At 44.2% G+C, this 208,409-nt stretch overlaps 3 protein-coding genes across 10 annotated transcripts; 2 read left to right on the top strand and 1 right to left on the bottom strand.

The window, feature by feature from the left end:
- Window positions 1-12,111: 12,111 nt before the first annotated feature.
- Window positions 12,112-157,440, bottom strand: RNF24 (ring finger protein 24). Of its 3 annotated transcripts, XR_010068418.1 has the most exons (7): window positions 143,757-143,877; window positions 119,156-119,305; window positions 110,570-110,612; window positions 107,230-107,271; window positions 103,972-104,051; window positions 101,906-103,075; window positions 12,112-12,121 (listed from the first exon to the last, which is right to left on the bottom strand). XR_010068418.1 is itself a non-coding variant. In XM_063310345.1 (6 exons), the coding sequence occupies exons 2-6, from the start codon at window positions 119,296-119,298 to the stop codon at window positions 102,934-102,936; spliced, it is 450 nt and encodes a 149-aa protein (XP_063166415.1). In that variant the 5' UTR covers window positions 119,299-119,308; window positions 157,342-157,440; the 3' UTR covers window positions 101,880-102,933. The 3 variants fall into 3 exon arrangements, 2 of the variants coding, with proteins under 2 accessions (XP_063166415.1, XP_063166414.1); XM_063310345.1 differs by lacking the exons at window positions 12,112-12,121; window positions 143,757-143,877 and adding an exon at window positions 157,342-157,440 and having other exon boundaries at window positions 101,880-103,075; window positions 119,156-119,308; XM_063310344.1 differs by lacking the exon at window positions 12,112-12,121 and having other exon boundaries at window positions 101,880-103,075.
- MAVS (mitochondrial antiviral signaling protein) lies at window positions 51,793-70,512 on the top strand. Of its 2 annotated transcripts, XM_063309772.1 has the most exons (8): window positions 51,793-51,873; window positions 57,512-57,653; window positions 59,711-59,885; window positions 62,337-62,587; window positions 64,765-64,960; window positions 65,141-65,305; window positions 66,462-66,796; window positions 69,012-70,512. In XM_063309772.1, the coding sequence occupies exons 2-8, from the start codon at window positions 57,525-57,527 to the stop codon at window positions 69,621-69,623; spliced, it is 1,863 nt and encodes a 620-aa protein (XP_063165842.1). In that variant the 5' UTR covers window positions 51,793-51,873; window positions 57,512-57,524; the 3' UTR covers window positions 69,624-70,512. The 2 variants fall into 2 exon arrangements, with proteins under 2 accessions (XP_063165842.1, XP_063165841.1); XM_063309771.1 differs by having other exon boundaries at window positions 64,765-65,305.
- PANK2 (pantothenate kinase 2) lies at window positions 78,481-92,807 on the top strand. 5 transcript variants are annotated; one of them, XM_063309717.1, is made up of 7 exons: window positions 78,485-78,779; window positions 85,485-85,837; window positions 87,713-87,966; window positions 88,422-88,598; window positions 89,990-90,113; window positions 91,836-91,961; window positions 92,272-92,807. In XM_063309717.1, exons 1-7 carry the CDS (start codon window positions 78,539-78,541, stop codon window positions 92,320-92,322), a joined length of 1,326 nt encoding a protein of 441 aa, XP_063165787.1. In that variant the 5' UTR covers window positions 78,485-78,538; the 3' UTR covers window positions 92,323-92,807. The 5 variants fall into 5 exon arrangements, with proteins under 5 accessions (XP_063165788.1, XP_063165787.1, XP_063165790.1 ...); XM_063309718.1 differs by lacking the exon at window positions 88,422-88,598 and having other exon boundaries at window positions 78,481-78,779; XM_063309720.1 differs by lacking the exon at window positions 85,485-85,837 and having other exon boundaries at window positions 78,765-78,779.
- Window positions 157,441-208,409: the final 50,969 nt, after the last annotated feature.

The following is a 208,409-nucleotide window of genomic DNA, read 5'->3' as shown; positions in this document are numbered from 1 at the left end:
AAAGAAGCAAGAGAATATGATTGGTTCCCAATTTTCCTCTGTACAAAATTAAGGAAGGAAGGAAGGAAGGAGGGAGGGAAGGAAGGAAGGAAGGAAGGAAGGAAGGAAGGAAGGAAGGAAGGAAGGAAGGAAGGAAGGAAGGAAGGAAGGAAGGAAGGGTTTTTGTAGACTAATTTTGCTTTGACCTTACACAGCCTCACCACAGGTTTCCTGCAAGCTCCTATTTTCTTAACAGGAGACTCTAATATGAAGCAAGTTTAGACATTTCTGATAACGAACAAACTGCAATTTATTAATATGTTTTCACAGCAGTGGCAGATATTTAGCACGCTGAAGTATTTAGCACTCTCATTTATTTGAGAGACATCACCTGGAGCTCAATTTGTGTATGCATTTAATTTTTAGAAAAATCAGTGCAGAGATAAAAAGGCTTTAACTTTGAACAGGCACATATAAGCTTGTCTTGCGGTCCTTCAGAAACAGCTGGCCAGCACAGATGCTATTATGGAAAGGAAATCTTGGGAAATTATTATGTTTCCCAAACAGAGATGCCTGGACTCTAATTTATTCATTTACTTATTACCTCAACTTATATGCTCTTTAATCCCTTTTTCCCCTGGATGAGATATGCTGTTTTTGTCTTATTTGCACCCTTCACATAATTTCATCCATAATAAAAAGCTGCTTTCCATAAAACACAAACCATGACAAATCATTGGCACATGCTAGATTGCCCTCAGACACAATCTATACATTCTCGGAAAGGATTCCGTGAGCAGAACTTTGGTTTTTTTAAAACTTTAAAAACCGAAGTTGGAAAGGGAAGCTTTTTATTCAAGATCCTGACACTGCTACAAGCTTCTCAGCAAAATAATATTAATAAATGCCTTTGTCTTCTCCTGATAGTGAAATTACTGATCCAGCCCTTCTCCTCTTCATATCTGCTTGCCTAACAGAGCAGAATTCTCTTTTTGCCAATCAAACCTGTTGCAGCTGGACTTCCCAGCTAATTGAAGGCAGGAATAAGATGTGCAACTGCATACATTTTCCTGCCAAAGGAAAAATGCACTGATTAGAATACAAAGGCTGTTTCAGACACTCTGAGGAAAAGAAGGACCAAAAATAAAAAAATAAAATAAAATCAGGACCCAGAACTGGGCAGGCCGTGGGAGAGAGGATTAGCAAATCTCATTTTATTGACTGACTGATTGAACTGAATTGATGATCCACCACAGTCTCATGACTCTTGGCCGATGACCAGATATGCCAAGAAAATTATTAAAACGTCCACACTACGATTAAAACAAAAATAAACTAAATCTTAAAATGAACCACCTCATAGCATAAGAATGGAAAATAAAAAGATGGCACAGTGATGGGATGCATCACTAGAACGCTCAGCAGAAAAGCTGGGTTTTTAACAACCTTCTAACCTTTTGGAACAATCTTAAATTTCAGGACTTAACCATCTCCAATTCCAATTTGCTGGGATCGCAGACCTGAAGAACATATTGTGGTTCAGACAAGGAAGCTGAGACTCAGTTCCAAAACCAGAAATGACTTTCTGAGCTCCTCAGCTTCAAAATCGTGAAATTGCTATAGTGCTTTCATAAATTATTAAGAGTTTCATCAAACCCTTATTTTGGCAGGAAGTGGGCCAGACCTCTGACTATGGAAATAGGGCACTTTAACAAGCTAAGAAATGGATTTATTCAAAGGGAAGGCAATCCTACCCAAGGAAGATTAAACAGAAAAAGTCATCTGCCTCCGTTACCATATTCTCGGAGAATAGAATGCTTTCCTCCCCTTTCAAAGATAAATTGCTTGAGGAAAACTAATCTTCCTTTCAGAAAAACAGAGTAGCTAGATCTTGAAAACAGGAGTCAACAACGACTTCATGGCACATAATCAATCAATTAATCATTAGTCCAAACTTTGGGAATGCCTCTCGCACATTCTCTTGAACAGTTCCTATTCATTTCTATCCATCTTGCCCTTGTGACTCCCTTGGCAGTACTTGCTTCTGTTCTTTTACCAACTGCGTCCAACTAACTGGCACTCAACCAACACAGCATCGTAACCAAACACAGGAGGGAGGGAGGGAGGGAGGCATCCTGAAAGGAATTTGAACAAGGTGATCATTCCCATCCAATCACTATAGTAGGCCTTTCAGGGTTCCTGCCTACAAAACATTCCTGCTCATCTATGGTAACTATTCTTTTATTCTGGCAACTTGCCCATGGGTATCTGCCTTAAGCAAACTGAGAGACGGGCACGCAAAGTCTTCTAGAAAGTACTGGAAGATGGTCACTTGGTGGGATTGCAAGGATAAACTCCACACCTTGGGGAGAAGCAAAGCCTCATCCTTGCAGGTGGGAAAGACGAGATTCTTTGTTGTACCTGAACTTGGATTTCCTGTTGCTTCAAAGTGCCTGTGACACTTTGGTCCAAACAGGATGCTCCCACCTCGGTCCAAGTTGGACTGTTCTAGAAAACACTGAATTGGTACCCAAACCGAATCTTGTGGAAATGGATCCCTCTATTGGAAATTAAGCTACTCGTTGAGCTGCCGATCGGAAGGTCGGCGGTTCGAAACCGCGCGGCGGGGTGAGCTCCCGTTGCTCGTCCCAGCTCCTGCTCACCTAGCAGTTCGAAAACATGCAAATGTGAGTAGATCAGAAGGTACCGCTTCGGCGGGAAGGTAACGGCGTTCCAAGTCGTCATGCCGGAAGTGTCTATGACAACGCCGGCTCTAAGGCTTAGAAACGGAGATGAGCACCACCCCCTAGAGTTGGACACGACTGGACTTTACATCGAGGGAAACCTTGATTTTAGGAATTTGACGATTTTTGAAACAATGGGGGACAAAGATTTTGGCATATCTATTAGACTGGTGGCGGGGGGGAAGAGGGGAACACTTTGCCACTACACACTGAAGTACAGCTACAGGACTGGACAGCTGTCTTGTGACTCTTATCCAGCACCACTGTGATCATAAGGACACTTGAATTAAAAACTGACTCTGACGTGGAAAAATTAAAAATTTCATTATAATATTATTTCACGATATAACCATTACTACAGGTCGCGCTCACAAGTACAAAAATACTTTGATGCACAAACATCTTAGCACTTTTTAAGTTAGTGTGGGAAAAAATATTAAAGTACAGGGACTTTCTCAGTGGAAATACAGAACTTTCAGGAGCAAGGCAGGATATATTTTGGTTTCTGTTCAGACTATATAAATGAAACAGAGTTTCTTATTGTTTTCAATTAACCTTTTAATCAAATGGTTTAATTATTTTATGGTTTATTATATTATTATACAACAAATTAAATTTATAATATGGTTGTTGCTCTAAGTGCTGTGTTCATAATTAATGTTAAAATATTTTGATTGTGTTTAATTTATTACTTCTAGCCACACTAAACACTGTACTTCGACAAAAAAAAAAAAAAAAAGCAGACTAAAAATCTAGTTTAAAAAAATCTCAAAAAGTTTCCTTTGTTGTAATGATTTCCAGACACTTAATATCGGCTTGAAAGTTATACACTGTTAGGCAAATATTCTTTTCTTTTTGAAGCCCCACTAAATTGGAGTTTCTTCCAAAGCCAATTTAGGCAAGACGTACTTCAAGGAGAAAAAATGAAGCTTATTTTGCTACCTAGATTGTACCTGAAACAATCTATGGAAGTCATCCAAGTAATTAAAATCAATGGGAATCCATCAAGTTCTAAGAAAATAGGTTTCTTCTACAAATGCCAGGCACTCTACAAGGCTACAAAAAATGAGGATGAAGACAATTAATGAAACTTAAGGATCCCAACTGACCTCATTTACTTATTCAAGAGTTAGTGGGTGAAATAAGAGTGAAAACTTACAGAATCCATCTCAAACTGTACAGAAATGCCAAAACTGTAGTAGATGGGTGTGGTCGCTAAATTGAGCCTCAGAAACACAACAATGTCTTTACAACCACACTGATGACACTATGTTAAAATATAATGCCATGTTAAATCTCCCATAGCATCTGCCTGGCCAATCCCATCCTGGAGGGTTGGCACGCTCCGGGTTCCTTCAATTAAACAATGCCACCTGTCCAGTCCCCAGAAGTGCAGACTTCTCTGCTATGGCATCTGCCCTCTGGAATGAGGTGATCAATCCGACAAAGAGAAATGGTTGCCAAGATTTGGGAGCTACTGCAATGCATTTTTTTGTTTCACCTAAATCTAGACGTCCCATAATCCAAACCAGTGTTTCTCAACCTTGGGAACTTTCAAGATGTGTGGAGTTCAACTCCCAGAATTCCCCTGGCTAGGGAATTCTGGGAGTTGAAGTCCACACATCTTAAAAGTTGCCAAGGTTGAGAAACACTGATCCAAACTGTAGAAATGAATTTGGACTTAGCAAAACCTACTTGTGATGGGTTAACTAATATATATGTAATATACTGCATTCCCAGGATGTCTAGGCTAATAAGTTTAGAGGGAGAGATGTCACTTTTTAAACACAAAATACATACACACACTAATCCATCGGCTGTAAGCAATTATTTTAGTAGCCAGGATCCTGTAGTCAAAAGCACTGAAAAATGAATTATTTCATATTAAAATACATTAAGCTATTTTTACATCCTTGTGGATATCAGGCTTAAGATATGAGAAAATTACCATTATCATATTAAAAAAGAAACCAAGAAGTCAAATGCATAGAAATAATGCAATACATGCACCAGCACACACACACACAAATAAAAAGTTTGAAGTAGAAGGAAATACAATAAAAAGATTCAAGACCCATCACAGCCTCCTTGCCATTACAAAACACCTTCCCAGCCAGCTTCCGACAAGCAAAGTCAATGGGGGAAGCTGGATTCACTTAATGACATGATTCACTTAATGACCACAGTGATTTGCTTAATGACTGTGACAAAAAAGGTTATAAAATCGGGTGTGACTCACTTAACAACCAACTCACTTAGCGGTGGGAGTTTTGGTCTCAACTGTGGTCATAAGTCAAGGACTACCTGGACCGATCAAAGCAGCATAAACAGGAAATGGAATTAATCAGGGAAAGATAAAAAGCACTGCAGTCTTCCTCAGCTTAATGCCTTCTCATTTCCCTTAAAACCCCTGAAAATCAACCTGAAAAACATAGATAATAAAATGCCTCCTCACTGACTATCAACTTGTACCGCAAGAGTCCATTTAAAGGTCTTTGTCAGCCCTTCACGGCCATGTCAGGAAACTAACTTTGTTGTTATAGGGTATAACAACAGAATCTGGAAAGCCTGACAGAGATGATCTCTTCCTCCCTCTTACACCGAAGAGGCAGGACGGTCTTGAGCATCTCTCTTGCCACCTCTTCTCTTCCAGGGCTAAGCACAATACCCACCAGAAGCACCACAACAGTGATTTGCTGGCATCTGCCTTCCAAAAGCCAATCGTAAAGGGTCCTGCAATGGCAAGCTGTGAGATAATCAGTTTACTCTTGCCCAAAAATCCATCGCCCACGTTTATTAGCACTTTCCTTGATTAAGAAAAAATAAGATTGGAATCCAATTTCCTAGCTCATGGCTATGTTTGCACTTCCTTTGCTGAACTGCAATCCCTCAAACAGAAAACCAACAACCTGATCTTTACATTATTAATGTCAGCACTAGAAGGCAATCCAAGAACAGCTATTTCCTGCTGAAATCCCAGCTGCTATTTACGGACTTGAAAGGCCCTGGAAAAGGGGACAAAAATGCTTGGTGGTCCGATAAACTTCAATTCCATGGCAAACCATAAACCTTAGAGGGGACAGCACATTTAGTACAAGATTATAGGCACGCTGGATCTCACCCCTTCATTTAGCCAAAGAAGAAGATCCAATAACGACGAAAAAGTTCTAATGAAATAGGAGCAGAAATACTAATTTCTCCTGAATTAACAAGCTTTGTTCACGGTCAATAAAAGCAGTGGAACTTCAGAGTCACTGCCATCCAAAGGCTCAAAGGATCCTAACAAAGCAATTATCAACCCCGCTGCTAACATAAAGCAAAGCCAACTCATGACAAAAACAAAATCAGTAGCTTCTGAACTGTATTAAGGTCCGCAGTGCCCCCACCATTCTACCAATCTAGCCGCAAAGAAGGGGTCATGCTCACTGAAATGTGGGCAATGGTATATTGGGTTAACAACTCTTACAAATTAAAGATTCTAGCTTGCACAGAATGGCATGAACTTGGCTGTAGTAAAACTAGGGTTCAGGTAGCTCTGTGGCCTATTGACTAAAATGTGCCAAAACTGACTGGTACAGGTTACCATGTGTATGAAAGTAGGGATCCAGAGGGAGATGTTAGGAAATGATGCCAATGGAAGAACCAGGGATGGATTTTGGGGAAAACTTATGCAACATCCTGAATAAATGTGATCTGGAGGAAAAAAATAACTGTTAGGTGACATGACTGGATGGTTAGGCAGTTGGGCTATTTAGAGATGCAAGAATGAATGGGAATATTGACTGGTGAGCATTTGCTTAGAAAAGACATGTATACTTTGAATCCATGGCTTAAACAGAAGCCTACTTTTACATACACATGACAAAGAAATGTGTATAAATCTAAAAGCATGATTGACTTGGTTTTCTGTAATGAAAGATTAAGCATTAGCGAAGGATAGAAGGTGATAAAACATTCTGGATGTGGGAAAGACCAATGTTTAGTTAGTGCCAAGAGTGGATTTTGGAGAAAAACATGAACATGCAAGAAAAGGAAAAATATTAAAGTAGACCAAAAATAGAATGATAGCAGGAAGAGGGATTATAAACCTTGTATGAAAAAGTTTTAGAAGATTAATCTTACAACAGAGTGAATGGAAAGCAGATATAAAGGAAGAGGATGGGGAAACTGCTTGAATAGAATGAAAAAAAATATGTTCAAGTGCCACAGAAGTGTTTGGAGGTATGCTAAGGAGAAGCAGAGAAAGGAAGCTTAATGGAATGATGAAGAACACTGTGGATGGGACAAAAATGTTGTGCAACATGTAGACAGAGAACAAGGCATAGTTAAGATCAAATTGATTACGTGCCATCAAGTTGTTGTCAACTCTTAGCAACAACATCTATAGATTTTCTCCGTGAATTAAGATTAAAAGAAGTAGAGAAGTTCCAGTGAAATTTGATGGAAGTGGATAAAAAGGACTAAATAAGGGAAATGAATAGAATTAAAAATAAAACGAAGGAGTGAACATGAGACTGAAGTGAGGGAATGCTGAAAGAAGTATTTTAGAGACTTATATAGGAATGACATTGGGATTTCAAAGAGCAGAACTGTGATATGAGTATCTGGAAATTGGTAATGCTGTAGAATTAGATGGCATAATCAGAGAAATATTATAATTTGGATATGTCTATGGTAGAGGGGAGTTTGAACTGGGGGTCCCTTAACCTTGCCCCCACATTGCTTCATTTCTTATTTATTAAATGTTTGGCCACCTTGCTCAAATAAGCATGCAAGGGGGCTTAGAACAATAAAACAGAATCCAGCAAAATAAAAACAAAAGCCAAGCCACGATTTATGATTATAAAATGAACAGTTTCCGTAACATTAAGGTGTACATTCCAGATTAATCAATGATCAAGTTCTAAGGAAAGTGGAAGGTCCTCCCCCCCACCCCTTTTATTTGAACATGCTCTCCTTCTGTTCTGACGTAAACGTTTGTACTTTGCTCAGCTAAAAAGTTTTCGGAAGGGTTTGAAAATCTAAGGCCTGCCAAACACATGAAATAGCAGACCGTTGCTTGTAACAGATGTACTGAGGCAACTGAAAATTGTTTAGCTCTTAGTGTGGTTGTTGAGGTTCAGAAGTCTCAAGACTTACCCATCTGCCCAACCCATTCCACTTCCTGTCTGCCTTCTGACACTTTGAATTTAGGTACAGTAGAAGAAGATGATAAAAAAAGAGGGATCTTTAAAATATCATAAATAAAATGCATTTTTCCACTATCAAGAAATGATCATTTAAGGGTCAAAGACGGTCAGACCAAGAAACCCTCTAAACTCTGAAAGACACTTTCAACAACAATGGAGAAGAGCACGGGCCTTTCCCCACCTCCCACAGGCCATTCTGCCTGCAGAAATCTCCATCTTCTTTCCAGTTTGGTGGAACAAGATTTAACCCACCCTCCTCCAACAAATTCATGCTGAACTTTATGAACTTGTTTCTCTTTATTTAGAAGGCTTATATGGCCACCCAACTCAAACAACATGACTCTGGGTGGCATACAAAAATCACCAAACAGACTCTAAGAGAAAAATAATAAATACCACTAAAGCATGCTAAAGAAATTAAATGGCAATCAGAATTAAAATATATTTGTTGAGAAATTAGTGTCATTCCAGAGTTGGGCAGCCTTCTACATTTAAAGAAACAAACAGAAAGAGAAAACCAGCTCAGAATTAACTCTAGCAATCACCACCTTGACATTTGGGTACTTAAAAAAAAAAAAGGAGAGGCACACATTTGAAAAGCAGGCATCCAACTTACCACCTGTGCACTTTTCCCCAGTTCCAATGTCTTTGAGAGCCAGGCACTAAGGTAATTTTCTTCTATTTCCTTGGAAAACTCTAGCTCACGTCATTTGTACTTTAAATTTTATTCACTAAGGTTTGACATCCATTTACCTTGAGACACTACTCTTTCAAACTGAGTAATTTTTTTTTAAAGTTATTTTCTCATCTCTCCTCCTTGAATTAACACCCACGTGCTGTTCTTGTTGCCATAAACCACCTAGATGACTCAAGATGGGGAAACACTTTATGCTTCTCCTATGCTACATCAAGGAAGCGCTTTCTTGAACAAGCAAACGAGAACAGAATCTCTTCTAGGAGCTCTACAAGCAGAAAAGAATCAGACAAACAGTGACAAAAACAAGTATCCAGGCTTCACTTAGCAAGAAATTTGCTAAATATCACAATTAAGGAGGCAAGTGGAAAGGAAAGGTAGCAATTTTACACAAAACTGCATTTAGAGTAAAGTAACTGGGATGGTTCATACTCCAAGTCAAAGGAAGGACGGACTAAATTCTGCAGTGAAGAGTCATAAATTAATCACCGCTTAAGCTCCTTAAGTCAGTTGCATATGTAAAAAGGGTATCTCTGCACTTAAATCTTTTCCTGCATGGGGCATTGCTGTGTGTCTTACAGGAACTGAGATGTATTTTGGAGATAAACATAACTGAAGGGCATCAGGCACATGGATGACCACTAACCGCGAGTTCTTAGTGGTGAGCTAAGGTTTGTGAACATGCTGCAGTTTCAACCGAATTATATGACATCAGTTTTGCAAAGGGATTCTTCGGCCCTTTTTGGCCCTGCAACATTTATTCTGATTTCACTACTGTAGTTCGGAAGGAAGTTGTGGAAGCATTAAGTTCCCATACTTAAGAATGGGGTTATACGTTGGCCTCATTTCATCCAGTCCCTGAAGTCTGTTTCTGCAATTTTCCCAAGCCTTTCACATATACCTTCAAGCTTCTCTTCATAGCCTTGACAACTATACATCTATTTGAGGAGGAGGAGGAGGATGTGCCATCAAGTCGGTGCCTACTCTTAGCAACCACATAGATAAATTTTCTCCAGGACGATACATTTATTTACTTAACTAAAATCAGACATTCTCTAGATATTGACTTGGATAACCAGCTTTCTTCTGTTCCTGTTTGGTAACAACTTAGAAAAGATTAAAAAAATCAATAAAGCACCCTGCTCTGAGGGAAATCCGGTCCAACTCTGCATAGTAGACAAATTGTGTTCTCTCAGGTGATCTTAACTCTACAGCTTGTAATTGCTGGTTAAGACTTCATCATGAGTTTACAAATGGGACAAGGAGGAAACATACCATGGATTTACTAAAGCTGCATTCGCAAGCCATGATAAGCAACTGTTTCTTTAACCAAGGTTTATTAACTATGTCACAATTAGTTGGATTCACACCACGTATTAAACCCAAATCTAACCATATTATGGCTTAAAAGGATGCATGAACTAACTCTCAGGGTACTGAGTATTATCTACTGAAGATACTCAGTATATTTCTCACCCTTCTCAAACTCTCAAGCCATACTATTTTGCTACACTGCTTCTACTCATCTGAACATTCTTGAAGTAAGCAAGTCCTTACTTCTAGCAGCCTAAGAAGTCCTCTTGCGATCCAGATATGTCATTTATTACAAATTTAATATTAGATAAGGAAACTGCTTCCAAACAATTAAAAACTCCAGCGGAACATTTGCTTGCTTTTTAATTCTAAAGTAGCAGATGACTCCACCTCTTATATTCCATCCCATCTGGGCCAACAACTATAAAACAGCATGTGAATGCTTCACAGGTTTCCTGCTACTAAGGGAAGCACATGCAGCATCAAACTGATTGTCTGTCATACCGCTGCAGCCCATCTGCTCTTCAGGGAATCCCAAGGGCTTTCAAGAAAGTGCAAAATACTTTTAATTCTCAACCACAATTGTCATGTCCTCGTGGCACTAGGAAAAGGATGCGGCAGAAAGTGCTAACGGTCCAGTTAATGTAAGAGCCAACATCCTATTCACAAGGCCAGTGCTGTATGTGCACAGAAGGGCGTGTTGTGTAAGAAAAGTTACACTCTGGTGAGAACGAACAGGATGGAATGCTTTTCAAGTACACAAAGTGCAGAGATGCCATATTGCTCATCCTTTAATGAAAAGCACAGAGGGAAGGAAACATCAGGCACAGCGTCAGCTATGCAAACTTTCTGTGAACTGGAGTCCTGGCTACATCCCAATTAGTGGAATTACATTTCGGCTCCCTGCTCCACCTTGTTCCTTCTTCCAGAATGACAATTCCAATCTTTGCAGAGTTTAAATGAAAATAAGCCACTGAAGCATGTGTTTTTCATATGCTCCTGAGTTGCTTCAGGTTGTTTTCCCGGACAATATGAATCCTGAAGGATAGGCTGGGCTGGCCCTTCAAGGGCAGAAGCAGAAATTCTGCAATCTGGAAAAACTTGCTTTGCATCATGCCCCAAAACAGAACAATAAAATATCTGATTTGCTTTAACGTTGACTGAGATCCGGATTGAGAACCATTGGACACCACCCTGGATGCTTGGACATTAATTACTGAAATAAGCAAGGCCCTAGCCCTTGTAAAGGCCAAAAATATGAAACTTGGGCAGTGTTTCCAGTCTGAAATGCAGTTTGGTTAGGCATGCTCAATACTCAACGACTTCTCATCCTTAGCACCTACTTCCTAGTAATGCTGCAAATCTCAGCCTCCTCGACATATTGTACACACATCCTTAATGCTTTCTGAAAGCAGTGCCAAGAAAAACAAGGAAAGTTTCTGCAGTTTGTTTTTTTATGAACTTCATTTTGGGGTGTGTGCGTGCGTGCGCACGCTAAAACTGCAGTTCCACAGCTCAGTCAAATAGCCAATGAAAATCCCGTGGTTTCTCCTGCCCGTTCACGTATTAGCCCCAGGGTGACAACACAGCACACTCTGGAAAGGAAGAACAGGTTGTCAGAAGAGCAGGTAGCAAGGAAACACACTCTCCCCGTCTCTAGAGAGTTACCACTAGCAAATAACTGGAAGAAATTATTTGCGGAGGAAGGAAAACTTGCTGACTTCTGATAGGATGTGTCATCAATGAAGCACAAATGGAACCTAAGCCAGATCATTCTCTGCTCCCACTTCCCATCTGCCTTCCCAGTCTGTTGAGCTATGAGCAAGAAATAGCTCAACATTATGCAATGTACCTTCCACCAGGCATGTCCCCTGTCTGAAAGCCGTATTTCTGAACACAGGAAGGGGAGAGGGGAAGAGAGAGGGAGAGAAGGTTGTGAAAATACATGTATATTTATTTAACCCTATCCTGCTCTCTAGGTTTTAATGCTTTCTCCAGAATGACGTACTCAAATGAATACATGCTAAGCAAATCGTCATTGAATCACCTTCACAGCAAGAGAATTGGCCTCAGTTGGTCTACATCAGTGTTTCTCAGACCTGGCAACTTTAAGACATGTGGACTTCAACTCCCAGAATTCTGGCTGGGGAATTCTGGGAGTTGAAGTCCACATGTCTTAAAGTTGCCAAGTCTGAGAAACACTGGTCTTCATACATAATGTTGTCTATATATAACTCAGGTGATATAGAGAGAAAAATTCGGGATTTCTAGCATTCCTACTGTTATCACCAATGTAGCACACTCAAGTCAAGGAGATGCACGTGCTCCTTTATCATCATATCTCTTTTCCATTCTTAGAAAAACGACATGCCATAGGTCACTTTGAGGAAAATGAGACTGGATAAACCAAGTTAATCTGTACTGCAGGTATATTTTTAGACAATTTTTAAGACCCTTCTGGTTTGGGCCCTTGGAGGATTTTGAAGACAATGTCACTAAACAAGAGAAGGTGATTATTCGAAAGAGGTCTTTCCAAGTTGCTCCCCCTTCCTGGCTAGGGAAGGCAGTCTCTGCTTGGAAGAAATAGTCCCACAGGTAACAAGGACAGAGGTTGTATCTTCATAGGTAAAAATCAAGACCTTCAATTCGATCCAGAAGCCTGCCAGCAGTGAAAGCATCTCCTGAAGGGACAGCATTGTTTGATTGAAGTGGCTGACGCTGGTCATTAAACATAAGGCTAAATTCTGCATCATCATCTGCAGTTTCCAAGTCATCTTCAGGGACAGCCCTACTTAGAGTGAGTCGCAGAAGTTTAACCCCTGCATGCTAATGTAGAGGCTACCTTGCAAGAAAAGATACTGTTGTCCACATCCCACCATCTAGGAGGCACATATAGGCCACACATTTCTTTGAGGAGTCATCCTCAAGAGGTTCCAGGTTGAAAAAGCACATTATTCAGTTCTAAGTCTTCCTTCCTTTCCTCCCTCCCTCCCTCATTCTCCTTCCCTCCCTCCCTCCCTCCCTCCCTCCCTCCCTCCCTCTTCCTTCCTTCCTTCCTTCCTTCCTTCCTTCCTTCCTTCCTTCCTTCCAATTCAGCTGTTTCTTCTCAGAAAAGCAACTTCCAAGGACAATTCATATTTTAGCAGAAATATAAATATTTTAAAATAAAAGAATTATTTGCTCATATCAGTTCTTTTCCTTTCATCCTTCCCCTTTCCTCTCAGCTCCAAATAAGTTCAGAATACTATTTAACAATTCATTCTGCCTTCCAATCCGTTCCTTTTACAGCTCTGTAACACTTTCCACACATCTAACCATTTCTAAAAAGATCCAGAGCCTCATGAAATTATTTTAATGAATGAAATACTTGGAAAATACTTAGGATGCTTTATTTTGCCATTGGGAAATGAGAACAAAACAATAAATGTTAAAAACAGAAGTGATCAACAATGGGATAAACAGGCAAGAAAGGCTCAATTATATGAACAGGGAAAAACAGCCTGTGGATTTCAACCTCCAGAATCATCTCACACAATATCATCATAACGTAATTAAGAATTTTATTTATCATCCTGAAATGATTTTCTAGGAAAAATTTCTGTGTTCTTGCTAAAAGTGTTCTTGTTTACTCACTACCACTGTACAAGAAAGATACAAGAGGCTGTTCTACTAGAAAAATAAATTATTTTTGTGGTGTCATTAGAATACAAGATCTTTTCCAAAACCTGTTGCCACGGAGATGCCAGAAATGGCAGCTACAATTCTCAACTTAGAAACCAGGTACCTATCGCTGAATTATGGGTATACAAGGAAGTAGAAGGTTTCAAATCTTCTTTGCTTTGGGGATAACTATTACAACGTTTCTGGGAGAGTGGCTAGCCCATAATGGCTAAGGACATAACAAAATAGAATCAACACAGAAAAACCAGCATCCCCCAAGAACCAAATGTGGTAAACCTCAAGCTTAAGTCCACAATCAGCTACAGTACAGATGTGGACTGCTTTCTTAGGGAGAAACCATTTCCTGGATCCTCAAACAAACAACTTTTTTCATTAGTGAGAACACAGGATGTGGTATCTACCTCCAAGAAATGCAAATTTACCCCAGCTTTCCGTTGGTGCAGGACTAGGCCCCCCGTGAAACTCAACTTATAAAGGGTGTGCGTGTTTATGTGCATCTGTGTGCAAGTGTGCTAATGAGCAAGGAGCCATAGAGAGGATGGAGAAGATAGGACTATACACTCTAAGGTGGGTGGGCACATACTCTCTGGGCTCCATCATTTGTTCAACAGCACCCCAAAAAGAACATTTACAGTTTTGGGGAAGGGACAACACACTTTCCTGTGGGTTTGGGGAAGCCTGCAATGGCAGCATTCATACAAACAAACAGTTCAATGGAACGAAAGAAAATCTGCTTAGAGGAACCCAAGGGAAAGGCTTGGCACACTTAGTCTAGATGCAGTGAACCTATGATTAAGGTGGCTGAGTGCAACCATCTTCTGGGAACAAGGGGATCAAGAAACTAAAGATACATAGCAAAGCAGTCAAATGCATGTTTTCATCCATGCCAGCACCAATAAGGCCTCAAGGTGGAGGTGACACAAAGATCCATGTCTCTCTCCAGAAAGAACGAAATCGATGGGGGAAACAGTTCATTATTAAGGTAAGATGAAGGAGGGGGTTAGGGAGGGGCAGGAGCAGAAAAGTATCTTTCTTAGCAGCCTTTTGCTGCCCATTCTCATATTTCAACTCTAACACAGCTAGCCACCATGATGAAGCATAGGATATTTGCCACTGGGTTCCTATTCCAAGATGATGCTCTACAAAAAAATCTTGTCCTAACAGCCAGGAATCACGCTGAGACAAGAAATAGGTCTCTAGTGTTTATTACTGCTACATTAGACAGAAAATCCTAACAAACTGAAGAAGCGTGGGAAAACCCAGACAGATAAACCCCAAAGGTTAAGGGGGGTCTGATCTGTGTCTCTTGGAATGGCTACCTAATTCCTCAGTGCTACGCATGCGTTTTCCCCCCTGGATAGGGGCCCCCTCCTGCTCGCCATCAGTACTCATGACACATCTGTTCTTCTTATTTCTATGCCCTCTGTGGTTAAAGGGGCTCTCCAGATGATAGTGTCGCAACATTTCTGCTGTGGTGCTGCAGAAACAACCAAAAGCATCAGAAATTCCTAGAGAAAGGAAGACGCAGGTGCATGCAAAAATTTAGGCATTCTTGGTCAAGCTATCTACTTCAATGAATCCTGAAGCGGGCAGAAGCTAAGCCACCTCTACACGGTGCAAAGTTAAACACAACAATGTTCAAGTCTGGAGTCTGGGAAGTTCATTCCAAACCCTTTTTCATTCCTGATTAACTGGGAAGTCTGTCCACTTAGGGGTTCATTGAAACATAGTTTGACCAGGAGTGCCTCAACTTTTGCATAGAACTGTTCTTCTATCCCAATTCTCACTGTTAGCATTGAGCTGCAAAACTGTCACAACCCACACTGGTCTCAAAGGCTCTCAGGAAAAGCAGAAAAGCTGAACTGTCAAGATTTACACACACCCACACACCATGAGGTGACTTTGCCAACCCAAGATATAAGAATGAAACAAAGGTTACAACTTCTGGCTATCCCATGCACCTTATGAATAAAACTCAGGAGGACTAAGTAGAGGTAGTCCTCGCTTAATGACCATTTGTTTAGTGATGGTTCAGACATACAACAGTGCTGAAAAAAACAACTTACAACCAATGCTCACACTTCTGCCCATTGCAGCACCCCTGCAGTCACATGATCACGATTTGGGCACTTGGCAACCACTTCACATTTATGACCATTGCAGCATCCCGTGGTCATGTGATTGCCATTTTCAAACTTCCCAGCTGACTTCTGGCAAACAAAATCAATGGGGAACTGCGTGATTCACTTAATGACCAAATGGTTCGTTTAACAACTGCAGTGATTTGCTTAATGACTACTGCAAAAAAGGTCGTAAAATTGGGTCAGATTCACTTAATGAACGCTTTGCTTAGCAACCAAAATTCATCTCAATTGTGGTCGTTAAGTGAAGACTACCTGTAGCAAGGTGGGGGCATTGTGAGCATGCTTTTCCAACCAACTTTGCATTCAAAGGTTCTTTTTTAATACCTGCCGTCTCTGTGTTTCACAACGAGTCTGCTAAAGAACTAACTCAACCTCTTCATCTCTCAAGATACTACTCAGAACCAAGTAGTGAGTTGCTGAGGTGGCTCCGCTGCTGTTAATATCTGCTGCCCTCTCTTTGCCTTTTAATCAGTTTTTAATTTTCTGGATTTGTTCATTGTTTCTTACATCACTGTTCTATAGTTTTTACTGTACGCCACTCAGAGTCATGCTTTTTGTGAGATGGGCGGCCATATAAATATGATGAATAAATAAATAAAAACTGGCACAAGAGCACTTCACATATACATACATACATACATACATACATACATATATATATATATAATGAATCCCCTGCAAAATTGCTAATGTGAACGTTGCATGAGACAGTACTAAAAAATACAGGCCTGCATTAAGAATCAGGAAACGGATGCCATCTACCACATGATCTGCTTCTCCAAGTTGTGGGGCCCACTGCTGGCCAAGCTGAAGATGAACAGGTCTTTCCTATTATACTCTAGAAACACGCCACACAAAAGCCACCTATGGAGAAAGGGACCAGTGTGTAGATCAGTGTTTCTCAACCTTGACAACTTTAAGATGGGTGGACTTCAACTCCCAGAATTGCCCAGCCAGCACTGAAGTCCACCCATCTTAAAGGTTGAGAAACACTGGTGTAGATACTCAGTGATTCCTCCAACTCAGAGTTCACGCGTGCAAATTCAGGTGGAATAGGAAAGCGTGAAGCCCATGGGCTCCGTCATAAAATGTGGAGTCAGTGGAGATAAATTTAAAAGCAACCAGCACAACATGCCTTATGATCCTAAGAAAAGAGTGCTGACACCATGATACAATTTTAAGATAAGTGACAGTGAATCTATTATCAAGAGAAGGTGCATGGTTCCAACACCCAGTTTCCATTGCTTGTGCACATCGCCACCAATTTCAGAAGCTCCTCTTCGTGTTTGTTAGTTAACTGCAGCAAACAACTACACGTTAATCTCCAGGACAGGTGGCAGATGATGCTAGCAGAATGTCAGTTTTCGAGAGAAAGCAGAGAGACAGGAAAAAGCCACATCTCCCCATGAATGACCCCCACAGGTTTATTGGGAGGGGTCTCGACTTGCAAGAGGAAAGAAGGCAGTTACCTTCTGGTATTCTCTGCTGGCCTTCCCCTCCGCACACCTGCTTTTCAGCCAAAAAGTGTGAGCATCCACCTTCCATCCTGTTTTGTGGCCAGGATAATTTGCAGGCCAGGAAGTTACAATTAAAAGGAAAATTTGGAGGGAGCTGCCCCTTGGCTCAGTGGGACGTACTTGCAATGAGTACTTTGAGACTGATTGTAGCCTTAGGGTCAAATCCAGCAGGACAGAACACATCATGGTTGGGATTCATGCTTTGTACAGCTGAAGGAAGCTAACTGCACAGCTGAACAAGCTGTAGGGAGAGGAGCAGGCTTAAAACCTGCTGCCTAGAAAAATCCCAATTTTTATCCCCAAAACGTCTTGCCACAGAGGACACCATCACGACATAAATACTAAAACACATGCACGCATCAAAGTAAGAGCAGATTAAAAATGCAGCAAACATGGACAATATAACCAATTCTATGCCAAATGAAATGAAATGAAATGAAATGAAATGAAATGAAATGAAATGAAATGAAATGAAATGAAGGATAGAAATGTATTGACAAATAAAATGTACCTTCCGGGAGGATGAGGAAAATTCCCCCAAACCCTTCGGCTGATGTGAGACCCAGTCAAGGCAATTAGCACTGGTCCGAATCAAGCAAGAGGAACTGTAATATCTGAAGTATAAAATTAAAGAATACTTGCTGGCTGCAGATCAACCATATTGGGAGTCTTTTTTTTTTTTTCAGGAAAAGTAACCAAACAATTAAGGAACCTGTTGGCCAGGCGCTAAGGAACTCTGCCCTCCTCAATTTTTCTTAGAAAGGTTCTTTTCAATTTCCGCTAACCCAGAACAGAATTGTGGCTGAGGAAGGTGGTGGTGGGGAGAATTGGTCCATTCCTGATTTCCAAGTTCTGCCTAAGGTTGCCTTGTGCCAATGCCGGAGGGTGGAGAGGAAATGCAGGAAGGCTTCAGAGGCAGGATAATCATCCAGGACAGGCAGCTTGTAAGTTCTAGCAATGTCAGATCCACAATTTCTCTTACACGTTCAACAGGACTGTTTTCAAAATGAATAATTAGCCGGAATGCTTCACAGATGGATGAATGGCTCCTTTGAAAATTCAGAACAGCTTGCAGGGACAGAAGGAACGCAGTCTCTTACCAGCTGTGAGGCTAAATTCACCTTCCAGTCCAAAAGCTCTCATTTAACTCTGAGCTACATAGGGCAAGCAAGGTGCTGGAGTGACTGGCCAAACAGGATTGCATCGCACATTTATAAAAGGACATCATTTACGAAAGGACAGGAATAGACTTCTGGAGTGCTGAAGGAGGAGACAGCAGGGCTATCTGCAAAATCCTTGATGATCCAAAGAGTCTGTTTTGCTTTTCCTAAATCCCATGATCTAGTCTCTCTTATTAATCATGACTGCAACTGTAAATGTTTTCAGAAGAACGTGAAGACTAGGATATATGCCAAAGCAAAAAATTTAACTAGAGTGGCACATACCCAAAGTTTCTAGGGATGAGGCCGCGGCCCCTGGAGGGGGCAGGAAGGATGCCCCCATGAAATGGGATAGTGTTCTCTGTTTATAGCAGGGTTCCCAAACTGGGATGTGTATCTCCCCTGGGGAGGTGCAGAGAGAGTCCAGGGGAGTGTGAAGAACCTTTTAGCTGTACATTCTTACAATAAATCCACTTTCCCCAAAATACTAGGTTCAAGTGGGTGACCTGGTGGCAGAAGAGGCCCAAACTTTGCTTTTTAAAATGTCTTTATTTTTAATAAAGTTTCATAGTATTGTTTTCATTATACATTTGGGCTCATTTTGGTGTTTGGATTTTTAAGGGGAGATGTGCACATTAAGATTACACCAAAGAGCAGTGCGATGGCAAAAAATGTAGGAACCCCTGGTTTAAAATATCTGAATGGCTTAAAAGGCTGGATATTGCTTCAGCGACCAAGCTGCTTCGTTAAAGCGAAACGAAGTAGGCAAGAAATCATGTATGAACACCTATCACCCTTGGTCTCAAGTCCTTGAAAGGTGGGGAGATAGCAAGCAAAGACTGCTTTGTCATGCACTACACAGACAGAAAGTTCAGACCATTTTGCACACTGGAATTTCAGAAATCCTAAGTCTTACTGTAATAAAAAAAATCTAAGCCCAAACGCAGTACTAATGCTTGCTAAAAATTTAGGAACTGAGAAAGAGGCAGACAGAATGCTTCCTTCTCAACCATCATGAATCTGCAGTGAAAATTTCTGAAACAAGTTTTGTCTAAGTAAGGATTTCCTCCCTTTTTTGTATATGAATTAGAATAACATGCAGCGCTTCGCTGGAGTTATCTGCAATGAAGTAATCTCTTTCTCTATTACGATGTCTCATCAAGACATCCTCTACGGCTGGTTACTTTTAAAATGATATCGGGACCACTGAATTGCTTCATGAGACAAACGGAGAACGTTTTGAGTGTAACAGTGGTTGGAGATGAACACAAATTGTTACTGTAATTTGATGATTTATTCTGGTTTATGGACCATCATATGTTTTCTATACCAACTTTTACTGAAATTATGTAGCTGTCTGGTAATTTATCAGCTTATTCAATTAATTAGAATAAGTCTCATTTACTTCCTGCAGGCTCTAATACCTCTACGGAAATTTGAAATAACAAAGGTTTGAATTTTTTTTTAGTTCTTTCAGGTATTTGAAGACAGTGATTCCAAGGTTTTTTTTTTTCAGTTGCAGATGCAAATCTATCAAATTGATCTCAAAAATGACACAAATAATTTATTAAAAATCCCACTGAATTTATGGGGAAAGATACATGTGGTAAAAATGATTATTATTTTAGGATATAGGTATTCCTATGTTAGTGTCTTTAAATTATTTTAAGCAGATTAAGACGTTTTGATAGGAAAGATAAACACACAAACACCTAGTTTTTTTTAGTTATCATCGTTTTAAGTTTCCTTACTTTCAGGTCTGCCTCTGCACATGTATTTTGACTTTATTTTTTTAATGGAACACAAGCCATCGTGTCAAAACAGAGATGCTGGCTGGGAATTCTGGGAGTTGAAGTCCACACACCCTAAAGTTGCCAAGGTTGAGAAACACTAATGTAGAGGCACACCTGGAAAGTTATTATGTGACTCCCCTCATATTGTGGCAGGAATTGGGCTCCATTTTCTTTCATGATCCTGCATTAAAGGCTGCAAGGTACATTTGAAGATGTTAGGATGAAAGTACGTTGGCCCTTATTCATGTGACAAACACACATTCTGGGATAATCTCAATCTGGAAATCACAAGTAGTTTTTTTAAAAGTCATGGGCAAGTAAGAGTATTAATACTTACTGTCTAGCCCACTGTCAATTAAGATTTTAACTGATACGAGTTACTGCAGGAGAAATTTGCATTGCCTACAATTGCTAAATGGCATTACATGTATGCAGTAAAATCCCTCCTTGATTTCACTGTTTGGCTCCTGATGAATTAGCCATATCTAAAACTCCCAAATTACTATCAATCCTGGAATGCATTTTGCATTGTTTTAATTTTACTATATTTTCTTTCCATAAACAATTAAAGAGAACGATTAAGACGGATATTTTTTATTTGCAAGATCCCTGAACTCTGAGTTAACCTATTCCCATATTAAGAAATCAATGGCTAAGGGTCTTCAAGAATATGAAATAAGGTAATTAGGATGAGATTGGTTCAACAAAAGACCCTTTTCCACATTTACTAGACATCCCAGAGGCTGTTTTAAAAGGGCTGGTGGTCAACCTCATTTTGCAGAAGGTGTAAAATGAGCGCTAAGGCATTCATTCATATAATATGGGCTTGTCCTACAATTTTCCCATTTTGCTTTAATATCCATACATTTCTTAATATGGTGTTGCAAGGTTCAGTATGATTAAAAATATAAATATACTTTTGAATTAATATACTAAAGGTTGGAACTTTTCACTGCATGAAGTATTACAGGTTTAAGAAGAATGAGGGACACATCGCTTAGTGATGGTAATCCCGGCACTCCCCACTGCCGTTGTTAAGCGAGGATCACGGGTTGCTAAGCAAATCCCAGGTGGTTTACAAGCAGGCCGGCAGGCAGGTAAGGCACGGCGCAAGCATGGCGGGGCCAGGTGTGGCTGCTACCAGGCGGTGACTTACCAGAGAGACTTGTTACCTTCCCAGTTGGCTTCCCCCATTAACTTGGCTTGTGGGAAGCCAGCAGGGAAGGTTGCGAATGACGATCACGTGACCGTGGGATGCTGCAACCGTCGTTAAGTGAGAGCCGGTTGCCAAGCACCCAAATTGTGATCACATAACCATGGGGACACTGTGACAGCCAGAATTTGAGGACCCACCCTAAGACTCCTTTTTCAGCACCATTGTAACTTTTGAACGGTCGCTGAATGAAAGGTCGGTAAGCAAGGACTACCTGTAGGCTACTCGCTGAAATTTAGGATATTTAAAATAAGACACAAAACAGGTTTTATTAGTCAGGGCTGCGGATTTAAGCAAGCCATGAAAATACTTACGCATTATCCACTGCACACCTAGCTGGAAAAGAACATTAGAGGTCATAATGTCTTGCATCTGCCCAGCTGTGGACATGCTGGATGCCATGACCCCAGTGCCAAGGAAAAGGCACAGTTCGTTCAAGCCTGGGCTTTTTTTTTTTTTTTTTTTTACTAAAGACACTGTGCATTTTTCACTCATATTTCCATAAGGAAGGCTCAGTTACAAGGAGGATAAGGGATTATTACCGAAAACTGTGAATTGTGATTTTATTCAAGCCTATCATGCAATCCGTCCACAAGATAGCACATCTTAACATTTTGATCTAGAAAAGATGCATAGTGTTTCTCAACCTTAGCAACTTTAAGCTGTGTGGACTTCAACTCCCAGAATTCCCCAGCCAGCATTCCTTGGGTCAGCTGAATGTTAAGAAAAGCATGCTGGCTGGGGAATTCTGGGAGTTGAAGTCCACATAGCTTAAAGTTGCTAAGGTTGAGAAACACTAACGTGGGGAAGGTAGAGGAGACACAGGGATCAGATAATGCAAAGCACAGAGGGAGGCATTTTTCTCCTCCCCACATCTCAGTCCCCATAACTGAAATGAAATGACAGGAAATTCAGGGTAAAAGAAATCACAGAGATCCTTCAGGCCTCTGAGTCCAACTCTGATCCCATGCAGGAATCCAAATTAAAGCACCTCCATTCAGCAGCTGTCTGCACTCAAGCCTGTTTGTGAGCCTGTTTCACCACACTCAGCAAAAGAAAGTGCACCACCGCCCTTGGTTGCACTGTCAAACCGCTCTTCCTGTTAGGTTTTTCTTTACACTCAGCTGACCCATTTCCCTTCCTTCTATGTGACCTTCTCCTAGGATTTGAAAACTCCTATCCTATTTCCCCTCCTCTTCTTAAGGCTAAATAGACTTCATTCCCTCAGAAAATTAGATTCTAAACCTCCATCCCTTGTTGCTTTTCTCCAAACGTTTTAGTTTCCTGAATTTTCCTTAAAAACTGTAGTCCCCAGATCTGGACACTCTAATCCAGTGTTTCTCAACCTTGATAACATTAAGATGTGTGGACTTCAACTCCCAGAATTCCTCAGCCAGCCATGCTGGCTGGGGAATTCTGGGAGTTGAAGTCCACACATCTTAAAGTTGCCATGGTTGAGAAACACTGCTCTAATCAAATTGGGTTTGAGCAATGCAGAATAAAATGAAGCACTTATTTCCCAGAATTTGGAAACAATACTCCTATTGATGCAGACTAAAATTGGATTTGCCTTTTTGCAACACGTATTTGGGGTGTGAGCGATTGCCAAGCTGAGATCCTTTTCACACGTACTAATACAGTAACCCTTAATCTTTACCTGTGAGTTTGGTTTCTTTGAGATTATGTGAAAAAGCAGTCAGGTGGGCATCCCTAATCTTTAGCATTTTTCCTTCTCAAGATTTAGCTTCCCCATAAATCAGAAAAAGCCAGGGCTGTAACTTATTTCCACATTATGAATCATACAGCTGTTTTTCCTTTTTTTTTTTTTTTTTTTTCTCCCTTTAACAGGACACGCAGGAGAATTTGCAAAGTCCCCGGCAAATCCAGCTTGCTGATTGCAAAGCCATTCCTTTCACCCCTTTTGGCAAGCCTGAAAGAGAACGGAGTGCCAAATTAAATACTGGACGGCAGGAATAAAGCCATCGGGTTTTTCATCTCCCCATTTGAAGTGGCCTAATTATCTTCTTCGGACTCCATGGAAAAATCTGAGTTTCAGAAGAGGGCTCGGAGGAACCGTTTTCTGTTGCTTTCTGATGGGTTGATTCAACGGGATCAACAGGCTAAAACGTTGCTCTGAGGCCTTGCCTGGGAAAAGAGGAATGTAGTGTGAGCCTCTAAAAACCCCCGAATGCAGCTTAACTAACAAGCAAACCCCACCCTTTTTTGGAGGGGGGGATGTCCCAGAGCTCTTGCAGCTTGTATAAACTTACATGTTTTTCCTCTTTCTGAAATGCACTTTATCTTCCCCCTGCGCCACACACACCCTTCCCCAAAAGGAATTCCACAGCAAAGCCCTCTAAGCTCAGGAGTTAGAAACAAATTTAATTTAATTTAATTAATTAAAACAAGTATACTGTAAGCAAAGGCCTTCCACAGCTACCACCTTAAACAAATCCGCCAAACGCAGGCCAATGGACAGATTCCCAGGAGTGGGAGCTAATGGCTCGGAGGTGGGGGAGAAGGAGCAGTGTGGAAAATGGCTGTATGTTGGGCAGAGCAGAGAGGGAAGAAAATTCTTTTCTGGTGTCCCCCCATTCCAAATTATGTGCAGGGGAGAATACCGGCCATAAGCCAAGCCTCTGTTTAGGGAGCATGGATGCAAAACCCTAGGGGGAAATATATTTCTATTTCTTGCTTAGATTTATATCCTACCTGTTTCTTAGGGGCTCAAAGAGGGGATCTTCCTTCAGTTTATCATCACAACAGCCCTGCGAGGTAAGCTGGGCTGAGGCACTTTGACTCTGGTAAGCACCCATGGCGAGGGGAGAACTTGAACCTAAGTCCAGCACCACATTCCTACCTCATATGGACCCCTGGCATTGTCAAAGTAACAATGCAAGCTCTGCCCTTTTGCATGGGTGCTGCAACGCTGCAATCCTTTGCCATGCAACTTTCATCCTTTATCCCCTGCTCTCCCTTTTTAGATCTTCCTGTGCTCTGAAAGAAACCGGCAGTCCACCTCAGCTGCATTTCATTATTTCAAAAAACACGTATTTCTCCCAGATTACATATAACTCAGTCACTGTTCCCCTCCACTGCCTGTTCCATTTACCAGTGAAGAAAATGTGTTCTTCCCTACAGCTGTTTGCACTATACACAAAACCCCAGTTTTTGCACATAGCTCTCAGCATAGTTTCTCCTACCTATGTAGGAGTTTCTTTTTCTTTTTTAATGTATAGAAAACTGTGGTAAAAATAACATACCAGTTAGTTTACCCTCAAAAGATTCACCACTTTAAGCCCTTGGTGAAATTCAGATTCACACATAAGGGCATAAGACACTGGAGGGAAAGAGTGTTATAAATTCCTGGATTTAGGAACTGTCTACATCTTTTGCAAAATAAAGGAATAATCCCCCCCACAACACACAAACACAATCATCTCTACCAACCTTTTGCTGCAGTGTACAAATTGGCATGCAAAAGCGCAGGTGGGTGTGGCTGACTCTCAAAAAAACCCTAGACTCATTTGTCAAATAGGTTAGGTGCACCAGATTGGCAGAGGAGGAAAGAAATGAAAGACAGGATTGCTTTCAAGCTGGCAAAACTAACAGTACATATACACAATAGAAGTTTAACCAAATTTAACAAGAATAGTTCCCATACATACAACACAGTACCCAGCATGGCAAATACAATCACTTACAGTCTGGCTTCTAAGAGGGCCTAAATATCTACAAATATTGTAAATTAGAAAAAGGGGGAAGTCAGAAACCCAATAGTTCTTTTTTTATTTTCCTTTTCCTTTTTTCTGCTACTGTTTGGTATTTTAATTCTTCTTAAATTTGCCTCATTTATTTTTCCTTTTATCAATATATATGTATGTCCCCCATGAGGGGGAGATGGGCGGTGAATAATTTATTTATTTATTTGTTTGTTTGTTTGTTTATATAAATGTATTATTTGTTGTTTATTCGTTTAGTCGCTTCCGACTCTTCGTGACTTCATGGACCAGCCCACGCCACTTCCCTGTCGGTCGTCAACACCCCCAGCTCCCCCAGGGACGAGTCCGTCACCTCTAGAATGTCATCCATCCACCTTGCCCTTGGTCGGCCCCTCTTCCTTTTGCCCTCCACTCTCCCTAGCATCAGCATCTTCTCCAGGGTGTCCTGTCTTCTCATGATGTGGCCAAAGTATTTCAGTTTTGCCTTTAATATCATTCCCTCAAGTGAGCAGTCTGGCTTTATTTCCTGGAGGATGGACTGGTTGGATCTTCTGGCAGTCCAAGGCACTCTCAGAATTTTCCTCCAACACCACAGTTCAAAAGCATCGATCTTCCTTCTCTCAGACTTCCTTATGGTCCAGCTCTCGCAGCCATATGTTACTACAGGGAACACCATTGCTTTAACTATGCGGACCTTTGTCAGTGTGATGTCTCTGCTCTTAACTATTTTATTGAGATTTGTCATTGCTCCTCTCCCAAGGATTAAGTGTCTTCTGATTTCCTGACTGCAGTCAGCATCTGCAGTAATCTTCGCACCTAGAAATACAAAGTCTTTCACTGCTTCTACATTTTCTCCCTCTATTTGCCAGTTATCAATCAAGCTGGTTGCCATAACCTTGGTTTTTTTGAGGTTGAGCTGCAAGCCAGCTTTTGCACTTTCTTCTTTCACCTTCATCATAAGGCTCCTCAGTTCCTCTTCGCTTTCAGCCATCGAAGTGGTATCATCTGCATATCTGAGATTGTTAATGTTTCTTCCAGAGATTTTAACTCCAGCCTTGGATTCCTCAAGCCTAGCATGTCGCATGATGTGTTCTGCATACAAGTTGAATAGGTAGGGTGAGAGTATACAGCCCTGCCGTACTCCTTTCCCAATCTTAAACCAGCCCGTTGTTCCGTGGTCTGTTCTTACTGTTGCTACTTGGTCGTTATACAGATTCCTCAGGAGGCGGACAAGATGACTTGGTATCCCCATACCACTAAGAACTTGCCACAATTTGTTATGGTCCACACAGTCAAAGGCGTTAGAATAGTCAATAAAACAGAAATAGATGTTTTTCTGAAACTCCCTGGCTTTTTCCATTATCCAGCGGATATTGGCAATTTGGTCTCTAGTTCCTCTGCCCTTTCTAAACCCAGCTTGTACATCTGGCAATTCTCACTCCATGAATTGCTGAAGTCTACCTTGCAGGATCTTGAGCATTACCTTACTGGCATGTGAAATGAGTGCCACCGTTCAATAGTTTGAACATTCTTTAGTGTTTCCCTTTTTTGGTATGGGGATATAAGTTGATTTTTTCCAGTCTGATGGCCATTCTTGTGTTTTCCAAATTTGCTGGCATATAGCATGCATTATCTCAACAGCATCATCTTGCAAGATTTTGAACAGTTCAGCTGGGATGCCGTCGTCTCCTGCTGCCTTGTTATTAGCAATGCTTCTTAAGGCCCATTCAACCTCACTCTTCAGGATGTCTGGCTCACTGACCACACCATCAAAGCTATCCCCGATATTGTTATCCTTCGTATACAGGTCTTCTGTATATTCTTGCCACCTTTTCTTGATCTCTTCTTCTTCTGTTAGGTCCTTGCCATTTTTGTTTTTGATCATGCCCACTTTTGCTTGGAACTTACCTCCGATGTTTCTAATTTTCTGGAAGAGGTCTCTTGTCCTTCCTATTATATTGTCTTCTTCCACTTCTGCGCATTGCTTGTTTAAAAATAATTCCTTATCTCTTCTGGCTAACCTCTGCAATTTGGCATTTAATTGGGCATATCTCCCCCTATCACTCTTGCCTTTTGCTTTCCTTCTTTCTCGGGCTACTTCTAGTGTCTCAGCAGACAGCCATTTTGCCTTCTTGGTTTTCTCTTTCTTTGGGATTTATTTTGTTGCCGCCTCCTGAACAATGTTGCGAACTTCTGTCCATAGTTCTTCCGGGACCCTATCTACTAAGTCCAGTCCCTTAAATCTATTCTTCATCTCCACTGCATATTCCTTAGGAATATTAGTGAGCTCATATCTAGCTGATCTGTGGGTCTTCCCTAATCTCTTTAGTCTGATCCTAAATTGTGCAAGAAGAAGTTCGTGATCTGAACTACAGTCAGCTCCAGGTCTTGTTTTTATCGACTCTACAGATGTCCGCCACCTTTGGCTGCAAAGGATGTAGTCAATCTGATTTCGGTGTTGTCCATCTGGTGAAGTCCACGTATAAAGCCGTCTCTTAGGTTGTTGGAAGAGAGTGTTTGTTCTGCAGAGTGAATTGTCTTGGCAAAATTCTATCAGCCTATGTCCTGCTTCGTTTTGTTCTCCCAGGCCATGCTTACCTGTAATTCCAGGTGTCATTTGACTGCCCGCCTTAGCATTCCAGTCTCCTGTGATGAAAATAACATCTCTTTTAGGCGTGTTGTCCAGTAGGTGCTGCAGATGCTCATAGAACTGCTCTACTTCAGCTTTTTCAGCATCTGTGGTTGGGGCGTATATTTGGATCACTGTGATGTTAGATGGCTTGCCCTGAATTCGAATTGAGATCATTCTGTCATTTTTTGGATTGTATCCAAGCACTGCTTTAGCCACTTGACTATTAATTATGAAGGCTACTCCATTTCCTCTGTGGTCCTCTTGTCCACAGTAGTAGATTTGGTGGTCATTTGATGTGAAGTGGCCCATTCCAGTCCATTTCAGTTCACTGACGCCCAAAATGTCTATCTTTAATCTTGACGTCTCACCAATAACCACATCCAATTTGCCCTGGCTCATAGATCTTACATTCCAGGTTCCAATGGTGTGTTGATCCTTAGAACATCGGATTCGCCGTTCACCACCAGGACTGTCGGCCGCTAGCTGTCCTTTCGGCTTTGAGCTAGCTGCGTCATCACGTTTGGGGCTAGTTGAACTCATCCTCTGTTCCTGCCCAGTAGCATTTTGACCATCTTCCGACCGGGGGGTCTCATCTTCCGATGGTATACCGACATCTCTCTGGTTGTACTGCTCCATTTAGTTTTCATGGCAAGAATACTGGGGTGGGTTGCCATTACCTTCCCCAGGGATCGCATTTAGTCTGACCTCTCTGTCATGACCTTCCCATCTTGGGTGGCCCTTCACGGTTCAGCTCATGGCATCATTGAGGTGCTCAAACGCCAGCACCACGGCAAGGTAACGATCCTTTGCTGAAGAAATGTATTATATTGTTGTTTTATTATTGTTTTACCTGACTGTTTTATTGTACACCACCCAGAGCCACGTATGTGAGATGGGTGGCTATATAAGTTTAATAAATAAACAAATTATATATATGTTTGTGTGCGTGTGTTAAGTAACAATACAATGGAGACTTTAATACTAAGTAATCAGCTTAAGATTGAAACCTTTATCATACAACAAATACTTTGGAAAAAGAACCGCTACAAATTGCATCAATGTTATACTCAACTCTGGATGAAAAAGCCAAATAATTCTATGCTTGCAATATTGACATCCTAAATTGTAATTAATATTGATAGGACACTTTTTTTCTCTTCTCTATTTTCAACACTCTAAGTTATCTAAATGACAGAATGTCAATAATCTTCAATACCGTATATCTGTCCCTGTATTGAAACAATACAGTGTATCCAGATTTATAACTACGTAATAAAAAGGGGGAAAAGGATAGTTTTCAAAGCGTTGCCCTCATGCACAAACACGAATGTCTATTTGTACACACATTTAAGAGACACCCTATATAGACATGCTCTGAAACAGGCCCATAACAGTCACAGCTGTCCTATGAATGAAGTAGCAAAGTCCACTGAGTTATTAATACAGGAGCCAACATAAAAGGCTTATGATTTACAGTGCAATGCAAGCGCAGGATGTGTTCATTTTCAGAACATACTCAAAAGCAGCAGCAAGAAAGATCCTGTATCACTGACATCTATCAGTTTACTACCAATACAAATATTATGCTAAGCCAGAATTTGTAACCACAGCTTACCGAGCAAACCAGAGTGGTCTGGTTTTCATAAATGGTGTTAAGCATAATAGATTTATACATCACACTACGCCAGAAATAAACAAAGTGTATTACAGGCTAATGTTAGCAAGAAAGTGAGGGAATAGCCACACCTGGATATGTTTCCACCCTACATTTAAAGATCATCTTGAATTAGCATTAAGAGGAAGAAGTGCACACCGTTTTGAGTGGCAGCAAACAAACTTCCGGCATTTGCTCCCCAATGCAGGAAGAAAACTTGCCATTGCAGAGAACCTTCTGAATTCAATTTGTAATCAGAAACTAATGTTCTAAATGCTAACTCACTAGCACTTACTTTAATACACAAACATTTTGAATAGTGTAGTCTAATACTGCTCTTAGCTAAGAAAACCTGCAAAGCAAAGCTTGTTGAATTCATCTATGGTACTACAGTGTTGGACCTGTTGTGGATCGTACCTTTGGGAAATGTAATGTGATAGAAGAGATGAAAGTAAGTATTTTAAATACTGACTCCAGTGCTCACTGGGTGTAATAACAAGGATTTTACTCATCCTTGTCATAGTGAACTATAGGTAATCACCAGCTCTTTGCTTAACAGTAGGCTTTAAAGAGGATTACAAGAGAATTGTACATGCCATTCTAGGGGGAAAAAACCAGTTAAAAGCATTCTAGAGTTCAACCCTAATCGAAAAACAAAGTTCACAAAGATTTCAAAGGATCAGAACTACCACCATCATCACCATCCTCCCTTTTGTCTCAAGATATCCATTCAGAAATTAGATTTTTGTTTCGCCATACAAGGAGACAACCAGGTTTTTATGGTGTACTAGGGAGCTTCTCACACAACATTAGAAGTCTAGACTAGCCAGATTCAACGTCTCCATACGGCTCTCTGAGGCAGAGGGAAAGATCATGGCATAAAGGACAAATGTCATTGGAAGAGAGAAAACACGTTTCACAAACAGTGGGCCAAAGTCAAATAATGGCAATTATGGAAACAACTGCATCAAAACTGATTTTTTCACCCCAAAGAAGCTAAATTGATAGGCTAACACTAAACACTTGGCTAAGTACTCCTGACCCCTTATTGCAGGCAGACACAATTCTGGTGGTTTGGCTCTCCAAATGAAAGACATCACTTCCAGTTGTTCAACAAAAGCCACATCTTTTCTAAGAAGACCAACCAGACCAGAATCGGCAGCTAAAAACTCAGCCTCCTTCTTCTAGCTGCAGCGCCTGCTGGAAATCAGATATTAGCTACATTGTGAATTAGAGCTGCGTGCCTCTTTAATTTGTAAACCGTGATCTTTCTTCAGTTGTTAGAAAGGTGGCTGACAACCTTTTCACTAGCGAGTTGGTCCCTCTAGAAAGCTTCCCTCTATGTAAGCAAAAAAACAGAGTTGAATTTGCTGGGTTGTTTTATCACACTAAGCACGGCAGCTTCTAACGAGTCGTGTGGTCTGGCTGCTCGCTTTGCATTGTGCTTTCCTCTTCTAGAAATGCCTGAAGGGAAGAGAAAGAGAAAGAGAAAGAGAAAGAGAAAGAGAGAAAGAGAAAGACTCACAGGCATTTTCACCACAATGAGCACATGCTTAACAAACTTTCCCAAACTTCTGGGGGTGGAGAGGGGGTGCAAGGGGTTGCATTAGGAGAAATTTTCATACAGCATCACATTCAGCTTTAGAAATCTTACTCTTAGGTTACAACAAGCCAACACCTCTGTAAAACACTAAACGGGTCAGAATGTGGCAGTTCCCGGGTTTTAATGCCATTCAGGAAGGAAGGAAGGAAGGAAGGAAGGAAGGAAGGAAGGAAGGAAGGAAGGAAGGAAGGAAGGAAGGAAGGAATTGCTTCCTGTTGCTTTTCCATCCCTGGATGACAATCCAGAACATCAGACATAAGTCAGCTACATCTGAATTTTACTTTTGCCTCCTACAGCCAAGTTTAAGTGGGAAGCCATCAAAGGTTGTGAATGTTTAAAAGAAACACTGGCTTGGTGCACGTGAGCAAGTGTGGGTTCATAAATTATAAAGAGGCTTGGGGTAATAAAGTAGTCTAAATATCAGATGCCTTTGAAACAGATCCAAGCTTTAGCCAAAGCTTACTTTGTTAGGGTAAAAAGACTGAATGATTACAAATATTCAAGGAACATCAATCACTGAGAAGCAAAGTAAACTGGTACACTCAACACACTGAACTAATCTAGTTAACCAAGAATTTTTGAAAAAAACCCCATTAGCTGAGTTTGCACAACCTACAATTGCTGGGTTCACACAACATATTAAACCAAACCAAGCAGGCCCCAAGATGGTTTAGGTCAATGGGTGAAGCAGGTCAGATTGTACAAGTTTGTGTCATTAATCAAGAGTAAGACCTAGATTATGATTCTGGATTATTCTGGAGGAGAGTAATCATCTGGGAAAGACTAAAATATATTCACAGTTGTATGCAAAAGTTTAGACATCATTGGGCAAGCTGAATGCTTCTCTGAATCCTTAAGTGAATGGAAGCTCCATATGGTACAAAATTAAATACAACATCTTTTTGCAAATTTGAATGCCTATTTTCTATTTAGGCTCAGTTGTCTAGAGATTCAGAATAGGAAAACCAGGAATATCACAGGTACAAATGTTTGGATACTCTTTCAATCAATACTTCATAGCACTTGCTTTGGCAGAAACAATAGCTTCTTATCCTTTCTTTTACCTAGCTAAAAATCTGTCTGTTCTTGCTCTTGCCATTTTTCCCCACTCTTCCCTGCAGAACTCTTCTAGCTTGAAAATATTCTTAGCTCTCCTTGCATACACTGAATGTTTGAATGCTCCCCGGTGATTTCAATAAAATTCAAGTCTGGGGGCTATGAAGGCCATTCCCAAACTGTTCATGATTGATTTGAAGACATATTTTAGATCATTGTGTTGCTGAAATATCCAATATCTTTTCAGCTTCAATTTCTTCACTGAGAGTGAGACATTAGCTTCTAGGATATGATGATATTCAGTTGAATCTATTCTTTCTTCCACCTGCAAAATATTTCCTGGTTCCGCATGACCCTGAAATAAAACAGAGCCACCTTTGTCCTTACAGTTGGCAAGATGTTTTTTCTTCAAATTCTTCACCTTTTCCCCCTTTAAATTTCCCCCTTTAAATTTAAATAAATTTAAATTTATCCTGGCCAAACATTTCAGTATTTGTTTCATCACTCCAAACTACGCAACAGACCTGCAGAAAGCACTCCAGTGTCACCTAAATGTTTCAGCAATCATGTCAATTCTGTTTTGCAGAGTTCACCAGTTTCTGGACAGTTCTAGCAGACCCATTTTTTGTGGGTCTTCAAGCTAAAATCCCACACTCAGTCAAGGAATTGAAGCTGAAAAGAGATTGGGTATTTCAACAAGTCAGTAATCCAGAACATATCTCCAAATCAACCATGAAGTACCTGCTGTATAGAACAGAAGGGGAAAAAAGTTTCAGAATGGTCTTCACAGTCTCCAGGCTTCAAAATTATTGAGCATCATTGGGGAACTCTCCAACATGCAGTGCTTGCAGAAGACCTAAGAATATTTCTGAACTAGAAGACTTCTGCAAGGAAGAGTGGGAAAAAGCAAGAATAAAGACAGAAAACGTTTGAAAGTTATTTCTGCCAAAGAAGATACCACAAAGTACAGATTATAAGAGTGTCCAAACTTTTGTACCTGTAATATTCACAGTTTTCTTAATTTGAATCCATAAGCAACCACACACAAGCTGTAGCAAACATGTTCACACGTATGGAACAATACTGTGTTTACCTTTGGCATGTAGACACTGCATCAGCTTCTGCTCACTTAGGATTCCCTGAAACATGCAACTGGGTAAGGAGTGCCCAAAGTTTTAGATACCACTGTAATTACACATTATCATCTTTTCTTTTAGGTATTTTTTTTTCTGGCTCTACATGAAGTCCAGACAGCTCCAGTTCTCCACCATGTATAAGTTACAAAGCCTGTAGCATTTTATCATGGTAATTTGGCATTTTTGTCTTCTTTTTCCTTATGAGACAGCCTCACATTTTTCCATGTAGCCATGACAACAATTATATTGTCAAAAAGCCCAATTCCTCCACACATACACCAATCCAGATGCTGGATGACAACAGGGAGGGTTTGCCGAATATGATCCCAAGATTCACTAAAAGTGAAATCCCTGCTTTGTCACCCCCCAGTCTAGTCTCACCTGTTTTCTAATATAACAGCATATTTGCTGCCTGCAGCTCTGGATATACCAGTTAAGAAAAGCAGGAAAGAAAGAGGGAAGAATTAAGAAACAAAGAAAGACTTAAAAACCAACTCACTTAAGTAAATCTGGAATAGAAAGGATCCCCTTTTTGCTCTCCAGGGCAAGGCTAGGCTAGAGGAATTGGCACTCATTTTGCAAGAAACATTAAATCCATGACAACTTGATGCACCTTATTTTTTAAGCCACTCCATTCTCAATGCATTCTGACACAGATAATTAAGCCAGTATAAAAATATAACTCCTTCATGCAAAAGCGAGACAAATGGGAAACTAGACAGACACCGGGCTCAGGAATAACAGAAAGCCAGCTTGTCAAGTCCAATAACCGAAAATTTACAGTACAGGCCCGAACAGTGGAATTTGTATCCCTTAAAGAGAGGAAAGGAGTTGACAGTCACTGTGCCTCTACGACTTTCCAGCTGGTCAAGAATGCCATCTTCTCATCAACATCTGGTTCTCTTTCATCGTCTGCTAACATCAGATACCAGCTGTGAATTCAAGAGAAAACGAAGCCCTCTGACTTTCCAAACGGCTTCCCCACCACAAAGCCATTTCCCTTGTCACTCATGCAAGCAAAGAGCTTCCCCCATGTTCCAAGATTTGTGTCTTGCCCAGAACAAAGAGCACAAAGTCATTATAACTTTCCAAAGAGTTCTTACTTTGCGAAGTGTGTTAATCCAAACAGAGGGAGGGCTACGAAGCTTTCAGGAAGAACCAAAATGTAATGACTCTGAATTAGGAAGGAACACTAAAGAAAACAAAATCAGTCCCGGCCTTGGATCTGTAAAATGCCTCCAGGACCTAGATTCTTCTTCTTCTTCTTCTTTCTGAACAGAAGTCTCTAGAGAAGCTAGGAACAACTTTATCCTGCTATGAAGAACACCCTGACACAAAACCTATTTGCCAAGATTGGTGGGGGGCGGGAGGTAAAGAGCTGAAGAAAGGATTTTTCTTACTCTAGTCCCCATTCCATAATGTTGATTTGAAGGAATCCATCTGAGATGGGAAAAGCAAGTATTTTACATCCACAAAGTGGAAACAGTGATATCTAATAAAACACTCTTTGAAAATTTTGTTCTCTTCCACATATATTAGCATGTCTTCTCCAAAGAGTTTTACTCATGGATTCCTAGAAGACCAGTTGTAACTGACATAAAGACTTAGGTGAAATGATAGCTTATTCACACAGTATGCTAAGTCATAAGGAGGTCTGTTTGGTTTAGCTCATTGTAAGAATTCAGATGGACTCTGAAGAAGCAGGATCGGAAGATTATTGATGCCTTTGAACTCTGGTGTTGGAGAAGACTCTTGAGAATACATGGACAGCCAAGAAAATAAACCAGAAGATCTCAGAACAAATCAGCCCAGAGTTCCCACTCAAGGCATAAATGACCAGGCTCAAATTATCCCACTTTGGACACCTTATGCAAAGACCCAGCTCTCTGGAGAAGGCTCTGAGACTGGGAAAGCTGGAAGGAAAGAGAAGAGGACAACCAGCAGCAAGACATCATAGCAAACCATGGTTTAACTCTGGTTTACTGAATAAACTGTAACTGGCCAGGTTCCCATGACAGATTAAGTCATAAACTTAATCAATCACACTATGGTTTAGCATGATATGTGAACCCAATTATCTGTGGTTTGTAAAATATGCTTTATGGCTTTGTGTGTTGTCCAAACACATCCAACTGTGATTCGTTCAGTAAATCATGGTTAAGCAACCACTGCGTGTGTGAATCTGACCAGTGCCACAGATACAAACATTTTGCAAGATGCAGTTCAGTATTTCATCCCCTCCAACTCCCCTAGGCTCTTTCCCAAATAGAAAAGTTACATAAAGTCCTGATTTTAAGCAATACAGTGAATAAAGCTTGATACACTTGGAAAACAATTCTTGAGAGCTCTTGAGAATGCGGCCCCTCTCTCCCATTCATTAAAGAAACCCAACTTTTCTTCAGGTTTCCTGAAAGGAACCTGTTCATTAAAGTTAAAGAGCTCTTCAAACAGCTTCATCTTTTATCAACAAAACCCAGAAAAACGTTGGACTTCTTTAACAAACAAGAGGGAGATGCTGGTCTCCTGTGAAGTCCAAAAGACTACATTCAGAGAGCCTTCAGCACAAGCTAGACCAGTCTTTCCCAACCTTGACCACTTGAAGATGTGTGGACTTCAACTCCCAGAATTCCCTAGCCAGCATGGGTGGGAATTCTGGGAGTTGGAGTCCACCCATCTGAAAGCTGCCACGGTTGAGAAACACTGCCCTAAAGTAACCTTGGTTAGCTGGTAGGTGAATCACGTCATTAATCAGTAATCCATGCTTTTAACATTCCTTTTGGCAATCCACCTTATGATGTGTGGGTGAGCATCTCCTAGTTCAAAGAGCATCCCTTTATTCCAGCAATTACTATTGTAACAACCCTAACTTAATAATGCAGGAGGGCCAGTTGGCTGTAGTGGCTCAAGGCAAGGGGTTAGAAACCGGGAGAACCTGAGTTCTAGTCCTGCCTTGGGCACAAAGCCAGCTGGGTAACTGTGGGCCAGTCCCCCTTTTCTGCCCCAGGAAGAAGGTCAGGACCAACCACTTCCAAAAATACTGCCAAGAAAACTGCAGGGACTCATCCAGGCAGTTGATAGCAGCCAAGACTGACTTGGGGGCGGGGGCGGGGGCGGGGGGGTGGAATCAATAGCTACACAGGGAAGATGTTCTCCAAACTCCACCAGTATCAGCTTATCCAAAGTTCATCTTCCTCTCTAGCCCAATTTAGCTCACCAGAACTATTCACACCTGGAGCAGCCCATCAGCCCAGAAAATAAACTAAAAAATAGCAATAAGCCACAATTAGCTGGGTTCACACATTGCATTAAACACTCATGCATCACCCATCATCTAGTTTGCTTGGGTTGGGCCTCGCCTGTTGTGTGAACCTAAGTACAAAGGACAGGGGCTAGTCCTTCACTTCTTCCAAACAGGCTGAGAAGCAACGAGCTTTAAAAAGGCTCAGTGGGAAACAGGACAACAACATCTCTGTGCTCGGGTGAACCACAAGGTAGGCAGAAATATAAGCTTAAAACAACAACCCACAAGTGCTGGGGACCGGTAAGGACTTAATGTAGTTAGTAGCCTTTGGTATTGCAGGATATTGAAATTCAGCAGGGAAATGAAAACTGAAATGAGGCCAAAAAAGGAAGATCCTTAATTGGCAAGTTTCGGCCCTTGGGAGTTAACTGCGCCATGGAAAAAGGGTGCAGTTAAAGGGGAGGAGCAGAAGGGTAAGGATACCCCATTTTGTTGTAGCGCCCTTCTGCTAAATTGAGGATGGACCCCACGAAGCCATGAGGACTAGCTGCACGTACAAAGAGAGGAGGAATCTGCAAGCCTTGGGGATGATTGCAGAGTTAGCTCTTCTCTGCATGTGTGTTTTTTTCCTGCCCCACTAATGACTAGGTTAATTTAAAGTCTGCTCAGTTCTGTAATTGGTGTCTGGAGACTCCATGGCTTTCTATCCTAAAGCTTCACCCTTGTGTTTAATGAATGACCAAAACTGGGGGGCCTGGCACTATTCATTTCACCAGTTTCTTGAGGGCAGGTATTATTTCAATGTTTCTTTTCAGTTAATTTCACTCGCCAGGCAGCAAGAACACCAGAAGGATGTTGAGCCGGGCTACCATGTTGCATGTAAGATCTGCAAGGAAATGTCGAATTGGACCCAGCAGTGTTGCTTGTTTAATAAGCTACACAAACACAGTGGCAACGCTATCTTCCCACAATAGGGCTAAAAGTTTTGCAACAGTAACAGTAACAGTAACAGACTAAAGTTAAAAAAAACAAACTGTTCAATTTCCCTTGTTATTGGAAAAGATGGAAAAGATAAAACATTTTTAAAAATTATCATACCGTTTTTGTAGCCTGCCCTAATCCACAGCCTCAGTCAGATCGTTGGTCCAATTTCCAAATAATTCAAAATTATCTATACAGCCGAACAAAGCTTCCAGGCCCCTCCACTCTAATTTCTAATCAACAATTCTCCCTTTATTTGAGTGTGTGTGTTTGTGTACACACAAACATACACGCACAGACATATCCACAAACCTAAACAGATATTATAATAATTATTCAAAGCAGATTGCAGTGCACAGAAAACATGGATAAACAAGAGAATTATCATCTTTAAATACAAGAACCATGGAGATAACCTTACTGAAGAACCCAAGCTGTTCTTGAAAAGTAGCTAGACCAAAATCTGAGAGGAACTAGAGCTGTTATAGCTAGTGACCACCCCCTATAAAGATAATTGCATGAAGTCTACTGAAGACAGTAAGAGCATTGTTAAAAACAGCATCTTTTCTGCACCTTTTTCAGACTGTAAAGGGAAAGACAGAACTACTATTACAAAGAGGTCTCACTATGCACAGAATTTTTAAAAAACACATTATGGACGTCTTAGGCATCCCATTGCATAAGATGCTATAAAGATGAATTGGCAGAGGAGGGTTGCACAAATTGTAAAATTGTAAGTAAATAATCAGTTTAGCATCTGTGGGCCTTTGGAAAGAACAAAAAGGTTTGCGGGGGGGGGGAATGTTATTTATTCTGCAGTTGCAATGGATTTAAAGGTTAGCCTCACAAAATCCGCCTGTTTGTTCCATGGATGGAGCCAAACCAAGGTCCGTGGCAGATTCCAACTCAATCCCTGCTGGAGGGAATCAAGTTTGGATAGCTGCTGTTGTCAGGGTGTACAACAGTGGATTTCAAGAGACAAGCAGTCTAGGGCTGATAAATAAGGCACTTCCTGTGATGCTGACCAGAGATAAGGAAGGGCTGAGATGTTCCATGCTCACTGAGGTTTCAAGTCACTTCATAGCATGGCATGAAGTGGAGGCAAAAGGTCCTCTCCAAGTAATATTTCAAAACAGCAAGAAGAAAATAAACAGCAAAACTACTTTTTAAGCACTGGAGAGGGGGAGGAAGAGAACACACTGTAGACCAGTGTTTCTCAACCTCGGCCACTGGAAGATGTGTGGACTTCAACTCCCAGAGTTCCCCAGCCAGCTTTGCTGTAAAAGTTTGCATTAAGGGTTCTCTTCTACGAAAATCTGCCTTTAAACACCAATCAATATCTATCGATCGATTGAAGCCACTGATGACCAAGTGAGGAGGACGATGCTGTTGCAGAGGACGCACAGCCGTCCCAAAGTGATCTAAAGAAGTCGAGGCCCGTACTTTCCCGCCCATTAATACCTTTCACACAATTTCCCCATCCCTTTGCCCCACTTATGAAAATGCCCAGGTCGCATTCGCTGTAATCTGCAGCCCCTGCAAAGCCAAAATCGCCACAGCAGTTCCTTCTCCAACTCCTTCCTGCGTCTTCGTCGGCCGGAGGGAGAGAAGGAAACAGGGTGGAAAACATCTGTCGGAATGCCAGCGGGCTGGCCTGGCCGAGAGGCCTCCGCGGACTCCCCCGGAAGGGAAGAGAAGGGCCTGGTGAGCCACTGCTAGAGATGTTTCCCGTATCCCTGGAGAAACTTGAAAACGCCGGGAGGGTCAGAGGGAAAACCCTGCTTCTCTCCAAAACCCCTCTGCAGAATTAGGCGGAAAAAGGAGCCAGGAGGGAAGGAAATGGTTTCTGGCCAGATTCTCACAACATGTGTAACCTGCCTTCAGTCAGGAAAACACCCAGCAACAGGGCGGGGAAAAGGTTACGGCCCTGTTTGGGTAGTTGATGGGTCAAACCTCGAACATGGCTTAGTTGCAAGATCTAGGTTAAATGGGGGGATTGGCGGGCGGCCAGGAAGATGGGGAGGGGGGCCCTCAGATGCAGGCGGCTCTCTTCCACCTTCCATAAGAACAGGGGAATTTCCAGGGGGGGGGGGAGGGGAAAGGACAGGAAGAGAGATTTGACCCACCCCCACCCAAAAAGGGGCTCAAGGGAAGGTAAAGCGGCAAGGAGGGGAGTCTTGCCAAGCCCTGCCTTTTCCAACTCCGGGGCCTGGGGATGATGGGCGGTGGAGTCCCAATGCACCCGCGGGGCACCCAGCTGGCAACAGCCGACGGCATCCCGCAGGGCAGCGAGCCCAACGGCGGGCGGGGGGACGAGCCCGGCTCCTGCGTTTGGCGCTCTCGGGCTCCAGGAGGGGCGCCGGGGAGGGTCCCCGTGCTGGGGGCGGCGGGGCGCGGGATGACTCAGACTTACGGCTGCCAGGCGGCGGCGGCGGGGGGGGGGGCGTCCGGTCTCCGCTCACAGCCCCGACGGGCGGGGGCTCCTCCGGTCCCGGGCGCGGCGGCGGCGGCTCCTCCCTTTCCCGAGCGGCGGCTCCCGAGCCTGCCCGCCGCCCTCGCCGCCACCGCGGTGCCGCTCCATGCACGGGGACGGCGGCGACCCAGAGAGGAGCGAGGGCGGCGGCGGCGCTTCCAGCAGCCCGAAAGGATCCGCGGCGCCGGGCGAAGCCCCTGCCCGGCCAGGCGCGCACGGCGCTCGGGCTCCGCTTCCTCCGCTCCGCTCCGCTTGCTCCGCTGCTCCGCTCCGCTGGGCTCCCGGGCGGCGGCGGCGGCGGCGGCTCCCCTCCCCGGCGCCCCGGCCCACGCGCCGCTGGCGCATGGAAGCCGCCCGTCGATTGGCCGGCTGAGAGGGCGTCTCTGGTTGGCCGCGGCGCACACGCCACTCCGCCCCGAAGGGCAGCCCGCGCTGCGCCCGGCGCCGCTCTCGCCCCGGGAGGGGGCCCCGCCCGCGCCGCCGCCGCCCGCCGCCGCCGCCGCCGCCGCCGCCGCCGGGGGGCGCGCAGCGTGGCGGGCCGGTCCGTCCGGGCGCTGCCCTCGGCGGGGGGGGGGGTGCGCGCGTGTGGGCCCCGCACAGCCGCGGGTGGTGGGAAAGAAAGGAAACAAAAACCGGGGAAAGTCTTCTTTGAAACAAACAAACAGAAAAGGCGGGGGGGGGGTGAACGCGGCGGGGTTGGAGCTTCGAGGGGACCCTCCAAGTGCGCGCTCGGCCCGCTGGAAAGCGCCGGAAGGGACGCCGGCCGCGCCGGTGAGACCGCCTCCGTGCCGAGGGTCTGCGGCTGGGCCAGCGACAGCCGGGGGGCGCGGGGGACGCAGACGGCGCAGCCACCGGCTGCAGGGTTGGCGCAGACGGTCCTGAAGCGGCGGCGGGTTTATGCCTTGCAGCCTCTCGGAAAAGGAAAACGCTCAACAATCCGCCGTCGTGAGGCGCAGCCGCGAAGGCCTTGGAAAAGACGCGGGTGCCGTGCTGAGTCCCTGCCGCCAAAGATCGGGATCGTGCAAGCCACGGTGTTCCCCGTGACACCACCCCATGGAGGCGGAAGTCAGACTCTGAAGAAGCATTGATGCCTTTGAACTTTGCCGTTGGAGAAGACGCCCGAGAAGACCATGGGCAGCCAAGGAAGCAAACCGATGGATCATTGAACGAATCAGCCGAGTTCTCACTCAAGGCACAAAGACCAGGCTCAAATTATCCTACTTCGGACACCTTATGTGAAGACCCAGCTCCATGGAGGAGGCTCTGACGCTGGGAGAGGTGGAAGGAAGGAGAAGAGGAGGAGGACCAGCAGCAGGGTGGAGGGCTCAGTTGTAGTAGTGATGGGAGCACTGTTGGGAGACTTGAAGGACCAGGTTGGAGACAGAATATCATGGAGAAGGTCTATGTCGTTGCTAAGATTTGACTCCAACTCAATGGCACACAAGTGTAGTGAGCCCCATATTGTGGCTTTAAATCATCATTTGAGATAATCTATTTTGTAAGCCCAGCCACCCATGGTTTATTCAGTAAACTGATGGAACAAAACATGTTTTATGGACCTATCTCATGTGTTCACCCACACTTTGGATCAAAATGTGGTTAAGGCAGAGCATCTGAACTATACTTCGTGTTTAAGTTTATTATGGGTAATTTACCATAACTGCATTTCAGCCAGAACGAGATGAGAGAGGGATTTTTGCAGCTTGCCATCTGTTCCAGCCTCGGGAAGTTAGAACAGCAACAAAATCACGCTACATTATCTGCACAATCTCATTTTGGGAGGTTTCTTCCTCCCTTCCCCATGGCCAGCCTGTGAATAGGAACAGAAAGGGGAGGCAAATTTCTTTCATTTGAGCCCTCGTAGAATTCTTTTCAATTATGGGCAGCCATCTCACGAAGTTGGCTGAGTTGCAGTAAAAAGGACTTTTTCCAATCAAGCCAAGGGGGGGGAGGGGCCCTCTGGTTGACTTGTGTGGCATCAATCTGGTTTAGCCCTGTTAGGCAAACACACCCAGTGAAAAGCAATTACCTACTTAATAGATGTACTACCAACACCCCTGTCACCGTTCCTATAAAAGATTATAAATGGGTGCTGTATCCCTTAAAGGTGTTTGTGACCCAGTGCTTGACTTAGACCCGAGTCAAATGTTGCCTGTGTTTTTTTACCCATATTTCATTCAATAAACCAAGTTGACTAAGCCAAACAGCCTGATCCTGGGCCAGTTGACCTAGAAATATCCCACTGCATTTTGTGGTTCTTTCCTCTAAACCAGTGTTTCTCAACCTTGGCAACGTTAAGATGGGTGGACTTCAACTTTCAGAATTCCCCAGCCGGCAAGGCTGGCTGGGGAATTCTGGAAGTTGAAGTCCACCCATCTTAACGTTGCCAAGGTTGAGAAACACTGCTCCAACCACCAAACAAAGCACCCGTTCTGCTGCAAGCGTTAATTTTTAGCCAATCAATTCTACTCATGAAGGACTGGATGTTTCTCAAGAACTTGACCCACTTGTAGTTGTGCCTTTTTTTCAAGCATGCAGTCCTAGGTGGAAGGCCAACCTCAGAGTTAGTCTTTCACTTCTCATACTCTACCAACAGAGTCTTTGTTCTCCTAAAGTACCTTTATTCCATTTTCCAGAGTATGTGTGACCACAAGTCTAGTGAGGATGGTTTTCAGCAGCAGAACTGCAGTTCCATCCACAGATGACCCACCCTGGGAGTGCCCAATTATGAGGAAAACACCAGATTTCAGTATAAGGCTGCAGGGTGTGCTATATTTGCACAGTTTTGCAGATTTTGAAACTAGCCTTGTGCATTTCATTGTGAAACCAGCACTGGAATTTCTAAAAGCTCAGCAAAATTGTGCTCTCAGCAAAATTGTGCTCTCCTCTCTCTGTCTTGTGCTCTCCTCTTTTTTTTTTTTTTTTTTTTGAATACTGGGGTCGCATACTTCATCATACTAAGGTTTATCTGTGTTAAACATATCATGCAAAAAGGAAAGAGAAAAGTGAAACACATAATGAGCCAGCAAGAGACAGCCATCTCTTGGGCTAAAAACACCCTCAAAATGGATGATGTATCTTGATGGTGAAATATCATCCAGATAGAGGTCATCTGCACTTCCAGGAGGAGAATATTTCAAATAACGGGGGCCACCACTGAGAAGACCTATCATTGAGTCCACACCCCTTGAACCTCTCAAGGAAGAGGGACCTCAACTGGCCCTCTCTAGCTGTCCAAACTGGACATTGCTTAATATATCCCACTGCTAAGCCACATGCAGGCTGATTGCTAAATGTAATAAGAGAATGTAATATGATGAAAGTAAAGCCTAGGTGAGAATAATTGCAAAAATCTTTCCAGAAAGAAATGTTGAAAAAGTGTGGTTCAAATCACGGTGTCACTCCTTAAGATTAGAAACAAACATATGTGTGCTTGAAATTGAACAGATCTTGTACCCACAAACCAAGCCCTGGGTTCTCTAACTGCAACGAATAAGCCAAGATTGGGTTTGTATAGCACATGAAACCATAAACCATAATTTAGAAGCCATTCAGCCTGGGTTTGCAGTACACCCAAAGCCAAAATCAAATAAATGACATTATTCATGCAAGGCATAAATTTAGCCATATTTATATGTAGGGTTGCTTTTGGTCTTTTGATCAAATTACACATCTGTTCAGAGCGGTGATTGGGATTACATATTGTGCTCAAGTATGTGTTGATGAGTTATGTATTTTTGCATATGCCACAAGTGGCTGCACTGTGGTTCACAAAAACACATGAAGCTAGAACTAAAGAAATCGCATGTTGCCGTTTGCTAGAAGTACCAGATCTGGGTTGCAAAAATCTGTCTGACCACTAGATGGCAGCAGAGACAGAAAATAAACCTGCCACCTGCTGGATGTCCAAATTTTGCAGCCCAGATCTGGTAGCCCCAGCAATGTGCAAATTACAACTATAACAGAAGTTTATTTTTTATTTTATTTTATGTATTTACAAAATGTAGAGGCTGCCCAACGCCAAAACATCTCTGGGCACTTACATTAAGACACCATAAAACAGAATCATTCTATACCTACAAATCCCGGTTAGAAGTTTTTCAGCTGTAAAACAAAATAAAACAAAACATTGTGTTGATTTCTGACTTGTTTCAAATACAGGATAAAATCAATGGATGCTGACAAGAAAATGGTTTCCCTCTGCAACTCAGAAGATTTCCAGATGGATGAGCCAGATGAGCAAGGTTCTAAAATACACTATCAGTGCAGCTTGTTCCTCTTCTGACCTGTTATCAATTAATCTATATCAAGAATATGGCATCATTCTTATACTAAGAATATGTACTGTATAAATAAAGAGCAGTAAATCATAAATAAATGTTACATTAAGAATGAGGTATAATGGGATATAAAGAAACTGTTAAGAAAGAAAGGAATCCAGAAGTTGGCTTGGAAGGTTGAGGGCTGACACAGCAATGCTTGCTAATTGGGCTTGTATCTTTCCAACCTCCACTATGTGATGCTCTAACATCCGTTACCTGGATATGGTGCACCTGCTAGCATCTAATCAGAAAAACCCCAAGGAACTCAGTTTCTGAAGACCGGAGACTCTTTCAAGTCAACTTGATGTTCTGTATGTGTTTTCCTCCCTCCCCACTTTTTACTGTATGGAAGATTCATGTCCATCTGTTGGAGATAAATTCAAAATGTTCTGGCCCTTTGTGCCACCTAGTGTCACAACAAAGAATTACATATCAACAACCTCAGATATGCGGACGATACCACCTAATGGCAGAAAGTGAAGAGGAACTAAACAGCCTCTTGATGAGGGTGAAAGAGGAGACTGCAAAAGCTGACTTGAAACTCAACATGAAAAAAACTAAGATCATGGCATCTGGTCCCATCACTTCCTGGCAAATAGAAGGAGAAGAAATGGAAGCAGTGACAGATTTTATTTTCTTGGGCTCCAAGATCACCGCAGACGGTGACTGCAGCCATGAAATTAAAAGACGCTTCTTGGGAGGAAAGCTATGGCAAACCTAGGCAGCCTATTAAAAAGCAGAGACATCACCTTGCCAACAAAGGTCTGTATAATCAAAGCTATGGTTTTCCCAGTAGTAATGTATGGCTGTGAGAGTTGGACCATAAGGAAGGCTGAGCACTGAAGAATTGATGCTTTCGAACTGTGGTGCTGGAGAAGAATCTTAAGAGTCCCTCCAGTGGGAGGAGATGGGCAGTGACAAATTAGATAGATAGATAGATAGATAGATAGATAGATAGATAGATAGATAGATAGATAGATAGATAGGTAAGAGTCCCTTGGACTGCAAGGAGGTCAAATCAGTCAATCCTACAAGGAATCAACCCTGACTGTTCATTGGAAGGACAGATACTGAAGCTGAAGCTCAAATACTTTGGCCACCTAATGTGAAGAGAGGACTCACTGGAAAAGACCCTGATGCTGGGAAAGACCGAAGGCAAAGGAGAAGGGGACGGCAGAGGAAGAGGTGGTTAGATAGCATCACTGATGCAATGAACATGAATCTGAGTAAATTCCGGGAGACAGGGGAGGACAGGAAGGCCTGGCGTGCTGTGGTCCATGGGCCACGAAGGGTTGCACACGACTTAACGACTGAACAACAACAACAATCCAGACCTTTGAAAAGCTTTGAACAGCATTTCCTTAGCAGGTAGGGCCTCTTGATTTTCTGGAGTTCAGCTCTCATCATGCTTGAGGATCTGCTGCAAATGTGGGTGCGTTTCCAAGTTAAACTGAGCCACAGACCAAAGACTGGGGGGTAAAGGCTCTAATGCTGGGAAAGGTGGAAGGAAAGGGAAGAAGAGGACGATCAGCAGCCAGGGGGAGGGGCTCAGTTACTGTGGTGATGGGAGCACTGTTGGAAGAGCTGAAGGACCAGGTTGGGGACGGATCCTCCTGGAGAAGATCTACAGTATGTGGCCGCTAGGAGTCAGAAATGACTTGATGGCATGTAATCGATCAATCAAAGCAAAACCAACCCTGGGGGTAGTTAGCACCCTGAAGGTGTTCCTAAAAATTAAGAACTTTTTAACATCTGTGTCTTGGACTATATTTTTTATTTAAGCATATTGCTTTATTGTATTTTAATGACTGTTTATTCTTGTTTTATTGTGAACCACCCAGAGTCACTCTTGGAGTGAGATGAGCAATGACTAAATTTGAAAGATAAAGAAAGAAAAAGAAAAAAGAAAGTCATCGTTTATTGAAGTCCAGAACAAAAGATCAGCAAAGCCCAAAGACAGTTCCTTTGGCTGCATCCAGTATTCAGAAGGGCAGTGCTATTTTCAGAACGAGGAACTATCCAGTAGGATTTATTATTTCATATAAAATATGAAATAATGTTCCAAAATACAGGTAGTCCTTGCTTACTGACCATTCATTCAGCAACCGTTTGAAGTTACATATGACGGCCCCAAACGAGGGGTAGTTACGATGGGTCCTCGGAGTTCCGGACATCCCAGCACCCCTGTGGCCATTTGATCACAATCTGGCCGCTTGGCAACCGGCTCGCACTTCTGACGGTTGCAGCGTTCCGTGGTCACGTGATCACCATTCGCGACCTTGCCTGCCGGCTTCCCACAAGCAAAGTCAACGGGGAAGCTGGCAGAGAAAGTTGCAAGATGCTTGGGTTAAGTCTCCCCCACCTTCACACTATCCCCCAGCCCCTTTGAACTCATGACACACCTTCCTGGCCACCTGTACACCCTTGCACAACCTCTCCCACTTGGCAGCTGACCTGCTTGCGAGCCCCCTGGCACTTGCATCTTCCTGCCAGCTTCCCCACTGACTTTGGTTGTTGAAGGCCAGCAGGAAGTTGTGAGGAGGTCCTCTCTTAATGATGGCAATAGGTACTGCCAGGATTGCCGTCGCTAAGCAATGTGGTCATGTGACATCACACTTTGTGACCGCATTGCTTAGTGACCAAAATTCCAGTCCCAATTGCCATCGTAACTTGAGGACTACCTGTATAGAGTCTCTTCAAGGTATTGGAGTACTTCTGTTTTCTTCTTCCCTTCCTCCTGTTCTTAATGGCCAATACTGTTAATGGCAACTGTTCCCTTTAGAATTTAGATATTATTTCCACAACCAGCCAATTCTTGGAGGAAAAAGTAGGCTTTGCCACCATATGCTGGCAACCCTTCTCTTTACTGCATCAAAAACATGCAAGCATATTTTGGGAGCCCTTCAGATGCAACGGCATCTGAAAAGAGTCTGAGGCTTTTGCCGATCTTGGGAAAGACTTCAGACTACAAGAATGCACTTTTTCTTAGTCTTGAAAACAACAATGCGTCATCAGTTCACCACCAAACTTAAACTCTGCCAAGATATTGCAGTTATGTCCTGCATAGCATCGTCTTTTCTGTGAAAGCAGAACTGTCTCTCTGTGTCTGTGGGAATGAGAACTTTTAACTCTCAGCCTGGGATGGGGTGGGGGCTGTCACTGTCTGCCCCAAAGCTGCTGTCATTGCATGATCCCAAGAGCTGTGCACATGAACCATGAAATAACATTCCTAAGCAGGTTTTCCCCAGTTGACATGGATTTCCTTCCAAGGTTCCATCAGAATAATTTGGCAGCAAACTGCAGTGGCATTATTGACTCTTTCCCCATCCACAAAAATCAGCATTTAAGTAGATAAGCCTAATACATGTATTTTACTGAACTTTACTGTTGCTCTCCCTTCAATGCCATCACGTCACTGCAGTAACCCTTGGAGGCTTGGAAATACACATATCCACACATCTATTCTATGGCCCAGCTCCAAAAAGGTCTTTGTCTCTTTTCCAGGCATCTGTGATTGCAGACTATTTTCTGGAAGCAGCAGCATCTGTTGGGGGTGGAGTTTAAAAAGTCAAGATAGCAGCAATGAAGCGGTTGAAGCCCCATTACTTTTCTATTGCACTGGGAGCACCAGGCAGAGAGAGGTAGCATGTTGTGTGTGTGTGTGTGTGTGTTTTCAGTGACCCACAGAATTGGTGTGTGTATGTAGGCAGGGGGAAGAGAGAGGTCCATGTCTGAAACCCAGATAGTCCGTAAATTGCCTTGGCGAACACAGGTGAGGCACGGTGGAACATCACTTGCACCCTGCTTCACTGCATGGACAATGTGAATTTGCATCAAGTGTGCAAGGACATCCTGATGCAGGTGCGTCCTGGTAACTTCTACTGGATGCTTATGGCAGTTTGTGCCATAGACCTTGAGCTTGTTTGGAGCTATCGTATACCCTTGACCGAAGATCGGTACACTCCTTCTATCTGGAATGGTTGCCCTCTTCCGCCGAGTGCGCAGCTTTGGGAGGGATGCACATGGAGTGGTGAGGGATGAAGGGGACACCTGCCCAGCCAGCCAGATCATTCGAATCAACCCAGGCGATCAGTGGGGTGACAGATGTCACAGCCAGATCACCCCCACATCCAGCCAGATCGCCCTCACTAAAACAACTTGTTAAATCCTTTAAAACTAAAAAACTTACTATTAGTTTTGACAGATATTTGCTATCAATAAATCAATTTGATATGCAGATGTTAAGGATGAGCAGAATAAAGAATTGGAAGTTCCTATCTTGCCTAGACAATGGGTGAGTGTCTTAACTTCTTAAGCAAGTGTGTCAATGGACCTTAAACTACGACTTATACAACCAAAAATAATATTTAGACTCCACCACCTTTGTATAGAAAAGGATTGTCAAAAACAGCATTTTGTTGGAGATGTATTAAGGACAATGCCTCTTTAAAGCATATGTTTTTACAATGTTCTATACTTACTAAGTTTTGGGAGAAAGTAGTGGACTACATAAATATGATTGTGCGACAAAAGCTAAAATTCTCAGAGGATACTATTCTTTTGGACTATATACCAAGTACATGGAATTCGACATCTGGACAGTGTAAATGCATTCTCCGTGCCCTTACTATGGCCAAAAGACTGATATTGCAGCACTGGAAAGATAAATGTATAGACCCATTCGCTCAATGGATCAAAGGAAGGCCTAACGGCACTTTCTCCTTACAAGTGGATTGCCTATAGACATAGATTTTGGATAAGTACAATGAAATATGGGACTCATACAAAATACAGTAGGTTAATCTATCTATCTATCTATCTGTCCATCCATCCATCCATCCATCCATCCACATTAGTCATGTAAATGTATTAGAAACACATATGCATTTGAATATTTAGATTAGATAAATATATATAGATTTGTAACTATAACATTTTATTATGACAAGTTTTTTTTCCTTGTTGTATTTCACTTTTTTGTAATAGAACTTTTTAATGTTTTTTTCCTTGATAGTGTATGTATCTTAATATTATTACTGTTTTTTTCTGTTACTAATTAAGAAGCAATAAAAATTAATTGAAAATGGTAGGTCGTGCAGTGATGGTTTATAGCAGGCTCTCCCAAATTGTGAAGTGGAAGGGAGTCCAGGGGAGGTGCGAAGAACCTTTTAGTGACACTGTTAACAATAAATCCACCTTTCCCAAAGTTTCATTGCATTGTTTTCATTGTTCATGTGTGTTCATTTTGGGGTTTATGGATTCCTAGGGGAGGTGTGTACGTGAAGTTTACACTAAATAAAGGTGTGATGGCAAAAAGTTTAGGAGTCCCTGGTTGATAGCTAAGTGAATGGCATGAATTGAGTTTAGGCAAACCATGATTTAGCCCATCCCCACACCACCAGGAGGCTCTTGGGACACTTATCAAGCCATGATTAGCCTCACTTCCCTCCCAGGGTTGCTAAAAAGTCCTGCTTTCAGAGTTCCTGGGAGGAACTGAGTCAATTAATTTGGAATGCTGTAACTACCTCCAACCCACTCTTGAAGTTAGTGAGATCTGAGTAAACACGTTGGGAACAGACTCTGGGGCAGGAATCTGTCCACTTTTGCACCAGGAATCTGCCCTTGCCTGATGCTAACCATGATCAATCCGGGGGGTGGTCAGCGCCCTAAAGAGGCCCCCGTGAATTACATGAATTTAAATTAAGAACTTTTAATATCTCCATCTTGGATTTTCTATTTCTATTTCTATTTAAGAAATACTGTTTTTATTGTACTTTAATCTGTGTTTATTTTTAGGTTAATTGTAAACCGCCCAGAGTCACTCTTTGAGTGAGATGGGCGGTGACGAAATTTGAAATATGAATGAATGAATGAATGAATGAATGAATGAAGGCTCATAGCAGGGGCTGTGATCTATCTGAGAATCCAAGCTCCTTTTATTAGCTTTTATTCGTGTCAAAAAAAGAGCACTGGCAGGTTCTGATCTTTCTGAGACAACAAAAACTCCAAAATGGGTGATGTAGGAGGAGAACTACGGCCCCTTTCATGACTAACCCATTTTATTAAAAGGCTGAAGCTGTCCTGAATTTCAGCTCCTTTCACCAGAGGCATTCCTGATGAACTCGCAGCTCATGAAAGCCAAAGACTTTTCACACATTTGTTAGTTGGGAAAGGTTCTACCAGACTTCTTCTGGTACTTTTCTGCTTCAAAGAGGTCTAACATAAAGCTTAAATAGGGCCTTAAAACATTCCAGAGGGGGATAAAATCATTCCTCCCAGAGGGGGAAAAAGTCCAGAAAAATGATGGCCACATCCATTGGTAGAATATGGTCATTCCCTCCAAGAGGGATTTCAGAGGCTGTAAAGGACAGCAAAATAATCTTCTTTTATGTGCAGATTTCTGAAGGATTGTCATGCAGAAGAGACTTACTTTTATTGCCTTACAGCAGTGCTTCACAACCTTGGCAACTTTAAGATGCGTGGACTTCAACTCCCAGAATTCCCCAGCCAGCATGCTGGCAGGGCAATTCTGGGAGTTGAAGTCCACGCATCTTAAAGTTGCCAAGGTTGAGAAACGCTGCCTTAGAGGGAGGATGAGAACCAAGGGAGGGTTAAAACTCCACGGAAGGAAGTTCAGAGTAGATGTGGGGAGAAACTTCAGACTGGATGGGCCATCAGCCCGTGGAACAGGCTGCCACATGATGTGGCCTGCTCTCCTTTGCTGGAGGCCAGCAAGCAGAGGCTAGGTGGTCCTCTGTTAGAGAGTCCGCAGCGGCTCCTGTCCGAGCAGAGGGTTGGCCTAGATGACCTCTAGGAACACATCCAGCTCTACGATTCTCTAAGTTCAAGGCGAAGAAAGGGGAGGCGTGCTAACGCGCCGTTCTTCCACGTGCCTCCAACACCCCGCCTGCCCGATCTCGCTGGCAAACCCTCTTCCCGAGGTCGCGCCCGTGTTTCGACGACCAATCTAACCCGCCCATCCTCAAATGGGCACTCCGGCCCGCGAGAGGAACCCAACCCGAGCGAGCCGCGCAGCAGCTCCGGGTCCTCCCGCCCCAGGGCAGGCGATCCACACGGGGTATTCGAGCGAGCAAGATCGCAGGAAAAGACTTTCGACCTTAGCAATACGCGGCCCAGGCACGCAGGATGACGGGTCGCTTGTGGAGAGCCGCGTCTGCTCGCGCTTCCTCGCGAATGACCACCCCCCTCCTCCCCTCCCGCAGGACCATCATTCTCACAACGCACTGAACTACAAACGTAATGTTTGCGTGGCTTAAATTGCGGCCCGATTCTTGCAAGGCCGCTGATCCCAAGGAGGCGAGCCGAGAAGCGCAGCCTCGGTTCCGACGGCGGAAAGACTGCAAGCCCGACGCACCGACCCGAAGCCCGCAGAGCGGCGCCCCTGGCCGGGTCGTGTGAACGCGGCGCCGCTCCCCGCCCGGCAGTTGGCGACCACACATCCCCACCGGGCGCGCGGGGGAGGCCTGAGCGGAAATGAAGCAGCCAATGGGAGGTCCACGGAGGGCGGGCAGAGGACGTTCCCCGGGAGAGGCCGAGCTCGACGTTTGCAGGAAGGAGCCGCCGGCCTAATCCGGATTCTTCCTCCGAGGGGACTTCAAGACCAGGTAAAAAGCGAAAAGGTCGGATGCAGCGACTTCCTCCACGGCTTGCCAACAGTTGCAAAGTTTTAGCCCGGAATAACCCCGCTTTTCTTCACGCACCTCCCGTTCTCTTTCCCAGCGTCTCTGATGACGCCCGCAATACCGATGCGGTACTTTCGGTTTGATCGCAGGAGCGATGCGGGGCAGGGGAAGAAGGCGAGGGACGCTCGGAGGGCGCCTCTCCGCACGACCGGCGGCAGCCGTGCCTGTGCGCGGGTGTTGCGCGCCTGGGGAGGGATGCCCGCAATAGACTGCGCTGTATTTATTTAATTTGGATCGACCGATCGATCAATTAACATTCACCAGCCGCCCAACTCCAGTGGACTCCTGACGCTTGGCTGGAAGCGAGGCCGGCGTTTGCACACGTGCACCGAGGCAGAGACTTCGCAAACGGTGTGAAAATGCAGGATTGAAGTATACTTGCCTTTGCTACCCGGTTCTTAGAAGATCCCTTGCTGCTTCCGTGAGCGTCTGCAGAATAATCTGACCGCACCCAGATGGGCATGGGCACACACACGCACACACACACACACGCGAACAGCTGTAGGGAGAGGAATACTGTAGCTGTGACAAAGTCACCATCCTCTGGAAAGAACCACTGATTTGCTGGCCTGGAGCTTAACTTCCTGGCTCGAAAAGTCCCCCCCGCCCAAATATCTCCCACGGATCCGTTTTTAGCTCCGAACAGATGCCTCCGTTGTTCCGGGGAGCATTTGGTTTTGTTTCCTCAAAGTTGCGGCTCTTCTTTGATGGTTCCACCAAGCGGGGCGTTGCGGGCACCGGCCCGACCCATGTCTAGGTTGGCATCGGAGCGTTTGGCCGAAGGCCTGAAGTAATGCCACGCGGGGCTTAGAGGGCCTGGAGAGAATCTATGTTTGGTTTGCTCCTTGTTGTTCGACCTCAAGGTCATCTGTTGAAACGAAGCGGAGAGGAGGGAAGGCCTTTTCCGCGCCGCTCAGAGCTGTGAAGTTCGCTGCCCTCGGATCAGCGTCCCAGCGGTGTGGATGGTGGGCAAAGAGGGCTGTCCCCGGCTACGAAGAGCCAGCGTGATTTACTGCTTCCTGAATCGGAGTTAGCAGGGCGTAAATCCTGGTTGGTAGGAAGGCACGATGGAAAGGGGCTCTTGCCAGGTCCACAGGGGTCGGTCAGAAAAGTCAAGATGGCGGCCACGGCCATGCCATCAAGCCCCCCCCCTTTTAACAGCACCGCGTGGCCTTCATCTTGACTTTTTTGACCACACCCGTGGTAAGACCAGTCCAGCCTAGAACTTCCCAAATGCATGCGCTCAGCTACAGCGGGATCCAAGGGGGCTTTGCTGTGTTTTTTCATTCATAATGAGAGTCCCCTGCAAAAATGATACATTTTTCCTACCGGTTCTATTTATTTATTCGTTTGTTTGTTTGCTCGTTCTGTTTTGGTGCCTGCTGCAGTTGAGAGACGCTGGGTGGATTAGCAATGTTCCCTTAGCTGCAGGAGGATTGGCTTTTGAAATTTTTTTTCTCAAAGGAGAGGGGGATTCTGGGGAGATTCTCTTGGGTGACAAAATGGCCAAAGGCTGTCAGGATGGTTTTTCCTCTCAGGGTGATTTTTCAGATTGGAAAGAGGGTGTTGCTGGGGGGGTGGGGGATTGGCTTTCAGATGAATGGAAAGCTGCACCACAAAGATGCACCCCCTCCAAGCATCAAGTCAGCTACAAAGCACCATTGAGAAATTTATCTATCTATCTAATTTGTCCCTGCCCATCTCCTCCCGTCGGGGGACTCTGGGCGGTTTACAGTAATCAATCAAAACAACAATAATAAAATCCACAGTATAAAATTACAATAATAAATAATATAAATAAGAATAAAAAATAAATATTTATACTTTTTTATCCCACCTTTATTATTTTTATAAACAGCTCACAGCAGGGAACATACCTAATACTTTCAGAGAAGTCCTGAAATTTCAGGCATCCTGAGAATATGGTAGCATCCTATTAGATTCTATTTTTATCCATAATTATTGTTTACTTGTAACTTTTTAAAATATTGTATTTTTATATATTGTAATTTTATTGTATATTTATTGTTTTATTGATTATTGTTGTAAACTGCCCAGAGCCCCTCTGGTGGGAGGAGATGGGTGGTGACAAATTTGACAAACAAATAAATAAATAAAATCCTGAGAATAAGGTAGAAAAACGGAAGCCTCTTCTGCTGCCCAGATGATTTTGGGGCTTTTCAGCTGCCAGATATTAAAAAAATGATCCAAGCTGCTCATTACATTTCCAGTAATTGGTAGAGAGTTTTAACAAAGTAGAGTAATATATCAAGGATAAGTCAACTTGCACCAGTTTTCTCTGATTATAATATTTGGAGTACGGTACATTTCATGTCTTCTTTCACTGGAATCCCCACTGTTGCATTTCTATTGCTATATCTAAATTCTGCATCCATTTGATCATGCAGTCTTTGACTTGCTCAGATTGTGAATTGTTCTTCACCAACAGTTTATAAATAAAACATTTGAAATTGTGTGTTATGAGATTTTTGAATCCAATCAAGTCTCTCAGATAAAGAAACCGGTATAGACAGACCAAGAGTCTCAACAGATTTTATCTTTGTCTTCTTACAAATAAATCTTGCAATCTGAACAAGTTTTTAACCTTCTACTGAGAACATTTACTATTTTCTTCCTCATAAAAGTTGACATTTAATAGTGAGGTGAAGGGAGAGAAATCTGCACTTAGTCTTTCTCTCTGGTTGTCCCAGACATTCAATACATTACACACTTATTAGTTGATTTGATCTCTTATAAATTATTTATTTCTGTTTGCATCTACCCAAAGATCTTTCTGCAAACCATTTAGAAGTCCTGTCCCTTTGGTAGAAGTAACTGGGCCATAATGGGCTTCAATCTCCTCTTGAGATCCATGTAAACAGCTAGCAAATTTAAAATTTAGAGCTGCTCATCCACTATCTCCTATTCCATCTGCTTATCTGGAAATTAATCCTTGGTATTGTATTTGTCTGTTTGGAAAAGTTTACCTACTTCTATGGAACCAAAGCGATGGGAGATCTGCAACCAGGTTTATGGCACAGGCCCAGGATATCCTGATCACTGGGCTTCTAGCTAAGCGATACCATATAAAATGGTATAAATCTATGTATACGGCTATATAAGAAAATGAATAATCCATTCCTTGACCAAAAGCAGGAAGGGGCACTTTTCAGATAAGCTGGGCAAATGGCTCTCTGCCTTGAGAAGATGGCATCTTTGTAGGATGAGCCAGTCAGCTACTATTAGTGTATCACCAACACCGTGTGTAAACAGCCTGCATGGGATTGCCCTTTCACCTAGCAGGAGAATGACCTTCAGACTTCTTCCCCAGAAAATGCCAAGTCGAGCTGGGTCTCGGTTTCTTTGGAGCAATTGGCCCCTTGTCCTTGAACAGTTACGATAATAGCATTGTTTAATATAAACACAATGCTACAGAGACTTATAACCAGAGTCAGGAGGGGCACATGGTTACTACAGAAGCATTTTGTATTTCAACTACCACCTTTAAATATCCATTTTTATACCAACTGTCTACTAAATTTCTATTATATTCCTCTACAGGTCCATATATATTTAATTACTTGTTTATGCCAGTCACTTAATGCCTTATTTTTCTATATGTACTGGAATCATTGAAAAAGAAAAAAACTTGATAGGATGTTCATTTTAATGGCTGTAGCTCTTCCTAGCCAGGAGAGATTTAGGTTTTTCCATCTAAATCAGTGTTTCTCAAACTTGGCTACTTTAAGACACACGGACTTCAATTCCCAGAATTCCTGGCTGGGGAATTCTGAGAGTTGAAGACCATGTGTCTTAAAGTAGCCAAGTTTGAGAAATACTGATCTAAACATATCAGCTATTATATTTTTCCAATTAAACAGGTAATCATTTTTGAATAAATCTGATTTTTTTTGGTCACATAAACTCCTAAATACTTGACCTTTTTTACAGTAGTGTTAAATCCTGTTACATGATGTTATCATGGTTTGTTACCCTAACAAATTTTATTAAAAGACAGAAGCTTTTGTGAGTTGCAGCTGACTTCCTCAGATGCATGGAAATCCTACATCAGTTTAGCCCCTCCATACATCTCATGATGAAGCTTCAACTCCCAGAATTCCCCAGCCAGCTTTGGAATTCTGGGAGTTGAAGTCCACACATCTTAAAGTTGCCAAGGTTGAGAAACACTCTTCTAGATCCTATGGCTGCGTGGATGCCTGAAATAAAGCAGCAAACATCCAGGGCAATTTCACAGGATAGTAATTGGGTGAGAAAGTAAATCCAGGCCCTAATTTTAATTACCTGCCCAGTCAGAATGTGTGCCAGACAGGAGAAATGAAGCCAGCAAACCAGGATATTTTTAAAGGCTGCAAAATGTGATGAATCTTGGGTTGTAGAGGGTCGTAGAGGCTGAGAGGGACACAGTGGCGCTGCGGGTTAAACTGCTGAGCTGCTGAGCTTGCCGATCGGAAGGTTGGCAGTTCGAATCCGCGTGACGGGGTGAGCTCCCGTTGCCAGTCCCAGCTCCTGCCAACCTAGCAGTTCGAAAACATGCCAATGTGAGTAGATTAATAGGTACTGCTTCGGCGGGCAGGTAACGGCGTTCCATGTAGTCATGCCGGTCCCATGACCACGGAAGTGTCTACGGACAAACGCCGGCTCTTAGGCTTTGAGACGATGAGCACCGCCCCCTAGAGTCAGGCACGACTGGACTTCATGTCAAGGGAAACCTTTACCTTTTTTAGAGGCTGAGTATGCAGTGTAAAAGGAGAGTCATGTTAGTCTATGGCAGCCCAAAAACAGGAGGAGGCTGGTAGCAGTTTTTCCAACTAACCAATTTTATTAAGAGCTTCATCTGATGCATAGATTGACTAGTTGAGGAGGGGTGCTGCAGCTCTCAAAAGCTTGGTTAGTGGGAGAAGGTGCTGTCAGACTCCTGATCTTTAGGTTGAGTAATTGTGAGTACAATGTCATCAGCGAATGATTTCAATTGATGTTATTGCATTGCTAATTTAAGCCCAGGGAAGGTTCTAATACCACTAAAAATAAGAGAGGAAAAAGGGGGCAGTCTTGCCTTTTTCCCTTCTGTAGGGTGCTGTTGTGATAAAGAACCATTTACTGTTATTTTTGCTTTTTGTTCTTTTGTTCTTTATACATTTTCTGTGTCCCTGTAAGAAAATGTGACCTACAACCCACCTTTTTCAAAACTACAAGCGGCGACTTTAGGGTTAGGGTTAACCCTAACCCTAAAGGCCATTCCAACGTGTCAAAGGCTTTTTCTGCGTCCTGAAAAATCATAGCCATTATTTAAAATTGTCTGGTCAGTAACGTTCAAAACGTGTCTGGTATTATTTCGTTTTGGGACAAACACGAACTAATCAGGATATATAATTTCAGTTGAAAAACCCGTGTATTCTCTTAGCAAGAATTGCCAAAAAGCTTGTAACTATGTTCAGTAAGGAAATAGGTCTAGATGACTCAGGATGAGTTAAATCTTTTCCTTCTTTATTAGACTTTTTGCTTATAGTGTAGATTAAGCTGATACTTTTCTTTTTCCTAGTCACTAACTGAAGATGTCTGCCCAGTTCAGAGAATTTGCTGAGGACAAAGTGAAGCAATATATTAACAACAACTTATCCAGGTTCCTGCGCATCCAAGTGAAGCAAATGATCCATCTGCAGTGTTTCACTGATGCAGACAGGGTAATGATGCAGGATTTTTTCCCCTGCCCCCTTGTGTAAAAATGGGGAATCTGCTGGTAAAGTAAAGACTCTTGGGCTTTTCACATTGATGGGTTATGTATGCTAGAATATAATCCAACTTGTTGGGGAAGAGGCTGAGGCACTACTTTAAGGAAGTCTGCTCCAGCCCAGGGAATGGAGTACCGGTAGTCCTCGCTTAACAACCAGAATTGGGACCGGAATTTTGGTTGCTAAGTGAAGTGGATCCAACCTGATTTTATGACCTTTTTGTGGCTGTCTTCAAGTGAATCACCATGGGCATTAAGCGACCTATATGGTTGTTAAACAAATCACGTGGTTCCCCATTGATTTTGCTTGCCAGAAGCCAGCCGGGAAGGTCAAAAATGGTGATTACATGACCATGAGACGCTGCGATGGTCATAAAAGCGAACCAGTTGCCAAGTGCCCAAATCTTGATCACGTGACCGCAGGGATGCGGCAACAGTTGTAAGTGTGAGGACCAGCCGCAAGTCAGTTTTTTAAGTGCCGTCATAAGTCTGGACAGTCATTAAACAATGGTTGTTAAGTGAGGACTACCTGTACGCGACACACTTGGCAGGTTGTACAAAACTAGCTACTGGAGTTTGGAAATCATAGCCTCTGGCTTAAGATGTTGACAAAAAGCACTTGGGTTAGATATGAATAGCTCCTTCTCCCCAAGTTCAGACTGTTTGCTTTTGCTCAGCCAGGAGCTTTGAATCTTGGAAATGCCTTGATTACTTTTGAATCCTTACCTTGTGTAATGGAATGTGGGAATGACCTCGGAAGATGGGGGAAGAGATACTGCCTGGGGAATGATCCGATAAGAGAGGGCTTAGCCCACAGCTGAGTAATGGGCAGAGAAGGAAACTTAGAAAAGCCTCACCCTAGCTGGTTAGGGGATAAATAGGGAGGGCGGGAGATTGGTACTTTCAGACTTGCAAGAGTCTGTTAATGTCCTGACTTAAGCAAAAGACCACGCCGAGACGAGGAGAAAGTCTCTAGTGTTTATTAACTGCTCTAGTAGACAGAAAATCCTACCAAACTGAAGGAGCGTGGGAAACCCAGACAGATAAACCCCAAAACTCAAGGCGGGTCTGCTCTGAGTTTCTTTGAAGGACAGTTCAAAGCCTCTCAACTGCGCATGCGTTTTCCCCCCTGCATAGGGGCCCCCTCCTGCTCACCATCCGTACTCATGACAGTTAATGTAGCCTAACCATAAAGTAGAATTAGCTCATCTGGCCGTGTTTCCTGTCTGGCCCACCTGGGAAGGCTGACATCAATCTTGCAAGTCTGAAAGTACAAATCTCCTGCTCTCCCCTAACCCTAACCCTAACCCTTTCTAACTTTCTTTCTCTTCCCATTGCTCAGTTGCGGACTCCTCCCTCTTTTATCAAGCCGTTCCCATTCCCTGTCTCCCAAGTTCATTTTCACATTCCATGACACCTTGAAAGGAAAGCTTAGTGGCCATGCCCTTCTGTTTCAGGTAAAAGAGTTATGGGAGCTGATGTGGGTAGATCCTGAGAGGACCTTCTGTGAGATAGTCAGTGAGGTATTGCTGTTACGGTGTTGGACCAGGACTGGGGAGACCCAGGTTCCAATCTACCCTCAGCTGTAGAAAAACACTGGACAGCTTCAGGGTAGGCAGTCTCTCTCAGCCCAGCCTGCTCACTAGGTCGTTGTGGAGAGAAACTGAAGGAGGACCCCTACGTAAGCCACCTTGAATTCCTGTAGAAGAGGTGAGATACAGATCAAATAAATTCCCCTACTCTTCAGTTGTATGCTCGCCCTTAACTTTTTTTTTTTAAATAAGAAAAGTGTAAGTCTTCTAGGGCAGGAGGGTTGTTGGTGACATCCCAGATGCCAGCTGGTGGTCGCCCTGCCAAATTATTTTTCCCTGGTTAACTTTATTCTGACTAATTCTTTGATTTGGGTTTCCTGGATGAGATTTTCCGAACAATTTGGGGCTTTGCCAAGTGTTCTTCTCTCTCTCCCCCATTCCTCCTCGAGCTGACATGTGCCTTCTCCCTCTTTTGCAGCAAGAGATCAGAGCGACCTGTGATCGGGAGGGAAACAACCAGGCGGTGTTCATTTTCTTTCAATGCTTGTGCTGCAGGCAAGGATGGGTGCCTCTGTTTATAGGTGCTCTCAGGGAAGGACACATGGGGGACCTGGCTGACAAGCTCCAAGGCATTTATGACCATTACCTGCTCCGTAAGCTGCTGTTTCTTCTTTTGCATGTCACATCATTTTGGCTTCTTGGTGCAAAAAGATGCTTTCATCTCTGCAAGGCTGGCACCCATGTCATCCTTGGGACTCCCTGTCCCTCCCAAAAGAAGGTCTGGGAGGGCTTTGGGGGCCTCAAATGAAGTACCAGGGGCCTGGGTAGAGTTGGGATTGCTCATCCCTACCCGAAATACTCATTTTCTGCGCTGGGTAGCCAATGCTGAGACAAAATGTTAAATTCCAGTCTCGCTGCAGAGAGAGAGAGGCAGTTCAGATGTACAGGTAGTCCTCACTTAACAACCACAATAGGGACCGGAAAATGGTTGTTAAGCGGTGCAGTTGTTAAGTGAGTCACCATGTGACCGGACCTGATTTTACAACCATTTTTATGATAGTCATTAAGCGAATCACTGCAGTTGTTAAGTGAATCCAGCTTCCCCGATGGACATTTTTTGCTGGAAACTGGCAGAAAAGGTCACAAATCGTGATTGTGTGATGGCGGGACGCTGCAACTGGTCGTAAATGTGAGCCAGCTGCCAAGTGCCCGAATTGCGATCACGTGATTGCAGGGGTGGTGTGATGTTTTGCAACAGTTGTAGGTGTGAGTACAGGTCGTAAAGCACTTTTTCCGAGGCTGTCATAACTTCAGACTGTCTTTAGACGAATGGTCGTTAAGCAAGGACTACCTGTAACTTCATGGTGATTCCATTGCTTTTGTAGTTGGTGGGAAACAGGTGGGAAACAGATACAGTGGAACATCAGTTCTTTACTTCCATGAGTCCCTGGCTGCAGAAGAAGCAGCGTTGTCTGGAGGAACATGTAGCCCTCCCCTCCTAGGGGGCCAGGGAGATGACCTTGGAGAAGGAATCCAAAGGCCATTAGGTAAACAGGTGCAGAAGAAGCATGTGCTAGGTCCAGAGAGGTAGGAGTAGTACGAAGAGACCCAGACTAGTTTCTCCACCCTCCCACCCACCCCCCAGGAGGGAAGGGAAGACCCAGGTAAACACAAGCTTTACCTCCATAAAGTAGGGCTCTCATCTTCTCGAGCAGCCTGTTTCCTGATCTGGTCTACTCTGGCAGACTGACACCCCTGCACAAGTGAAAATTTATAACAGGGGAGAAGGGGCTTTGCACTCAGGAAGAGCTAAGCCAGTGTGCAGAGGGCGGTGTGACCCTGCGGCCTGGCCCCTGAATGGGCCAGCTCCCCTTTTTGGTCCGTTCCTCCCTTCGGCAGCTTCTGGCATCACGCCCTGCTGTTCAGCATCTGACTCCCCTCCAGACCAGCCTGGCTGCCTCCAGTGCTGGAATTGCCATAGGACTCATTGCGGGAAGGTGTTCTTGTGACCTGCAAAGCATTTGGATTTGAAACGCTCTGTCTGGAGCTTGAAATAGCGATTCTCCTGGAAGTGCTCCCAGCTTGCAGCAGCTCCAGTTTGAGCACTGGGTGCTTCTTGAAGGGGAGGAACGCTCCTGGCAAGGTTGCCTAATCCGTTCTGAGCTCAAAGTGTTTTGAAGTCAACATTTTGCACGTCTCCCCCCAATCCTGGGATCCTCAGTGAACAGTTACTGGAATCCCTCTGGACAGTCCAGCCTCTTCCCCCAGCATCTTCTGGGTGAGAGAGATCTTTACAAGAGGGTGGAGTAAAGGTGTCCCTCTCTCCCCAGCAACAAAGCCGCTGCAGATTCGTCACAATTGGAGCCTTCCTTAGGTAGCATCCAGGAAGGGAGAGATCCAGGAAGGGAAAGGCCTGCCTGGGGTTGCCAACTCTTCCGCCTGCGCAGGGTTGCTGTGCCTAAGGCAGAGGCTCACTCTAGAGAAGAGCAAAGCCCTCTGGCCTTGCAGAGCCAACTCTGTGCCTCTGCCTGTCTGACACTGAAGAGGGCAGAGGAGCCAGCCGGGCAAGGAGGTTGGCAACTTCACTACCTCCTAACAGTTGCCTGCGGTGCCAGCCAGAACATGGCCCTGGCCATGGAGGCCAAGTCACTTTGGTGAGGAAGGGAGAACAGCACTCCCAGGGGCTCAGGAGCTGGGAGCTACTTACCCCGTAGCCTCTTTGGGGTAGATAGTACCTGAGTTGACATGCTCTAGAGCAGGGCTCCTCAACCTCGGCAACTCTAAGCTGTGCGGACTGCAACTCCCAGCTTTGCTGGCTGGGGAATTCTGGGAGTTGTAGTCCACACAGCTTAGAGTTGCTGAGGTTGAGGAGCCCTGCTCTAGAAGACAAAGGTGCTTCTCTACTTGGTGGGGTTAGATAGGACTTACAGCCCCAGGACATCTGGAGGTTGGAGAAGGTTGGCTTGATGACATCTGCACATGCTCCTTCCAGCCCTTTTGATAACAAGCAGCCACATCTGCTCTGCCAGTGCTCATCCTCACTGCATCATTTCTCTCTCTCCCGCCCCTCTCTTCTCCCTGCATGCAACGTCTTCCTCCCCCAGCGTCGCCAGGGACCTTGCCAGCAGCTTCGTCACCCCCAGCTGCCAGTATTCCTTCGGATCCACCTCTCCGGCCTCAAGCAAAAGAGCAGGGTTCTCATGCAGTCGCATTCCCCCCAGCCACTCCTGTGTCTCCCTTGGGATTTGCCCCTTCGACTGCCCACAGTCCCACCCAGGATACCGGGGATTATCACGCTCCCATTCAAGAAGACAGTCATCCAGCTGAAAAGACTGAGTTGGTGGTGAAACCTGAGGTGAGTTGGTTGTGACTTGCTTAAATTCCAGGCGAGTGCTGGCTCCTTCATCCTGGATCTGTCTTCTCCAGGGGGTGAAGTCCCTTGTCACCATCAGGTACCCCAAAGCAGCCTTTTCCAAACTGGACACCCTCCAAATCCATCCATGTTGGTTCCCCAGACCCAAAGAAGTTGATATGCTGGTTTCGATGCGATATATGACATTTTTTCCTGACTGCCATATATCGCAGGAGGCTGACAGTTACCAATTTCTCTTTGATATGCAAGTTTATGTACATCGTGGGGACATCAGACATAAGAGGGTCTCACACTGGTGTTACCGCTGATAATCATTAGGTAAATAATCATAATGATTACCTAAGAATTGTTAGTTAAATAGGGGCAGGCTAGCTTGCATAGTTGAAGGAGACTGGCATCCTCTCTGCTACACTAAAAGTGAGGGGAGATGATACCCAGAATTGAATGGCCTTGAATTGCTTATGAATTGGCTCCACGTTTGAAAGCGAAGTTCCTTGCTGGAATTCTTAAGTTCTCGCTTATTAATATGAACTCAGAGACCATCCCTCCTTGCTCATTTTGGCCATTCCTGGTTCCTGCTAGGGGGATCTGGCATTAGCTTCCATTCTTTCTCTGGGCTTTCAGGACAGATCCAATGTTTACATTATGCTAAGCCACAAAACATGGTTTGCAAATTGCATGCTAGGTCAAGCAAATCATGTTCTGTGGCTTAGCCTGGTGGACGAATCTGGCGTATGTGGACTGCAATATTCCCCCCCCCCCCAACAGTTTATGTTCAAACTTGAATCACAGAATTCTAGGGTTGGAAGGAGCCCTTAAGGCCATCAAGATCAATCCTTTGCCTAAAGTGCTGCAATAAATGGATGGCTGTCCAGCTTCTACTTGAATGCATCCAGCAAACGGGAGCCCACTGCTGCCCTGGATCATTGGGTCCACCATCCAGCTGCTTTTACTTTTTTTAATCCTCAGTCAAAATCTGCCATTCTGTAACTTCAGTCTATTTCAATATATCATGCATCCGGGGGGGATGGAGAACAGAGCTTGAATTCTTCACAGAATGGTATTCTGAGTTGCATGCTCTGCTTTGCACATGGAGTACCCTGGTGCTCAAAGGAGAATGGCTTTCCTGCTTTGCAGATTACGCACAAAGAGATTAATTCCATCCAAAGGTTCTCCTTGGTGGTATGGAAACCAAGAAGCTGCCTTGGATAGAGTCTAACCGTACTGATGCATAGGGTTTTCCTCAGCCTTTTCCCACTGATGGCCAGGACTGAATTTGGGAGCTTTTTATGCAAATGGCGGCATTTATTCCCCTCTCCATCCAGCTGTAGCAGAATATACTTTACTGAATCAGGCTATAGGCACTGAACCAATGGAAATCTACTCAGGTAGTTGTCACTTAATGACCATTCGTTTAGTGATGGTTCGGACTTAGGACGGCACTAAAACTCAACTTGCAACTGGTCCCTGCACTTACGACTGTCACAGCATCCCCATGGTCATGTGATTGCCGTTTTTGACCTTCCCAGCTGGCTTCCAGGAAGCAATGGGAATTTCATGATTCACTTAATGACCATGTGGTTCACTTAACGACCCTGTGATTTGCTTAGTGACCGGTGATTTGCTTAACAGTCACCACAAAAATGCTAAGCCAAAAATGTTCGTAACATCGGATCAGATTCACTTAACAACCGCATTGCTTAGCGGCTGAAATTCTGGTCCCAACTCTAGTCGTTTAGCAAAGACTACCTGTAATTGATCCTGCTCTGGCCAGCTGCCCTCACTAAGCCTCTAAGCTAACAAGCGCCAAAAGTCCCTTTTATAGTCTGCAGAGAAATTTAATCTGACACGTGCTTTAACTAGAGGTGTGCTGAATTAGTACCCAGAGCAGGCAAGGGCTCTTTGGATCCTCACGAGTAGGTACCCTGTGCCTCCTGGCAGCCCCGTAAATTAGCTGTAGCTTTCCCTGGACTTGCACGGATGGCATATGGGCTCAGGAAAACAGGCATTTGAATTAGATGGTGGTAATGTGCCCAACAGGGACAGAGGGGTAGGTGTTATGGTCTAAATAGCACACACCTCTAACTTCAATACACCAGGATATTACGCTCTTTGCCAGTTCTGGGCCTCATTGGGTTCGCCCTCGTCTTTCTTTGCAGGCCGCAGACAAAGCCAGAGAGCCAGATTTCCCCCCCCCTTCTAACAGCAATGCAGCCTCTAACATCAGAGCAGCCGTTGGAGGAGAGAAAGCAACGGATGCTCGAGCTGCGTTGCCTGAGAAGGAGTCCCCTTCGATCCCAGGCGCCGTGGAAGAGGAGCCATTTCTCCCACCAACAGCCTCAACCTCAGATGCAGGTAGTGCGGAGCAGAAGTGGGACGGCCGCCAACACCGCCCCGTGACAGTGAAAAATGGATGCTTTGGGAACACACGTCACCCAGAGGACAGCGTTACGCTTTCGGCATTGCCTGCTCACGCTGCTAGGAATCAGCCAGAAGAGGATTACTACTCAAGCGACAGCTTCTTGCTGGCTCTAGGCGGTCAGAGGGTATCTGAGGCGAAGGACTTGCCTAGAGAACGGAAGGTCCATATCATCCGGGGGGATCGAACCCAGGACGGGCTGGAAAATCCGGCAGTTGCAGACAGTCTGGATGCAAAGGGGAAAAGGCTCCCGGGTGAAAAGCTGGGAGTGAGCCCCAAAGGTGAAGTTCACATAAAAAGATGTTGCTGTTGAATCCCATTTTATTGTGCTAATCAGTTAGAAACTGAAGGAGGGCTTTCCGAGCTAAGGATCCTGATTTGGAGGATAATTCTCCTCCAGGAGGGTGGATGAGGTGGCCCATCTCTTGAACAGCACAAACTGTGGTGATGTATCAGAAGAGAATTTCTGTAGGTTAGGGTTGAACTGGGGAGTCCTGGGTGCTCTCTGAGCTTGGCTGTTGGCTTGCAGACGTTTCATGACCTGACTAGGCAACATCATCAGTGCGAGGGAGGGTGGGGTCTGCTGCATGACTATATACAGTAGCTTGTCCTGCCAGTGTGGGTGGGGGTGTGGTTTTCTCCTTGGTAGTTCCTTGACTGGGTATTGTTTTCTGCTTGATTGTTTCTCTGGCGTTAAGGATACACTACCCTAATCAAGGAACTACCAAGGAGACAAACAACCAAGCGGGCAAACAATCAACATTCAGCAGCCAACATCCAGACAAGCAGGGATCAACACCAAACAATCAGGCAGAAAAATATACTCTAATCAAGGAACCACCAAGGAGGAAACCACACCCCCACCAATACGGGCAGGGCAAGCTACTATATATAAACAGGGAGCAAACCCCACACTCACACTGATGATCTTACCCAGTTGGGTAATGAAATGTCTGCAAGCAAACAGCCAAGATCAGAGAGCACCAGGGACTCCACAGTCTCATACCACCCAAGTGCGAACAGATATTCAAAAAGAAGGCATACAGGCAACTTTTTATAATGCATTTTGAACTGGAAGAGAAAGCAGGCATCAACTTTTACAAGTATTAAATGTGGGGAGACTTAGAGTGTGCGGAAATAAAAATCACATTTTCCCTTGTTACGCATGGGATGACCAAGAAAAGTTACGTTAGGAAGTCGTACCAACCAGGTTGCGTGTTTTCACTGATCCTGTAGGTGTACTCTATTGGGGAACAAGATTCAGTCAATATAAATACATACCCAAAAGATTTTCTATGCTGAAGGTAGTTTTATATGTCACATTTGGTGTTCAGCATTGCATTCCTGGAGGGGCGGCTGTTGCATGCCCAGGAAATGTAGCGTGTGCTGTGGGTCATTGGTGTGCAAATGAATAGTTTTGGCATTGCTTCTGTGCAGCTTCCCACAGGTCAGCAGAGGACCCGCCCCAGCTCCCCTCCACGGATCCTTTGCCTCATAGCCCTTCTGCCAACGGCGCACAGCTGTCCCTTAAGCGAGCGGGAACTAAGCCTTCCTCTCAGGTCCCCAACACTGCATCTGATCAGCAGTTTCGTCCTCCACCTTCTGACTTGGACGGTTCCTCTTCCATTGAAACAATGCCACCGAACCCTTTTACGGAGTTTTCAGCTGCTGGAGGCGATGCGTACTCAGATGACTTTAAACGTCCCATCGAAGAGAAAAAGCCCTTGGGAGAAACAGACAGCGAGGGTGCCTTGGCAGTGGGGAGAGAGCAGGTAAGCTGGGGAGGAAGAAATGGGGGAGGATTGAAGCCCCAGGAACATCTGCAGGAATGTCAAGACAAGGATGTAGGAAGCTACTTAATTCTGGGTCACACTTCTTCTCCATCTGCGGTACAGCAAGGGTTGACAGTGCAATACCTATTGAACCCCCTCAACATCCCCCAGAGGGAGTGAAATAAAACATTAACATAGCCAGGATGCAAGATGGGAGCAGGTGAGATGAGCGAGTCCTCAGCAGCCAAGATCTCATGGTTTTCACAGCTTCGGACTAGATTTCAGTGCTTTTTTGAAGCATCCAGGGTCAGAAAACAGTTTGTGACCTCCCAAGCTGACCAATATTCACTGGGTGGCTTTGGGCTGGTCACTTTCCTTTGCCCAACCTACCCCACAAGGTTGTGGTGGTGGGGAAAAAAATAGGAGGACGAAGCACTGTGTACATTGCCTTGAGTGCCTGTACCAGAGGTGGGAGATAAGTAGGTAAGTAAGGCCTATGCTTGACTGTGGCAGCTATGTTGGGCATATGGGATCCTGGACGTGTGCTCTAGGCCTGAGCTGTTGGAGGGAGGGAAAGGGGGAGCGGGGGCAGAAGAGAGATTGCCAGCCAATCACCCCTGTGGGGCTCCTGATTCATGGTCACCAGTGGGGAGGCTCCTGAATAGCAGGTGTGATGCCTTTCTGGAAGTTTGCTCCATGCTGGGACCACCTTCACTTTCTGCACAACTATCTGCCATGTTTCTAAGAAGGGTACAGGAGCCTGCTAGAGCAAAGAAGTTGGCACTTCCCCAGCCAGGCATCTAGTGGGCTTCCATGTGGTCTGGAAAGGAAGAAAGCAAGAAGAAAGGATCTTGTATCTGTAGGAAAGCTTGCAGTTCATGAGTATGCTGAAAAAATGAGTTAATGGGTGCAGGCTGCTATTTTAACTCTGATTCAATAAAGAAGAGAGAGAATATTTCAGCTGCTGGTGGCCTTGCTCTCCTGTTCATACAAGCGTGACCTTTGCTGCCCTCCTTCCAACTCCTTGCCTATCTTACCCCTGCACAGCCTCAGACATCTTTGTACACTCATGGCATCCAAAACCCACAAGGCTGCAGGAAAGCCTAAAAATAGGCATGTATGCAATCCACGGGACGCGGTGGTGCTGCGGGTTAAACCGCTGAGCTGTCGATCGGAAGGTCGGCGGTTCGAAACCGCGCGGCGGGGTGAGCTCCCGTTGTTAATCCCAGCTCCTGCACACCAAGCAGTTCGAAAACATGCAAATGTGAGTAGATTAATTGGTACCGCTTCGGCGGGAAGGTAACGGCGTTCCGTGAGTCATGCTGGCCACATGACCCGGAAGTGTCCTATGGACAATGCCGGCTCCAAGGCTTAGAAACGGAGATGAGCACCGCCCCCTAGAGTCGGACTCGACTGGACTTTACGTCAAGGGAAACCTTTACCTTTACCTTATGCAATCCAACCACCAAATGTGCTGTCTGAGGCATTGTTCTGTACCACACTCTGTGGTTGGATCTCCATGGGCTTGGCCTGAAGCCTACCTACAGAGTGCAGTGCCTAGACTGGCATAGAAATGATCAAGGAAGTGTGCTCTGCGGTTGGCTGCATGCAACCTAACACAGCTGGGAGCAGCGTGGAAATGGCACTCTAGGTGCACCACTCTGTGATGGGGTGGTGTGTACATCTGAGGAGGACTTTCCTCCTCCTCTGCAAGCCCTTGCATGACAACCCGATCGTAAAGATGCGGCCCATGTTGCAGAGATGGGTTAATCCCAGCTATTCTTGAATTTGGTTTTGCCACTGCTGATGTCCACCCCAACTGTGCCCCAAATAGAACGTAATTTAAAAAAATAGGACCTGTTTCTACTGTTACAAAGTGAAACATGGATGCCTCACACACACAGACATTTGGTTCATTGTGGCTATTCCCAAGGTTTGCAAAACTTGGTGTGTCCTTCAGGCTAGCAGGTCCAGGTTAAAATTTATGACCCACTTTGGCCATTGTGCTGCTTAACGCCTTCTCAGGTGCTTCTGGTACGTCACTGATGTTTCCTCAGATAGCCTTATTTATGTATTTGCTACATTTCCATCCCGCTTTTTCTCTGGGAGCTAGATGGCAGGGGGAGGAATCTCTTCTTATTTTATTGCAACAATCCTGCAAGGTGGATGAATTGGCAGGGGCTTTTACTTTACCTCTTTGTCCCGTTTCCTGTAGACGTTGGAGACTCGGCCCTTGGCTGTTGTGGATTATAAGAGGAAGAACCGCATCTTTTACAGCAACTGTTCTGAGAACGATATGCCTTCCAAGCCTGGTGTTCTGTCTTCAGTCCCAGATGAAGCTGCAGAGCAAAGCAACCCATATTCCTGGACATCAGAAAGATTATGCATGAGCAGCAGTGACCCCATATTGGTGAGTGATAGCAGCGCAGCCGGTAATCCAACTGTAAGCACCATTTGGGGAAGAGAGGGGATGAACGGCGCAGGTGATGCTTCTCTTCCACCCGGGGATAAGAATTGCGAAGATGACACATCCGTGAGGACTCACCGTCTGCAAGTGGAGAAGAATCCAAGTATGGATTTGATGGGAGCTCCTCCAGTGGTTCCTTTGGGTAGGGCCTCCTCTCACCCTTCTCCAGGGGCCTTCCGAGATCCAACACATGAATGTCAACCGGAGAATAAGGCCAGGGACCTTTCTGGGGCTTCCTGCCCAGAGGAGGAACCTGAGGCTGAAATTGTGTGGACTGCAAACAGCCCCGTGCTGCTCTTTGTGGGTTTTGCTCTGGCAGCTGTGGCAGCTGTGGCTTTTGTGCTGTATAAGAAGAAATAGGCATTGGAGTCACAGAGCAGCTGTTGACCAACTGAAATTCATGCCCAGCCACCTTCTTTTCCTACCCATGCTTGATAAGGCACTCTAGGGAAGGGAAGGGATAGGGAGTAATTGTTGCTTCCTTCAGATAGCTTTTCGCCACAGATGTGTGATGCTCCCACACAACTTACCCTGCCTTATCCCTTTAGTCTGCCTTTTGGTCACCAATGACCTCTTTTGATTGGTGACATTGTGTCTCTGTCTGTCCAGTTGCCCCAGCAAAGCCTGTAATCAAAGCAAAATTCTAGAAGAAGCCCGCCGCAGCTCTCTTCCACACAGCTGGCCAGAGAAACACAGGATCTTGACTTGGATGGGTTTCATTTTTAAAAAGGTCGCATCCAGACGAATATGCTGCAATTGGCCGCGCTGGCCAACATGGACAATTGGTCAGCTTCCTGGTCCAGCGGGTAGATCTGTTGGACCTGGCTTAAAAAAGAAAATAGCGTGCTTCACTTTGAGAGCGATTACTTGAATATGTTGTTCTTTGAATAGGAAAGAAGTTTATGCTGAATCCTTCGAAATGAGCATCCTGTTCTCCAGCTCCATTTTTTCTGGAGTCAATGTCAGCCTCTGGAGTTCAGGGCAAGGTGGGGGTTACATACACATTGCTTGCGTATATGTGTTAGCTTGTGCCAATTTTGGTTCTGTTTTTAGAAAGTAACCCTACTGGATGGACAGACAGACCAAGTTCCGATTCCCTTTACGTCATTTCTTTCCAGTGTTCTGCGGGGTTGGGAAAAACTAAAACACTGAGAACTCTTCCTGGACTTCCTTCCCAGTTCTCCCCAGTACACCTGCTCATCAAACTGGTCTTTCACATGCTGATTAAAAGAAAAGTTACTGGTTGAAACTGTGTTGCTATTTCCTTCATCCCGGTTTAATTTCCATACATTTCTTTTGCTCGCTTGGTATATGCTGTATGGCGGTGGGGGTTGAGAATCCCCAATTGTACAGATTTATATATGAGTAGCAATTTGGGGAGAAAGAAATGCCTTTGTGTAAAAAGCCACAGGCATTATTTTGCCACAGCCAATTGAATTCACCCAGAGTGTTGATATGGAGACAGGCATTCATCCCGTAGGTTCACTCCATTTCTGGGGAGTTTTGATTGATTCCTAAAGAGGAATTCACCTGGATTTTCTTTTCAAACTTTTTTTTTTCATCAAGAAGTTCAGCTGGAATGCATTGTGTCTTGTTTCTTGGAATGTCAATGGATGTGTTCCTGTTCTAGTAGAATCTTTTAAAAATATAATGGACATTTGTTTGATATTAGAAATACAATAAATTGCCTTATATTGGTAGAATTCATGCATCACAATAACAGGCATAATGATTTCAGCTACAATTTACTAACCCACCACAGAGTAATTTCACACAGCATGCTAACCCCAAAATCGTAATTCATAAACCATAGTGGTGAGTTATCTATGGGCCATTATGCCAATCCAAACAAACTACCTTATGACATAGTGTGTTGTATGAACCGAGATGGAGAGGACGTTGGCTTGCATCCATAAATATATTGACAGGTCATGCCTTCCCCAGTCTTTTCCCAGCTTTCTGCAGCACATAGACTGTATGGATGACCGTGGCCATGTTAACTCTTCATGAGCACAAAGACCTTCTCCAGGATGAAAAGCGTATGAGTAAGCTGCTATTAACCATCTCTAAGAAAGCAGCCTACCAGCTCCCAAATCAGTTTTTCCATTGTAGAACAGTTCTTACTATTAGGAAGTTCTTGACTGATGCCCAGCTGAAGTCTTGCTGTTTTGAAATTTAAAGCTATTGTCTCTTATCCTGTCTCCTGGAACATCTCTGAACAATTCTACCCTGTCTTTTACGTGATAGCCCTTCAGAAACATGAAGATGGGTGCTCTATGTAACCTGCAGTCTTTTCAAAGCAAAACGCATGTAACTGACTGAACTGTCCCTTACAGGCTCATCTTTTCCATATCATTCTGTTACTCTTCTCTGGACACATTCTCTTCAGTCAATGTCCTTAAAATGCAATGCCCAGAGCAGATAAAATGTTCTAGGTACGGTCTGACCAAGGCAGAATAGAGAAGAACAATGACTTTGCAGGACTGCATTTACTTTTTTGCAGCTATATCACACTGCTGGCTCATGTTCAGCTTGTGATCCACTGAGACCCCCAGATCTTTTTCACATGTGCTACTATCTCCTTGTATCCTCATGCCTTTGATTTTCCCTTCACACAGGAAGGATTTCCTCCTGTTGAAATTCGTATTTCTGGTTTCTGCCCATGGTTCCAGCTTGTCAAGATCCTTCTGAATGTTGACACTGTCCTCTAAGATGTTCCTGTCCCCTAATTTTGATGTTGCAAATAGTTAATGCAACGGGCTAGAAACCAGGAGGCGGTAAGTTCAAAACACATGATGACTGGAATACTGAACTTCCCATTAAATCCGACTCATAAGTAATTACTTAGAATTCTCTTTAATGGTGTGTAGCATTCAGTACAGAAGAAAAAGTTGTGAATGAAAAAGCCCACGATTTCCCCATTAAGCATCTTCAGTGACCTTGGCAGTCCAAGATAGTCCAAATGAAATGATTTCACACTCCAACGATGTTCCCCCCTCCCTTTTCTTCAGCTTGCAAGAAGAAGACACATGTTGACTGAAACATGCATGCGAGTCCAATCAAGTGTTCTGAGAACGTTTAATCTGGGAGCATGACACAGTAAATCCAGATCTTTAAAAGCAAATAACATCATTCAAATCCTTAAAGCAAACCAGATGAACATTTTTTAACCCTTATCCCATTTCAAAGTAAACCAGAGCATTTACATATCCCCACAATGTGCACAGAGCTTTTCTCTTGAAAGAACCAAACAGCCCAACTGCCCCCCTCAAAGATTCCAAGTTCTTTTCATGGCATTCCACCAGAAAGTCAATTTCACTTGTGGCTTACAGATCTCTCCCTTAAATTTATCCAACTCCACTATCCAATCTTCATCCAGCATCTCAATAAAAATCCCAATCTCAGTTTTAAAAGAAACATTTCTATTGCTGTTGAATTCCTCAGTTTTATCCACCACATCCCCAACCTGATGGCACATTTTAGATTTCATGTTTTCCACAATGCCCTGAATATCCTGCAAAAAAGCTTGATAGAAGTCAGAAGAAATCTGTTTAAAATCTTGGTGGAAGTCAGAAAGAATCTGTTTGAAATCCTCCATGTCTCACGCAGTAGATTATGGCACCTCCTAGGAGCTTAACCAGCGAAAGTTGAAGATACGGAAAAGTTCTGAAGTGTGTTTACTCAAAGTGAAAGTGAGATAAGCAGACTGTTCCCAAGGGAAAGTGAAAAGTTCCCAAGGGAAAGCTGAAGGTTCAAATCAACCGATTGAATGTGTAGGAAAATGCTAATATCTTCAAAATTTAATACAAAAATAATAACAGGAGGACAATAGTTTACTCTCAATCCTCCTTTATATTTGGAAAGAAAACAAAATCCAAAACTTAAAAAAAATTTTTAAAGAATAATCCCAAAAATCATGATAAGCACCAAGAGAACCAGCTTCTCCCCACTGGAGAAAGCCTCTCTTGGGGTGTGTATACTTAAAAAAATACAAATTGATGATTTAGAAATGGGGTGGCCGGTCTTAGTGTCCCTTTAAGGCTACAAGGCAGCTTGGAAAGTGATGTCCCCACCTCCCAGCTGGCTCTTACCAGTCAAATGTGAAATGCTGTTTGCAAGCAGCCATCCAGAGGACAGAAAGGGTGATTTTATCCAGATAACATTTCTGGGCTTCAGGAGAACCTGCTTGAGCCTGAAAAAAGTTGCCATGTTGTCAACTCCACCCGCTGAGCCTGCGGGCACAGCCATTCAGTCCACATTTCCCACCAGAAGCCCCCTCTTCACAATAATTCAAGATGAAGGAAGACTTGTAAGAAACAAAACTTTTTTTAAAATAAATCCCCCCCCAACAATGAACCAGATACTGTCATGAAAACAAATAATGAAGAAAATAAAATTAAATCAACAAAGACTTTCCTAGCATGGAGGTAAATGAAGGGAAAAGATTTCCTTCCTACATCTCCAGGTCAAATTGTTGCTAAGGGCAAGGAACATAATTCATTAAAATTAGAGAGGGGGAGAATGAATGAATATCTGATGCTGCATATTGTAAATGTTCATGAGGCGTTAGTCTCCAGGGCTAGCAATTTCCTGTTCGTTTTTTTAAATAAGGCATTGTGCGCAAACACCTTCTTCCTGCAGTTTTGTAAACCAGAACTTCCCCTTCCCACGTATTTACATTTTCTTTTGTCTGCAAGATACACTTGCATGTTTTTCAAGGCATTTTATCCAGTGAGAAGTAGTCAGGAAGCACAAAAAGGAAATCATTTTCTGCAGATTGTTGGTAACTCCCTCCATGTAAGGATTTGAAAGTTACACACTCAGGAGGAGAAGTAACTGTGAAGCAACAAGTGTACAGTTAAAGTCACTTTGCTATCAAGTCAGGCTAACTACTTCTAGCAGTTAACCTAAGTATGTCAGAGATTTTGGAAAAGTTGAAAATCCCAGTCTGATGAATAAACTGCCAACTTTTTAATTGTTCACTGTACTGGTACATTTAAAAGAAAGAGGCATGTTTGCACCAAGATAAGTAGCCCATTGTAGCTGACATGTGAAAACCTTCACTTACGTATACTTTGCAACTCCAGCTGCTTTTTAAGGGACACACAGACCAGCATTTTTTTTTTTGTCTATCCATTGTTATTCAGGATTGGAGTTCATATTTGAACAATCCAAGGCAGCAATCTTGTTTTTTTTCTAATTACTTGCCTGCTTGAAATTGGCACATGTAAATTAGTTTTCCAATTAGTTTGGCACATGTGCTCCACTATACTCATATCAATCTTTTTTTTTTAATCCATTCAATTGTGTCCAATTGTTGGAGATTGCCTGGACAAGTCCCTGCAGTTTTCTTGGCAAGATTTCAGACGTGCTTTGCCATTGCCTCCTTCCTAGGGCTGAGAGAGAGGGACTGGCCCAAGGTCACTCAGCTGGCTTTGTGCCTAAGGCAGGACTAGAACGCTTGGTCTCTCATTTTCTAGCCTGATGCCTTAACCGCTACACCAGACTGGCTCTTATCAATCTTATAAAAAGGTAAAGGTTTCCCTTGACATAAAGTCCAGTCGAATCCGACTCTAGGGGGCGGTGCTCATCTCCGTTTCTAAGCCTTGGAGCCGGCGTTGTCATAGACACTTCCGGGTCATGTGGCCAGCATGACGACTCGGAACGCCGTTACCTTCCCGCCGAAGCGGTACCTATTGATCTACTCACATTTGCATGTTTTCGAACTGCTAGGTGAGCAGGAGCTGCGATTAACAACGGGAGCTCACCCCGCCGCGCGGTTTCGAACCGCCAACCTTCCGATCGACAGCTCAGCGGTTTAACCCAACAGAAATCAAAGTTTAAATACAAAGTACTTTGCCTTCAACTGTTCTGGTTTTTTTAATCACTTTACATATAAAATACAGACAGACAGGCACACACACACTACAGGTCGTCCTTGTTTAGTGACCACAATTGGGACTGGCAACTTGGTCATTAAGTGAAGCAGTCACCAAGCAAAATCGCAACTGTGCTTCTGATGTGACTTCAGCTTTCCTGTGTTTTACAGACCTGCAAAGGTCATCAATGCGAGGATTGGTTGCAAAGTTACTTTTTCATCACCATCGTAACTGCAAATGGTCACGTCTGAGACAGTCATTAAGCAAGGACTACCTGTTTAACACCATACTTGTTCTGATCTCAGATCAAACTGGTTAGTTCTGTCTTATGATTTATAAATCATATACAGAAGATATACACACTTCAGCTGCAGGTAGCCAGATGTTATTCTATGGGATTCAATTCTCGGTAGAGGGTTTGAACTACTTGTGTCTGAAGAGTCCCAATGAAGGACAAAACCAGGCACGTGGTCTGGTGGTCAGTGTAACTGAACAATATCACACAGTACTGTATATTACGTAGTTTATTATGTGGCTAGGTTAAAGCTTTCAGGATGTTTCGTGGCTGAATAATATCAATTGCACTTCACAGACAATCCTTTAATATGACAATTATCCAAGAGGATGGTCTAACCCCTAATACAGAAGAAGAGAAGGTTGCCAAGTTTTATGATCAAGGTCAGTCTGAAATTGACAGAGTGTGCCAGAAGATGTGCTGCTTGGGGTTGGGGACTGGTATGCCAAAGCTGGACATATTAAGGAGGAAACATAATTTGATTCTATGGCCTAGAAAACAGAAATGAATCAGGACAACAATTTACCAGTTTCTGCCAATCCAATGATTTCTTGATTGCTAACATAGTTTTCAAATACCAAAACAATACCTCCATTCATGGACATCACCAGATGGAGCGAACAGAAATCAAATTTACTTTACTGTTGGTATAAGGAGGTATTAGGGGCTGGTTATAACAGCAGGGGGAGCTGACTGTGGAGCAAATCACAACTGCTTATGTGCAAGTTCCAAGTTAAGCTAAAAAAGAAGAAAAAAACCACCAGTTTCCATGGCATGATCTTAAGCATCTACCAGCCATTTTCAAGGAGAACATCAGGAATTGCCTTGAAGTCCTGAATCTCACTGATAGGAACCAGAGGAACTGTGAAGTGAAATCAAAGAAGTTGTTAAAGATGAATGTGACAGAAGACTGCCAAGACCAAGAAACAGAAGAAAACTAAGTTGATGACAGAACAAATGGTGGAACTTGCCAAGAAGAAAAAGGATGCCAGTTCAGAAGTTCCAACCTTTCACTGATAAAGGACACCAATGGATACATAGTACAATAAGCAAAGATCAAACAAAAATAAAAGGAGTACAGTAGTCCTCAACTTACGACCGCAATTGGGACTGGAATTTCCATCATAAGTCATTGCAGTCTTATGTTGAGTCACCACATGACTGGACCTGATTTTATGACCATTTTTACGGCGGTCATTAGATGAATCCAGCTTCCCCAATGGGCGTTTTTTCCCAGAAAATGGCTAAACACATCGCAAAAAGCAATCACGTGACTGTAGGACGCTGCAACTGGTTGTAAATGCAAGCTAGATGCCAAGTGCCCGAAATGCAACCATGTGACCATGGGTGGTGGTGGTGCGATGTTTTGTGATGCTCATTTACAACCCATTCCAAGGCTGTTGTAACTTCAGACTGTTGTTAAGCGAATGGCCGTAAGTTGAGGACTACCTGTATGCTGAAACACTCTACAGTAGAGATGTCACCATCCAAAATACCTTAGAAAATATTCCTTACTTACAAGAGCCTCTAGTACTAGAAGATGAAGTCAGATCAGCACTCCGGTCATTCCCAAGCAGGAAGGCTACAGGAACTGATGGAATACCCACTGAAATATGGCACGCAACAGAAGAAAAATTAGTCAAGGTTCTAACCAAGCTATGCCAGCAAATCTGGAGAATGACACAGTGGGCAGCTGACTAGAAGAGGTCAATCTACATTCCAATACAAAAAAAAAAGACTTAACAGAGTGTGCAAACTATTGTTCAATATCCTTAATTTCCCATGCTAGCAAAATAGTGTTTAGGACCATCCAACACAGATTAGAGCCCTAAGTGGAAAAAGAGACACCAGATGGTCAAGCTTGCTTTAGAAAACGCCAAGGAATGCGAGACATTATTGCTGATGCACGCTGGATAATTGAGAAAGCCAGAGAATACCAAAAAGAAGTCACTATGTGCTTCATCGCTTGTAAAAAATCCTTTGACTGTGTTGATCATGTCAAGCTGTGGAAAGTGCTCAGAAAAATGGGAGTCCCAGAACATCTGCTTGTCCTCACGAGAAGCTGATATACAGGTCAGGAAGCCACAGAATGGACAGAACATGGCGAAACCAGCTGGCTCCAGGTTGGCAAAGGAGCGAGACAAGGCTGTACAGGTCGTTCTGATTTAGTGACCACAATTGGGACCGGCAACTTGGTTGTTAAGCAAAGTGATCACTAAGTGAAACTGCAACTGTGCTTACAATCTGACTTTAGCTTTCGTTTGCTTTACAGACCCATGAAGGTTGTAAATGTGAGGACAGGTCACAAAGTTACTTTTTAATCACCATCGTAACTGCAAACGGTCGCTGTCTGAGGCATTTGCTAAATGAGGACTACCTGCATCCTCTCCCCTTATTTATTCAACCTATAAGGGAAGCTGGACTGGAAGATGAGCGTGGTTTTAAAACAGGAAGAAACATCAATAACCTGCACAAGGCTGATGACACTACCCTGACAGCCGAAAATGCAAAGGATCTGCAAACTCTAGTAATAAGTGTCAAGGAGCAGAGTGAAAAAATGGGACTAAAATTAAATCTAAAGAAGGCCAAACTAATGGCACACACACAGAGGGGTATATATTTGTACATGGATGAATATGCTTGCAGACATTTCTTGCAGCAAATTCTGTCCCTGCTAGGTAGCCATGGAGACCTGGCCAGGCCATCATCTTCTTAAGTCCGGCCTCTAGCACCATTCTTTCCTTTCACTGGGCAGACAGACTGTCAATCTCTCCTGCGGAGCAGCGGGTTGGCTACAGCGATTCCGTTATTTACCCCACCCCTTGAGGCCTCAATACTACATCTTTGCGCGCGCGGCATTTTTTTTTTTGGCTTTTGTCGATCAACTAAGGCAGACGGACGCTCATTGGAGGGATTCCCTTTTCTTCCCAGCCCCGTACGCTTTGCTAACTCTTATTGGCTCGTTTGCTTGTCGCCGCAAACGCGAGGGATTCTGATTGGTGGGCTTTTGAAGGACCCGTACTGTGAGGGAGGAAAGGAAAGGCGAGGGAAGGGCTTCGGCGCAGGCGCAGTGCCCGCTTTGGCTGCTGTCGCCGCGGCGTATGGAGCCGCTGCAGAATGGAAGTGGCAAGCGGGAAGCTGACGAGGGGCCACCGCTGGCCATGGAGACGGAAAGCGACGCCGGAGTACCCCTGGAGGAACGGCGGCGGCGGACATCGGCCCTAGGCGGCCGTCGGCGCGGGGGCGGGCCGGGCAGGGCGGAGGCCGCCGCGGGCCGCGAGAAAGAGCGCATTGGCCCCGCCCCCCGGCCGCGCCTCGACTCCCACCGCAAGAGCCGCCCCCGTGAGTGGCCGCTAGGGGGCGCGGGCGGGGCCGAGCAGGGAGGGCGGGGCGGGGCGGAGCCACCGTGCGCTAAGCTGCAGCGCGAAATGGGGTTCAGTGCGGGATTGGGGTCCCCTTCCCTTCAGGGTGTCCGCCAGTCTTCTGCAACCTCAGGGGCAGAGCATCAGGTTGCAAAAGGCCGGGGTCTCATGGGGTGGCACGGTTCTTCCTCATTCGAACTCACAACAATCCTGAGAGGCAGGCGCTCTCCCTTCTTTTCTAAACCTGACTCTGGTGAGTTTGATATCAGAGAAAGAGATCCTCCTTTTTCTTACTGCATGCCTTTAATTTCTTTAGCTTTATTGGTACTTAGGCCTTTTCTGGCTCCTGCAAAGTGCTGTTTATCCCAGAAAGGAGTGAAGTGTTGGCTATGCACGTGTGTGTGTGTGTGTATCACACACAAGATTTGCCCAGATGTCTTTTCCGGGCTGATGTCTTTTCCGGGCCTGCCTAGCATGATACTTGTTTTTTAGAGTTTTTTGTTGATGGAGTATTAATTGGGGGCCTCCTCCAGCTAATTAAAGGCACACCTTTCCAAAATTATAGCCTCTGTGATGAGCCATGCATTTGTTTATATCCTGCTTCTTGATAAAATACCTTCAGAAATTTAATGAATTTCATATATGTCATAAATATAGGGCCATTCAAACATATCCCCCAGAGGAACCCTTGAAATATTTTTCAGGCCTCAGGGAACCCCTGCACATTCAGGCTCAAATATAGGCCAGAAGTTACAAAATTATTACACTCATTTCATGGGTAGGCCTGTATATATGCTCTAACAGTGTTCCCAAGCTAAAAATAAAGAATAAAACTTAGTTCTTTAAGATGAAGTTGCCCAAATTTGAAATAATTTTTTAAATGAATTGTGATCTCCCAGGGAACCCCTAGTGACCTCTCTTGGAACCCTAGAGTGCTACCTGGTTGAGAAACCCTGCCCCAAACAGTAAGAGCTCTCTAAATTGGGCTATCTATTCTGGGCTGCAGAAATCCAAATGACTACCAGGTGGCAGGAGAGAAGTACATAACATTCTTTCCCTACTTCTTTGTCTGGATTTTAACAGCCCAGATCTTATAGCCCAATTTTAAAAATACAAGAATTAAAGTTCTGCCCGAGGTGAACTGATTGATGAGCTAAAAAAAAATGGTTGCATTGAAATGGATTGCTTGCTTGGGCCGCCGTTCAAGAAATAGTGGATCCTGAGTCTTGACTGTGCCTGTGAGCCCTTATTATTATAAAGGCATATTTTGTGATTGTGATTCATCAGTTAAGAGATGAGAATTAGTTTGGTTCAGATGGGGAGAGGCCTTAATGTTAGAAGGAATGCAAGGAAATGCAGTGAGGATGAAGAAAAGGTGCCAGCTGGGTAAACAAGTGGCATTTTGGTGGGCAAGACCATAGTGAAAGGCTGATGTGACACAGTCACAGAACTGTTGCCATTGGGATTAAAGGAATGATACACATTCTGACACATGGGATACTTATACAAGTACAGATTACAGTGACTCTATTGTGAGGAACACAGGAGGGATTTTTGGTAATCAAATGCAGAGATTAGGCTTGGTTTCTCATGTTGGGAAGACTGGGATTGTCAAGAGCTTCTTTTTTTTTCCTGCCGAAGATTTGAATATTGGATCGATGAAGTAGGGAATCATCTGCAATTCTCTTGTTGCAACTGATAAATTGCAAAGTAAACAGTAACATTAGTAGAGTTGAACACATTTACATCATAAATTGCTCCTTATTTGCATGATCTTATATACATATATCCATATTCTAACCCAAACAGACTAGATTGACGCTAACATATCCCAAAACCTAGATGTTGGTTTTCACTGCTGGTAATTCCCAGCTATAGAGGCCAATAGCCATTCTGGCTGGAAATTAACAGAATTGTTCTGAGGCCTAGAAAGGCAACGTGTTGTATATGCCTAGTGTACGGCATCATACAGAAAGATAATGCATGCTGGGATACATCTGGAAAGCAGACTCTGTATCTGTAGTATTTGCTGCATGAGAAACTGTAGAGGTTACTGTATCTCTGGAGGCCTGAGAGAGATCTGGAGATGTTTAAATAAAGTCAGCATTTTTCCTTTTCCTTGGTTTTGAGTATTGGCAGTGAAAGATTTCCAGACATCATTGCAGCAAAGCAAGGCAAATAGGTTGAATGTAAAGATCAGGCTATCCTAGAGATTAAAAAACAAAACTGGCAGGATTGAAACAGAGAGAAAGGAAAATATATGTAAATCAAGCTAGCACTTGTTTTACTATTTTAGCAAAATGCAAACTTGGGGCATGTTTGTGTAATTCTATGCATGAATGTTAAGAAACAAGCCTAATGCTGCTCAGTGAAGCTGATTCTGTGGAAAGCACATAGACGGTTTTACTTCCAAAGTATACACACTTTAGTTTTGTGTAACTGCAACTACAAACCTACCCTGTACTATAAAATTCTGCACACCGTATACTACTTGAGCATACCTATCTTCGCCTCGACCATTTGAGAGCTGCGAGAAAAATAAAAGTTGAACGTTGGACTTTGTGGGATGTATCCCTTCTATTTGCCAGGGGTGCCTTAATCTGGCTTCCTGCGCTTGGATTGATGACCTCAAGGGCCCTTTCCGACTCTAGGATTCTACAAAACTACCCATTTGATCGGAAGGCTTTTCCGTATTTCCTTTAGTTGTCTTTCTTAGTAAAACTGCCCTTAAAAATAATGTCATTTTCCCCCCCAGAAAACCATATTATAGCAATGTGCCAGAAAATCTGTGCAGAAGCACCAGATGGGGGAGACATGTGGAGGAGAAGCATTCCCTGTGTGAGTCCTTGGAAGCCACTGTCCTTGAAACTGGTCATGTACAGCTGTCGTGCTGCTGCTGCTGTGGGGACTTGAAAAGGCAGTTCCACTAATCGTTGGATGCAACCACAGGGGAGATGAACCCCACAGCCAGTGCGAGACGCTGTGGCTCAAAGTTGTGATACCGATTCCTGTGACAGAACGGAGGGCCTGAGCACAGTTTTGCTGTGAAAGTGAAATTGCCATTCAAACTTCACGTGACAACTCCCCTGCACCAAGTAGCCACCCACATCTCTCTTTCTCTGTGCCAGGCAAGACCAAAATAGCTGAAATGGGCACTGCAGTGGCTGAAAGCCATTACCCCGATCTGCTGCTAAGAGAGCCCACAAGCATCTGCATAAGGGCGTAGGCAGGGACGGGAGTTGCATCTGTCTTCCTGTGCCCTCCGAAAACAAAGCTGCAAAAGGACAGGAGCGATGGGTGCTCCAGCTCTGAGGAGGTGGAGAAGAAGATCACGTATAAAATTGAGGGGAGTTGGATGATGCGCAGAAGTATCAGAACAGGCGGTACCCATGACAACTCAGTGATTGCACGTTGCATGCCGGGCAGCACTGGAAGTTCTAGTTGGTGGGAAAGGAGGAGATCAGTGGCATGCTTGCAGTGGCACAGTAGTCTACACAGGGTAGTGGGAAATGCCCTTACCCTCCGGTAGGTTAATTAGGATCTAGAAACCCAACAATCACAGATACTATTAATATTATAGTCTAAAAAATGTCTTGGCTTTGTGAAGCTCTGAAATAGCTATGTCAAAGTGTAGAGGTGATTTATGGTTTTAAATAGAATGTACGTACAGTATTATAGTTTTATATAGTATATCAGCAGTAGGCCATTCTGCAGGGTCAGGGCACGTTGGATTTGAGAGCATGTGGTGGATGTAGCATAAGATGGCTGCCGTGTTCATAAAATGTGTGCTGTGGTGGGCATGGCCGCTCATGAAGCATCCCTTTACCAGAAGATGGGCCAGCCCCCTGGATGGTCTCTACCCTCCCAGTATGACCTGTGTAACACCTACAGCAGGCATACACATCTGGACTGCAAAAATCCAGCCACTCACTAGATGGCAGCAGAGGTATACTGCTACCTACTGTCTGTCCAGATTTTTGCAGCAGCTACAGTGTGCCTAATGTGGACCTCAGAAAGGTTTTATCTAAGATGATAAAGGTTGATGCCTTGCTTTGCAGCAAGCTGGCTTCGCTTTTAATTTCTATTTTTTAAAAGATCATTTAAAAATGCTTCTCTGCAATATGTTGACAGAACAGAAAACAATCATTTTAAAAGTTCAAGCCTTCAATTTTCATATAACAAGAACATGACGGGGAAAAAAGCAGAATAATTTAGTTGATTTTAGACATTGGTTTTGCACAATATGTGAAGAAAATACATTAATCATGGGACATATGTATAGGATTGCACTGTTAAGTGGAATGTTTATTTTGGATTTACAGCAGCATTTTCTGGAACCTCCAATGGTTGAAATAGGGAGAAGCATTTTGAGGTTGTGCTTCAATACACATAGAAATGAAAAACAATTTTTAAGGGCATTATTCTAAAATCATTAAGGCTAACAATTAAACAGTCTCTTCAGGTGCAGGGAAGCAGCTAGAGAGGCAAGTGGACCATTGGATAAGAAGGCAGTTAAGAATATGCTATTTAAGGATAAGGATGTTACAGAGATACTGAATGAATATTTGTCTCTGTCTTTGTTGCAGAAAACAAGGTAAAGGCCTGTCCCTGAACTGAGCTTTCAGAAGGAGGATCTGAAAAACTAGGGAATAGTGGTAACAAAAGTTTAAACTGTAGGCTCTAAAACAGAAAATTAACAAATCATCACAGCTACAGTAGATAAAAGCCCCCCCTGCCCGCTTTTCACTCAAATGTGAAATTGTTGATCTTCTCACGAATACATAATATGCCCCAAAGTGCAGACTCTGAACCAGAGGCATGGAAAACAATCAAAACAATACTCATTTTTAAAAAAAAGAGTCACAAAATTACAAGCCAATTAGCCCACTGTTTGTTCCAAAATGGAAGTGAGTGTTAGTAAGAATAAAAGTTTCCGGCATGTAGAGTAATAGGTTCTCTTAAAGAGAAATTAACATGGGATTGGCAGAATAGGTATCACTTATTCATCTTTTAGAAACACTTGGAAGAGTCAAAAGTTGTGGCTAGGTATAGCGCTCCTGAGGAAAGGCAGTCTTAAGAGAAAGATCACTCAAGAAATGAGAATTTCAGGTACTTATTTAAATGACACAAGAGATGAATTGTAGAATCTGCAGGCACCAGGTTGAAGGCCACCAGTGTAGACAGCTTCAAAAGGCACTGGACAAATTAATTGAGGTTGCATTATCCATGACAACTAGTAAACGTAGTTATAAATTAACTTCAGGATTTGGGCCTGATCCAACAGTTTTCTAAGAGCATTCAGTGCCACTAGGGACTTGAGGACAGTTCACAGGTAATACATGTGGCTAACTGGTTTTAGGGTTGTTACTTGTCATTCATAAACAGTCATTAAAGGTAAAGGTTTCCCTTGACATTAAGTCCAGTTGTGTCCGACTCTAGGGGGCGGTGCTCATCTCCGTTTCAAAGCCGAAGAGCCGGCGTTTGTCCGTAGACACTTCCGGGGTCATGTGGCCAGCGTGACAGTCACAGAACGCCGTTACCTGCCCGCTGAAGCGGTACCTGTTAATCTACCCACATTGGCGTGTTTTCGAACTGCTAGGTTGGCAGGAGCTGGGACTAGCAACGGGAGCTCACCCTGTCACGCGGATTCGAACCGCCGACCTTCCGATCGGCAAGCTCAGCAGCTCAGCGGTTTAACCCGCAGCGCCACCGCATCCCTAAACAGTCATTATGAAGGATTAATATTATGTGTCTTGTAAGGGTGTAAATTTTATCTTTCTGGAATGTGACTTTGAAACACCTCCATCTTGGTGTCTCCTGTTCATGACAGCAGCAGATGGGGAAAAGAGATATTTCTCGGGTTAGTTCACTTACGTTGCTAGCTTCCCGTCAAGCTAGGACAGGAAAAATAGCTCATTGCATTTCTTAACATGCGCTTGTGCTAGGGTGAAGTTGCAGTGAGTAGGAGAGGGCAAAGTGATTTTCCTTGATGGATTGCCTTGTGATAACCTCTCCCGATCCCTCTTTAGCTTCTGATTGCCTTTACCTTTGGTCATTCTAGTTAGGAATCTTAAGCAGATAAACAATATACTTATCTTCAGCAATGTAGTCTATTTCAGTGGAGTTTCTCAGGAGGAAGAATTGATTCCTTATATAGTGATAAGGGCTAGAAGGTTGAAAATTTGGAAATATTTTTTTAAAAAAGTATATTGCTTCACAGCTTTTTGTATGTTGCGATATGGTTGAATCAGATTTACCCCATCACACAGAGAGTGACCAACATTCATGGCATTTGTATTTGCTCTGTTTTATGACTTTTCCCTGACTAGTAATCTTTTTGGGGGATATATTCCTCTTGCTTTCCTTTTCCATAAAGTTCCTACTTTTTGATGTTTGTCTGCAGTGGTTTTCCTGTTCAGAATGATGGTTTACCCACTTTGCTAAAGATACATGGTTTGGGCCACAGTTTAATACAGCATTTCTCAAGCTTGGGAGCTTGAAGATGTGTGGACTTCAACTTCCAGAATTTTGGGAGTTGAAGTCTACACATCTTCAAGCTGCCAAGCTTGAGAAATGCTGGTCTAATAGCTGACGGGGACAAAGCTTTTATACCACCAGTATTTAGCCTATTGTTATAGGTACCATGTAATTCCACCTTTTAAATGCATTTTTCTTGCTTCTTCAGCTTTTCCTTGGTTTGGCTTGGATATCGGAGGGACTTTGGTGAAGCTGGTTTATTTTGAACCCAAAGACATCACCATGGAGGAGGAGGAAGAGGAAGTGGAGAACCTAAAAAGCATTAGGAAATACCTGACCTCCAACACTGCCTATGGATCCACAGGCATTCGAGACGTCCACTTGGAGCTCAAGGACCTTACGCTGTGTGGACGTAAAGGCAATCTGCACTTTATTCGCTTTCCTACTCATGACATGCCTGCTTTTATTCAGATGGGCAGTGAAAAGCATTTCTCGAGCCTCCACACTACTTTATGTGCCACTGGAGGTGGAGCGTATAAATTTGAGCAGGACTTTCGCACAGTATGCAATATTTTGGCTTATATACCCTTAAGCTGCAAATAGGATCTTGTTAACTTTTTGAAAAATAGATGCTGAATGTGTATTAATAACTCGCTGATGGCAGCTTTCTTGGTAATCTCTTTAAGGAAATCTAATATTCTGATCTGAGCGCAGGAGCAGCAAGATGGTGGGCCACCCACCTTTTAAGCAGATATTTGTTAGTTGTAAAACCTCAGATTTATCCTTCTCAAGAGAAGTTGGGACAATTAATGCTCTCCACTATCAGGGTTCTATCATTGCCATTACGTGTGATGGCTTCACTCTGGTTTGTCTTGTAATCGTTGTGGTGAATAGAGATGAAGTAACTTTCTGTAGTTACTTTTGGACTGGATGTTTGGTGTATCTGGTAATACCTTGCAAGTCTGTACCCCCCCCCCCTTTTTGTCTTTAAAACCACAATTAGGCCCCCATAATAACCAGAGACTTTTTAATTAAAATAGTCTGCTTTTGGGTGTCTTAGAGATCCCACTTCCATGAGTACTTTAGATATTCTGTAAAGAGAAAACAAAGTAAGTATGTTTCAAGGAAGAGCCATAGATTAATATTCCATTGTGAGCCAACATTGCAGGTCCATTGGTTTTTTTCCTAGGAAATGCTGTCTGAATCTCTGAAGATGTACTAATACTCCTGGTGGGCATGAGATTGGGAAAGGCAACCCAGAAGGTTCTTAGATGGGCCAGTGGTTCAGTCTGATATAAGAATATTAGCATCTTCTTGTATTCTTTATTGCTGCTTTCCAACAACCCTTCCCTCCAACAAATCTGCACTGAAGGCTTTGTGAATTTGAACGTGGGAGCACTGAATCCTTTGAGGCAGAATATTTGACAGTATTCCCCAGCTTCCTCTTTGCCATTTTTTTCCTTCTTTCTTCTTTTTAAATAATACCTGTTGAGGATAGAGCCTGGGATCATCTGTAACTACTCTACTGTTGGTTTCAACTTGTTTTTCTCATGGTGGTTCCTGACCAAATTGATCTTTTCACAGACCATGTTACTGAGAGGGTTTGGGTTTATCTGTGGACTTTTCTTTTGACACATTCCCTGGTTTGGCTCATTCAGCTGAATAGATTTGCTCTGTGGGCCCTTCCTTCTGATGTGCATCCAAGTGGTCCTGTGTTTAGGCCAGCTAGGCCTTGGGCCTTTCTAGCCCTTCAGGTCCTCATGGCTTCCTCATTTTCATCCTGAAAGCAGAATAGGCCTGTGGTTGTTTTAGGCAATTATTGCATCATTCCATTCCCAAAGATGTAACCATCATGCAGTACAATAGTTAAAGGGCAGTGCTGTTCCTAGACGTGAGAGCAGCTCCCAAATTTTTGATCCAAGACGGCCATCCTGTTGCTTGTCTGCCATAAAACCCTAAATACCTCCTCCCAGAGGCTTGGATCCCATCTTGGATCCTCTGCCTGCTCCAAGAGAATGCCATTCCTCTGTTTGCCTTGGCTCTTCTGTTGAATTGGAGGCACTTATTTAATGTGGTTGTGTGTGTTTCCTTGCAAACTTTTCCAGAATGGCCTGGAACGGCATAATACGACCTCTTTATCCCTGATGAAATTCTCAGTCAGATTGCAGTAAGCCAAAACATTTGTCAACAGGCCAGGTCATGATCACTGGTCTCCGTAGTTCATACTGACCAAATGAATATAGATTGGTGTGAACAGTTTCTACCAGCACAGATGATAGTGGGATTTGCAGGCTACAGCATTAGTAGAATTGGAATCTATCTGGTTGATCTGTTCATCAGAGAAAGAACCCCGCACCAACCAGCTGTTGCTCCTTCCCAGTCCCTCCTGGGAATGCTTTGTCTCTAGCTCTCTTCAAAGCTTGTCTCCCCAAACAGGTGGGTGACCTTCAGCTACGCAAAATGGACGAACTTGACTGCCTTATCAAGGGAGTTCTCTACATTGATTCAGTGGGGTTCAACGGACACTCGGAGTGCTACTATTTTGAAAACCCCACAGATCCTGAAAAATGTCAGAAGGTCCCCTTCAACTTGGAGAATCCCTACCCTCTCCTTTTGGTGAACATTGGCTCGGGGGTCAGCATCTTAGCAGTCTATTCCGAAGACAATTACAAGCGAGTGACAGGGACCAGGTGAGGCTCGCGAAGGAAAGCACAATGCTTTTAAGTTGAATAAGCTAGCCACACCCCTGAACTGTGATGCTGGACTCAGAAACATCAACAATTGAATTGAATTGAATTGAATTGAATTGATTGGGTATAGATGGTAGACTGTATTGATAACTTATGCATGTGGGAGTAAGCCACCTTTTATGTAATGGGACTTACTTCCAAGAAAAGGGACATGGAAAAAAAAATCAGACCATTAGAGTGTGAATTACTTCCTGGGATTGTTTTGGGGAGATGAAATTGCTAGAATGGTTTGTCACATCGACATAGCTCATGTAAAGCTGGCCTAGGAGGGTGTATACCAGCTAGCAGGATATCCGCTGTTAGCTAATGAGGACTAAATTGCAAGGTTCTTCTCCCCTCCGCCCCTTGCAGTATTCACTGGACACCAGCCATGATTGGTATGTCTTCTTTGCTAGCCTTGGAGGAGGAACGTTTTTTGGCCTCTGCTGTCTTCTGACCGGCTGCTCCACCTTTGAAGAGGCTCTTGAAATGGCATCCCTTGGAGACAGCACAAAAGTGGACAAACTAGTGCGGGATATTTATGGAGGGGACTACGAGCGCTTTGGGCTGCCAGGTTGGACCATAGCATCCAGGTAAGACCTCCTGAGATGCTTCTGTTGGGAGCGTAACAAAGCTGGAGCACCCATATTTGTTGTTAGTTTGGGGTCCTCGGCGGCCTATGGTGTGTTGCTGGCTTAATTAACCCACATGGGTGGCACGGAGAATTCTTGGAGACCTTGGACCTTTTGAGATGGAAGGTGTTGAAAATAATGCTATTTGGTACAGTATAATAAGAAAAGAAAATGTCATGGCATTGGTCTTCAGCTTTAGACAAACAGCCTCGGTAAACACTAGAGAATTCAGGAGGTTGTGCCTGAGTCTTAGGACTGTGTTGTTTTCCGTGTTTCTCTATATTTCAACAATTGTGAGCGAGTTTGCATTCCCGTGGTTTGAAGGACTCCAGGGTCTAGGCTAGGGGAGAGACAAAGGATGAAGGATGAGGGTGGCTCCTCTTGCAGTTCACTTCCGGGCTTTACTACCAGTATATCTCCTTTGAGGAACTATATTTTAGCAGAAAACGTTGAAAATGCCCATTTAATCTCCAGGGTCTCAGATAACAATGAATTGATCCAGATTTAGGGTTCTCCAGTAAAAGCAGATTTATGTTTTGCTTCCTTCCATGACAGGCCCTCTAAAACACTTCGTAGTAAATGGAGGATCCTTCTAAATGTGGGGGGTGAGAAGGGGCAAATGTTTTGCTGCCTTTGGCCCACTTACAGGCCCTTCAAGATGGGTTTAGCCTATCATTTGGAAAGAGGCATCCTAGAGAGAGATTCCTGGAAAGCTGAGCCTGTTATTTTTTAATTTTATTTGTTTATTAAATTTATACAGCCACCCATCTCACTGCCATGACTCTGGGCGGCTTTGTTAGTTGTTTGTGGATTGGTTAAAATTTTAGGTAGATTGATGAACCACTGCTCAAACACAGTAGGAGGCGATCAGCTTCATGATTTTTTTTTTTAAGCTGCTTCCTTTCTTTGGTCCAACAGTTCCATGGATACATGTGTTTCCTATATATGAAAAGCTGATTGTGTGTAGAGACTCTTTCTGGCATGTTTTGGAGGCTTCAACTTGACCTCCTCCTTCTGCTTCTCACATTCAGATTAGTGGGGGCATCATGTTTTTTATTTTTCCCCGAAGTTATTCTTTTTTGAGTTGGGTGGTGGTGCCATTTTGCCTACAGACCTTTGCAGCGAATGTTTTAGGTTGGTTTTGAGCCGAGGGGGATATCTAGCTTGGCTTTACCCAGTGTTATGGCTGAGGTTCTTCTGATCTCTTCCAGATTAAGGAGTCTATGAAAAGCTTCCTCTGGAGTTCTGTTCTTGCTTGGACAGTGTGTGCGTGCGTGTATGTGTCTTGGAAATGGTGTGGCTCAGCTCTCCTCCTCCTCTTAAAAACCGCCTGTGTCCCCTCTTCTGTCCAGCTTTGGAAACATGATGAGCAAAGAGAAGCGAGAGGCAGCTAGCAAGGAGGACCTGGCACGAGCAGCCTTGATCACCATCACCAACAACATTGGCTCCATTGCACGAATGTGCGCACTGAATGAGGTACAGGCTTACGCCAACAGCCATGGCCACACTCAGAGTTCCTCTCAGGGATGGGTGGGGAAGGGAAGCTTTCGGACAGGAGCTTGTGCAGAAATCCTTGGCTCTGATGAGCAGGGAGTCTAGCTGGTGGAAAGGTCTCCCCACCTCTCACAGTAGGCGTGAATCTGTGTTTCATTGGTGAACAGTACTCAAATGTTTTTTTCTGAGATTGCTTGGAGATACTGTAGACAGGAGGGAGGTACAGGTCGTCCTTGCTTAATGACCATTTGCTTAGTGATGCTTCAGACTTACAGCAGTGCTGAAAAAAAACAACTTACGACTGGTCTTCACACTTAGAACCATTGCAGTGTCCTTGTGGTCACGTGATCACGATTTGGGACTTTGCAATTGGTTCGCATTTATGACCCTTGCAGCATTCCCCGGTCACGTGATTGCCATTTTCAACCTTCCTGGCCAGCTTCTGGCAAGCAAATTCAATGGGGAACCGCATGATTCACTTAACACCCAGGGTGATTCGCTTAATGACCACCACAAAAAAGGTTGTAAAATCAGGTCGGATTTGCTTAGCAACTGAAATTCTGGTTCCAATTGTGGTCGTTAAGCGAGGACTACCTGTAGCTTCACTGCTGTTTTAAAAAGGTAAATAGCATCCTCTGTTCCTGAAGGGGATGGGCTGATACTCCAAGCTGAGGACAAGGTAAGTACAGCAGGAAGTCACCGCACCTGTTTGTATCATTGGAATTAAGCTGGGTGCTTCCAGCTTCTTTACAGTGCTGCCTTGTTGCAACCATGTCAAGCAGCATTGTACAGGGCTATGAAAGAACCCAAGCCTACCATCGGCTTGCCCTCGCTGCATCCATATGCAGTAATAGTCAGGCCAGGGAACATCCTCCCTTGTACCACTGAAACCTCTCTCCTGATAGAGCAGCTTATGTATCTTAGGCAGACTCAACCAGGAGTTTGGAAAGAGCTTCTGGAAAATTAGAAGCAAAGATGAAGGTTTAAAAGATGCCAGTAGATTGAAACTAACATTTCAGCTCTTTCCTAAACTTTTTTATTCCCTGCCTTAAGCCCCAGTCTTAAGGTAAGTAACTGAGTGTGTATTACGTTTGATGCCTTCCAGATAGCTGATGAGTTCACAGTCAGCATTACTACTGTTCAGAAAAAAATCTGGGAATTGCTGTATTCCAGGGAACCGATACGCAGCCTCAGCTTCAGATCTCATTGTCCAACCTACACATTTGTCATTTTTCCAGAAACCATCCCAACGTTTTCATTAACTTTAGACCTGCACCTTGCAACTATAAGAAACTCTTCCATCTGGACCACTTTAATAGTCAAGAGATGAAGAGCCATGAAGGTGTATGTTTTGCTGGAAGACACCTATAGACTTTGGTGTCCTTTTAGAGGCTGTGTCAGTGAGCCTGAGGCTAACTTGGGTATCAAAAGTTGTCTGAAAGGGAATAATAGAGTTCTGATTGATTATGTGCCATCAAGTCAATGCCGACTCTTAGTAACCACATAGACAGACCTCTAGGATGATCTGACCTCATCCAGGTGCCTCAGGTCTTCCAGTGGAGCACCCATCACCACCGTGATTGAGTCCATCCATCTTGCTGCTGCTTGCCCTCTGCTCTTTGACCTAAATAAATAATGCACCCTGGCTGTCTTAATCTATTCTTCGTTAGCATCAGGCTCTAATATTTTTTTCTCTTTTTTCAGAACATTAATAGAGTGGTTTTTGTGGGGAACTTCTTGCGAATCAACACCATCTCCATGAAGTTTCTGGCCTATGCTTTAGACTACTGGTCAAAGGGACAACTGAAGGCGCTTTTCCTGGAACATGAGGTGAAGTCACACTGCAGTGCAGGCTTATTTTTCCTCCCTTTTCCCTTGAAAAACCGCATTTCTTTCTGTCTTCGTTTTGATGGTATGACTTGGACCACGCAGTAATCTTGAAAACCACATCCTAGTTCTTGTAATAATCAATTGGATTTATGCCTTTTAACTGTCTCCTGAGAGCTTTGTAATTTAGTAAAAAGGGATCCTAGGAGAGAGAGAGAGAGAGAGCGAGGGAGGGAGGAGGAGGAGGAGAGTCAGGAGAAGATGACATGAAATTTTTAAATGATGTATTTAATTGTTCTTTGTTTTACAACAGGGATATTTTGGAGCAGTGGGAGCTCTTCTGGAGCTTTTGGAATCATCCTGAATCCACTGAGAGTCTGGACGCCAGATTCAACAAGGGATTTCTACCCAAAGCGGAACATCTGTCTTCATTTAGTTTTATTTGTAAAAACGGCCACCTATTAACAGCGGAAGCAAAGTGGTTGTGAATGACGTCATCAGTCTTTGCAGAGAAGGACAAATGGAGTTTTTTGTTCTTAAAGGTAACTGAATATAGGTTAGTTGGTCAGAATGCCTATCTGTCTATGAAAGTGGGTGGATTGTGTGGATCCAAAAAGTTAAGAGGCGCGCTTGCTCAGTCCTGTGTCAAGCAACTTTTCTTCCGTGGACTTTGAGGTGGCCGCAGCTGTCCCTTAGTGCCAGTTGTGCTTTTTTAGCAATTATTTGTAAGTATTGTTCTATTTACTAATCTTGTATGAACTCTTGAAGGACTGTGTGCATTTTCATAATGGCGTCAAGATGTGCAGAATATGAAAACACACCAAAAATATTAAATCTGTTTTCTTAAAAGAGCAGTTCTTGTCCCTCAATTGCGAAGGAAATTGGTTTTCAAGTAATAAACCAAGGCAAACGATTGGGAAGCGGGAAAGGAGAGAAAAGAAGAAACGAAGCCTGGGTTCACGAATTTTGTTTACGACACTACAACGAACTATCAGCTTTCTCCTACAGAAAACAGAGTGGATGATCAAACTTTCTGGTGGCGATTTTCTTGACCAGTTTGCCATAGACCAAACCCAAAAGGGGCCATAGAACCACTGTGGCCAACAGGAATGTGCAGTGCACGTAAAAGGCAGAGCTTCAGTTGCACCATTCTGGCCACCATCTTGACTTTTTTGACCACACCATGCGATTCCCCTGGCTAGCCAGTGCAGAAAATGGTTTGGTTGCTACAGCACTCTCAGTCTCGCCCGGAAAGCTGCAGAGGGACAGACCTGTAGGTTCACCACCAGCTTACCTGGAAGAGCTACCATGCCTCCATACCAAATGCATAATTTCGGAATTTGCTGGTGTGGCGGGAGGACGTCTGTGTGGTTCTGCTTAGCAGATGCAACATCTACTTTGGACTCTGGCAATTGTTTCTTTCTTTCTTTTTATTTTTTTCATACCTCCCCCCCCCCCCAAAGCCCTGAGATACAAGTAAACTCCCTGAACTTCTGGTTTTGGTAATGCAGTAAAGCATCTGTGAACAGCAAACAGTGGCCTGTCTTGGTTTTCTGGCAAAAAAATAGTGGATTCCTCTGTATGGCAGTACCTGTTTGATAGTCTCGTGCTCAGCTTTCAGGAGAGTGTCCAGGGCTGCGCTTCAGGAAGTGGGTAGGTGAGAAATAGGGTAGGCCTGGGTAAAAAGTGGTAACCATCAACTGCCACGCTGCTTTCTCCTTGCTTCGGTGTATCTATATAATGTTGGTACTAACAGCTGGTTCTTCCAGTTCACATCCTTAATTTTTTTATGAGGATTCAGAGCCACTTTGAGCTTTGAATTTACTGTTGTATGTTACGGCAAAGGGCTGAGATCATGTTCTGTTAACGTGTCCCAGTTTCCCCGACAACCATGTACATTTCATAGAAGCCCAACAGTTCATACGGTTGTAAACAGTTCTGAACTTTGCTTTTAAGTCTGCGATTCGATGGTGCAATGAGTTCAAGTCGAAGCTGCCTGGAGCATTGGAGAAGATCACATCTGAAGGTGTTATAGAAGCGCCTTAAGGCCATCTCTCTGGCTTTTTAAGCCCTGAAACTACTGAATAAATTCAAGTATGCTCCGTTCGTTCTGGCGGTTGTACCTTCATTGTTTATATCGCCTTCCTTTTCCCGGTTCAGTTTGCCACAATCTCTTTGACAAAAATAATTCAGATTTGCAGAACGCTAAAAAGTTGTTTTGCCCTTGCTATTCCCTGCTGTGCGTTGTTAGGGGTTCTGTGTGCCTACCCTGAATATCAGTTCAGTGGCCATTGCCTTTTCCTCCACTCCATGGAGGCAGTCTCTCCATTTACGGATCACCTACAGAGCAGAGCTGGGAACCGGATGCCCGTTGGTGTGGATTAGAGCAAATTTACCAAAATACTTAGTACATTTCACATCTGCGCACAACCCAGTGTGCTGCTTCGTAGTCCCCTGGGCAAGTGAATCTCTTTTAACCAAAAAGTAACAGTGCTGTTGGGAGCTGTCATGCACGGGCCCATGGAGAGATGGTTGAAGAGGCATCCCTGATTTTTATATCTTTCCCAAGATCTTCTTTTATCCTTCCTTTTACATGCTCAGGCCATTTGACTATCAAGGACCCAGTCTCATCATTTCAAGCCCTCCCCAAGCTGGCGTCCTTCACAGGTGTTCACAGAAGGCACAGTATAAGACAGTGTTCCTCAACCTCGGCAACTTTTAAGATGTGTGGACTTCAACTCCCAGAATTCCCCAGCCAGCATGTACTAATTCCCCATGGCTGGCTGGGGAATTCTGGGAATTGAAGTCCACACATCTTAAAGTTGCTGAGGTTGAGAAACACTGGTATAAGATATTCTAGCTCTCCCATTTCTTAGCCAGCAATGGCCATTTGAAATCCAGCACATCTCAAGGCCATCCAAGTTATCCACAGAAATTTTCCAGGTTCTGGTGCAAATGTATCTGCCCTTACTGAAGTGGTGTCTTTCTCACAGAGGTTCAGCCCATCCTTCATCCTGCAAGTTCACTTTGTAAGTCAGAATATGAAGCCCAAGGCAGGGCTTGGGCAGGTACCAGAGTCCTTGCAGCAGGCACTTGGGTGAATTTGCTTTTACTATTCATGGAGCAGATGAAAGGAAGGGACTCTGTGTGCTTGTTTAAAAATACTTTCTGGCACTTCCAAAGGCTTCAAAGACTGTGATGTTACGTGCTTGCTGTTAATGAAAAGTAGGTCAAAGGGAGCTGCATGCTGAAAGAGGAAGTGGGTTTCTCACACTGGTTCTAGACGGTGCATCGGATTCCAAAAAAGGAGTGATAATAGAAATAGGGCAGAAATCAGAACATTGAGATGGGAGGGAAAAGGGAATCGGTGATCTGTATGAAAAAGGAAGGCAGGACCAGAAATTTGCTTTTGAAGACTCATATAACATTTATTTGTTCATCAGATTTTTATGCTGCTCCACTCCCAACAGCCTGGAGCAGTGATGACACACACACACATACATGCACCAGAGAGATGAGAGGCAAAATGCAGTCTTCCACAGTACTGTTAGGCTCAACCATTAACCAAGGTTGGCCCTTGGATGGAAGATCTCCAGGAAATCTTGGGCCTGGGTGCAAGTGAAAATCTGGAAGAAGTGTCCCCCACGAACCCCTTCCATATGATCACCAAGAGAGCTGCTGGATGTATTTAAAAAGACTTTTTAAAACAGCAGTGGGAAAATAAATGGGCCAGACTCTACCATGCTTTCACACATATCAAGCCCTGGTTGGTTTGTGCTCAGTTTATTCAACTATAATTGATTGGCTTCCCACAATATTTTTATTTCAGAGACTATGGCTTGCAAACTACTGTTTGGGCGCATGGAACATGGTAAGCTTCAAACAAGCCATGCTTTGCTATGTCATCTGGATCCCACCTAGGTTAATGCTCAAAATAATTGAGCATTATTTTGAGCGCAATCATTTATTGTGAACCGCCCAGAGTCCCCCCAAGTGGGGGAGAGGGGCAGTAATAAAAATATGATTAATAAATAAAATAAAATATCACACTGGTTTATTTGCTTCTTGTATTTATACCCCACCTTTCCGTCAAGAACTCAGGGCAGCATACATGGTGGTTCCTCCCCTTATCTTTCCCCACAACAACCCTGTGAGGTTGTCTGGGCTGAGAGAGAGGAACTGGCCAAAGTCACTCCCTGATGATAGGCTTGGACTTGGCCCTCCCTGTTCCAAGTCTGACCCCTTCACTACTATCCCACACTGGCTCTCTGGAGCTTCACATTTTCTAAAAAATAAATGAATGGTGCGCCCAACATCGACACCTCCAGGCCCACCTTTTTTGTAGGGTGGCCCTTGATCTGCTGTGCAGACTATAGTAGCTCTCAACTCTACGGAAACGGTGCATTTGTGAAATGGAATGGGGCTTGCAGATCTCGGTGGCCAGAGATTGTACAACACGGTCAGTTGAAGCCAAATGGTTTAGTTTGGTGTTTAATCCCAATCCGTGTGTTGAAAGAGATACGGGGTGCTGGAACAGGCTGTCCTGCTAAAATTAACAGCAGCGTGCTTATGTTGTGTGTGTGCATGCACACGTGTATATACAGGTTGTTTAAAGCTACTCCGTTACTACTTGCTGAGCTCAGCTCTTTTCACCCTGCAGAGGGCAGCCTCATTCTTTCCAGACAGCCTTCACAGAGCAATTCTTTGTCCCTGAACCCACCCCCTTTTAAAAAAAAAAAATTCAAACACCAATAGAAAGGAAAGCGGTTGGGCATAAGGACCTACTTTGCCCTCTTTGTTGTGTGGAAGTGAAAGTTGTGAGAAAGGCTCAGGAATGAGTGGGGGCTGAATGAAGATGGACTGAGTCCACAAGGGAATGAGCAGGACGAAAAGGACGCTGAGGTGGTGGGGTCCTTCAGAGAGAAGACTGAACGGCTAAAAATACAGATATATGAAGGAAGAGGGGTTTTGTAGTCCAAGGGAGACTGAGAAAGTAACGGTGGGATGGAGTTGAGGTCCTGAAAGAGGAAGAGGCAAGATTCACATACCAAAATATCACACACTGACCTAGAGGCATCTTTAGTTGCTCCAGCTCAGGTTGCCAAATGTTTTGAGTTGTGGCTGTCACTCAGGAAATTATTGGTGGAAATCTCCCTCCCTCCCTCTCTCCCTCCCTCTCGGAGGAAAAATCCCAAACCCGTGTTGGGGCAGTGGCTTAGTATATGTTTTGGTGATCTTTAGAAGTGTTTTTCAGGAAAACAAGGGGCTTAAGCCCACCTTGGCACCTGATCTTTTTGTCCTGGGTGGCTCTTTCCTGGTTAGGTGCCCACAGCTGGAACGCCCCACAGAGGAAGAAGTTGGAGGGCACTTTGCAACAGGAAAATTATGGCTGGGATAGGTAACGGATTCCTGTTTACCTTTCATAGCTGCTGCTTGATTTTTTCAGAGAAAGGAGGGCACAGGAAAGCTGCACCCTTGCACCTGGGAAGTCCAGCTGGGCTGAGGCAGTGGCCTGCTTCACCTGGTTGGGGCCCTTATAGTGCATCAGCACAGGCTTCCTCTTTCACATCACAACCCAGCAGGGGAGGACTAAAGGAGGCAATCAGCCATCTGGCTGCCAAGATCTGCGTCTGTCATGGACTGATGCAGTCACCATTAAAGTCCCAGAATAGGGGTCCCCACGTCTACCTCCAGTAGCCCTAAATTCCGTAGGTTAACTCTGCACTAAGAAGCTGGTTTCGCTTTTTCATCTTGCCTCTGCAGATTGGGCCAACCATTGCTGTTCCATGCTGGGGGCATAACAACTTGTGCATGTAGTATACAGAAAGCCAGCTTGGAATATTGATGTCTGGAACAAACAAAAGCTCACTGTTCTGGAAAAAAACAACGCTGGCAGCTCCAGGACCCTGTTTTCCCCCAAGAGTTGCAAAGTATTACAAAACCTGTTGCCCCAAAGGCCACTTCTCTCTCTAGGGAATTCTATGAGCAGCTTACAGGAGGCTCCTTGGAGATCCTGTTCAGGCCAGAATCAGAAAGCATTCCTCCACTTGATACCTCCATTGTGGACAGTAATAGACGAGGCTTTCTGCAGCACAGTGAGCCAGTGGTTTAGTTTGGGTATCAGGCCGAGCCACCATTGAACCACAATCAGTTCAACCAGTTAAAGGGCCTTGGGTTTGTGCAATTGCTAAGCATAAACTCTGCTTCCACAACCCAGAGTTGGTGGGTTCGTGCATGGCATGATGCCAAAACCAGAGTGTGTCATGGTCTTGGGATACAAATTGTTTGGCAAGAAGGGGATCACTGTTGGCAAAATCCTTAATTGAAAAGCACTTAAATCTCATGCATCAGCCGCAAAGGATGCAAAAGCAGCTTTCCCAGACCGGCCGCCTGACACACCTGCCCTCCAGCTGAGAGTCTGGAAGACATAAAAAGAAAGGGATCAACTGGGAAAAAGAAAAACAGAAGGGGCCAAGAATTCAAAAGCTGCCCCCTTGTTTTTAACCTTGCCAAATTCTTTCTGCCAGGGCAGAAAGTGCCTTGCACTTCTCTGCCTTGGACTACACATTTTCCAGGGGCTGTTCTGTTCTGTTCCAGAAACTGCCCTTGGCTGCATAGGGCAGGGATGTGGGAAACCATTTGTGCTTGCCCTATTAGCAGTTCCATGCAGGATACTTGCAAGATAAATACAAGTGCTCAGCTGTCCAGATGCCCCAGCAGTGGGAGGCCATGAACTGGGTCTGCCATCTCCCTCCAGACCTGGAAGATTCCCAGATCCTTTCAACTGCCAGCCTAGTTTGCAGTTAGGTCTGCTTTCTGCAAGAGTTTGCAAACACACTTGCACACCCTTGTGTGCTAGGAATGAGCGGGGAAAACCCAGCCAGGAAGGGAAGTGGAACAAAACCAAAGACAGATGCTTTTGCTGCTGGGTTTTGCAGGGTTTGCACAATGTGCTTAACCTGGTTAATGTATTAAACCCATTTTCTGGGTTTGAACAATGTATTAAATTGTAAATCAATCTGGTGGGCTTGGTTCACCCGATAAACTGAGCCCTAATAGACTAAGCCAATGGAGATGATGGGGATTGTAATCCAGTAACATCTGGAGCAGTGTTTCTCAACCTTGGCAGCTTGAAGATGTGGGGACTTCAACTCCCAGAATTCCCCTGCCAGCCCTGCTGGCTAGGGAATTCTGGGAGTTGAAGTCCCCACATCTTCAAGCTGCCAAGGTTGAGAAACACTTATCTGGAGGGTCTCAAGTGGCTGAACTTTGATCTGAAAGGGCCTCTCCTCAGGTGAAGACTCATGAAGACGAAGGACAGTAGGGTGCATCAGATACTGCCTTGCTAAAGTTGATTCTGCCCACCCAGTCTGAAGGTCTCTGGAGGGCCTACTGAAGTTCCACCTTCCTAACGGGCCAATGAACCTTCTTAGTCATGGCTCCTGCGCTCTGCATTTCAGTTCCTCCTTCCTTGGCTTGTGTAAGGGAGCAAATCCCATCATGGTGTGCTTGGCCCTAACTGAGCTGGGTGCTGCTAGTGCGTGTACAGGTAGTCCTCATTTAGTGACCACAACTAGGACTAGCAATTTGGTGGTTAAGCAAAGTGGTTGCTAACTGAAACCACGACTGTGCTCGTGATCTTACTTCAGCTTTCCTTTGCTTTACAGACCTGCAGTCATAAATGCAAGGATTGGCTGTAAAGTTACTTTTTCATCACTGTCGTAACTGTGAACGGTCGCTAAATGAGGCAGTCGCTAAACAAGGTCTACCTGTATGTCTTACTCTGTTTTGTCATTTTTGTTTGCTTGTTGCACTTTATTGCTTTCTTTCCTTGCCTTGCCTCACAATTGAGGTGGCCTACAAATATGGTAAGGAAATAAAAATGATCAAGATCCTAAACAGTTTATAAGCAGGATCCCCCTCCCTTTTCTCTCTTGTATGACTATGGACGTACACTGGGAAACCCCGTTTTTTCTGGAAATCTGCATGGAGCATCCTGACTCATCTCTTCGTACAACTGGGTAGGAAGATTATCCCTAGCAGATTATCCAAAACTGCTTTGGTATAACAGATTCTCAAGCCCAGTGATTTCCAAAATTTGCTTTTATTTACATTTCAAGTCAAATCACATGCGAACTCCCACCCCACCCCACCCCATTTTTAAGAATATGATTAGCAAAAAAGATGCATTAGAATTTTAAAATAGCAATTAAATATACAAAAATATAGCTTACAAAATAAAACCCCAGCAACTGTTTTCTTTGTCCTTTTTTGTTTAAAAAAAATTCTGCTGCAGAATTTTATATTTTTAGTGTACAAATGCGTCTATGAATCCAGGTGGATCCCTAAGGTTCATAAACTCTCCAGAGTCACACAATTTACAAAATGATGCCAGAGGGGGAAAACAGAAGGGGTAAGACTGGACTTAGGGACGCGGTGGCGCTGCGGGTTAAACCGCTGAGCTGCCGATCGGAAGGTCGGCGGTTCGAAACCGCGCAGCGGGGTGAGCTCCCGTTGCTAGTCCCAGCTCCTGCTCACCTAGCAGTTCGAAAACATGCAAATGTGAGTAGATCAATAGGTACCGCTTCGGCGGGAAGGTAACGGCGTTCCGAGTCGTCATGCTGGCCACATGACCCGGAAGTGTCTATGACAACGCCGGCTCCAAGGCTTTGAAACGGAGATGAGCACCGCCCCCTAGAGTCGGACACGACTGGACTTTACGTCAAGGGAAACCTTTACCTTTACCTTTTAAGACTGGACTTGGATGTTCTAAAATGGTTAAGGGAAATCATACGCCTAAGCTGTTATCGCCACCATGAAATTCGTGCCAAAGATCAGAAAGTTATCCTCCTGTTGGAGGGGTTGAAGGGACAGTCTGTGCCAATGTTGGAAAAACTTACACTCATGGTTGTAATACTGGATAAGGAATCCCTTCCTTGTGTCCTTTGAACAATTTGAAACTAGTGACAGATAATAACACCTCCCCACAAATAGGGGGATCAAAGTTGGGGGTAGCTTCCTGCCTCAGTTGTATGAAATGCACCATACTGACCATGGATTCCAGCATCCAAGTTTTCTTGGAAACAATGAGGGCTAGAAACTCGCTCTTTCTAATGCAAGCAAGCATTTTCAGGAAGGCAGATTCACTACAGAAGGCCAGTTCTCCATCATCTGTTCTGACTGACCTTCTAATGGAAAGAAATGGGAAAAAGAGTGCATAAATCTGATGGAACTTCTACATTTGAACATGAGCTACATGGCTTGATAAACTATTTTCACAAAGTCCAGATTTTGGTGAGCAAAAAGAAATACGAATTGGGAAAGGAAGTGTTCCATTTCCGTAGCCTGCCTTCTTCAGCTGCCCTCCAGATGTTTGGTGGCTGCTGTTCCCAGAATTCTCAGTTTAAAATGGCCAGGCTAGCCGGGAATTCTGGGAGAAATAGGTGCAGTCCCACACACCAGGTGGTCACCAGGTTGGGGACATAGGTGCAAGGGCAGAAGCTGGCATGGAGGCCCACCACAGTTCCCTTCTCACCATTCAAATAAAATCATTGCTGAAGCCCCACAAGACCTGGGCCATTTTGCATGAGAAGGGAGCATGAGTCTTGGCAAATCACATGACATTTCAGGCAAGACATCGGTGCTTTCACAATCTCACCACCTTTCACTGATTCATTTATTTTTCATCTTGGTTGGCCAGCGTACGCAACATAAGGCTGGGCTGGAAAGACTTTTTACGACCTTCGCTCTCTTCCCAATGAGTCCCACCACCAAAATCTGCCCATAACTCTTGCCAAACTTGTTAGACCAGTGTTTCTCAACCTTGGCAGCTTGAAGGTGTGTGGACTTCAACTCCCAGAATTCCCCAGCCAGCTTTTGCAAAGCTGGCTGGGGAATTCTGGGAGTTGAAGTCCACACACCTTCAAGCTGCCAAGGTTGAGAAACACTGTGTTAGACACCCAGTTCAGGGCCCAAAGGTGTCTCAGTTAACATTTGAGAAAGAAAATCAAATCCACTCGAGTTTCATGGACGCACTTCTGCGCTGGCAAATGATTCGAAAGGGATTCACATTTGGGGAACGAGAGAGATGCTGTCGACTGTTGTCCGTCATGGTCACATTCAGGGAATTTTTCAGCTGGACGGGACCTCATCCGTTCCTTTGACTTCTCCTTAAGTTGCCGGCATTGGCGGGAACCTATTTCTCCCTCCTTCCCTTTTCAGCAGCCATTGAGGAATCCCTTTCTGAGGCTCAAGTGGGTGTGCAAGGCCCCCCAGGTCACAGTTTGGCAGCCCCCCCTCGTTTTTCACAAGCTTGGCTCCTCACGCACCATCTGGAAGGCACGGGCTCCAAGATCTAGAGGTATTCCTTCACCGGTCCAGAGGCCGCGCGAACTGCAGTGCCATTCCGTGGGCTGCCTGAAAGGTTTTCCCATCCTGGCTCACCACGATTCCCTTGTCCCTGTTCAGCGCTGGGACCCACAAACCATTTGGTAAAAGCTGACCCCCAGGCGCTGGAATCAAAGGGCACTTTCGCCACGGGCATCCTGTCCATATGGAGATGCCCCCTTGGCTCTTGCATGGTGCCCGGCTTGCTCCCCACCGTGTCTCCCATCTTGGCTTTGGAGACTCTCTCTCTCCTTTGCTGACTACCTGATCCAAATCCAAGGCAGGCGGCTCGCCTCCTCTACTCGTGTCTCTTGGTAAAGTGCATTTATAAAAAGAAAAAAAGGTAAGAGAAAAACAAAACTGGAGTCTCGCTCACTTCCCTGCGTCGGGGCTGCTCTGGCCTTTCTTGGTGTGTCCCTAGCTGGAGCATCCACCCCTCTTCCTCAGGGGCCTCCCGGGCGTTTTTCATGAGATAAAGGGGATCCTGGAAGATCCTCCGAGGCTGTGAGCAGCAGGCCCAGAGGTTGGCGAGTCTCTGCAGGAGTCGGTGGAGTCTGTCCGGGAGGAGCAGGGCGCAGCTGGCGGGAAGCTATACGATGTTTGCTGTCCCGGGCAGGGGTTCCTGCGGGGGGCCGGGGTGATCCGGCTTGCTGTGGAGCTGGGCCAGCTGCAGGACGGCCATGTTGCAGAGGGGGCACACTTTCCGCACCTCCAGCCATTTAATGAGGCATCTGTGGGGCGAGAGAAACCCCCCCTTTCATTGGAAAGTTGCCACAGATATCACAACCAGAGCAACCCAGCGGTATGCTAGAGACAGACATGGGACAGAGTTTTGCCTGGACTGAGCAATTTCAGGAAGGCCTTTCTGATGAACTGAGGGATGAATTGGTAAAAGGGCACGCTGGACAATTTTGGAAGAGTTAGTTTAGCCTGGCGGGTTGCAGGAGTGAGGCAAAGAAGGAATAACGGAGAGAGACGCTTTCACATTTTGTCACCCCTTCCTGCCCTCCTCATTGCCCGTGGAAATAGGAGATATATGTATACAGGTAATCCTTGCTTAACAACCATCCATTTAGCGATGGTTTGGAGTTAAGACAATGTTAAACCCAACTTATGACCGGTCCTCACATTTATGACCGTCACAGCCTCCCTGTGGTCATGTGATCACAATTCGAGTGCTTGGCGACCAGTTCTCATTTATGACCATCACAGTGTCCCACGGTCACGTGATCACCATTTTCAACTTTCCCAGCTGGCTTCTGGCAAGCAAAATCAATGGGGAAACTGCATAATTTGCTTAAAGACTACATGGTTCGCTTAAGGACCAAGTGATTTGCGTAATGACTGTGGTGATTTGCTTAATGACCACTGCAAAAATGGTCATAGAGTTGGGTTGGATTTGTTTAACAACCACATTGCTTAGCAACTGAAACTCTGGTCCCAATTGTGGTTGTTAAGCGAGGACTACCTGTACTTGGCTGCTACATGATTGACAAGTGAGAAAATAAAGTGTTGCCACCCTCTGCCTAGATGGCTCTATGTATTGTGCAAATGGGCAACCCCCAGCCTTTCAGGAGACACCTGTGTGGGCATTTCCCTTTCATTCTCCTAGCAGATCAGGGCTTACTTCCTATGGAACGCATGTTTGCATGGACATATTCCCAGCTCATCTTTGGGCCTGAATTCTTCTAAACAAACAGCACAGATCTGAAAAAGAAGCAAAGGAGAATAAAAGTTTAAAAAAGTCAATGAACTATCAGCTGGGCACACACATACAGAATATCCTGCATTTGCAGCAGACGTATTCGGACATCTGAAAGGACAAGGCAAGGTGCCCAACGCAGCTAAAATAAGGACTGATTTTGTCTGAGTTTGGAAGCTAATCAGAGCCAGACCTGGTTATTAATTGGATGGGAAATCTCAGGGTTGTAGGCGAGGTTGGGAAGTCATGAAAACATCTGAAAGAAGGCAATGGCAAACCATTTCCATATTTTTTTCCCAAGAAAGCTACATTTCTCCACAATCAAATCTGACTTGAGAGAGATGACTTTGGTAAAACGGGACAGTGTTTGCACAGAAGCTAGACTTTATCACGGAACCAAGCCTGCCAAATGTTACTGATGTCAACGTCCAATTAAACTATGCTCCTTTAAAATCTGGAAGGGGGCAGTTATAAACGTCCTTCCTTCGTTTGCAAAGTGAAGGCAGTGATTAAGTGGCTGAACTCAGAGCAAAATTACAAGAGCTACTACAGAGGAGGGAGAAATGTTCGCCGAGAAGGAGCAGAGGCACACCATAAAATGCAGCACGTGCCAATTCTGCAGTGCTAGCCCTGAGCTGCTGCTAATCGCTAGGTTCCCCCAAGCTGAAAGAAAACCCCATATTCTCATCCTTCTGTCCACCCAGGTTTCTGAGAAAGCAGCTTTCCCAACAGCGTCCCTCCTGCATTGCAAATTCCTGAGATGCAACTCATGAGTGCAGTTTTCATAAAATCCTGGGGATGGAAGGGAACTTCGAGGTCTTCCAGTGCAGGGTTCCTCAACCTTGCAAACCTGGCTGGGAATTCTGGGAGCTGAAGTCCGCACAGCTTAGAGTTGCCAAAGTTGAGGAACCCTGTTCTAGTTGATCCCCTGGCCAGGGCAGGGATCCTCAGACCATCCCAGACAAACGGCTGTTCGACCTTCAGCTCAAAAACCTTCAGTGAGGGAGGGAGAATCCATGACTTCCAGGAGGCAGGCCGTTCCACTGCTTTATAGCTCTTATGGCCCGAAAATGCCTCCCCATTTTGAGTTTGGATCTCCCTCTGTAATCTCTGCCCACAGGTTCTCGTTCTACCCCTGGGCACGGGGGTGAATGAATCCACACTCTTGTCCTCATGGCAGCTTTTCAAGAATTGGAAGACTGCTGTCATGTCTCCTCCTCCTCTTTAGGTCAAACGGACCCGGCTCTTTTAACCTTCCTTCAGCCTCCAAGCCCTTCACTATCTTTGTGGCTTTCTCTGTACACTTTGCAATGGCTCAGCATCCTCTTTGTACTGTGACAAGCAAAACTGGACACAGTATTTCAAGGGTGGTGTTATACCTCTGCTGATGCAGCCCAAGATTGCCTTGGCTCTTTTGGCTGCTGCAGCACGCTGTTGGCTCATGCCTAATCTGCACTCTACCAGGACACCCAGACCGTTTTCACAAGTTCTACTGCTGAGCCAGGTGCCACCTATCTTGTACCTGGGCAGTTTTTTTGGTCTTGCCAAAGTGCACATCCTACATTGTTTGCCATGAACATAATTTTGTTGGATGGGGCCCAATATTCAAGTCCATGAAGACCCTTTTGAAACTTGAGTCTGTCCTCTGAGATGTTTGCAATCCCTTCCCCCCACCCCCAGTTTTGCAGTGGTCCAAATCCAGAGCAAAGATCTGAATTATCTTCACTTCTATTTCTGGGACTCATCTGAATCTGATGCATTCCCTTGCAGTTAATAAAAACTGCATCACTGATTTTTTTGAAAGACTCTAAGAAGCAATCAAAGCAGGAATGCCTTGCTAGAGCAGCTGTATATTTGGACACCAACTACAGTTGTCAACTTTCTTCCAATCCAATCCAATCCAATCCAATCCAATCCAATCCAATCCAACCCAACCCAACCCAACCCAACCCAACCCAACCCAACCCAACCCAACCCAACCCAACCCAACCCAACCCAACCCAACCCAGAATTAGGATTCCCAGCTCTAGCTGCATTGTAGAAGATGCTTCTTCTTTGTCAGCTTGCTTTTTAAGGACTATCTTTTCTTTCTGTGATTCTAGAGACAACCAGAGTTTGCAGGGGAATGTCAGGAGCACAGAAATGAGACAAGAAGGGATGGGGGATGTAACAAAATATCTGAGGGGAATTTTCTGGGAAGTTCCAATAAGTTGCCTTCAGGGGAAATTCTCCCTGTGCCTATAAAAAGACATCCCTTTGAGGAAACTTGCTTTCTTTTTCAGATCCAATGAAAACACCTCCTGTGTATAACATGACTTCGATCCGAAAGCTTGGGTAAATCCACTAAAATTACATTTTTAGCACTAGAGTGAAGGCAGTTGGGTTCCCCCCAGCTTTTGAGGAAGAACATCTTGCCATTTTATTATTTACTGTTTTTTTTAAAAAAAACTTACTGGTAGTTTTCTCAGATTCTTAATCCTACTTCTTAAAGTATTTCTTTGGACTGCTATGGGTTTCGAGTAAAACGGAAAACCAGGCTATAACTGAGCTCAACTACATAAACACCCATGGAGTTTTCTTGGCAAGAACATGGTTTAGTCACTGTCTTCTCGGGAAAAACCTCAACTTCTTTCAACTTCCCAGTCTTGTTTCCAACTCTGGACTTTACTAATGAGTTTCCTGTCTGAGCATTCCTCAGATTCAACCCTGCTTAGCTTTTCCAAGGTGAGCCAAGTCCAGCTAGGTGACAACAAATCGTGATAAGCTAAACCTAAAGTCTCCTTTGATTAAGCCCCATTCCAGGCGTGTTCACGGATGTGTCCATGTGGTTCTCTGGGCAGTAATTCACTAGGGGCTTGCAATTGGCTTTCTTCTAGACCTGGAATTTTCTAGGGGTCTCCCATGTAAATACTAACCAAGTCCACCCTACTTAGTTTTTTCAAGAGGACTCAAGTTGCTGTCACCTGCTCACCTATCCTTTCCCACCTGGACCCTCCAGATCTGCATTCCCAGTGAGCAAATCCCAAAGGCCATGGGAACTGAGCTCCAAATGCAGTTTGTCATCAAGGCTAAATGACAGTGAAGATTTGCATGGGGCAGTGGAGGTGGAGCTTGACTCATAAGAAAATGCTGAGATCTTAACCAATGGTACTGGTAGTTTAAGCAACTGAGAGACCAGCTTACCTCGTGTAAATTGAGTTCTTTGACCTTTTCCTTTAGGATAACCTGAAAATAACGATAACGGGTTGACAGAGGAATTTTATCATTGCAAAACAGAGACAAACAAAGAATACAAACACAGAATTTTCTGATTTTTTAAAATAAGCTTTCCCCAACCAGGAGGGCTACCTCCAGATGCTTGGACCAACTCCCAGAATTCTCAGCAATGGCCATGTTGGGCTGGGGAATTCTGGGAGTTGAAATCCTAATGAAGGACATTTTAACAACTAGAATCTGGCCGCAAATGGACATTGCTCCCTCATTTAGAACTCCCTGGTTGTTCCATGTACAAGGGAAATGCAGACAGACATCCAGTGGTCCTCTTTAAAGTGACTCATTCCTTGCTGGGGAGAGATGAGCCACAGGATCATCTGGAAGGCCACTATGAGGAATATTTTTGGCATCTGGCAGATAAATTCCTTCATATTCACTTGGAGTTGGACTCTGCCTGGGCAGGTCCTGTCAAGGTGACAGAAGTAAGGTCTTGTCTGTCTTGTCACCTGGGACAAGGTAACTGCTGAGGAGGGAGACAAGGTGCTCATGTTGGTTAACCCAGCCACCTATTGATTAGATCCATGCTCCTCCTGCCTGTTGAGAGTTTATGGCACAGGGCCTGGCTACCTGAGTGACCATCTGTCCCTCATAGTTTCTGCCCATCCTATATGATCTGGCAGGGTTGGCATGCTGAGGGCCCCATTGATTAAGCAATGCCATCTGATGGGAGCTAGGAAGCAGGCCTTCTCTACCACAGTGCCTGCCCTCCAGAGTGATATTCCCCTTGAGATCTGTACAGCCTTCACCCTCACTGCATTCAAACAACCAATGATGATGATGATGATAAAGATTTGATGATTAAATTTACCTGCTACCTAACTCCCAGCAACAGTGACACTGGGTGGTTTACGAATTGGTAAAAGCATTTAAAAACAAGGAAACAATTTCTACGTTGCTTTTCAAGACATCTGCTTTTGCTACAGTATGCATTTTATTGTTTTAAATCTACATTACAGGCCGCCTAGAGTCAAGAGGGAGTTGGGTAGCGTCTAAAGCAGTGTTTCTCAACCTTGGCGACTTTAAGAGGTGTGGACATCAACTCCCAGAATTCTGGGAGTTGAAGTCCACACCTCTTAAAGTCGCTAAGGTTGAGAAACACTGGTCTAAAGTTAGTAAAGAAATACCTAGGGGAATCAGCAGAAGCAACAAACTAGCTGGGATTCTGACAACACCATCCTTTGTCAATGGATTGCACCTATTGAGGAAGATACCTTGGGTGGAAGCCCCTGGATCTAGAGATGATGGAAAGTGAAATCAATCTTACTACCTGAGCATTCTCCGCCTCACTTCAGAGGAGATGCCAGGCAGGAAACTCACCTGAGAGCTTCTGCCCAAAAAGCAGGGACTCTCTTGAGCTCCATAGTCTCTCACCCTGCTCCTTCTCCTTCCCTAATTCCAGGTGCAATTACTTACTGGAGGAGTAAATACACTCTGATTATGCTCAGGCGCTCAGCTTCCTCCAATATGCCTTCAGGACAAAAGGGCAGTGCCAAGAAACAGACCATACTGTGATAATTAACTGGGCAAACATGATTGATCAATGTATTCAAATCAGTAATAGCTGCCCAACTCCAATGGACTCTGACTGACTCTTGATTGATGCGTTCTTGGAAAGCCATCTAGTCCTATACAGGGCATGATGTCAGTAACATCCTAAATGCCTTTTATTCTGCTTATTTCTTCAGTCAGCAGCCTTAGTGAAGATCCCTGGTGCTACCTGATGTAACCTTCCATAAGACACCCTCAGCTTCCTCTTTAATTCCACAAAATGCAAAACGTTAGCCTCAGCCCCCCTGCCCTTTTGCACTCATCTCCATCTGGCTTGGGGAAAGAGTTTGGAAGTATCCAAAACCTTGCAGGCTTTTTTGGTGACCTAGATCTGCCTCATAACAGTACCACTGAGTTGGAAGGGGCCCTTGGGGCCCCAGAGTTCAACCTCCTGCTCTGTGCAAGTCTCCAGATTCAACCCTCCCAGACAGATGACTATCTAGCCCACCATTTCTCAACCTTGGCAACTTTAAGATGGGTGGACTTCAACTCCCAGAATTCCCCCGCCAGCATGGACTCCCAGGGAATTCTGGGAGTTGAAGTCCACCCATCTTAAAGTTGCCAAGGTTGAGAAACCCTGATCTAGCCTCTGCTCAAACCCATCCAATGAAGAGGAAGTAGAGCCTCTCTCATGTGATATTCCCCATCCAATCTGATTTCTTCTTCTACATGAGGAACTTTGCTTCTGCGTCTACTAAATTTCCTTCTAATACGTTCAATCCGCTTTCCTAGCACATCTAGATCATTTTTTAATTCTGATTCTAGAATGTTAAGCTCTGTGATGTGATACTTAATCACCTAGTTTAATGAAGAACCACTGATGAGCACCCTGTGGTTCATCTAAGGCATGTTCTCAAAGAGTTCTGCCAAAGCATCAGGTTAACCAAAGAACACTTTCAACAGAGAGGAAGTCAGCATACAGAACCCCAGAATTGGAAGGATTACTTGAGACCATCTAGTCCAACCCCCCACCCAGAACAAGAATCCCACAAAATCATCCCTGGCAGATGTCAGCTCAACCACTGCTTGCAGACGTCAAGCGACAGAGAGCCCCCCCTTTCCATGGGGTACTCATTTCTCTAGCAAGATTTCATACTCCGGGGACTGTCTTGTCTTGGTGAATAGGAGGGACTGAGAAGGCAGAGAAACAAGGAAGAATACAGTCAGCCCTCCTTATTTGCGGGTTCCGTATTTGCAAATTCTTCTACTTGCTAAAATTTATTTGCAACCTCCAAATCAGTACTTGCAATGTGTTTACAGTTATTTGCGGACATGCACAGAGCGGCAAAAATTTTGAATTGCCATTCTGCGCATGTCGGCCTTCCTTCAGTGATCCCATTGATTAAAATGGCCATCAAAAGTAGAATCCTTTTAAATAAAAAATATTTTATTCATCTTTTATCTTTTAAGATTAAATGCTTCATCTTTGTTGAATTTCTTTTTCAGGACTTTCTTTATTTGTAAGAAATGTATATATTAAACAAGGTGCCTTTAAACAGAAACACACAAAAAACAAGTTAATGCATTGATCGGTTGACAAAAAATCCTGCTGCTGGAGAAACTGAACCCTGTACTTTCCTAGGAGCAACTGTTCAGTATCGGCTAATTCAGCGTTTGCAGCGATTTTATAGAACGTAACTACCGCAACCAACAAGAATTTCCTGTAAATTGCTTTGACAAGAGAAAGAAAGTTCATGCACACCTGTTTGTAGGCGTAAAGCTCCTTGTGGGCTTGATGTCTTAGCCTGGGAAGCAAAAAGAAATATACGTAAATATGCAAAAAGAAATATAAATATAAATTAAGGACACCCCCCACCAGAACATTGGAAACAAGGAGGAAGACAGTGCACCTTGGCCTCGCGCCTCTGAACCTCCTCTGAGCATAATTTCCAAAAATCAGTGATGTGGTTTTGTGGGTGCAACCGCAGCAAGGCCTCAGCCTTCCAAATGTGCTGTCAGTGGAACTAACCATAATTAATGTTAGTCATAGTTTGTTACTGTAGGCAGCAAAGCATAACAGCTAGGAAAAAGGGGGGGGGAACGTGGGAACTCTTCCTGACGGCTGAATGAGAGAAGGGATGGGTTCACCAAAGTTCATTTGTGCTTTCCCACATTACAGCCTAACTTGCAAATTTCGCCCTCTGATATTCCTCTCCTAATTACAATGCTCGTCCTGCGCATCTTAACATTGGATATCAGGGAGCATCCTTCTGGTCTAGCTGGAATTCTCCCCAATGCCTGGTTTTTTGCTTTTGAAAAGACGATGGGGTGGAGTTGCTTCTGAAATTCAACCCCCAATGGATCATTTGGAAATGACAGAAACACCCCTTAGTGGTGGGGCAAAGGGGCTTTATTCCATATAAAATTAGAGAATAATTTGGAGGTTGGAAGAAATGAAGACACTTTAACACTGCAGCCCTTTGGAGCCATGACCCTTTGCAAAATTTATTTCTTTTATTTATTAAATCTCCATGCTGCCCATCTGATCCTATGTTGGCTATTGAGATGCCTCATTCGTTTTGCCTACAAATGGATGATTTTTTAAAAATAACCTTTAGGCGCTACTGGGTGGCAAATTTATTCCAACTTCTCCTTTTGAATCATCTAAAGATTATATCATGCATTCTTTTGGGGAATGGCAGGTGTATGCTGGAAGCTGAGAGCAGCCTAAGAAAATAGTGAGCAACCCATGGAGATTTTTAGATTGTTTTGCTTCAGAGGGCAAAATATTTGCTAACTTTTTTTTCTAAACTTTTTCCCTCCTCCGCCACACCCCAAAATCTCCTCTCAAACCCAACAGCAAAAACTAATCTCCCTCAGAAATTTCCCTTTTATTTTTACGTTCCAACGGGTGGCAAAGAAGTGGAAATAACAGGAAGTCACGGATGCGAAGAGAAATGCATAAGGGGAAGGGGAAAAAAAAGTCCTCTAATTTTTAAACGAAATGCCTTTAGCCCCATTAACAGTACACTTAATCTCTCCCAGTTCAAAGAGAGAAATCTGTAAAACAGACAGCATAGTCTAGAAGAAGAAAAAAGCATCAAAATCTGACAACTTGCAATAGGAAAATATTTAAAGATGCAGTGTCTCCAATCAGATTATCCTTGGGGAGACAATTCATACACCCCAACGTGGCACCCCAGGTGCTTTGCTGCTGTAACTGCCAGAATTGCCCATGCTAGCCAGGAATTCTGGGAGCTGTAATCCCAAGGGTGCTGGATTGGGGAACGCTGACACCCATCTCAGAAGAGCCAGCAACCTCCCCTGCCTTTGCCACTTTTTCCACTGGCTTTTAAATAAACAGAACTTTTCAAACGACTGCAAATGCTGTTTAAAGGGCAGGTTCCCAACTATAATTACTCAATGGAGATTTTCTTAGTTTCTTGTTTTAATTCAAAAACGCAAAACATCTACGTAGTTAGAAGGCCAAATCGGGACTTCTGCTTTTATTTTAGGCCAATCTGATTCTTGCTTCTGCTGTTGCTTTAAGAGAATGGAGAACGGTGTTATTTCCTTTATGGACCCACCAACCTTCAGGGGAACCAGACTTAGAAATCAACACTTTCTAAACCGTTGGCAGAAACACTGGCCCCAAAGCACAGGAAGGATCTGGATGACCACCTCTCTCCTTATGAATCTGCCTGGAAGGCTCAGAAGTACAGGGGGGATCTTCCTGATCCCAACTGCTAGAGGTTCATCCATCTTCCAGATACAAGAAGTTTCCCCAGCCTGTGGAATGTGTCCCTACTTTTTCTCCAGAAGTTCAAAGTGGCTTACAAGGGAGCAACCTCCCTTCTTTCTCCCTTCTCATGACGACTCTCCTGGGCCAACAGAGAGAGAGACACTGCATGTACAACATTGACTGGCCCAAAGTCGCCCCATGAGCTTCCATGGATGGATTAGGATCAAGTTCTCGCCAACCAGGGTCCAACACCTTAGCTATTTTGGGATTTTGTCTCTCCACTGCTCCCTGACCTGCCTTTAGAAAGACAACCAAGGTCCCTCTCTTTCCCAAACATTTAATAGCTAATTTACAGTTTTCATTTACGTTCCTGAATTGTAATGTTTGGTATTTGGTTTTTATGTTTAGCTGCCGTGAGTGCAACACTAAGTACAAAAGCAGAGTAAACCTCAGGGATAAACCTCAGGGATAAACTAAGCCTGGAAGTTTGAGTGAGGTTAAAAGAGATCCTCGACTTAAGAGCTGCCATCAAATGAAAACTAGTGTAAGAGCAACTAAACGTAGCAAATGATGTTCTTGGGAGCGTGCGGTCATGCTTCTCCTGAGCGCATCGCTTCAGGATCCGGGGAAGGAATAATCTTGCAGGATTATCTTCCCATATCAAGATGGGAGGAGTGAAAATGGGATTCTAGCCCTGATGTACGTAGCGGGAAGAAGGTATAACCTTGAGGAACGGAGGAAGAGCTGCAACCAAGACAATGGTCAGATAAAAGAAATTTGAATCTGGGACAGAAATGAAATTTTAAAAAGTGACTCAGACTTGACCCTCTCTAGTCCTCATGAAGATACAGGGAGGGAGGGGGAAGCACAGTCAGACTTGCAAGCCTCTGTTATTACAGTATATCTTTATAATAAAAGTACTGTAGTATTAACTTGTGTCTTTGGGTTCCAAGTTTGGCCTACCTTGGAAGGTTGACATCTCCTGACTCATCTTGTCTATGGACTGGACCCTGCACTTGTCCAGGTTGTTTAAAGAGCTTATTCACAGTCCCTGAAGTTGTGTTTACTGGTACAGCTACACACACACAATCAGAATGAGGATCTGTACAGATCTTGGTCTTGTGCAGCGACAGTCTTCATTTAAATCACTACATATGCTGACACTATTTGGGGAAGAAATATTATAGCTAAGATTCTCCATGTGTTATTGCACTAAGTTCCTTAAACACAGAATGTGTCATTGTATGAATAGCTTCAGCTCAGCTGAACCTGGGGTACAGCGAAGAAGATAATTTTACAGAAATGGAAAGAAACTTATCCTCCTGATTTTAGGGAACACATCCAGGATATGAGTTTCTTATCTGTTTTTGAAAAGTGTTCTAATATAGGGGAAGATATTGCTATATGGTGTAGGATTAATGATAAGCTTAAGGATTATATTAATTTTAATAGTCATTTAAAATTACTATATGGATCCTTTTTCTATTCATTAGTTTCCCCCCTTTTTGCTCACCTTTATTTTAACCACTACAACATATTTAGGTTTTTTTCCCCTTCACTGTCTAATTACTATTATCTTTGTTTCTCTGCTAGTGATGTAGTCCTGTTGAAAAATGTCGTTATTCAAATCGTAATAATTTTAAAATATGCAGCATTTTAAATCAGACCCTCTTAGGACAGGAAAGCGTATCATCCTCCATGCAAAAACAGGACATTGGCATAAGGCAGTGCTTCTCAACCTTGGCAACTTTATGACATGTGGACTTCAACTCCCAGAATTCCTTACTGGCTGGGGAATTCTGGGAGTTGAAGTCCACATGTCTTAAAGTTGCCAAGGTTGAGAAACACTGGTATGAGGGCTGACTTAGCCATGGAAAAGAAATGGTAACTACACACCAGGTGGGATGGTGAGATACTGCATCATCAACCAGCACTGCAAAAGGAACATGGACGACTTTAATCTGAGCATAATTCAGGTTGAAAATAATCTACTCTCCAAACAGTGTGGAGTGCGCATCTGCAAAAGTAATCACCTGCAAATGCCAAACTGCAGAACTGGAGCAGAGGATTTCTATAATAGGATGGAAGGGGCAGCAAGCACTAACTAAACCAGGCTACATTCCTGCTTAGTAGGCTAAAACAAATAGAAAAGTTGTTTCTTTTGTCATCTACGGTGAGCATAATTTGCTTCCAGGTGAATACCATGCAGTGAAGAACTTGTACCTTGGAAAGACCAGGTCCTTCCCTCCCCGCTTTCGTTCCTCATTACTAAACACAACTGGCAAGACAACTGGATGGACAGGCTATAGCTAACCCTTGGTGGCATTTTTGCAGAGTTGCAATTGGGAGAAAGTGCTAATTGGCAGGCCAAATAGAAAACCAAAAGAACCAAGGCCGTGTTTCTTAACTTTGGCCACTTTAAGATGGCTGGGGAATTCTGGGAGTTGAAGTCCGGACATCTTAAAGTGGCCAAGGTCGAGAAACACTGTACTAGGGAATGCCCCACAAACACTGGAGTCCGTCCAAAGACACCGTTTGTGTTCCAGCACGTGTTCTTCCGGCAGAGAACGTGTGCAAAATGAAGCTGTGACACTAACATCAGTGAGTTGGCTATACTACTCTGTGTAAAGCCTGTTTAATCACCAAGAGTGCTGTAATTAAACTGGTTAGCAGATTTGAATCATTATTAATAGAACTTTTGCTACAGAAGGTGAGCTCCAAAATGTGCCATATATAAAAATAAAATATGCCCCTTTGGGGCTAATTCTATGCCTATTTTACTTTGAGAAATTGGCCAGTGAAAGCAACACAGATTAGTTAATTAAGATTCCTTGTACAGTACAGCTAAAACCCTTAGTGGAGGAACCCTTTCCAAAACAGGGCCACAAATCTTGCAAAACTGTCAACCTTCACCAGAGATCTGTTTATAGCTGCAACTTTGCAAATTTCACAAACGGTCAAGATTCCACGCTTGGTGGTTGCTCTGTTCCTTTCTCTCTTTTCGGATGCCCAGATTATATGTAAGATTTTACAGAGGCCAACTTCCTGCTGCCACACCCTGGCAGCCAAACAGACTGCTGATCCCTGTGCCAAGTGATAAACCACCTTTCATAAATCAGAATGGTTGGGTTCCCACATCTGTAACGAATGCCTATTCTAAAACACTCTCAGACTCATGAGCAGGAATGCAAAGATATCTGATATTTATTAAAGAATAGTATGCAGGATCACAGAGAAAGCTGAGAATGATGAAAGCGCGCCAAATGCAAACTAAAAAACCCTCGGTACAAACGAGATCCCTCCCCCCGTAGAATCTTCCCAGGCTCACAATCCCAGGTGCTCCCAACGGCTTCTGATGGTCCGCGGGAAAAGACCTTGAGCAGAGCACATAACCCAAACACATTCCATTGAAATGAACACAGATACAGAGCTTGGCCCAAGGTCTCAGAGCAGCTCCCTCCCAAACAGAAACACGTGTCAGCGCCATGGCATGGGAAACGTTACGATGTACAGTGCACACTGAAACAGTGAACATGACGTGACAGTACTAACCCAGCCCAAACTTACATTTTTTAGGTTTGGAAAACTCTAACTGGAAGTTAAACATTCTGCAAGGTGCTTCTTGAATCCCCTATTGTATGTATGTATGTATGTATTAATTAATTAAATTTATATCACTGCCCATCTCCCCCAATGGGGGACTCTGGGCGGTTTACAATAAAATGACACTAAACACATAACCACCTAAATTACCATTAAAATATAAATAAAAATAAATGTAAAATCCAAGTGGAGATGGAACACAATCACTAAGAGGTGCTGTAGCTGTTCTTCTTCCTGATCACCAACCCAACCCAAATTTCTGCTCTTAGCTAGAAACCATGGGACTTAAGGCCGTTTTAGCCTCAGGCATGCAACTTCCCCAAAGATTCCACTCCGATCTTTCAGCGTCAGTATCCCAACTTCTAAAGTGGCAGTGACTTTGCCAGAAGGGTTCTTCTCTCCCCATTGGGAGCAACTTGACAAGTCAAGCTGGTTTTGTACATCTCAAAACTGTGCTCCTGAGTGGCTAACTTTCTTACGTCAGGCTACAGGCGATACCAAAGTTACGACGTTCAAAATACACAAGTTCTTCCCATGGGAAAAAAAATAACAGCGGTGATGGTGGTGCTCTGGGGACAGAGGGGTGCCTTCAAAAGGTACGGCACCGTTTTTGGCATCCACCCACACACGAAACTCAGTGTTAAGTGTAAATGGAGTTTATAGATCTGGTTTTCCCCTTACACGAACTAAAACACACGTGCACACTGCTGAAAACATTACTCTTCAGAATAAAGTGCTGAGCCTGGAACATCAAACATTTTCTGCACCTGTGCTGGGTAGATGTTATCTTGGAGAACAATAAAGAAAGATTCTGACAAGTAACTGTATGAGTCACTCTTTGAAAAAGAGGAAGGATAAAGACAAAGCGTCACCACGATTGAAAGCCAGAGGTCAACCTGTCAGGGAAGGATGCAAATAGAGCTGAGCGAATATCAAGTATAATGGGCTTTGGAGTACCACAGGGTTAAGCTAAGAGGGTTGAGTTGGTAGGAATAGACCACTTTTTTCCCCCTTTAAGTTAAAAAACAAAAGCTTCTCAAGTTGGTGAGTTTTGTGCTTCTCTTGTTCCACATCCTAACACAGAATTAAAATATGAATATTGAAACAGAACTTGCTGCTTTGGGCATAGACCTTGTGATGAAATGCCACAGCACCCGGCTCTTGTAAACAGTTCAACAGGCATCGGACTCATTAAAAGAGGGGTAGGTTTCAGTTATAGGTGTGTAAAGCAATTTGCATCGGAACAAACAGAGCTGACCATCTCAGTTGGACCTGAGAGCCTGAGGCTGAGGCTTAATTCGGAATTTGCTTTTAAAGATTCCTTCTGACCAGCTGCTCCTAGATCCTGTAAGCTGCAACACCAGGGGTTGACTATGAAGCTTTTTGATTGGGCCCTTCAAATTGCTAAATATAAATTTATAAATTTATTCAAAGTTCTAAATATAAACCCCATGAGTTTATATCTGTCCTTCCTTCTCCTTCTCTTCCATCATCGTTACCTTCTCTTTCTTCTCCCCTCTTTGCTTCAATGCTGCTCCCATCAACTCCAAGAAGTTTCCAAAACTCAATACAGTAATGAAGACTAAAAACACGGAATAAACCCAAAGCAACCCAAATAATCAACCACCATAATCTCACCTACACATCCCACAACCTTCAGGAGAACAGTCAGTCTTTCACTTCCTCCTAAGGAGCTGGCCTTCGCTATGCCCCGAAGTTCTAATGATGAGAGCCCATTCTTCTCTCCAAGCTGCCCCAGAGGAGAGGGGCCATCCCTGAGAAGGCTCGTTCCTGGGGCCCCTGGCACTGGGATCTGCTTGGGGAGGTACTCCATGGAAGTCTTCTTTCTTGGGTCACCCAGGATGGGCAGGTTCTACAACCTCAGTTATCCAAGTCCCAAGCCACCAGCACCCTGAATGCCACCTGGGTTGGGATGCAATGGAACATGCATTTTTCCTGTTGTACCTGCTGAGTGAACACGGCTTCCCTCTGTACTTCCTTATCTGTTCCACTATGCGCGCAGGAGGGGTGGGGGCAGCGCTCCCTTCAGTTTATTCTGGTTCCCTGTTGTGCAATCCTACACTTAACAGGCAAAACTTACTGAACAGACCCTGAAGCAAGAAGAGGGCCCAGTGCCTAGGTGCCTATGTGACAAGCTGAATTCCTTCTGCTTCAACAAACACCAGAATGTGGGACCTTGCCAATGAGAGACAAAGGTATGAGTGACCTGATCATGGGAAGTCCATTTTCCTGAAGATAACAGCTTCAGAGGCACCCCTGCTACAATCCTGGTCCCTAACCATCATCTGCACTTCCTCATAAGACAAACCTGGCTGGATTAGCCCCAAAAATTTTGCAATTTTTCCCAAAGTGATCCAGCTGCCCTGAGGAGGCCGGAGACAAACCACAGGAACCTCCCAACTCAAGAATCTGAACAAGTGTCTCATTCATCCTCAGGAACACGAAGGAATAAAACGAATACCTGAGCTCAAACCTCCCAACTACCAAGGCCCCTGAACTCAAGTAAGCCTCAATAGCTTGCGTAGACATTTGCAGGTGCTGGCTCACCAGTTACCTTAAATCAGCACTTGTATTTCTAAATGGGAACCAGGAAGTAACTAACCACAAAAACTGACTAATGCCAACCTCCACTTTATGGTTTTGCTCATCTCTATAAGCAGAAAATCTAACCCATGTCACGATTGGCATTTCACATCATGACCGGTCAGCGTTTATTATACGACCATGGACAGGCTGCGTGTCCCCTCCTTCGGTGGGCAGAGCCATGTGGCCTGTCCCCAGCACCGTTCAGATAAACTGGGCCCAGGCAGATTGTGAGGTCGCCACTCAAGTGGGTCCTGGGGAATTTTTCTCCTTCAAACGCACACAGATACCAGGCACACTGCAAATACAGAGGTGACAAAACAGCCACGTGGATCCATGCCATCTGGTTGGGCCAAGATGACTTGAGCATGCTCTGGCTCTGAAAGACATGTTTCTTACCTTATCAAATAGCAGCAGAAGAGTAAACTAAGGATGAAGACAAATATAGCCGTGCCAAAGACCACAATGTATATGTTGAGAGGCAGGTTCTGGAATCCAATGTTTGGCATCCTGAAACTGTAATGCTGGAAATCTGAGCTCATGGATGGTCTGCTAAGAAACCAAAAGAACAGGAAAAACAACACGGTGAGAAACCAGAACTCCTTTTCCGCTGGGATGTTTTACCCACCCCCATCGTTCTATGCAGCAGTGCAATCATTCTAAAAAAAAAAAAATAGCATTCGAGGCTGAAAATGAGAGTGGACCCAGAAGAGCAAATGCTAGAGAAACGTGGAAACCAGCCGATGGAGGCTGTCTGCACAGCAGAGACAGAACACAGCTGCACTGCAGCCACAATGAAAGTTGTTCCTAGTTCTTCTCCAGTGATAAAAGTGCCGGTTCTGTTTCTCAAAAAAGCCCCCAACGTCGTTTTCAATAGAGGACCGGGATAGGTGCACCGGGATTTGGAATGGAAATAGAGACTGTGTCTGATTATGGCATGCAACAAGGAACACACGCGTCCAAGGTGCAGCCATCCAGGTGGGTGGGAGAAATAGATTGCTAACTTAGCCCTCCTGCTCTTGAGAGCCAATAAACAATAAATGGATCAATAGCAAAATCCAGACACCCCTACTTCGGATCAAACACAGGGCCGTAGAACCCACGCTCGGCACACCACACCAAATGTGTCCCGTGCCATCCTGAACAGGGAGGACATCAGAGCCCGCTGCCAATGAAATGCAAAGGATCTGGGAACGAAGCACCTGCCAAGATGCCTTCCTCACACCTTTGCTGCCTGCTAGCTTCTTCTCCTTCAGCACCCCTCCCCGTATGACCGACGAGGCGGAGGAACGAAGGGAAAGACGGGTCTGTTTGACTTCACTCTGAAGGCAGCCCAGCGTGGGAATCTGGAGGAACTCAGGTTCATCCCTTGAACCCCAGCACCCAGAGGCAAAGCGGCAGCATGTGGCAACCAGTCCTTCGTCTGACCTCACTTCAGTCGAAAACCCACCGCCTCGACATCCCACGAGCCAGGCTCAGACAAACCACGAGAACTCACACGTTGTGCGGCATTGGGCTGCAACCCGCCCCCCACTTTCCAGCAGATGGGGAAACGACAAAAGTTGTTCTCCCAGAGAGCGAGCACCGTTCCCGTCAGCGTGGCAAGGAATAGCCTTGCATCCGGCAGAACCCCCCCCCCTGCCAACGCTCTCGGCAGATCAGCTCGGCTTGGCTGTCCTCCAAGGCCGCTCCGACTGGATCCCCACCTCGGCCGAGCTTCCAAGAGGCCGAAAGCGTTCCTTTCCTTCTAGGCGTGGTCTCCCAATCGGGCCCTTATTATGTTCCGTTTGCAAGAGGAGGAGGGAGGGAGGGAGGGAGGGGACTCCTCCAGGGGGCATGTGGGGCTGCCAGAGGAAAATTCCAAAGCACCATAAAAATAGGCTTCTGCAGACTTTTTCACAGGCTTGCTCCCGACACAGCTGCTTGGCAGGCTTTGTGCTGAATTCTTCATTCCAAGTATGCTCAGCCCAACCACAGGAAGAATTGGGGATCAGTCCAGAATGCTTCCCTTTGACCATTCACCCCAACCTCCTGGCCTCCTTGGTGAAAGCCGAAGATGTGGATGGGCAAGCCCTTGACAGTGTAACGTGGCTTGCACACGCAGAATGGTTCCATGGACTCCCACAACTCACACCCCTGCAAAGTAATTTCCAAGAGGTCTGAACGACCCCCCATGGGGATGCAGCTCCACCCTAGCGATATCTGGCACCTTACAGCATTCTCCAGCCGCAGACAGGCTTCTTGAGGCTATAAATCATGAAGGGAAATGCTCTTTTCTCACCTGCAGCACGGGGCCCTGGTTTGCAGAAGCAATTCTGGGTGATAATCACCATGGTGAACCAGAAGCACAGGGAATAATTGGGTGGGATTGTTCTGATTACAATTCAGAACAATCTTGGTAGGATGGAGAAGTGAGCTGAAAGTAACCGAAGAGACAACTGCAAGATTCTTGACTTAGGAAACAAACATCAAATGCACCATCAGGGATGGGGGAATACCAGGGCAGCAACTGTTCTTATGCAGATGCTTCTGGAATAGTTTTTTTTAAATAATCGTATAGCATAGCAGTTTGAGGTTCATGCTTTTTTTCTTGCTGGGAAATCCTTGTGAGGTCCAACAGCCAGATGTGTAGACTCCTTAGCTGTGACAAGTCACGTTGTCTGGGGTGCACCACGAGGAGGCTAGTCTACATTGCACCGAGTTGGACTGAGAGAGAGGGACTGGCCCAAGCTCACCCAGCCGGCTTTCGTGGCTAAGGCGGGACTAGAACTCTCCTACCACACATGATTGGCTCTTGGGCTGAGAGAGAGGGACTGACCCAAGGCCACCCAGCTGGCTTTTGTGCCCAAGGTAGGACTAGAACTCTCTGTCTCCTGGTTTCTAGCCCAGCACCTTAACCACTGGACCAAACTGGCTCTCTCTGGAATAGTAATCGATTGTGAACTGAATATGAGTCAGCTCCAAAAAAGGCAAAGACAGTTTGAGGCTGCATCAATTGTCAAATGATGGGAAGTCCTCACTCTACTCTATTCTGCGCAGGTCAGACTTCACCTCACATACTGTGTCCAGTTTTGGGCACCACGTTTTCGGAACAATTCGGAGAAATTGACCCCGTTCAGAGATGGGCAACCAGAACGATCGAGGGAGTAGAGTAACTAAAATGAGGAAAGACAAGTGAGGGGAGATAAGCTAGCATTCTTCATAAATCTGAAAGGCTGTCAAACACAAGAACATCAAGACCTGTTCTCTCTAGCTTCCGAGGGCAGGACACAGCATAATGGATTAAGATTCAGGAAGGAAGTTCCAACTGAGTTTTAGGAAAAATTCTGGAAATAATAAGAGCAATTTGACAGTGGAACCGATGTCCCAGAGAGGAGATGGGCTCTCCTTTGTTTTCAAGTGGAGGTTAATGTTAATAGATGTCTGGATACTTCCATTTGGAAGATTCTATAAAGTAATTCTGTTGGATTCTGCTCAATGTAAGTAGCCAAAATAAGGAACCCCAAGAGATGGATGTCTAGCCTCTCGCCAAGCACCTCCAATGAAGGGGACCTTGAGCAGGCCGGATGCACAGCCCTGGTCAACAGCCGGGAAATACTCAGGGACACACGCAAATCACTTCCAACCGAACACTGAGGCACAACCAGTTCTTTGAAATACACAGAGACCCAGTGAATTTTAAGGAACAGCAAAACGTTACTGGTTGCAAGGTACAATTGCTCTTCTCTCTCTCTCTCTCTCTCACACACTCACACGCATCCACGTCCTCCCAACTAGGCTGCCAGGCACTAGCTAGAATCCGCCAAGTCTGGATCCAAAGAGGACTCCAGGAGTGGGTGGGCTTTGGGACCCCTTTTATCCCCCAAAGTCCTTGCTTTGTTGATTCACAAGACTGGCAGCTACTCTGGCCTTGTTCTGATAGCTGCTGATGGGATGCACCCCTCCCCCATGTGCTCAGGTCCAACTTCCTTTGTCTGGTTCAGGTGACCCTTTTCCTTTCTTTTCTTAACGACTTGCTTCTTCTTGCCTACCTCCCCAAAGGGATCTTGTAGACAGATTCCTGGCTTTTGTCCTCTCTGCTTACGTGCCTGTTCCATCTTTAGGTTATGGCAGCTTCAGCCTAGTCTCACAACCCCACTGCCTTCCTGGACCGTAGGGACCACTGTTGAATCTCTTTTGATGCAGCAATAAGGAAAATGCCCTTGACAGAGATAGGCCGGATCTGTTACCAAGGTGACAAGGAAAAAACATGGCTTAAGTCCAAACCAAGCAGAAAGAATGAGAAAGCAGCTCAGGCAGACACCCCCCTAATTCACTGGACTATAGGAAGGGGGAGGAGGTCCAGCACAATTGGACTTATAAGACTGTTATTAAAGCCAATCTCCATATAAGTAGTCATAGTCTTTCTACGGAGTCAGTACTTGGTCTGGTCTACCTGATGGAGCTGAGACCTACTGTTAGTCCTCCTCAATTTTCTGTTTTCTAAACATACCTCATGCCCATGTCTCTCTCTAGATCCTCAATCATTCTTGCTGAGTTTTTCTAAATTTTATTGTAAACAGCCCACAGTTCCCTTTTCGGGAGAGATGGGCGGTGACAGAAATTTGAAAAATACATACATACATACAGTGACTAAGGATGATACCCTAAGGATGAATCCCCACTTCAGTGAGAATTTAGGAGCCGTCAACTTACCAAATTTTATTTCTACCTGCTGTATAATATGGTTGCTCTGAGGGACACACCTTTCATGGAGTGAGAAAGGTCTCAACCAGCTTCATCCCAGCCTACCCTCATTTCCTATCTACCGAGCAGCAGAACTATGAGTTTCCCACATTGTTCGAGGAGAAAACAGATGACTAAAAATTCTTTCCACCAAAAGAAAAGTTAATCAGGTTGGATGACAGAAAGACATTACATTGTCATGATTCATCGCTTGCAAGACCAATGAACCAATACACTCCTCGCCACATAGCAGAGGAAGGAAAATTTTTGTCCTTATCCAAAAACGTGTGTGTCTGTATATAATGTGGGGGACGCAATTATCCTCAGTGTTTTCAGGAGCAAGGGTGCAACGCCGCCATGCAGTTATGTGGTCATCTTCCTTACTCAACACAATGTTTGCACAAAGACAGAAGAAAACGGAAGAAGCGGTAGGAAAACAAAGGAAAAAGCTGTCACCGTGATCTGCAAATTCCAGGAAATGTGGAAGTACACACACACAAAAACCATCTTAGTATCTGCATAGACTTCCTGTCTATAAAAGCATTGCCTACATTGGCTTTTGACTGGTAGGACAGTCCAGGATAAGATGCCCACCCTTTGCAATTATACTCAAACTGTGTAATGTGTTGTAGGGAACATTAGATCCATGCCCCCTTGCAGAAGCAGCCATGTCTGCCCCGTTCCAACTTTTTCTTGCTAAGGCATGTCTTGCTTAGCTGTGCTTTATTAAATAAACTGCAAGTGCAAGATTCATTTTGCCACAAAGTTGGCTTTACAAACCACAACAGGTGGGTTCGCAGATCACCTCAATACCACACCAGATAAACCGCCCAGGTGGTTTAGCGAATGAAACCATTTCAAAGTCTGTTTGTAGGGCCACAGTGGAGCATCCTAAGGACCTACTGATGCATGGCAGCGATGCTGCTAATGGCAAGTCACCTCTCTTCCTGTTGGGTGGCTTTGTAGCGTGGCCAACCATTTTTCCTCTCCATTAGGAAAGCTACTATGCTTCTAGTGTGTGAGAAACCCCACTGCTAAAACAGCAGCAATGTAAGAAGGGGACTACAGGGACAAAGAGAGGTAGTTAATTATAGCCAGGTTAACACTGTCTACGTTTTGCATCTTTTAAACTAGGCCACTGCTTTGCCTGTAGACTACACTGAGTTGGATCCAAGCATCAAAGAGACCTATTGACACCAACAGAACTTAAAGTCATCATGGCTGACTTGAGTCCTATTTATTTTAATGGATTTACTCTAAATATGCTCCCTCCTGTGGAACAGCTTGCCCCCCCACCCCAAAGGAAACTTGGCTCCGTATCTCATGGTTTTCTGGAAGCGTCCAGGAAGGCCTTTGGAGACTGATCAATGCAGAGCCATTCGTGTCAACATGCCTCTTGGATGCTTGTATTGTTATGAGTGTGATTATGTGTCATTTATTTTAATTTTTAGTATCTGCCTTTCACCCAATGTCCACATAGATTGAGATGGAAAATAAACGGCGTAAATAAATAAACGTCCAGGCGAACGACCGCTTTCTTGTTCTGACCATTTTTTGAAATTGCAGAAGGCGTCCTGCGGAGGTGCTTCCGCTGGCCAAGCTCTGCTAGTTTAGCATGCAAGGAAAATCTTGCCTGTTATTCCCAAACTGTGGGGAAAAAAAATCTCCTTTGGAACTGCACCTTCATCTCATCCCCGCTTCACAAAATGTGCCCCAGTGCATCTTTTTGACGGGCACTTACAATTTGTTTTAATTTTTTACTCTATTTTAGCTGTTGCAGTGTCTTCATTCCGTTCCAAGCTTGCTTCCAATTAAGCTGTATTTTTTATGATTATTATCAGCTGCTCCAATGGCGATTCCATTCAATAAATTACAGTGACAGATTTGAGTCCAACTCTCTCGTGTAATATTTCACATCTTATCGGCAATGGAGGGAGGAAATGATGCAGAAGATTAATTAAGTGGAACAAATAAACATACAACTAAATGGAGGGTTGTGGATATATGGGCACATACATAAATATGCACACAAGCACTCACGCACCACACACTCACACGCTTTTATTCCTTTAGTCAGTTGCAAAGGGTTCACTCCGAAGCCATTGGACCCTCACGGACATCTGTGCCATTAACTACATTACTTGCAGTTTCAATCAGCGTTGCATTTTCAAACCCATTAAATACCAGTCGGTTTTTTTTTTTTTTTTGGCAGAAGATAAGAATTGCACACACTGCTCTAGCTGAAGCGGTTGATTGATCTCAGGCAGAAGATGGAACTTAACAAAGATAAGCCTCGCATTAAAAAAAAAAAAAAAAGAGCTTGCACATGGAAAACTAGGACAACAGGAAGAAAATTCCCCAGGCTGCTAATTTTCTATGAGCAGAGAAGACAGGAAAGAGAGATCTAATGGAAACAACAAGACTGAATATTCTTTGCGGACTTTCCTCTTTAGCAAAAGCAGGGTTTGAAGGGATGGCTCTGCCTCCCAACAGTTTTTATGCTTTTATAATTTTTACACATGGCACGCATGCAAGAAAAATAGACATGCAAATGCTTTGGGGGCTAATGGCCTCAATTCAGGGGGTCACTCCCAAAAATAACAGCTAGGACCAGGGAAAAAAACTACAATTCGATGCGATTCCCATTTAGATGCGATTAAAATTGCACCGTTGATGCCGTTTCTCTCTAGCTATGTCTTTAATCCTGTTTCCCTTCTGTTATGTTCACAATTGAGAATTTACAGGTTTTGCTACAGTCCTACTCAAAGCAAAACACTAGGCTACTTCTGTGACCCCAGCTGTTATTAACAGAAAAATGTTGCCCAAACATTTGATAGAGATCAAAACTGATTTTTTCCCCCCTAGTTCCTGAAATTCAATGACTTTCAATGAAATCGAATACTTTCCCCTCTCCCCTTCGAAATAACACAAAAATAGAGCTGGAATGCACATATGTCTTCCGAACTGGTACAGGTCTTTAATGGTTTCATTCCCTTCTCAACCATCTTTCAAGACGGTAGAAAGAAAATACCTTTCACTGCTTATTAGCAGTCTGCACACGGCTTCCAATTTAGGAACACCTGGAAGGAGATATTATGTCTGAATCTGGAGCCAACCCAAGTTCCAAGCTGGGCTAGTTTTACAGTTGTGAACAAGTGTTGGTTTCGAAAGCCAAGAGGCTTAAGGTGAGGAGGAGGAAGAGGAATGAAGTAAGCATTATAAATACAGCCTGGTTAATAAATAATGCACAAGGCAACTTGGCCAGCCAACCTGCAGGTATGTTCCTGGAGGGAGCCAAGAGGCCAATTGTTAAAATCTTGAACTTAGCGTTGTGCTGATCCTCCGAGCCATAATCATCTCCTCCATGGCTTCCTTGAATAAAATGGCCATTTGGGGGAAGCTCTGCCTACACAGCAAGACTGACATTTCAATAAGCTGTGGAAGAGCAGGTTCCCACTGAGGAGAGCCTACGGTTCCAAGACGCCGTGGGAAATTGGAATAGCTGTCCCAGATCCTGATCAGGAAGGAGGAGGTTAGGAGAGTTTCTGAGCTAGCAGTGATCGTAGAAGCTTGAACAGCTGCCATGGGTGATGGACAGAGACCAGGTGGGCAAAGACCGCCTTTAACTTCATCCAGTTTGGATTCCCTTATTCTCCAGTAAGTTCACTCACAGGGGTCCCCTCCACTGATCAGGGTGAGAGGACACAAGGACTTGTGTACTTAACTGGATCCAGGTCACCAAGATAATTTCAAGGAACCCTTCTCCACTACAAAGTTCCCTCTGGGCATGTGGGACTACACCTCCCATCACAACCATGGGCTGTGCTACCGGGGAACAAGGGAGATTGTAGTCCACCCCACAAGGCTGGATGAGAGTTTAGTCCAATGCACCTGGAGGAGGTGTGGCTGCATTACCCTAAAGGTGGATTTCTGGCCTACAGAAATGAATGGGCATCCTTGGAGAGCCGACTTCAGTTGCTTAGAAACCTGGGGGTTTGCAGATCTCCTGTGGGGTTTAAACCTGGAAAAGCAAACCCCCAACCCAAACCAACATGGAACTATCTTGGCATGCAAGAGCCGTCTTTGCAACCACATCCCTAAATGCAGCTACTTGGGCTCCCAGAAGACATGGAACTGTAAACCAAGCAAGCTGAGATCACATAAAACATTTAACTAACCAGGATTAAAAGGTTAGCATGCTCCATAAACGCAACCACAGCTCTTTAACTGACCTGCCTGTGTGAAGAACATGCATGTTCTGTGGGCCAAGTGAAACTTCTCCCGAGGAAACCAAGGGAAAGCAATCTTGAGATGCAAACTGAGGAGCATGAGACATTCAAAACACTAATCTTGGTATAAAGCTAAATCCAAGGTTACAGGTATTCTGAGCAGCAGTTGCAATGATCTTGTGGTGGGGCGGGGAGCATGGCTGCTGTTTGGAAGAGCCAACTTGTTAATGAGACTCTTAAAGGGACAGCCCCTTTTTAAGATGGAAAAGGAGGGTCTACTGAATAACAGAGAGGTGTGGTGCTCACCCAAAGTCCCACACTTCTCCTGAATCCTTGGTGAAGCACAGAGTCCTCATCAACGATGGATCTGGAAGGAAGGGGGACTAGACGGAAACAGGCACACATATTTGTGTCTGTGTGTGTATGTGTGCGCTCAACCTTCTACGCAACGTGTTTTCATGGGGGTGTTGAGCAAGTTCTGCATGGAGGTGTTGAGGTCCACACATCTTAAAGTTGCCGAGTTTGAAAAACACTGCCTTAAATGGAGCGTGAGCATTCAACCCATCCACTATTTCATCTCCATCCACGCGCACTATCTTTTTTTAAAGAAAGCACGAAGATTCATAAGCATTTGATTAACATATCCTTTTTGGAAAAAAAAAAAATCAAATTCCTGGCATTTTGGGACAGCAATTTTCCTTACTATAATGTCCTTTATTTATTCTGCTCCCCAACAGTTGTATTTTTCCATATACCCTCCTCTAACATGCAGACTGTGATTCTCGTTCTTCTTCCCCCCCCCCCCAGAAAATGACTCCATTGAGTTTGGATATCAATATCAAGTAGCTGTATCTGTTTTCACAGACTGATTCGTAAAAGTACAGATACTTATCCCAACCTGTCTCCTAATCTATTTCACCTACCAAGTCGCTTGCACCCTTTGCATTTACAATATAAGGAAGTCGAAGGATTTCTTTCAACACATAATTCCAGAGACTTCCAGGATGCACACAATTACATTTAACAGCTAGTTGGGCTTTTATGGTTAAGCTCTATTTTTATAAACCTATTATTATTGCATTTTTATTTTTGTTGTTCGTTTGGTGGTGGACTATTTGAAAGAAATAAAATTGATTTTGCTTATTACTCCGGAGTTCTGCTCCAGGGAAATAAGAGGTAAATAAACTTAAAATAACACATTATATTAGAGCCTCAGCAACCCCTTCCTTGGGAAAAGAGGGTCCAGTTACACTGAACTACTTTACAGGAGGGCTGCAAGAGTGACTAAAATATTAAATACGATGTCAGATTACATAAATACTGAGAGTTATTAACCAAGTCTCAAACAGGGCAATAGCCGCAAACCAAAGTTAATTTATAGAGCGAACTCCACACAACCACTTTATAAACTGCAGGGATGTTTGTTAGCTGACTCCTGAATGAGTGGACTGAAAAACCAAATCCAAATGCTCACTGAAAAGACGGGATTCCCACCCAAACGAATTAAGTGTTCCGTTTCGGTTGCAATCTTGCAGAAGTGTGCAAAATGTTTCAAATGTGAAACATTTGAGGCAGACCACACACAACAAGGAGGAAGAGCTAACACTTTAAAAGAAGATGATTTTAAAAAGTTCGAGGTGGGTTGAAATAGTGGGCTCAAACGAACAGGCGATATTTAACCGGGAAAAAAATGTGAAGTCCTGCTTTGGGGGTTAAAAAATAAAAAGCAAAGGTTCAGGATGAGGGAGATGGCCTTAGCAGTACATGCGAAAAGGATCTGACTGTTCTAAATCAGTGTTTCTCAATCTAAGCAACTTTAAGATGTGTGGACTTCAACTCCCAGAATTCCCCAGCCAGAATTCTGGGAGTTGAAATCCACACATGCTGGCTGGGGGATTCTGGGAGTTGAAGTTCACACATCTTAGAGTTGCCAAAGTTGAAAAACATTGTTCAAGGTCACAAGTTGAACATGAGGCAACAATATGATGCTGTTGCTAAAAAGACAAATGCTATTTTGGGATGTATGAACAGGAACGCAGAGGCCAGATCAAGAGAAGCAACTGCCCACATCTATGCTGCCCTGGTCAGCTCCCACTTGCAATACTGTGCCCAGTTCTGGACACCACAGTCTAAGAAAGGCATTGAAAAACGGGAACAAATTCCAGTGAGGGATCTGGAAACCAAGCTCTATGGGGAACGATGAAAGGATTTGGGTATGCTTGGCCTATAGAAAAGATGAGGGAGAAGAAATATGGTAGCAGACTTCAAGGACAGGCATCCTCAACTTATGACCACAATTGGGACTGGAACTTCCATTGCTGAGCAAGGCGGTTGTTAAATGAGCCATGCCTGATTTTACGTCCTTTTTTTTAATGTCCTTTTTTAACGAGGTCGTTAAGTAAATCATAGCGGCCAATAAGCAAATCACCGTGTCATTAAGTGAATCTGGCTGCCCCTATTGACTTTGCTTGTCGGAAGCCAGCTAGGAAAGTTGCAAATGGAGATCAAACGAACCTGGAACACTGCAACCGTCATTAAGTGCGAGCCGGTTTTCCAAGTGCCTGAATTTTGAACGTGTGACTGCAGGGACACTGCAATGGTCGTTAAGTGCGAGGACCAGTCGCAAGTCACTTTTCACAGCCCTGTCATATCTTTGAACAGTTATTATACAAATGGTCGCAAGTCGAGGACTACCTGTATCTTAAAGGCGGTCACACGGAAGGAGGGGTGAACCAGAGTCAATGGGTTGAAATTGCAGGGAGATAGACTCACAGCTTCCTCATCAGCTTGTGATCTAGAACAGTGTTTCTCGACTTCATCAACTTTAAAATGTGTGGACTTCAACTCCCAGATATCAAGAGGAAATAGGAATGATAGTAAGAGCTGTCCACCAGTGGAATAGGCTGCTTCATGAAGTCGTATGGTCCCCTTACTACAGCTCTAAAAACAGAGGCTGAGAACCATCTGCCCGATGTGCTTTTGCAGATCCTGCACGGAGCAAGGGGTTGGGCCGGATGACCTCTGAGCGCCCTCCGAATCTCGGATTCTGGGCCCAGCGCAAAACACAACTGCTCCTCAACTTCGGAGGGTTTTCTTTCCAGCCGACAAGAAACCACAGTTTTGTTCCATGCTGAAGACAAACCCTGAGCATTTCTAAGAGTATTCTCCCAAGTTTTCTCGGCTCTTCCCAGAGCTGCAATGGATATCTGTGTTGATTGGGGAGTTTATTAATATATTTTTTTAATCCAGATCAGCGAGGAACCAAATATATCTCTGTTGCTAATGTCCTGGACTGAATCCAAAGGACAGAGAGGTTAAGCAGAATGGATTAGGACAGTGTTCCCCAAGCCAGCATCTGTGGACTTCAACTCAGCTAGATTCCCCAGCTAGATTCCCAGTGGCTATATTTCAAGGGTGGATTTACATAGATTGCACTGGATCCAGTCTAAACAACCCTTGCGTTCAAAAGACCCAGAAAATGTTGGTTTATCTGTTTGATTTATAGCCTGCCTTATACTCAGGAGCTACCTTAAACCGGTGTTTCTCAACCTTAGTGACTTTAAGATGTGTGAACTTCAGCTCCCAGAATTCCCCAGCTAGCAAGCTGGCTGGGGAATTCTGGGAGTTGAAGTTCACAGGTGCAAGCTGGGGAATTCTGGGAGTTGAAGTCCATCCATCTTAAAGTGGCCAAGGTTGAAAAACACTGGATTAGGAAACCACTTTTGTAAAGTTAAGCCACATTTTAGAGAAACATGACCCTTAGCGTACAGTAGCGAAAGAAGAGAAGTGACACAGAGAGAAAATCCCATGGTAGAAACCAAATGGAAATTTCCAGCAGGTTTTTACCAGAGGCTGTTTCTTTGGAAAAACTTCCAAGAGGGTGCTAGCAAATGTCTCCCATTGCTTAAGACACCCTTGGATGACAGCAGAGAGAGGACGCTGGGAAAACAGGGCCAGCTGTATAAGGGGCCTGCAAGAAGAAATGTCTTTTTAGGGATTTATTGTGAATAATTTCAGTTTCTTCAAGCCTGAAATTCTCCCATCCTTGGTCCTGCAGAAACCCCAGGGCAGCTGCGGGCATCAGCAGACTCCCCAAATTAAATTCATCTGAAAACAAGAGTAACGACAGGAAGGCCAAAAAATTATGAGGTCATCAAATCTCACCGCATTTTGGTTTACCCCCATGAGTTCTTGCAAGATTTCTAGAGAACTAGGAAGACTTCAGGATGTTCTCTGAGATACCTGGGCCACAACTGTCAAAATCTCCTGAGATTTGGGGCACTTTTGGAAGTTTTAAATTTTTTTTGGGGGGGGGAGGTTGCAGAATGGCCCCCAACAGCTCAAACCATGACTGATCTTGGTTTGGTAGCACGTTTTCCAACCAGCACATTTTATTTAAAGGCAAAAGCCATTGTGAGCTGCTCATAAAAACGGATGCCTTTGAATAAAATGTGTCTGTCAGACATGGCGCCATCAGACGCCTTCTGATTTTCGGCTACCGTAGATCACCATGGTTTTCCTCCTCCAATGACCTCAATTTTACACTCAACTTTTCCCAACAGGTTCTGTCCCCAAGGCACTCTGATTCCCACTATCTGATCAAATGGGCTGGGAGTGATAGGTACTGTAGTCCAACATGTAATGTACTAGTTTAGGAAAGTCTGCATTAATTAATCCAAGTGAGGATATTCAGCCCTGTTTGTAGGAGCAACTGCCAATAAGTCAGCTGTTGTTGTTGTTTATTTGTTTAGTCGCTTCCGACTCTTCGTGACTTCATGGACCAGCCCACGCCAGAGCTTCCTGTCGGTCGTCAACACCCCCAGCTCCCCCAGGGACGAGTCCGTCACCTCTAGAATATCATCCATCCACCTTGCCCTTGGTCGGCCCCTCTTCCTTTTGCCTTCCACTCTCCCCAGCATCAGCATCTTCTCCAGGGTGTCCTCATTACATGGCCAAAGTATTTCAGTTTTGCCTTTAATATCATTCCCTCAAGTGAGCAGTCTGGCTTTATTTCCTGGAGGATGGACTGGTTGGATCTTCTTGCAGTCCAAGGCACTCTCAGAATTTTCCTCCAACACCACAGTTCAAAAGCATCGATCTTCCTTCTCTCAGCCTTCCTTATGGTCCAGCTCTCACAGCCATATGTTACTCCGGGGAACACCATTGCTTTAACTATGCGGGCCTTTGTTGTCAGTGTGATGTCTCTGCTCTTAACTATTTTATCGAGATTGGTCATTGCTCTTCTCCCAAGGATTAAGCATCTTCTGATTTCCTGACTGCAGTCAGCATCTGCAGTAATCTTTGCACCTAGGAATACAAAGTCTTTCACTGCTTCTACATTTTCTCCCTCTATTTGCCAGTTATCAATCAAGCTGGTTGCCATAATCTTGGTTTTTTTGAGGTTTAGCTGCAAGCCAGCTTTTGCACTTTCTTCTTTCACCTTCATCATAAGGCTCCTCAGTTCCTCTTCACTTTCAGCCATCAAAGTGGTATCATCTGCATATCTGAGATTGTTAATGTTTCTTCCAGAGATTTTAACTCCAGCCTTGGATTCCTCAAGGCCAGCTTGTCGCATGATGTGTTCTGCATACAAGTTGAATAGTTAGGGTGAGAGTATACAGCCCTGCCGTACTCCCTTCCCAATCTTAAACCAGTCCGTTGTTCCGTGGTCTGTTCTTACTGTTGCTACTTGGTCGTTATACAGATTCTTCAGGAGGCGGACAAGATGACTTGGTATCCCCGTACCACTAAGAACTTGCCACAATTTGTTATGGTCCACACAGTCAAAGGCTTTAGAATAGTCAATAAAACAGAAATAGATGTTTTTCTGAAACTCCCTGGCTTTTTCCATTATCCAGCGGATATTGGCAATTTGGTCTCTAGTTCCTCTGCCTTTTCTAAACCCAGCTTGTACATCTGGCAATTCTCGCTCCATGAACTGCTGAAGTCTACCTTGCAGGATCTTGAGCATTACCTTACTTAATAAATCAGCTAGCCTGTTCTTTTTCAAATGTTACTGGACTGTGGCTCGCTTTACAGTCCCAAACGAACCCCAAAGGTGGAGGGAAGTAACCACATCACCCCCTTCTCCATAAGAGAGGACATTTCCCAAATATCTGAAAAGCACTTGGAGAAAGCCAAGAATTATGCTTTTAAAGATCAGGAAAGTTTAAAAAAAAAAATACAGTCACCTTTATTTACTTGTGGTCAGTAAAAGTCCCTTCCAGCAAAATGTTGCTGAGTCATCCTTGGATTTTTAATGCAGAAAAAGAGAACGCAGAGAGAAAATGTCTGAACCTTGGGCAGAGATAATTTGGGGGTTTGGAAAAAGCCAGAAGAAAAAGAAAGAGAAGAGGAGGGAAGGGAAGGGAAGGGAAGGGGAGGGAAGGAATGCTGCAAAGCAGAAGTGGGAGAGAGTGTTGGTTTCTTGCTTCCAAAACGTGTGACTGAAAAGGCCAGGAATGCTGTGGGTGTTATTTAAAGAAGGGGAAAGTTCAGCTGTGCGGCCCCAGCTGGTTGCAATTTCTACGTTGCTATTTTTTAACTTGGCAACCGAAGAACCAAGAACCATTCTTGGACTGGGAGGGCAGAGGCAAAGCAGCGGTGAAACACTGACTCAGTTCACAGGCTCAGTCTTTTTAAGTTTCAAACCAGGCCTGTTAAAGCGGCAGGCAAAGCTGCACTGGCACGGGGTCGCACATACAGACCGCTGCCAGAACCAGAGTTAGTACCAGTAGTCCTCACTTAACAACATTCATTTAGTGATGGTTCAGACTTACAGTGGTGCTGAAAAAAAATGACTTATGACCGGTCCTCACACTTATGACCGTCGCAGCGCCCCTGCAGTCATGTGATCACGATTTGGGTGCTTGGCAACCGGTTCACATTTATGACCGTTGCAGCGTTCCACGGTCACGTGATCACCACTTTCAACCTTCCCGACCGGCTTCTAGCAAGCGAAATCAACAGGGAACCATGTAATCCACTTAATGCCCATGTGGCTCACTTAACAACTTCTGCAAAAAGGTTGTAAAATTGGGTTGGATACACTTAATGACCACTTTGCAGAGCAACCAAAATTCCGTCCCAATTGTGGTTGTTAAGCGAGGACTACCTGTAACATCCAATCCAGGATCAGCCATGTGCTCATCAGCCAGCCCCAAACTCCAAATTCGGCTCTGTCGCCAGCGAAAGCAAGACCGCACGCTCCCTGATAGGTTTTTCCAAACGCTGCTGAAGCAGTTGGGAACCTCAAGCCCACAAAAGGCGACAGAAGGTGCGAGTCATGCAAAGGAAGAGCCGTGTGGCTTTGTGGATGCATGTTTTGCTTAGCCACACCGTACCGTACTCTATGCATGGCAGGAAGAGTCTATGGCAGCGAAGCATCTGGAGGGGTCTGGTAGCGCCTTCTCTAACCCACACATTTCATTACAATTTATTTAAAATATTAAATGTGTGGGTTGGAGAAGGTGCTACCAGACCCCTTCTCCTTTCTCCTTCACATACATTATGCACAGGGTAGGAGTAAATCTCTCACCCCCAACTATGGCTTTGGGCCTAGAACCCTTTTCAGCCTAGCCTGCTTCGTAACAATCATTGTGAAAACACTGGAGTGTGTGTGTGTGTTTATGAACTGCCTTGGGGAACCCTGAGTATAAACGTGAGCATAAACCCTACCAGCCAAGCCAAAGACAAACAGCAGCTGACATTTGTGACCCACAAAACTAGTCCTCAATACACACCGGCACACACACACACCGGCACACACACATAGCAGACCATTGTAATCTGAGCATTTGTAAACATTCTGCAGCGTGTGAGTCATTTTCAAAGAAGGAAGCCGGCCCGCTTGCAGGAAATAGCCAAGATAGATTAAACAAATAAAACAAAACAAAACTATGGCTTCTGCTTATTTTAATATATATATAAAATACGTATTAAATATATATATAAATATAAAAACACAAATTATGGTTTCTGCCTATAAATAAATAAATACAAACAAACAAACAAACTATGGCTTCTGCCTATTTTCACAATAGGCAGTTTTGCAAGAAAAGGTTCAGCCGGCAGTCAAAGGTCGTATAATCAACCGGTTTCACTGGGGTTGATTATATGATCTCTGCCAGCCGACGGGACATTTTCCTGCAAGAATGTCTATGCTGCATTTCAATGCCATCCTCTTTTCCTGGGGGGACAGCAATGATGTGGAGATCAGCATGTTGCTTGTGCTCAGATTGGGAAGCTCTGTGGTGCATCCAAGAACGCCAAGAAGGTACCATGAATGATAATGGCAGGAAACGCAGCTGGGGGCCTTTTCAAAAGTTGGGGAAGATGTCTTCTAGAACCACCTTGGGGGTGGGGGGCCTTGATGAAAAGACATCCATCGCAAGGGCTCCCATCCCAGCACCTCTGGGTCATCAAGTGGAGACTGAGCAGAGCTTTGGTCAGGGGGCTGCCTTGGAAATGGGCCCTCGGAAGTTGCAACACCGTTGGGCTCAAGTGACAAATGCCAACAGGGAGGGAGTTGTCCAAATGACAGATTAACCAAGGAACTCAGGTCACCCCCAGAACAAGGAGCAGCAGCAGACCTGGCTGGACATGCTTCCTTTTTCCTCTCCCCTTTCCACAGTTTTGGAGCAAAATATGTGGCTATTCAAGATTTCAGGAGATGGGAAGGAAAAGAATCTTGCTCTAACAGGTCATGTGGGTCAAAAAACAAAGTCTTCTTCATTCAGTTGTTCTCCACAACTAAAACATTATACAGGTTGAAGAAGGAGATTTATATCCCCTTCCTCACTTCCTCCCTCCCCCATCTCCTTCCTTCTCTGGATGACGAATGCATGGATGGATTGGATGGATCTCTCTCCCTCCCCACCCCCCTCCTCTTCTCTCTCTCTCTTCCCCCAAAGCTGCTCACGTCATTTATAATAAACTACAATTGATGCTAATACTCGGAATTGCCCAGGCAGCCCATTCCCCGCCAGTCTGTTGGATCCCAAATTCACCGTCTTCCGGCTGGCAGGCTACATAACTGTGTGATTTCCTTTGTACACCTCCTTCCTTTTTTCGAAGAACGAATTAATCCTGTCTCTTCAGAGAAAAGGAACAGAAGGATTGATTCCAACATGCTTGGAATCACAGCAATCAGGTGACAGGAGATTACAGCCTTGAAAAGAAAATAGATGAATCAAGGAGCCATCCTCAATCTGCGGGCTTCCAGATGGGACAGATTACAACGCCCATCATTCACACCAGGGGTGAAGCAAAATTTGCAGCCCAACCCATCCAGAAGGTGTCAGGTTGGAAAAGGCTGAAAGAGGGTATCTGATAACGTTTTTATGTGGTGTCACTGACACACATAAAATACACTGCATAGGCACAAAGGTGGGTCTCCACTTTTATGGAGCCTGTAGCATACAAAGGTGAGAGAGGACTACATAACAGCTATATGGGGAGAAACAAGGGGATTTAACTCTCCCCAAGCAAGGATTAAAAGATTAAGTCAAGCGATAGCGGTGAAGGATTTTAAATGGGCAATCTGGCCCCTTTTGTTACCCAACTGGCCCAAAATGCAAATAATTTAATTCCTGTTTTTAAGGACCTGGATTAAACTAAATAGAGATTTTTTTCTTCCTATCCTGCCTCATTTGACCATTGGAAAGAATACAGTATTAGTTTACACTCCCTTCATACCCGGCTGGTCCTGTCATGAGATACTTTCTGGAAGGGTGCAAAGGTAGCCTGATTTCCACCGAAACGACGGAAGGAATCAGCTTTCCAAAATTAACAGGGATACATGAATATATTTAAAGCACAGGAAAAAAAGAGTCCATCTGGAGTACAGTGCCCACCCAACACCTGGCACTGGGGAGACTGGGCACTGTCACCAGACATTTAGAGAACATTGGTTTAGGGAAGGCTAGAACACAAAGAAATTCAGCTTAGAAAACAGAGGCCAAACAAGAATCAAAGAATTAAAGAAAGGTATTAAGAAATATGGGGAAAGTTCTTGGGGTGGGAGATAAAGATTTAATTGTCTCTTCTGCTGATGTCCATGGAAATTCCAACTGAGTGCACCAATATCCACAGTTAGATAACGCCAAAGATGAGTCTTCTTGGAAGGAGATGTTTCAAGACCTATCCAGTCAAAGACAAATGGCCAACTCACTTTTTGACCCAGAATGCAGTAAGCATCCAGACAGCATCTTTGCAAGCCAAGGCAGGCTTGAAACTGTCTGGGCAGCACCTGATCAGTATCTCAAATGGTTGTGGCTGAGATTTTTAGCCCCGCCTTCAGGCTAAAAACAAAGAAGTTCTTCTGCAGTCAAGAGAAATGGCGAGGAGGAGGACAGAAAATTATTTATTCCATGACCAGAATTCATATTTATAATTCTCAAACTTTTAAGAAACAGCAAAATAACTGGCCTTCTAAAAGTGTGTTGCTGAAATTCAGAGAGAATGTGGGGAGGGTTGCTGCACAGAGTAAGAGACTGGGGTGTGTGCCCGTGTGTGCTAGTACATCAGTTCAAGTCTGGTACTCACCAAGTTCATAATTCCTTGCACTTGGATGATGAGATAAACCCAAAATATGGCTTATCCATCCATACACCTTCTCACCCCCACTCGTTCTGTCCTCTGAAATATTTGCTCACCTAATTGGCAGGATATGCCAGTGGCTATTAAAAAAACAAACACACACTAAGATAAATCACAGTTAACAGCACCTGGAAATACCCTGCATGTGATACTGTATGCTTAATGCAAACAGTAGATGACTAATTCATAGCTATGCTACTTGAAAGAAGGAGCTGGAAGAAACAAGTTAATGACTTTATACATACTTTTGCCACTGTGCATTTGTGCTTCTCTTCCATTGCTCTGATTGGTGGATTTAGGGGTCTAGCAGATCTCTTAAGTGTGCTGTCTGCTGATCCCAGAATGGTATGGAATTGATAATGAATGAAAAATGATGAAGGTAAAGTTGGTCTCCCTTTCCTTGAGCTAGGAGGTAAGGAAACTTGAGCCCAGCTTGTTAAAATTAAACTGATTGAATAATGTTTCATCTGAGTTTTTCAACCTGCCCAAACTGAACGTAAGGCTGAGCCCTACAAGCCAATCAAAAGTCTGCAAGCATTGTAAGAGAAGATGCATTAGACTCCTACTAGAAATGACACCCAGAGTCCTTGGCAGCTATTTTTATGCCTTCGCTGTATTTCATGTAACCAGAACCTTGAAATGCTGCAAGATCCTAAGCTGCGCATCTGAGCCATCAAAGTGCCTGGGCCAAAGAGATTACCCTCAAAAGGTCAGGGCAGCACAGGGATATGGGGGCAAGTTGTAATGCTAGAGTGTCACTCTATGACACCCCAGCCTTCTCAAATGGGGTCTTGTAAACAGGCTGGACTTCAGCTCCCTGTATTCTTAGCCACGATAGATGCCTTGCATCAAAAGACGGCAACTGGCCGATTCTCCCAACTTTATCAAGAACCCGTTGGTCTACTTGATCTAGCTTGGCCTTTCCCACTTGTCAATTAATAATGCAAAGGGGATGAAGTCAGCCGCAGCACGCCTCAAGGTGGATTAATGAGGACCTGAGCAATCAGCAACATCCCCGTCCCTCCACTGTTGGTCTTTTCCAGGTCCTCCCTGGAAAACGAAGCAGAGCCACAGAAGAAGAATGCTGCCCCACGTCACTGGGATTGGCCTGTTCTAAATTGTTATTCAACAGGTGGAACGAGGTGGCTAAAAATAATCTTGCTCGGGAAGCTCCGATATTAGATTATGACTTCGCATGCGCTTGTCTAATAAGCAAACGCCTCCATGCTGAAAATGTCACTCCTTGCTTTGTGTGTATTATTCCAGAAAAAGCAATACACCCCATGCCTGTGAACACATCCTGGGCAGTGGAGCTAAGATTGTGACACCCAGAAATAAAATAAAACAAGATAAGCAAGTCCGATTGTTTTTTAAAAAAAACGTTCTTACCCAGCAAAGTTCTGCATTTTGAGAGGGAAGCCCAGAGACCATACAGGATATGGCTCAGGGCTGGTTATTCAGGGGAGTAAGATGCGATTCACACACATGCCATAAGATCAGAGGAAGCCAAAAAGTGTCCTCTGTTCTTCCATAAGTTGCTGCAGCGACAGAAACATGCACAGAAAGTAATCCCTGAGATCATGGTCCAGCTGGCTGAATTCTTCCTTTGTTTTGTAAAAAATGTGAGCAGAGCAGAGCTCATCAAGAATGTGTCTAAGGTGGATTGCTGCCATCTGCAAGGTAGCATGAGAAGCTCATGGACGTCACTGCGACTGTTTTTTAGAAGGAAATATGCCAAGCGCACGAGCGCCCCACATTGAGGGAGGGTTCTACCCCTTTCCCTTTTGTGAAGATCCTGCTGCAGAAGGAAATTTGAGGGCATCTGAGGCAGTCAGCTCATGGAAGTAACGCAAGGCCTGGGATCTGGTCGCACTGCCTGGGCAGAGGAGATGCTGGAGAGTCCCTATTTATACTTCCTTGGTAAGCAGGGGGATTTAAAGACACCCAAGAGTTTCATCTCTTATCTGTTTTGCTCAGCTAAAAACCCCAAAACTCCGTTAAGGAGCTTTACACACATCCAGAGAATTAGCAGTGAAGCCACCGCCCATCAGGAGCAGCAAACTTGGTGAAAGTTCGATCTTCCTTCACTCCTTTGCTGCCCCTCTGTTTGAATCTATTTGCAAACAAGGAGCACAAATCAATTTTGTGCACCTTTTAATAAGAATTATTAGTCAGGAAAGGAAAGGCGCTACAGACTCCTCCTGATTTTTGGACATCGTTTCAATCTCACTCAACGTTCCTCTAGACGTTCTGGTGGTAGGGCTTCCATGGCTGAATTAACCAATTCAGTTAAAACTCCTGCAAGATTGGGTACAATCTGTGCATTCTCCTGCTCTTCATTTATAAATTTAATTACTTAGGCACACAACGGCCAGATTTCTTCCCCCGCCTCTACTTAAAAAACTACTTAAAAAACAGAGCAAAGCCAATCCTGATCTTGTTGCCTAAAACACCCTCAATTGGTATCAATGGGGGCTTACAAAAGACTACACTAACCCTATGCAAACTGGGTGGGTTGTTTTTTTTTAAGCAAAAGGGATGGGGGAATAGAAAACCATTTTATTCTGATGGGCTTTTGGGATGGATAGTGGGCATTGGTGCATATATATCTGTGATGGTTATAATTTTGTCTAAACTGACTTGAGCTGTAAGAAGCCAGGGCGATATAGAAATGTTGTAAATAAATACCTACATAAATAGAACATGTTTCCCTCTTCCTACTCATGAGGTTTCAATCTAGATTTCGCCATTGTGTGTTCTGAATTAAATAATTAAAATGATAAACTACAGCAAAGGGATATATAATTTATGAAATTATTTAGTTTAGTCCATAATCTTGGTTCAGGTTATACTGTATATTAAATATATTTTTTTAAAAAAAATTAAGGAAAAGATGGGCTTCTTCTAAAGACTATAAAGAAATCAGGTGCATTCTTACCTCTTTGCTCCATGCATCTTACAACAAAATTTACCTTTCTGGAGAACAGAGGTGATGTACAAATGTTGCTAATTAAAAAAAGAAAAAGAGTGTAAATCCGTGTAAAATACACAGCCCTTAAAAGAGTTTGCCATTCTTTTCACGAGAAAGACAATATTCAAAATTAAGTTTATAAATAAGTAAACGCCCTACAGAATGGCCATTGTACTTGAAAGAAGTACCGTGGCTGAATTTAGATTTCTTTTTTGCTCGCTGAGGTTTTGCAAGAACAAAAGCTGAAAAGCAAAGTTGGACGCGCCCTGCAAAAAGACAAGCTGTAAAATAACAAATTGGTCCTCCCTATGCATGTAAAAGGCATCACAGAAGCACAGTGACAGCCAGCTGAATTTCTAGTCCATCCTACACAATTCAGTAACTGAGCTGAATGCACAAAACCAGTCACATGTCTACCTGTCTCTGCTTGAACACAATAGATTGCATGCTGCCAACCTCCCCGAATCCAACAGGTCACGAATCAGTTGATAGGGTAACACCACAGCTGCAGAATCAGCCAAGCAGCCAAACCCATGCACATAATCCAACATGACTGCCATAGTCCTAACTGCACAGTCATTCTCGAGCAGGGGTCCCCAAACTCTTCAGCTCATCAATCCCTTCATGAAGTTTCAGATTGTTCATCGACCCCCAAATATTTATTGTATGAAAGTAATTTAATAAATACTACTTTAATGAATAGTACTAGGAATAACAACAACAACAACAATGGATTGTCCCTTCAACCCATGGGGGTCGATATTGACCCCTCTGGAGAACCCTGTTCTAAGGCTACCACATTAGGCTAGAAAAATCCAGAGGACTGCTAGGTTTCAACAAAGGGATACAGAAAACTCTTAATACTGTTAATGCCAAGCACCTGAAGAACAGGAAGACAACGGTCGTAAATTAAATTGTACATTAGCTCAAAAGCAGGATTTCAGATGGGCTCCTGGTTTGGGAGTTGAGCCAAATTGCACACCAACCAAATCTGTGGATGACTCAGGCCATGTACCTTCTCCTTGCACTAAATGCCTATACTGGCTTACTAGTCTCCTAAGCATTAGGAAGCCTATAATGACGCAATACCAGACTTACTCTATCATTAATAAATTCTTTGAATCAAATCCCCTGTGGTTTTTCTAAAGCTGTGGGAGCATTGTGAACTGCCCAGGGTCCCCTGTGTGGGGGAGATGAGCGGTGATAAAAATAGGATAAACGAACAAACAAACAAACATATTTAAACTTAATCAGTTTAACAGATGTTAAGAAATCATAGGTGTGCACCTCAACATATCTATTCATGTGGCCAACTGTATAGGAACAAGCAGTCAAGGAAGTTGCCACAGATAGCACTTAGCAGAGCAGCCACGAAGGCCCTGGAAAAGGTATTCAGATGCCATGATATGTTTACACCTACAAAATCAGAATTGTGCAAGCTGTAGTATTCCCTGTGACACCCTATGGAAGCGAAAGTTGGACTTTGAAGAAGCAGGGGAGGAAGAGTATTGATGCCTTTGAACTTCAGTGTTGGAGAAGACTCCTGAAAAGACCACGGACAGCCAAGAAAACAAACCAGTGGATCATCAAACAAAGCAACCCAGTGTTCTCACTTGAGGCCCCAATGACCAGGCTCAAGTTATCCTATTTTGGACACATTATGTGAAGACCCAGCTCTCTGGAGAAGGCTCTGAGGCTGGGAGAGGTGGATGGAAAAAGAAGAAAAGGATGACTAGCAGCAATGGGGGTGGACTCAGTTATAGTAGCGATGGGGGCACCCTTGGAAGACCAGGTTAGGGACGAAATCTGTGTGGTCACTAAGAGTCGACACCAACTTGATGGCACATAATCAATCAGCCAACATATCTGCATCATTAAACCTCTGTATTTCATTTGAAACCTGTTAGGCTCCTGTTATGTATTCTGTGTATGAGTGTGTGTGTATCTATATCTATAAAAATCTCCTTTTTAAAAACTGAACGCCTGATCCACTGAATGTTACAGGACATACTAAGCACAACAAAAGAGCACTATTTTCAGTTTTCAAAGCAACAGCCATGTTGGTCTTCCGCAGAAAAACAACAATCTTGGGACACATCATCATGCCAGCCAAATTAAAAATACAAGTGGCAGGAAAATGCTATACTTCGAACACAGTTAATGGGTGCACCCATTCAGCAACAAAGGGAATGATACTGAATTTACCAGTATCGAGCGAAAGGAATGAACAACCTTTGCTTCCTAGTTAAATTTGACCTTTCTACTTTGCCATAACTGCTTGCTTCCAACCGGGCTCATAAAAGAGCAGGGAGAGTTTTGCTTTGATGCACATTTTTTTCAGTTCAGAAATCTGCTGGCGAGGTCGTTCACTTTCTCATCCAAGCACCAGGAGAAGCCAGTTTAATTTTTACCATCCCACCAGTTCGTTCCACTGACCCTCTGGGGGGAATTAGATAGAAAACCGAGGACAACTTACAGCAAGTTGGTCATCTGCATGGAGATGGACATCTGCGGAGGAATGCTTCAAACCACAGCGCAGCCACCTTGCAAGAAGCACCGTACAGCTGGGACCCAAGAAACAATTCCACTCACCCCAAATCTACTGGCTGCATGAGCTGCTGGGCTAAGGCAGTGGAAATTAATACCAGCCCTGAAAATCCTGACAAAGCAAAGCAAGGGTAACTGACAGGGACACCTGCTCCGGGGCCAGAGTTGCAGCCAGCTGAGCAAACACGGGATGGACAGGGCTCACTCGAGCCTTTAATCATCCAGGAAAATGGCCACCAGTTTCCCAGTAAGGATGGAGCACAAGCACGGCTGAGGCAGACGCTGCTCCCTGCAGTCTACTCCCGGGGTACAAAATGAGTTCAGGTTCCAACTGATCCAGCTGTAAAGCTTCTTTCTCTCTCCAGCATTAAGAACTGAGGAAGGGAAAACCTGGTTTTCAAGGGAACCTTGCAACATTTAAAAATAAGATACCAATAAATTAATGCTATCTTGTCCTATGGTTTAAAAGAAAAACTTACTCAAGCTTGGCGCCTGGGGACATCAAGACTGCTGTCCATGTAGGGAATTTTTTGGGCAACAATATAGAAGTGATTTGGCACTACCTCCTTTCTTAATTTCCAGTCTAACCTAGAGGAGTCTTGGTGGCCTCCCATCCAAGGACTAAGTAAGTCTGATGCTGCGTAACTGTTTTCAAGATCAGCCAAGATACTAAATCTTGAGACCTGGTATGTCTGTACCAGATCAGAGCACCATTTCGTCATCCAGCCTTCTCTATTGATTCCCAACCCCCATCTACTTAATTTACTAACAGGTTCCTGCTACTCATAGGCTGTGTTTGCACAACACTCTTACCCACAATTAACTGAATCATGGTTTACTCAACCCAATTTCCTGAGGTTGCACAACTCAGGAACTAAGAGACTAAGCCCTGTCATAACACAAGCCCCGTGGCATCTGTAGGAGGCGAAAGTGATGAAATACATGGAAAGGGAACACGCAAATGTTGTGACTTACGTACTTGCACCAGATATCAGGATTCAAGTACATAATGGTGGCATTTGCACAACGCTGCTGCAGCATCATCATTTGGGCATCATGGTGGTTGGCTGCAGATGCCTTCATGCAATGCACCAGTCTACAAATGTGGTTGGCAACCTTAGTGTTCAGCTGACCATGAGAACAAGGCTGGCAACACTTGGAGCCATGACCTGGGGCTTCCCACCAACTTGGGAGCTCTCACTGGGAAAATAAATTATCCCCATTCCATTCACAAAATTAATTTTGCTGGGCTGGAACAATGATGGGTGTGGTCACCTCTGAAGGTCTGGAGGACTCTGTTTACAGAAGGCAGAGCTGTGGCCACAGGTTGGCCCTCCCCACTTCTGGCTGCTAACTCAGCAGACAATGCAGAAGAGAAGATGGGGAAGTTAGAACTGAGCCTTTCACGGACTGAGAGAGATGCAAGGCTCTTCTGGTGATTTATTATGGATCTGTCCTCCCCAAGGAGCTTTGGAGCTTTTTACCCAGCTTTTTCCAGCCCCACAGTAGCCACACAACCCCAGAGAACAGTTAGGTTGAAAGACAGTGGCAGATACGTGATCACTTAATGGTAAATTAAATTCACAGCCCTGCGTTCTGTTTAAAACTATATTATACTGGCATACTTTTAGCATAGTTTAGGAGTCTAGCTTTTTACGGAAATTCAGCCTTCCAATAAAATCCTTTTTTTATACCACTGGAATAACCATAAAGAGTTTTCCCTCCATGTTGCTGGTGTTCAGGTGAAGGGGGGGGATTATGACATATGCATCATGACATTATCATACAGATAACCATTTTGATGTCATCGTGGCTTGTTATTGCCAGCATGGCCATTTCACAACACCAGAATGAAATTCATTCTCATGGATTGCACCTGGGGAACACACTACATTGAACTGTTGTTTGCTGAACAATTTTTACAGAGCAAACTACAACTGGGTGACTTTACTCAGCATGTTAAGCCATGAATTGTGGTTTACAAGCCACAGTGATCAAAGACAGAGAACAGGCCAAGCCCAAACCAAAGACATCAGATCTTAATGTGTTGTGTTTTTTTGTAAGAATTTTATTAGATTTCAGCCAAAGATAAAAACTACAGAAAAACAAAAAGCTACAAAGAGAAAAAAACTAAAAAAGTGTGGAAACACAAGGGAAATTTTTTTTTTAAGTTACAAAAACAGGTGACTTCCAACTTTTAACAGCAAGGATATACAGATCTTAATGTGTTATGAGCACCAGCAAGGTCTCTGCCCATCCATGTGGTATAGCCCTTTCAAGATATTTCTGCACTGATATACTGTGAGCGAGCAAGTCCTTAAGACCTCAAATCCTTCTCTGTTTGGAAAGATTTCTGCACTCAGTTTCACTTCCCATCTGGAATTAATCTGAAACAAATTTGCATCAGTTGATGCAAGGCAATCTCCCCCCAATCTGGAGGCACTTGGATAACTCTGGTAAAGCATAGCCAGAGGATGATACGCGCTGTGGTCCAGTGCATGGTGACTTGCAAGTGAAGACCTTCCTACCTAATCTTTGGAATGGGAAGAAAAGCACTGTGAGAATGTGTTCCTGAAATCCACCTAGTCATAAAACCTTTGCTCCAATTTGCTCCCATTTCCTAAAAGCCGGACCTGGAAGATTTGACTCACAGATCCCCTTCCCATATAACGCTTCCTTTAAGGGACCCGGCAGCTCCTGCGAGGCTGACACAAGTCAACTTTGTGCTTTTGAAGACCATTTTAGGAAGCCTGGGTTTTCGTCGGGTTTCCTTTCCAGCTTCCCTGCTATTTGGCCAAGGGCAGAGCTCTGGTTTCCAGATTTCTTGTCCCAGAATGACTCTGAGGCTAGTGCAAATATTTTGGAGCAACTCCCGCCCAATGTTGTGGTCAAGTCCTTTGAGTTATTATTGTTAAAAATAATACGTAGAGTTGAGTTCTTCTTGCTTCTTGACATCCTTTGTTCTCCAGCCACCCTTCCTTGACTGCTACCACTCCTGCCCTGTTTAAGCTCTGGCTTGTCTCTTTAGAACAGCCTTCTCCAATCTGAGCACCATCCAGAGATGTGGAGCTCAATTCCCAGAATTATCAGCAACAGCCATGACGGGTAGGGAATCCTGGGGGCTGAAGTCCACATATCTAAAAGGCATCCAAGTTTTATTGTTTTATGATTATTTTAATCATTGTTTTTACTGTTGTTGTGAGCTGCCTGAAGTTGCTTAAGATGGGTGGCCATATAAATCTTTTAAATAAATAAATATATCCACCCACGTTGGGGAAAGATATTCTGTATTTACAGACACAAACGCTATTACATTCTGCTTTGCTGGTGAGATTCCTAGACTCATCTGTTTGGCCATTATAGGAACACCATGCTAGGGAAAGAGGAGCTTTGGTTTGATGCAGCACTCCATCTGCTACCTGTCATATGGTCCCCCATCTCTCTTTCTCATTCATTCATTCATTCACCTACCACACTTAATTTTGTGGCACCTGGCACCATCACAACATCATTCCTTGCTTGGGAGGGGGAGAGGGATAGCTCCACCTGGGGATGGCTGGTGCCATAGCATGTCTTAGTGATTTGTGTTCCATCTCCACTTGGATTTTACATTTGTTTTTATGTATATTTTAATGTAATTTTTATGTGGCTATGTTTTTAGTGCTATTTATTGTAAACTTCCCAGAGTCCCCCACTGGGGGAGATGGGCAGTGATATAAATAAAATAAATAAATAAATTCCTATAGAACCAAGTTCCATTCTTGACCCTAGATCCTTCCTCCTTTTCTTACAGCAGATGTGTGAGCTACTTGTCAAGTTCAGGGACCCAGCCCTTTCTGCTTCAGTGGGCATGTCTGAAAACATTCCGTCACATCACAGAGAGAAAAACCAATGGCAAAGGATAATGTGTAAAAGTCAGAAGCAGCCCAGGTTTAAGTCGAATCTTTAAGACTATTTGCTCTGGGTAGGCAAAGGCGCAGGGAAATACTCTGGTCTCTAGACCCTCTATCCTTGCAGTCTTCCTCATCCTTGAAGTTCTCCAGAAGATCTACAGCCACCACTCCAGCAAACTTTGATCCCAACGTAGCTGGAGAAAGCCCTATCGTAACTCATTCTGACACTCAGTCTTACCACCATTTGCCAATCTAAAGCAAATCTGCAGGGTTTTTTTAAAGAAAGAATGCCCCTGGAGAATTCTCCTATGACGTTTATTTTATAGGCATTTTGGGTAGTATTGTGATCTTGCCAAGCCTGGGATTCTTTACCGATTCTCTTCTTCCTCGGAGCCACTAAAGACAGAGAGTTAACTTCTATGTGATGCACAGTTACCCGACCAAAAGCCGGAGACAAGTAACCTTTGATAAATAAAGACAATGCAACCAGTTCATTTCTAGGAATTTTATGACCTGCTTGCTTTAATGTGCCTATCCCAACACAGGATATGAGCTTCCTTAAAACTACTGCAATACTGTAATAGGTTTACATGTTTCATTTCGTTTGCTGGAATTAATACAGCGAAGGCTGTTCTATTTAATACCTCCCTGAACAGCAAAAAATAGTAAGGAGGGAAGACTGGGTGCAGACTCTAGATCAGTGTTTCTCAACCTTGGGAACTGTAAGATGTCTGGAGTTCAACTTCCAGAATTCCCCAGCCAGCATGGACTCCCAGAGTTGAACTCCAGACATCTTACAGTTCCCAAGGTTGAGAAACACCACTCCAGATTAACTAGACCTATGATTTTCAAGACTGCAGGTTGTAGGAAAGCTAATTACATGATTTCCCCCCCAAAGCACAGCGTACTCAGGTCCTAACCGCACCCCAGGTACAAAACTACTTCTTCCTTCTTCAGACACTATATTTATAAACCTGCAAGTGTCCATTCTTTAGCCCTGGAAGTTTATTGTGGCAACAGGTGCTGGAAGGCTTTAAGGGACAGCAAAGATGTTCATCCTAACGAAGTTGTTTGAGGCCATCTGAAAACTCTTTGCTTTTTCATGCAGATTCACCAGTTGCCTCCAGCTTATAAACACACCCAAAGTAACATATTAGCTGTGATTTAAAGCAGGAATTGGCAATATATGGACCACTACCTGTTGGAAAACTTCTAGCTTCTCTGGCCTGTGATGGAGAAGGAGGAGAACTTCCAGTTGTCCACATTTCAGTCCTAAATGCCTGACGTCTTAACAAGCTTGTATGAAAAAACTACCACAGAAGATCTTGTCAGAAGAATCTGTCTGTTGAGGGCATTGAAGGCATTTATTTTTTTATGGCTGTTAGCTGCCTTGAGTTCAATATAAGCAGAAAAATGGAATATACATTTTAATTATTACAACCTCCATGTACTTTTTAATTCACTAATCAGCCTGATTTAATGCTATTCCACTATCTGACAGGCTTCTTTTCTCCTATTTTTTAAAAAGAGTTCTTGAAATGTCAGTATTATGGGTTTTTTACTCTTACTTTTCATTCATAATATTTCTTGGGTTCTCTTGCAGGGCAAAGCCATGCTCGTTAACTTCCAAAGAGGACATAAACACTAAATGGCCATGGGGATGAAGTTCAAGGTTCCAACTGCTGACTAGAATGTCGAAACCCTGGGAGACTGTTCCCAGTCCATGCTTTGTTGACACACAACTGACCTCAACACTTGAGAGGAGGGGTAGGTCATATGGCCAGATTGTACTTCTGGTCATAACGATCCATGGATTTGCATCAGTGCTGCCCAGCACAGGTTATAACCAAACACAGGACAAAAGTCTACAAAGGCAATGTAAAATGTGGGCCTTAGCCACAAGAAGAACTTCCATTCACAGTCCCCAGGGATATACCAAGATTCTAAACCGACACACTCATCTCTTTGTAAGTCTCACAACTGTATGAGTTAAGAACAGGAAACAAGCGAAGTAAATTTCAAGTCAGCAAGACTGGGTTCAAAGCCCACACGTTGGACTGGAACTCTACAAAGCGGGGGAAGATATGGTGGTTCAGGACTCACTAACATCAGGGGAAGACTGGAAGAGCTAGATCTGCTGCGTTGAGTTTCTCAAAGCCAAATCAAAAGATGAATCAGAAATCTGCTCCATCCTCCTCCTCCCAATACAAACATAGGGATCACATGGATTCAGTTGTTCTAAGATTAAGCTTGACAGAAGTACATAAGCCAAGACGTGACCTATGAGTCCTGAATTTTTCTTTCTTGACATGTTGAGAAAAATTCAACCTGAGAGAGGCTGAATGAATCTTTGAAGCTACCTTAAGGCCAAACAGATCACTAACAGTAGTTCTCTAAAGCAGTGTTCCTCAACCTCAGCAACTTTGAGATGGGTGGACTTCAACTCCCAAGATTCCCCAGCCAGCATGATGGTGGGGGAATCATGGGAGTTGAAGTCCACCCATCTCAAAGTTGCTGAGGTTGAGAAACACTGCTCTAAAGTACCAGGAACTTTTCTTCCTTACCTGCTACCTCCTTTTAACTGAAAATCCCAGTTGTGAATCTCAGGTAAATAGGCTAAGAATCTTGGAAGAGCTACTGATGAGGCAGAGTAGGCAATAGTGGGCTAGTATGAATCATGATCTAAAGAAAGTTTCATATTCAGTGCAGATAAACACAATCTACTAATAAAAAAAAAGACCTTTTATGCAGTCTAGCTCCATAGCATTCAACGTTTCTGCAGTTTTCTCAAACTTACCTGGAACTGAAACCTAACATCTTTGGTATGTAAAGGATGTGTTCGCTCACTTAATGATTTCCCTTCCTCAATATACTGGCTGAGCTAAGAAAGTTTTTTGGCTAATTTTGCCCAACATGCTGTAGTTGGCTAGTTTTAATCCTGATGTTTCTTCTGGCTTAGCATATTTTGTGAACCCATCAGATTTGGTTAGTTGATAGTTGGATGTATTGTTCAGACCTAGAAGCTGAAATAATTCACTAATTGGGTTAATGTGTTGTGTGAATGCTGCCCTTTACTTGGAAACAGTGAAAATTATGTATGAATGGGCTTAGAATGAGAGCCTAAGAATCTATATTTCCCTCTGGGTTGAGCATTCAATCTCAGCTGTCCCCAGGCTGATGATCCCCCAGATATTATTTATTTATTTAAAATATTTATATGCCTGCCCATCTTATAGCACACAGCTCTGGATGACTGGCAACAATAATAAAAACACAAGCAATTAAAAAAATACACACACAAAAAGGATACACTAGATTCCCTTTAGCCAAAGCCAGCATGCCACTGGGAAAGTTGAAAAGGCTACAAGTATGCTTAATATTGGGACATCGGTATACATGCTACATCCAGAAAAAGAGAAATAAGGTACCTTGTGTCCTTCAACAGAGCAACCCCATTCTCTGTGCAAATACCAACAAAATTGGGCGAACAGCTCTTGCATTTCAAATCACAGAATGTGTTTTATAACTGAACTTTCAATCCTGTCAAGAGAGTCAGAGTTAATGGTTAATCTTTAATATGACATCAAACCAGCAATGGGAGTTTATCATCAGTCAAGTAATGAATTAAGTCAACTGCAAGACTTGACTTGCAAAAGGAATGTTGTTAAAAGCTGTTGGAAGTAAATAAGCTGTATTGTAATGTTGTATTCACCAGGCCTAGAGCTACAAAAGGTTGTAGGATCCAAGGCAGATACGGACTGAAGCTTCCCAGTTTGCTCTGGAATTAACCTGGACTCTAAACTGGGTCCTGATCAGACCCTAAGTCTTGGTATATAGTAATGATTTCAATGTTTGTTCCAAACATATTCCAGCTCTGCCCTTATTAGTTGTACATCATGGGACTGCTCAGCACAGGGAATCTCTTCCTTTAGCCCAGAAATCATCTAGCTTCTCTGTAACTCCACTCCTCCTTGTCTTATTCCCAGAAAGAACAGCAAAATTCCATCTGCAGCTGGAAATCTTCAGCTGTCGCTCAGATTCCATGCTGAGAAGTGGGAATCTGTGGGAATGGACCTCCCATGGACCCCTGCAGCACTGACAGGTTAAAAACTTGGTGCAGACTTTAAACCAGGGATTGACATAACTGATTAGTGCTAGAAAATAAAGTTATAGTAAGTGTCAAGGGAGACGGGTATGCAGGACATGGAAAAGACAGAAGTCTCACCTCATCCAATTTCTATAGCAGAATCCTGGATGCTATCCTGAATCCTGGATTCTAGTTCAGATCTGCTTTGAATGAGATCTGGACCTCAGCCAACCTGGGAACTCTTCCAACAGGGCTATCATATTTGGGCCCAAACTGGGTTTCATGGAACCAAGGGTCCCATCAGAGACTAAGAGGAAAAACACAGCCAATTTTCCATCCCTAGAGCTTTGCCTCTTGATCCCCTGATTCCAGTATTTTTTTTAATGAATAGTTTCATAACCTGAAAAGCATTTGAAAGCCCCTGGTCTAGATAACATCTAGAAGTCTGCATCTGTGAGGTTTCTAGATCTCTTCATTGCCATCTAGTGATTGTTTGGGATCTCTCTTATCTACTTCTCCATGTGCAGAGACTGCACATTTTTTTTTTAACATGGAACACAATTCAGTGGTAGAGATACCTCCATCTGGGCTCAGAATTTGCACAATCCAGAAAGAGTTTCACCATGGGACCTCCTGTGTAGACCACGGAAGCTGGAAAAGAACACAATCTAAGAGACCTATGCAATGGAGAAGTGAACGGAGCTCACTTTAGATGGAGACAGATTCCCTTCCCTGCAACTAAACATTCCTAAAAGATTAGACTCAATCATCAAAGACCCGGATGCCAAAAACAGAGAAGAGGACCTGGCCAACATCAGCCATGCTGGCAGGAAATGGAGTGCAATCATTAGACTAAGACAGAGCATTGGCGCTAGTACAAAGTTATATGAACAGGCCCAGAGAAACATTCTTCTGAATCCTAAATAAGACAGCCAAGCTTCTTCTCCTGACCAGCTTGGATTCAGGGCATCAAGTGAAACTACTATAGTACTCCAAGCAGGGGGTTCTAGCCAACATCGCTACACCCAACACTGGACATATCAGCTTGCCATCCTCAAATGTTGACTTAGACTTATATTCTGCCTTTCCTCCAGCAGCTCGCAGTGGCCTATCTATCTATCCATCTATCCTATCTATCTCTATCCTCCTACATTTTCTTCCTGCACACAACCATCTTGTGAGGTAAGTTGGGCTGACTGAGTGGCTGGCACAAAGTTGCGGGTGGACTAGTCCCATCTCTTAACCACTTCAACAGACTTGGCTCTCCTAATTCTGTTACAGCAATTAACGTTAAGTCTGGATGTGCAGATTTAAGTGCAACTCAGTTCACATGGCCTGGGATGATTCTTTTTCCAACTGAGGATGTGGGTTGAATCTGGTCTTTTGGGTTACTTTACCAATTATGCAAATCCAGAACAGGAGTTCATTCAGTACCTGGGTTAAGCATGTTGTCTGAAAGCTGCCTAAGCATTTCTCCAGTTTAGCTTGCCTTTCGGCTGCCAGATGACAGATGTGGTAACGTGAACACCCTTTGAAAAGTTATGTGATAGCCCAATTGCACAGACTGGAAAGAAGATGATAAAATATTAAGTCATGCTAGGATCGAGCTATGAAGCTTGGCAATCAATTCCCTTCAGAACTACCTCCTGGCCTCTTTTCTATTTCTTTTTAGGAAGATAATTAAAACTATTTTATTCCAGTCTTTTCCTTCCGCAAACTCCACGACCATAGTTTTCCAAATCTGGGCGCTCCAGAGTTGCTGCACTACAATTCCAATATTTCACAATCAGATCATGCTAATGGGGAATCCTGAGATTAGTAACCTAAAATATCTGGACAGTCCCAGGTAAACAATCCTAGAAGGCAGGGATGAACCACTGCAGGGCCCTGGAACTATTGTTTTGCAGACAAAAATCAGCAGGAGAGCTTCCCAGTTTTAAAGTGGAAAACATAATAAAACTGTGGTGTAAGCACTAGGATAAGCTTAATTCTCTTAAAAACAAAAGCATCCCCTAAAATTGATCCCCGCTGAGCCCGAATATTCTGGCAGCATCATGCCTTCAATACAGTTCTCTCCCGCTGTGAAATGAAGTACATCTCCAGCCACAAAAATATTGCCCATCCCTGCTATAAGCTAAGATGATTCTCTGGTTACACATAGCTGGGAATAAGCAGCTTGTCTAAAGCATCTTAATGAATTCGTGGCAGAGGCAAGATGCATACTTAGAATTTCTTATCGCTTAGGACAGTGTTCCTCAGCCTTGGCAACTTGAAGATGTGTGGACTTCAACTCCCAGAATTCCTGGCTGGGGAATTCTGGGAGTTGAAGTCCACACATCTTCAAGTTGCCAAGGTTGAGGAACACTGGCTTAGGAAATCCTATTGCGATACATTTCTTACCACCACTATACAGCACCTCTTCTCTGGAATGCCCGCACCCCAGTTCTGCAGAAGCCCACTTTATCAATACCCCATTGAAATGAACTTTTATTTTGAAGAAAAGTCAAAGAAAACATTCAGGGAGCAGTCCAGAGGTGGAAGAAGTTTGAAAATTAACTCACCAGTCCCTGTTAAAAAAACTACACATCTACTTTATATACTGCTTATTAATGTTTAATTCCACCAAAACATCTTCAGTGAGTACAAAAAACATCCTGTAAATGAGGCAGAAAAGGGATGGGCGGTAAACTCCCTAAAGGAATGACAACCTTAGCACTAAAAACAAACAAGCAAAAAAACTAAAACAAAGAAAGAAATCCCCCAGAATTGATTCCTCCTGAGACAGAATATTCTGGCATAATCTTGCATATCGAAACGTATAATAAAAACACCTTAACAACATCTGAACACTGCCGAGCCAAAGCCATCTGCTTCCACATTCATATCTCCTACTTTTTCTTTCCAAAGCACATGTGGAGAAGTGGTAACAACATTATACCTCAATTCATTCACTCCAAAGGTTAGAAATGATTACTTAACAATGACATCAACAAATGTCTTTACTGTAATGCAGTAAAGAGGCAGGTTCTCAAGTCACCTTAATTTGGTTTAAGTAAACCCTTGGCTACATGTCATTTATGTATTTATTTGCATAATCATGCCACCAATAAATAAATAAATGACATGCATGGGTTATCTTGGAAAAGATAAATAAATTTGCTCTGGCATAAATAAGTAAGTAAACAATGACATGCAAAAAGGGGTCCTGTTGGAAAAGGTAAATAAGTTTACCCAGACAGAGGTGTTGAAAGTCTTCTGTTTGGAGAACAGCCGTACGAATGAGAAAGCAACAGAAAAATACACAAAAGACAAGGGTAAACAGGACAAAGAAGGCAGGTTTTCTGGGCATACAGATTCAGAACTCCCAAAATAGAAAAGTCAGATCCTAAAGCTTTGCCCTGCATTTAGCTGGAATCCACCACTGAGCCGTTCTTGTGAGTTGCTAAGCATGTTTTGTGCATGATCAGGAACTACAGATGAAAAGGGGAAGGTGGGAGGGGCAATATGCCATTGCAAAGTCTTGCCAGAGGTTTTTTTCACCCATAAAGATGCCACAATGCTTCCATAAAGAGCGGCGGGACCCTGGATATTTGCACAAGGAAGTGCATTGAGTAAACTCAAGGAGTGAGTGAACCTCATCAGCTGGAGGCATTAACATGAGTGAACAAAACCAGCTGTTCTTCCCCAAAGGCTTTCTCCATCTGCAATTTCAAAGTTCCCTCTCTCACCCCAGCCGATTTCTTTTTTGCAAGAAAAGTGGACAGCTTATGCCATGCGAACGCCTGGCCTCGGCGTCTGGACACGTGAGGGACATTCGTGTCCGACTCCCTTTGCACAAAGCCAGGAAATTGCGTGGCGAAAGGCTTTCCTCCCAGAGCCCGCAGGTTTTGAAAGATGCAACACTGGGTGGTCCGCCGTGGAAGCGTAGATTTTTTAGCACAGATGGATAGAAAGAGAGCAGGATCTGCTGTTCTCTTGGAATTAAAGCAGAAAAGATTCTCTTTAGTTCTTAGGCATAGGCGAGATCAACATACTGGAGCAGAACGGGCACCACGCTTGGACGCCGGCCAGATAAAATAGCAAGGACTGAATTAGAAATTAGGGCAGTACTGTGGGGAGATGCCCTCCCCCTCCCTCCCTACCCGCCCACAGGCAAGGAAGGGAGAGGCCAGCCCATCCCTACAAAATGCCCCAGCCAGCGGAGGCAGTTGAGAGCCTTTGCATTGCAAAAAGGGGAGCCTCCTTATTTTCAATGAGCACATCTGCACCTTTCCAGCTTCAGGGACACCCCCTCCCCCAGAAGACCCCGTAGGAACAGGGCACCTCACTGCTCCGGAAGGAGGGGTCCCATTTTCCTAGAAAGGCCCCAGAGGCGGCAGGTCCAGGGTTCCACAGAGCGGGGGTCCCAATGCAATGATCATACCGTGGCACCTCCCTAGAGAGAAGTGCAACTAAACCGAGCCAACGTCCCACAGCAGTGGGATCCGCAAGGTGCCCCCAACCCACAGAAGACCCAGTCACCTTCCTAAATTAGGCGTACTTGGAAATCTCCCCCAAGAAGCAAGCCAAGATCGTTTTGGGGGGCAGATGAGGATACAGATCCTCTGCTGCTTCTCCCCCCTCCCCAAATTCCATAGTCATCTCCTCTCTTATAGCCCAACGAAAGAGGGCCCCTCCCTCTGCAGGGCCACAGGGAAGAATCCAGGTTACCAAGTCCTGGAGCTTTACAACACCACCAGCCCCACCTGGACAGCCAGAGGGGAGAGTCCTCGTGGCCCACGAGAGCTGCCCAGGACAGGGGCATCTTCTCCCAGATCTGCCACCCCCCCCCACAAGGTTGGAGGGGAAGCTGGACAGACGCCCCTCCCGGCAGTTGCCAAGATGCCCTATGGCGATCCACCCCCAAATTGCTAAGAAACCCCCAGCTCTCCTCTCCCTAATTCTCTGGCCCCAAAGACAGATGTCCCTTTTTGGGGGGAGGGGGCGAGAAAGAGGAAGGAGAAGCAGATCCCCCCTTCTCTTATCCTTCCTCCCATCTCATAAAACTATCTTCAGCCTGGACGCCCCCCACCCCCCAAACCATGGGCTGGACTACAACTCCCCTCTCCCCGCAGCAGCATGCCAACTTGACCCTCTTCTCCAGGGGAGATGGAAAGAAATGCAGACGCCGTTCAGTGGGGGGTGGGGGGGGGAGAGAAAACGTCGGCTGTGGATGATGGTCACTGCAGTCCACCCTAAACAGAAGGCGCCCGTTGCTGTACCGGGAGAGGAGAAGCGAGGGGGGCTGATCAGCCACTGCAGTTCCGTTTCGCGCCCCCCCTGCCCTCCCCTCCCAACTCACAACTCACCCCGCTTTCCTGCAAGTCGAAGGTCTGGGCAATGAATCAATGCCAGCCAGTGCAGTTCTGCATGCTTGCACAGAAGTGTGCCCCCCGCACTGAAGCAAGCGGGGCTGGGCACACTCGTGCCCCTCCCTGGCCCCCCTCGGCGCTCCGGAGGAAAACTGGGGCGGGGGCGCCGGAGGAACTCTATACCTGCAGAAGATGCTCCCGCTCCTGCGCCGGCGGAAGAGCACTGAGGCGCCGCGAACCTTCTCCTCCGCTTTTACAGCACTCAGCGCGAGGACGCCAACTCAGTCCCACAGACAACACAGCGGAGAAGGATCCCGGATGTAGACCGCTCCGCCCCCTCGGCGGTGCCTTTCTCTGACCCGCCCTTGACTCCGGCCGGAGACGGGCAAGGCGACGGCTTCGTCCTCTGCACTGCGCAGGTGCGAGACCCTGTCTCGGCTTTGCAAGGTTGATAGAAGTTCTATTCTTTTGGGGTTTTTTACGCACTCGCCGACATCGGCCCAAAGTTTTTAATGCATTCAGTTAATACGTTTATTTAGGGAGTAATGCGCCTCAAGCCAGTTTTCCCCAACCTGGTGCCCATCAACATATCTGGAGGGCGCCAGGTTGGGGAAGCCTGCGTAGTCTTACATCAGAGAGGCAGGCAACCTTTTTAGGCTTGTATTTCTCCGTGCAAATATGTGTACAGCGCCTGGCTCGCAGGACTCAAGGAAGTCTACAGTGCAGCAAAGGAAAGGGAAACCATGTAAATTCCATGAAACTCACCGAACCAGAATTAAAAACTTGCCTTTGCAAGCAGCCCTATCTTCATTATCTCCTGTGCAATCTTAGAAATAAGAAAGTCGTAAGTGCCTTCTTAAAAGGCTAAAAGGTTAGGGGCGCACACATGCAAACGAGGTGGGGCTTTGATCATGAGGTCACGTCTGCCATCTTGCAGATTTTGACCTTCCATGCGGACACCCCTGGATGATAACCAGCGCTTTGCACTGGAGCTGGAAGCAAATCGGCAACCAACGCCAGGGTTGAACAGCAGGGTTGGACTGCTAAATCCGCTATCCGCTTAGCAGGTGGGTTGCTGCGTTTTGGACCAATGGGAGCTTGCAACCTATCTTCAAAGGCAGCCCCACGGTCAGGGCATAGCAGGAGTCTAACCATGAGGGATGAATACTCTAATGATTGTTGGCAGAGCCTCCTAGTTCACTAGATGCTTTGAACTACAAGCCCCACAAGCCTTTGCTGCTAGCTATTCCAGTTGGGGCAAAGGGTTGAAATGCCTAACAGCTAATAAATGTGTTATTGGTCTTCAAGGCACTCTAAGACTCCAGCTGATTTTGTGTTAGGTGCTAGGGTGGAACATGGTGAGCTGGTTTGTGGCTCAGTGCTCTTGAGGGACCCCAGATGATCCCCTTAGAGCAGTGTTTCTCAACCTTGACAAGTTTAAGCAGTGTGGACTTCAACTCCCAGAGTTCCCCAGCCCACACTACCTTATTGCCCCAGCACTCAGATTAAGGGCTCTTCTGGACAAGAGTGAAGATTCGACAAGGGACTGAGATTGGATGGAATGGCAGGGATGACCCACTTACCAGCCCCAGGGATCGTGATGTGCCTTCAAGATGTGTATCTATCATGCTAGCATAAGAGCTCTGAAAGAAATGGAGCTTGGCTACTGTGCTGGACAGACATGCTAGCAATTCTCCATGTTGCATTATCCAAAGACTATCACAGTTTTTACACTGGGCGATGATAAGCATTCTAACCTAAACCGGTGGAATCATGGAGGTATGGTTGTATAGGTAGTCCTCACTTACCGATTGCCTCGTGTAGTAACCGTTTAGCGACACTGCTAAAAAAATAACTTTGCGACCAATCTTCACATTTACAACCATCGCAGCGTCCCTCAGTCATTGCCACTGGTGTGCTTCACAGCCAGTGCACATTTTCGCTTGCAACAAGCAGAGTTAATACTGTGCTGTATGGAAGGCAGAAGTAAAATCGTAAGTTGCGGTCATCTGATTTTCCACTAAGGCTGGTCCCAACTGTGGTCACTAAGCGAGGACTACCTGTATTGCATTATGATTACTACTTCTACCACTATTATTGGGAAATGTGTTTAGACACAAAAGGGAACAGGTGGATGAAGACATCAGGGCAATGGCTGGCTGGCAGTTCCCTTGTGCTCAGCCTTTGGCTGTTACTCCTCTGCATGCTGCGTAGGTTCAACAGTTTTTTCAACTCAGATCAATCCAGACTGCATTTTCAAGAGGAGGTGGCAGAACTGGGCAAAAGAAAACAAGTAATCTGCAAGTTCCCCGAGGAGACCTACATCTCACTTGCTGTCTGTTTTCTCAGGAACAAGCCGTGCTGCCTATAACAGAGCGTATTCCCAGTTTTCTGTTTTGGAGAAGGGGGTGGGGAACTTTCAGCTCCAGTCACATTCGAAGCTTGGTGTCTTTGGATTAGTTCCTTGAATGCACATTTCCCTTGCATCTTTGTTTCCGATGAACTTTTGGACTTCAGCCTTCACCTACAATGAACCTTAAATCCAACCAGCTGTTCCAGAGCTGTCCTCTTCCTAGCAGCCTCCTGTTAAGATGGTAGGTCTTTTAATGTCATCAGGCTGGGATTTTTTCCATCTCTGACAGGGATGTGATGCGGGGGACAAAAGCTGAATGTAATGAAATTACATCTTAGGAAGGTACGTTAGTCCACGTCAGGGCTTTCTAGCCAGTCATAGATCCTGCATTATAAAGGACAGACCCACTGTTTAATAGGTTAAAATAGGAAAGTTGTACACCTTGGCATAAACCACGATTTGCTAACCACAGTGGTCCACATAATTTAAGCCCAAACCAAACAAGCCATGTTAATTTAGAGCAATGTGTGAAACCACCCAACATTTCATACTAGCCTTCCCCATTTGATTTTCTTGGGTTTCATCTCCCAGAATCCTTAGGGAGTTGGGAAATTGTATCTTTTTTTTTTTTCTTGGGTCTTCATGGACGTCTTTCCCAGCATTCCACTCAAGGGTGATGATAAATCAGCTGATATTTGCTGTACTGCAGTTGCTATCAACCTATTTAACTGCCTTGGGTTGGGTTGGATCATCTGGTTATCTAACTCTGAAATTCTCCAAAGTCTCAGGCAGAGAAGAGATGTTCTCCTCGTGTGGCACAGAGTGGTAGGCGGAAGTATTGCAGCCGAAACTCTCCCCACGACCCAAGTTCGATCCCAGTGGAAGCCGGATTCTCTCTCGGGTAGCTGGCTCAGGTCGACTCAGCCTTCCATCCGTCCAAGGTCGGTAAGAGGAGCACCCAGCTTGCTTGCTGGGGAAGGTGAGGACTGGGGAGGGCGATGGCAAACCACCCCGCTCTATAGTCTGCCAAGAAAACGGCGCGAAAGCGGCATCCCCCCAAAGGGTCAGACAGGACTCGGTGCTTGCACAGGGGACCTTTCACCTTTCATGGCAATGCCAGGCCTGAATGATGGTCCTGAGCTTCTTTAATGGAAGGATGATGTATTTCAAGATAACAAAGAAATACTGCCCCCCTCCCAAATTTGCTATGCAAGTTTCACCTCTCTCTTCCCCACTCCTTTCGTCCACCATACTAAAATTCAAGCCATATAAAGCACTACCCCTTCTGGCCACTCCCCAGGGGCTGGGGAGGAGTCTGGTTGGCTAGATCTGGGAGGTGGCAATGTGTCATTGTGGAAGGGACCTATGTCCTTGAAGGAGGCTATGGTGTGTCCCCTCCTTTAAAGGCCCTCCTGGAATCCAGCCATATTTGTTGGCTCGTTTTCAACCTTCCCTTCCAGGAGAAGTTGGTGAGGAGCGTCAGAATGCTCTATGAGTAGGTTTCTCTGAATCTTTTTTCAGTCTTCTCCTTCTCCTTCTTCTCTTCCTCTTCCTCTTCCTCATTAACTAATTAATTGACTTTATGATAGCTCCATCAGTAACATTATGATTATGTTTTCATACTTAGCAAACATAATGGCCTATTGAACATCCTGCCTAGATCTGCTCCTAGAATTTGTGACTTACTATTATTTGTACATCCAACCATTTGTGGTTATCTAGCAAGCCATGGTTAAATAAGCTGGGTCTTAGCAACAACATTGTTACTGACCTAATAAAATATTTTTATGTGGATTGTGGAATATTCATTTGGTACATTTATATACTCCAGTGATTTGTAAGACCAAAACAGTATAACTAAAACATCCACAGTAGCACATCAGCAGTTCCAACATCCACTGTAACTGGTTAAAAGAAGTTAAATGCCAAAACATTTTTGTAAATAGTTAACGGGCAGAAGCCAACCGTTGCTCTTAAGCAAACTTTCTCTTTCCATCCTCACTTCATGGAAATAGGAACAACCAGCACGCGAAGCCGATTAAGCACTGTTTATTCACTGACAACAGGATTTGCGAATGAAGAAAACAAACCAATTGGGCAAGAGAAAGAGAGAGAAATCAATCCATTATAAATGACTCATTTTAAAAAAAACCACTTCTTTTGCAACTATTGATCCTTCAGTTGTTGACGGACCAGATTCTGCATTCAGCCAGAATCTAGTTTTCTGCATTTGAACTTACAGCAAGGTGTGAATCAAGCTACCGTAGTTTGTATAATACGGTTTTAGCGTGCCATGTGGGATTGTGTGGAAGTGTTGAACTATGAGTAGGGAGACCCAGGTTCTGAGCCTGTCAGCCTTGCGAGGTAGTCCAGACAAGAAGCACACCCAGAAGTCCTAGCTCTGCCTTTATTGAAAGGTTACATCAACAGAATCTTGCAAGTCTGAAAGTGCATCTCTCCCCCTTTGCCTTTACAGTCCAAGAAACTAGGGAGGGTCCCTTCTGAGATGTTTGCCACCTCCCCTTTCCTGCTGTGGGCTCAGCTGCCACTTATCTGACCATTGCCTGGCCTGGGGCTCTTCCTCCTGTCTCCCAAACTCATTCCCACATACCATTACATCACCATGGAAGGTCATTCCCACATACCATTACATCCCCATTACATCACCCATCATGCTGGGTGATTCATTCTCTGGACCACGGTGGGGATTGGTGCAACTCAATTCAAACATGGACTAACAGTTCAAGCAGGGCATTCTGATGCTCAAAATATCATCCAATTTTACAAGCGGGGGATATTAAGCCTTTGTACCGTAATTAGCGTAAGAGTTGCCTGTGAATTCATGGCACAGAAGGTTTCATGAGGAACAAAGCTTAAAGCTGGATAATTAAAGTGCTAATTAATTACTTTAGTGAAAGTGATTAGAATTAAATTCATCCTCTCTTTCTGGCAAAAGTAAGGAACTGCTGCTGATGAAGAATATCACATGAGTGTCTGACCTTAAGAATGTCTGGAAAAAATTTCTAAGGAGAAACCAGAAATGCAGCCGATATAACACCTTTCTGATTTCTTTCCTTGCTCGGGATATTACGCGATTAACGAATTTGCCATGACAATGCCAACATCCTATTAGTTAAGGCAGTGTTTCTCAACCTTGGACACTTGCTGGCTAGGGAATTCTGGGAGTTGAAGTCCACACATCTTACAGTTGCCAAGGCTGAGAAACACTCAGATAAGGATTTCCTAAATATAGATCTACATCTATGAACTTGACTGGCAACTTGAAGCTCTGCCTTCTCCAACTAGGTAGTCTCCAACTTCCATCCTCCTCCAGCTTGTTGCCTGAATGTGATGGGAACTGTACTCCAACATATCTTTGGAGGGGCCTGTTTTGAGGAAGGTGGTGTGTGGTGCTCCAGAAGTGGAAGTGGCAGTAAATATTCTTTCTTGCAACAGAAGAAAATTTCGCTGTTCCAAGCAACTTCTGAAAAAAGGTTGATTCTTTGGTTGGGTGCAATGAATTCAAGTAAGGAGAGGTTTTGTTGACTGGTGCAACTGTAAACACACCCCTTCCTTGCTTAGAACTTGATCTAATGTGGATTCCCCATTAGAACTCCTGCAGAAGTTTTGGAGCCGTCTTTGAAAGGCGTGCGAAGAAATCAGCACCTGGGCCTTCAGCCGGCCTTGCCAAGACCTGTCCCTCTGACTCAGCTAAAAATCTCACGGTGGCATCACAAAGCAACGGTGAATGCCAAATGCACAAATTCCCTTGCAATGCCCCAACAGGTGAGCTGACAGCATCTGCACTAGCCCAGGAAAACAGCAGGCTTTGTGGGTGAATTTCGTAAGAGCTTCAGAGGGTTGCTCAGGAGAAGTAGAGCCCTTTTGGCATATCCCAAAATTAGCTTCTGACCTCTGGAATGCATGAGTGATCGGAGCGAGGCCACGCAGTCGGTGGCTTATCCGTGCTGCCAACATTCCTGGCTCCGACTACTGAGGCCCACTTCCAAAAGTGAGTCTTGCAAGGAAAGACAAAGGTGCTAGATCCATAGAGAATCCAGCAGCTTCTCTTTCTACCCCACCCCATCCAGGTGGGATAACTATTTGGGACCCGCAACAGGAGGATTAAGAAATGGTCTCTGTGCATTTTTAGGTTCCTCTTGCTCCCTTCTGGGGCTTCCAACATTTCTCAAGAACAGGTGGGAAGAGGAGAACCAAAATGCAATGTGGAAAATGCCAGCCTCAGCAGATAATGCTGCACACAGGATGCCATAACCAAGGAGGCCATAATGCCCGCACTGACATCACTGCATGGGCATTGCCTACTAGGACACTGCCAGCACACACACACACACACACGCATGCCTACGCATGCAGTCATCTACACATTTTAAACCCCAGACCGTAAGTTAAAAACCAGCCCTTAAAGGGGGCTCAGAAGAGGAATGATCAGCTAGCCCAGATAACGGGAAAAGGGATCTATTGGACTACGTTTCCAGCTTCAATAGCTTTCCGACCTCGTGTCCCACCCATGCAGCATGCTTAGCCAGATTGGTTGAAGACCTTGTGGCTGCATTCGTGGGTTAACCTCAGGGGTGTTTCTGTGAGTGTGTGGCTTAGCATGCTGTACAAACATAGCCAGTCTGGTTGCTTTATGGTTTACTGGAGTGCATCAACCCGGCAAGTAGGTTAATCCAGCCACCAAGTTTAGCAGGCTGTATAGTGTGCATGCTGTACATGCTGCCACAGAGTGGGATGGGGCCCATGAGAACATAAGAAGAACATAAGCAGTGTCCTGTTGGACTGGACCCCTGGCCCATCTAGGCCATCCGCCTGTTCTCACGATGGCCAACCACCTGCACAAGGAAGCCCACCAGTCCACCAGCAGATGCCTTCAGAGGCCACCCCATGGCCATCAGGACTAATCGCCCTTCATCCCCAGGGCTTCCATGAGTTGGTCCATCGCTTTTTGGCAGCCAGATGTAATGGGCTCTGAGAATAACCTTGGGAGACAGGAGGAGGAGGAAGAGCCGCACCTTAGACCACAGTCAGACAAAAGACATCTCGGCCCGCAGAAGGGACCCTCCCTAGTTCCCTGGACAGTAAAGGCAAGGCGGGGGGGAAGTGCTTTCAGACTTGCAAGACTGATGTGAGCCCTTTTTGGTAATCCAGATGAGAAACCAAAGCTATGGGGACTAATGCTACCTTTGTTGTAAGGTTAGAGCTTCAGAATCTTGCAAGTCTCATGGCCATGAATTCCAAAAGCTTAATTACCATCAGGTCCCACCCCATGGCTCAGGGTTGGAATCCAAATTACAGTTGCCATGACATAAGGTAGTCCTCACTTAATGACCATTCATTTAGTGATGGTTCAGACGTACGACGGTGCTGAAAAAACCGACTTACAACTGGTGCTCAATCTTATGACCATCATAGCATCCCTGCAGTCACGTGATCATGATTTGGATGCTTGGCAACCGGTTCACATTTATGACCGTCGCAGCATCCCGTGGTCACGTGATCACCGTTTTGGACCTTCCCGGCTGGCTTCTGGCAAGCAAAATCAACAGGGAACCGCATGATTCACTTAATGACCTCATGGTTTGCTTAACAACTGCAGTGATTTGCTTAAAGACTGCTGCAAAAAAGGCTGTAACAACTGAACTTCTGGTCTCAATTGTGGTTGTTAAGCAAGGACTATCTGTATGTCTATGAACGTTCTGCTTGAATAAAGTAATCTCCTTCTTGACACCTTGCACTGTATCAGCTTCAGAAAAGCAAACTGTAATAATTTCTAGGACCCCACTGCAAAAGAAGAGAATGGGGAAAAGGAGGTCACGATGAATGTGTTCCTAAAAAAGGAGGTATTAATAGCACCATCGAAAACAACACCATGGAGGAAAATAGAGGAGAGCAGAAGAAGCCTGCTTCTGTTAGGTGAAGATCTGTAAATGTAAAAAGACGCATAAGGAAACAGGAAGAGTGGATTGCAATTCTCCATTTTGGTTGCCTCTTATGTAATCAACTGGATTCCAGGCAGAGTCTGCACAGGGGTTCCTTGAAGCCGGCGTGGACAATGAAGAAACATTTCTCTTAGTCAGAGTCGATTAAGCTACTTCCTTCATTTGCCCAGTCAAACTCCTCCTTCAATTGAAGATTCCTCTGTTTCTTCAGCGTTGGCATCCTAATCACCCCTTATAATAAATGTTATCAGCAGCATCCGCAGGCTCTGGTGGTTTTTCTCAGACTGACAGCAGCAGCCTTTCAGACCTTCCACGCTGGGCTCGGTGGGCAATGTTGCAGTGCCTGTAGGAAAGAGGCGGGGCTTGTGCTGCAAGGCTGCAAGGCTGCTTCTGTCAATCTGACCCCTCTGGTCTCTCATTCCATGGGCACCGCTGAAAACTGTATCCTCCCCAGATGTTGCAGTGATCAACTTCCAACAGTGCTTTCTGCCTCCTTGCGGCTGGTATCCTGGAAAACACCGGCTGAACTGTTTTCAAGATGGGATGTCAACAGCATTTGAACACTTGGCTCTGACAAAGTAAATGAGTAATGGAAATGGGAGCATGGAGGCCAAAGTGGATGGCCTGAGTCATTCCATTCTCTCTTTCTCCACTTGGAGGGGAACAAATCATGGAACCATAAAATTGGAAAGGATCTTAGATGTTATCTGGTCCAGCTCTCCTGCCAGCTGCAGAATCCACTAAGGTTTCCCCAACAGACTCTGAGTGAAAGAGCATTCACCAGATCATGATGGCACTGCTGATTAGAATAAGTTGCAATCAAGGATTAATTTCCAAAGGGCTGGCTTCAGGATAGTGTAAGATTCTTTTTGGTAATGAACCCTGGCGGGATTTCCTATAGGTCCAGATTCAGGATTGGAATGAATCTGGTTGTGAAAAGTATCTCCAAACACGAGACAACCCACCAGGGAAAGCAGCCCATGATGCAAGAGTGCTGTCCTGTGATCCTTCACCATATCACAGCAGATGGCAGGCGGTTGCACAAGATAACAGCCACATCTCAGCTCCTGTGAGAGATTCTGTGCTCTTGAGCAACAATAAGGATGCTTGCTTGCCCAAACCATGGTTTGGGACCAGGAAGCAAACCCATAACAAGAAAAAACTGTGGATCAAAGTGGGACTGCAAAACAGCATTGCTGGTATTGGTAGAGCACTCTGTCTAGTTATGGGCATGGCTCCAACGCCATTGCTGCCTGTGCTCTCAAAAATGGAAAATGGGAGAAGACGAACGACTCTAAACCAGGTTTGCTTGTCCTTCTGAAAGCGCAACCAGTGAATTGAATTCCATGCTACCAGAAGGCCGTCACAATAAGGCAATTGGTGGGCATCCTATTGCACTGGGAAAACTCTTCCCAGCATAACAGGGAGGGAGGGAGAAAAAACAAGGGAAGGGAAGGGAGAAGGAAGAGAACAGAAAGAGAAGGAAGAAATGAGGGAACAAAGAAGAAAAAAGATGGGAGGGAGGGAGGGAGGGAGAGCGGGCAGGCAGGGAAGAAAAGAGAATGAGGGGGGGAGGGAGAAAGAAAGAAAGAAATGGAAGAGAGAGAGAGAGGGAGGGAGGGAGGGAGGGAGTAGAGAGAAGAAGGAAGGAGGAAGGAAGGGGGAGAGAAAGAGAGAAAGAGAGAGAGAGAGAGAGAGAGGAAGGAAGGAAGGAAGGATTGCACATTTGACAATTCAGCTAATGCTTTGACCTTGCTTTGTTCATTAATGCCAGAGTGGTTTAGGCTGAGAAGTAATGCTAAACACCTGGAGCATCCGATTGTCAGCCTAACTGCTTTCATTCCCAATACTCTGCCTCTGCTGTAAATGCACCTGGGGGCCAGATTGCCCAACGGGCTTAACAGGATCACAGGGAAAGGATTACTGTGCGGTTCAATCTGCTGACCTTGATAACTGGCCCAGAGGGAGAGTCCAGCCATGCCTCACCACCACATTCCCTAACACAGTCCCCTGCAGATAGGAGGAGAAGCAACTTATGCACTCCCAGCTGGCTCTGTGAGTTGTAAACCTGACGCATCTTGGAGGCTGCCAAAGATTGGGCTGGGTCACGGGCATGGTGGCAAATAAAGCAGGAGATTACACCAATGCCCTGGGATGGGCTGAGGCCAAGCCACCGTCCAAGTCAGATGCTCTCTGAATTCACATGATGATCAGCCTCCACAGACATTGGCAACCTTCCAGGCGAATGCATTTGGGGGTAAACATGCCCCCAGAGTCCCTTCTGAATTCTCTATGCACAGCCCTGGCTTTGATTGTTGCTCCCGCAAAAATGCATCTTAATTTTCAGTTACAAGCTGAATTCTAATGTCTGGTTCTCCATGGTAAAAACCAAGCTGCTTTAATTGATTTCTTGCTTGGGCTGCATATGACCTCTTCTCCTTTGAATCCAGCCTTTCAGCCCAGGAAATTGTTTCCATATTTCCCCAGCATCTCCTGGGAAGGAGCGGGCCTTAGTCACACATCCCCCCCAATGAGAAAAAGACCGGAAAAGTCAGACTTTCCACTGTGATCTGCAATCCATTTAATCTGGCCTAGCTGCAGTTGACGTCAATGGAACTAATCCCGTTTAGGTGCAAACGGTGTCCTTTAAATGGTCTGTGGGTTTACCTTGTTTTGGGGGAAAAAATACAACACACTGGACATAAAACTTCCTGCAAAAAAGCTGCAAACTGCCTATCAAAAATGGAAAGAAGTGGCTTATCCTGGTTTGTTCCTTTTTTCAATATTCCAGGGAACAGCCATGATAGGATTGGTTCATTTATTTGCTGGCGGGTTAGAAGATCAGGCCTCTTGTCTTCTGTAATGGCCCACTGCTGATACAGCTTGAACCATCTGACCAGGATTGGGTTACCCAGTCTCTGGAGGTCAAAAGAGCTGAAAAGCCATGAATTACAGGTAGTCCTTGCTTAGTGACCATTTGTTTAATGACCATTCGAAGTTATGATGGTGCTGAATAAAGTGACTTAATGACTGGTCCTCACACTTACAACCATTGCAGCATCCCCACGGTCATGTGATCAAAATTTGGGCGCTTGGCAACCAGCTCACACTTACAACGCTTGCAGCATCCCAGGGTCATGTGATAGCCATTTGTGATCTTCCCAGCTCACACTTACAACGCTTGCAGCATCCCAGGGTCATGTGATAGCCATTTGTGATCTTCCCAGCCAGCTTCCAACAAGCAAAATCAATGGGAAAAGCCAGATTCGCTTAAAGACTGCATGATTCACTTAACAACCATGGTGATTTGCTTAACGACTGCAGCAAAAAAGGCTGTAAAATTGGGCATGACTCACTTAATGACCGTATTGCTTAGCAATGGAAATTCCAGTCCCAATTGTGGTGGTTAAGCGATGACTACCTGTACCTTCCCCAGCCCTAAATGCACCAGGGATGAGAAGTGAAAGAGAACATAAGGAGCTACTTCATGCTGATCCTCACCATTGATCTCATTCATTTGGCCTGGATTCATTTGGCCTCTCCAGAATGCAGCAGAGGACTGTGCTGTTACCTTTGCAGTCCAAGGTTAATTGCTTCATTTGAGCTGCTAGAGACCAAACATTGGGTCTTCTACGGTGGTCACTTTTGGCCAGAGGAGCTTAGCGGTGGTGGCCAGGCTCACCGGAAGAGCAACCAAGAAGTTCTTTGTGCAGGACTATCTGACCTGGGCTACCATAATTTACTAGATGAATTTCAGTTGAGAAGTACCAAAATCTCTCACTTGTCATTGCCATCTAAGGGTCATCCTGATTTTGCAGTCCAGGTCTGTATTCTGACAACTATTTTGAACATCCTCCCTCCTGAGATTAGGATGGCCCTGACCCTTTTGGCTTTTCGGAAGGCCTTGAAGACCTGGCTTTGTGCCTGGGCCTGGGGCCCTGGGTGTGCAAAGGGCCCCATTTCCTGGTTGTGCTGACACTGATGGTTTTTAAGATCTCTTGACTGTATTTATATTTAATTTTTTGTATTGTTTTGTTTGATTGTTTTTATTATTGTTAGCCACCCAGAGTCACTGGTCTGAGATGGGCGGATATATAAATTGAATGAATGAATGAATGAATAAATAAATAAATAAATAAATACTGAGGAAGGAGGGATGGGATGAGATGAGTAGCCCATCTGCCTATTCAATCCAGCCAACTGTGACCTGCTCCAAGCAAGTGTCCTAGCAGTGACTTCTTCCTGACCCTTCCTTCCCCCCTCTCAGATTTCAGAGTCTGTTCTTATTGCCTGTTCCAGTCAAATGGTTCAGGGAGAGAAGTTGGACCGCCAGCCAAGAGGCTGGGAAATCATGATATAAGATCCATACGGATTTCTCTCTTTCCAAGACTTTCAGAAAGAACATTCTTCCACAGATTCTCTCCGCTTGAATCCATGTCCTCTTTCTGTTTCCTTTGCTTGATAAATGGATCAATCAGGCAAGCACCAGCAAATCACCATTCCCATCTCTCCTCCTCCTCTTCTTCTCCTCCTTCTCCTTCTCCTTCTCCTTCTTCTTCTTCTTTTAAAGTTCCATATCAATCTATTCATAATATACTTCCGGAGGCTGTCTCTCTAGAGATCAGCATTTTGGGTTCCTAAACTGGTGGACCGTTATGAGAATAGATTCATCAGCATCTTCAGAGGGGGCTTGTTTGAGCCACTCCCCACCCAAAGGAAGGAGTCTGGGCAGGATGGGTTTTGGAATGTAGATTTTTTTCCCCTGTAGGATAGAGGAAAACATCTTGGCTTCATGGTGGGATGGAAACAGTCATTTCAGAACAAGCCATTCTTCTTGGTTCTTCTTTAATCCTATGATTCTTGATTCTTCTTTAATCCTATGAGCCCAGGTGAGCCCAAGTATTTGACTCACCTTCTAGGACCTACAGAAGACTATCATGGGTAATAATTTAAAGGGATTGAACACTGAAGTGGTGACTCGCCCTGGGAACTGGTGGCAATGATGAACAAGGCATTTGCTTTAGCTAGATTTACTTTTCTCAGAAACTATATTTCAGTAGCCAAAATATGGCTCCTTAAATGCATTCACGTAGCTGGGCCTTGAAGTAGTTCTGTGGCTCATAGCCACAAATGAAAGGTGCAATACGAAATTATGCTGATCTATGCAAAATGTATCTATGCTGCCTAATTCAAAGTTCATTCATTCTAGCTTTAGGGGCTGTTGCCCAAAAAGTGTGTGGTTGTGATGAAGATGATGGTCTTATGAACTTCCTTATCAAACGCATGGACCTCATTCCAACACTGTCAATCCTATTTTTTTTTCCCAAGGTCCATGTGCTCTGAACACATGGGCCTTTGAAAGTCCTATGTGCCAGGCTGATTAAAGCATCAGATCAGACTTAAAAAATACCTCAGTGACAAAATGTTAAAAATGGGAAGGATGTGTAGAGCCTTCTTTTCACCATAATCTTCATGTCCGGCTTTTGTTTGGGTTAGAAGGGGAAATCCTTTGCACAGAAGCATACGCACACATGTAAATGTGCATTGGATGAATGGGCATTTCAGGGATAGTGATGTAATAAATATGTTAGTCTAGCACAGTGTTTCTCAAACTTTAAGATGCATGGACTTCAACTCCCAGAATTCCCCACCCAGCTTGGATTGAGTTGAAGTTCACAGATGCTGGCTGGGGAATTCTGGGAGTTGAAGTCCATCCTTCTTAAAGCTCCTGAAGTTGAGAAACACATCAAATAGAACCAGAATATTGGTATCAACTGAGCTGTGATTTTTAATATGAACGAAAACAAATTTAAAAACTCTTATAACATTTATTCTTAACTTATTCCAAATGTTACAACTGAACAAGTATGCTAATAAAAATTCTCCTAAAATGAGCTGGTGGGTAGTGTGAAATGACTGCAGGAATTCTAGTTTGTAACAACAACAGCAGCAACATAACAATAATAATCCCTTTTTGTTGAGACCAGATTTCTCTTGAATGTCCATTTGCCTGTATGAACACTTAAGGGCTCTGTTGCCTTTCCAAAATTGATTCTTCCTAAAAGCTGACATGGGAAAGCATTAAAATACCACCGAGAAGCAGAATATCCTGGAGCATTTCCTTGACAGCAGCAAATCCAATAAGGTTTCTGTTATGGATTTTGGTTAACCCAGCAGCTGTTTTTGGAATAGAATACTGGCTGGCTGGAAAGGCAATTTGTAATTTGCAATCTCATTTTAAAGGAATTCAGATGCTTCTCTTAGTCCAGACTGAAGGCAAAAGTCATGCATATTTTCATCTACTCTTACTCATTTATTATGCTGCCATTCTTGTCAATCAGCAAAGCTTTTTGAGCAGATTGGTTGGCCCATAACTCTCTGAATTCCCAGCCGGCTCGGAGAACCACTTGGGGCAGTCTGCCTTATGGCCTAGTTAGGCCATGGTTGACTCTAAACGCCTTCTTCTGTGTGACACACTCCGTTGCCAAAGTGTTCCTCACGTACCACTCACAATGTTTCTACAACACAGTTAAGTTGGTTGAATCTCTGTGGATGCATTAGCACACGCTAAGGTTGGTTAACATCAGCCTTGATAGTTTTCTATGGTTTGATGCGTTGAGTGAATCCAACCCATTTGTTATTTATGGTTTAAAATATTGTGCAAATTTGGGACATTTTTAGTTCCGTAGCTGGAAATGGAATCTGAATATACAGAAGCTCTTTTTCATGGGCCATTTGGGGAGAGGTGTATCCATGGCTTTGCCATGTTCATTATACCTGAAAATATGTCATCCTGGCAATTTTCAGTGATGTCACCATGCAGATGACTTGATTTGTTACAATGATTTGCATGGGGCCTACTTGGACAACTCTTCATGACGTCATGGTGCAAACAGCATATATTGCCATGGGTGTTGTAAAATTAAGGGAAATTTAACTACCTCATCTGGATTCCTTCGGATGCAGTGGAGTTGTCTGTAATTTCAGAGGGATTTTGGGGTGGAAATTTGGTATGTTGCATCTGAAGTCTGTTGAATGAGGGTCAGTTAAATCAAGGTTTTGTTGTACTACTGCTCCACTCAAAGGGTTTCTTAGAATTCATTCCTCTTTTCATTTCCTTGCTACTGCATTTTGGATATTGATTCGACTTCCATATCTTCTCAAGTGTAACAAGGTAATCCTTAACTTTTTACTATTAAAAAGAAAATAGTGTTTTTAGACCTCATGGGCATGAAGTTCTATCACCTCCTTAAACCCTTTATAGGAAGCCTGGATTCATAGCTTGTGTTAAGCCATCATGCAGATGGTTTCATTTTGGCTTAATGTTTTATATGATACACCACGAAAACAGTGATGTATATCAGTGAACCATGATTAAAAAATCAGTGGCACCTTGTAATATATGGATTCAGCTAAAGAATAATGCATGCCTATACTTTTGAAAGTGGATGCCTATACTTTTTTAAAGCAGCTTTAATTCTGCTTCGCTTGGCCTTAAAGTTCAGCATTAAATCCAACAGATTTTGTTATACTGCCAGGACATAATCCCTAAACTGCTGGGCTGTTGTTGGGTTGGCCCAGTCCAGCTACTGGCTGAGTGGAGAAAGTTAGAAGCATCTGGCCCTTCCTGGTTTCAGGCTTGAGGAGACCAATGAATTAGAGAAGATGTGTTGAGTGACGCGGAGCTGAGCCTTGAACTGTGTTTTGTGTGTGCGTCACAGTCTGTCTTTCCAGATATTTTGAGAGAGGACTTCTCCCCCTCTTCTTCCTCTGAGTTTTTGTTGATTTTAGGCACGCTTCCGGATCTCAAGGTGAGCCAGCCTCTTATCTATGTATGCTTGTTCTCCATTCTCACCCTTTCCTGCCCGTGACTCAGACAGGAAATGCTGGCTGCTCAGACGAATCGTTCACATGTTGCAAAACAGAGGCTACATCTTTTGCCTCTCCTCCTGGTAAACCGGAGTCTCTCAGGGGTCACTGGGCCATGGTTCCCATCGTTCTTGACCACCGGCCAAGCCAACTTGAGCTGGAAGGGAGAAGAAACTGAGCAACTTCTGGAGGGGAAAAAATGTTGGATTCCTTGAATCCAGTAACATTCCTGAAGTGACTTGGAGCCCTTCCTTGGCATGACTCAACTCTTCCTGTATGCATTCATATCATGTCTTGATTTGACTTTCATTGCTAACCTGGCAAGCTACTGAAATATATTGTGTGCATTTGTTTGCGTGTGTGTGTATATGTGAATATTTTGAAAATGCTGATAGGCTGATGAGTAGCCAGTGTCATCTATTTCCTCTCTACTTCTTAAGACACAGGTGCTTCCTCTGAGAACATTCTCATGGGTGAATGAAGTTGGATTGGTCACATGAGAAGGTCGTCCCAAGAAATGTTGGGTGCGAAAGACAGCAGTGAAGTTTACACACAGTGGCTCTGTGACATACACCTTAAGCAGGAAAAGCTGCTTACATAGTGTGGGTTGTTTGGACTGTAGCCTGGGGATGAAGTCAGCATCATGTGAAATAAAAGTCAGCATTATGTAATCAAAGGGAAATCTTGAGAGGATCAAATAATTGAATGCGGATGGAAACTGCAAGAGAGGAGAGGGCTGGCATGCTGTCCTAACAGCTCTTAGGGACTTTAGACCACCTTCTCTACCTTGTGATCCCCCAGACAAGGTGGACCATAGCTGTCTCTGTAGTGAGTCACTTTCCTCAATTTGGATGGAGAATCCCTGACATTTTCAGGTGGAACTGTGAAAAATGTGAAAAGTCAGAGACACTCAATACAATCAGGATTGATCTGGATGGAACAAAGTCTGGACCCACCAGAAGGAAACTTTGTATGGACTCTGGCTGGTCCTGCTGAAGGCAGGCAATGAGAGTTCCACTCCAATCTACCTGAAGGACGCCAGCTTGGAAGAAGCTCCTCTAGACGTTGTCTATCTCTCTGACCACTTGGATGGGTTCACACAACATTCTTAACCCTGGCAGTGGCTCATGCACTCAGAGCTCCTAAGCAATACCCAGTTACACTAACCAGCTGATTTCACACAACTCACTAAATCCAGGTTAATGAAATACAATGGTGGTATTCATTTAACCTGTCTCAACAAATACATTGGATGACAGCTTCATGCGATGACCTGGTTCACACATGCTAAGGCAGTGGCTGGTTTTCCCAACTGAAATGGCTCAACCCCATTTTATCAGAGTCTAGCATTACTGGAAAATCTGCAGCTGCATCTTGGGTGGGATACCAGTCCTGCCTGGTACCCCATAAGCCTTTGTACCAGGAGGTCCTAGCAAGACTTCATTCCCTCAGTAGTTCCTTTCCCTTTCCCACTGGCAGCTGGGCAGCAGTTGATATGATAGGCTTCAGAACCAGAGTTTGGAAGTGGGGGGTTGGTGTTGTCCAGATTGAACCCCTGACGGTTTTGGCCACTCTGTGCCAAAAACTCATTTTCTTGGGGGAGAGACTGGGAGTTTGTGTTTGCATAACACAGCTGAAGAGTGCTTTGATTCACAAGACAGTTTGTCCTCCTTTTGCTCTAATATTGAACAGAATACAGTTCACACAACATTCTGAACCCTTAACTGACCCTTGTTAAGCACGTTGGGTGAAAAGTTCTGCCTTTTAATAAAATCCATTCACCAGAAAAAGTGATACCAGACTCCTTTTGATTTTCTGCAAGATCAGAATTTCCATTCTGTTGCAAATCAAGAAAGAACATCTGAACCACCCAACACTGTAGCAAAGCTAAGCCCCCCTCAAGAGCACCATGACCTTGAATCTCTCTCTTTTCCCATTGACCCAGTTCTTTAAGACAGAAGAATGCCCATGTTTCTGAAAGCCAACTGTGGTTGCATATCCTTGAGAATGGTCTTCGAGCTTTGGTGACTAACAGGCCTGAAATGCAGCACATGGATTTAGCGTCTTGATTGCAGCCGTAAGGTGATCACACAGCTGTATCTGGTTACTCTGAGTCACCCTTGCTAGATTTGAAGGTAATAAACATCACCTTGCCCTGTAATTAGTGGCATTGGTTTTCACAAGACCGGCCCATCTTTTCCTTTAATCCTTGCAGGGCCTCATGGAAAGTCCATGATTGGCATCTGTCACTCCCTTGTCATTGGTTTCTGGTCCTCAGGAAGGGCCCAAAAGAACATGATGGGGCAGCTTTGGGTCATTCTTCATGCAGTCCCTATGTTCCCATGGAAAGCATGGACTTTCCCCTTGAGGTCAGGGCTAGGAGACAGGGTGACTGCAGGGTGTGTTCGTGTCAATAAAGTCAAGGTGGCAGCTGTGACTGTGCAATTAAAGCCTTGCCCCCATTTGTTTATTTATGTATATATGTATGTACAGTATTAAAAAAAATTAGTTTCAAAAGACAGATAAAATACGAAGTATAGGAAAGATTGAAAACAGAACTAAAAGAAAAAAGACCAACTAAAAAAGTGCAGAACTAATTAAGAAGAAATACAAAGAAAGTGACTTTCAACCTTCTCCAACACAGGTATGAACACAAATATTAATACATTAATCTCTTACTCTAAACCAAACCTTGATAAACGTTATTTTTATAAGCCATAACAATTTAATCGTCAAAGCCCAAAATCAAAACTTCATTTTTTTTCAGATACAAGCAAATAGTGCAAAAATAGTTTCCACATAGAAACAAATCCAGTCACAGTGTTTTCCCTTATCAATGCTGTCATCTCCGCCAATTCCAGTAATTTCACCATCCATTCTTCCATTGTGGGAATTTGTATGTCCTTCCAAACCCTGCCCCCCTTTTTAAATGCATCTTAATTTTTGTGATCTCCTCCTGGGGATGACTCTGGCTTTAAGCCAAGGAAATCAAGAGTTGCCTTCAATTCATCAGCATCCACTTTCTGGTCTACAGAGCTGCCCTAGAATAGATGGGGTCAAATCTGGGGCCTTTTGTGTGTGTGTGTGTGGGGGGGTGTGTTTGAACGAGGCTTAAGGGGCAAAAATGGGGTCCTTTGCTCTAAGGCGGTGTTTCTCAACCTCAGCATCTTTAATGCTGGTTGGGGAATTCTGGGGGTTGAAGTCCACACATCTTAAAGTTGCTGAGGTTGAGAAACACTGCTCTAAGGTGTAGATTTCAACCTATCTGCTGCTGACCCCTTTTGGAGTTCAACCCACGACCCCCCATGTAAGGCCAACCGAAGATGCACATTTGGGCTAGTGACCTTCCTGCCTCTGAGCTTGGCTCACTTGTTATTCGAGGAAAAATAGTTCCGGGTCCCCCTCCCTAACTGGCTCCAATCAATAGTCTGGCTGCAGCATTGAAGATCAGCTGAAGTTTGCAAAGACTTTTCAAAGAGAACTCTGATTGGGCTGGGTTCCAATGGTAATTAAGCAGGAGCATCTCACGGAGGCCAAGCCTGACATCATCAGGAATCGGCGTATTCTTGGTTGCAAGTGTGCAAAGATACTGCTGGCCACTGGCTAAAGCTGTGCCTCTCAGATCCCAAGTCAAAGCAGGGGTGTCTGCAGGGCTGGTAAAAAAGGTTGAGATGATGGCCACCATGGCGCAATCAGAGCTGTGCCTGTTTTATAATGCTATTATGTACATGACATGAATGACATTATTTGCAGCAATTAATGCTCTTTGTGGGATGATGTCATTGTGCTTCCCTCTCCCAGTTGGATTGTTAAAAAGAGATTTCATTGTACATGTGCTTTCTGGACTTTTCCTTCCTTCCATCCTTCTTGAAGAAAATTTAAAAAAGCATATAAGGGAAGTGTTTATCTTCAGACATTGTTTATGGAAGGCCAACAGAACTAAGTTTGAACATTTCCGTAAGTATAGAAATATTGAGATTCTCAGTTGCCCCAGCAGCTTCTCCTAGGAATAAAAAGGGATTTAAATACTTCCTGGCTTCATTCATCAAGTTAACCTATTTCCTAGACTTATACATTACACTGAACTATAAGTAGAAGCCACGTTGGCATTATGTGGGTCACAATAGCATCAGGCAAATAATGCAAATGATGTAATTGGTGTCATTTATATGACATCATGACGTCAACCCTCCTTGCCCCTGCTGTGGACACCCGTGGGGTGAGTCTACATGACATACTAAGTCACCAACAGGTTAACATTAACCCAGTTTAGCATGTTATGCACCTGCAGTTGTTCAATAGATCTTCAACTGAACTGTCCAGTAGTCCCTGTGGGCAATGAAGACTTTTTTGGCTCTGGACTCTGAATTCCGCATTTTGGCTTGGCTTGACTCCTTGTCTCCATGCTTTAGGTCCTTGCAGTGTTGCAGAATATGGACATACGTAGTTGACAATACTTCTTCTGCCCAAAGATATTCTTCACCCAGACTGGAAAACTTGATCATCTGTGATGATGGGAGTCTCCTGGCCAGGCTGAATGGTAGTCAGTGCTGGTGAGAGAATCCAAGCAAGGTTTCTGCAGGCTGGTTCATCCTCCATTCTCTGATTGCCTTCCTCAAGATGATGTAGAAGTATTACAGTTCCCAGAATGCCCCATAGCATGGTTTAAAGTTTAAGCCAATTAAGCTTGCTTTTATTGCTTGGGCATCTGCTCATAGTCCTGACTTCTTTCCACTCAGTTGCCTGTGGTGTAAAGGCTGGAATTTTCAGAGCTGAGTTCCATTCTCCCCTTAGTCAATCATCTACTGGTTTCACATGTTGGGTTAAGCCATAGTTTGTTCAAGCTTTGTTCAATAAGACACCTTTGGCTGGCTTCACACAACCTGAGAGGTCCACATCCTCAAAACAAAAGACATGCTAAGAGTAGAGGTCCCCCCTTTCACTTTCAAAAAATGGCAGCCAAGCATCCCTTTGCCACCTCAAGGCCTCCATTCCTCAGAAGGAAATTAATTAAAATATTCCTCATTATCCCTCCCAGGGTGTTCTTGATCATCTCTGCCAACCTGTGCCTTGTTTTCCAAGTAGGTGGCCAGCTTTCCAATCAAGGCCTGCAGATGCGTCCATGTGGGGCCCAGAAACATTCTGAGAAAATAAGAGTTTTCCTTTGATGAATTGGACCTGAAGAAATACAATAAAATCAGGTGGGGTAGCCAGAGCTTAACAGATGATGAGAGAGGCCTTGCTTACATTCACAGACACCCTGTTGGTGGTCCTGAAGATTAAGATAATGCACATTACAGTACTAATCCCCAAATATCTGGTCCTGTTAGTTGCACTTTCTTTCTTTTTCTTGGAAAAAACTGGGTGGGCTTCTTCTGGCTTTATTGGAGCTAGGCCAAGAAGCTGCAGCCTAAATGAGGCCATCTAGTTGATCTCGACCCTTATCAGACTTTTTTGTGCTTGTTGCTTATTCGTTCAGTTGCTTCCGACTCTTTGTGACTTCATGGACCAGCCCACGCCAGAGCTTCCTGTTGGTCGTCAACACCCCCAGCTCCCCCAGGGACGAGTCCGTCACCTCTAGAATATCATCCATCCATCTTGCCCTTGGTCGGTCCCTCTTCCTTTTGCCCTCCACTCTCCCGAGCATCAGCATCTTCTCCAGGGTGTCCTGTCTTCTCATTATGTGGCCAAAGTATTTCAGTTTTGCCTTTAATATCATTCCCTCAAGTGAGCAGTCTGGCTTTATTTCCTGGAGGATGGACTGGTTTGATCTTCCTGCAGTCCAAGGCACTCTCAGAATTTTCCTCCAACACCACAGTTCCAGAGCATCGATCTTCCTTCGCTCAGCCTTCCTTATGGTCCAGCTCTCGCAGCCATACGTTACTACGGGGAACACCATTGCTTTAACTATGCGGGCCTTTGTTGTCAGTGTGATGTCTCTGCTCTTAACTATTTTATCGAGATTGGTCATTGCTCTTCTCCCAAGGATTAAATGTCTTCTGATTTCCTGACTGCAGTCAGCATCTGCAGTAATCTTCGCACCTAGAAATACAAAGTCTTTCACTGCTTCTACATTTTCTCCCTCTATTTGCCAGTTATCAATCAAGCTGGTTGCCATAATCTTGGTTTTTTTGAGGTTTAGCTGCAAGCCAGCTTTTGCACTTTCTTCTTTCACCTTCATCATAAGGCTCCTCAGTTCCTCTTCGCTTTCAGCCATCAAAGTGCTATCATCTTCATATCTGAGATTGTTAATGCTTCTTCCAGAGATTTTAACTCTAGCCTTGGATTCCTCAAGCCCAGCATGTCGCATGATGTGTTCTGCATACAAGTTGAATAGGTAGGGTGAGAGTATACAGCCCTGCCGTACTCCTTTCCCAATCTTAAACCAGTCTGTTGTTCCGTGGTCTGTTCTTACTGTTGCTACTTGGTCGTTATACAGATTCTTCAGGAGGCATACAAGATGACTTGGTGTCCCCATACCACTAAGAACTTGCCACAATTTGTTATGGTCCACACAGTCAAAGGCTTTAGAATAGTCAATAAAACAGAAATAGATGTTTTTCTGAAACTCCCTGGCTTTTTCCATTATCCAGCGGATATTGGCAATTTGGTCCCTAGTTCCTCTGCCTTTTCTAAACCCAGCTTGTACATCTGGCAATTCTCGCTCCATGAATTGCTGAAGTCTACCTTGCAGGATCTTGAGCATTACCTTACTGGCATGTGAAATGAGTGCCACTGTTCGATAGTTTGAACATTCTTTAGTGTTTCCCTTTTTTGGTATGGGGATATAAGTTGATTTTTTCCAATCTGATGGCCATTCTTGTGTTTTCCAAATTTGCTGGCATATAGCATGCGTTACCTTGACAGCATCGTCTCGCAAGATTTTGAACAGTTCAGCTGGGATGCCATTGTCTCCTGCTGCCTTGTTATTAGCAATGCTTCTTAAGGCCCATTCAACCTCACTCTTCAGGATGTCTGGCTCTAGCTCACTGAGCACACCGTCAAAGCTATCCCCGATATTGTTATCCTTCCTATACAGGTCTTCTGTATATTCTTGCCACCTTTTCTTGATCTCTTCTTCTTCTGTTAGGTCCTTGCCATCTTTGTTTTTGATCATACCCATTTTGGCCTGGAATTTACCTCCGATGTTTCTAATTTTCTGGAAGAGGTCTCTTGTCCTTCCTATTCTATTGTCTTCTTCCACTTCCACGCATTGCTTGTTTAAAAATAATTCCTTATGTCTTCTTGCTAACCTCTGGAATTTTGCATTTAATTGGGCATATCTCCCCCTATCACTGTTGCCTTTTGCTTTCCTTCTTTCTTGGGCTACTTCTAATGTCTCAGCAGACAGCCATTTTGCCTTCTTGGTTTTCTCTTTCTTTGGGATGTATTTTTTGCCGCCTCCTGAACAATGTTGCGAACTTCTGTCAATAGTTCTTCCGGGACCCTATCTACTAAGTCCAGTCCCTTAAATCTATTCTTCACCTCCACTGCATATTCCTTAGGAATATTAGTGAGCTCATATCTAGCTGATCTGTGGGTCTTTCCTAATCTCTTTAGTCTGATCCTAAATTGTGCAATAAGAAGTTTGTGATCTGAACTACAGTCAGCTCCAGGCCTTGTTTTTACCGACTGTATAGATGTCTGCCACCTTTGGCTGCAAAGGATGTAGTCAATCTGATTTCGGTGTTGTCCATCTGGTGAAGTCCATGTATAAAGCTGTCTCTTAGGCTGTTGGAAGAGAGTGTTTGTTCTGCAGAGTGAGTTGTCTTGGCAAAATTCTATCAGCCTATGTCCTGCTTCATTTTGTTCTCCCAGGCCATGCTTACCTGTAATTCCAGGTGTCATTTGACTGCCCACCTTAGCATTCCAGTCTCCTGTGATGAAAATAACATCTCTTTTAGGCGTGTTGTCCAGTAGGTGCTGCAGATCCTCATAGAACTGCTCTACTTCAGCTTCTTCAGCATCTGTGGTTGGGGCCTATATTTGGATCACTGTGATGTTAGATGGCTTGCCCTGAATTCGAATTGAGATCATTCTATCATTTTTTGGATTGTATCCAAGCACTGCTTTAGCCACTTTACTATTAATTATGAAGGCTACTCCATTTCTTCTGTGGTCCTCTTGTCCACAGTAGTAGATCTGGTGGTCATTTGATGTGAAGTGGCCCATTCCAGTCCATTTCAGTTGACTGACGCCCAAAATATCTATCTTTAATCTTGACATCTCACCAATAACCACATCCAATTTGCCCTGGCTCATAGATCTTACATTCCAGGTTCCAATGGTGTGTTGATCCTTAGAACATCGGATTTGCCGTTCACCACCAGCACCGTCGGCCGCTAGCCGTCCTTTCGGCTTTGAGCTAGCTGCGTCATCACGTCTGGGGCTAGTTGAACTTATCCTCTGTTCCTCCCCAGTAGCATTTTGACCATCTTCCGACCTGGGGGTCTCATCTTCCGATGGTATACCGACATATCTCTGGTTGTACTGATCCATTTAGTTTTCATGGCAAGAATACTGGGGTGGGTTGCCATTACCTTCCCCAGGGATCGCATTTAGTCTGACCTCTCTGTCATGATCTTCCCGTCTTGGGTGGCCCTTCACGGTTTAGCTCATGGCATCATTGAGGTGCTCAAGCTTCAGCACCACAACAAGGTAACGATCCTTTGTAAAAAAAAAATGAGGCTTTTAAACTCATCTGATTTGGTCTTGTCCAGCCAAAGGTTCAGTTTTGAAATGCCTTTACAGGGAGTCCTCACTTAACAACCATTTGTTTAGTGATGGTTTGGACTTACAACGGTGCTGGAAAAACCAACTTACAACTGGTTCTCATACTTATGACCATTGCAGTATTCCTGCGGTCATGTGATTGTGATTTGGGTGCTTGGCAACCACATTTATGTTCTTCACAGAATCCCATGGTCATGTGATTGCCATTTTCAACCTTCCTGGCTGGCTTCCGGCAAGCAAAATCAACAGGAACTGCGTGATTCACTTAAGAACCACGTGGCTTGCTTAACACCCGTGGTGATTCACTTACCAACCATTGCAGAAAAGGTCATAAAATTGGGTTGGATTTGCTTAATGACCACTTCATTTAGCAACCGAAATCCTGGTCACAATTGTGGTCATTAAGCAAGGACTACTTGTATATTCTAAAAGTGAGAAAACAGGGTGATATGTTTCTGTATGGTCTAGATTTAATAAGTTTAGCAATGGAATTAATCTCATATTGATACTGTCAGTCCTTCAAGGTAGGTCAGGTCAGAAAACAGACTCTGCAAGGGTTCTAGGAATGCAACTTTATTGCTGTGGGTATGATAACTGAATTTTGAAAACCTGCCAGAATTTCCCTCTGTCCCATTTTATACTAAACAGAATCGAGTTTAGTATCTTTCTCATGCTTTCCCCTTTCCCAGCACCGAGTGGTTGCTCTCCTCTCTTAAAGGCCCCTGCATCCCTTCATCAAGACGAATAAAGGAATCTCCACATCCTTCTACAAACAGTATAAGGAGCTTATTTCTTCTTTTTTGTTCCATCTTTTTTGTTTCATTTTGAGCACTGTAATGTATATAAGGTTTCTTTGATTGTACAATCATGGGTGAATCGTGTTTCTGTGGTGGCTTGTTTATCGCACCGATACAAATTAAAAACAAAATATGAAAAGGATGATCAAAGGAGGCGCTAATGACTAGACGGTGAAATTCACTCTGCCAGAAGGTGTGACAATAGCTACCCGCTAGAACGGCTTGTACCTTTATAGTGGATAAAGTTACTCATGGCTAGAATGGCCTGCAGGGTCAGAAGCAACATGCTTATGAAGACGAGTTTCCACAAACAACACTGAGACAAGATTTCCATTTCATGCCTTCACTTGCTTTGCAGGATATCTCACTGGCACTGTGGGGGTATGTTCTTCTGTATTCAGAACAAACCGGTTTAACTCCCCACAGGCAGTCCTCGCTTAACGACCATAATTGGGACCGGAATTTCAGCTGCGAAGTGGTCATTAAGTGAATGTCTGAACCAATTTTACTACCTTTTTTGTGGCAGTCGTCAAGCAAATCACCATGGGCATTAAGCAAACCACCTGGTCATTAAGTGAGTCACACCCATTGATTTTGCTTGCCAGAAGCCAGCTGGGCAGATCGAAGAAGGCAATCACGTGACCATGGGATGCTGCGATGGTCACAAATATGAACCGGTTGCCAAGCACCCATATTGTGATCATGTGACCACGGGGATGCTGCAACGGTCTTAAGTGTGAGGACCAGTCGTCAATTGATTTTTTCAGCACCCTTGTAAGTCTGAACCATCACTACATGAATGGTCATTAAGTGAGGACTACCTGTACTCAAAATGCACAGAAACTTGCCAAGGGACTGCAGATAGGAGTGCAATGCTCATAAAAACCAGGTGGAGCTTGAATTGCTCAGTGGTGGCCACCATCTTGACTTTGTTGACCATGCCCTGCAGATACTCCTACCTGCAGACAATTCCCCCTGAACCCCTGCCACGTTTTACCAGTAGCAACAGCAATCTGAAAGTTGCAAAGGCATAGATGATCCTGGTTTGGTTTTCCACTAGCATCTGCTGCCATCTGAGCCTTCTGTAAGCCCACATTTCTCCCATCCAACAGCTCCTCAGCATCTCCTCATGGAGCTCCTCACTTCCACCCCAGATTTCCCAAGCAGGAATTAAGTAAGAGTTGGGGAGTAACTAGTGACATAAAATTCCAGTGTGCATTTGAGAAGTTAAAAAGAAGAGGGAAGTAACCATTGTTGATAGCATCAGGTATTAGAACGAAACCTAGGAGAAGGTGCCACTCCTATTTCTGTGTTGGCCAGATAGTCACGTCCTAGAGAAGCCGTGTCTACTGTCCTTGGCAATGCAGAACTAGCTTCCAACGTTGCATCACTGCAAGGGGCCTGGTCACAAGAACATTTAGCTATTTGCATGCCCGAAAAGGCTTTGTTTCCTTAACTAGTAAACGTCTGGCAGGTTTTCCTGGTGCATAAACGGGTGGAGTAAAATAAGTGGGAAGCTGGTTCCTCCAGCATCTCTGCAGAACTCCACCCCACTTTCATTCTAAGAGGTTGGGAAATTCTTTTAGAACTATGGTGGACTTGTTACCCTTTGAACCTAGAAGTGTCTCCTGGTATTAAGGATATGAAATAATTTACATTGCTGGAAGGGGATTTGGAATTTTGTCTGCCAGTAGGATTCATGGAAGAGGAATGATAACGGGATTGGATTTGTCTTGTCCTAGGGGAAAGAATAAAAGGGACGCGGTGGCGCTGCGGGTTAAACCGCTGAGCTGTCGATCGGAAGGTCGGCGGTTCGAAACCGCGCGGCGGGGTGAGCTCCCGTTGCTAGTCCCAGCTCCTGCTCACCTAGCAGTTCGAAAACATGCAAATGTGAGTAGATCAATAGGTACCGCTTCGGCGGGAAGGTAACGGCGTTCCGTGTCGTCATGCTGCCACATGACCACGGAGGAAGTGTCTGCGGACAGACGCCGGCTCTTCGGCTTTGAAACGGAGATGAGCACCGCCCCCTAGAGTCGGATTCGACTGGACTTTACGTCAAGGGAAACCTTTACCTTTACCTTAGGGGAAAGAATAATCTAACATTTTTGAAAATGCAAGAATTGGATTCTTGGATTTTTCGTTGTTTTCACAACTGAAGCGCCCCACACGCCCATCACAGAACGGCTCTTTCATAGGTGCCCAGGGCCGGGTGGTCAGATGCCAAAAGCAATACAGGTAGTCCTCATTTAGTGACTGCCTTGTTTAGCAACCATTCACAGTTATGACAGTGATGAAACGGTAACTTTACAACCAATCCTCGCATTTATGACCTTTGCAGGTCTGTAAAGCAAAGGAAAGCTGAAGTCAGATCAGAAGCAAAGTCGTGGTTTCACCCAACAGCCAAGTTGCCGGTCCCAAGTGTAGTCACTAAACGAGGACTACTGGTATCATGTCATTGCAATGCAAAGGGATCAGAGGGTGGTAGGAATCAACATGACTCTCCCCCAGTATTAATTAGGGAAACTGTTCTGCCGAAGACCAACTTGCTGAGCACAATATGCTAAACCAGACAAACATTGAAGCTGGCTAGTTGGTGCTGCAGCTTGTTCTGGGGTATGACGTGAACCAGTCCTGTTTGTTACACCATCATATTGCAGATTTGTTTGTGCATCACATGTTGTGCAGACTGAGTCACTGGGTTTAGTGTGAGCAAATTCAGCAGACAGGGTAGGAAGGAAACTTACAGCTTGCACGCTATTTAAAGAATTGTACAGTATTATGTAAGATTACCTCATTACTTACTCAGAGAAGCTCTTGCTTGCATCACTGAAGCTGAAAGCAAGGAAGCTTGCCCTCTTCCTGCAAGGATGGGCTTTCTAATGCTGATCGCATTTGCAGTAGACGCTTTCTAAGGATGTCACAGTTCCAAGTGGAGAGATTGGACTTATTTTATCACCCCCTCTTTTTTTTACATCTAAGTTTCAGCCAAGCAGGAACATTCCAGCTGGCCTTGAAAAGTCACAGTGAACCCCTCTTGCCCAGCCATTGGCTTCCTTCACACAACACACCTAACCTGGTTATTCTATTTGTTTATTTCCTGAGTTCACACAATCCGTGGAATCAGAAACTCAAATCCACAAAAACAAAGCACGGTTAACACGACCCACGCTAAGCGTGTCGTACAAATGCATCTTCTAGGCCAGTGTTTCTCAACCTTGGCAACTTTAAGATGTGTGGACTTCAACTCCCAGAATTCCCCATGCTGGCTAGGGAATTCTGGGAACTGAAGTCCACTCGTCTTAAAGTTGCCAAGGCTGAGAAATGCTGTTCTAGGTCTTAGTCTGATCTGTTAAGGATATTACTGGTGCTTCTACATGAGAACTCAGGGATATTCTGCTGCTGAATGTGGAGACTGTGTTTAATTGTTATGACAATGTCCCTTATTGTCTGACAACGAACAATCCCACTGATGAAAGTAACAAGGGTTCAGTGGAGCAATGGGCTTTGGGTTTGTGGATGATTTTCCAAGCTGTTATATAATATGGGACTCAGTTTTAAACCATCTGCTGAGATTTAAAGATCTGCAGAGGAATGAGGAAGAATGACAAGACGTGGGGTACCACATCTGGGCTACAACATGCCAGAAGACCACAAGATAACAGCAAAGACTTTTCTGTATTTCTTTGCTGTTATCTTGTGGATGGCCTGGATTTTTGCCACTTACATCTGGTAGCTCTAAATTAGGCAAATTCAGGTTGGTCTGCAAGATGAGATAAGTCTAACTTTCTGGCTCACAATGAGAAAAATAAGAAAGAAAAGAAAATTTCCCGTGTGTGTGTGTGTGTGTGTGTGTGTGAATTTTCACCAAAAAAGTCATTGGACAAATAGAAAAGGATGGAAAAGAAACATATTTTCAATTGAAGACCCTTTATAACTTATTAAAAAAATGTTTCTGTGTTTACTCCCACCTGCTCCCCAGAAATGAAGCGGATGAGATTTTATCTGCTTATTGCCATGCTAGAAAACATTGCCAGGTCAAACTTCTATTGAACACACAGGAACAACACTAGTGTGAAAGATTGTTGCACTAGCAAAATGTAGTTACTGAACAACTCCCTGGACCTTCATCCTTGCACATGCTGGCTGTGGTTGCTGAGAACTACAGTATATAAGTTATGGAAGGCCACCTGCTTATCATCTGTGGTGCAGGTTGGAGGAACACAACTGGAAGCCTCTGGCTATATGCCATTCCCCTCAAAAGTCTTTGGTATATGAAAGTTGGTACCCAATTGCCATCATATATGTGAGAAAAATGAGACAATTATTAAATACATGGTTGGTGAGTTATCAGGGGTGTCTGCAAGGCGTGGTCAAAATTATCAAGATGGAGGCCATGAAGGTCGTGATGTGTGTTGCACATAAGAAGCAGGTGGAGCTTCAACTGCATCCTCATGGCCCCCAACTTGACTTTTTGACCACACCCTGTGGATACCCCTGCAATTTGATATTAACTATATTTAATTTTCATAGATTTTAAAATGTGAATTCCAATATACTTTTGTGTCCTGGCCTTGTCCACCTGGTTTTAGACTATGGCCCTCTGGAGGTGGATGGTCCACATTGAGGATGTCCTCAATTGTACACTGGAGTAGAGTACAGAGACATCTCTCTGCATCTTGGGAAGCTTTCCTCTGAATCCTGCTGAGTTCTGCCCATGAAACCATCCTTAAGAGCAAATTATCAGACTATGCATATCTTAACTGGCTCCTTGGGCAACTTGCTCTGTCCTGGCAGGGCTGTGAAAGCTCTGTGGTGCACCAGCTAAATCCAAGGCTGGAGAGAAGGAACAGATGGGTATGAATCACAGGGCCACTTAGGCTGAAAATGATAGGAAGCCCAGTTGATCTGGGCATAATCATCGGAGCTAAGGGGTGCAGCTGGAAAAAAACTCAGTGAATGTTCCAGGTTGGTCTTGACAAGTCCAGAGGGTGACGTGTCCAAACAAGATTGGTTAAGGCTCAGCAAAAGTGGCATTTGGCCATTTCTGCCTGGATGCAAAGTCTGCTGAGAGCCAAAGTTCTTCATCCCTTCGGGCATGTAATAAAACAAACACAAAGAAGTAAAATATCATGGGGACATTTGAAGCAGGTGGAGATATCACAACCAAGATGACAATGGAGAAGAATTCCATCTTTTTACAGGGTGAGTTTGGACCTTGGACCAGGGATGCTGGGAATTGCTATACTGTGGGCATTTTAATATATTGGATGAGCTTGTAAGCCATCAAGAGGGCTTTGACTGTGACAAGTAACAATCAGATCAAATAAAAAAAAAAACTGTACAATGCTTTAATAGGGTACGGGTGCCAGAATTTCCAATATGAAATAATTGAAGACTTGGAATTGATGTTTTTATATATCCATAGTTTAAGAGGATAGTGAATATCTGAAGACTGGATTTCCCCCCCAAGAAGCTATTCTCCAATTATCCTTGCTGAGTTTCTAATGGCCTTTTTTCAATCTAATGGTAGGTATTACATTTTTAGAGTATTTTTAAGTATGTTGATCGCACCTTTCAATCCTATTCCCAAGGTGGTTTACAACAAAACAACTAAAATGTTAATTTTATTTTGTCTGTCAGTCTGCCTCCATGCTGGTTGAGAAGCAAGACAATTTATGAAGCATTTATGTCCAAGAAGAATTAATTTTCTTTTCCCCTAAATGGCTTGACATGCTGGATTTTTATGTTTTTTTTAAACTGCCAAAGGCAAAGAAGCCCTGCCAGAGGAAAAGTTGGCTACCCAAAATCCAAAACAGGCAGGAATTCCCCCATCCTCAATTTTTCTCCCAGGGCCCTGCCTTTCTCTTAGGCTGAGAACAGCGGTCTATCTTGATTTGATTTCCAGCCTGATTCTCTTCGAAGGATTCATCTGTTATGTAATGTAATCTAATCCAGCATTTCTCAACCACAGCAACTTTAAGAGGTGTGGACTTCAACTCTCAGAATTCCCTGGAAGGCTGGGAAATTCTGGGAGTTGAAGTCCACACCACTTAAAGTTGCTGCGGTTGAGAAACCCCGATCTTGTGAAAATGTGGTGGTGGGGTGTCTTTCCACTTATGGAGGAGCTTGATGTCATTTGCATCCCTCCGCCCCCCCTCCCCTCCCCCCTGTTGCAATGTGGAGATTTTCTTTTTTTATTAAGGTATTTATGTATCGCTGCCTCCATAAGAATGCGTGGCACTTTCCAATATCACCTTGTCAAGTTAATTAAACTGATCCCGTGAAAGAGTTGAAAAACTGTTTATTGTGAAATATTAGCTGTGTTCACGCAATGGGTTTAACCCAGTTACTGAAATCACCCCTTTCTCTGGGTTTGCGCAACACACTGACCCATAAACTTGCCCCCACAACTGGGTTGCCATGATGCTTTAGGCCAAACTTAAAAATAAGCCAAAATTAAAGCTAATCTATCGCGTACGTACAGCCAAGGGGCCTTTGACTTGCCTGCTTTAGCGGATTGTGTGAACACCCTCGGTACCTCCATTTACCATTTTTAGAGTAGTGACGCCAGTGTTTGGCCCCCAGACAGTCAAGGATTCAGAAAACGGTCGCAAACTCCTGCTGGTTTGCTGATTCACGAGAAGGCAGTTGCAAATAAAATAAAGAAGGGTTGCCCTAACAAGGTACATTAGTCGCAACTTGGAAATAGTTCAGTTGATAGAATTCTTGTAACACTATCACCTTCTTCTTGTTTTATATGTTTTTAAATTTTTTTTAAAAAATTGCATAAACTAAAGAGTACAAAAAAGTAAAGAATAAGGATACAAAGTGAAAAATAGAGCATAAGTAAAAACACTGCGGCATATTCTCCCCTTCCCTTCCATATTTTTTCCCCCAACCAGTAACCAGTATTAAATACCTGTGTTATACTTTCATTATTAAACTTTGGAGATTTTTGCTTATATCTCTTTACGTCATTTCCTCTGTTACTTTTAATGAGGCTCTTCACTCTGTGTCAGGAATAAGGGAGCCATTCCTGCTTAAATTTGGTTACATTTCTATTGCCAAAATATACTGTCAGTTTGGTCATTGCCATATTTTTTCCAATTTTCCATATATCATTGGCAAAGTTCCACTTTTCTGGCAGGCCAAGTTCATTCTTGTCACTGTCAGCATATACAGGTAGTCCTCACTTAACAACCATTCGTTTAGTGACAGTTCAGACTTACGACGGTGCCAAAGAAAACGACTTACAACTGGTTCTCACACTTATGACCGTTGCAGCATCCCTGCGGTCATGTGATCATGATTTGGGTGTTGGCAACTGATTTGCATTTATGACCATCACAGCATCCCATGGTCACATGATCGCTATTTTTCACCTTTCTGGCTGGCTTCTGGCAAGCAAAATCAATGGGGAACCATGTGATTCGCTTAGCGACTATGTGGTTTGTTTAATGCCCATGGTGATTCGCTTAACAACTGCCCCAGAAAGGTCATAAAATCAGTTTTGCTTAATGACCGCTTTGCTTGGCAACTGAAATTCTGTTCTCAATTGTTGTCGTTAAGCGAGGACTACTTGTATCTTCATAAGCTGTGAGACATTTCATTTATAATCCCTGGATTTATTCCCAATAAAAATAATTGTGATTTCAGTTCAAATGTTACTTTTAAAATTTTCTGAATATTTTGATGCATTTCCTTCCAATAACATTGAGTTATTTTGCATGACCCTCCATCCCTTTCATTTCAATCCATCTTGCTAGAGACTTGCAAAGAAGGCCTTTCTGTTGAAGCCAATGACAGAGCTTGAGAAAAACTGTAGCTGCTGCTTTTTCATGAGAAGGGACCTGCTGCCCTCTCCTGGTTGGCATTTTAATTTTGGAAGGAAGCAGGAATCAAAGCTAACCTCTGCATGAACACGCCCAGCCTCCTTTTTTGCAGAGGAGATGGTCTTGAAGAAGATATGCAGCAGCCATTCAGAAAGTGAACTTCGTCCAGGAAACAGGAAAGGGTGAGAAAGAAACTCAAGATTTCCCCACCTTGACTCTCTTTGCTATAAGAGGGAGGGAAGGAGCAATACTGTCAGCCCAGAGCAAAGCTGTGTGTCTGTTTGCCCACTTTTGGGTTTGTTGCTTGGTTCATCCAGAACCAATAGATTAGATAGATGATTTTTTTTAATCTGTTCAATCGTGTCCAATTCTCAGAGACTGCCTGGACAAGTCCCTGCAGTTTTCTTGGCAAGATTTTTCAGAAGAGGTTTGCCATTGCCTCCTTCCTAGGGCTGAGAGAGAGTGGCTGGCCTAAGGTCCCCCAGCTGGCTTTGTGCAGGACTAGAACTCAGGTCTCCCAGTTTCTAGCCTGATGCCTTCACCACTACACTAAACTGGCTCTTCAGATAGATGATAGATGATAGATGATGATAGATTTAGACTTCGTGCAAAAATGTGAATTCAGTCATCCTGTTAAGCCAGAAGTGTCTGCAATGGAAGCCTTGCTCCTTTTTTTACATGCATGCAGAAAACAGGTGGGGTATTGTATTGTCAGTTGTATTGTCACAGCTGCCATCTTCACCTTTTTGACTGCCCCCAGATGCTCCGCATTAAGCCCAATCAATTAGTCAATCAATCAATCCAGTGACTCAGTGCTACATGCGAACTAGCTCACACCTTGCTCCATGTGGTACAGGTAGTCCTTGCTTTACAACCATTCATTTAGTGATGGTTCAGACTTATGATGGTGCAGAAAAAGCAACTTATGACTGCTCCTCACACTTACAACTGTTGCAGCCTCCCCACAGTCATGTGATCATGGTTTGGGCACTTGGCAACCAGCTCACACTTATGAACATCACAGCATCCCTGGTCACATGATCATCATTTTCAACCTTTCCGCCCAGCTTCTGGCAAGCAAAATCAACGGGGAACCGTGTGATTTGCTTAACAACCATGTAGTTTGCTTAACAGCTGTGGTGATTTGCTTAACGGCTGCCACAAAAAAGGTTGTAAAATCAGGTCAGATTTGCTTAATTTGCTTCACTTAGCAACCAAAATTCCAGTCCCAATTGTGGTTGTTAAGTGAGGACTATCTGTAGTCAGGTCTTCTCATCACTCCTACATTTCCACATCCAAAGGGGTGTGTTAGCTGACAAATATGCTCAACACTGCTTATCAGCCTTTGCAGGGTAGGACCGAACTGCCTGTTTACTGCTACAAAAGGTTTTAAAAAAAATATTAACTGTTTAAAAAAGAGCAGATGAAAAAAGAGCACTGAAAATGTCCCTCGCCTGCTGTTGTTGCTGTGGTCAGCATGTTTAGTGGTTAAGAGGTCAGTCTGGGAGTGGGGAGACCAAGTGTTGAGTCCAGCCTCAGCCACAGAAACTCAGTGGGCAACTTTGGGGCGGTCAGGTCTCTCCACCACAGTGTTATTGTTGCAGGGAAAAATTGAGGAAAGAGTAATATATAAATATTTTTATATAAGCAAGATTTTTAGAGGCAAAAGCTCAATTCCTTGGAAAGTTTGTAGAGTTTAGTGGTTAAGGTGCTGGTCTAGGAGAGGGGAGACCTGGGTTTATATCTACCCTTGGCCAGGAAAATCCCTGGGGGATTCTGGGACAGCCCTCTCAGCCCAAAAGCAGCATCATCATCATCATCATCATCATCATCATCATCATCATCATCATCCTGCACAACTCCCAGCAATTCTGAACAACAGTTTACAAACTGTTTAAAACATTAAAAAGAAGTAGTGGTGAAAGTCCTTGACCTGGATTGGAGAGAGCAGGTTCAAGTCCATCCTCAGCCATGAACACTCAAAGGGTGACTTTCGGTCAGCTGCTGTCAACCCAGCCTGTCTCACAGGACCGTTGTGGGAATAATATGAAGGGAGGTCTCCATGTAAGTTGCTTTGGAGAAAAGGCAGGATATCAATCTGACCAACAAACAATGTCTGTCCTGGGCTGAAGATCATAGGCATATCACCCAACGTATCTCCAACTCCAGAGGAATTTCATCTGCTGCTTGCAATTTGGTGTTTAGTGTTGGGGGCAGCCGATTCAGGTTTCACCAGGCCTTCTGGCTGTGTAGGTCCATCTGTGTTTCTAGCCGTTGCTCACACTGCTTTCAGACAGGATGCTCCTTGCAATGCAGACCATTCCTGGAACAACGTCTGACCATTTGTGCTCTTGCGTTTTCCCTGGGCTTCGTTCCTGACAAAGGATTTTCCTGTACACTCAGGAATCTGCTCCCTCCCCCTTGTTGCCTTGCTGGAGCCAGCTCACCCCCTGGATGGTGCTAAATTTAGTCAACTGTCTCAAAATAAGCTACAGAGCCTGGATGTTGCTTTCTCTTCTGCTGAATTATGGTTTGGCGGCTTCTGCTGCTGCTGTGACTGAGCAGGGTGGCTTCAGTGGTCTTGGGATATCCGCTTCTGAGAGAAAGAACAATGCCTGCTTGAAAGAAGGAAGAGAGAAGAACCAGAACTGCTTGTCTTCTGGAAAGGAAACAGCCTGTCATCCTCTTCATTCTCCTGCTTGGCTCCTGCAACACAGAGGCCATGGAATGATGTCCTTGGAAGCCCACCAGCCATTTTTCTGCAAAGCAACATGTTTTGGGGGAAAATTTGCATGGAGGATGTAGCAAGAGGGATGGAAGAATTTCACAGACCTCCTCCTCCTCCTCCTCTTCTTCCTCTCCTCCTCCTCCTCCTCTTCTCCTCCTCCTCTTCCTCTCCTCCTCCTCCCTCTCCTCCTCTTCTTCTTCCTCTCCTCCTCCTCCTCTTCTTCTTCCTCCTCTTCTCCCCCTCCCTCCCTCCCTCCTCCTCCTCCTCCTCCTCCTTCTCTCCTCACAGACTGTGCTATTAGCCCTTCAAGGAAGACCAGACTAGGAAACCACAGTCATGAATGCTAACACTACTTTTAAGTTAGTAAAGTTAAGTTAGTAACACAATCTTGCAAGTCTGAATGCGCTTCCCACCCCCTTCCCCTTTTCTTCATGACAACTAGGGAGGATCTTGTCTGAGCAGCTTTCTCGGGTTACAGTTCTGGCCCGGACTCAGATTCCTTTTATCTGACTGTTGTCTTGGATGCAGCTCTTCCTCCTGTCCCTTAAGGTTGCTCCTTCTGCCCATTACAGGTGCTTCAAACCTTCCTGGTGTGTCCAGCTCTTTAAGGGCCATGCTCTTGTGCCATACAAAACAGCTGGGTAGTCAGTCAAGGCAAACTGAATCTTGACTAGCTACAAACAAATGCAGTGATTAAATTCCACCGATCAATCCAGTTCTCAAAGATAAGGTGAACAAACAAATCATAATAATCACAGTCTGTATTTCCCCAGTATCGTTGCAGTGACTCAAGTAACATCAACATAAATGAAACTTCGGCTGAGTCTCAGTTAGTTTGGTCCTTCCATTAGAAAGCATCAGGCAGCAATTTCCCTCTTAGCTCAAAAGCCAGGGTGGTCCAGGGGTGCAGGTGCTGGACTAACATCGGGGAGACCAAGATTCTGGTCTTCCCTGAAGCACAGAAGCTCCCTGGGTGACTTGAGGCCAGGTAGTCTTCACCATGGTTCACCACCATTCTTCAGTGAACTGAGAGCCAGTTTGGTCTAGTGGTTAAGGTGCTGGGCTAGAAACCAGGAGTCTGTGAGTTCTAGTCCTGCCTTAGCCACGAAAGCCGGCTGGGTGACCTTGGGCCAGTCCCTCTCTCTCAGCCCAAGAGCCAATCAGGTGTGGTAGGAGAGTTCTAGTCCCACCTTAGGCATGATAGCCGGCTGGGTGAGCTTGGGCCAGTCCCTCTCTTTCAGCCCAACTCAGTGCAATGTAGACCAGCCTCCTCGTGGTGCACCCCAGGCAACGTGACTTGTCATGGCTAAAGAGTCTACACATCTGGCTGCTGGACCTCTCAAGGATTTCCCAGCAAGAAAAAAAAAAGCAGCATGAACACCGAACTGCTATGCCATACGATTAAAAAAAAATAAATCAGTGAACCTTGGAGATCTCTCCTCAGGTTTCTAGGCACTCTCACATCCAGGATTTCCAAGATTCTTGCTGGCCTCTTCTTCCTTTTCTGTTCTGATCTCATTCTGATTAACACAGCCTTTCCCATTCCAGTGCCTTCCAGATATTGGTGAGGGTAATTCCAAATTTCCAGCAGATCAGAGAAGAGTGACTTCGTTTTACAAATCTCCCTTTGTTAGCCTTTGAGGTAGGCCAGACAAGAAACACAACCGGGAGTACCAGCTTTGTCTTTATTGTAAGGTTACATTAACAGAATCTTCCAGTATGAAAGTATTTCTCCCCTTCTTTCTTTTTACTCTCCAGAAAACCAGGGAGGGTCCCTTCTGAAACATTTCCGACCCTCTCCCTCCTTCTGTGGGTTGAGATACCTTTACACCCTGCTTGCCCAGCCTGCAGCAATCCCTCCCATCTCCCAAAGTCATTTCCAGATATCATTACAACCCTTGGATGACATGGTCTGAGTTTGACTAGCTTCCCAGTTCCTGTTTGTTTAAAAAAAGACAAAATAAGCAATGGAAGGGGCTCCCTGCTTAAGGCATCAGAAGATAGATAGATAGATAGACAGAGATGGAGAGATAAAGAGATAGGGATAGAGATGATAGAGATATTCTCTGCCAGATCTTAAAAATTAGCAAAATCATTTGCAAACTGGAACTCCTCCACAATACTGTTCGAGAGAAAGCTGATTTATAAACAAATATGTTAATATTCTCAGTTTCTTCAGCCTCTCCAGCCTTTTGGGGGTAAACTTATATTGGCCCTGATAGGCATGCAAAGATACTTCGGCTTTGTTTTAACCCTAGTTTGTTGAATAAGTAATAGTAGCTGTTTACACATCGCACTAAGCTATAGGCCATCTTTTACAAAACACTGGGTTCTACAAACAGCATGTTAAGGCTACATTAATCCCAGCTGGGATTAGTACAGTGTGTGAATTGGATGCAGGAATTCATTCATTCTCTCCATTAGGAAATTGATTCTTGACACCAAAAAGGACCAGCCAAGAAATTCAAACCTGGGTCATGAAAGGACCACTTCAGCCTTTGGAGAGCTGTTGGTTTGATTCTTGGTCAGCAGGTATCTAGCTGTGATTGTGCTAAATAAGGTGGTGAGGAGCAACTCTTTTGCACCCATGAGTGCAAGTTCACTGGAGATGCTTTTTAAAAGCAAAGCTTGGTCCATTATGCTAGAAATTCTAATTATCCTAATTCTAATATTCTAATTCTACTAAACTAATTATTCTCTAAATAGTAAGTTCCACACCCCAAGTAACAAACTCAGTTTTGAGGCTCTCTTAAAAGATTTGGAGGCTATCAAAAATGTAGATATAATCCACCTTCCCTTAAGCTCTCAAGAGCAGAGAGATACAGATCTTACAGTATGTCATGTATCCACTACAAGTCTATAAAAGATTTGGACAGTCTTGACAGTTGGGAGGCAAGATCTAAAGGTATCAGCATAATTATTCTGCATTTGGTAATCCTGAATTCATTTGGTTATGCTTATTCTACATTGTTGGATCACTTTCACTAGCATTACCAATCCAAGACTGCAATGATGCACGCAGGCACTAGATGGCAGCAAACTCTTTAGTCACTGCTCCCCCCCGCCCCCCAGTGGATGTTTGCATTTTTGCAGCTGAAATCTGGTGCTCATTTAGGATTTAGAGAAGGATCTGAGAAATTGGATAAAACTGAAGCCCACCTTAGCTCAGCCCTGTGACATGGGGGACAATGCTAAGCCAGACATAGTCCCTCACTGGACCAAGCATACCAAATCTTCCCGTATTTGTTTTCCAAGTGGAAATTCAGGGGGTCAAACACCTGCCAGGCTGTACAATTCTAAGTTTTGGCTTGGTGGAGTGTGGTCTTTCTGCAGGGAGTGGAAATGGTGAGAAAAAGGGGTTTGGTCGTCTTTTGTAGTAGAGCAATATGGAAATGCCTCTAATAAACAAGCAAACAAACTTGGAAGCCTGAACCCTTTTGGGGCTGTGTGAGTGAGAGAGTGTGTGGAAGGAAACAGAAAACACCACATACCGGTATATTTCAAACCCACTAACACACTGAGACAGAGGCTTGTACACCCTAAAGATCCAACACCGAAACATAAGAGGAGCAACATGGTATATGCAGTCCAGTGCAGTGAGGGGTGTTCTGAGCTCTACACTGGGGACACCAAACAGCCTTTGCACAAGAGGATGGCCCAGCACAGGAGGGGCAACACCACAGGACCAGAATCAGCAGTTTACCTTCATCTAAAAGAAAAAGGACACTCATTTAAGGACAACAATGTTCACATTTTGGACAGAGAAGATAGGTGGTTTGAGAGAGGGGGGTTAAGGAATCCTTTCATGCCAAAGTGGAAAAGGCGGAGGCCTCAGACACAACTTGTCCCCCATTTTTCATGCTGCTCTTTCATCAGTCCCCAGGAAGATTAAGACCACCAGGAAGGCCACTCTTAACAATCCACTTGGGGAGGAACAAAGGATCTAGGACTAAGACATCCCAAAGACAATCCACACCTCCATGGCACAATTAACAGCCATTCAGGTGTAGGGACAATGCAGCCACCCTGGAAGACAAATATGGGGTCCCCTCACCAACCTTTGCCCAGACTGAAGAAGCTGCTTGGACAAGCAGTGAAATGTTTCTACCAAAAAGAAAGAAATCCAGTTGCCATGACTCAACCTACAGACAATTCCACCTGGATGGCTGAGAATCTTCATGGACATAAGGAAACAGTGAGTTCCTAATTTCTCCATTGCACTCTGAATTAAATATACAATGGCAATCACTAGAGGTCAGGATCCTCCAGCTGTTCCAATTTGTTGCAGGAGAGCTGTTTTAGTCTAGGGTGGCAAAAAAATCAGAAGGAATCTGTGGGCACCTTTTCCAACTAACAAATTTTATTAAAAGGCACTGTCATGTTCACTGTTTCAAAGCTTGCTCCCAAGTTTATTGGTCCTTTCCCTATTGTTGGTCTTATCAATCCAGTTACTGTTAAGTTGGACCTGCCTCACAATTTGAAACGCTTGCACCCTGTTTTCCATTGCAGCCTGCTCAAGCCTGTCCACCACTCTTCCCGCTGGCATCCCCAACCTCCTCCTCCTGCTCTGATCATGATTGACGGGCAACAGCACTTTGAAGTCAAGGAGGTCGTTGATTCTCGCAAGCTTCGGGGCACCCTCCAGTACCTGATCCGCTGGAAACACTTTCCTCATCCTGAATGGGTGCCTGCTTGCCACGTTAATGCTCCTGATTTAGTTAACTGTTTCCATTTGGCTTACCCATTGAAACCTTCCGCTTAATGTTTTCTTTCTTTTGGGGGGCAGTATGTCATGTTCACTGTTTCAGTGTGCACTGTACATCGTAAGGTTTCACATGCCATGGTGCTGACGCACATTTCTGTTGGGAGGGAGCTGCTGTGAAACCTTGTGCCAAGCTATGTTCATTTCAATGGAATGTGTTTGGATTATGTGCTCTGCTCAAGGACTTTTCCTGCGGACCATCAGAAACCGTTAGGAGCACCTGGGATTGTGAGCCTGGGAAGATTCTACGGGGGGAGGGATCTCGTTTGTACCGAGGGTTTTTTAGTTTGCATTTGGCGCGCTTTTTCCATTCTCAGCTTTCTTTGTGATCCTGCATACTATTCTTTAATAAATCAGATATATTTATGAACCTGTTTATGAGTCTTATGGTGTTTTAGGATAGGCAATCCTTACAGGCACCAGCTGATGCCTTTTAATGAAATTTGTTAGTCGGAAAAGATACTGCCAGATTCCTTCTGATTTTCTGGCTGTTCCTAGGAGTTGCTAAAACAATTATTAAAGTTTTAAAGAATTACACATGTATGGCTTTGCAGATTTTAAAGCAACTTTTAATGTTACTTTGGTTAGCCTGTTAAGTTTCTTTCCAGCATATAACAGAGGTTTTTTTTAAGTGGACATTCCTTGTGGATTGTTATTAAAACCAAAACCTTGTCTAAAGTTATGGGCATGATAGTACAAAGATGGAGGAATAATGAAATACCCACAGTGGAATTTTGGATTATAAAATTGATGGAAGTTGTGGAAAGGGTGAAGCTGACCAGTTTGGTCAGGGAAAAAAAAACAGCAAAGATCTTTTTGAAAGTCTGGAAACCTTATATAGATTTTTGTTGAAAGGAGAAAAGACTGAATTGATGATTTATGGATTTGGGGATTAAAAAGGGTTAAAAGGGAAGAGGAAGGGAATTGTAAAATAAGAGGAAAGAGAAAAAGGAGGAGGAGAAAGAGTAAGATGATAACTACCTGATGGAAAGAAGGGTGGAAGTCATAATTCTATATTTTCTTTTTTCTCTTTTTCTTATTTTTCCTTGATTTTTCATACTTCGGTTGTATTTAAAAATTCTAATAAAAAATAATAGAGTTACAGGCACGTGGCTTACGCAGAGATAGGTGGCCTGAGAACAACTGAGCAGCCAACTCCGTTACTGCCTGATTGGTTTGGGCTAGACTAAGTTAGAAAGAAGCTCCTTGTTGACTAAAGACATCCTCCTGTGTTACCAGGTGCTATAGACAGACAAGGTGTTGTGGAACCCTTTCTTGCCAGCTTAAGAGCATCCTTGGCTGGGTTGGGTTGGATCCTGCAGACAATAAATGCTTTCAGGACCATATCGGTGCCTTCCAGATATGTTGGGCATCCTCCCATGCTGGCTGGGGAATCTGGTGATTAAAGTCCAAGACTTTAATCTGGTGGGCACCAAGTTGGGGAAGGCGGCAAAGCACAATTATTCAGCGGCTTCTCCAGCAGGCAAGGGTCGGGCTGCATCAATGCTTTGAACAAGCCACGTGCAAATATATTTACAGGGTTCGAAGTAGGATTTTTTGCTCTGCAGCTGTGTGCAGGATACAACCCAATCCTGTGTATGCTCGATCAGCTGATAAGGCACCTGGCTAGAAACAGGAGACTATGAGATCTAATGTCACCTTTGGCATGAAGCCAGCTGTGTGACCTTGGGCCACTCACACACACTCAGCCCCAGGAAGAAGGAGGCCAGGGCAAACCACGTCTGAAAACTTGCCAAGAAAACTGCAGGGACCAGTCTAGGCAGTCGCCAGGAGTCAAAACCTGACTCAAAGTCTGTCTGTCTGTCTCTTTCTCTCTATATATATATTGCCCGACCTTTGCCCTCTGAGAAGGGACTTGGGACTGGAACTTGTAGCTCCTGAAGAACCTAGTAGGGGCACACCTCACACCATAGTTTCCTTAGGAACAGATTCCATGAAAATCTCAGTAAATTCCAGCAGGGTTTTTCAGTCGGTGTGTTTTAAAACCAGGATTGGCCCAAGCAACTGTTCTTGCAGCTTAACTCAGAGATAAGACCTAAAGCCACACTCCTTTGCTTTTTCTCTCAAGCTTCTAACCCTCTTGCCAAATTTGGGCCGGCAACAACAGCACAGCTTTGATTTTCCCAGGCTGCAGCATCCGCCATCCTTTCCACCACATGCCCCCAAATAACCACTTGGTGTGAATTTTCCAGAGGAAATTGTTTGGAAGCATGGGGTGGGGAAGGGGGAGAGAATAAATATAAATAAATCAAAAGAAAAGTTTCTGTGCACTCATGAACATGCCACTGGGGAAGTTTGTGCGTCTTTCCTGAAAGGGATGGAAAGCGCAGATTTTTCGGAAGTGTCCAAAGTTGCCCTGGGTCATCCTGGCAGGTTCAGAAATAGCTCCTTTTTTAGTTCAACAGCACTTCCATTTGGCACCTGTATTCCATAACGAAGTGGGGGGGATTAAATCTGTTTGCTGTAGAAGCTTGACACAGCCCCAAAAGCTTTTCTTGAAAGAAACTGCAGAGGAATAGGAGAAGAGAAGATAATCCATAATATTCATCCTTCCACCATAGGACTTGATTGCCCAATGCATTCTGGACCGGAGGCCCTTCTATAGAGGCTTTGCAATTAAAAATGCAAAGCAGAAAGATCACAGGAAGACGTGCAAAGCCCTGAGAGTTTGTCTTGAACTCAGCCGGATTGGATGTTTGATTTTATTTATAAAACTTTGATGCCATTTCATTCTAAAATCAGGCTGGAGATCAGGCTGGCTCCCTCTCTGGCGATCTTTCGGAAGCTTTCAAAACTTAAACAGTTTTGCCATCTTTGTCTTTATTATTTTATTGGTACTTTAGGTTCTTTGTTGCTTCGTTTTTATTTTTCTTGTGTTTAGAGCTGTTTGTCTTCCTGCCCTGGCTGTTTTAGTTTGGATGTCTTCGGTGTAAGCCACTGGGAGTCTTTTTGGAGAGAAACACATTCAATAAAGAAATACTTTAATTTACGTATTTATTTCAAATGCATCTATTTCATTGTTGTGACTCTGGGCAGCTAACAACAGTTAAAAAGTACAACCTAACCACAGCATAACACCAAATACATACAAAACTCTAAACAAACATCAAAATCCAACACCAGCATAACCATCCCATGGGCTGTGCCATACATTCTGAGCCCCACGCCCCGTGGCCTAGCTGCGTCTTCAAAGCCGTACGGAAGTCCAACAGCATTGGAGCTAGTCTGGTCTCTAGGGGTGGGGGGATGAAATGCCAAAGAGTGGGCACCACATCAGAAAAGAGTCTCTTCCTGGGCCCCACCAGATGGCACTCTTTAATGGACTGGACCTGTAGCATGTCTCTAAGCCACGCACATGAGCAACAGTAACCATTTTGATCCAGTTTAATGACAATAAATCAAGCACTACAATTTTAAATATTGACCTCCCTTATTCTCTTGAATATGGATTGGAAAATTGACCTCCCTTATTCTCTTGGGAAACTGGATTGGAAGAAAATATGCATTTTAAAGTTGGAGGAAGAACCATCAATAACCTGCGCTATGCTGATGACACTACCTTGATAGTCAAAAATGCAGAGGATCTGCAAGCTCTAGTAATAAAAGTCAAGGGGCGCAGGAACAAGCAATCAGAAGATATGCCACAGACTAGCACTTGGGAGAACAGCCATGAAGGCCCTGGAAAAGATATTCAGATGTCGTGATGTGTCTACACCTAGAAAGATCAGAATCGTGCAAGTCACGGTATTCCCTGAGACGCACCATGGAAGTGAAAGTTGGACTCTGAAGAAGCAGGAGAGGAACAGCATTGACACTTTTGAACTTTGGTGTTGGAGAAGACTCCTGAGAATATTATGGGCAGCCAAGAAAACAAATAAATAGGTCATCAAACCCATCAGCCTAGAGTTCTCACTCGAGGCACAAATGACCAGGCTCAAATTATCCTCCTTCGGACACCTTACGCAGAGACCCAGCTCTCTGGAGAAGGACCAGATGCTGGGAGAGGTGGAAGGAAGGAGAAGAAGGAGATGACCAGCAGCAAGGTGGACGGACTCAGTTACAATGGCGATGGGACAAAGAAGAGTTATTTAAAAGTAATGCATAGTAGAGATAGGCAAAGCCCAGCACCTAGCTAACCGCATCCTACTAGGAGGAGCATTCAAAAGTATGTGCTCCATGCAAGTATGCCTGGGAGGAAGGGCAGAAGGAAATGACCTGAGATTAAGAATCTTTCAGAAAAAGAGCAGGCAGAGGGAGAGAACAAGAAGGACCACAGAAGAATCTTTAATTCTCTGCACCCCACTGTTCTCTTGTGATCCTTATCTCATGAGATGCTGAAGAGTCAGTGCCTCTGGATTTGCATCTCCAGCCTAAAACTTTTTTATTCTTGTAGATTCGTGGCCTGGCTAGCGTTCTGTCTCACATTACATTGCCCATCACCAGTGTCATGGCTTAATTTGGGTTGGCTGTCTTCTAGCTTAGTGTGGGACAACAGTTCTTAAATTAGGCCGATCTCACTTCAAGACAGAAAGATGAGATATAACTATTCTAATAAATAAATGAATTAAAGCAAAGTGAGTGCCCATCTAGATGACCTTGATGGATCTAAAAAGCTAAGCAGGATCAGCTCTGGTTAGTAATGGATGGGGGAACCAGGGCTGGGAAGTCAAAAACATGCTAGAAGAAGACAATGGCAAACCAGACTTATATTGCACCCAAGAAGACCATTTGGAGATGTCTATGATACGGCCAAGAGCCAAGTTTGACTTGAAGGCATTAGTTCTTAGGACTCTTGAAAGTCAGAGTCCTGACTTAGAATAATGCAAGTGCTGAAATGGATCTGGATTGTTTTTCCACAAGAGGTTCTCCATATTATGCAACTTCTACCCAACCGCAACAATATCTCATCTGATTAATACTGAGGAATATGAGCCTTGACTGCAAGTGACACTTGTGATTTATTTTTTGACCTGGCAATGTGGTCTCCAAACACTTACTCAGCTGTCTCAAAATGCTAAGCATGAAACAATGAAATTTCACACTTCCTAAAATTCTGTGACCTGTGACAAGGTTTATTTATCTTAGACAGCTACTCTTGCTTCTGGCTGATCTGCTTGGAAGGATGTGGAGAAAGTTGTAAGACCTTCTCCTGGTTTTACCCTCAAAATTCCTCTGGATAGGCATGTTTTATATTTTTATTTATGTTTTATTGTAAACCGCCCAGAGTCCCTTTTGGGAGATGGGCGGTGATAAATCTGATAAATAAATAAATAAATAAATAAATGAATGAATGAATAAATAAATAAATGAATGAATGAATGAATGAATGAATGAATGAATGAATGAATGAATGAATGAATGTTGGGGCATGTCAGAGAGATTTAAGCTTAAAAACCAACTGGCAAGTTTTGTAGCTGACCTGGGCAGTTGAATGCATCTCCTAGCCCTGAAAAGTTGGACCCTTTGGGTGCAACAGTCAATCCTACTTGCTACCCAGATTGAAGATCAATAGTAAAAAAATTCTTCACCTGCTAAACTAGTGTTTCTCAACCTTGGCAACTTTAAGCGGTGTGGACTTCAACTCCCAGAATTCTGGGAGTTGAAGTCCACACCGCTTAAAGTTGCCAAGGTTGAGAAACACTGTGCTAAACTCTTGAGTTCCAAGATGTTGCTGAAAGCACAAGAGCAGACTCAAGGAAAAAAAACCCCACATAAATGACAAACCAATTGCATTTCCAGCAGCTCTTTGCTCTTGAAGGGTTGATCTAGATCGCTGAACCCCAGGAGGAACTTTCCCATTGAGGAAGCCTGGAGGAAGCTTGCTTGCTCAGGAAGCAAAACAAAAGCTCTGCCCTGGAGCAGCTCATCTACCAGGTTAGCCCAGGACACAGCACTGTGTCTTGGCTCTTGGACCTCCTGATCTGATGACGTGGCTGTACAATGGCATCCTTTGCTCCAGGAGTTAGACCACAACTGGTTCCTGAGCAGGCAAAGGATGGGGCAAGAAGCTGGGCTGGTGGGATCCTCAAGCTCAGAGATGGTGTTCCACAATGGAGGCTCACTCTCCTGCTTAGTTCTCTGGGTGGTGGGAAGTGGCATTCCACCTTGGGTTTAGTCCCCAGCATTGCTGCTGTCCTCCTGCCCTTCTAAAAGCATGTTTCTCACCGTGTCCTACCCAAAGCTGAGAGGTGCCCCCTCTTTTCACAGGGAGACTAAAAGAACTCCTGATCCTGGGGCATGAGAGACCTGGATTGCTGCTCTCCTCTCCTTAGAACTTAGAAAAGAAAATGGACTGGTTTGCAACAACTGGTCTGAACTGGCTAGATAGCACCTTCTGGGGAAGGAGAATATTTGTGACCCTAAACCCAGATGATGAGGAAGCCTCCAAACATGGCAACTGCAGTGAGTGCGTACAGTCCAAGGAACGTTTGTTTATTCTCTTGATCAGTGGACCATGTAAATGCCAGCTCAGCTGGATAGAGGCATATCTGTTTCAGATTTGGGGTATGTTTGGGTTGGCCAGAAACCTGCAGAGTTTGACATAGCAGAAACCAACAAGTCATTCTTCACAGATGGTGAAAGCTGGAAGGAAACTCAGCTGGCTTGTTTTTAAGAAGTGCCAGGGTAGCATGGAAGGTGGTGGATTCAGAAGACAAGCAGAGTTTGGGCCCAACAATGATTTTAATCTAACTGGCATTATTTCTATTCCATGCACCACATATCCTCTAACGAGGCCCTGCTATGATTTACCAGGAAGACACCCCTTAGCTGCAGAAGAATCTCCACCACCAAGACAATCCCCCACATCCTGCTCCTTTTTCTGTGCTTCCAGGCCATCAGCTCAACTGCTCCATCATCTTGAACCAAACTGGAAAACTTGCTTAGAGGCCTACTTCTTTGACAATTTAACCTGCAAAAAAACCCCAGCAAACTACCTGGGATATTGTGACCTGCAGATCTCTTCTGGTCCCCAGGCATCTTCAACACACACCTAGAATAAGTTCATCTTTAACATTAACTCACAAAGTGGTTGGCTTAGTTCTGTCTGAGATGTTAGGTGAAGTGAGCCACTGTGGCTTATAAACTGGGGTTTATCACAGCATGGTGCATGAACCTAGCCAGTGGTGGTTGATTCAACAAGCTGTGATTCAACAAACTAAGGCTTCACAGGATGTGTGAACCCAGCCATCAAGTTAAATGTATGCAGTAACATCCCCAGTGTGATAAGAAATGATTAGAGAAGTGTGAACTAGTAGTTTCTCAGTCAGGACTGGATGTGAAAGCCCGGTGGGATTCTTAACTGAGCATCAAGTCTGACCTATGGTGGAACTCCTGTTAGGGTTAGGGTTAGGGTTAGGGTTAGGGTGCTGTGTGTTAGGTTTCGGTGCTTGGTTGGTTGGGTCCCCCTGCCCCCAAATGGTACAATTATTTCTGAGTTAACCATGGGACCAGATAACACCTGTTCAACAACAAGAAAGTAGCCAAGGTGTTGTCTTAAGCCAAGTCTACCCAAACACATGATAACCCCCTTTGTGGACTGCTATTACAGACGGGAGTTGGTGTGTTCAAATGCAAAATAGGTTTTTGCCCTAAGTCTTCCTAACTGATCTATTACAGGAGAAAATGCAGTGTCTGGATTCTTTTCTACCTGGCAACCACTTTTAGATTATTTGCTTGTGCCTGAAAAAAAAATGAAGCTTTTTTTTGATGATTAAATGGTTTGATTTTATAGAAATAGTGTTATTAAGGTTTAATTAATGGTAAGAGACTATATCTGTATAAAATGCTTTTATATCTGGGCTGGAGAAGGTCGGAAGTCACTTCCTTTTTCTGCTTTCTATCTAGTTCTGACTTTTATAGTTTTTCTTTTTTCTTTCGTTCTGTATACTTGGAAAATCAATAAAGTTCTTTAAAAAAAATAATTGATCTGTTACAGAAAAGTCAGTGTTAAGAACCAGTCTTCTTGAGTGCTAGTTTCTCCTGGCAGGAAACTATCTCTCGGGTGCAATAAAGTGGGACGTCCAGGAACAATTTTTGCATGCAGTGTGCAGCCAGAGTTGAATACAACCTTTGAAATCAGGCAAGACTGTAACACAGATTTTGGGTTGGACTGTGTTATTTCTGCATCCCACCCATCTTCCATTTTCAATCCCCCCCTTTTTTTCCTCCTGTGCTCTTCCATTTCCATCTTTCCCATTTATGAAAATGCTAAAACTCGGAAGAGTCTTTTGGTTGTCAGCTGTAACTGGCTCTAAGCTTTGGCTGTTCGTCTTGGGTTCTGGAATCCTCATGAGTAGCTGTGTGGGGAGGAATAGCAAATGGTTTGTATGCGTGTTCTCTCTTTCCCAAGCAATTAATAAAAGGGCTCTCTGTTTGCATGGGCGTGTGTGTGTTTAGGCATACGATTAAGAGAAAAAAGGCCTCTCAGTTCTGGTGAAAGATACACAGCCCATCAATCTATTCAAAAAGGACAACAACACATATTTTTATTACTTGGAGCAACAATTGTGCTTATTCTGATTAACAAGCCACTTAACAGATGACCTTAAATTCGCTTTCCCCACTGAGCTTCGGGTGCCTGGAGGAATCCAGGGCTTGACCTGATCTACCCAGCTTTCTGGATTTTGAATCCCATCAGGACCACTTGACTTACATCTTGTACGTTTGACCTCCTCTCAGGACACTTGGTGGCACCCAGAAATTCCTTGCATTTTCTAGAACTAATTGTAATTCCACATTCCCTTTGGCAATGCAGTTTGTGGCATTTCTAGTCTGGGCTGCCTTCCCAAGAATTAGACAGTTCAGCCTGAAACAACAACAACAACAACAGACTTAACAAAAGCTTGGTGTCCTGGCTCTGGATCTGAAATGTTCTGGTCTGGTTCACACGATGCATTTACCTGTGTCCGGAAGAGAGGTGAATGCATCCTGCAAACACTTTAACCTCCTTAATGTAACCCTGACAATTAATTCAGAGGGAATTGATTTTAACAGGAGAGGAAGCAGTGGGGTTCAGAGCCACCCCTCCCAGGGCATTGTTTTTTTCCTGTTTCCAGGGCAAATCAAATCATAGAGTAGCCGTACAGAAATGAAGTTTCTGTAGCTATCTGTCCCCTTTTTGGTTGGTACTCAGTGGCTGCAGACAAAGGTGTGAAAAAAGGCCTGAATGACTTTGTCTGCCTTGGTGCTAACCCCACCGATAATTTAAAAAAATAAATAATTGCAGCATGAAGCAGAATAAAACACTAACAAGTACTGGCAGCCATTTCCCGAACTGCCAATTAATCTGCAATTGAGTACTGCCAGGTTAAGACAATTGCTTGAGGGAAAGATAACCAATCAGTTTGTCCACTGGTGTCCTCAGGATTGGTGAGAAGAGTCAAGATGGTGACCACCATGGTGCAGCTGAAGCTCTGCTTGCATTGCCCATAAAACACAGGCAGACCTTTGATTGTACTATTGTGACCACTGTCTTGATTGTTTTGATCATACCCAGCAGAGTTATCCAAATACAGCCTGGTTGTGTGTAGAGCCTGGTCTAACAGAGCATCCATTCTGGCCTTCTGGTCTTCCGCAATAATAGGACACTGAGGTCACATTTGGCTGAACAAAGAAGAGCTCGCAAGCACATTGCTGCTGATCCTTCTGCTGTTGTCCTCTTCTGGGGCCTGGGAGACGTGAGCTAAATTTGAGCACTGAGGGCTGTTCCTGAGCAAATTCCTTCTGCGAGAGTGAAAGAAATATAACCATCGACAACAGGTTTGAAGAAATGAAAAGGATCGGCTTGCTCATCTAACGGGGAGGTGAATGGGCTGCCTGCTTGTCTGCTTCTCCGAGTTTGCAGAAGGAAAGAGAACCAGAAATGCAAACGGGTGCTTTGTGAACCATCCAAAACTGCTTCTGTTGTTCTACTCAAAACTAGCAGTAGGTGGAGGATGGATGACCATGGATCACATCTGTGGAGGATGCTCTTTGGACAATGCCAAGAAAAAATGCACATCTTGGAGCAGAACAATGCGATCAAAGGCCAAGGTTCAATAAATAATATTGGAACAAATGCTTTTGAGATAATCCATTTTTAAAAATTTGACATTGGATTGGCTCTGTTCACCCAACATGCACAACTGATTATTGAGTTAACCGGTTCCCTGGACCCAGATAATAAAAAGTAAAGTTTATTCTGAGTTGAGCTC

Source organism: Candoia aspera, chromosome 8 (assembly GCF_035149785.1).
Source record: "Candoia aspera isolate rCanAsp1 chromosome 8, rCanAsp1.hap2, whole genome shotgun sequence".
Classification (NCBI taxonomy): domain Eukaryota; kingdom Metazoa; phylum Chordata; class Lepidosauria; order Squamata; family Boidae; genus Candoia; species Candoia aspera.
This window is presented reverse-complemented; position numbering and strand designations above follow the sequence as displayed.

Excerpts from the sequence above, each read along its gene's own strand:
- PANK2 (XM_063309717.1), top strand. The coding sequence starts at position 78,539 with ATGGAGCCGCTGCAGAATGGAAGTGGCAAGCGGGAAGCTGACGAGGGG. Across the intron at positions 78,780-85,484 it reads CCACCGCAAGAGCCGCCCCC|CTTTTCCTTGGTTTGGCTTG; the intron begins GTGAGTGGCCGC and ends TTGCTTCTTCAG. Across the intron at positions 85,838-87,712 it reads TTGAGCAGGACTTTCGCACA|GTGGGTGACCTTCAGCTACG; the intron begins GTATGCAATATT and ends CTCCCCAAACAG.
- MAVS (XM_063309771.1), top strand. The coding sequence starts at position 57,525 with ATGTCTGCCCAGTTCAGAGAATTTGCTGAGGACAAAGTGAAGCAATAT. Across the intron at positions 57,654-59,710 it reads GTTTCACTGATGCAGACAGG|CAAGAGATCAGAGCGACCTG; the intron begins GTAATGATGCAG and ends CCTCTTTTGCAG. Across the intron at positions 65,306-66,461 it reads GCTGGGAGTGAGCCCCAAAG|CTTCCCACAGGTCAGCAGAG; the intron begins GTGAAGTTCACA and ends GCTTCTGTGCAG.
- RNF24 (XM_063310344.1), bottom strand. The coding sequence starts at position 143,788 with ATGTCCATCTCCATGCAGATGACCAACTTGCT. Across the intron at positions 119,306-143,756 it reads ATGCAGATGACCAACTTGCT|ACCATCCATGAGCTCAGATT; the intron begins GTAAGTTGTCCT and ends GTTTCTTAGCAG. Across the intron at positions 110,613-119,155 it reads TTCTGCTGCTATTTGATAAG|GCTAAGACATCAAGCCCACA; the intron begins GTAAGAAACATG and ends TTTGCTTCCCAG.